The 288,358-nt window shown below is 43.1% G+C and overlaps 5 protein-coding genes and 2 long non-coding RNA genes across 27 annotated transcripts in view; 1 reads left to right on the top strand and 6 right to left on the bottom strand.

Annotated features, from left to right (window-relative positions):
- Positions 1–62,157: 62,157 nt before the first annotated feature.
- TRIM36 (tripartite motif containing 36) lies at positions 62,158–113,434 on the bottom strand. Of its 8 annotated transcripts, none has more exons than XM_083702302.1 (11): positions 112,763–112,943; positions 96,796–97,033; positions 86,133–86,458; positions 78,760–78,906; positions 76,482–76,577; positions 73,971–74,224; positions 72,736–72,860; positions 71,224–71,517; positions 68,720–69,017; positions 67,516–67,608; positions 62,158–64,354 (listed from the first exon to the last, which is right to left on the bottom strand). In XM_083702302.1, the coding sequence occupies exons 1-11, from the start codon at positions 112,823–112,825 to the stop codon at positions 63,988–63,990; spliced, it is 2,301 nt and encodes a 766-aa protein (XP_083558428.1). In that variant the 5' UTR covers positions 112,826–112,943; the 3' UTR covers positions 62,158–63,987. The 8 variants fall into 8 exon arrangements, with proteins under 8 accessions (XP_083558428.1, XP_083558427.1, XP_083558430.1 ...); XM_083702301.1 differs by having other exon boundaries at positions 86,133–86,476; positions 112,763–112,902; XM_083702304.1 differs by lacking the exon at positions 112,763–112,943 and adding an exon at positions 100,745–101,046.
- Positions 113,435–117,409: 3,975 nt separating this feature from the next.
- Positions 117,410–137,542, top strand: LOC310826995. The gene is made up of 4 exons (XR_014556111.1): positions 117,410–117,527; positions 118,127–118,277; positions 124,404–124,635; positions 135,063–137,542. It is a non-coding gene; the product is annotated as an uncharacterized lncRNA (long non-coding RNA).
- On the bottom strand, positions 130,888–161,550 carry PGGT1B (protein geranylgeranyltransferase type I subunit beta). 3 transcript variants are annotated; one of them, XM_083702425.1, is made up of 10 exons: positions 161,345–161,550; positions 155,668–155,786; positions 151,173–151,240; positions 148,043–148,194; positions 146,346–146,478; positions 138,951–138,996; positions 138,059–138,243; positions 137,700–137,808; positions 135,810–135,869; positions 130,888–131,553 (listed from the first exon to the last, which is right to left on the bottom strand). In XM_083702425.1, the coding sequence occupies exons 1-9, from the start codon at positions 161,476–161,478 to the stop codon at positions 135,844–135,846; spliced, it is 972 nt and encodes a 323-aa protein (XP_083558551.1). In that variant the 5' UTR covers positions 161,479–161,550; the 3' UTR covers positions 130,888–131,553; positions 135,810–135,843. The 3 variants fall into 3 exon arrangements, with proteins under 3 accessions (XP_083558551.1, XP_083558550.1, XP_083558552.1); XM_083702426.1 differs by lacking the exon at positions 130,888–131,553 and adding an exon at positions 135,116–135,251; XM_083702424.1 differs by lacking the exon at positions 135,810–135,869.
- Positions 161,551–164,666: 3,116 nt separating this feature from the next.
- On the bottom strand, positions 164,667–180,058 carry CCDC112 (coiled-coil domain containing 112). Of its 3 annotated transcripts, XM_083702391.1 has the most exons (11): positions 178,814–180,058; positions 178,491–178,604; positions 177,332–177,402; positions 176,218–176,339; positions 174,017–174,106; positions 173,239–173,314; positions 171,940–172,324; positions 168,139–168,552; positions 165,865–165,963; positions 165,133–165,251; positions 164,667–165,058 (listed from the first exon to the last, which is right to left on the bottom strand). In XM_083702391.1, exons 1-11 carry the CDS (start codon positions 178,862–178,864, stop codon positions 165,028–165,030), a joined length of 1,572 nt encoding a protein of 523 aa, XP_083558517.1. In that variant the 5' UTR covers positions 178,865–180,058; the 3' UTR covers positions 164,667–165,027. The 3 variants fall into 3 exon arrangements, with proteins under 3 accessions (XP_083558517.1, XP_083558519.1, XP_083558518.1); XM_083702393.1 differs by having other exon boundaries at positions 178,475–180,058; XM_083702392.1 differs by lacking the exon at positions 178,491–178,604.
- A 9,588-nt stretch (positions 180,059–189,646) lies between these two features.
- On the bottom strand, positions 189,647–195,672 carry LOC310827026. The gene is made up of 3 exons (XR_014556146.1): positions 195,610–195,672; positions 191,703–191,807; positions 189,647–190,229 (listed from the first exon to the last, which is right to left on the bottom strand). It is a non-coding gene; the product is annotated as an uncharacterized lncRNA (long non-coding RNA).
- Positions 195,673–244,912: 49,240 nt separating this feature from the next.
- On the bottom strand, positions 244,913–268,775 carry FEM1C (fem-1 homolog C). Of its 7 annotated transcripts, none has more exons than XM_083702341.1 (3): positions 268,658–268,775; positions 255,236–255,952; positions 244,913–247,670 (listed from the first exon to the last, which is right to left on the bottom strand). In XM_083702341.1, the coding sequence occupies exons 2-3, from the start codon at positions 255,777–255,779 to the stop codon at positions 246,361–246,363; spliced, it is 1,854 nt and encodes a 617-aa protein (XP_083558467.1). In that variant the 5' UTR covers positions 255,780–255,952; positions 268,658–268,775; the 3' UTR covers positions 244,913–246,360. The 7 variants fall into 7 exon arrangements, with proteins under 7 accessions (XP_083558467.1, XP_083558469.1, XP_083558466.1 ...); XM_083702343.1 differs by lacking the exon at positions 268,658–268,775 and adding an exon at positions 262,153–262,394; XM_083702340.1 differs by lacking the exon at positions 268,658–268,775 and adding an exon at positions 257,091–258,230.
- Positions 268,776–275,258: 6,483 nt separating this feature from the next.
- The window catches only part of TICAM2 (TIR domain containing adaptor molecule 2), a 14,182-nt gene continuing 1,082 nt past the window's right edge, over positions 275,259–288,358 (bottom strand). Inside the window, exons 2-3 of one of the 4 annotated variants that reach the window (XM_083702441.1) lie at positions 283,263–283,387; positions 275,259–276,472 (exon numbers count right to left, since the gene is read on the bottom strand). In XM_083702441.1, coding sequence (XP_083558567.1) covers positions 275,752–276,472; positions 283,263–283,387 — 846 coding nt within the window. In that variant the 3' untranslated portion in view covers positions 275,259–275,751. The other 3 variants (XM_083702440.1, XM_083702442.1, XM_083702443.1) reach the window with 3 other exon arrangements.

The raw sequence follows: 288,358 nt of genomic DNA, 5'->3' as shown, positions 1-288,358 counted from the left end.
ATTATGTCTGCTCACATGTGCAATGGAAAGCCACTTCTGCAGTAAGACTTCTGGTTTTTCGTCTCACCCCAAATGTACTCTGAGTGTGTTTGTGTGCCCCAACCCTCTGCAAAAAATTGGGGGGGGGCATTGGGGCCGCAGGAGAAGGAAAGCAAGGAGAAGCCCTGTTGTGTGAGAAAACAGCTTTAAATCTCACCCGTAGTGCAGACCTTTGTCCTTTAAGCTGTCAAACATAATGGTGACATGAGCACTGACTGATATTGAATAGTGGTTGAAGATTCCCAATGTGCAATGAGGAGGGAATGTCTAGAGGGTGAATCTTCCTCATCCTTGTGCCCTGCAATACAGACTAGAATTGGCACTCCCGCACCTGTAATTAATTAAAGAAAAAATCATGACATGCCCACAAGCATCACATTTAGCATAATGTATAGCTTGACCCACAGATGCTTAGTAAGTTTATTACCAGTGATGATAAGATCACGATAGTTTTGCCTCACATTTTATTTAGTTGCTGCCAAATGCTCTGTGGTTTGAAACTGGGGAAACTTCAAGGTTGTAGGAATCTTCAAGAGTACAGAAGTAACATTCTTCAAGCACACAACACACAGCTATCTGAATTTAACCTTGTCATTCCCATGCACCTCGCCTTACAAATATGTGGCGGGATAGGCACATCAGGAAGACAAGCCTAAGCTATGTGCCATCAGTCAACTTTGGGCCTCTGGTATTTAGGGTTTTTTAAATTAATAAATAAAGTCTTCAGATAAGGAAACAGGTAAAACAATGGGCTGCATGGAAAGCAAACAATAATACTAATTTTCTAGCTGATCCTAGTCTAGTATAATTCTACATAAGTGGGCTTTCAGCACTTACTTAATGAACAGCAACCTTCTTATGTACAATAGAAGTTACATTTCTCAGCTGCATACAAGCAGAAGTATTTAGGCACATGAAGACAATGGATGTGCTGCGCTATCCATTCCTATGTTGTCGTCTAGCACATGGGAGGGTTGGATGGGCAAAGGGGTCAGCAGTCAATCAGAGAGGATCTTGGAAGTTTGCTCAGGCCGCACATATGTAGGAAACAATACTTAGCATGTGATCGGGAAAATATCTGGGAAAGGTGTAAACGTGAGTAGGTTTGTCCATTGCTCCTTGCCAGATGGGAGGAGAACTTTGTGTATTCAGATGATGACAACAAAAAATCTACCTGTTTGCTTGTGCTGGAGATTATAGATGACAAGGATAAGGGAAAAAGCAAGAAGCTTTTTTCAAAGCAAGCAAGGAAGAAAGCTCAGCTACTATCATCCTGCCAGTGGTCCTGAGGCAGTTCACAATAAAACACTCCCACAAAATACTACCAAATCCACCAAAACAAAAACACTACAGTTTAGATAAAAGAGCATTAATTCAAAGGTTCGTAAAAGAGAATATAATGGACACTAGGCAAGCCTTTCTGGTGAGGGACTTATCCACTGCATCTATTCTCTAATTTTCATGACTGAATTTCTTCTACGACTTTTTTTCTTCCTTTTTGGAACTTGCAAAATCACAGGGAGGGAAAAACTGTGACCCTCCAGATGTTGTTTGACTACAACTCCTATCATCCCTGGCCCATTCTAGCAGGGCCCAAGGAGAGCTGGAGTCTACCTGCATCTGTGACTTGCATGTCCACAGGTTCCTCACCCCTGCAAGTGTGGTTTGAACTGAGTTTCTTTTTATGCTCCTTATTGTGCATTCTCATCAGAGGAAGAAGAGAGGCAGGAAGCAAACAAACAGGTAGCTAAATCTGATCACAAAAGGCATTCCTGTGGCTGTCGCAGAACTGTCAGAACTCCCTGGTTATGTCAAGGGAAGCAAGAGATAAGGAAGGATATTAAATATTTTGAGTTTTTAACCTACTTTTAAAGCTTCTTAATAGCCAAGAGGATTCCATCAAATGTTGCTGTAGCTCATCCCTCACCCTGCTTCAGATTTGTTTTAAATGAAGATTTAGAGTAAGTCTTGCTTCTCTTGCACCCCCCTCCCTTTCAGGCCTCTGGCACAAATCTTATGAGGGAATCTACTTTACCCCCACCAAACTGTGAAACATTGATGATGTCCTCACAAGATTATATAGAGATATTAATAATATTTTGTAGTCTATGCAAATAAATGGATATGTGGAGCTGTTCTATCTACTGAACAGATTTGACAAATTACTACTACTACTATTACTACTACTAACCATTCTTGGTTGGTTGGTTGGTTGGTTGGTTGGTTGGTTGGTGGTTTGTTGCCTTCTAAACAAGGAGCTGTTCTATCTGCTGACCAGATGGGACAAACAACTAGTAGTAGTTATTACTGTGGTTGTGGTTGCTTTATTCATGGCCTTCTAAAAATCCACCTCAAGGTGATATAAACTTACCCTTGCAAAGGTAAGGAGCTTGGGGCAGAAGGATCAAGAGAGAGACTATCAGACATCATTCATTTGGAAGCTGCCTTTACCTGGTCAGATCTCTGGTCTGGCTAGCAATATTGTCTACTTTAGGGGTTATAGGCAGAGGGTAGCCTGGGGTCTGTACTGGTAGATCACCAAGTGATTTGTAATAGATCAGCAATTATTTGACATAAAAATAACAAAAAAATGCTTCTCTTTCCTTCTGAATCAGGCTCATGAGAGGAAGCAAGCTGAGGATAGTGGGAGGGAACATGAAAAATATTTGAGTGACCAGACTATGAACTCAGTTCTGGTACTGAAAACAAATCCGCGTGCTCAGAGGCACCCTGTTCCTTACATTCAAGAGTATGTCATCCCTGACCCTGCTATTTTGCAGCCACTGTTGTGAACCCGGTTCCATTTAATGGATCTCCAGGTTCTAATAATAATAAAAAAACCAAGTAAATTCTATTTACTTGGTTCTATTTACTTGAGAGTCCCATGGACTGCAAGAAGATCAAACCTATCCATTCTGAAGGAAATCAGCCCTGAGTGCTCACTGGAAGGACAGATCCTGGAGCTGAGGCTCCAATACTTTGGCCACCTCATGAGAAGAGAAGACTCCCTGGAAAAGACCCTGATGTTGGGAAAGATGGAGGGCACAAGGAGAAGGTGACAACAGAGGACAAGATGGTTGGATAGGGTTCTCGAAGCTACCAGCATGAGTTTGACTAAACTGTGGGAGGCAGTGGAAGACAGGAGTGCCTGGCGTTCTCTGGTCCATGGGGTCACGAAGAGTCGGACACGACTAAACGACTAAACAACAACAACAACATAGGCTGCCCTCCTTGGTGCACACTAACTGGCAGCAGGTCTCCAAGGTTTCAGATGCAAGTTTCTCCCCCATCCTGTGTGGAAATGCCAGAGATACACCTGGGATCTCTTGCATGCAGACTATGTACTCTCGCCCCTAGCTACAACCTTTAAAGCTTCCTTTTTTCCTTTCTATTGTCCCAAATGCTTATTCTCCACCCCCTGTCACCTACCTATGAACATTCTGCAAGTTCTAACTCCTGTTTCAATCCACTGCTCCATTAGCACACAATCCCTTCTGTGATGAAAGCAGCCCATCTAACTGAACGTGAGCTTCCTGGTCTCCAGTCAAATGTCTTTACCATTGATGCTACACACAAAGCTGGCTCATTGCTTTATGAGATAACATTCAGCGGGAACATCCTGCCTGGCTTCAAATCCATTCCAGCCTTGAGGTTGGCAGCCTTAACAAAGTTACGCAGGTGAAATAACGTAAGAATGAAATGCAGTCATGGGATGAACAAGGCATCACCATGTACCCAGAGGAGATTTATTTCAAATTACATCCCCTTTAGGGACGCGGGTGGCGCTGTGGGTTAAACCACAAAGCCTAGGACTTGCTGATCAGAAGGTTGGCGTTCGAATCCCTGTAACGGGGTGAGCTCCCGTTGCTCGGTTCCTGCTCCTGCCAACCTAGCAGTTCGAAAGCACACCAAAGTGCAAGTAGATAAATAGGTACCGCTCTGGCGGGAAGGTAAACGGCGTTTCCGTGTGCTGCTCTGGTTTGCCAGAAGTGGCTTAGTCATGCTGGCCACATGACCTGGAAGCTATACGCCGGCTCCCTCGGCCAATAAAGCGAGATGAGTGCTGCAACCCCATAGTTGGTCACAACTGGACCTAATGGTCAGGGGTCCCTTTACCTTTTACCTTTACATCCCCTTTGGCAGTATCTCACCATCTGAAATTATTATTTGATTCAGTTCTAGGGACCTGTAGGCAACAATCTGGCTAGTTATTTCTTATTAATATGTAGACATTTAACACATCTTCTGACCATCTCCCCCAGGTTCTCTTGTTCTCTTGGGTCCGTTCATCTGTCCATCCATCCATCCTTCTCATTTTGCCATCAGTTGGCTGAGCCACTACCAACTGATTTAACCAAGTTTGCACTTCACTTGAATTTTAAAAAGTCTGTGGGTTTTTTTAACCTAGACTATTTGAAAACAGTTTTTTCCTGCTTTGTTTGTGCATTTTTACTCAACTGAAAAGGCTCCGAGAGCAGCTTACAAAGTTTGGTTATAAGGAAGATCCCACTCTCAGGCTTTCAACCTAGAAGACATGACACAAAACAGAAAGGGATTAAGAGGGGGGGGGGGGAAACACCTAACACAATTTTTTATAATGGCCAGGTGAAATAGAAAAAGTTGTCTGTCTCTCAGCTGAGTGGTTAGAGTCGCTCTGCGTTCCTTTTCTGCCTCTACTGTAACCTGATGGCATGGCTGCTGCCAGGTGACAGGTGAGGGAGGGAAGAGCTTGATACAGGTGACTTCTCAGCAATCCTGTTGGTGGCCCTGCTTCCATTCCCTTGCTTTGCTGCAGCCCCATGGAACAGCTCTTGCCAGATGACAGACAGCTGAGGAAGAGGGAAAGTCTGACAGAGTTGGCTTTTCAGTACGGCTGCTGCGAATGACCCTGTTCTCTGCATCCCTCCTAACTTGGAGACTAAAGGACCAATGCTCCAGAAAATCAGATAATCATAGAACCATAGAGTTGGAAGGGACCCTGAGGATCATCTAGTCCAACCCCCTGCGATGCCGGAATATGCAGCTCTCACATACGGGGATCAAACCTGCGACCTTGGCATTATCAGCACCACACTCTAACCAACTGAGCTACCTATAGAGATGATGAAGTGATCTTCCTGTCTGTGATGGAATGTTCATGACTGACATTTACAGACTAATAATAATAATAATAATAATAAATTTATTTATACCCCACCCTCCCCAGCCAGAGCCAGGCTCAGGGCAGCTAACACCAGTAAAATTACAATAAAAGCATAATAGGGGAAAAAAACCCAATTTAAAATACAGGTTAAAATGCAATTGAAAATGCATTTTAATGTCTCTCAGATGTACAAATGATGACTGGTGTGGGAGGTAGAAGATTCATAATTCTTTAAATCAGAAGAGCCACTGGACAGAATGAAACCTGCATAAGTGGGGGGAGGGGGACAGAATGATGACACTGGGAGTAGACCGTGTAACTTCCTGTGTTGTTAATTTGCAAAGTTACGGGTGAGTACTTGGATACAGGATAAGCTGGAAACTGAGATTCCCGCAGAGCATCCTATTATCCCCGCTGAGCGATCATAGAATTGCTGGAATCCGCACCTTCATCTTTCCACAGTCTAAAAGTCTAACATTTGACTTATAAGCCAACCCCCCATTCACTGCTGCTAGTAGGGTGCTCTTTATATTCTTTATCAGCCAGCCTTTGTGGGCAACTTAACACTCATTTGTACACACAAAGAAAGCACAGTGGGAGAGGAGAACAAAGACGGCATGAAAGGGAGAACTCGCAAGGCAGCAAAGGTTTGAAAACAAGATAAAATGTGAGTGGCTACCCCCTCCTGTTTCTCTTATCATCTGATGGGGCTAAGTTTTTTTAAAAAAAACCAAAAACCCTAAATATTCCCTTTGAAGATAAAAGTAAATGTAATATTCTCTGCAGAGTAACAACTAAATAAGATCAAATGAGCTGGTCAATTTCAAACACCAATCACTGAAATTCTATTAAAAATTCCAAAACTACTTGTTCAAGAGTAACAACTAAAAGCAAATCATTTAAACCAAAGAAGGCCAAGACAGATTCCGATGATGAGTTTGTTGAACACTGGCCCTAGTTTATTATGTATATTCCACTGGCAACACATGGATAATTATGAGTGGATCTGTTAAAATAAATCTAGGATAAGTTATGCTGTGCTATGTGAGCATCTAAACAAGTATGGCATTTATACATCTTTTAATGCTGGTCATGAGAAACCTAGACACTCAAGGATGGGAGAGCAAGATGGGACAGGAAAGAAGAGTTACCAGTTTAATTCCTGTTTATTTATATAGCATTATTGAAAATCAGTCAAGACATACATTTGATAAAGAGCAACATAACAAAATCTTGCTATGAAGAGTCTAAGTGTGTGTGTGTGTGTGTGTGTGTGAGAGAGAGAGAGAGAGAGAGAGAGAGAGAGAGAGAGAGAGATCCATATATATAGAATCAGATAGACTGCATTTTAGACCTGCTTTTTAAACTGACAGAACCATGAAAAGTATAATAAGGCATTTAATCGTTTTATGGCAAAAGACTTCAGGAACCCAACCTGTCTCTTGAGATTCCCAGTCAATTGCTTGTGAAAGAACTGAGGTTGTACCTTATACTTGAAAGTGTCTACTGAAAAGGTAAAACAAAACTGGCTCTTTAATGGAACCTAAAGTGAAATATAAGCTTTAAAATTGGGAGTGATCAGTGTTCTTTAAAATGGCCCTGTAAATGCCACCAGCATATGAAATCATTTTATTCAGCACCATCAGTTGCAAAGGGAATGGGTTGTGCTGGTAGAAAAGGGGAAAAAAAGCATCCTGTATCATGCCTGCTTTAAAGAACAGTTTCAATGACACGCTTTAGGAGACCCTGTAGATGCTATTGGATGCCAATTCCCATCAGCCCCAGCCAGCGTGCCCAATAGCCAGGAATTATGGGAGTTGTAGTCTAGCAATGTCTGGAAGCCCACAAGTTCTCCAGGCTTGCTTTAGGACCTTAAACATTACAGGAATTGCAGAGGAGTCATTTTTCCATGAGTTCATCCCATAGTGCTGTTGCTGTAGGATCTAAAGGTCATGTGCCTGGGCCAGTTCTGTGTATTGTTCCAGACCGGGGAGAACCCACCCTAAACCCTAGAAATTAATAAATGGTAGGATTTGGAGTCTTTCTTCTTCTTTGGCAATAAGATTGTCTTCCATAAACACGGTTCTAACAGTGGGTTCATAAGTAACTGTGGAGGCCAATTCTGGATCCACTGGATCCACAGTGGAGACATAAGTTTCCGGGCATGAGTTGATCACGGTGAGGGTTTGCCAAACGTGCCTTCCTTTTAGCACGTTTTTCCCTTTCATCCTGAGTTCGAGTGTCTTCAAAGCCCATGACACCTTTGGTAAAGGCTGTTCTCCAATTGAAGCGCTTGCAGGCCAGTGTTTCCCAGTTGTCAATCTTTACACTATATTTTTTTTAGATCTGCCTTGAGAGAGTCTTTAAACCTCTCTTGTTGACCACCAGCATTACACTTTCCATTTTTAAGTTCGGAATAGAGTAGTTGCTTTGGGAGACGATCATCAGGCATCCGCACAACATGACCAGCCCAACGAAGTTGATGTTGAAGAAGCATTGCTTCAACACTGGTGATCTTTGCTTCTTCCAGTACACTGGCATTAGTTCACCTGTCTTCCCAAGTGATGCATAAAATTTTTCGGAGACACCGTTATTTGGGATGTGCAGGGAGAAATGCAAGCTGCAGAGGAATTCCTGAGTTAGCTAGGGCCATTGAGAAACAGTAAATGGCCATTTGCAATACAAGAGAATTGTCCTCCCACCCTCTTGCCCTGAGGTGCTGAGGATTTAGAAGGCTGCCTGGGTAACTGGCTGTGAGGTGACAGAAAAATGGAGTTTTTAGCAAGGTGTTCTGGGAAGAAGAAAGAAGAGTGGGATCCATCTTGGGAAAGTTGGCTGGGAGAGATGCCTTGGACTCCATGGCTGCACTGCTGTGTGGGACAAGTCCCTCTTGAAATGACCATACTGTAAGATCTACACTCCCTCCATGCACACTGAAAATGTAAATAGGTGAATAAACCATATTTCTTAAAGCTACGACAGTCTCTGCCGTGTCCCAATTCTCCAAAGGAACACAAATCCTGGGTGAGTGTCTGGAACCCCCTGGAGTCTTGCAGAGAGTGGGGTAGAATCATACTATTGTAGCAGTATATTTAACACATCATGGTTGGGAGGCAATAACAAGGTGGAAAGGACCAGCATGACTGGTCCCATCCCATAGTGGCAGGTGACAGCAGTGCCATTGAATGTACACAGAGAAAACGGGTTCCTGCTCTGCTTCTGTAACATCTAAAGGCAATGTGGGAAACCTCTGGCCTTCCAGATGTTGCTGAAGTGCAACTCCAATCAGCCCCAAGCAAGCAAAGGTTGGTGGTGCAGCAAGCTGTGGTTCAGGAAAGATCTGGGACGCCGAAGGTCTCCCATCCTTGATCTAAAGCATAGCTGAACCACATGTGACTCAATACCAGCCACTTAGATACCAGCCATGGATCTCTACAACTGGCGTGAAGTATGGTTTGGTCATCAGCATGTCCAAGGGCAATGGAGTCTTGCAGTGAAGTCAGGGCTAAACATGTGGAATTGCAGGAGAAGTTAACAGTGTGTACAATATGTCTGGGGAAGCTGAAAATAGGAATTCCTATCCTCATGGTGAGCAATGATTGAGAAGGCTCCTGCATGTTATTTAAGGTATATCAGGGTCAAGGTACAGCAGGCATTCCTTTGTTAATCTCTATTTGAGGACTAGGTGGAGGGTTAGCATTTGCCTGGTCAATGACCTGTTTAACTGATAGTGGGCTTCCCAATTATCAGGTGAGCCCATGGAGCCAACTCCATGACATACCTTTGTGTCCTTAACAGGTGTTTGGGAAGTCCTTTTATTATGGCCCAAACATTCATTTTTCTACAGAAACTAGATTACTGTAATCAAATGGAAACCAAGTACAAGTTGAACTGATGGCCTTCTTGATGATAAGTGATAGCCTGATTGATTTCTGTAAGCTACTGTTTTGTTTGGGGAATGTATCATAATTTGACTTCTTTTTGCAAGGGCTTCTCCCCCATATAATTTAGTTTGGGATGAAATGTCATTTATCATATTCTATGGAGTGTCCTCAGCAAACACACTGAGTTACTTGTAGATGCTCACCCTTTCTGATTTCCTAAATAGAAAACCCATTTCACTTTTCTTTATACACTATAAAACATTTTTCATTGGATCCAGAATTTGCTCATGGTGGCAGAAAGGGGCAGGTGACTTTTGCCAGAAAGTACAAAAAAGAAATAATAATAATATCTATATATGGAGGGAGCCAGGGGCCCCAGCCTTGCCAGTCCCTAAACAGCCCTGCAGGCAAGAGGTAGAATCTCCTACTGCTTCTCTCACATAAAGAAGAAGGGAGAAAATACATTGTGGAACTGCTAATAGGGCACTCTAAATGTTCTCAGTTACCATGTTTCACACTTTCGCTTCCACCCCTAATCCTTATCGCTAAAGTACAGCAACCTTCTCTACCGTGTCCCAGTTTCGTTGCCGTAGCTAATGGATGGAATTTCTTCTGAGAAGGTAATCTGCCTGTCCGATCAGTGTTTGATTACCCGCCAGACATCAATATTTTTGTTGCAAGGATTTTGGCAAGCAAGCTGCTACAAATTGAGCTGGAGGAATAATTCCCACCATATTTTTGTCTGCATTTACTGCGGTTTCGCTCAACTTTACTGAGGCATCCCCCCAATGCAGAATCCATCCTTTGCAAAGAGGAAATGGATGACTGGGCTGCAGGATCCACTTTAGGCAACACCAACAGAACTGAACTTTGTTATATATAAAAAGAAATCTTCTAGGGGAAAATATATGCCAAAAAGAGGACGACCATATATACAGAATACCTAGTGTTTGAATAGCCAGGATTGCTATTTTCTTTTTCTTTTTCCCCATTTTTTTATTGATTTTCCATATATATATAAACAAATAAACAGATAAACAAACAAACAAACAAAAATCTTAAGTATAATAATTCCATTTTTCTTTACATTGTTGGGTGACTTCGTCAACTCCCCCAGAATGACTTTCAATGTATAACATTGTAACAGTTTTCCAAAATTATTTTCACGTGTAGTTTACTTAATCAATTAACATCTTTCTTTCTTTTCATTTTTACTTTAAACATATTATTCTATAACATCACTTATTTAAATCCTAGGCCAATCTGATACTTGCAAGTATTTCTATTTAAATTATCTTAGCATATTTAGCTAAATAGTCTTTAAATTTCTTCCATTCCTCCTGGTACTCCTCCTCCTGCTGGTCACAGACTCTTCCGATCAGGTCGGCTAGCTCTGAAAAATCCATCATCTTCATCTGCCATTCCTCTACTGTTGGTACTTCTTGTGATTTCCAATTTTTGGCCATCAAAATTCTAGCAGCAGTTGTGGCAGGGATTGCTATTTTCATCAGTTTTGCACAGGCAGCTGTAACTTGTGTTGCATCCGCAAACATAGAAATGTGAATAAAATATGGGTGCAGCATAGATATAATGGGGCTATGGTTTTGTTTGTTTGTTTACATTTGCACCCCACTTTTCCTCCAAGGAGTATAGTTCTCCTCCTCCCCATTTTATCCTCACGGCAACCCTATGAGGTAGGTTAGGCTGAGAGTGCGTACTTGGCCCCAGGTCACCCAGTGAGTTTCATGGCTGAGTTGGGATTCAAACCCTGATCTCCCAGGTCCTGGTCCAACACTCTACCCACTGCACCACACAAGGCTCTCCTAATTGTTTTAATGTTAATAGAAATTCTGGCCCTTTTATAATATGCTTAACATGAGCCAAGATGCCTGGTGGAAGGGGGAAATAATTGCCACCAACTGATTTCGTTCTCGGTTCTGAGGCCTTGGCATATAAAGTGTGTTGTTGGGCCAACTGCCCAAGAAGCCCTTAGTTAATTGAATATAATTATTCTGCATCCTACTTTCAAATGCTAGAACAGTTTCCCTGTTCTCGTAATACAATATGCTTGAAAGCTCCAATTGTTGTGTGGAACATGTAATGCTTTCCTCTCCCCAGTACATTTCCTTCCATAATAAGGCAGCACTTTGCTGGGTGTTGATGATCTTTAAATATAATGCATGACGATCAGCTAAATTAGTAATGGTGGGTAGTTAAAGGCATTCCTTTAAAACGTGAATAGTTCTTCACTGAAAGCCTTGGACCATGAGCGTCCCACATTTTTCTTTCTGTCATTAGCCATAAATAAATTAACGAGGCAGTCAATTAGTATGTTCAACCTTGCCCCGAGACTGACAGCCTCGTAGAAAAGCCAGGGAGGCAAAGGAGGATGACTTTCACTGAAACAGAGACCTCAAATATCAATAATTGTCTGGCAGGGCATGGCAAGGCATGACGAAGCCTTAATCTGCTTGGAACATCAAGGAAGCCAGGTGCTATAGCATTGCTTTTTAGGAGGTCTCTCCCTCCCTCCCACAGCACATTTTAGAATTTTTTTTCAACCAGTTTAAAAGCCTCTTGTCTTACTGTACACATTACACATCAATGGAGAAAGACTGCCACTTGCGCAACCCAACTGCTGACAACTGGCCAATAAAAACATGGACAGTAATGGCGATTAATATGTTTTTTGTTTTGTTTTGCTGTTTTTTACAAGGGGGAGAGAAGCATCTTCCTGCTTGTTTTAGACCTGATCATTAACTAGATTAGATGCACATCCCTTTGGCAATTCTTTTTCACCATGGTAGGGAATGTCATCAAAGCTGAATGTCAGAAGATTCGGGGCAGACAGAGAATGGACATGTTTCACACTGCTATGCAATTTGAGAGAGTGTTGGCCACCAACTTGGGTGGCTTTTAGAGAGAATTAGACAAATTTGTGGAAGAGAATTTGACAAATTGCTGTTTGAACTCCGGATATTTTAAAGGGCATTAAGAGAGATCCAGGGGAGGGAGGGATCTTTGGAAAGAACACCCAGATGGAGAAGCAGTTGGACCTTCTCCAGGTGGATTCCAGCACATGTTGAGCCATTTTTCTTCTTTTGCTGAAATTGCACAAATTACATGCGGTCCTCCAGCTTTTAGATCTTTGATGCTCACGAGGTTTGCCCCCAAATGCCTCTGGCGTATGCTGACATCCTCGTGTAACCCTAAGCCACTTTGGAAGACAGTCCTCCCCTTTGTGCTTCTGTGAAAGCCAGAAGCAAGTTTCTTCCTTTGTCTTGGCAAAGTGGATACACTGATGCATCACGGAACCGTACAAGTTGGTAGAAATCCAATGCTCTATCAAGATTAACACTCATTATACTCCATCAAACTCGGCCTCTTGAATGGAAAGAGGAGATGCCTCTGAAAAGGGAGTTCCTTTTGTTATCAGGAAAGCTGCTTCAAGCAAGAATAATCATCCCTCCTAGGAGCAGAAGCCTGCTTCTTCCATCCCCTTGAGCACAAGGGCTGAGTCACATGATTGTTTGGGTATGTTTTTAGGACCCATGAGAAACTGTGAGTGTTCCTACATGTGATGATGATGATGATGATGATTTATTAAATCTATTTATCACCCTTCATCACAAAATCTCAGGGCAGTTCCCATGAACAGATGTGTACAGTGGAAATGCACAATGCTGGAGGCACAGGGTTGCCCTCTGAACCTGACACTCCCAGTGTAAAATTCTTACACTCCTTGTGAGAATTTTACCTCGTTCCCCTTTAAAATAAATGAACGAGGGGGTTCCAGGGCTGTGCAGCTTAGCTGTGGCTCTGGTGGCAGCCTGCCGTTTTCCTGGTTTTGGGTTGTACTTTCTGTTTTAACATTTTAACAACAGATAGTTTTTACACTGGTTAGAGATTGCACTCCGTTTGGAGATCTTTGAAATCTTAAGTGGTCTATAAATGCTAAGAAAGAAAGAAAGAAAGAAAGAAAGAAAGAAAGAAAGAAAGAAAGAAAGAAAGAAAGAAAGAAAGACATCCTGATTGGCACAGGGAGCTCCATGCACACATCATGGCAAGTGTTGAAGGGCCATTCTCACATAAGCCAAACTCACAACCTGCAGGAGCCTCGCCAGAGTACAAAATGGTGGGGAGAACTCGCTGTCATATGCAGCCCCACCAGGGCCGTCTTACCCATAGGCGCTAAGGGTGCGGGGCACCCGGGTGCTGGGCTCTCAGGGGTGCCAGGCCAAGAGTCTGGGGCCCGAGAGTTGAGTCCGGGGAAGAGCCCACTCGTGGGTCGGAGTGCCACGGAAGGCTCTTCTGCGCTGCGAGTTCAGGGGTGACTGAGCCAGCGAGATGCTGAGGCGGCCGGCCTTTTCCACATTAGCATCACTTTCAGCTGCCTTGGGCATCTAGTGCAGAAGACAGGATGCAAACTGAAATAAATGGTGGTCCCGAAAGAGTGCACAACCAGATCTGCAAGGAAGCCTGCAAAGTTCAGTCTTGTTTGGGTTGCCTGCAGACCACTTTGTACTTCCCAGACCCCCTGACTTTCTTTTTTCAGGAAAACTACAGTGCCGCTGTTAATGTACTTAGAGAAATGGCCTCATTTTCAGAAAAGCTGCTTTCCCAGAAGCTGGACGACTAACTGCAGCTGATAGGAAACAAGAAACCTTGCACCACAAAGTCTAACTATGGTGCAGGTTTTCCTGCAGAGGTGACAGTTTTGCAAGTCACGCACAGCTATGGAATGATGCAAAACTCCCAGAACGTGGTATCCATGCGTGTAGAATAACACTGTGTGCAAATGAGTTTACCTATGCCTTTAACAGTGCAGGAACAGTCTTGTAAGAGGCAGCAGCAAGACTTGTAAAAAGGTGTCTTCAAAGCCCTATTTAGTCACAGGTAGAAGAGCTGTATTCTAAGTGATCTCTGTCACTCTTCCTTTCTTTTCTGTAATTATTGCGTGCAGACTAGACAATGTGAGTTTCATAGACCTGGAATGAGGATTACAAGGCAAAAATAAAAGAAGTGTCAATTAGCTGTATGTTTTCCCCACCCAAATCATGATCAGTCTCTTCTGTTACATAACAGCACCTTGCCACTCTGCACATGTCACCACCTCCTGCAATTTCAATCAGAAGGACTGAATTATAATCAGCTCTGTAAACTGTCTGGGACATGATCCGCCCTACTATGCAGGCAGGGTGAAGAGATGTGCTTCAGGCAGCCCTGGGTGGGTGGGAAATGATGAAAACAGGAATTGGTGCCTGAATGACACAGCCACACCTTTTAAAGCAGGGGTCACCAATATGGTTCTCTCCAGATGTTACTGGGCATCTCATCATCCTTGAACATTGACAGAGGACAAGAGGGCACCTCCCACCTTTCCATGTACCAGACTGGCAGCTGACTTACTTCAGTATTGGAGATGGGATGGTGTCTTCCACCGCGCCAGAGGGCAACTGGCTAACTTCAGAGGCACACAACAGGTTCACCTCTGTCCCCCAGAACTTCACCTGTGCTCCCCACCTTGTGCTACTCTGCCCAATAGTAGAGCCAGCTACTGTGGAATTTCAGCAGGTTCCATTTACTGCTGAAGGGTCAAGTCTCCCTGTAATTCCCTATACTACAGAGCCAATTAAAGAGACAGGAACACTGTCCTTTCTGCCCTAGGTCACCCTAAGGCTATGGTGTCTCAAAGGCGAGAGAAGGGCATTGCATCAACATTCAAGGGTATTCTTCTCCAGCTTACCACTTCAAAATAAAACCAGCTTCAGCAAGATCTGAGCAAGTTAAGAGGTCATCTCAGGCAGTTCAGACCTGCCCCCACTCCCAAAAAAGTCAGCAAGTTGTTGCTTTTAACAAGGCTCAAACCATGGTTACTATAGCAATTCTCCTTCCTCCCCATAGACTTTGTAAGAGGCAGCAAGAGGCAGCTATTGGTGGCGGGGATAATACTGCTTTAGATTTTTCCTTTTCTCTATTCACTACCTTTCATCCGCATAGTTGCAATAAAAAAAAAAAGGTTGTGATTCCAGCACAGTACAGTCTCCCAGGAGCTAAAGCCAGTGCTTTTTGTCTGTGATGGTACTCACTGGTATGGAGTACCCTTGTCTCTTCTTTCTGCTGCCCACGTGGGCCATTGTGTGCTGGCAATCACAGCTACGAGTACCAGCTCCTCATTATTATTATTTTTCCCCCAAAAGCACTGGCAAGTACTGGGCTAACCTTACAGCTATTGTTCCTGGACTATCCTTCCATTTCCTGACTCTCTGAAAGGTGCCACTTCATAGCTAAATGAGATTGATCCAGTTGTACTGCTTAGAAGACTTCACATCCTGTTTTCCAATTGCTGGCCCTGATTTAGCTGTACAGTCATACCTCAGGTTATAGCCGCTTCAGGTGACGTTTTTTCAGGTTGCGGACTGCCGAAACCCGGAAGTACCGGAACGGGTTACTTCCGGGTTTCAGCAGTCACGCATGCACAGAAGTGCTAAATCGCGCTTTGCGCATGCACAGAAGCGCCGAATCACAACCCATGTTTGCACAGACATGCAGATGCGGATTGCGAACGCTGCGGGTTGTGAACGTGCATCCCGCACGGATCACGTTCGCAACCCGAGCGTCCACTGTATACAACTAGTCAACCAGGAAGGGATATGCATTTATACAGATAGAAAGATATATAGATAGATGATAGATGATAGATGATAGATGATAGATGATAGATGATAGATGATAGATAGATGATGATAGATAGATAGATAGATAGATAGATAGATAGATAGATAGATAGATATAGATGATAGATAGATAGATAGATAGATAGATAGATAGATAGATAGATAGATAGATGATAGATAGATAGATGATAGATAGATAGATAGATAGATAGATAGATAGATAGATAGATGATAGATAGATAGATGATAGATAGATAGATAGATAGATGATAGATAGATAGATAGATAGATAGATAGATAGATAGATAGATAGATGATAGATAGATAGATAGATAGATGATAGATAGATAGATAGATAGATAGATAGATAGATAGATAGATGATAGATAGATGATAGATGATAGATAGATAGATATAGATAGATAGATGATAGAGATAGATAGATAGATAGATAGATAGATAGATAGATAGATAGATAATAGATAGATGATATAGATAGATGATAGATAGATAGATAGATAGATAGATAGATAGATAGATAGATAGATAGATGATAGATAGATAGATATAGATAGATGATATAGATAGATAATCCCCACTTTCATCAGCAGGCCCAACCTAAGACGGTAAAGGAAAAGATTTGCAGTCTTCCCCATTTCATGTACAGAAGCATCCCCAACTAGTTGTTGACTCTTATGTTGACTACCTGGGGGTACCAGGCTACTTTAGGGGATGCATGACACACATGACTCTAGTCTCCAATATAGGATGAGGTGAATGGTTACAGGATGACTGCCACCACTGCCCCTCAGCATCTGCTGCCTGGGGAAATTGCCTCACCCTGTCTAATGGTAGGGCCGGTCTTGTTTATGAGATTCATCTATCAAGTTCACTGGAAACTAAATGAATATAATCTGTGTCAACTACATGCATTGATCCCCCAGCTGGATTGGGGCAACAGTCCCTTTTCTCTTACTAGATGGAGTTACACTTCGAGACCTGCTCTTTGTTGAAATGGAAGAAGACCATGCATCCAGACATTACCAGGATCTCAAAGGGCAGGGGATTTCCAAAAGGTGGCGCTTTATCCTGGATCTTAGGCAAGTCCAAAAAAAAAAAAGCAAAAAAAGCCCAACAACTTTTGCGGTGTATGGTTTTTACTTTTTGAAATATGGCAACCCTCAAATATGGTTGGATATAGCCCTTTTTCTAGAAAAAAAATCTAGAAAAATTTAATTGTTTATTAAATTTATATACTGCCCTTCATCAAGAGATCTCTGGGTGGTTAATGGAATAAAATACAATACAATATAAAACACAAGTAAATAATTAAACCAAAACAGCAAAACAATAATCCCGCTTCCCACAGATACATTTAAAAGGCTGTAGGATATTAATCAGCCAAAGGCCTGTTTGAAGAGGAATGTTTTCACCTGGTGCCTAAAAATATATATAATGAAGTCTCCAGGCAAACCTCCCTGAGAAGAGTATTCCACAAATGGGGAGCTGTACAGAAAAGGCCCGTTCTCGTGTTGCCACCTCACATGGATCTCACATAGAGGTGGCACACAAAGAAGGGCCTCAGAGGATGAGTCCAGGATGGTTAATATGGAGAGATGTGGTCCTTGAGGTACTGTGGTCCTGAGCCACTAAGGGCTTTATAGATCAAAACCAGCATGAATCCTCCAGAAGGGGATTCTGGAGTATGTTTCAATGGGTGGGGTTGCTGTGAGTGTATTATGGAGATGGCAGCAGAGATAGGCAGCTGTGGATTCTTCTTTAGCTTGGCTTTAGCTTGGCTTTCCGTCTGAGATGGGATGCATTTCAACCACCGCTTGTTTTGAGGTGAGCTTTAAAAGAGCCCAACATTTATACCCAAGCCGGGCTTAGGAGAACTTCACAGCCATTTCTACTGTTTTGTGCTTGTTTATTCTTTTTCCCAGCCCTAGCCTTAAGGTAAGAATTTTGCAGTTACACAAATAAGACATGTTCCTTTCCTCAAGTATTTGAGAGGTACTATCTATTAACCTGTGTAATGGGAATTGGGGTTGCTTGTGTGTAAATTCCAAACTGCTCCAAGCTGGTTGTATAGCTGGATCTTTCCCCGGTTTGACAGCCCTAACAGCACGACTGTCTCAGTCACTGGCAGAATCCGTCAGTGGGCGTTTCCTAAACTTCTTCCAACATAAGAATTCCTTAAAAGCAAGTCTCCGCTTCGCTTCTCTGCGAGGAAGCCTTCTGCGCAGAGTGGGCGTGCCAAGCGGTGGTCCTGCGCTCTCCTCACTGATCTCACTGGAAGAGTCTCAGAGCCTCCCCTCTGAAGTACTCTCAGCCTCTCCTTTCTTCCTGGTGTCACCTTGGTTTCCTTCCCCAGCGGAAGCTCTCTCTCTCTCCTTGCTAGTTCCCTCTCCGGCATCATTGGGGAGCCTTACCTCTCCACTCGGCTCCGATGTCAGTTCCCTGACAACCTGTATTTATACACCTCCCCTTGGCATGGGACTATTAAAAATTGTTAAGGTGTGGGTTGACATAACAGACGGCACAGCGATTTCTCCAAGTAGCTCTTTATTTTGTAAGCTGGAATAGAACTGACTGCAAACAGCTCAGCCGGCCTGCTTTTATAGGCAGCCGGCTGTCAACATTGTAGCAACAACAGCCCAGAGTTTCCCGCCTAAAATAACTGACGCGGACCTGAGTGAAAACTATCTACAGACCTGAGTGAAAACTATATACAGTATCCCCCTGCTGGCCCAGGGTGAAACTTCACTACATAACACCCCTCCCCACCGAGATAAGGCGTTAGTTACAATCGTAATGGTTTCCTTATATACAGCACTACGCATAATGGTTCAATTAGGCACAAAAGCATATCGGTTACATTTCCCATACTTAGACCAACAGTGATACCTGTCCAACAACATAGTCCTTTAAATAAGTTGGGCGCTTGGAAACTCTGCCAGACCGCCGGGGACTGGTAGCCAAGTCTGGAGGGCCACCCAGTTCTTGCTGAGGCTGTGGTGCGACCCTAGGTGGCATTGGAACCAACTCCCCTGGATCCGCTGCTGTGGGTGGAGCCTCCGCAAGTGGAGTGGTCTGAGTCTGTGGTAAGTCTGGCAGACCCTCTGAAGCAGCTTGGTTCGGCTCCACGCTGGCAGTTTGCGAGGGAGGTGTAGGTGGGGCCTCGCCATCTGTACGTGTCTCTTCTTGAGCCACAAGCGCAGTTGGGGGCACCACGGTAGTGTCCAAGTCCCCAACCCTGCGCCTAAGCTGGTCTATGTGCCGTTGCCACAAGCGTCCGTCTTCGAGTGCCACCTGGTATGAGCGAGGTCCAGTGACTCCCACTACTGTGGCTGGCACCCAAGGAATGTCCCCCACATAGTTCCGGGCAAAGACCTGGTTTCCTGGGACAAATGACCGTGGTGCGTTGGCACAGCCTGGGGTTCAGCCACGGCAAAGTCCGGGTGTAGCCGGTTGAGCGGTGACCTGAGCCGGCGGCCCATAAGCAGTTCAGCAGGACTCCACCCTGTGGCCGCATGAGGGGTGATGTGTTGCACGAACAAGTATTCGGCGACCCGCTCATGCCAGTCTCCCCGGTCCAGGCGCGCCAGTGCCTCTTTTGCCGAGCGCACCATTCTTTCCGCTTGCCCGTTGCTGGATGGATGAAAGGGTGCCGTTAGGGCATGGCGGATGCCCAGTCCCAAAAGATACCGCTCAAACATGCCTGACGTGAACTGCGGTCCGTTGTCAGAGACAAGGACATCAGGACACCCATGCGTTGCAAACAGGCCTCGCAGCACCCGGATGACGGCTTCTGTAGTGGTGGAGGGCATCAGGGCAACCTCCAGCCATTTGGAATAGGCGTCCACCACTACCATAAAGGTCCGGCCGTGAAAGGGGCCAGCCAGATCGATGTGCACCCTCGACCAGGGTGTCTTTGGCGTCTCCCAGGTGTGTCCCTTAGCTGCCGGTGGTGCAGGCCTCGACTCTTGGCACGCTTGACAGGCGGACACCCAGGCAGTGATGGCATCGTCTATATTAGGCCACCAGACGTAACACCGAGCCAATGCCTTCATTTTGACAATTCCTGGGTGGCCAACGTGCAGAGCCTCCAGGACGCGCTGACGGAGTCCCTGGGGAATCACGACGCGGTCTCCCCACAGCAGACAGCCACGATGAGCTGAGAGTTCATGTTGTCTGGTTGCGAAGGGCTGGAACTCCGATGCAAAAGGCCCTTGTGGCCACCCCCTCCGCACCCAGTTGAGCACCCGGCTGATGGTGCGATCCTGGGCAGTCGCGGAGGCCACAGTGGCAGCCGATACAGGCGCTGCCGGAAGATCCTCAATCAGAAGGACCGATGAAGCTGGAGCCGGGTCTTCCACAAATGCTGGAAGAGGGCAACGGCTGAGGGCGTCGGCATGGCCCATCGATTTCCCCGGGCGATGGATGAGCCGGTAGTGGTAGGCAGCCAGGAAAACAGTCCATCGCAGCATGCGTGGCGAGAGGACCGGTGGAGTTGGACGATCACCGGCGAGGAGGCCCAGTAGTGGCTTGTGGTCAGTGATGAGGTCAAAAGTCCTGCCATAGAGGTATTCATGGAACCTCTTCACCCCAGCCACAAGTGCCAGTGCCTCCATGTCGAGCTGGCTGTAATTCCGTTCCGTCGGAGATAGCGTCCTGGAAAAGTAGGCGAGCGGTGCTTCTCTTCCGTCTGGAAAACGGTGACTAAGGACAACACCGATGCCAAAAGGTGAGGCGTCGCAGGCAAGGACCAGCGGCCTGGATTCACTGTACTGTACCAGCACACTGTCTGATGAAAGGAGAGCCTTGACCGCGTTGAAGGCCGCCGTCTGCCGATGACCCCAGGCCCAAGGCGTCTTTGTGCTAAGGAGTCGGTGAAGAGGCTCAGCCACTGTGGCTTTGTGGGGCAGGAACATGTTATAAAAGTTCAGCAGCCCCAGGAACGCCTGCAACTCCGTCTTGTTCTTTGGGGTGGGGGCCTGCTGGATAGCGCGGATCTTGGATGTGGTCAGGTGAAGGCCGGAGGCATCGATAAGATAGCCCAGGAACTCTACCTGTGGAACGGCAATCTGGCACTTTTCCCTCTTTACCTTGAGCCCGGCCTCTTGGAACCTGGTCAGCACGGCACGGAAGCGCTCGAACAGCTGCTGGTGTGAGTCTGCAGACACCAAGACGTCATCAAAATATGGTACCACGCCCGGAAGCCCTTGCAGGAGACGCTCCATAAGGCTTTGGAAGATGCCAGGAGCCACACTCACCCCGAACTGCAACCGGCGGCAACGGAATGCCCCCCGGTGGGTGACGATCGTCTGGGCTTCAGCAGTGGCATCATCGACGGGCAGTTGTTGATAGGCTTGGGCAAGGTCCAGCTTAGCGAAGACCTTACCCTCACCCAGGGAATGCAGCAGGTGTTGGACAACAGGAACCGGATAAGCGTGCTGCTGAAGTGCCTTGTTGATCGTGCACTTGTAGTCAGCGCAGATTCTCACCGACCCATCTGGCTTGACAGGCGTGGCGATGGGGGTTTCCCACTTGGCATGGTCAACCGGCTCCAAAACTCCTTGGGCGATCAGTTTGTCCAGTTGTTCGTCCACCTTAGCCTTGAGAGCAAAGGGAACCCGGCGTGGCTTTAGCTTGATGGGGGCGACTTGTGGATCAAGGCTAAAGGAGATGGGCGTACCTGTATATTGCCCCAAGGTGCCGTCAAAAACCTCGGCAAAGTCTTTGACCAGACCCTCAGTCTCTGCGTTAGAGATGCAGTTGATGCCGGTGACTTCCAGGCCGAGGGCATCAAACCAGTCTAGCCCTAGGAGGCTTGGCCGCTGACCTTCGACCACCACCAACCGGAGCAGGCCTGAAAAATCCTTGAAGGCGATCCGGAACCGGCCAACGCCTACCACGGGAATGTCGTTTCCCTGGTAGTCTCTCAGGTGTACGCGGTGAGAGTCGAGTTGCCTTTTGGACACTCTGGGTACTAGTCTTTTGATGGTGCTCCATGACATGATGGACAGGGCAGACCCGGTGTCGATCTCCATGTCACATGGAGCTCCTTCAATGAGCACCGTGACGTTCAGCTTGCATCGTGTAGGCGAGTCGGTTTGGCCAATCGTGGTTCCAGACGGGCAGCGGCAGTTGGTGAGAGCGAAACAACTTTCCTTGGCAGACTGGAGTGAAGACTTGGACTTGCAAGTCAATGAAGGGGGGGTGTCAGACGGAGCCGATCGGCAGACCTTAGCGATGTGGCCCCTTCTGGAACACTCCCTACAGATGGCGTCTCTGAATCGACACTTGGCACGGGAATGGTTGCCTCCGCAGCCGGCACATTCCGGTTGGCCCTTGGACTTCTGTTGGAATTTCCTGTGCTCCCGCTTTGTCTGGTGCACGTCATCGCCTTCACTGGAGGATGCCTCATCACTGCTAGCCTCTTCATGATGCACCGGAACTGGCTCCCTAGCAAGACGCGGGCTGCTGGACTTGCGGATCTCCTGGGCGGAGCGTTCAGCAGCTTCTGAGGCCACAGCCTCCTCAATGGCTTTCTGTAGCGTGAGGTCTGGCTTGGCGAGGAGACGCCGTTGCAGATGGATGTCCCGGACCCCACAGACGATTCGATCCATCAGGGCATTGTCTAAGTCTCGGAACTCACAGTGCATTGCAGCCTGTCGCAGGGCGGTGGTGTAGTTGTTGATTGACTCCCCCTCTGCCTGGTTCCGGTGGTAGAACGCATGGCGGGCAGCAATCTTGGACGGCTTTGCTGCATAGTGGTTGCGGAGCTTCTCTTGGATCGTGTCCCATGGTGTTGCCTGGACTGCTTCAGGCGCAACCAATGCTCGGGCCGTCGCAAATACCTCAGGCCCACAGAGGCTGAGGAATAGGCCCCGCTTCCGATCCTTTGATACTGCTGTCAGCTCGTTGGCTTGGAGGTAGCAGTCGAACCGAGCGAGGTAGGAGTCCCATGATTCAGAGGTTGGCGCAAACGGCGGTAGAGGCACAAGTGAAGCCATGATTCCGATGCCGGCGTGAAGGGCGATGGATGGAACACAGTGCTCTTAGCCAGAACAGTCAGCTCTGAATTGGTTCTGTCCAGTGATTTCGCTCAGTGATTTTGCTCTGTGATTCAGCTCAGTGATTCAGCTCAGTTCAGAGGCTGGCCGCATCTGGCTGTGCTCTGATGTCCATCGATCCCATCCTCGTCGCCAGTGTTAAGTTGTGGGTTGACATAACAGACGGCACAGCGATTTCTCCAAGTAGCTCTTTATTTTGTAAGCTGGAATAGAACTGACTGCAAACAGCTCAGCCGGCCTGCTTTTATAGGCAGCCGGCTGTCAACATTGTAGCGACAACAGCCCAGAGTTTCCCGCCTAAAATAACTGACGCGGACCTGAGTGAAAACTATCTACAGACCTGAGTGAAAACTAAATACAGTATCCCCCTGCTGGCCCAGGGTGAAACTTCACTACATAACAAAAATTCTCCACCCTTCTGCAAAAAACAAATCCAGAAACGAAATGGCTATTTGTGCAATACCCAAGGCGCAGTCATTGACAGTGAACATTTGATAATATATGGGCTACCTGTACTATTTTTTCCTGACATGCCAGACTGATGGTTCTCTTGCCCTTTGGTATGCCTGTGGCTATTTCCTACTTGTCAATGCCAAGAGATGAAAGGTTTTGTTTTTAAAAAAATAATATTAAAGAAAATAACCTGTAATAGCAGCACCGTGATTCAGACCTCTTACACAGATATAATCCATGAAACGGCTTTTGCTTTTTGTTTTATGCCCACATCAGTACATGTATTGACAGATCACTTAACATCTGAGATCTAAAAGGATTCTAAGCACTCTTCAGAGGATTCCAAATGGAAAGGTCCAAACATCCAATGACAGGATTAAAAAAGACTTGCTGAAGTCTCTGTCTGAGTCGTTTTTATGCTTGACACATGCTTTATATTCAAACCTCTTAGAGGTTCAGCTTATATCTTCACAGAAAGGAGGGGGGGCAGAGAAGCTTGACTCTTGATAGACAGTTTTTAAAAAACAGTCAAACATTAAAGGGAGCAACGCATTTTTCTCAACGGAACAATTATTGAAAATTGAAAGAAGATTTGGATCTGATGGGGGTGGGGGGAGAGAGAGAATATCGCACCAATCCCACAAGAGAAATCTGCAGGCATGCAACTCATGAAGAGGCATATCTGAATAAGGATGATTACCCACATAATGATGTTTATTGGGGGCCATTGTGTTTGATGGAGGCATTTGCCGGTGGCGCTGTGGGTTAAACCACAGAGCCTAGGACTTGCAGTTCAGAAGGTCCTGAATCCCTGTGACAGGGTGAGCTCCCGTTGCTTGGACCCTGCTCCTGCCAAACTAGCAGTTTGAAAGCACATCAAAGTGCAAGTAGATAAATAGGTACCGCTCTTGCGGGAAGGTAAACGGCGTTTCCGTGTGCTGCTCTGGTTTGCCAGAAGTGGCTTAGTCATGCTGGCCATCTGACCTGGAAGCTGTACGCCGGCTCCCTCGGCCAATAAAGCGAGATGAGCGTCGCAACCCCAGAGTCAGCCACGACTGGACCTAATGGTCAGGGGTCCCTTTACCTTTAGAGGTGGAAGGGACCCCGAGGGTCATCTAGTCCAACCCCTGCAATGTAGGTATCTCAACTAGATCATACATGGCAGGTGGGAATCCAACCTCTGCTTAAAAATCTCTAAGGAAGAAGAGTCTACTACGTCTCATGGAAGTCTGTTCCACTAACTATCTGGTCACCCTGCATCCACCTGCACAGGAAAATTACCCATGGCCATAGCAGGCAATGTTCCCTGGAATCAGGCCCGTCCACTAAAATACATCCCTCATTTCCTGCTGACATCTGTAACAATGTATTCAAAATCATATGCGTATAGCATCTTCTTTTAGCATTCTCTTTTGAAAATATACCCATGTGGCTTCTCTCACTCAATTCTCTTTCCACTCGTTATCTTGCCTCCATCAACTAACACTTTGCAAAGTGCGCATTTTATCCTTGTGCTCATGCCTATGTTTCGGTGTGCTGGCCTCTACCACACACAGAGTTGCTGAGGCTGCTCTGCTACCACCACCGCCAACTCAAAATTGCGGGCTGACACATAAGTGGCCTGAACCTCCTTTCCCCCCCCCCCCCAGCTGAAAAGAGCCAGTTGTTTGCTTAATTAGAGGCAGATTGTGGTAATGACTAGCTTAATTATTTTTTCTGCTAGGAATGGGTGGCGATCGCTCAGCAGCGCAGAATTCAAATTGATGGGAAGCTTAAGAATGGCACAGGGCCCCTTTTGAAGCCCCCGCAGATGGAAAGCGGGAGGGGGAACAGAGCATTAAACTTCTCAGAATGTTCTCCTGCAAAACTCCTCAATAGAAGCAATGGTTCTTATATACAGAAAAGAGGGACCACGCTGCTATATAGTTATACAATTAAATTTCATGAAGGAAGGGGTCCTTTGTCCCGGAACACCCTGCTAAGGATTTGATTGCCTTTCTGTGGTAAAATTGTTCAGTGGTCAGCTCTCTTTTAAGCCATGGCATATGAATTTGTGTTCTGAAAAGGCACTCAGTTCTGTCCCAAGCTTTTGTTTCTTTCCTATGTATTACTCTTCGTTCCTCAGAGGGAGAGAGGCCTTTTCTTGCTTGTTTACAACATATGGGGGGATTTTAAAACCCTGAGACTTCACTGTTACATTCCCCCCCTTCTCCTCCTACTTAGAAGACTGACACAAAAGGAAAGCTGTCAACCACTGTGGTGAGCTGTGAGGGTTTTTAAACCGAACACAATGACTATGGAAAGCGTTGGAAATAACAGAGTTGCCCTTGAAAAGAGCACAATTTTGCTCGGTTTGAAACCTTGACTGACTTTCAGACTGCTGCAGGTTCACTTATGTGACTCTTAAGGACTAAAATGTCAAAGAGATTATTATGGCTTGTGTCGTGTGGAGTAGCTGTACCATTAACCAGTTCTCCATTTTACCTGAACTGATCACATTAATTTAATGAACAGGGGCGCCCCTTCAGATTTCTGGGGTCAAGAAGCAAAAAGATATCAGGAATAGGGGGCTCAAGGTTCCTGGAAGAACTCAAATGCCTTCTTTTGGGGGGAGGGATGAGTGAATTGCAAATAAATAAATCACCATATATTTTTAAATCACCATATGTTTTTAAATCATTCCGTGTGTTTTCTTTTCTTAAATCTCATAATAACTATATAACATTGTTATCCAGTTAGGCCAGTTATCTTTTCCTAATATCTACAGAGTTATCAGACTATCATCTCTTTAAAGCCTGGCAACCATCTGATAACGATACCAATTCTGCATTTTAGTCAAACTATCAGCTATTTCATACGTGATTTCTTTATGAGTTCTTGGGTGCATGCCATCTGTCCCCAGTGGCTTGCCACTTTTAAATCTGTCACTTCAGGTGCTTCCAGGCTGCCACAGTTTGAATCCCGGTTTCACCATTAAAGTGGATTTGTCACTCTCACACGGCAAACACTCCTCCAAAATTAAAATAAAAAATTCAGACATTCTGTGGTAAGGAAAGTTATGGGAAAGTGTGTGGTAACAATTGCTTCACATCCCTGCAAAAAAATAATAGGAATGAATGCTCAATAAACAGATAATCTAGAAGCTCAAAAGCATTGCCCTTTCTCCCTTCTGTTTGGCATCAACATCAGATACAGTCACATGATGCACTCCTCTAAGACTTGTAAAAAGCTGAGAAAGCCATTAGGAAACTTTCCAAATTTACAGCTCTATTTGCACAAGGCATCTTGTGTCTGGTTTTGCATTATGCACACACAGCCATGCCCCATTGATGCCAATGGTCCAATTTCTTGCATGGCCATAGGGGAAGGTCAGTACAGTGGTACCTCAGGTTACATACACTTCAGGTTACATACGCTTCAGGTTACAGACTCCGCTAACCTAGAAATAGTACCTCGGGTTAAGAACTTTGCTTCAGGTTGAGAACAGAAATCGTGCTCTGGCGGTGCGGCGGCAGCATTAACTAAAGTGGTGCTTCAGGTTAAGAACAGTTTCAGGTTAAGTACGGACCTCCGGAACGAATTAAGTACTTAACCCGAGGTACCACTGTAGAGAGAAGGAGGAATGAATTCCCTAGCACAGGTCTCCCCTGCCTTTTCACTAGCATAGATCCCCATTGCACACTGACCACTGAATGGCTCAACTGTCTTGATGGAAAAAGAGTAAAAAAAGAAAAGGATCTTGTCAGTGTGATTTTGAAAATGCACCCAAAGCCTGTCATTTTGCTGTTCCTATCCTGTTATTGCCATTGCATATTTAAATGTTTCTTTCCATGTCTGAAAATGTGTCAACAATTCAGAACAAAAGATAGCATAAGCTAAATGTGCACTGCTTTTTTGCTTTATCTCGCACAGCAATTGCCTTAAACCTTTGCCCTCCAGACATGTCTCAAGTTGCTCTGTATCCCGTGTGATTGTTTCCCTGCCGCTGCCGCTGCCTCTCATTTCCATTTTGGATGTCTCTGTCAATTTCCCCAAGACATTCTCAAGACAATCTCATTAAAATCAGCGATTATTAAACACCTGTTTCTGGAGAGTTTAGCAAGGCTTGCTAAGATCATAAAGCTCAATTACTGTAACCATATACACTTTTCGCATTTTCAGGAAGACAAGTGGATGGAGCCTCATTTCCCACAGCAGACGTGAATCTTAACGGGTTTCCACACAACACGTGGAGTTGGGGCTCCCATGTACTCATTTGTTTTGCTAATTGAGATGTCATTTTTAAATTAGCTGGTGCCTGCGCAGTGCTGTGAGATTCCGAAGATGAAAATAGTCTGCGAATGCCAATAATATCTTTCGTATGGATTCATATACAGAGGGCAGGTACCCAGGTCTAGAAGGAGCATAAACATCATTCCTTCAGAGTGCAAAACATGGCTTGCCTTAATGAGCCTTGTTTTTCTTCAACAGATTGACACTGCAAGACGTAATCAGGAAGCAAATTCTGTCTGTTTCCAAAACCAGAATGGAGGCTGCTGTGAGTAGGGGAAATAAAAGCTGCAGAGTCAGACTGAAAGGTTTCATCAGAATGAGTTGAGGAAAGGTTAGCCAACATGATCCCTTTCAGCATGACAGACTCTCATCAGCATCAACCAGTATGGCCAATAGTCAGAAAGGATGGTTTTGCAGACCAATGACATCTGAAGGACATCATTTTGGCAAGCTCACATTAGGGAGTCAGCCAACACAATAGTCTGAGGATTGGATATGTATGTTACCTGAAACGAGAGTAGGATAAAAATAGCCAGAAGATGGAAACGAACATGTGGTCCATTGGGTCCAGGATACAGGATAATATTTTTTCCCCACTTTGTTTTTTTAAAGAGCATTTATTCTTTCTTTTTATTCTTACCCTAGGCAAAAAAAAATTTAAAAAGTTGCAAGCCCCCTCACTTCATCATACAAGAGGAAGATTCAAAATAAGCCAAAAGCACAAAGCGAGGTTTCAGAATTTAGAAAATACGTATTAAAAGTAGAAAATGATCATTCATGTTTTCTAAGGCAATGTAGTAGAATACCTCTTTCTCTATCCAAAACTTTAATAATTAAATTGTGGACATTGAACTTGGAGGAAAACGTAGCTGTCTTTCCTTCATACTGAAGTGTGAAAGAAGGTTTAAAAATTCCTGAAATGAAATGGCTGAGCCAAGTAATCAATTTGAGTAAAGTAGAGCAGATCTGTTTTATTAACAACATCAAAACTGTACCTATTCTGCCTGAAAGTGTTGCCAAGGTGGGTACTTCCCTTTTATTGACTCTGCATCTATACATTGATGATGGAAATTAGAGGCATCCATGTGAGATCTGACCTTGCACATGTGCTTTGTTTGCACTGAAGGTTATATTCCTGGAGGTGCATATTTAGCAGTCTATGGTCTGCCCACACAGCAAATTCACTGAGCTCCCAACCCTCCCACTTCTCTCTCATCCTGCTATACAGAGCTCTTTCAGAATTCTGCCTCCTGAATGTGTTCTGTAGCCTTTGGTTGCTTCTAAGTAGGAAAGCCTGTGCTAATCAATACAGGTACAGCTGCTGTGCCTTCCACTTGAACATCCTCATGCAATTTCAACAAAATGGGCTCTCTTTGGGGCTGTCAACCTCTCACTTGTCCTGAAAGCAACAATGGTAGCAGAAAGAGGGACAGGTGAAATGAAGAAGGGGTCTGTGGGAAGTAGGGCAGGGAGTAAATGAAAGGGGAAAGAGGATCTGCTTAATATATTGTTATAGATTTGAGGGACCCCCCCCCCCCAAAAAAACCCTATAAATAAATGGTAAGGTTTTGATTAATCGGGATATGGATGAAAGTACAAGCTGCAGAACTGTGCCAGACAAGGTATCCCTGAGCTGGCTCATGAAAACCAGCCTGTTAACATGATAAAAGGCATTGATGGGCCACCTGAGAGGGATCTTTTGGCCTGGGGAGACAGATGTTGCCAGGGTAATTGGGTATGAGGTGACAGGAAAAGAGAGTTTTTAGCAGGGTGTTCTGGGAAGAAGAAGGGGGGGGGAGTCTGGGATCCATCTTGGGCAGGTTGGCTGAAGGTTGGCTACACTGCTGTGGGGGACAAACTCCTCTTGAAATGACAACGCTGTGAGTTCTGGAGTCCCTCCATTTATACTGATGGTGTAAATATGTGAAGAAACTATATTTCTTAAAGCTAGCACAGTCTCTGCCATATCTCAATTCTCCAAAGGAACACAAACTTTGAGTGAGTGCCTGGAAACCCCTGGGATCTTGCTATCGCTCAACAGAGAGTGGGAGTGACACACAACTTTTGTAACAATATTCTTGTATCACACAAGCACACATATACACACACATATAAAACCCAAATTGACCTGACTAAAAGGGAATATTCTTCAAGTTACAAGGTGTGTGGATAAGAGGAATGGAGGAAGAAATTCCATTCAATTTGCATTTAAAGCCAAATTTATCAGCCATATTATATTTATCAACTATATCGATATATTAGGGAAAACAACATACGAAAATGCATTGTATTAAAATTGCTTGCAAAAATGTATGCATTAGTCAAAACCAGATGGGTGGTGTATAAATAATAACATTATTTTTATTATAAAGCTGAACACAAAAATATGTTTGGTAGGAGAAATTAGCACTAAAATACTGGAGATATTTTTTTTAAAAAAAACTCAAATTGCTGCAGAACTGTGAAGAACTGAAGTTAAGATTGGAAAAATGAAAAACCAAGAGATCCAAACTTTGCAGATCTTTCCATCCCTAGTGAAAAGATGTCGAGGGGCAGGAGGCTAGGTGAGTCTGGCAAGGAAAACTCAAGTAAGAACATTTAATCATGAATATTTTTTTAGCTGGGAACAGTTTCTGTTATTTCGTTCTAAATCTCTGCTGTAAAATGTAAGCAAGTGGTTCGATTCACCTTTGACATAAATCAAAGCTGCGTAACCTTTGGCTTTCCAAATGTTGTTGGACTACAACTCCTATCATCCCTAGTCCATGCTGTCTGGGGCTGATGGGAGTTGGAGTCCCAAGAACATCTGAAAGGTCAACACTCCTGACCTAAAGCACCAATTATCCTCTTTTCACATCTTTGTTTATTCATGGAGTTTTGAACCAGAGGATCTTTCCCTGCTGAAGCAAGCTCTCCTGTCAGAGGAAGCCCCTCTGAAACCAATCCGGAGGAAATGGAAGATATCCTTCGCTGAATATAATTGCATCAAACAAAAGAGGATTTACAGTCTGGAGATTCAGTAATATCCAGGAACCAAGATATTTCTAGACATACCTTTTTTCCATAGTTCTCTTGAGCCGTCAAGTCTTCAAACGAACGAAGAACCTCATGACAAAAGTACTGTTCTGTTTGCACATTGTTAATGATGGATCGTTTATATTTAGAACACGAGGTCTGCATTTGACAATGAATCCTCCCTCTCTTTTGTTTGCTATAGAGCTGTCATTAATAAATTAAAATAAAAAAACCCTTCTGATCTGAGCACGAAGTTTCCCCTCAGGAAGTTACTCTCAATATACTCTGTTAACCTCCCATTAACAGTATGAACGTTGCTTTCATTTCCCTAGAGTGGGAGGTGATGGCACACAATTCCTTTGGGGTACAACACTTCCCCAACAGCACCTCTATAATTTGTCTCTCTAATTTAGCATCACTCATCAAACTAAATTGTATACAACAGTGACATCTTCATGGAAGTGAAGCTGCCCATTCCTAAAAGCTACTTCTTGACTTTCGTGTTGTATATCTCAAGGGGGGGGGGACTTAATATGTTTAGCTATAGAGATTTTCCATTTTTCACAGGTATTGTCACATAGCTTACGGGGAGATGAGTCAAGAAACCAGAAGAAAGAGTCCCCTGAGGATGTCTGAAGAGCAAAAGCCTGAGCATATTTACTTAGAAATAAGTCCCAGTTTGTTCAATGAGATCCGCAACCAGCTAGGTGAGTTCAGGGACTCAGCTATCCAGCTTCAAATATAATTCCTTCCAGTAGCACCTTAGAGACCAACTAAGTTTGTTATCGGTATGAGCTTTTGTGTGCATGCACATCTGAAGAAGTGTGCATGCACACGAAAGCTCATACAAATAACACTTAGTTGGTCTCTAAGGTGCTACTGGAAGGACTTTTTTAATTTTGTTTCGACTATGGCAGACCAACACGGCTACCTACCTGTAACTTAAAATATAATGTTTTAAGTGCGTTTTAAGTTCATGCTACAAAAGTGACACTAGGTGGCAATGGTGAGCTAATGGTGAATTCAATATATATTTCAAAACTTTTTTAAAAAAAGCATTTTCACAGTGTTTTTTAATATATGTCTAGATTCAGCCTAGGACTGCAGACCTGTGTTTTCTTTTGTCTGTAACAAAACATGAATACATGGAGCTCCTCAATGTTGGTTCAGGTCATTGATCCTTCTAGTCCAGTGCTGTCTACTGCAGTGATTTTTAATCAAAGTCATATCCACCGCAAGGGATGGTATGTAACACTTCAGGGGGGCATGTGGGGTTTTAGGATTTCATGCAGTCCCTTCTACTCCTTTATTATGACCAGCAGAGAAAGGCTATTATATTGTTCAACCTGCCCCAATGGTAAACCCCCAGTTCCTAGGATCCTTCCACTGGACCTGTTAAAAAAGTAGCACACAAGAGCAAAGAGGAACGAAATAGCAATGTCCCCTCCCTACTCGGTGTAAGAAGAGAACAATACTGTGTCATCTGTTTACACTGAGGAGACCTGTTTATCAATCATTCTTACTGAGTCGCTTGCCAGGAGGTTCAACGAGGTTGGCAATTTATTAAACAAACACACAAACCATAAAAATTTCTTTTTAAAAAAAATATATACTTTTTAGATATATACATTTTACTGATTTTACATTCATTTGACATTTTAAAACTTGACTTCCTTCCCCCACTTTCTGCGGTTCCTTAAATTTATTTTTAATATCTTCTGCATATCCAGATTGACTTAACTTACTCATTTATTTATCTTCTTTATATTTGTACTCCTATATAGCTGCAGGTTATTACAATAATCCTGCCAGTGTTTTCATCTGCTTGCAATTTATCTGTAAATATTCAATAAACCATTTCCATCCTTTTATAAAAAGTTTGTTATCTTGATTTCTTATTCTTCCAGCAATTTCACCATTTCTGCATATTCCATAAGTTTTTGTATCCATTCTTCCTTTGCTGGGACTTCTGCTTCTTTCGACCTTGGGGCAAGTAGCATTCTTGCCACTGTAGACATGTACATGAATAAATTTCTATACAATTTAGGTAGTTCTAACCCTATAATTCCCAGAAGAAAGGCTTCTGGTGGTTTTTTTACAAACGTTATTTTAAACAACCTTTTCATTTCATTATATGTCATTTCCCAGTAAGCCTTAACCTTACTACAAGACTACCACATCTGATAAAAAAGAACCTTCTTTCTCCTTTACATTTCCAACACTTGTTTGATTTAGATTTATACATTTTTGCCAGTTTACACTGTGTTCGATACCAACGATATATCATTTCCATATAATTTTCTCTTAAACCATAACCCATAAAACTTTCTGATAAGATGATATCTGCAGGAAGCCCTCGCTTGCAGAGCGCTGGGATCAACTGGATAAATAAGAGGTGAGACAATATTTCAAGTATCCTGGTCCCAAGCTGCATAGGGTTTTATACACCCAAACCAGCACCTTGAACTTAGCCTGGTAGCATACCCACTAACATCTGGGTGATCCAGACTGGGAAAGCATGTTCTCATTAAATGAGAGCACGTGTTGCGGTGGGGCCAGTTGAGCCACCCCTCTGTTGCCAGGCGGATTGGGAAGGTTGGTCTCTGGCAGGGATTGGTAGTTTGAGTTGCTGGGGTAACGTTGATGTTGCTAATTTGGGGGAGGGAACAGAGATTTTTTAAGCAGTTCAGCTTTCTCTTTCGCTGCATGCACCGGATCACCCGCCCACCCTACCTTATTTTAGGTCTTGTGCGTTGACCTTGCTATGCCTGTCATGGGGTCGTCTGCTTTTGGGGCAGGGGCCTGGTAGGAATTTTGACCATTTGGCTGATTGGCTGTTGCCATTTGGCTCTTGCCTACTGCGTCGCAAATCGTCACAACTTGCAAGGTTGCGGTTAGGCATTGGTTAAAATTGGTTGGAGGAGGGGTAAGGATTGGCTGTGCCTGCCCTCCAATGCTGCTGCTGCAAGGGAATTCCGTTAAAGGAATCCAGGGGCTTGCCATGCTTTCATCCAAATCCCTGGAATTGGGTTTGGGCCACGTAAGCCCCTGGGAGCATGCAGGGAGAATGTGAGGGCCTGTGGCGCAGCTCCAGTTTCTCCCCAATATTGTTTCCCCTTACTAACTATTGCTGGAATCCGGAAGTCAGTTCTGTCCCCAGGCGGGGGGACAGATAGTCCTAACCAATGCCTAAGCCACCACTCACATCCATGTATGTTAATAAAGTTGTGGCCAAAATTATGCCAAAAACCCTAAACAAAAATTCTGTGTGTGTTATTTTGGGGGGCGTGTCTTGGGGACCTTGACATGCAAGCTCAGTTTTTGGGTCCTGAGCTCTCACACAGCTGACTTGTACCAAAGTGCCGAACCAAAAACGGGACACTCCAGGATCCAATCAGAAGCTGGTATGGCTTATGTAATTCTGGGATGTCCCGCTCAAATTGGGACAGTTGAGTGGTTAAGAGCCACTCCACTCCCCGACTCACACAAATAGCAGCTCTTTTGGTCACAGGCAAAAGTTTCAAGCCCTGCCATCATAGATCCATTTTAAACTGGGGATACAAGAGAAGGAGCCTGGTTGCTTTGCACATAAAACAGGTGTTCTGCCCTTAGGTTATGGCTCCAAAGCCATAGAACAAATTAATTAACAATATCATCGCCATCATCAGAATGTATCTGTCAAGGAGAGGGAGAATATAAATGCAAAAGCACACCCAAAACGAAAGCATTCCAACAGTGCAAACACTCAACTTTAAAGAGGCAAACGGGAACAGATCCCACAGTGCTTTAGCACCAGCTTTTAGGTGGTTCGTACAAATCATTTATCTGCCATTATCAACACAGTGGAACATTACAGGCTATAATGACTTCCTCTAAATAGCTTATGTTTTTCGCCTCCCTCCCGTTCTCACTTCAAAAATTGTTATGCAAATGTCTTATCTCTGTGTTCATAAAACTCCAGAGGAGGTGGTGGTGATAGTGGCAGTCGTGGATTCTTGATATGGAATAGGTTTTAAAGCTCCGCTTTCCGTTTTTATGATGCACACAATTTATGGGGCAATTTGCATGCCATCCTATTCCTGACAGCAAAAAAACAAAACCAGAAAAAAGGCTTCATAATGTCATTATGATGAACACCCTCACAGTAGGTGTGCAGGCAACAGGCAGGAGGAAAGCGTGTGCTGTCAGGGTGCATAAATGGCTGCCAATGGGCCTGAATCATTGTTCTCATAAGGCTTCAACATGGCAGTTAACAGAAGGAAATGGGAAAGGTATTGCACCCAGTGGCAAATCGAGCGTCTTCTAGCAAATTCTTCTATTTTACTGTCTATAACTTGTTTGACTTTTACTCACTGATTTATTCATTTTTACACAGCATCTGTACCAAGGTTTAGTGCTCGGCTCCAGTGGCGTAGCGTGGGTTGTCAGCACCCGGGTCAAGGCAAGCGTGGATTTGCGCCCCCTAACCCATGGATTTGCGCCCCCTAACCCCCAGATGTTGTGCCCGGTGCGGCCGGGCCCCCCTGCACCCCCCACGCTACGCCACTGCTCGGCTCTTATGAACAGGTTAATTCGTTTGCCATAATTATGAGCAATAATAATAATAAAACTGACACCATTGCATTGAAGGCTTGTCACTTAGAACAATATTTGGCACTTTCTGAGTGTTCTGGACATCTCACTTGCTTGTGTCAGGAATCTTTACTACAGCCTTCAAGCCAGGTGACTGTTTTTTGTGTTATATACCTTTTGGGGCAAACCTCACAAAGCAGTTGACATTAAAATAACATTAACAAAACAGAACGACAAAGCTAAAGAGACAGAGGGGAACCATTCTAGAAGTCTGCGTTCTCCTCTGCTCATGGTATGGGGGCAGGTATAGATACGGCTTAGCCGAAAGGGGTTTGCAAGCATCGCCGATCAGCTAGTCAGACGTACCTGCAAGCCCTGGGTAAAATCCCTCTGTACTGGGCTTTGCAAACCCCCTAAATCAGCTGACTGCCAGGTCTTGCATTACACTGTGGGTAGGATTTTGGAAGCTCCAACCATCAGATGATCAGCTGTTGCCAGAGCTTTGCAAGTTCCACCCGTCATGTATATGCACAGATGCAAACTTATAAATAATGGGTAAGACAGTGACCGGTGATTTGTGTCTCTGCTCAGCCTGTAGTCCAAGTGCAAACTGCTGATGGGCAGCTGAGAGCTCCTGTCATTCTTTGGGAGGATCTCAAAATTGCACTACAGTGGTCCCTCGCTTTACATACGCTTCAGGTTACAGACTTCGCTAACCCAGAAATAGTACCTCGGGTTAAGAACTTTGCTTCAGGATGAGATCAGAAATTGTGCTCTGGCGGTGCGGCAACAGCAGGAGGCCCCATTAGTTAAAGTGGTGCTTCAGGTTAAGAACAGTTTCAGGTTAAGAACGGACCTCCAGAACAAGTTAAGTACTTAACCCGAGGTACCACAGTATATTGATTATTTCAATCGATGGCAAGCATTTTGGATTGCCAAATGGAACAACCTCCCCTTTCTTCCCCCTGCTCAATGTTCTGGGAGTTCTCTATGCCCCTGAGCCAATTTCAGAGGGTATTGGGGCTCATGGGTAGACTTTCCACTGATGAGACTCATTAGTTGAATCCCACCCTTTATTTTTAAAACAGATTTGGAGCAGGCAGCCCTGCTCTGAAATGTAGAGCGCATGGCCCCCAGAGACATATGGGTGTACTGTCTAAACTGCCGTGCTGCATCATTTAATGGGTCAAAAATTAAGTTAATCCTATGCATGTCTGCTCAGAAGAAAGCCCCACTGATTTCAGTGGGACTAATTCAAAATTAAGTGTGTATTATTATTATTTAGTGCCCTTTGCCCGCAGGTCCCAGGACGGTTCACAAGATAAAATCACAATATAAATGCATAAAATACACAATAAAAACAAAAACAACCCAAATATCCTCCCCTCCTCAACACATTTTAAAAGGGCATTGGATGTCAATCAGCCAAAGGTCTGGTTAAAGAGGAATGTTTTTGCCTGGTGCCTAAAGGTGTATAATGAAGGCGCCAGCAAACTTCCCTGGAGAGAGCATTCCACAGATGGGGAGCCACTGCAGAGAAGGCCCCGTTCTTGTGTTGCCACCTGGACAGGACAGCAGCCAATTTTAATAATTGGAGCTGCATGTTTGCTGTTTAAGGAATGAAAAAGAAAAAAAAACTAATGATTGTCTTTACTTCCTGGGAGTTAAAAGGGACTCTCATGGGGACTGTGAATAGCTAACACACTTGTGCAAGGCAAGTCAGGTAGAAGAAATTCTTCTGAGGAACGCAAAGTTACCTTCAGATGCAGATTACCTCAGCTATGGATTTTCTAGCCACATCCATCATCGATGTGCTTTATTCAACAACAAAAACATAGGAGAAATAATACCATAAAATATATCTAATAAATAATAATAATTATTATAATCACTGCTTTCCCCCCTAAAGTTTAGCGGTACTCACATTCCGTTTGAGACTCAGGAAACACCGTGACAGGAAATGAGGCCGCCATCAGGGGTAGAAACAGAACTGATGAATCACCACACTAGAGAAAACCTAAAGAAATTTTAAAAATTAGTTTCTTCTCCCGTTAGATTCACAAAATGTTTAGGGGTACACGTACCCCTGCGTATCCCCCCCCCCCAGAAAAAAACACTGATTAGAATGTATTTTAAGATTACTTTGTAAAAAAAAAAAAAATCATATGCCATTTGCCACTGAAATCATCTGCTAGGTACTGCTAGGTACTCCAGCTAAATGCTTTGTCATTGATCTTGGTCCCAATGTTGATTTCTTCACAGGCCAACTGACTCAAATGTGTATATCGATAACTTGACCTCTGTAGGAAGCAATTTGGAAATTGCTTTTGAACTATTTTGTGATTAATGTTCTAAACTGCTTTCAATTAGCCTTCAGAAGTCCCTGGAGCTATTTATTACTTTGTGATGCTGCTTTTAAAATGATAAGTGGCCCTCTGTTAATTAAAGAGTCCCCGATGTGAAGCTGTTGTGGAATGTATTGGATTCTTTGGTTTACTGGGCTACAATGGGATGGTTTCATGTGGTTCTGTTTGCAGCAAAACACTCATTTATCTGAAGCAGCCGGAAAGCTTTGAATATTTGGGTTATGAAAAGCTTGGCTCACAGGAGATGCATTCACAGAACCTCCAAGTGTCCCTATTTTCCAGGGACAGTCCCAGATTTACAGAAGATGTCCTGGTTTCTGATTTGATCCCCGAATAGTCTGCTTTTCCTTAGGACATCCCTATTTTCATCAGAGAAATGTTGGAGGGTATGGAGTTTTGTGACCCGCCCCCCAAGCCAAGGAAATAAATAACTATACAACCTTTAGAAGACATCTGAAGGCAGCCCTGTATAGGGAAGTTTTTTTAATGTTTTATTATGTTTTTATATACAGTGGTACCTCGGGTTACATGCACTTCAGGTTACATACGCTTCAGGTTACAGACTCCGCTAACCCAGAAATAGAACCTCAGGTTAAGAACTTTGCTTCAGGATGAGAACAGAAATCGTGCTCTGGCGGCGTAGCAGCAGCGGGAGGCCCCATTAGCTAAAGTGGTGCTTCGGGTTAAGGACAGTTTCAGGTTAAGAACAGACCTCCAGAATGAATTAAGTACTTAACCCGAGGTACCACTGTATGTTGGAAGCCGCCCAGAGTGGCTTGAGCAACCCAGTCAAATGCACAGGGTATAAGTAATAAAATAAAACAACCACAACAATAACAATAACAATAATTCAATAAAAGGTAAAGGTAAAGGTACCCCTGCCCGTACGGGCCAGTCTTGCCAGACTCTGGGGTTGTGCGCCCATCTCACTCAAGAGGCCAGGGGCCAGCGCTGTCCGAAGACACTTCCGGGTCACGTGGCCAGCGTGACATCGCTGCTCTGGCGAGCCAGAGCTGCACACGGAAACGCCGTTTACCTTCCCGCTAGAAAGCGGTCCCTATTTATCTACTTGCACCCGAGGGTGCTTTCGAACTGCTAGGTTGGCAGGCGCTGGGACCGAGCAACGGGAGCGCACCCCGCTGCGGGGATTCGAACCGCCGACCTTTCGATCGGCAAGTCCTAAGCGCTGAGGCTTTTACCCACAGCGCCACCCGCGTCCCTAATTCAATAGGACGTCCCAATTTTCATTGGAGAAATGTTGGAGGGTATGCATTTGCATAATCTATGGCAACATGGGAGAAACGGGCTAATACTAGATCTCAGAAAGTTCTGAAAACTGGGTCTTCTTGCACCTAAAGGCCTCTCAATTATAAATGGATGTTTTGCTGGATAACTGCTATGCCCTTTGATTGAAAAAGTTGACTGGGATGAGGGAAATAATTTAGGCCGGAGACTGGAACCTCAAGACTGATGACTGACTGATTCTGTTTCACTCTGAAAAATGTCATTGAATTCTGATAATGCCTCTTCTTGTCTGGATGGAGAATATTGAGGGGTTGAGGTGTGAGTTTGTGTGAAGCTCACTGTACAAAAGTTGACATTCACATTTCCTGCTCCTTCCACCTTTGCCTCTGCCCGTGCCCATTTTTGCCTAAGACACGTGGCATGTGGCAGGTTGCCCTGAGGGGAAGGCAACCCTCAGATTCCCCACTCCTGATGTAGATTATTACCGCCCACATGACAGGAATTCTTTGATACTTTGTTAGGCCAATGTGCATAATAATAAATTAAAAGCAATTATATTGGACCACGAGCAGCAGATAGAGCTATTGTGGTCCCCTCTGTTAAAAAAAAAATCACATGCTGAATAACTAAGGCAACATACCCTCTTATGACAATGCAAACAAAGTTATTTTGCACAAGATTCAGAGTATCATAGAACTGTAGAGTTGAAAGTGTCCCCAAGGATCATCTAGAACAGGCAGAGGCAAACTCGGCCCTCCAGATGTTTTTGGGACTACAACTCCCATCATCCCTAGCTAACAGGACCAGTGGTCAGGGATGATGGGAATTGTAGTCCCAAAACATTAGATCTAGCCCAGCCCCCTACAATGCAGGAATCTTGCCCAACATGGGGCTCAAACCCACAACAATGAGATTAAGAGTTTCAAGCTCTACTGACTGAGCTATCCCAGCTATCTAGTAAGAACTTAGCATATCAGAACGCATGGAAACCGAGGGCCCAATTCTATGATTTACAATATGTGGGCAGACTGTGCCAATTTCAGACATTTGTAATTGCATAATCTGAACTTTATTCAAAGGCCACGTAGAGACCGTCGAGATCAGTCACAATACAGTCAAATTACAGAAAAGAGTGCTTGGTATTTAAGCTTTCATAATAAGCTGCCTCCCCCTCCTCTCCCCCAGCGTTTTTCATGCTGAATACCAATCAAATATAAACATACTGCTGGCCGATTCGAAGAAGTCCAGGCTTTGTCACATTTCTCAGTGTTAATCATTGAAATCGATTGGCTATAATACACAGCACTGCTCACAAAGCTCTCGCCGCTGACTATCATGGATGAATGGAGCTCCCATGAATAAAAGGGGTGTTGTCCCATGTTCTTGCCATCAATGGGAGAAGCTGCTTTTCATCCACAGAGAGAGCTCATTAGACTGTAGTTCTGATGCATTCCTATAATTATTTCAGCGCAATTCTTTTACTGTGGAGATAATGAACAGTAAGGTTTTCAGCATATCTTAATTTTATTATTCACGCTAGGCTAGAAGGGGAGGGGGTGGCTTCTCCCCTAAGTATTTTTTTGCATCCCTCTTTCAGCAGTCTTCCAGGGGGTCCCCCAAAAGGGAGCGAGAAATCTTTGTCCCTTACACAGGACCCCTCTTTCACGACAGGTGTGGGAGAAAGGAAACCAATTCTGGTGCGTCACGAAGTGCTATAGAAATGAAATTACAGCACAGGGTTGCAGGTTAGGGAGCATCTGTTGTGTCAGCAATGAAGATGCATTCATTCTCTGTTATCTACCAGCCGTTCGGAAGGAGAACAATCCGTTTATTTGCTTTCAGTTATGCAGCCAAACCTGATTGGATCAGTGGCACAGGCGGAGGGGGCTGTGTGGGTGTTGGTGGGCAGGGGAGTGAAATGACACAAAGACTGGATCTACACTGACCTTTTTAACGTTATTAGAACAGCATTGGGTACATCATTCTAAAACGTCGCAGGGCATCCTGGTAAATTAAAAGTAAATTCAGACCTTGTTTTCGCCGTAATAACACCATTTTCGTACTGCTGGTTCCTGGTTGCTCTGCAGTGCCCTCTGTTCAGTATGGTGGGATTCTATTTCATGAAGTTTAGTTTCAGATTTACAGGTATCTCTCTGTTTGCCTTCTAGAGAAATATAGTTGTCATGATTTTAGATTGGCTGTTATTATTTAATATGTTTAGGTTTTGCATTCCCTGCCTTCAGTTGGGCATATTATTGAGTTTTTTATTATTGTTTACTTGTCTCTGTGGTTCCATAATAATCTGAAAACTAATAAAAAGAAAAAGAAAAGAAAAGAAAAGTCTTCCAAGTCCCTCTCCTGTCTTTAAAAAATAAAAACAGGACTTAAGTTGCAGTGCCATTATGATGATAGGCACAATGCTTTCTTGATGGATCTTCTGTTTTTATATACAGTGGTACCTTGGTTCTCAAACTTAATCGGTTCCGGAAGTCTGTTCCAAAACCAAAGCATTCCAAAACCAAGGCACACTTTCCTATAGAAAGTAATGCAAAACGGATTAATCCGTTCCAGACGTTTAAAAAGAACCCCTAAAACAGCAATTTAACATGAATCTTACTATCTAACAAGACCACTGATCCATAAAATGAAAGCAATAATCAATGTTCTATACTTTAAAATAAATGAGACAGTATTGTAAATGATAAAAATTTAAAAAAAAAAATTCTTACCTGCACTGATTATAGTCATTGTTTGGATTGTAGCCATTGCTTTTATCCATTTCTGCAGTCACACAATCAATCAATCATAAAATGAAAAGCAAGCCACAGTCACAAAAATGAAAAAGCCAGACAAACAAAAATGCAAAAAATAGCAAAAACAAAAGCACCAAATTGGGAAGGTTCTGGGAACTTTACCTTCCTCTTCCCACAAGGAAATAGTGTGGTAGGCTATATTCTGGTCCCCACTAAATTGCTGCCCCACATGGTTGAGTTCTACATAGAAGATCCTATGCTTAGTGACTATCTCCCCCTTCAATGTAAATTTGTCTTTCCAACAAGAGTGCCAGAAAATTTAATCAATCCACTCCCCCCAGGTACCGCATCCTCAGTACATAAGGATTTGGATTAACGCACATACTCTATCGTCTTTCCAAACCTTGGTGTATTCTGATAGTGTGATTCACTTTATCTAGGTAGGGATCTTTCTCTAATAGCTAGAGTTGCTTGGTTTGAGGAGCTTATGGACATCCTAATAAAGGTTTGATGATGATGATAGTTATTGTTTGGATTATAGTCATTGCTTTTATCCATTTCCGCTGTCACTCAATGAATCAATCATAAATGAAAAAGAAGCCACAGTCACAAAAAATGAGAAAGCCACACAAACAAAAACTCAAAAAATAGCAAAAAAAAAGCACCAAATATCACCTCAGAACACTGCAATCAAAAACGGAAGGCTTTAATTACAATGGGGGGGGGACTTAAATTTGCCGCGCAAGTGTAAAATGGGATGAAAAAAGCCTTACTATGTGGGGGACTCAAATAAGCTGCGCAACAGTGAAAACGGAAGCTCAGGAGCACGTTCAGCTTCCGGGGCAAAGTTCAAAAACCAGAACACCTACTTCTGGGTTTGCAGAGTTCGATTTCAAGTTGTTCGGGAACTAAGCTGTTCGAAAACCAAGGTACCACTGTATATAATTTTTATTAAGTTTTTCTATTTTACATTTTGGAATATTCATTTAAACAACCTTAAAATATCAATGACTTCCTTTCTTCTCCTTCCATGCTTCATTTTACATGTCATAAATCCCTGCGTATTTTACATAAACTAAACCATTCAGCATTCCATATCCATCAAACCTTATTTATACTGTTGAATTTATCTTAATGCTGCCAACGTTTTCAAATGTACACTATTTTCACCCATATATTCAATAAACATTTTCCAATCTTCTTTAAATGTATGTTCTTGTTCTCTTATTCTATATGTTAAGTCCGCAAGCTGTGCATATTCCATCAGCTTAAGTTGCCATTCTTCTTTAGTTGGGACCTCTCTCGTTTTCTATTTGGGGGCTAACAAAACAAGGGCCGCAGTAGTGGCATACATCAATAATCTTTTTTGACACCTGGGAATTTCATTCTGAATTATCCCCAACGAAAAGGACTCTGGGTTTTTGGGAAAGTACTTTTAAACACTTTTTTCGACTCATTATAAATTATTTCCCAATACTCTTTTACACTTTTACAAGTCTACCACATATGATGGAACATACACTCAGCCTCATTACATCTCCAGGAATTATCTGATTTAGTCTTATACATTTTAGCAAGTCTTGATGGATCTTCTGTGTTACCTATCACTCCACTCAAAACTAAAATGAACCCTCCATAATTTTGAGCTCACTGGGCTAATAGGAGTTGCCATCCACAACATCAGGAGCTCGCCAGGTTGGCAAAGGTTGCTTTCTAAATTCTGAACACAGACCCCAGCCCTTCCCTGTTTTATTCAAACATAGTGAAGTAGCAGTTCATTGTCCCCTTAAATACAGCTCAACCCTCAGACATGTCCTCTCCCCATGCCTTCAGCCAGGAAAAACTCTGGGTAAAAACCTGTGTTAAGAGCCCTCTTCCAGGAAGCCATACATAACCTTGTAAAGGAAAAGAAAAGAAATCTATTAAGTTGTCAATACCTGCATGGATTCTGAATCCAATAAGCAAAGGTCAACAGAAAAGAGACCTCTCATCTATTACCATGCAAATGCCCTCATATCTGTGCCAACAGAGTGAGGATAGACCACTAGGGCAATGCATCAGTGACCGCTATTCTGCTGGGCTGGGAGGGACCTTATGAAGTGGTTGACAACTTTGTTTGGCTGAACGCAGCTGACATCCCTTGGATAATATTGCACAATATATCTGGAAGACGAGTGCATCAGCTGAGTGTGCAGTGCAAATTACGAGGTGTACAGGGGTGAAGTTTTCACATGCCGGAGCTGGATTTCACAGTTAACAAGGCAACTCAAAGTGGATCAGCAGGGAAGGGGGAGAAGTGGGGAAATCTTTCACTTTGATAGGCAGCTCTAGGTTTAAATCACAGGGAGCGTCTTCTCCAGGATACTCCAATCACAGTGATTTGGGGGAGGGATGCCGAAGTAAATAATAAGAGTTTGTTTTTCATGGTTATTGTTCTCTTTCAACTATCTGGCTGGAAAAATTGAGAAGAATGGTGAACTGTTGGCTTCCTTCCCAATCTCTTTCTAACAAACAATTAAAAATCAACCCTTTGGTCAAACTGTTTTCATTCTCACCTCCCCTCACCCCAGTTCACATTGGTTTTGTTTTAATTTTTCAAACTTTCAGCTCAGAACACAAAAAAGGTATAACCATTTTACATTCCCTATAGGGAATAGAGGAAGAGCAGAACTTCAGATTCAATAGATTTAATTTGGTTTTGCATAATGAGTCAGGAAGACGTAGAGTGGATCTGAAACAAATTAGGTTGCTTCCCAGCACTAGGGATAGTGGTTGAAGCCAACTCTTGTGGTACAGCTCTAGTACCTGCTGTACTATTAGCAATCAGAAAGTTAGACAAAACAGGGAAATGAAAACTGTGCAAAAGCTCCAGAGAACAATAAAGAAAAGGTGACTATATTTTCCTGCTGAGTTACTGGCTCCTGCACTGAGAAAGAGCAGAAATAAAAATGTGTACTGCAACTATATTGTGTCACCTAAAAAGAGACAGAGACAGTAAAGGGGAAACAAAACAAAGATGATATGTCATCTAAATCTAAAAGCAAAACAAAAATGTGTGATTGACTTATTTGACAAGGAAACATGACAGGCATGGAACACACTAGCTAGGGAGGTGTACAGACTGTTACTATGGATTTTTTTTTTAAGAAAAATAAATAGACGAGTATCTGTCATGCATCATAGAGTTAGGATCTCTTGCTATATGAAAAGTGGTTTGCCAGCAGGACCTGCAAGAGACCTTCCAACTCTAAGATGATATGAAATACAATTCAACTGGCAACGCATGTCTTCACGAAAACAGAGGTTCATGGGATGATTTAGCTTAACTTAAAAGCAAGCTAGCAAATCCATGATTCTAAAGGAAAATATTGGCAAGTGAACTCTGCTGCTAACTAGGGCTATGCAAAGTCTAGTCTGACCTGCAAAAATAGGAATTTTAACAGATGCAGCTTTTCTGAGTCCAACCCCAACCCGCCCCCAAAAAAGCATTTATTATCGAAGAAGCTGGCCTGCTGGAATTTCCTCTTCTGTTAAAGATTTAAGAGTCCAGTTATCTAGTGCATCAGTGCACCCTAGCCATATTTATCGTGAAACAATGGTAAGTACCACTTGCAAGCACACACCGTAAATATTATGTTAGCACTTCCGTAAAATGCTAGGCCAGGTCTTAGATCCACTCGCTGTGTTATTTCTTCATATTCTATCTGCTAAAGATACAGACTTGAGTGTGGCAAACAGACTCAACACTTTTAAATAACGTGATAATTATTATCACCCTACAGAGTTGGTACTAGCTCAGAGGATGGGTGATTATTTTTTGCTAAGTGATCAGCTCTCAATTCAACCCCCTTCAAGGACAACAGTGAAGGGGAGATGACTCTCTCCCCCTCCCTAACAATTTTCCAAATTAGGAAACTCAAATGGCTTATAGCTACAGCTGAATGAGACAATATTAAATGGATATCTCTTGCTCTATTTCTTCTGAATGAGTCACCTAAACTGTTAAAACAGCAGAGTGACATACACAAGTAAGAATGATTACTTCCTTGTCGGTGATAATTCAATTAAACAAAACAGATTAGTCACTTAAAAAGAATGCTGCTAGCATAGTGTACATTTAATTTTCTAAGTCAATTGTGATTCTAAGCGATGGGTGCCTTCCTTTTACTCCATCAACTTTAGTTAAAATTTACAGCGGATGCTAATGAATTTCCACATTATAAGCTATAGTAGAGATACACGTCCCAATTCAGCTTAACAAAATCTTAAATTAATTTTAACTTCTCTGATCTATCTGATCAGATGTTGAGGGGAAACTCCAGTTGCCTCCAGGTATGCACGTTAAAGAAGGTGGTAGAATATCTGTTGAGAATATGATTTAGAAAGGAGAAAGGAGCATGAAAAGGGTTGTGAACACAAACCCATTCCCGCTCTCTCTCCCTCTCCCTCTCTCTCTCTCTCTCTCTCTCTCTCTCTCTCTCACACACACACACACACACACACACAAATGCAGTTGCACTCCCTGGAAACAGCTTTTCCTGTCCCAAAAGTTGCCATGGGGGTTTCTGGTCAATGTTTTTATACATAATATGTATTTTGGGAGCAGTTTGTTCTCAGAAAAGTACATATAACCAGTGCTTTTTTTTTCTTTAAAAAATGTTTAGGGGCACTCTCATTTTCCTACTCATCTTGAAATACTGCCCCTCAATGAGGCCAAACAAAATGTTTAGGGGTATGCGTACCCTTGCGTCCCCCCAGAAAAGAAGCACTGCATATAATTAATCTCCTGGTGAAGACGTGGCAGTTCAGGTTTGCAGAAACCAGACTGTCTCATATGAGGCAACAAGTTGTTTGAGGATGCTACACACAAACACCACAGAGAGCTCTTCTCGCCTCAATTTTTGTGTGCCTTGAGGATAGCATGCAGTATGCTGACCTCACCCCAATATTTAATGGAGCAATATTTTTTTATAGGCGTCTGGTTTCTAGAGGCCCTTCTTTGCACAGAACCCTCTTGCATTCCTGCCCTCTGCTTGCAAATTGCCACCCAGAGCTAAGAGGGATGATCAGCGCTTGTTGGGTTAGTGCTGAAGCCTGCAAGGTTCTTCATGTAGAGCGCTTTGTTCTTGCTCAAGGCTTCTTTGCCATCGCACTTCACATTCCAGGAACCAAATAAGAAATCCAGTGGCTGGCACACCACTTCAGACTGAGTGCTAATCCTCCACAGTTTAGAACAATCAGTGCAATGGTGTGGGATTTTGTATCCCTTTTGGGGGGGTAAATGCCAAAAATATTTCCAGATTTGAAACGCCTCTGAACAAATTTGGCCTCCCTCGTAATTGCATTCCATGTTAATTCTGCACCACATGGGAATGGAGCACTTTGATCAAGCAAAACAAATCCTGACTGGTGGCCAGAGTTTGGGTTTTTGGAAAATATTAACTGTTATCCTCAGAAGTACTTGCCTCTCTCTCTCATTCTGTGCACCTAGAGCTTCAAATCAAATTCCTCTCAGTTGAGTAAATTATTATGCCATTGGAATACAGGGCACGCTCATTTTTGCTTTAACAACAACAACCCCAAAGCATTCAGCCCAATTCTAAACTTATTTGAATGGAAGAAAAACTCGTTGATTTTCATAGAATTTATTCCCAAGTAAATAGGTTTGGATTATGGCCTCAGTGCAGGAGCAAGAATGCTTCTTGCCCAAAAATGGAAAGAAGCAGAAGTCCCAGAGAAGGAAGAATGGATACAAAAACTTATGGAATATGCAAATCCTTGCTCTGTGTGGAGAATAGGCAACCCTATTTATTCAGCGTGCATACAGATCCTCTGCCGACCCCTAGCAGTTAGCCCAAAACATCGTGCATATTTTTAGAGGGACAACTTTAGGCCTGTGAAGTGTTCTTTTCTTTGCTTTTATTTTAGTAACTTGCATCTTCTTTTCTTCGCAAAGCAGCAGAAGTAATAAAGCAACAATGCCATAAAAAACACAAGCAACGGAAACACTCCGCATCCTTCTGGTGGGTGGCAAAAGGGCTAAAATATCAACATATAAGACTACTAAGTCTGCAATCCTTACCTGAGAAGAAGCCCCATTGAATTCAACAGGGTTTACTCCAGTGTAGACATGGTTAAGGTGGTGTTGTGATTAGGTACAAACATTCTGCTCCTAGTGGCTGCCCACTGGGTCTCGTTCAGCAGTGATGCCTGCAGCATCTGGAACTGAACAAAGAGGAGAAGGTTATGCATCACTAACTGTCTGTGAACTTGGTTAGCTTCTTACCCACCGATATCTCAAGCCGACTCCATGGTTGATGACCCGAAACAGGAAGCCCAACATAGTTGGGGAATTATTCAAAGCTAGTTTTGGAGGAAGCCCCAGCTGAACAGCTTGGTGCTGAGCCCAGGATACAAAGGTCTCCCTAACATAATTATAGACTGCAAGCGATCACGAACTATTAATTAGCAAATTCTTTTTAAAGATCTGTGCCAATCTATGTTTCAGAAGTCTTGCATCTGGCTGATTTTTATCCAAATCTCCCACTTGCATCTGCCTGTGTGCACCTAGAATTAATTATAGCAACATTCAGTTAAATAAATGCCTGTGGCGATAATATTCATTTAATAGTTATCAATCTTAAGACGTCTTTGTGACCGTGCCCAAATGCTTGAAGTTTTACCTCCAAACATCTATTTCGACGTTTTATTTGGCTCATCCCATAACCAATAAAAATTATTCATAAACTGGGGGTGGGGGAGATAAAATTTTATCTTTCAAATCACACCATCATCTATTCTGGGGGTTGTTAGCTTTCCATTCACCTCCTCTCAGGGGCGTAATTTATGGATTTGGATATCAGTAGACACATCTGATTGTGCTGGCAGGTAGCAAATAAACTGGCTTTTACTGCAAATTAAATAGTGTTAAAATAGCCCCACTCTTCAATCCATACTCTTATAAAGCCAGACTGCTGCCACATGAACCCATTAAATGCAGCTCTGTGTCTCTTCTCTTGCATGAATAGATGAGTGGACTTGTGGGGAGAACATGTTGCTGAGCATCTACACTTGTAAACTTCACAGACGTCTTTCTTCTCCAGTGACCCTCTTCTCATCTGAGATAAACAGAGCAGCGCCAGAGACATAGGTGGGACATGCTGTTTCTCTCTTCAGGGCAACAGGCTTCAAGACAATATGTTATTGGTGTGTGTGGTGTCCTGACTTCCATAAATTCCTTGGTGCCAAATCCCCACCCCTTAATTTAGCAGTGTAAAAATACAAGCTAACCCTGGTTTTTTCTTTCCAGAAAAAACTGGATATCAGCAAAGCAGAGGCTGTGCCAGTCACAAATGGGGTATAGTTAGCAAAGACAATACCAGAGTCGGGAAGGAGATGTTTCAGAATTACTGTGGGCCTGAAATAATCAAACAGGAAACAGTGTCCCTTTTGCAAACTGGAGGGGTGGGGACAGAGCACCGGGCACACAGTCTGTTTTATGCTGCAGAGAAGGTCAGGCATGATCTTTGGGGTCTCTTGGAATCTGAGGCTGCAGCAATGGGAGGAACAGGACCTTTTTGGGATGTGAATGCTATGAACTCTCTCCACCTAGATGCAGCTTGGATGCAGTATATGTGCAAATAAACGATCTATTATAAAGACACCACAGACTCTGTTGTGCCTCATTTCCAAAGGAAGCATGGACCCTGGGTAAGCACCTGGAACCTGTGAAATCTCGAACTGTTGTAGAGATTGGGGTGGCATGCAACAATATACTGCTAACACCCAATCCTGGTTTATCCCAAGCAGTTAATGTTCACCTGAGCTGAAAGGTATATCCCTTTTAATTTTATTGTCTGTATTTATGGACTGTTGCTATTTTAGTTTGTTGAGGTAGTCTGTGTGCTTAATTCTATTTTCAATTTTTATTGTACTTTTATTGTTTCTAACTACTTTGTTAGCTATCCAGAGAACAAAAATAAATGAAAACTGTATAAAATAATTGATGATAGATAGATAGATGATAGATATAAATAGATGATAGATAGATAGATAGATAGATAGATAGATAGATAGATGATAGATAGATAGATAGATAGATAGATAGATAGATAGATAGATAGAGATAGATGGATGGATGGATGGATGATAGGATAGGCCCTATCTGTCAAATTATGGAGACAGGTTCATACACTACCAGTTTATCAAATCCCTTCCAGTGTAGAAGAAGAGATGTTGCTTCCTTCCCTTCTCGCAGATATCCTGCCTATGAGGCCTTGGACACAGAGAATCAGTTTGTGATATTCTTCACCCTCTAAAAAAATATGGGAACTGTTATGTACTGAAGTTCTCACCCTGGGCCAGCAGGGGGATACTGTAGATAGTTATGCAAATGAAGGATCAAAAGTGACGTTCAGTGATTGGATAGTTTGTATGCAAATGAAGGATCGAAAGTGACATTCAGTGATTGGATAGTTTTAGAAAATGGCAACAGTTACATTGTTCTGGAACTCTATATAAGCAGGCTGACTGAGCTCCTCAGTCAGTTCTGTTCCAGCTTACAAATAAAGAGCTGCTTTGGAAGAATCGCTGTGTTGTCTGATATGTTCGCCCACAACTTAACAGGAACTATTATGGTAACCAGTCCAACATGTGTACAGTCACATGCCTGAAGCCATCTTGTCACGCTTTATGGGAATTGCCTGGTTCAGGAGAAGGGATGCATCACCCCAGTAGTTTTATGAACTGGGCAGAGGACAGATTGGGAGCTATAATTACAATGAACAGGGCTTAATTGTTATAGGAAAAGTCACTGCTGTTTTGCTTTTCTCTTCTGCTTTTCTTCTCATTCCATTTCTTTGAATTTTTCAATCCACATGGTCTCCTATTACAACTAAATGCACTTTGCCCACAAGTTCTGCTGCTCAACATTGCCGCAGCTCCATCGAAACCTCGCTTTTATTTGAATGCCAGGTTGTTGGGGGGTTTTGTGGTCCCCACAGCTGAAAGGAAGGCTACTCAATAAAGAAGAGTTCTCACAGAGTTAATGGACCAGGTTGTGTTGATTTCAACGTGGCACACAAAGGGAGCTAATCACGATCAGCAGTAGTCCCGTCTCACTTCGGAGAAAGCCACAGAGAGATTGCTTTGTATTATGATGTTCCTTTTCAGTAACGCTCTGAAGGAATGAATTACATATCTGTGTAAAGAAGTGCTGTTCCACAGACAGCCATGGCTGCCATTGTGTCGTAATACAAACAAAAACCTTATAGCAGCCGAGAATTGGTGTCTCAGAGCTATTTTGGAAAACTAGAATGGTCCCCATTACAGGTGGGGGGAAAGCAAGGTCTACCGTTCAGGTCAAACCACAAACAATGCTGTTAGGTGGGAATACTTGTAACTGGGATCAGTGTAAGCTCTTTATAGACCAAAGGTGATGTTTCTTCCTTCCTTCCACTCCACTCAGTGAGACAGTGTTTGAATGGCTGAGTCACGAGTCTATTGACTTAGTATTGTCAGTTACAGCTTTGCCACAGTCATCCAGGATCTATCTAGAAAAGCATTGTGCATATCGCACTTATGGAAACGGGCCAGGAATTGACATGGTCATGTGAATCAAAACAAGATGACGATGAAAAAGATGAGAGGGCAGGAAGTCCGGTTTTTGTTTGAACCCATGCTTCTGATTTCACTGAACCCAGAAACGTGTGAGGTGAAGGAGCCACCTAAGAACACAAGACAAGCCTGCTGGATCAGGCCAATGGCCCATCTAGTCCAACATCCTCTTCTCACAGTGGCTGACCAGATGTCCACAGGCACCGGCTTCCACCCAACTTTGGGGGGACCCAGTGCGAGTGTGTGAGGTGACGTCATGCAGTGAAAGGAGGCTGTGAGGCCCATTGTGGCTGCAGGGAGGCCAGATGGGGCTTGCCGAGGCTATGAGTAGGCCCCGTGAGGCCTGCTGCAAGCCATAGACTATTGGGGGTGTCCCCCTTAGAGGGGATGAGACCCCTCTGTTCCCCCCTAGATGCTATTCAGAGACATAATGCCTAGATTGGCAGATTTAGGTTATCCCTCAAGTCCCCTTCATGCATTACTGGGGGCTCTGCATGAAGGAAGGGAATTGGGCGCATCTCCTGGCCCACCTCAAAATCACTTGTAAGGGTGGAATTCCACATACTCACCACAGAAGTCTGCAGAAGGGCATCTACATGAGCTGTTCCTCAGCTTTAAATGTTCCAATGTACTGGGATAATTTTGGGGTACTGATTGCATGGAGCACTTGGGTATGAGCAGCTATAGTCATCGACACTTAACATGTGGATGTTGAAGACCAGGACCAGCCCAGCATGGCAGACTGGGGGTGGGGCCAGGAATCAGGACCCCACTTCCTTTTTTGGGAGGTAGAGCCCCTTCATGTAAGTAATGCATGCAGCAGGCTTCAGAGTGTACAGATCAGCCATGTGGGCTCGTATTCATTTCACACGGTGCGTCAGCAGGAAAACTTTCAAGTTTGATTGGGCTCCATTATTAGGAGGAAAGAGCCATTCAAGTTGCTGCTGCTGCTGCTATTTATTAAATTTGTATACCATCCTATACCCGAAGCCACAGGGCGGCTCACAACATAAAAGCACAATATAAAAGCACAAAATACATAACAGAAATAAAAACAAAAACAGCCTCTCCCCAACACACTTTTTAAAAAAGCATCAGACGTTTTAGATTTCAGAAGCACAAACGATAGCATCACAGAATAAACCGTGTTTCATGGGACGCTGTACAGCAACCCCTCTGCCATCCAACATTTTTGCCAGATGTGAGATTTATGGAAGTATTGTGCAAGTGCTAAGAGGAAGAAGAGGAGGAGGAGCAGGAGGAGGAGCAGGAGGAGGAGTTTGGATTTGATATCCTGCTTTATCACTACCCTAAAGAGTCTCACTGCAGATAACAATCTCCTTTCCCTTCCTCCCCCACAACAAACACTCTGTGAGGTGAGTGAGGCTGAGAGACTTCAGAGAAGTGTAACTAGCCCAAGGTCACCCAGCAGCTGCATGTGGAGGAGCGGGGAAGCGAACCCGGTTCACCAGATTACGAGTCCACCACTCTTAACCACTACACCACTGGCTCCCTGTGGTTGGTTCTTATTGAGGAGACAGTGCCTCCATGCTGTTGATTGCAGTGAGTGAGCATAGGCTTGGCTCCATGTCATTCAGATGAAATGGTTTTTTAGATTAAACTGACTGGGTTTTAGTACCGCAATGCAAACTCCCTTGCAAGGAAGCTTAAACTAAACGCTCAGAGTCTTGACTCAGCAAGTGAACTGCTGGCAAATCAGCTTCTATGAATTTAATATCACTAATGGAAGATGGATGTCAAGTACCTAGTAAGATGAAGAAGGTGGTTCTTGCTACTCATTTTTCCAGCTAGGAACTGATAAAAAATTTCCAACCATTTTTAATTACTATCCTCTGAGAGGGAATTTATAGTCTTGCTTCCTATTTAAATACCAGTAACTCTGCAAACATATTGGTCTAAATGAAATATTGAGCCTTCTTTAACTATTATATCTGAATATATAGGGCCAGGTACAGTGCTGAACTTCTGTATCAGGTTACATACAGAATCTCCCTGAAAAAGAGGTCTAAGCTTTGGTTGGGGTGTCAATCTGTTGATGGATGGAAAGTGCCTGGATAGTTTCCTCCTACATTACTTCCTCATTAGGTGATTGGTGCTTTGACAGCTGACATTGCCAGCCACTTCTTCAATGGGTGTGCACAGCTCTGCTTAAGATAGGACAATTATTTGCACCATTTCCTAAGGCCAGGTGAAAGAGTTTCCCCCCCACTTATATGCGCAGTGCAAGACCCAGTTCTCGAACCCGTTTCCTATTGCCGGATAGGGGCAACCCCACAACCGGTTGTATCTAATGAAGTCAAAGTGCTCACACAATGTGTGGTATACAGTGATACCTCTGGTTACATACTTAATTCGTTCTGGAGGTCCGTTCTTAACCTGAAACTGTTCTTAACCTGAAGCACCACTTTAGCTAATGGGGCCTGCTGCTGCTGCCGCGCCACTGGAGCATGATTTCTGTTCTTATCCTAAAGCAAAGTTCTTAACCTGAGGTACTATTTTTGGGTTAGCGGAGTCTGTAACCTGAAGCATATGTAACCCGAGGTACCACTGTATAATGGTTAGAGTGTTAAAGTGAGAAGCTGGGAGACCAGGGTTCAAATCTTCGCACAGGCATGAAACTGACCTTGGGCCAGACACAGTCTGTCAGCCTAACCTATCTTATGAAATTGTTGGGAGGATAAAATGAGGAGGAACCATGTACACCATCTTGAGTGCCTTGGAGGAAAGGTGGAATATAAATGTAATAAGACAAACAAACTTCCCTTCCATGACCCCACCCCCAAATCTGCTCTGGGACTTCCCTCAACCCTAATCCTCCGTTCCATGAGCACAATGACTTCATTGGCTACAACAAAATGTTGGTGCTGATCTTTAAAGCCCTAAATGGCCTCGGTCCAGTATACCTGAAGGAGCATCTCCACCCCCATCATCCAGCCCAGACACTGAGGTCCAGCGCCAAGGGCCTTCTGGTGGTTCCCTCACTGCGAGAAGTGAGGTTAAAGGGAACCAAGCAGAGGGCCTTCTTGGTAGTGGCACCCACCCTGTAGAATCAAATGTCAAGGAAATAAACAACTATCTGATTTTTAGAAGACATCTGAAGGCAGCCCTGTTTAGGAAAATTTTTAGTGTTTGATGTTTTATCGTGTTTTTAATATTCTGTTGTGAGCCGCCCAGAGTAGTTGGGGAAATAATACTAATGGGCATTATTATTATTATTATTATTATTATTATTATTACCCAATGTCAACCTTTGTGTCAATATTTTAGGGGGGAAATCTAGTCAAGAGTTTTCAGCCAGCTATGTGTCAATCCTCCTTCTCTTTTTTTTTCTCATGGCAATTTTTCTAGTGACCTCATTTCTACATAGTGGTTTTAAATTTGTGAATATTTTAAAATATCAGCAGATAGAGAGGATGCTGGACCCCTGTTCCACTGAGATACTTCAGTCCGACTCTTCTTGATATGTATTTCAGCTTTGTGCCTTTTAGATCTGCAGAAACTGAATTGAGCTGCATTCAGAAATTGTGGCAAGAAATTGTGGTTGCACTTCCACCTGTACTAAGAACAGCACTGCTGAGACAGAAATAATGTTTTGTACATGGACTAAAGTGCCCCCTAGTGTTTCTTCTCTGAGTTCACTAGAGCTTTAGAAGAATAAAATTTTGTTTATGCTACCAGAGAAATCAGTTACTTATCTCCTTGGCTTGGGGGTCACATGACTCCATACCCTCCAATGCAAATAGGGAAATCCTACCATACCCTCCAACATTTCTCCAATTGCAATAGGGAAGTCCTAAGGAAAAAGTGGGACATTCAGGGATCAAACCAGAAACCAGGGTGGCTTCTGTAAATCCAGGACTGTCCCTGGATAATAGGGGCACTTGGGAGGGTCTGTGATAACAGAGGATAGAAAATTCCTGATATTGCCATATCCCAACCAAAGAAGAATGGCAACTTAAGTTGACAACATATGCACAACTTGCAGACTTAACATATCGAATAAGAGAACCGGAAAAACATATGTTTAAAGAAGATTGGAAAACGTTTATTGAATATATGGAAGATAATTGTATACAGCTGAAAACACTAGCAGCATTAAGATAAATTCAACAGTGTAGGTAAGTTTTGATGGATGCAATAATGGAAAACTGATTGGTATAGTTTTTGTAAAATATGCAGGGATTTAAGATATGTAAAATGAACCATGGAAAGAGAAGAAGGGAAGTCATTGATATTTTAAGGATGTAAAATGAATATTTGAAATTGTAAAACAGAAAATTTAATAAAAAATTTAAAAAAGAAAAGTTCCTGAAATTTAAACTTTTTAACATAGGCACTAAAAGGTCTTATAAGTCTGCATATAAAAAGGCAAAGTGCAGAAAAGATACACAGTTTAAGGAGACAGTGGTTGTTTTAAAATAGGTTCCATTTCCTGGTTCAGCATAAGATAACATGCCAATCAGGAATAACAATAATTATTTCTATATTTAAGAAAAGCAAGAAACTATTCAATACGTCAAGACTATTTTAAATACTGTGGCGCGAAATATTCAAGTCACATTCAGAAGCAACAGCAATAGCCAAAGAATAATAAATTAAACATAGGTGTTGCAAGATCACAGAGGTTATCCCTCCAATTTTCCAATGTGTGTAACAATAGAGAAAGAGGCAGGTTCAAGAGAGCAATCTCATCAGATGCCAATGCATTTGAGATGAGAGAGATAATCTGGGTGGGGGCACAGAAAAGGCCTCGGGGTTTATAGCATGCAAAAAGCCCATTACTCTTTCCACTTTCGGCGCGTTTAGATCCAAACATTGTATTACAGGGACATCGGGACAAATTAATCCTGCCAACCACATTTAGAACAACAAGAAGAAGTAAAAAAGTTGGCTTGACATCAGATGTGGGTCAAGAGTTGGGTTTGCCCTGAGCAGGTTGGCTGTTTGGTTTGATAAGGACACTTGATTTGATGCCCAACGATACAGGAGTTTGTTGGCTATTTGGTTGGTTTGACGTGTTTCCTATTTTCTCCCATAGTCTCACAGCTGTTTACAGCAGTTTTTTTCTAAATATTAATAGTCCTAGTTCTTTGGTCTCGCAATCTTAATGGCTGTGCCCTCCCCACCCTGGATGTGGCAAGCCTGAAAATGATCTCACACACACACACACACACAAGAAAAACAAGACAAAACGGCTGCATGTTACACATTAAGCAGAGAGTGAAATTTGGCCCCAAGGCAATCAATAGTTTGGTGGGTAAAAGCAGCCAGATGTAATGAAAGATTGAGGTTAGAAAAGCCACCAAATGGTTTGTTAAAGAGTTACAGTGGTACCTCTGGTTACGAACTTAATTCGTACCAGAGGTTCGTTCTTAACCCAAAACCGTTCTTAACCTGAGGCACCACTTTAGCTAATGGGGCCTCCTGCTGCCGCCACACCGCCACTGCATTTCTGTTCTCATCCTGAGGTAAAGTTTTTAACCTGAGGTACTACTTCTGGGTTAGCGGAGTCTGTAACCCAAAGTGTTTGTAAGCCAAGGTGTTTGTAACCCGAGGTACCACTGTACTCTACAGTGGGACAGTGATGCTGTCTCTGGGCTGTCACAAAGAAAGCAGGTAGCTCTTCACCTGCTTGGGTCCCTGGAGAAGATGCTGCAGATTAGGATGGGGTGGGTGGGGAGCAGAGCTCAGTTTAACTGAAAGATCTCATTGGTTGGTATGATATGGGATTCAGAATGTGGTGGTTGTTGGCATCTGTCTATCTTGACAGACAATGGAGAGACAATGGAGACTTCTGGGGGTAAAGTCAAACTGCTGTGCTAGCAGCACTGAAGTGACCTCACCAGGGCACAAGTCTGGGCAGCGTGCATGGAGGTCTTGGGCCGGCAGAGAACAAGACCCCTCTCTCGGCCTCGCTGATGTGGCCCAAAGGAAAGCAGAGCAATACATTTGGCACCAGCTTGGCTGCAGGAGTTGCCAGAAGGAGGTGTACAATACACCATTCAGTTGTCTTAGGGACTCCACTCAGGATTTGTGTAGGGTTTACGCCTTAGCCTTTTCTTCTCCCAAAGACATCTTGCAAGGCAGTGGAGGTTTAGGATCAAAGTTTTCCTTCTCCTAGATGGGCTTGACAATCCCCATCTGCCCCTAGTGGTGGTTGTACTAGAGCAAAGATAATCAGTGTGACTCCCTCAGATGTTCATGAACTAGTTTCCATTATTCTCAACCACAGGCCATGTTGGCAGGGGCTGATGGGCCACGCAATCCAACAACAACTGGAGGGTTGTCCCGGCACTTTTATACTACACACAAAGCCGTAAACAGGGAAATAAACAAAACCTTTTTCATCCTGGACTCCAATGAAGAGAGACTATAAAGCTGCTTAGTCCTATGCACAGTTTCCTAGCTGTATGTCATCCATAGACATGTATAGGATTGCATTATTCTTTTGATCAACTTTGCAAATGGGAACTTTCAATCTATCAAGTGTTCTGGGATTTTCACCTCCCTTCCCAACTCCGTTATCTAGCATGAAACCATAAAGTCAAGTTTCCTTGGTCAATTCTGAAAATTAATCATGAGTGAAATGCTATTACTACAAAGGCCTTTAAAAAAAAAAATATGGGGAGACTTTGTTGTTTGTTGCTATGATTTCTCCACAAACTATTTAAAAACCTTAAAAGACACAATTTTTTTGTCTGGCAACCTAACCCCAGTGGTTGCTTTAGAATTTGCCAGTTTTGTTTGTTTGTCCGGAAGGATTGAGATATGCTTCTCTCCGCGTGGCAATAAATACCAAAAAGCAGCAACTCTGCTAGACAGAAGGAATGCCTGTGAATGAAAACCGTTCTTTCTTACTTGCTGCATGGTCGATGGTCACCATCTACTGGCAAGACCGAAGAACAGCAAAGAAAAGCATCTCACGGTTGTTGAGCCAATATTACTGGGCAAGTTACATGGAGGGTGTTTGAAGGTGAATACAGAAGCTCTCCTCACAGTTGTTACTCACATGGAGACACTCAGCCACAGGAGGAATGAGGATGCGCCACTGTCATGTGGCTGATTTAGCCCCAATACCCAGGCATTAAGCTCAGACACCTGAAGAGGAGCCCTTATGTGTGAGAAGCTGCTATAGAGCTATATGGGAGGGTGCTATACATTTAAAGCACTATCCTATTTTAATAGCTGTGGCATTCCCCCCAAAGAATCCTGGAAACTGAATAGGAGAACCCTATTCCCCTCGCAGAGCTACAATTTCCAGAGTGCTTTAACACTCCCGCCAGGGAACTTTTGAAAATTGCAGTTTTGTGAGGGAAATAGGGGTCACCTAAGGAGTGCGACAAGGCTGTCTATTGTCTCTCTGCTTATTTAACTTATCTGCAGAATTCATCATGCGAAAGGCTGGGCTGGATAAATCCCTAGCCGGAATTAAGATTGCCGGAAGAAATATCAACAACCTCAGATATGCAGAGGACACAACCTTGATGGCAGAAAGTGAGGAGGAATTAAAGAACCTCTTAATGAGGGTGACAGAGGAGAGCGCAAAATATGGTTTGAAGCTCAACATCAAAAAAACGAAGATCATGGCCACTGGTCCCATCACCTCCTGGCAAATAGAAGGGGAAGAAATGGAGGCAGTGAGAGATTTTACTTTCTTGGGCTCCATGATCACTGCAGATGGTGACAACAGCCACGAAATTAAGACACCTGCTTCTTGGGAGAAAAGCAATGACAAACCTAGACAGCATCTTAAAAAGCAGAGACATAACCTTGCCAACAAAGGTCTGTATAGTTAAAACTATGGTTTTCCCAGTAGTGATGTATGGAAGTGAGAGCTGGACCACAAAGAAGGCTGATCACTGAAGAATTGATGCTTCTGAATTATGGTGCTGGAGGAGACTCTTGAGAGTCTCATGGACTGCAAGAAGATCAAACCTATCCATTCTGAAGGAAATCAGCCCTGAGTGCTCACTGGAAGGACAGATCCTGAAGCTGAGGCTCCAATACTTTGACCACCTCATGAGAAGACTCCCTGGAAAATACCCTGATGTTGGGAAAGATGGAGGGCACAAGGAGAAGGGGACGTCAGAGGACGAGATGGTTGGATAGTGTTCTCGAAGCCACCAGCATGAGTTTGACCAAACTGCTGGAGGCAGTGGAAGACAGGAGTGCCTGGCATGCTCTGATCCATGGGGTCACAAAAAATCGGACACGACTAAATCACTAAACAACAACACCACTCAGCATGCAGTTCCCAGGATTGACCCTTAAATGACATCACAGTGCTTTAAAAATATTGTGCAGATGTGCCTCAGTTTTAATCTCAAAAGAAATTAAAGTTTCCTTCTGAAACATCTTGCATGGGATGAGGGAGCCTTTAAAGTTCACAGCACACTCCCCAAACTTAAATCTGTCCTCTTCCTCCATGAACACTTGCTATAAGCGCCCCTCCAGACTGGGATGGCGTTGTGGGTATATTATTTGGCATGTCATTGATGCAATAATAGTGCATTAGAGGTGGGTTAATACTGGACTATCCAAATTTCATTTCACTTTATCAGTTGTTCTGCGATGCTCTCCCAATGTTAAGATATCTTACGCAACAGTTCAGTTTCACAGGTCCATGTATATTCAGTAGAACCTTGGTTTTCGAGCATTCAGAAGTCAACCAATTCAGAATCCGAACGCCCAAAACCCAGAAATGAATGCTTCCATTTTCGAACACGCCTCGGAAGCTGAACAGCTTTTGAGGCATGTTTCTCCATTGCAATTGCCAACTGCAACTGTGCCTCGGTTGTCAAATGTTTCAGAAGTCGAACGGTCTTCCGGAAAGGATTACGTTTGACAATGGAGGTTCCACTGTACACACACAAAAAGTAAAGCCAGGAACACCTGGAACCAACCCCCCCCCCACAAGGTGGAGGTCTGCCTACCTGGTTTTGGGAAGGTGCAAGGGCTCTGACAATGTTCCAGAGCCCTCCCAACACCTTCCCAAATCCCACGAAGCCCTTGCCCAACTTTGGGAAATATGCTGGTTCTAGAACCCTGCCAAAGCCCTCAAGCATTATTCCCAATGTGCTGCCAGAGCTCTCATGCCTTCCCAAAGCCAAGTAAGGCCGCATCTGCAGCTTTGCACAGGTCGGGAAAATAAATAAATGAGAGAGTCTCTTTCCTCTGCTATAATAAATAAGAAATGTAGCTCTTCAGCATATAAGAAGCCAATTGACTGGAGACAAACTCTGCATTGCCCAAAAGGAAAAACCCTTCAATTATAACAAGTTAGTTAAGAAAAAATATGGGGGAAAGCTTTAATGACAAAGCTAGCATATCTATGAAAAGCTTCAAGAAACAATCAGTTTGGGTAATTTATTGAGAAATGGGCTTTCTTCGTCGAATACTGTACTCAAATCACTTGACAGGACAGCACTATTAGCGTTCCCCAACTCTGTATGTTCCCACTGTTAATTGTTCATCTTTGTGGAATTTCATGTTGATCAAATAATGGGATTTTATATATATATATCAGCTTCTCAAAATTTAGCCCTTTTAAAAACATTATCAGGACATCCATTGTCTTGAAAACCAACTCTTAATAGGACAAGGGGAAATGTGTAATCATCCTTTGCAAATGATTTAAGATAGTGTCAGAACCAGGACCAGCAAACAAAAGCTTTTATGCATTGAGAGCAAGGGAAAATAAAACTGCGTATTAGAATCTTTAAGACAAGCCAGGGGGGTTATCTGAGCAAATGGAGAAGGGAAGGGGTTGAGAGTTCTGGGACAGGGCATGTCTAGCTAACCGGGCTAGCTAAACAAACAAATCCTTTCATAAATAGTTGGACTGGTTTGATGTACTGTTTGGAGTTGGCAGTGTGCACAGAGAAGGCCTTATTGCAGGGCCAAGGATCTAGAAATAGTGTCCAGCTCAAGTCAAGCCCAAACTTGTAAAGAACATCTCTTTTATGGGTCCAATCAGTAGGTTTGGGGCTGGCAGGCCAACAATGAGGAAGGAATATGCTTCCCCCCTGCCCCACAAGACTGGTACACTATGAATAGCTAATTCTCATGTCCAGGAATTGGAGTTCCTAATAATATTTTGGGGGAAGTTGCATTCCACCTGAATGAAAGGGGTGCAGTCTAGGAGTACCAGATTCCTACTGGCAATGAAATCTCAAATGCCTAGGAGTACTTATGCACCGCTTAGGCTGGTTTGTCAGCTACAGCTGTGCAGTAGCCTGACCTTATTTGCCCATGCTCTCAGTACATCCCACCTGGACTACTGTAACAGATTCTGCACCAGACTGCCCTTGAAGGTAGTCTAGAGGCTGCAGCAAGTAGGAGGCAGCCTGTTCTTGCACCACTGACCCTGAAAGTGCTTCACTGGCTGCCAGTGAGCCCAGTTCAGAAGCCATAAACTACTTAGGACCCAAGGATCCAAAAGAGCAGTTCCCAAAATGTGAACTTGGGCCCTATAATCAGCAAGGGAGGTCATCTTGGTGGCAACACTGCAGGCTGCTGCTCAGCTGGCACTGACTCGTTACAGGGACTTATCAGTGGTAGTTCCCCATTTGTGGAATGTCCTCACTGGCTATATGCACCTCTCTCTCTCATTATTATTGTTCGGGAGGAACTTGCTAAATTGTCTTGTTTACTCAAGCATTTGAGAGCTACATTTGATACTGTTCCAGGCAACCCTGAAATTATGAGCTGTGAGAGTATGTGATTGTCCTTGATTGTTTTTTGTTGTTTTAAATATTTTACTTGTTTATTTCTACACATTTAAAAACACAATTATGAATCACAATTAATGTTGCACAATCAGTGCAAAATAATAAGCAAGTTTGGAATGTGTTTTGGAAATTTGTCTTGAGCTAATTAAATCAGTTGCTTTACTTCGTTTTCATACCATTCACATTTTGAAATGCAGCCAGAAAGCAATACGACATCAGCTTTCCCCACACCTAAAATCCAGTTGCCAACTGTTATTAGGGAGTTGCCATTATCTTAGTAATAACAAAGAGTGTTTAATAAGGACATTTTTATTTGACATACTTTATTTTTAAAAAATCTTGAGAAAGTTACATTTCCACTTCACAATATTTTCAAACAAGGCCTTACGGTTTGCATTAAAGCTTCAAATATTATTATTTTCTGAAAATTGTCTACATGATGTACACTTGTATAGAGCTTTGCAGATCACACAGTAGTCCCTAACAGGTTTGTTAGTTATAGCAGCTATATGTGAATGATCCACACAAGGTTTCACTTAGTCTGAATGTAAAGTGCTCTTTCTTTTCGGTAGAAACTGGATGGGGTTTCTTTCCCCTTTTCAAAAAAAAAAAAAAAAAAAAAGACCAAACGAAACCATGACACAACATTCCTGGGTGGTTTAAAACTTTTCAATTTTAGTTTAAAGCAAGACGCTCTGCATAGACAGGTAAGTATCTTTGTCCCTGGTCCCTTCAACTGAAGTGTAAAGCACCACATTTATATTGAATAGGTCCCAAACATTCCACTAATTCTCAGTACTGATTGAAGCAGTATGGTGCATAAAAGTATCAGAAATGTCCAAATCCACTTGTTGATTAAATTATGATAGGGGTGGTGGTTCTTTTTAAAAAGCAGAATATCACTTCACTGTACAATAAATAAGTTATGGCTTAGTCAGCATCTCATAAATAAACACAAGCTAAAAGTAACGCTTTGGGCTACAGTTTTATGATCCCGAATGATCGGCGGCTGCCAAACCTTGGGAAACCTGTTGCAGTATTTTTAAACAGTATTTAGCAAAACATATTACACAAATTTAATTCCGCCAAAAGAAAACGATGATCAGAAGTGCAGTGCTTCACCAACCTCTGCTTAAGAGCGACATTTGCCACAAGCTAAGCAGACTATATGGATCTTCAGTCAGTTTTGTATGGATTACTTTCTAGCTAACACATCTAATTGACAAGGGCACCCTAAGGCAAAAGTTTTCCAAACTTAATGGTCAGTACACTTTATTCTAAACACACTAAAAACCTTTTTCTAAAAGAAGTTACAGTATAAACTATGCAAACAAAAAATGTTCACTTTTTCTTTTTTTAAAAAAATCTATAATATTACCATTTGGGCCTGCATTTTTAAATCTCTCTATATGCAGTTTCCAACAGCAAGGTCTGATGTTTCAAGATAAATTGCACTTATATTTAAATATACTGAAGTACAGTATATAGGAAATAACCAACAACACTGAAAACACACATAAGAACCTTGCTATTGATCACTGATAGACAGGTTTGTAAAAGTCAATTGCGTGAGTCACAATAATTCCATCTTGGATACAATCATTGTGATTCACATCTATCTCCCAATTATTATGTGTTCTATTGCAGTGTAGATTCACAATGTACTCTGCTCCCATGCAAATATAGTAACCGGGACACCTAACCATTCGCAATGTAGTGAAATAAACTCCTTTTCAAGCAAGGAGCATACATAATGCATAACCACAAGAAATGCACTGTTACATAGGGCCGTTTCCATTTTAAAATGGAATGTGAATGCCAGCAAGCATCAGCTAAGTAAGAATTTAAAACCAGATAGCCACCAGACTTCCTGCTTATGAAAGGCAATGAGACTCCTAATCCATCTGATTTCTGAAGGCTCCAAAGGCATGCCAAAAGGCAGGTCAAGGGGTGACTCCAGAAAGCTCTTTCCAGACAAAAAGAAATCTGGTAGAAATGGAAAAAATTATGTGACACTTAAAAAACGAAACGAAAACAGAAAGACTCAAAAGCAGGGTTGCAGCAAAAGCACTTAGGAGATATGATGTAATTAAGACATAATGCTAAAGATGGATCCTTGGACATTACATGTCTTCAGCTTCGTATTTCAAATATTTTGCTGCAATCGTTTCTTCCAGATGAATTCCTGCACTCCCCATCAATGCAAAAGCTGGATACATTTTACCAGAGCAGTCTACCTGACGCTCATAAAGACATTTCATCCTGTCTGCGTCATAGAATCCAACTTTGCCTTTGTCATAGTCAAGGCAGATTCCAATGCACGATGGCATGGGAAGAATTCTGTTCATAGAATCTTTGGAAGCAGCTGGAGCAGGAGAAACCTTAGGAATAAAGAATTTCTTCATGCCTAAGGTTACCAGTGTGAAAGGCTGCAAGGACTCAACAAAGATGTCTTCACTCCCACTGTCATGACCACTGTCTTGTTCATATCTGGAAGAAGAACACAACATTGATTGATGTATACTAGACATACTGGAATATCTCCTAAAATCTTCAAAGTTTTCTCACAAATTTCACACAGTAAAGCACAGACCCTTAAAACATTGTGCATGAAGCCAGATCCTCTGCCATGCAGTCCCATAATATGCTAGAGGGCAGGGAGAAGGTGTGCTGAGAATCTACATAACATCAACACTAGGAATGTTTGTGCAGATTTAAATGAGAACTGCATGCATGATCATGCGAGTTAACCACATGTTTTCACAATGGAAAAATGGCCCTCCTCCGTGATCCTGCCAGTATGACTTGCGACCACAGCAAGGTCCTTGGAGCAGGATCCTGGCTTGTGTCCTTGGAGGTATGTTACATCCATCTCAAGTGATACCACATTCTTAAATTGTACTGCCGAAGGCCAAGACTCAAGGCAAGCACCAATTAGAATGCATATAGGGCATCCTGCATCCTGCTCCCCCCCCCCCCAACTTGTTTGATGTGCCTTCCACAGGATGGAAGAAGTCAAAATGTGTTTGAAGAATGAAAATTTAGGTAAGTCAACTGTGAAGCAAGCTCAGGAAATCTGGACAAGAGTCACTTGTCTCTCAGCTTCAAAAGCTGTTGTAAGACTAAAACGCTGCTTTGATTTCCTCTGACGAAGGCCAAGTACAAATGTAAATAGTTGAGAAAATAGTATACGAGGTCAAAGTTTGAGGCATTGCATTAAGTACCAACTTTGGTACCTCTGAGATCAACAGGACTATGCTACTATGCTACAGGGTAACGTCTATCAGCAACGTTCAACGAAACAAACGAATCAAAGAGGATTTTAACTTTCTGAAACAGTTAAAGTAATTCCTCTTCTGAAAATGGTATTTCGGTGGCAGTGTTAACCAGCACAATTCTCATGTTTGAGGAAGTGAAACCAAACAGGCTCTGGCAACATGAATACATGGTACAGCGGGCATGTACCTGGTCACCATCGTCCCCTGAACTATTTCCTCTGTGCAAAGAAACTTTCTTGGATTAAAATTTGCAGTGTCATTTACCATTTTGTTCTATGCCAAACGTTATAAATATTAAACACCTTTCCTTTGTAATTCTGCTGGACTTACCCTATGCAGGCCTCCAGTGATAAGTTCTCCTCTGCAAAAAAATCACTATGAACTAGGTCAGCCCTAACACGGCTTCCAGATAATTGAGCACAAATGAGAGTAATTATCCGGATTCAAGAACCTTACAGCTAGAAGCTAATGCTCTCCGTGAACTGAGGTGGAGCAAATAACAAAGGAATCCCCAGCAGGTAAAGCAGGATCCTATTCTTGGCAAGCAGGAAACCCTAATGCTAGAGAATCTATACTCTTAGAAGTGAGCCATTGGATACTGGCTACCAGAAAACATGGACTTTAACAACCAAGAGCAGAAAGACCAGGTCTAAATTGGAAATTATAAGTGTCTGTGTGTCGTAACTAAACTTCTTCACATTTTTTCTCTCAAAATTTTCACTGATCCTCCCCTATCCAATGACTCCCAAAAGCTTTCCCCAAGGGTTATGGGCAGTGCTTTTTTTCTTTAAAAAAATGTTTAGGGGTACTCTCATTTTCCTACCCATTCTGAAATACTGCCGTCAATGAGGCCAAACTGAGATTCACAAAATGTTTAGGGGTATGCGTCCCCCTGCGTCCCCCTCCCAATAAAAATGCACTGGTTATGGGACACTCTAGAATGGCATAGACTAGAGCAGGCTTCCTCAAACTCGGCCCTCCAGATGTTTGAGGCTACAATTCCCATCATCCCTGACCACTGGTCCTGCTAGCTAGGGATCATGGGAGTTGTAGGCCAAAAACATCTGGAGGGCCGAGTCTGAGGAAGTTAGAGGGCTGCAATTGGCAAGGGGGATTAGCACAAAGAAGGAGTCTTGGTTGGCCCCGGCAGAAGCACTTCTATGCCAAGTCACCATTGGATACAACTCTTTGTTTCTTAAGGCAGATGATGATGATGATGATGATGATGATGATGATGGATTTATTCTGTGCAGGTTATTATCCACATACTGGTTACAGAGTTTCCATCTATATCCCTGCGGACAAATTTTCCCAAGCTCACACTTGCTGATGTAACACCTCCCACACCCATGAAATCTCTTTGGCCTCCAGTTCTTCTCCCAAACAGGCTTCACTTCCATTTTTAAGTGTGCAACAGGAAAAAAAACACTGCTGTTGAGTATAGCAGTAATGGTAGAAATTACTAGCAGCAGCTTTTGAGAGCTAGGAAGTATTACTATTCCATTTCACCTTCCAATTCTCTCTTGCAAAATCCCATGCACCCATACAGAGAGTTGGAACCTTCTTCTAACATACACCTCCACCCTCAGTTGAGTCAGAATTTGGGGGAGGAAATCATTTTGAGACTCTCAAAAAGAAGAAGAAAGCACTCTGCAAATACTAGTAATTCCTTTTTTTCAGGTTTAGGGCAGCAGGTTGAAGGAAAATTGTCTGAGGGATGGAAAGATGGCAGTATAATAGAGATCGGCAAACCCTTCAAATTCCTGCTTTGAGTAGTTCATTGTAAGTTTGTGTTTACTGTGATGTGTTCTAGTGTATGATAAATAAAAATTGAAAAACCAAGGCTATGAAGGAAGATATTTAAAGTCAGAAGAAGAAGAAGAAGAAGAAGAAGAGGAGGAGTTTGGATTTGATATCCCGCCTTTCACTCCCTTTAAGGAGTCTCAAAGCGGCTAACATTCTCCTTTCCCTTCCTCCCCCACAACAAACACTCTGTGAAGTGAGTGGGGCTGAGAGACTTCAAAGAAGTGTGACTGGCCCAAGGTCACCCAGCAGCTGCATGTGGAGGAGCGGAAACTCGAACCCGGTTCTCCAGATTACGAGACTACCGCTCTTAACCACTACACCACACAAAAAATGCAGGTATACAGAGGTTGAGCCTAAGGCATGAATCAACCTTGGGAATCAAGCAACAGGTGGGAAGCGAAAATAGCCCCCATCTACACATGCTGAAGAGACAAGTCTTTGCATCTTTGCTTTACATAGGATGTAAAGTAGCTGGGCAGATGTATATATCTACTAGCAACAATCTGGACTGTACTTCTGAGAAATGTGCAATTTCAAACTGTATTAATTTTTTAAAAAATTGTCCACCTTTTTTCCATTCTTCCCCCCTCCTCCTCTTTCTGGCCCTTTTCTTCATGTTGTAAGATTTTTCTCTCCCCAACAGTGTCACGCAACTGTAATCTTAAAAAAAAAAATTAAAACGGCACTTGTCAGTACTAGTGAAGAGGGAAAACAAGGATTATGAACAAAGCAACTGATTCAGGACAAATATGGGCAGCCAGCGTTAGCAAATACCCATCACAGGAGCCGCATTGGAATCATCATCCAGTGAAGAAGGATTAGTTTCCCCAGATGCTGAACATGAAAAGAAGCTAATAGAAGTTGAAAAGGCAGCTTAGATCCTGTCCTCCTCATTTCCACCCCTCCTGCTAGAAGCAGGAGGTCAAAGGAGACTGACCTGAAGGGTCTGAGCTGAGTTAGAAGAGTAGCCGTGAATGCATTGCTGTCTGCATGCATGCACATATTATTTCTGCTCAATTTAAGCAATGTATACAATACCGTAAAAAGGAGGCTTCTTGCCTGCTAATGTGAGCTGCTGCAGTGCTGAGCAATGATCTGTAACAGTTTGCTTTTGAATCACACTCTATCGCACTTCTGAGCTGAATGCTTTTTTGTTGCTGCTGCTGCTGCATTGAGTAGAAATTTGGCTTGTACAAGCACGCAAGTCAAAACGAAATCAGCAATCTGTCCTTTTATGCCCATGTGCTTCTTGGAAATGCAGATATAGGTATTTGATACACAAGTGCGAGCACCAACTCTGATACACAAGTACTAGCATCAAATCTGTGTTCCTCTTGCCTACCCAAGTTGTAGGAAACTGTACATTACAGTGACCAATATTCACAAGGGGGGAAAGGCAGGAACAAATGTCATGTTGACATGTGCATGTGTAAGCAATCAAGAACATGTCGCTTTTTTAGAGACCCATTCCAATTGAAATCACTTGAAACAAAATCTCTAAAAAGAAACAATCACTCTCTAATAGTGAAATCTTGGAAATGGAACCAGAAAGAGGGCTGCCGAGAAGCAAGCAGGGTGTATCAGCATGCTTAGGGGAATCCCAAGTTTTATTTAAAACTTGAGAATTTAAAACCAGGAGAAAGAGGCAGACCGCCTTCCCCGTGTGAAGGCAGCTGAGGCAGCAATCCAGCTGTTACTTCAACCAATACGGCTTTAATCTTATATAACCTTTGCATTAGCTTCTACGAAAGAGAGGGAAAGTATTACTTACCTTGGGCTTGTTAGATCACGAGAATTTTGGAGCCATTCTTGGATCTTAGCATCAGATGCAACTCCTACTTTCACCAAATATGAATAGGGCTCCACGCGGAGAGCCCAGAAATGCTTCCCTTTCACAATACCGGTGTCTCCAACAACATAGTCTAATGTAGTGTAGCAACCGGCTTGGATACGTTCAGCTCCCAGAAGCAAAGGAAATCCAGCCCTGCTTTCCACAGCATTTCTCCTCGCATTCAGCATGAGGTGTTCGCTATTGTAGCCACACTTGTCATCGAAAAGGAAACTAAAAACTGAAAAATATGCATCCTAGATCAGCATCTAATGATTGAGGTATTCCTAATTTATTTATTTTTTAATCACTTTTTTACTCTATCAGCAGACTGGACAAGGAATCTCAGACATAATTAGTAGAACACATTAGTGGCACCATGACTCCTACTAAAGTGCAAGGAATTAACTTCACCTCCCAATATTTTGTTTGTTTTAATAAGCATGATGCTAAGGATGCCCTTCTCCTTAAGACACCATAATTATGCTCATTTCCCTTTGTGGGCCAAAGTGGGCTTCTCTATATTGTAATTTTGAAATTTCCAACAACTGGGGCACTACATTCTTCCCTTAAATATCTGATATTTTAAGAAACTGTGATTGCTACGAAGTTCTAATATTTTAAACAGTTTTGCTTGCTATGGTTTACAATCTCCTCCTTGGTTCTTCAGCAAGAAGGGAAAGGGCAGTATGAGCTCTCAGGTGCTGAAGACCATCAGCACTAACTTAATTTTATATTCACAATTAATGTAGCCTTCTACTAATAAATAATCTCTGTTTACAACGCTGCGGCTCTTCCTCTCATTCAGAGAACCATTCCCTTGATTCCATAACCCAGTCCTTCCATTATGGATCAACTTTTGGCAGAGTGAATTTTTCAGTCATCTGTTTCTTCATCCCTTGTGCATTCTATGCTCTTTAAATTAAATATGATTAGTTTTGTTTCTCCCTAAAAATTATTCAGCTGGCATCAAAGGATGTTTTCTTTCTTCCAGATTCAAATGATTCAATCTGGTAATATTTCTTTACACTTGGCACTACATATCTCCTTCCAGGAAGTACCTATAGAGAAACATCTGTAGGCACCATTCAAATTCAAGTATATGAAGACTAACTGAGACAAATTTTCAACACTCAAGGTTTAGATTTCGTTCTACTACATACAGCAAAGGAATGCACAATTGGTACACACACTGACCAAATAGAATGTGTTATTTTAGGCATAAACACATTATCTGAATATGTTTCCAATGTTTTCCATTGTGTAGTGACAGCTGCATTTGTTATTGGTTACTCCCAACCCCAAACTGAATCCAAACAAGATTGGCTGGCAGACAACAAGACTTATGTGGGATGGGTAACCAGCATGGTAACGTGGTGCTGCGAAGCCAACCTCCCCACAGCAGTATTGCTGTCACTTACCTGAAGGGACAGTGGCCATGTCAGGGCACACTGGTGACAGTGCTGGAATGGTTCTGCCAGTGCCAACCTCACCACCCACCTGCCCCCAGCCCCTCACATCCAGAAGCCTTGAGTGCTTCAGGACTAGCTGTTGCACCTGGAAGCTCAGATGCTACTAGCAGCCAAGGGCATCGCTTCCACTGCAGCTACGCAAGCTAAGAAAACTACAGCCTATTCTTTCTGATGAGGCCCTGGTGTTCATCAGTCATTACCCTGAGACATGGTGACTGGGCTGACCTTGGAAACTATTTGGAAGTCTTGGTGTAAGGGAATGAAACTGTCCACCTTTTTAACAAAGCTGAGTCATCAGGGGCACATTGTACTAATGCTTTTGTGATCAAAAGAGACCTCTCTTTTATTAATAGAGCTCTAAATGGTTACCGAAACTTCTCCTTTCTATTTCATTTGTTCCACTATGAATACTTGTCTTTTGGTCCTTCCTCTCCTAAAACTGTCTCCTTCAATAGCCATTGCACCTGGTCACATTTACGTAGCTTTATTAAACAATTAAGTATCTGCATTTGCTTGTTTTGGTATTGTTTCTCAGGTTGTATCTCTGCAAAGAGATACTGCATTTTTAGTGTTTGTAAATGTTAAGTGGTTTATAAAACAGAAGCTAATACTGCCTCCTCCTAAGATCAACCAAGTGTGTCATTCTAACAATACAAATCACTGCGTCAAGTTTAAATAGGATATGGAAACACTTCTTGAAGTTGCCCCCATTTATGGAGTTCACCTTAAAAGCTTGCCAAAGAGCAAACCTGTGCGCATTTCAGAAATATTGCTAGAGCTACCTGCTTGGGCTAAATATTGGGGCTCGTGGTTAAAGCAGGCAGAGTGGGGGACTTAAAATATTAATTAAATGGAATTTTATTATAACTTGCTGATGGATATACTTCTGTGTGAGTGTTCATATATGTATGCACAGCAAGACCTCAACCTTCCACAGCCACCAGTTTGGGAGTTGCAAAAATACGTGAATTGTACCTGGAGCTGGAGGTGTGTGCAAGATAACTTCCCTGCTCCAAGGGCTACAGATAGATCCTTTATATCCTCTGACTCTGAAGGCATAGCTGCTGTTAGTGTCAAGATCAGAGATGATCTCACTCTTGCCGAAGACTTCAGTCTCTTGCCAGGCTGGGTTAGCATCTTCTCTGTTCAGTTTACGGTATTCAAGGATGTAAGTATCAGCTGAACCTGCTTTCTGTGGATGATCCCAACAGATCAAAGCTTTGTTATACATTTTGCTTTGTTCCTCATTGATTTCTGGTATATCAACACCTGAATTAAACATACAAGAATAATTTTTTTAGATTTGCAAACAAGCTTTTAACTTCACTAAATTAAAACAAAGACTTCTCCAAGTTGATAGTTGTTGGGCTGGGAGGGAATTCTACAGAATTTGTGCTGGATCTTATTTATCCTTGGTTGTTACTCACTCAACAGCAGTGCTGCTCATACCGTCTACCAATTCAAGTCAAGTCAAGTACTTTATTACGGTCATAGACCAGCATAGACAAAACATATACATAAATAGCATAACAGTATGAATCCAGGCAAATAATTATTAAATAAATAGGAACTAGAACCAAACATAGATTTAAACATATACATAGAATACTTAATTAAGGATAGATAATGGGTGAATAAAAATTTATAAGAAATATTAAAAGATCAGTTAACACAGCTATATGGGGTGGGCTTCAGAAGTGCGGAACTAATAATATGGGCCTTCAGTTTAGGATTGAATTGTAGCATAGATCATTCTTCGTCAAATATCTGTCATGGCAGCGCAATATCTGGTGACTGAATATGTGACTTCTGGGCTCTCTTCCTGTGAACCAGACCAAGTTTTATTGCGGCAAAAGCCAGTGACACTGAACACCACAAGATCAAACAAAAAGAAATCAACAGCAACATCAAAAAAAAAAAAAAGCTTACACAAGGGAACTTCGCAGTGTGCCATTCAACAGAAGAAATTTACGCTTCCTGATTACTAAAGTGCAAAATTTGGCCACCTCATATGATATTGAGCTTGAGGAATCTTCCAGAAGGTATTTTCGTAGAATTTCGGGGGAGGTTGCCGTCTACCAATCCCTTAGTAACAATACATTAAACTCCAGGGAAATCATTGGCTGCTCCTGCTAACACCGTTCCTGGACTCATTCCCAATCTAAATATCTCTGAGATCAACTAGGTTACAAGAAAAAGCAACTCCGGCATGTGCATGACAGCACACACAGCTGTGTCAAATACTGACTTGACCTTGCCACACTATGATTACTTCTTCAATACAAAGGATCTGTTCTGTCTCTCCCAAAATGCCCAATAGTAGCAGGGCCTATTAGGGTATTTTCTAGTACTAAGAAATTCCCATAGTTGTTACAGGTATACAACTGACTTTTGAAGAACTTTGAAAACTCAACTGAGAGCAAATTGTGTTTGGAAAGACTATGTTGGGGGGGGGGGGGATTAAGCAGAGCTTCCTTTCCAACTTACCACTCGAAAGGAAAGATATGTCCCCAAGAGCCTCCTGTGGCTTTGCTATGTCAAGAACAAAATCTTCAAAAGAAGCTTGAGCTGCAGGTCTGAAGCTCTTCAAAGATTCAGTTGCTTTCTGAATTCTGTATGTGGAAAAGTTTTACTAGCTAGATATATACATATGCATTCTCTCTTAACAAGTTAGCCAGTGGTCCTCAAACATTTCTCTCTGGGCCACACTTTCAGAATAAAAATCTGCTTGCGCCACACCAATTTTTTTACTGATAAAAAATGCATTGGAAAAGAAACAACTTCTAGCAGTGCTTGATTTGTAACATAGAATACAACTACTTTGTAATATATGCTTGTAAGACATTCAGAAAGCCTAAAACAATGCAGCTACATAAGAACATGAATCATTCACAAAATATAACATTGTCCTTGAATCTGCCCAACACACTTGCTATCTTCTACTGCCACATCAGTGTGGCTGGTGCACCACACTCTTTTGAGCACCACTGCTTTAGCCTCTTATAAGTGAGAGAAAGAGAAGATCTTGCAAATGAACAATACCTCCCAGAGACCCATACTAAAATAAATATATGATCCTTTAGTTTTTCCTAATGTCTCAGAATGAATAAAGCGAGTCACCTGCCAAAGTATTCTTCTTCTTTGACTTTCCTATGTAACAGTGGAATTGAAATCCCCAGTAGTTTATTATATATTGATTATTCAATTAATCAGAAACTTTATGATGCATAGTTGACATAAGCTAGTTTGAAAGAAAGTGGGGACACGATCTACTAGGATGTTCTACTCTGCAAAGAAATTACAAGTGTATTGGAGCTACTTGAGACCCGTGATCTCAAAACATATCACTTAGATTCAAAATACAGAAAGTGGGCAGAAAATAATTTTACTTCCACATGAGGGAAATTGCCCCACATGCAGATCTCTATACTCAAATTATGGTGAAGAACAAGGCATGTTTTGAAGTACAGGGGTACCTCGGGTTAAGTACTTAATTCGTTCTGGAGGTCCGTTCTTAACCTGAAACTGTTCTTAACCTGAAGCACCACTTTAGCTAAAGGGGCCTCCCGCTGCCGCCGCAGCACGATTTCTGTTCTCATCCTGAAGCAAAGTTCTTAACCTGAAGCACTATTTCTGGGTTAGCGGAGTCTGTAACCTGAAGTGTATGTAACCTGAGGTACCACTGTACATCATCTAAACATTTTAGAATATAAATGGCATACCTTTCATGAAGCTGTTTCGCTGTTTGAACAAAACAAGACTGGTCTGTTTCTTTAAGAACTTCTTGGGCATACCCTACAAGGCCATTATTTTCTAGAAGTCCCTGATACTCTTCTATCTGAGAATGCAATTTCTCCAGTCTTAGGTTTTTGGATGCTTCAATAGCCCTGAGTGCAGTTGCTCGCCTCTCTTCCAAAACATCGAACAATTTATCGAAGCTGTGAGATGCTTCTTCCTTAGCTCTTTCGCCATTATGCTGAAAAACAGGAACATATTTTTCAATAACTACCAGAACAATTTCCAAAGGTAGCTAGGTCAGTCTGTTGCAGCAAAAACAAGAGTCCATACCTGCTAACATTTCAAGGATCTGAAGAGCCGTAATAAAATTTGTAGTCTGCCAGAAGACTTGTTCTTGCTTTTAGCAAAACAATGACATTGAAAATCTAAGCTTTTGGAGCAAAGTACACTTACATACTGTATTTTCAAAGTTACAAAGAACCACTTCCAAGCTAGGTTAATTAACACTTCACTAAACACACAGCTGAATATAAGAGCTGTTATTGACAAGTCAGATGTTGCAAAATGTGTGAAGAGCTGCTCTCATTTTCAGGTGACAGTGAGGCTCACCTGAAGTTAGTTGAGTGAAAATACATCTAATTATAAATTTCTAACAAAAACTAAAAGAAAACTCCTAAATTTACTATTTTGTTTTATCAAGAGATAGGTGTGGGACTTTAAAAAATAGCAGTATTTATAATGCAAGCCTTTAAAATTACTTTCATTGTCCCTTTGGCTACAATAAAGATAAAATAATAACTTGGATACAGTGGTACCTTGGTTCACCAACTTAATCCATTCCAGGAGTCCATTTGACTCCCGAAACCATTCAAAAGCCAAGGCGTGGCTTCCAATTGGCTGCAAGAGCTTCCTGCACTCAATTGGACGTTCAGCTTCCAAAAAACATTCACAAACTGGAACACTTACTTTCGGGTTTGCGGCGTTCAGGAGCCAAGCCATTTGAAAACCAAGTTACCACTGTACTTATTTCAAAACTATTTCAATAACAGTTGGTTTTTGGAGGGTTTTCAAATATGCAAGTATCTGACCTCATTGAAAATATTGGTTCTGACCTAAATGGAAAATTACATTATAATTAAAGGTAAAGGGACCCCTGACCGTTAGGTCAAGTCGTGGACGACTCTGGGGTCATACGGCGCTCATCTCGCTTTACTGGCCGAGGGAGCCGGCATACAGCTTCCGGGTCATGTGGCCAGCATGGTGAACCAGATCAACGCACGGAAACGTTGTTTACCTTCCCGCCAGAGCGGTACCTATTTATCTACTTGCACTTTGACGTTCTTTCGAACTGCTAGGTTGGCAGGAGCAGGGACCGAGCAACGGGAGCTCACCCTGTTGCGGGGATTTGAACCGCCGACCTTCTGATCGGCAAGTCCTAGACTCTGTAGTTTAACCCACAGCGCCACCCCGAAGTCCGTTCTTAACCTGAAGTGCTACTTTAGCTAATGGGGCCTCCTGCTGCCACCGCACCGTCGGAGCACAATTTCTGTTCTCATCCTGAAGCAAAGTTCTTAACCTGAAGCACTATTTCTGGGTTAGCGGAGTCTGTAACCTGAAGCGTATGTAACCTGAAGCGTATGTAACCTGAGGTAGCACTGTACTGGTTTCCTCTAACCCATGTTACGATTTTGTATTGCTTTCTGAACACTTTGCATGCAATACCACATTGTGGCATATCCTTCATCACAGTCAACATTTTTTTAAAAAAATCTGCATTATAAATACCAGCCTACTGTGGTACATCTTTTCACCCCAATTCCTAGAATGAAGATAAATACTCTCCACCTACCTACTAACCAAATATGCCAGATTCTTATTCAGCTTACATGATTTGTTTATTATGTTCTTTAGAAACACATTTATAGGCAATTCTGCCAAATAACTGGATGAATAACTGGATCTCTGTGACAAAATAGAACTGGGAAAGGGAAGCACGTTTTGAAACAACCAACTAAAACCTGAGGAAGAAGGAGGGAGAATGGATGATGGATTCATATTAGGTGCATTTACACCCCACTTGTCTTCCAAGGAGCTCAGGGTAGTGTAAATACATTGTAGTGTAAACTTAAGTTAGGCTGAAAGATAGCGACTGAGTTGCAGGTAATCCAGTGAGCTTTGTGGCTGAGTAGAGATCTGAACCAGAGTGTCATCACTCCTAGCACAACAGCTTAACAATTATACAGTACCTATCTAGGAACAACTCCTCTTTTAAAGAAATTTGTATGCAAGTATTTTAAATATAAATGACTGATCTATGGCTAATATAGATGGGGGTTTTTTTTAAGGAAAGCTTATTTATTAAAAATCATTTATTTACTGCCTTGAAGAAAACACAACACCTAGCCAACATGCATAAATTAACATTAAAATGAGCACTGTTAAAAATGAACACACATCACAAGAGAGTTTAGCACATGCCAATAAATAATTCTTACCTCTGCCTCTTTCATTAAAAGACCAAGTTCCGTAATCTGGCTTTTCACCTGGCTCTCCTTACTAATGAGGTAGTTTATGTCTTTTGAAAGTTTCTCCTATTAAAAATATCAGCAATTCTGGTTAGAAAAAAAGTAAAAACATTGCATAGGAATTCTAAGGCTAAATGTTCTGCTGCTTTTTGAAGCAGAATCTCTGAAGCAAACAGGGAATTTTGGGGCTCTTTTCAGAGGAATATCAGGACATTAAATAAATAAGTAAGCAAATCCCCTTCAACAGCCAACAGTGTCGTGCAAAATACCATCCCATCCAAGCAAGTGTTTAGGTGCTGCTAGAGCTAATTGTCACTGTCTATGAGATACAAACAATGTATAATTCAAGTAAGAGTATAGCTAAAGCATGATGGGAAAGGGTGTGTGGTAGAACTGATCATGATCCACATGTGCACTGCCCTGAAAGTCATTTCTGCAACTGCAATACAGGTGAAGAAAACCAGCTTTCATTAATGGAAGCTAATGGCACTTCATTCTATCAGAACATCTGTATTCACTTCTAAACTGCTTCAGTCTGAAACAAGAGTAACTAAGAGGGTCTGAATAAAGGAGTATCAATCCACTCCTGTCATCAGAACATTGCTTTATTCAAAGTATGGTTCATACATAAAAACCCATCGTGACAAAAAGTCCCTACAGAATGAAGTGAATTCAATAATTAAAATGTCATTTGTTCCACAAACACAATCATAAAATATTTGTCTATTTGAACAGCTGGTATGAGCCATGCTAGGAATGGTCAACAGTGTTAATCAAATTTAAACTCCCATGCTTCAAGAACATTAAACATTTTATGAGCAATAACCACTACCTTTGTTTTATGGGTTAAGGCTGGCAACATCCAATTAAAAATGTCTGATTGTAAAAAAAAAATATGTAATTTGGTTAGTTAAATAAAACTAAAAAAGGTTTTACCTCTAAAGCTATCAAAATGGCATCACCATGGCTATTTCGAGAGCATGTGTTGGGCAGGCTGCAGCCAGGGCTGCTCCTAGGCCTTAAGATTCCCCAGAGACCAGATCTGTTCTTCTGCAGCCTCATCTATCTATGCTATCACCCATTTCTACAAATCTCCTCCAAGACACCAGGTGGCTAATGGCAGTGCTTCCTGCCATAGGAGGCAATGCCAGGTACTGGTTCTGGAAGGATATGCTATGCAAGCAGACTGTTATTCATATCCACTGCCTAATACAAACACAATGTCTGCCCAGTGGATGCCCTGGTTCCCATTGCCACTGGAGCAATAATCTCAAGAATAGAATCCGACGTGGTTTTCAACACAGGCCCTTCCTAGTGTGCCCCAGCCAAGGGAAGATGTCAGAAGAGGGTAACCTAATGAGAACGGGCCTTTTCAGGGTAGCCCTGGGGCTATGAAAGGACCTTCTCAGCGAGACTCACCTGGCCCCACCTTTGCCATGTTTCATGCACCAGGCTAAGACCTTTCTGTGTATCCAGGCCTTCAGATAATTAATGCTGCCTCCTATAGTGGTGCATGTATCTTAGTGGGGTGGATGGGACTTGGTTCTTATTAACATGTTGTGGATCACATAATCATAGAAGTTGGAAGGGATCCCGAGGGTCATCTAAATCATCCATGACAGATGGCCGCCCAACCTCTGCTTAAAAACATCTAAGGAAGGAGAGTCCGCCACCTCTCGTAAGAGACTGTTGCACTGTCAAACAGCTCTTACTGTCAGACAGTTCTTTCTGGGGTTTAGTTGGAATCTCTTGTCTTGTAACCATGGGTTCGTGTCCTACCTTCCAGAGCAGGAGAAAACAAGCTTGCTCCATCTTCCATGTGACAGCCCTTTAGACATCTGAAGATGGCTATCATATCTCCTCTCAAGTTCTCCTCTTTTCCAGGCTAAATATACCCAACTCGCTCAACCATTTCTCATAAGGTTTGGTTTCCAGACCCTTGATCATCCTGATGAGCACTTTATGTACTGTGTATTATCAGTGTTTAAAAATACTTCAGGTTTAAAATTGTTTTTGTGTGTTGCATTTTATTCTTGTCATGTTGCGTTAAGACTTTTTGTTATAAAAAGCAAACTGATAAACAAAATAAACGAAAAGGGTGCCATTTCAACAGATGGTGCCTACATTTGCAAAAATGAGCCTGTATGCAAATAATGTGTGTGTGTGTATGTGTGTTAAAATACACCAGGAAAAAACGTCATGATGCTTTTGTTATCAAAGATGAAAAAATAAGAGCACTCCCACTTACCTTGAGTGTTTTGTAGGCACTGCTCATGGTAGTCACTCTGTGGTTTGCATGTGAGCCACCCAATTTGCAAAGATGACAAACAGGCCTTCTGCATATTTCACAATACATGTTTACTCTTTCCATTTCATGTTCCGGACACATCAAAATCTGACAAGAAAATAATAATATAAAATGTCTTTCATGAACTGCCCAGCAACACGGGTTATTTATTATTCAGTATGTTATATAAACTCTTCTGTGTATGCTCAGATTTTAGACTATGCACACAGCATCAGGGAAATGTAGCTTAAAAACAAGATTTTAAAATATATCTAGTTTTTGATAAAAACTAATTAAAAAGCACAAAATCAAGAATTCATATAGCTATCTTACCTCAGTTCATCCAACCAATTTCTTGCAAAAAGAACATTTCAGAAACATGATTTAAAAAGACTAAATCAAGTAGCCATCAAAAGTCGACCATATGGAGGGGAAGAGATACAAACATGTTTCAATCAAATGAAGCCAACCATATGTGATAAATATCTGAATGTCATAATTTCTGCCTAAAGAATGACCCACTGTAACAAATAGGAATTTTGAAGGATAGCAGTAAATTTAATTTTACTGAAATTCAACTATTTACTAGTTGAGAAAAAATAAGAGGGGTATAAAACATACTTCCACTACTACTGTGTGTTCTTAACAGCCACATAGGTTTGGATTCTTTTATTTGTTCCATGCAGAGAACATGGCTTTTCCACCTCATTTCTCCATCTGCAGCTCCCTGTGCCCACTGAAAATCCACTGGGCTTGGTTATGAATAGGATGCTATGTGCAGGAAGAGGGACCCACACATAAACGGACATTACTTACACTCAATGCAACAGAACTTTAGGATTAAAATCAATTTGCTGTTTCTACTTGTGTTTTTTCCTTAACCAGGAGCCTCGGTGTTTCACAAAATGCATGAGAGAAATCTGGATAAGAGATGGGCTTTGTGTTTACAAAAATGGGGAATCAGCTGCTCTTATCCCAGGATCCCAGGTATACCTGATACCTGCAAGAAGCTAGCTGAGATCAATCCAGACTGCAATCTCCACCTCCTGATCAAGTTTAAATGCATACATCAAGGCTTCAACATCCAGCATAATTTCTTATGCCTGCTTTGAGAAACTTCTAGCTGAATGAAAAGTTCTGTAGAACTCAAAAACCAAGCCTTAATTGCTCAACTAGATTTTGAAGTGTTTCCCTCTTGTGGACTCCAGAACTGTTTCAAAATCAGCTTCTTAAGGTATGTGTCAACAAGGCATGTTAGATCTTTTCAGGAATAGGTGCAGATGACAAACTAGCATAAACTGGACAAAAGGACCCCTAGCCACAGCTGCAATCTGGACATCCAAATGCAAGGCCAGGTCTGTTAAGTCCCTGCCCACTACCTACAAACTGAAAAACCTTCTCCCCCCCCCCCCCAAAGAAAGTGTTGCATCATTCAAGACAAACTGAATCCCTATTCCCTAATCAGTAGCACTTACGTCCTTATCTGGATTAAAGGTAAAGGTATAGGTCCAGTCGCGGACAACTCTGGGGTTGCAGTGCTCATCTCGCTTTAATAGCCGAGGGAGCCAGCGTACAGCTTCCGGGTCATGTGGCCAGCGTGACTAAGCCGCTTCTGGTGAACCAGAGCAGCGCATGGAAACGCCGTTGACCTTCCCACCAGAGCAGTACCTATTTATCTATTTACACTTTGACGTGCTTTCAAACTGCTAGGTTCTCAGGAGCAGGGACCAAGCAACAGGAGCTCACCCCGTCGCTGGGATTCGAACCACCAACCTTCTGATCGTCAAGTCCTAGGCTCTGTGGTTTAACCCACAGCGCCACCAGTCTCCCTTTATCTGAATTAAGCCCCACTTTATTGGCCCTCATCTAGTAATGCTTCCAGGCATTGCTCTGAAGCAATGGTGTTGCTCACTTGTCAGGCTTCTGTCAACAGAGCAACAAAGAGAAGCAATCTTCAGAGATTTCCCCCCTGCTGTGGGAGATTCCCCAGCCCTTTGGAGCAGATTTGGGAGGTGGAGGGGCAAGGGAGAGGTGGAGATGCCAGAAGTTTGAAGCCTTATCAGCTAACACTGTGGAATACAATCCAAATAGTTTTTCCAGAATCTGATGTCAAGGGAAACAGAACTGCATTTTAATGGCAATGCACTCAAAATTCCAGTTGTTCACCATATATGCTAAGCAGCGTGGGGAACAAAACCAACCCCTGCAAGATACCATATGCCAGGTTTCCTCAAACTTGGCCCTCCAGATGTTTTTGGCCTACAACTCCCATGATCCCTAGCTAGCAGAACCAGTGGTCAGGGATGATGGGAATTATAGCCCCAAAACATCTGGAGGGCCGAGTTTGAGGAAGCCTGCCATATTGCCAACATTTTTCAAGCAGTGGGTTGGCCAACGAGTCTCAGTTCACTTTCAGGTGGGCCTCACTGCCACAGCCCACCAACACCTCCTCACTTGTCTGCCTCATCCCCTGGTCCTGTCATAGTCTTTTGGATGAAGCCATGCCAGTATTACAATTCCCTGCCTGCTGAACAAATGTGGCAAGGAATCTGAAATTCAGAGTGAGGAAGGGAAGCATCCCCTGAGGGGAAAGGGCGAGAGGATGAGTGGAAGGAAAACAAGAGAAAGAGAAATAAAAGAGTGGATTTTAAATATACGTATAATGGAATAATAATAAAATAAAACTGGGTATAAGGCAGTTTCCATGTTCTTAACATTTGCCACACCCTGCCATAGGCCAATGGCCAAGAAGTCAAACAAGAGTCCTCAGCACCACTTTCTGAAATCAAGCCTTCAGAAAGAACTGGAATCACCCTAAAAAGCCATCCAAAAGGATTTGATGGCCAACTCTGCCAAACAATTTAAAAAGATATCACTGCTGATGGCATAGGATGCTTATTAGTTAAAAGACTGTGAAGGAAAACTGGTGAACAAATGGAAGCATTAACTGCCAAAAAAAGTGTTTTAGAAGCAAGCCATCTGGCTGTGCACAGGGATGGAAAATGTTGTTTCTTGCATTTGGTTTTCTTTAAAAAGTAAAGCAAAATTCAAGCTAGTTGTTTCACCTAATTACTTGTTTTGCACGTTACAAAGATTTGCTTTTTTCACCTTACTCAGTTACAGAGATTCATATGATTGTTTACAATTTTAAATAGCAGCTAATATAAGAGACGTTATAATTAGATTGGACTAAAAACCCACAGCAGCCTTGAATTTAACATTTTAAGGTTAATTCACTTTAACAAGATTACAAGCAATTACAGGATTCCATCTGCTTCTCTTTCTTCACAGAAGAAAGGACAAATAACCATTTAAAACAGTTATCCTGCAGGTGCTGTGGATGGAAACTAGCTCAACAATACCACTATCTTGCCTGAAATACCGTAGGTAGCTTTCTTTTAAAAATAGTTTTCCTATTAAAATTATAATTTTACAATGATGGGGCTGAATACAATGCTCTATTTGTGCAAATGAAAGGCACTCTCACTAGCACAAATGGATGTACCAATTTACACACACACAAACACAAACTGTAACTCCTGCACTGCATCACAGTCCATTCTAAAGAATTACCTAACTCTCACAGAACTTTTCAGCTTTTCAGTGGATAGAAAAGCACCATTGCATTCACACCATGCCTTGCAATGGGGCTTTTGGGGACCCAAGCCTATATTTAGTCTAAAGAATATGTTTGGATTGGGAAAAGCAGAAAGGAAACACAAATAAATCAACTCTGAGTGATTTATAAGCTGGAAATTGGAAGGAAGTTGTTAACTATCCAGGGAATTAAAATCTGGAACACAGCCCCAATAAAGCTAAAAGCAAATAACCTCATTTGTTTTCCTAAGCTGAATAGGCTATACGTTTTGTACAGCCAATTTTAACCTCAGGCATTATGAGACAGCCTCTTAGGGCAAGAATGATTCTCATTCTCATTCACAAAGCCATTTCCGACATTAAATTAGGTCCCAAGTAAAGATATCCATATACTGTATGAAAGTAATACAGTGAAGGTGACAGGCAATGAAAACTCCAGAAGTGAAATAAATGATTAAGATCCAGCTATGCCCATGGGGTACAGCAATTATAGTGGAGGCACCAAATAGGATTGTAAATTCTCTTTTTTTCCTTGGCATTAAACGCTGTCACATTTAAAAATGTGAAAATGGGCGGACCTGTGTCAAATTAGTTTTAAACACTGCACATACACAGAGCATTCTCAACCACAGTGCTGGGAAAAAAAGTCAGCCAACCCAAACGAATGCTGAGCAGCAACTTAGAGGTACCGTATTTTTCGTCCCATAGGACGAACAGGCCCATAGGACGCACCTAGTTTTTTGGGGGGGGAAATAAAGGGAAAAAAAGTTTCCTTTATTTCCCCCCCAAAACCAGGTCAGGGAATCCAAACCAGGTCGGGGAGCAGCGGTATGGCGGCGCTGCGCCTCCCCGCTGTCCCCCGAGCTTGTGGGGCTGCCCGATGTCTGTCCGAAGCGTGGGGCGCTCTGCTTCAGCGCGCCCTGCGCTCCGGGAAACAGACTGTTATCCGCAGCCTAGGGAGCCCTGCGGGAACTCCCACGGGCTCCCCAGGCTTGCTGATAGCTTCCTGAAGCCTGGAGAGTGAGAGGGGTCGGTGTGCACCAACCCCTCTCGATCTCCAAGCTTCAGCGAAAGCCTGCATTTGCCCCATAGGACGCAAACAGATTTCCCCTTCATTTTTGGCGGGGGGAAAGTGCATCCTATAGGGCGAAAAATACGGTAGTTTTGCTTTCCCTGTCATGTACCACTTAGCTTGATTACTTGAGCCTTGGGGCTAGTTACCAACTGACTTTGCAAATGAGGTGAGGAAGTCAGAGACCATAAGCCAGATACTAAAAACACTATGCAACAGAAGCAAATCCTGATAACATTAAAGGTAAAGGTAAAGGGACCCCTGACCATTAGGTCCAGTCGTGACCGACTCTGGGGTTGCGGCGCTCATCTCGCTTTATTGGCCGAGGGAGCCGACGTACAGCTTTCGGGTCATGACTAAGCCACTTCTGGCAAACCAGAGCAGTGCACGGAAACACCGTTTACCTTCCTGCCAGAGCGGTACCTATTTATCTACTTGCACTTTGATGTGCTTTTGAACTGCTAGGTTGGCAGGAGCAGGGACCGAGCAACAGGAGCTCACCCCGTCGCAGGGATTCAAACCGCCGACCTTGCAATCGGCAAGTCCTAGGCTCACTGTGTTAACCCACAGCGCCACCCATGTCCCAAGCACCACCCACGATAACCTTAAACATCAGATAATGCTGATTATACCAAATTGTTGCTTAAAACAAAAAGAGATTATGAAGAGCTCTCACTGAAACTCTCTAAACTGAGTGAATGGGCAGGAGAGGTGTAGCGCGAGAGGACTGGGGGGGCATGGCCACAGGCACACATTTTTGAGGGGGCACAATCAGGCGCCGCCACAACTGGCACAGAGCCCTGGGAGCTGAGACGTGGTGGCAGGCAGGTTTGTCTAGTGGGCAGATGGATGGAGGCAGTAGGCTCCATTCACCTTCCACATAGGCTCCATGTGTGCCCCCACCCCAGCTGCCCAGTCCACCAGAGGGGGCATAACATTTGCCCTGCCCCGGGCATCGGCAACCGATGCTATGCCGCTGATCAGCAGTAAAGCGGCAAATACAATACAATGTAAAAAATGTGATGAATCTAGGGGCAAAACCATCTTAAATTTGCATATACGCCCTTGGGGTTTGAACTGGCAGTAACTGACCAGTGGTAGTAACCTTGGGGTTGTGGTGGATAGCTCTATGAAGGTGTTGACCAAGTGTGCTGCAGCTGTGAAAAAGGTGATTTCCATACTAGGGGTCATTAGGAAAAGAACTAAAAATAAAGCTGTGAATATCGTGTCATTATACAAATCTGTGGTGAGCTCACACTTGGTATATGGAGTACAGTGTTGGTTGCCTCACCTCAAGGAAGTTACTGCAGAGCTGGAAAAGGTTCAGAAAATGCAAAGGAAGAGTTGCAACATTTAGGGACTTTCAATATAGAGAAAATATGAAGAGACACCATAAAGCATTATAAAATTACCTATGGTGAGGAGAAAGTAAGGTAAAGGTAAAGGTAAAGGGGCCCCTGACCATTAGGTCCAGTCGTGGCCGACTCTGGGGTTGCGTCGCTCATCTCGCTTTATTGGCCGAGGGAGCCGGCGTACAGCTTCCGGGTCATGTGGCCAGCATGACTAAGCTGCCTCTGGCGAACCAGAGCAGCGCTCAGAAACGCCGTTTACCTTCCCGCCGGAGCGGTACCTATTTATCTACTTGCACTATGACATGCTTTCAAACTGCTAGGTTGGCAGGAGCAGGGACCGAGCAACGGGAGCTCACCCCATTGCGGGGATTCGAACCACCGACCTTCTGATCGGCAAGTCCTAGGCTCTGTGGTTTAACCTACAGCGCCACCCGCGTCCCGAGAAAGTAGAGAAACACTTTTCTCCCTCTCTTATAATGCTAGAGCTTGTGGATATCCAATGAAGAGGAATGTTGAAAGACTCAGGACAGACAAAATAAAGCCCTTCTTCACACAGTCCATAAACTATGGAATTTGCTCCCATAAGCAGTAATGGTTGCCACCAACTTGGAAGCCTTAAAGCAGAGGAGGGGAACATGTCGCTCTTCAAACTTCAGTTCCCATCAGCCCCAATGAGCATGGTCAATGGTCAGAGACTATAGGAATTGCAACCCAACAACATCTGGTTGTGCCACAGGTTCCCCAACCTGCTTTGAAGAGTCACGTGGCTCTGGCCCACTTGATTACCTTGGAGGGAATATGGCTCTTAATACAGAAAAAAAGGTTTGCCCAATTCTCATTTATAAGGTTAAACAAACCTGTAAAATACTTAAAATTACAGAGTTACCAGCACCACCCCAAAATATCCCACTCAGCATAAACTATGCTATGCTAGATGTGCTATAATAATAACAACAATAATACTTGGAACTCATTCTACCAACTTAAGTAATAACTACAACGAATTTAAACTTTTAGTAGATTCTTAATATCTGAAGACAGTTATGCGGAATAATTCAACAGTAACAATGGTGTACTATTTTCAAAATAAAATGTTCAGAACTATGCTCAACATCCAATTTCTGTTTGGAAATTATATTACACAGTTCTCTCTAAAATGCAGCTCATCAACAGTCATAGCAACAGAATCAGAAGACAAAATTCAGGAATTTAAAATCAAGAATACTTAATTGTTATGCAGCAACAGCTAGCATACAAATTGTATGTGCACAAAGGCAAGCCAGTTCTATTACACATTAAACAAACTCACTTACTTTAGGCCTGAAGTTCGTAGTTGGTCCCACATATTCATGTTGCGCTTTTACAGTTCCCCAGGGATGATGTATTTTGAAGCATTCGTTGCAATAACTTGCACTACAATCCATGCAGCTCTTTGTGGATTCTTGCGGTGGAGGTTTACAGAGATCACACATAATCGCTGTAGCTGCCCTTGCTGCCTGCCTATATCGTTCTACAATAGTTTCCAAAGTGAAGTTGCGAAATAGGCCATTGATGCCACGCTCTCCCAGGTCTATGTCGTGCCGGCATCCAGGACAAGGGAAGGTAGTTGTCTTAGGAGTCAAGGAATTGCGTTTCCAACCTGTGCAGATGGCAGGACCTGATTTAGTTGCAATGCTGATAAGGAAAATGATTTGGCAGGTGAATAAACGATAAGCTACTAGATCTTTATTTAGAAATTTCCTTTAATGCATATGCCATGTTGCTGCCATACTTAGTAATGTTTGTAAATAAATTGCACAACTTTGCAAAAGAAAGATAATATGGAAGCTAGAGCAAAATGTTTGATATTTCATCTTTTGACAATCCATGGACCAACTTGAAAAATGCTGGAGTTAGTTTTTTTGTTCAGTAAGAACCTTACTGGAAGAGACATTATAATTCAAGGGAGAGAGGTCTGGGAATGGCAAGTCTCTGTTCAATTTTTGCTCAGCCTGAATTTCACTTAACATCCTCTGTAACTCACTGTCTCCCACCATAATCCATTACTGTTTTGATGAGTTGATGAATATATTGCTATAGCACATGCTGAGTGCAAGACAGGGCAGGATGCATATCTAAATAAATAAAAAACCCAACTGTAAGAATATCCTGAATAGCAAGATGAGGCTAGCTCCTTCAACATGCTCAGCAGGCTTAAGTTTAAATTCATTCCCAACTGCAAATCTTGGCTGAAGCATAATAAAAACAATTGCAACTACAAAAGAGAAAAGGAACACTGGACACTTACCTTGAAGGTTCTTTCTAGTTATGTTGAACAGGCATCCAATATGCTGGCAGGGTTTAATTCCTCCTATCCTATTCTCCTATTCCTATCACCCTGGAAGGCAGGGAATACGTGACAAACATTTGGGCCAGCCATGTCACCCTAAGCTTCTCCACCAGTTCCATCTCATGGCAAAGCTTGAGACAGAAGTGACGAGAAGAGTCCAAAACAAAAAAGAAACAAAACCACAATGTGAACCTAGAAAAAAAACAGGTGGTGCAGAATCTGCATTCACAGGAGAATACCCAATACAAGCTGGAGACTGATGGACATTGACCACTGAGATATGTAATGTTTAGTAAAGGAAGTAGGGGCTTCCATGGGGCTGCCCAGCAGATTTCTAGGTAGGGATCATTAGTGTAAAATGTCGCCAAAGAGTAGGCTGTCCTGCTGAAGTGGACCATGATATGTTGAGGTTTTGGGAGGTGCTGTGAATTGTAAGCAAAAAGATGCATGTTTTGCACCATCTGGTCAACCGCAGTACTAGATTTTTTCCCCCCAATGACCTTTAATGGAAAGAGACAAAGAGAAGGTTTGATTGGCTGTTTTGGTTCAATAGAAGTTTGTAGGCCCCTCCTAATGCCTAGCTAGTGCCAGATTCTCTCCCTTAGGTTGCAGGCAAGTTCAGCTCTTGTTCCCTAAGGAAGGCAGAGTTAACCATCAGTGGATCCATTTGAAAGATCTGAAAAATGTGCTTAATGTTCTTTGATCAAAAGAACTTCCAGATCTAAGAACTTGAAAGTGGTGGTAACTGCCATTAGAAAAGGAGACCTTTGAAGACAGCAGTCTTAATTGATCATCCTTCACAGCTGCAAAGGGAGGTGCTGTGAGAGCCTTGACAATCATATGCAGGTACAAGTTGGACATCTGTGCACCACCAGAGGGCAGGGGAGAGATGCCTCCTTCATGAAGCATCATAGGTGTGGATGGGATCCTAAAGCTTTGGAACAGCTGGTATCTACTGGGGGGAGGAAGAAGGTTTAGAACCAACAGGACAGTTTCTTCACCTCTAATGACATCCCATTTCCTTCGCTTGTCTGACAAACTAATACGCAAGGTCATCAATCGCTGCCTATTTCATGCACTGAGCAAAACATTTACCCATAAGGAAGACGAAGAAGGCTAAAGCCTGTAGTCCATAAAGGGCCCTCAGAAGTTTTTGTGGCCCACTGAGGATCTGCTGGGAAAAGGCACGTTTGATAACTACTGTATCTATGAAAGAAAATCTCAGCTGATGGCTCCACCGTGGCTGAAGTAGGCATCTTTTATCTTTCCTCCATCACTACTCTTAATTTACTTAATAGATTTTTTGTAGCCCACGTTCATTGTTTGGCTAAGGGAGCTGTGGAAGCGGAAGGAAAGAGGAGGAAGAGGAACAGAGCAAAAAGGGGGAAAAAACTATTCCTTTTGAAGAGAAGAACATGGAAGTAGGCTAGGAAAATGAGCAAGCCATGAGACGGTAACCAGAAAAGAGTAAAGATAATAGTTAAGTGCTGAGAGAGAAAGGAGCAGCAAGGAAAATGGGTCCTGGGTCAAGGCAGGGAACCAACTGAGGGATGAGCTTAGGGTTACATGGCTGGCCCAAATGCTTGTCATGTGTTCCCTGCCTTCCTAGAATTAATCCAGATTATTGGATGTCTTAGTCACCTCAACTGAGAATAGACTTTTATACATGAGTGAGAAATATTCATATGTCGCTTTCATGACTACGTTCTGGCTCGGCAATAATAATAGTGACTTGGAACAAACTGCAACAGAGCCCTCTTCAGTATTAAGCTCTTGACACATGTTCTCTATGCAAAGAGAAAACCCTGACTTTTTCCAACACACATTAAAGGTAAAGGTAAAGGTACCCCTGCCTGTACGGGCCAGTCTTGACAGATTCTGGGGTTGTGCGCCCATCTCACTTAAGAGGCCGGGGGCCAGCGCTGTCCGGAGACACTTCCGGGTCACGTGGCCAGCGTGACAAAGCTGCATCTGGCGAGTCAGCGCAGCACACGGAAACGCCGTTTACCTTCCCGCCAGTAAGCGGTCCCTATTTATCTACTTGCACCCGGAGGTGCTTTCGAACTACTAGGTTGGCAGGCGCTGGGACCAAGCAGCGGGAGCGCACCCCGCCGTGGGGATTCGAACCGCCGACCTTTCGATCGGCAAGCCCTAGGCGCTAAGGCTTTTACCCACAGCGCCACCCGCGTCCCCCAACACACATTACAAACACCTAAATTCTATAAGCAGATTTATATAAGTGTCACCAACTTTCACACATTTCAAACGTTTTGTTTCCAAGATCAAGGCTTTCAAAGAATTTGGATTTTTTTTTGGGGGGGGGGGGGACTAGGAGAATAGAAGAATATAAATTAATATTAAAATGAATGATGTATACTATGAAAATAAATCAGGAAGTTGCCGCACACCAAAAGCCCTGTGGATTTCTATTTTTCATTCTCTATGCTTTTCCCATAGCACTTATGTTCTATTTTTCTTTTTCCAAACATTTATAAAAATCTTAAGATATCAAAAAATAAATATAACACTATTTCACATTAAAAATAAATACCAACTCAGCATATATACAAATCCACAATCATAGTCAATAATCAATACAGATTTGACAATGTATTCTTACCATATAGAGATGCTATTATATTTTTCAATATCCATATTATATCTATTTTTCATATATTCAATCAACAGGATCCATTCATTTTGAAAATAATTCCTCTTTTGTCTTCCATCACAGCAGTCGAACCAACTCTGAGTTTATACATTTCTACCAGTTTCCAAAAATTAACTAGCCATTCCTTAATCGTAAGGGCTCTATTTTCTTAAGCCATGAACTTTGGGGTCTCGGGATGTCAAAACTTGGCAGGAAATATTTCTCAGATATAGAGCATTTCTGCATAAGAATCTTTCTCCAAAGCAAGCTGAGGTACTGAGAAGAGTGCAGATGCTTTGCAATTCTGCTTCTTCTGCATAGAAGCCATCTCTCAAAAACAAGATACAACTTTATACAAAAATCATGTGATTCAGCCAACTGAAAATGAAGGCAATACTGCACTGGCTTCAGGAGACATATCGTTATCATAGGACTAAAGGTTGACTGCTGCTACCGCTTCTGGGATGCAAGAGTGAATTATAGTAGTGGTTACGGTGTGCAGTGCAGACTGAGGATGTGCTAGAATCGTGAATTCGAGTGTTTATGTGTTTGAAGCAAGACCATTGATCCTGCAAGGAAGCTGAACAAAACTGCATTTAGTTTCCATGGAGCTGGGAATTTGATGGGATTGGTTTGTTTAATCATTTAACTGATTTGGCGTATAGTGGTTGGGAAGTATGAGTTGATTTTTCTTTTGCCTAAATATCATTACTGGACATTATATTCATTTTCAGAGGCAATCTATCTGCTGATGTTTAGAAAATATTTATTTAGCATTTACTATGTTTTACAATATGCACTTTTCTTTGTATTTTGTGGCTGATTTCTATGCTAAAGAAGACGCTCTGTTTAGTTAATTGTGTCTTACATAATGTGTAAATTCTCTGATATTTTTTGTGTTAGTTTTTTATTTAAAATGTCTTAAATCCAAGTTGCAAACTGCTTAGTAAAGGTAAAGGGACCCCTGACCATTAGGTCCAGTCATGACCGACTCTGGGGTTGCGGCGCTCATCTTGCTTCATTGGCCGAGGGAGCCGGCGTACAGCTTCCGGGTCATGTGGCCAGCATGACTAAGCCGCTTCTGGCGAACCAGAGCAGCGCACGGAAACGCCATTTACCTTCCCACTGGAACGGTACCTATTTATCCACTTGCACTGGTGTGCTTTCGAACTGCTAGGTTGGCAGGACAAGCGACTGAGCAACGGGAGCTCACCCCGTCACGGGGATTCGAACCGCCGACCTTCTGATCGGCAAGTCCTAGGCTCTGTAGTTTAACCCACAGTGCCACCCACGTCCCATAAACCACTTAGACATTACTTTAAATAAAAGTGGCATATAAATTGTAAAAAATAAATAGTAAAAGTAAATAAAATTCAGGATTGGCTTCTGTGACTCTGCAGCAACCCTATACTGTATACAGGAAGCATACTGTCACCCCTACGCATAGTAGTATCACAGCCACAAAGTGGCTACCTCCAAATTAGTTGGTTAAAGTATGCAGAGTATAAGCCAATATAACTTTTTCATAGTTCTAAAGCTGTATTTTAAGAACATTAGGCTTTATCTTGAGGACTCCTTCATCCCTGACACAAAAAGAGAAATCTGGATCCAACCCTATAACAGAGAATTGGCCATATGAAATATTTTTTAGTAGAAAGTTACTCCTCAAAACAATATTTTCTATTAGCTGAAGGTACACTTCAGAACTCAAAACTCCCTGTATGTGAATTATCAAGGGTAAAAAGGTGAAAACAGCTCATCCAAGACCGCACTCCAGGGAAAGATGTCTATCCTTAGATTCATAGACAAATATGCAGTTATAGTGATGAGTGCATTATAATTTGATCACGAAACCCTAAAGCATGCCCATACATTAAACAAGTTTAATCTCAAAAGCCACATGCCCTACAAGGCATACATGCAGTATATTAATTGCAGACACAGAATAACTCAAGACCTTTAAAGTAAAAAAAAGAATGTAACATGCAACATGCAATTAAAAGCAGCAGTCATATGTTGGCTAGTACGGCAGGCAACTAATACCACTTATATTCAAACTATTGACTATTTAAAATGGCAATTAAGCAGGCAAATGTAAAAAACAGAATCAAATTTTAAAAAATAAATAACTGTGATGCAGTGGTCAAGTTTAAACAATACAATCTGAAATGCTTAGCCAGTAGCATGCTTCTGAAGTGTTGGCAGATGTGAACCCTGTAGCTCAGGCTAAAATATAGAGTTAGATAACACAGTTATGTGGTCTTTATATCAATTAATTAAAAATAAGGAGAAGCATGATAATGAAGGCATGCTTTTACATACATACTGGTGACACCATGCTGATGATTCGTAAATATAAAAGATCTAAGATGTTCCATCCCTTTTCATGTACGTAGTCTATTTATCTTTGCTTAGACAAAACTTTTACATACCATTTTACTCTGGTTCACACAGCTGCAAAAGAGCCCATTAAAAAAAAAATGGGGGAAAAGCACCAAAATTGGCATTCCTCCACTTTTAGTGGAGAAGCCATTGGCTACTTCCTTCGCTTCCTTATTTGCTTTTGAGAATATGATATGATTAAGGTGGTAAAATTTAATGTTAATATGCACTGCTCATGTTATATTTGCCTTATTTGCCTTCAATCATATTTCATATCCGAAAACAGAAGCGTCTGTGACACCTTAAAGACAAAGTGGGCTGTTATCCTCAAATCCTTATGCCATAACAAATGGACACATTTTTCTTTAAGTATCACATGACTTTTGTTGCAGACCAGGGCTAGCCAATGTCAGTCCAGACCAGGGCTAGCCAATGTCAGTCCAGTTGCTTTGGACTACAACTCCCATCAGCCCCAGGCAGCATGGCCAATTGCAAGGACTATGCAAGTTGTAGTCCAAAAGAAGGCTAAACGTTTTTCATATCTGGTTGATGAGAGTTCAGAAACTTCAACTGGTTCAGAACACAGCAGCCCTATTTTTAACTTAGGCAAGCCATGTCATATTGGGATCTTGGTACATGAAAGACTATTTTCATACGTATGGACCTGTCTAAAATTTATGAGTACTGTTACTGTGTTAGGTATCCTCAGGTGCACCAACCTTCAAGAGGTTAAGTAATTAACAACCAGGGAGGAAGTTTTCAAACGTCATCACTTGTTGCAGGCACATTTGGCCAGCAACAAATATTTTATCATTAGGCAACAAGCTAAGACCTTTTTATTTTCCAAAGTTTCAGTGACTACTACTTTTATTGCCTTGCTCTGATTTCTATGATTTTAAATCACTTTTTACAGGGTTTTGTTTCGCCAATTTTATTGTTTTATAATTAATTTTGCTGTAAATTGCTTTGGAAATTTGATTAGAAAAGTATTATGTGCATATTTTAAACACAGGAAAAAAATATCGCAATAACTGTACTCTGCCCACTTTTTTCCTCCATGCAAATATAAATGCAGAATTTGACCGGAAAAAATTTTTTTTTGCTGCAGATAGGTCCTTACTACCACCTACTTTAATCTTCTTCCCACATGCATGGCAAGGGTAGTATTAATAGCTGCAATTCATGCTCTTTTACACATATGCAGTGAGTTTCACGTGAGTAACAGAGCCTTTCTGTCCCCACAATAGGTTTGTGTGTGGGTGTGTTTTTTTCTTAAGAAAAAACATTCTTGCTGTTTAAGTATGATTTCCTACAGCAAAAGCCAGAAGAACTAGAAAAGGGATAACACATCTTTTAATTCAACTTACATTTTTTAATAAGCAATATCACCAGCATAATGAAGAATAAAGAGTAAATTTCCAGGGTGTGTTTTGAAACAAAACTATGTTTTAAGGTCAGCTGGATTCAAGTTCAAAAATGAATGCTTGCTCTCCTCAGATAAAATATTTCCCTTAAGGATACGCAGGTATTCAGTGACAGTTTAGGAATCAAACTTTGAGAAACCTTTATTTACATTATGGCAATGTTGTTTTCCTTGAAGGTTAATAAATTTTACTAATCGATCTAGCATTGGAACCCTTTTCCAGTTCCATTCATGTCACTCTGGAATACATTCATCCTCACAAGACGCACTTTAAAAGGAGAATATATATGTATCGGTAAGTCAAATATTTTGTAATCTGTATTTTCAAGCACAACATGGAATATCAGTGAAGCAGAAAGTACCGTATTTTTCTGTGTATAAGATGCCCCCATGTATAAGATGACGCCTGGTTTTTTTAACCCAAAATTAAGAAATTAAGTTGTTTAGCTGGGGGGGGGGTCACTTCTGCCAATCGCTTGCCACAGCCACTGCCGATCGCACACCTCGCCACAGCCGCCAACTGTCTACCCGCTCGCCACCACCAACAGCCCGCCCGCCCACAGCCAATCACCTGCCTGCCTCGCCACAGCCCCCAATCGCCACAGCCACATCCAATCGCCAGCAGGCCTTACCGCAGCCACCAATCACCCGCCCAATCACCGCTGCCAATCTCCTGCTTGCTGCTCCCATTAATCGCACATCCTCCCTCTGCATTCACTATCCGTGTATAAGACGACACCCAATTTTTGCCTAATTTTTTTTTAGCAAAAAGCATCGTCTTATACACGGAAAAATACGGTACCTCTGACAGTCTTTAATGGGAAGGGGAGAATGAAGAACAAGCAATTCTCTTGTTTGGAGAAAAATTGTTTGCCTACAGATATGTAACAAAGGTGTCAGGCGAGCCTCCCGGGGGGGGGGGGAGCATTCCACAAACAGAGAGCCATAGCAGAAAATGCCTGTTCTCCTGTTGCCACCCTCCAGACCTCTTGTGGAGAAGGTGGGGTTAGTGCGACTAGCTCCCCCTGCACCCTCCCCAGATCTGCTCAGGAGGAGAAGCCCCAATATAGCATGCTGGCGGAGGACATTGCACTGGGCAAGCAGAAATGCTTCCATTCTGATGGAATGATTTCCTTAGTGCTATGCTGAATTCCACCCTTTAAGTTGGCTTGTGTACACTAAAAATAGTTAAGATTAAGCAGAGTTTGTCCAACAAACAATAATACTATTTCCAGTTTAGCCAGCAATCCAAGTGTGACCTTGCCAATGGGGCTGCAATACTATACCATTTATCCAGCAGTAAACTACGTTAAATTCAATGGGACTTACTCCTCAGTATAGAAACACAGAGAATTGCATTGTGGTTATAGTTATTCCTAAAGGATATTCTTTTATTTGTATTGATTTTTTTAGATCATGCAATAAGAGCTACCAAGTTGCACTCTTGAATCCAGTTGACCTTCATATCTGTTCCACAAAGATGAGAGTAAATAGGTCCTCAACAATATTACCTTTATCCACCCACTAAGCTTGGACTTGACCACTGATGTCTAAGAGAAGTATAGGCAAACGTATTTATTACAAGAGCCAAATACTAACTACTGCCATACAAAAGTGAAGCATTTCTACCTCTGCACCCAAGAGACCTCCTCTGTGAGGCTGTAAACAATGAACAAAAAATTGTTTTTAGAAGCTGGTTTACTATGGTATACTTAAAATAATGGGTCAGGTGCCCTTCTTCCCACTGCAGAACAGAAAAATGGATTAGGTTGTAACTGCATGCACACTTACTTGCGTGTTAAGTTCCACTGTGTTTGCGGGGACCTACTTCTGAGTAAACAAGGACCAGATCAGGCTGCACAATTGTTATGAGGCATTGGGGGGAAGAGAGCTTGATTTCATCTTATCATGACTACTAATATCAAGTTGTCAATATCTCTAATTAAAAGATGAGGGTTTATTTTAATACAGTACAGATCTTGTTTCTTTTAAGAACTGTTACATTTTGAAGCATTTATTATTGGTTAATTATAATACCATTTATATTGTCTTGGACAATCAATGTAACCTCAGACTTACTTACCATAAGGAAATTATTCATAACTCTATATCCAAACACAAACCCAGAACCAGTTAACTAGCCAATAGTTCATACCCCTACTTAGGCACTTTATAACAGCAGCAGCACATATAGATTTATTAAGTAAAAGTTTAACATATGCAAACAGTCATATAAGCCCTTTTGAAAACATAAGGTATTTCAGTTATGGCATCTACTCCAGTAACAACACTAGTAAAATTTAGTTTCCCGTGTGTCAGGACTGCAACTACCAAAAGTACAAGGAAGAACGCAAGTTCTCTGGGAAATCTCCAGTTAAAAGGATCAGATAGCAGGTGATGGGAAAGACCTCTGCCTCAGATCCTGAAGAACTGTTGCAAATCAAAGTAGGCAATACTGTTGTCTAGATAAATGGTAGTTGGACAAATTGTCTTACCCGGTACATGTCTAAAAACCTATCTGGCAATTTTAGTTGGCTTTGTGAACAATTCCAACATCACACGGCAAACCAGATATAGCGGAGCGTAGAACTGAGTGGGGCATTAAAGCCATGATCCTAAACACTCCTTTCTCGAATAACTGATGAGCAGGGCTTGTTTCCAGTAAGATGAATTTAGGGGTGCTCTAAAAGGTCTAGAAATTAAATCAGCACAAACACAAAATATATGCTTAGCAAAGTCAATTACAGGGAATGTAAACCCAATTGCAATACTACTAGAAATATGCAATGGGCTCTGGTTTATTAGAGCAAATGGGGAACTGCCCCAGTCAGTCTCTACCTGCCTGTCTTCTTACCTACAGCCAGTCCTCCTCCTTAGTCGCAGCAATGCTCTTGTAAATTTCAGCAGGGAGGAGGATGGGGACAAAATTTGAAATAGTTGGCTCTGCCTGTCATTGGCCTTGACTTCATTACTTTTGGTCTCCCTGCCTTCTGTTCCTTTGGGAACCAGCCACCACTACATGTGTGATCCAGCCCACTTCACTGCAAATCTAATAATAATATTAATACATCTTGACAATAATAAGAACTACCTATAGAACACTAAGGAAGGTTACAATTTAAAAAACAAAAAGATTTGGCTTGTTCCAAATAAATTTTGCAATCCACTAATCACAGTGTTACTTTTACATACCTGATCTATTAACCCTGTCAATTCTATCCAAGCTAGGGGAATGCATTCGGTTGCGAGGGCTACTTTGATTGGAAGTCTCTGAGGCAGCATCATTGAACGAATCTTCAAGCGTAAAGTAGAGGATTTCTTTTACGCATTTGTGGCAGATACTATGTTGACAAGGGAGTATAAGTGGATGGGTAAATAACTCCTTGCATGCTGGGCAGATGAGCTCTCGTTCAATATTCTTAATGGTAACCTGGAAGCAAACAACAAGGAATGAAAAAAATTATAAGCAGCAGTGAGGCAACTACATAAACAAACAAAATACATATACCCATTTCATTTGCTATTTCAACCACAGAGCTTTTTAAAAAAAAAATATGGAAGAGCAAATACAGTGGTGTCTCGCAAGACTAAATTAATTCGTTCCGCAAGTCTTTTCGTCTTGCGAGTTTTTCATCTTGCGAAGCACGGTTTCCCATAGGAATGCATTAAAAATCAATTAATGTGTTCCTATGGAAACCGCCTTCAGACCAGGTCCGGGGACAGTCTGTCCCCCGACCTCTTCTGAAGGCCGGCGGGGGGCGAAAGTCTTTGCTTCCTCCCCCCGCCAGGACCTCTTCCGAAGGCGGGCGGGGGGCAAAAGTCTTTGTCCCCCCTGCCTGCCTTTCCGGGGGCTTTTAAATCGCCCCGGGACTGTCCCGGGGCGATTTAAAAGCCTCCGGACGGCATTTGAAGGCAGGCGGGGGGGAGCAAAGACTTTTGCCCCCCGCCCGCCTTCAGAAGAGGTCCAGGACCTCTTCCGAAGGCGGGCGGGGGGCAAAAGTCTTTGTCCCCCCCTGCCTGCCTTTCCAGGGGCTTTTAAATCGCCCCGGGACTGTCCCGGGGCGATTTAAAAGCCTCCAGACGGCTTTTGAAGGCAGGCGGGGGGGAGCAAAGACTTTTGCCCCCCGCCCGCCTTCAGAAGAGGGTCCAGGACCTCTTCTGAAGGTGGGCAGGGGGCAAAAGTCTTTGCTCCCCCCCGCCTGCCTTCAAAAGCCATCCGGGATAGCGGGAAGCGCTTCCCTGCTATCCCGGACTGCTCTTAAAATGCTGGCGGTGGGGAGCAAAGCCTTTCGGCCCCCGCCGGCCTTCCTGGACCTCTTCTGAAGGCCGGAGGGGGGGGAAAGGCTTTGCTCCCCACCGCTAGCATTTAAAAGAGGTCCCCGGAGATTTCCCTATGGGCTTTCTTCTTGCGAAGCAAGCCCATAGGGAAATTTGTTTTGCTAAGCGCCTCCAAAACGGAAAACCCTTTCGTCTAGCGGGTTTTTCGTCTTGCAAGGCGTTCGTCTTGCGGGGCACCACTGTATATAAAACTATATTTATTTGAGATTCGGTGTTCAGAAAGACCACACAGGGTCCTATTGAACTTATGGATAAAAGGTAAAGGTAAGGTAAAGGGACCCCTGACCATTAGGTCCAGTCATGGCCAACTCTGGGGTTGCGACGCTCATCTCGCTTTATTGGCCGAGGGAGCCGGCGTACAGCTTCCGGGTCATGTGGCCAGCATGACTAAGCTGCTTCTGGCGAACCAGAGCAGCCGCCAAAGCGGTACCTATTTATCCACTTGCACTTTGACGTGCTTTCGAACTGCTAGGTTGGCAGGAGCAGGGACCGAGCAACGGGAGCTCAACCTGTCATGGGGATTCGAACCGCCGACCTTCTGATCGGCAAGTCCTAGGCTCTGTAGTTTAACCCACAGTGCCACCCGCGTCCCTTGAACTTATGGATATGAGTGCAGTAAAATAAATCTTAATGCCACAGACAGGACAAATATCCAAAGGAAAATCTCAGCAATTCCTATGTATTCTGAGGGTTGCACTTTCAGTGATGCCATGGTATGTCAGTAAATACCATAAGTTACTACCAAAATGTTTTTACATATAGGAACATATATTAAAGCAGTTGTATAATCAATTACTCTTCAAATATTCCATTTATGCAATTATAGTAGATTATCTCATTAAATTTTATTTCCTTGCAAGGCAAGTTGTATTTGGTAACCAAAGCACTTGAAATAAAACTGCCACTTAAATAGACACTACTGTGCATGCCGCAGTTTGCTTTGCCTCTCTTCCAAAAGGACTCTGAAGAACAAAAAAGCACATTGTTAGGTAAGAGAGAAGAGATGTTTGTCCCAGTTACAGCTCAGTCAGAATAAGTTATAGCCTGGTTGAATAAATTAGGAGACAGACTCCACAATGCCCGGCTCTTCGCCTTTGGGGAATAGGGCTTTGCGAACTGTGCTGCCAAAGCACAGTGAGTGATGATCAACCCTCCATTCATTCTTCAGAAACAAAAGCTGCACCTTCCTCTCACCCAAAGAAGAGGGAGAAGAGAGATGGCGCTGAACATTAGTCCTAACACACTGACTGGAGACAGAGTAGTTTTTAAGCCAGCTGAAAATGGTCTGATTGGAGTAGCATTGCTTATGCCGCACAGACTCATTTCTCTTGTGGTACTATTGTTCTAGCTAAAAAGATTTTTGAAGCATTCCAGAGTCATAGTTCAACACTGATCATTCCAGATCCAACTGCAAGAGGCTGGTAAGCTACCATGGATCTATCAAGGTACACAAGATAATTTAATATGGATTCATTAGCCAAAATACTTTCCCGCTCTTTGAGGTGTTCTCCCCCCTCTACGTTTTCAGTACATCCCAGAAAGAGGGCGGGGGGGGGGGAGAGAATGCAGCCCATTCCAAATTAACGTGGATGACAGACATTAGCCCATGGATACCAGATCAGACTGCATTATCACTGCTATGTTTTCCCCATGCCTGCCACTCTCCATTACGAAGCTTCCACAGGTGACCCTAACACAAATGCATCTACTTTATTCCGCACACAGAGAAAAGCAGGGGTTGTTCACAGCTTCTCAGCATGTGCAGCGAGCACCTTTGGCACGCCCCTCGTCCTCTCCAATGCGCACCATTGTCTGATCCCACCCACGCCCAGAAATCCCTTAAGAGATCTGAAGAGAGAGACCCCTGGTCAGACTGCAGCAGCTGACAGCTCCTCCTTGGGGCAGAGTCCACCCAGCGGTCAACTGCAGCAAGCATGAGTTTGCACAACGCTCTGGGCGCACGGTACATATAGCGAGAGGTTACACACCCAAGTACTGCTTATTGTACGTGTCAAATCGAAGAAGAGATGGAGGGGAAGAAGTCACGTCCCACGTAGGAGAGAATGAATATATATATGACAAAACCAGCAGCTGTAAAGCAAATGCTGAAAGAGGACAGAGGAGGAGGCTGGGATATCTTTTTGCAGGCAGACCAGGAAGGCTAAAGCACTAAAAGGAGACAAGGAAGAGATTCGCTTGACAAAATACGACTCCACCTGAGGAGTGGGCTTCTCCTCCTGCATCAAGAGCAGAGGACCCAACACAACTCCCAGGGGCCTAGATCCCTCCAGCCCCACCTCAAATAAAATATTTGATGGGAGCACCTTCCCCCCCCCCCAGGTTGATGGTCATTATTCCCTTTTAAATAGTATGCGCTGTGTCTTGTGATGGATTATGCAGGTCATACCTACCCCCCCCCCATGTTTTATTCAAGTTGGCACCCCTGATCAAGAAGCAAGGCACGTGGGCGTAGCTGGGGTTTATGTCGTGGGGTGGGGGGCCGGATTCATATTAGGGCGGGGGCAGAACCTCAGTATTTTTTATTTATTCACTTGATTTGGGGGTAGAAGGGCAGCTGTCCCTTTGAGCCCCCCCCCCTTGCCCATGGCTTTGGGGGAGGCACCTAGGTAGGTAGCTCAACTACTCTAAAACTGGAGAAGACCATTTCCTCCTCAGTCCCTGCAAATCTCCCTCACACACACGCGCGCGCACATACATACGTGCCCCCCACCCCGCCCACCCGTCTCCCGCCAGCCAGCCCCCCGTCCCTCCCTCCCTCCCTCCCTCTCTCAGGGCTACTCACGGCGGGTTCCAGCCGGTCCCCTTCCATCCTGGACACGCCACCGCCCCCCGCCGCCTCCGCTGCTCCCGAAGGGTGCCCGGCGCGCGCGTGTGCCTGCTTCTCTCTCTCTCTGCTCGCTTCGCTGCCTCTCTCGGGACCGGCGAGGTCCGCCCTCCCCGCTTTGGGGAGCGCGCGGCGCGAGGGAGGAAGACAGAGGAGGAGAGAGGGGCGCGCGCGCGAAGCGGCTACGAGGCGCCCAGCAGCTGCCACACCGACTGCTGCCTACCCCCCTGAGGAAACTCCGGCGCTGGCCTGGAGGGCGGGGCGCGAGGGGAGGGGGAGGGGCTGGCGCGGGTGGGGGGCGGGGGGAGCAGGGCGGCGGCGGCGGCGGGGGCCGCCTGGCAACCACGCCCACGACACAATGTGGGAGGGGCGGCACCTGGCACCTTTGTTGGCCACCTCAGCCGGGAGGCGGGTTGGCGTCGGCGGCTGAGGGACTTGACTCCTCGAGAGGGGAAATGAAGCAGGCTGGGCGGGGACGACACGTGTACACGCGTACACACACACAGGGCGCCAAATGTGTGGCGGGAAAGGGGAAGCGAGCTACGGCCCCCCGCCCCGTCTGTCCCCTTTCGCAAAAAACAAGTGCCAGAATCACGTTCACTCCGGAGAAAAGTTGCTTGTTCGCTCTTTCTTGCTCTCAAATCACCAAACGCACGGGCACACGCGACTCGTAGCCAAAGCAAGATGCCGGCCAGTCTTGCTTCTCCCCGGCCTTGAGTTGCAGCAGGGAGGGCTGCTTCTTCACCTGTTGAGTTGACGCCACGTGCAGATGGGTTGACTGCAGGGGAGCTGAGCTGGGACACAGAGGGGGCTGGAGCTTTTCAAGCCACATAAACTGCTTTCAGGTTGCTTTGCGATATATAAACGTGATATACATATAAAAGCGATATATAAACGTGAACTGAGCTGCAATCGTTACTACTACAGTTTAGGGTTTAGGGGCCCAGGAGAGTCCAGCCTCTAGGCTTGGAACTTGCAAGGGGGAGGGTGTTGTAGTGTTTGGGCTTTGGGAAAATCGGCGCAGCCCTGAAAGCAAAATGGGTGCTTCTGGGCACGGTGAGCCATCGACTTTGCTTGGCTGGAAAGCACTACAAGGGCTCGGTTGCCTTAGGGGCAATGGGGATTCTTCCCCTTCATTCAAGACAATAAATCCCAGGTGGCGGGTTATCTTTGCTGTAGTTCCTCTGCAAATGAAGTCAAATTATTTTGGCAAGCCCGTTTTCCAGGCACAAAAGAATGATTATGGAACCATGGAGGCAAAGGTGAAGCTTTTTAAATCACCTTATTAACAGTTTGTGCTGTGTCTGCACAAGAGTAATGAGTTGGTTCAAGTGAGTCACACAAACGTAAGATTGATAAGACTGTATTCTCAACAATGCTTCCCGGGGAATGATCCCTACTGTATCTAGTGACCTGCCTCTAAGTAAACATACATAGTTTTGCAGGGCTACCAACTTCAGAGAGCCCAAAAAGAGAATAAGGAGCAAATGGGCTGTACTTATCTGTTTCTATCACTGTCAGTTCAATTAGATTAATTCTTAAGCTATCATTAACCATTCAGAACAGAGGGAAACAAATTCAGGGAACTATCTGAAACTAGGCAGCAGACCTCTCCTTTATCTACATCCAGCAAACTGAGTCTCTCCATCAGGAGAAGGAGAAGGAAATACCATCTGTGCTTCCATAGGGTCCAGCTTCTAAAATCACATTGGCTAGATTTTCTTTTTAGACTGAGAGCCATTGTATTTGGCTCACATTTTTGGAAAAGCCTTAATTAAAGCATGTTGAATTAGAGTCTTAACACAAAGCGGACTTGACTACTCATCTTGACTTAGACATTTCTTTATGGAATTCATTGTTTTGATAGCGTTGCATTTTCCTTTGCCAGTTTTCTCTTTTCCTTCTACAACTATTCAGATTATTCACGCTCCTTGGCCGTGCTGGATCAACAAATTTTGCCTTAAGGAGCAAAGCTCTGCATAGCTGCCCTCCACCGTCTGCCCCTGAAAGAAGCATAGAAGGGGAGGGCTGGAGATGCAGGCTTTCATAAAAGAGGAACAGGAAGGCAAGAAGCTGCCAGCAGCAGCAGCAAAGTGGGGTGGGCAAAGGAAGAAACTCTTTCTTGCCTTCATTGTTTTCACAGATGAGACCCAGGGCAAGACAGTTGAGCTTGTGGGAATCCTGACAGGACAGATGCTGGGAGGGACAGGTGTCAGGCTGTGGGATATTTTTGTGACCCAGGTGGTAGAAGGGGCGGCTGCCTCCTGCATGGCAGACATTAAAGGCTGCATGCCTGGCATCTTCAGCATGGCAGGGGGCAGCCCACCCCTTTTAAGCACCAGCCACCCTCTCACTTCCCCTTTACGTTCCTGTTGCTTCAGCAAGAAAGTGAAGGAGCACTACAGCGTGTGAGAGTGGCACTCCATTGGCCTGCAATACATGGTCAGCGACATTCCAGCTGGGTTCTGCCTATTAGAACAGGATGCTGTTTTTGCTGCCGCCCACAACCTGCCGCCTGAGGCAAATGCCGCCCCCTGCCCCACTCAATCAGGGCCTGCTCCGTGAAGTACGGTATTTAAGTTTGTAGGGGCACTTGATTCCACCATTGCTTTGCAATTCCTACCCAGACCACAGGACGATGATTTTTAAAAATACATTGTTTAGGGTCACAAGAGATAGCGTAGTTTTTTTTATATTTTCCACACTGCAACAAAGCACTTCAACTTTCTTATTAACATTTTGTCTGTTTGGCAAAGCTCCCTGTCCAGCACTGTGTTTGTTTTTGAAAGTTTACATACATATAAAGAGATGAACTAAAAATATTACTGGCTCCAGAGACATGTTCAGTCTCAGAAGAATGAAATTAGTCACCACTGCTTCAAAAAAATGGGGGAGGGGGCTGAAGAGGCAGGGGGGAAAGACTTTCCACATTAAGCCTCGAAGTTTTAATCTTTCATATGCAAAAATAAATTAGTTTATGGCTAATTTCAAGAAAAACAAGCAGCCCATTCCCTTCATGTTACAGACTCCGCTAACCCGGAAATAGTACCTCGGATTAAGAACTTTGCTTCAGGATGAGAACAGAAATTGTGCTCCAGCGACGCAGCAGCAGCGGGAGGCCCCATTAGCTAAAGTGGTGCTTCAGGTTAAGAACAGTTTCAGGTTAAGAACGGACCTCTGGAACAAGTTATGTACTTAACCTGAGGTACCACTGTACATAAGTAGTACCACAGATACCATACGCCGCCTGTTAGTTTTTGCTGAGCTACCAGTAATATTCAAGGTTAACACCAACAATCAATTGATACAGAATCATTGCTCAGTTGTTAGGGACCATTAAAAACAAGTCTTTCTTAGACTGCAGGGTGGGTGGGTGCACAAAGGCTGCTTGAGACTTAACACAACCAGTATCTATCTATTCACTGACCACAAGGCAACAATAGCTGCTTTTGCACGGACACAGGGACAAAGTAGATTCATTATAAAACTGGCAGATTTCTTGGCGGTCCCTCCCAACTTTTGTTATTGTCATGACTCCTTTGTGAAAAACTGCTTGCTCAGTCCTGTCACTAACAGATCAAAGGGATTAACCTGTTGATATGTTTGTTTGTTTGTTTGTTTGTTTGTTTGTTTGTTTGTTTTGGATTTAAGGAGCTCAATTATCTTGCTCTACTACTCCGATTAAAACTGCAATGAATTAAAGATCATTTTACTTTCATAGGTAACAGAAGCATATTTTAAACCGCCTAGGACCAGGGCCATTGTGTAAGTATCTGCTCTTCTTAACTCTTTCAGCGGTAATATAATTTAAATTTCAAAGCTACTTGTAATATAATACCTTGAAAAGCTTGGCAATCCACTATTATCTCAGCAGAAAGACTAAGCACAAACCAAGTAGTTACAAATTCTTTTCTTGTTCTCAGATGCGCCAGATAGTCAATTATCCTATTTTGCTCCAGGAGAACAAAGCATCTACAAAACTTCCCTAAGAAGAACAAAGGCACCATCCTTGGGTTGCATTTTGACGGAATATTTCTATTGTCTATTGTTTAGTGTCATATTTGAAACCAATTCAGGGTTTTAATCAGCAGGTTGATCTTCCAGTCCACGCCAGGAGACTTCTGACTGTTATGTAGGGATAAATAACACCACCTTTCAGCACAAGACTCCCAGGAAGATGTATACAGTAATTTACAATAGCAGAACAACTACAGTGGTACCTTGGTACTCAAATGGCTTGGCTCCCGAACAAATCAGCTCCCGAATCCAGCAAACCTGGAAGTGAGTGTTCCGATTTGCGAACGTTTTTCGAAAGCCGAACGTTCAACGCGGCTTTCCATGGATTTCAACTGAGTGCAAGAAGCTCCTGCAGTCAATTGGAAGCTGTGCCTTGGCTTCCAAACCGTTTTGGGAATCGAACGGTCTCCCGGAACGGATTAAGTCTGAGAAGCAAGGTACCACTGTACAATAACCCCTCCCCCCAAAATAATAAAAAATATCAGAGCAGCAGCTGTAAAACCAGTGAGGTTAGTACAATCTCGCAAAAGCTTTAAGAATACAATGAATAGTGCAATCCTACAAATAGAAACAAGCCCCTCCGAGGTCAATGGAGCTTACTCAGAGGTAAGCATAGATATACAGAATTGCAGGCTAAAGTTCAGCTCCCACCCCCACTGTGGACACACACATCTAATTTCCATTGGGATTCGACAAAGCAATTCTGATTCAGCAAAGGTCCTGGAGACATACACTGATTGTTCTGTTGTAATGATTACATTAAGAGCAGCATTTGTATCTCTTGGGGGAAGGGAAGGCTGGCGTAAGAAGACACAGGAAACCACAGAATACACACTCCATCCAGGGCAGAAGACACACAGACAGTACAATCTGTCCATCTTTACTCAAAAGTCTCAGGGCACTAGCCATTTGAGGTGGAAATGGATTCTTGCGAAGTTCTTGAAGAAAGCTGTATCTATCACTTAATTATTTACAGGAACAATAAGCAAAGGTAGCTGTGTTGGTTCATGAGGGGAAAAATCCAAGATCTACTGTCAGGCAATATATTTATTTGGATAGATTATTTTATTTTATTTTATTTGGATATATTATATTGTCACAAAGAGTAAGCAAGAAAGTATTTAAAATGCCTTTGATAAATAAACTTTCCATTTTGAGATACGTCTGAAGGGGGGAAATCTTTATCTTGCGTCTCTGACTTTCACTCAGGATGAGATTCTGCATTCATATATTCAGCTGGATTTTGAAATATTAATCTAAATGTCATCAGAGAATTGGAAGTAAACATCATTTCTATTTGTAGCCAATTTACTATGCTCTTTTGTTTATTACCCTTGTTTGTCAAATTGAGTACACAGGTATTTTAGAATATATCATATTTCTCTAATATGAAGTTGCTAAAATAATTTGGAATCAACATTTCACAATACATCCGCTAAAAATATTTAAATTGATTGCATAATACTGGGGAAGCTGTTATAGCCCAGAAGCCTTAACCAAGCTTCCTGTATTTGAAACAACTTTTTTCAGCTTCTCTGCTACTGTTGTTTCTGGTTCCTACTGGATAGAGTTAGGCTTGTGCCCTAAATAAAATATTTTGTCAAGAGTTTTACTTCCTGAATCATAACCCCATAACCCCATACCCAGTCTTGATATGGAAAACTTGGAAGCATCTTCTCTCTCTTGCAGAAGTGGACAGAATTTTCTTGTGGGTGTAAAATCTTAGTTACCAAATAATAATAATAATAAATGAAATATGCTGCATTTTTGCTGGTAACATTATGCAAAACTTTTCTTTTGCTCTCTATGCTGCAAAGTTAAACACTCTATCCTGAAGTGCACCGGAATATGAGCTGTCATTCCACAAGACAGTGCATATCATATGGTGTGCATTTTAAACTTCTGCTGCTACACAAAGAGCGGCGTTAATTTTAAACAACATTCCAGACAAGCAAACTTTTTTTCCTGCAAGTATGCTTTATGAATAAGCTGGGGAAGTGGTTTCTCTCTTAGCCCTCTTAGCCACAATTCACATTGAAGACTAACATCAAAAAACTAAGGCTTCAAAGCAGTTGCCGATCAGAGACATGTTTTCTCCAACATGAAGCAAGACCATGCTTGTCTTTTATTTTGGGTCTTAGTTTCTCTACAATAGGGTTTCCCAAACTTGGGTATCCAGCTGTTTTTGGACTCCAACTCCCATCATCCCTAGCTATCAGGACCAGTGGTCTGGGACAATGGGATTGCAGTCCAAAAACAGCTGAAGACCCAAGTTTGGGGACCCCTGCTCTACAGAGTACCACCATCTACTATAATCTCTTGATCCAAAAGCCTAGCCTTTTAGAGAATGGACAGACAACTCAGAGCGGCACACAGAGACGAAAAGATATATAGAGCCAGATTGTAACAGCACACACAAATATCAAAGAAATTAACGTCAGCAATATCATTATGCTACCTTGAAATGAAATCACTTTGGTTATTTTAGCTGAGAGCTTCATTCCCATTTAGTTACAGTCTCTCCTGCTGCCTTGCTGCTTCTTTTACATGAATTTGTGCAGTTGAGGCAAGTTTAATTTGGCAATTTAAGAGGATGCTCAAAGGACTCCTCCCCCCAACAAACTTCATTTTTAAAAATTGAATTACTAAAGGAGCAATTACCAATGGACTTTGTTCATTAAACTGGGCAGGGGGAAATGCTTCAACCGCTTTCTAGTGCAGCCATTTTTCACATTCTCACCAGCAGTGGCGTAGGGGGTCAGTTAGGGCCAGAGGAACCAGCTTATGGGGGCGATGGGGGGGGCAGCTGACCTCACGATGTCCTTATTCTACGTGCATAAGCATCACGCCCCCCTCCCTAAGCTGGGTACAACTTTCCCAGGCTTTGGGAAGGGGGCACCGAGCTTTAATACTTTAATTTACCAGGAACATTTAGAGGACTAGCCTAGTCCCCTTAGTCCACTGACCACACGCCACTGCACCAAGGCTAGTCCAATCTCTAGGACACCTACTCTTCACTAGAGTCAGCAGAACTAGTGTAGAAGAGGGCACAGAATGCCCTCATAGGACAAACACAGCCTTTGGAAAGGATGGAGAGCCCCAATGGAGGTGGTTGAGCCTCAACAAGAAATGTTTAGTCCAGGGGTGGGCCCTGGAGATGTTCCATCAGCCCCACCAGTAGAGTGGTACCTCAGGGGCAGTGATGCAGCAGCTAAGTATTGAAAGCAACTTCAGTTCCCCCAGGTTTTATAGGCTGCTGGTTGCACACTTTGTGAAACAGCGAAAAGAGAAAACCCAAGTTACTATAACAAGCGATATCACACTAGGAGGAGTTTGGTTTTCAGAGTGTGAAGAAGATGCAAACACCATCAGTTTCCCCCCTGAGCTCCATTTACAAATCATTTCCTGAAAGATGACAACTTTTCCCTAGCATATTCCCTATCTGTTGCCACAGAATGAGAAATTATTTTTAGGAGTGTCACTTAGCAACATGAGACTATTGCTTATGCATACACTGATCCTCATGATAGCCATAATTAACTTCCATTGGGAGTGGTAAGCGCTAACAAAACTTATACACAACTCCTCCGCAGGCTAAGACCAATTTGTAGGCATGAAAATAGCAGAAAATTTAGCCAGCCAGAAAAGTTTTAAGTCAACAGCGTTTCTGCTGTGCCCAACACACCCTTTTTACCTCATAGAGATTCTGTGGAAATCAAGCTGTGTTCAGGGAAGCATTAGGACCGAGTTTTCAAGGAGTCATCTTTATCAACAGAAACTTTGTAAACGTAATCTTGCTCAATAAACGGTATTGTCTCAAGGGCGCTTCACAAATTGTGCTATGGGTCATCAACATGCTGCTTGTGAGCATGTATGTGTCCCTTCCAAGCACCCAGAGGGTCACATCCTGCCCTCCTGCTGAAATTACACCTGAAAGAAGCCTTCCGTAGCATACAGAAGACTTTTCTTCAAGCCTCAGTGCAGCACAGAAGGTAATTTGGGGTGGGTGGGTGTTACAGTTGGGATGCGAGAGAGCTGTATCATACTTGTGCCCATGGCAACCCCTCTGGTTTACAAATATCGGAGCAACTGAGAAATTTCTGAAACAACAATGGAATATTAGCTTTGCCCAAGGCATGATGGAGAACAGCAACAACCAGGGAAAGATAGACATAACATTTTACAAGGACAGGAAGAAATATCACGGACAGAATAACTGCCACATATAGGAAGAACAATGATATAGTTTGAGTTCCTCACTGGTAAAGGTAAAGGTCCAGTCATGGCCGACTCTGGGGTTGTGGCGCTCATCTCACTTTATTGGCTGAGGGAGCCGGCGTACAGCTTCCGGGTCATGTGGCCAGCAGGACTAAGCCGCTTCTGGCGAACAGAAACGCCGTTTACCTTCCCGCTGCTTTCAAACTGCTAGGTTGGCAGGAGCAGGGACCAAGCAACAGGAGCTCACCCCATCGCAGGGATTCAAACCGCCAACCTTCTGATTGGCAAGTCCTAGGCTCTGTGGTTTAACCCACAGCACCACCCGCATAGCTTTATATAAATGTGCCCTAAAAGGGTCTCAACCCCTGTGTTATGCAATACAGTGGTATCTTGGTTTACAATCATAATCCGTTCCGGAGGTCCGTTTGTAAACCAAAACAGGTTGTAACCCAAGGCGTGCTTTCGCCAATGGGACCTCCCCAAAAAAATTGTTTGTAATTCAAAAAAAATGGGATGTAATCCAAAAAAAGGTTGCAAACCGGGACATGCACTTCCGGGTTTGACGCGTTTGTAATGCAAAACATATGCAAACCAAAACGTATGCAAACCAAGGTACCACTGTACTTTGACTTGTTTTTGGTTTTTGGTTTACCTTTGACTGGACTTAACCATCCAGGGATACTTTACCTTTAACTTTACCTGCAATACAAAACACACATTTGCCACTGCATGCACCTGCAACAAGGAGCCATGGCTTATCCCACCCCGCTGGTGCTTATACCTGCAAGATATACTTGGTTGGAAGGATGCATTTGTCAGGTCCTTATCTCTGTGGTTTGTAAGGAACATGCAAATTATCGAAGGAGCATTTCCAAGCCCTGCAATCTGTGCTGTCTTAAGTGTCTTGAAGTAAACACAGCCAGTCAGATTCAAAAGTGGGCACACACAATACAGCTGGATAACTCAATAGGTTAGCCTAGTGCTGATAATGCCAAGGTTGCAGGTTCGATCCCCGTGAGGAATAGCTGCATATTCCTGCACTGCGGGGGGTGGACTAGATGACCCTCAGAGTTCCTTCCAACTCTGATTATGTGATCAAATCTAGACTCCTCCTTGCTTAGAAGCTTTGCCCCTTTGCCAAAAGCTCTTAGCTAGCGTGGGTCTTGAGTTTGCAGTAATCAAATTACTGAGCAGAAGGGTTCCAATTTCTCTTCCTAACCTAATCAGAATTCAGCCAGCTAAGATTTATTTAAATAATGTTTGCTTCAGGCTAAGGGATATTCTCTCTCAACCTCCACCCCAGACATGTTCAAAGCAACTTGTTCTCTACATAAAATACATCTATTGCTGCTTAATTCTAATTTAATCCCAGAAGTCACCATCAACACTTTAGAACAGAGGAATTAAGTATGGGAACAGGAGAAAGCAGCTAGTGGGCAAGTCTGCCTCATGCTGATTTGTCGCTTTTAACAGGCCAGTCCCTCCAAACAGAGAAGTTCCCCTTGAATTGTGCTCGGAAATGTACAGGGAGCCAATGAAGATCTTATTATGAAGATATATTCTTATCTGCTTTTCAGGTTGTCTCCACCTCCAAATCTGACCCACGCATGAGGTGAGTTGAAGCCTTCTGCCTCAGCCGGCGGATCCAACCCTTGACATCGCACCACTGCCAGCCCCACCAGTGAAGGTACAGTTGTAGCGACTGGGCTGGTGGTAGTGCAGCTGCTACAGTGGGGAGAGGGGACCCATGTCTGCATGGGGGGCACCGTGGAGGCAGGGGTAGCACTGGGCGTTTTGCCTGCAGCAAAACGTCTTGGGCTGGCTCTGGATATAACAGAGAGTTTGGTACACTTTAAAGCAGCCTTCCCCAACCAGTGCCCTCCATATACTTTGCACTACAAATCCCATCAACTTGTTGGCATGGCCAAAGGGCCAAGCATGTTGAGAATTATAGCCTAAGGACTATTCGGAATTGGCAAAGTTAACAGCCAAAATAAGAGACCCTAATGATTGTTGTTTGGCGGAAGAATGGAAGCCTTTTCCCCTGGACTACTTAAATACAGTGGTAAAGGTAAAGGTAAAGGGATCTCATCTCGCTTTATTGGCCGAGGGAGCCATGTGGCCAGCATGACTAAGCCGCTTCTGGCAAACCAGAGCAGCGAACGGAAACGCCGTTTACCTTCCCGCCAGAGCGGTACCTATTTATCTACTTGCACTTTGATGTGCTTTCGAACTGCTAGGTTGGCAGGAGCAGTGACCAAGCAATGGGAGCTCACCCCATCATGGAGATTCAAACCGCTGACCTTCTGATCGCAAGTCGTAGGTTCTGTGGTTTAACCCACAGCACCACCCCGAGGTCCGTTCTTAACCTGAAACTGTTCTTAACCTGAAACGCCACTTTAGCTAATGGGGCCTCCTGCTGCCGCCGCGCCGCCAGAGCACGATTTCTGTTCTCAACCTGAAGCAGAGTTCTTAACCCGAGGTACTATTTCTGGGTTAGTGGAGTATGTAACCTGAAGCGTATGTAACCCGAGGTACCACTATACTCTAATATGATGAACTCGCGAGCAGGATTTGAACTGCAGTGGTACCTCGGGTTACATACCTTCAGGTTACATACGCTTCAGGTTACAGACTCCGCTAACCCAGAAATAGTGCTTCAGGTTAAGAACTTTGCTTCAGGATGAGAACAGAAATCGTCCTCTGGCGGCGCAACAGCAGCAGGAGGCCCCATTAGCTAAAGTGGTGCTTCAGGTTAAGAACAGTTTCAGGTTAAGAACAGACCTCCGGAACGAATTAAGTACTTTACCGGAGGTCCCACTGTATAAGCAACCAATGGGATTCGAGATTATAGTATTGTTATGGTATAAGAGATAGAAGGGTGCAGAAAAGGGGGTAAATATTTTTTTAAAAATGGAAAACGGGGTGGCAAGTCGACAAATGTGTAAATGCCTCTAGAGGGCGCCACGTCGGGGAAGGCTGCCTTAAAGACAGAGCACCTTTTCTTATGGAATAAGAAAAGGCTTCAGCAAGTGCCACAAGACCTCCGCTCCAACAGATCAGCAAAGTTCCACACACACACACAAAGTTTGGAAATTGCTCCTGGTGCATATATCCGCCAGGTTATTTTATGCAAATATATCCATATCTATAAAGGAACTCGACTGGCCGGATCCTTTCCCTTGGCTTCCAAGGCGCCACCGCGCGTCTAGTCCCCGGCTGGGCCGAGCGGGCGCAGGAGGGAGACGAGCCGGGGCTTGGCTGCAGTCTGGCGGCTTATCGATTCCTTGGCAGCGCCCAACCTGTTGCCCCAGGGAGCAGCGCGGCCTCGCTTGATCCCCTCGCTTTGCACGGGACCGGCTGCCACGCCCGCCCGGTTCCACCGCCCACTGCCAGCCCCCTTGCAAATGCAAATCGCCCGCTTGCAGCCCGGCAAAAAAAGGAAGACAGAAGCGACAACCAGGAACAAGTCGGTCTTTTGCACCCAGACAGACCGCCCGTCCTCCTCTCGGGTTGTATTCCCAGCCTCGGGGGGGGGGGGGGATACAGAGGGAACAAGTCGGCAAGCCCTGCCGCTCCCGCCGCACATTGCAAACTGGAAGGAAATAAACAATTGCGCCCGATCCCGGCCGGAGCAGCAAGAAAGGCGCGCGCCCAGCCCCGCCTTTGCAAGGGGGAGTGCCTGCAAGGTTCCCGATTCGGAAAGAAGAGGAATCGGGGTTCCTGGTTTCGTCGCCTTACCTTGCCTTTTTCTAGCAGATCCACTATGTAGCCAAACTCACTCCCTTCCTCTGGCTCGGACATCGTCAGCGAAAGAAACGAGGAGGCGGCTAGGAAACAACCCCGACGTCCTTCCCTAACACAAAAATAAATATATTGTAGTCAGGCTCCTTCGTCCCTTTCACTTGGCGGGGCTTTCTTTCTTTCTTCTTTTCTTTTTCTCTCTCTTTTCTTTTCTCTCCTTCCCACCCACCCCCGCCGTCGGAAGAGAGCGCGCGCGCGCCCTGGGCGCTCCGAGGGAAACCAGACGCCGTTGCCTTAATTGATTCTATTTGCGAGCCGGTCAAGGCTGAGCTAACGGAAAGAAGGAACACACGAGAGGCTGGAGGGATGTGAAATTTTCATAAGCTGAACTCCCATCTCGGGATATTTAAGCTCCGCCTCGAGGCAACGAGATGATGGATCCTCTTCGCTGCCCCGCCAGCCTGGCAGAGGGCTCGCCAAGCGGGGATCAAGCGGAAGGGGGCGGCGAGGAGGGTCGAGGCATCCCATCTATAGGCGCCCGTTTATATAGAACCCAAATCGGCCCGATCCGATTCATGTTTACTCCTAAGCAACTTTCACTCTTAAGTCTGGGGGGATCTTCCTTCCAGGTAGGGGTAGCCCAGAGGCGGAACAGGCGCCTTAAGAAAGCGGGGGATTTTGGCAGGTGAGGCTTCTATGGCTCAGCTGTTAAAGGTGCAGAAGCCGCATTGGATCTAGCCACTCTCCTCCCAGGTAAGGGATGTGCATAGGTCTACAGCCCCATACCTTCCAACATTTTCCCGATGAAAATAGGGGTGTCCTATTGCATTATTGTTTATTGAATTTATATACCGCCCTATTCCCCAGAGGTCTCAGGGCAGTTCACAGAATAAAATCAAGATATAAAAGCACAAAATACATAATAAAAATAAAAACAACAACCCAATAGCACCCCCAAAAAACACATTTAAAAAGGGCATATTATTATTATTATTATTATCCTCCCTCCCGATCTGGGCAGCTTCCAACATATATATATATATATATAAATTAAAACATTTATTTATTTATTTTTTTAAAAAACTTCCCTATACAGGGCTACCTTCAGATGTCTTATATGGTTACTTATAACCTTGACTGGGGGGGTGGGTGCATTTTGCATAACTCCATACACTCCAATGAAAATAGGGACCTCTTAAGGAAAAGGACATTTCAGGATCAAAACAGAAACCAGGGTTTGGTGGCTTCCATGACTCAGTTGTTAAAGATGCAGGAGCCCCTTTGCCTAGGTCACCCTAGGTAAAAGGTAAAGGGACCCCTGACCATTAGGTCCAGTCGCGGACGACTCTGGGGTTGCGTGGTCATCTTGCTCTATAGGCCAAGGGAGCTGGCATTTGTCCACAGACAGCTTCTGGGTCATGTGGCCAGCATGACTAAGCCGCTTCTGGCAAACCAGAGCAGCACACGGAAACGCTGTTTACCTTCCTGCTGGAGCAGTACCTATTTATCTACTTGCACTTTGACGTGCTTTCGAACTGCTAGGTTGGCAGGAGCAGGGACCGAGCAATGGGAGCTCACCCCATCTCAGGGATTCGAACCACCAACCTTCTGATTGGCAAGTTCTAGGCTCTGTGGTTTAACCCACAGCGCCACCCTACTCCCAGGGTATTATTATTATTATTATTAATTTGTATCCCACCCTCCCCAGCCGAGGCCAGGTTCAGAGCGGCTAACATCCTAAGGTAAGGGATGCCAGCCTTGGACATCGACAAGGCCTTCCCCTGCCCCTCTGGATTAGTTCAGAATTTGTAGATTACCTCAGGAGTCCTAGTTTAAGGATGACAAGCAGGGCAGTTGCCAGGGCCCACCGCTAATGTCTGTCCTGCGCCCCACCCCTCTTACTGGCGGCCTAGCGGTCTGAGCAGCACCAGACTGCTGAAGCTAGCTGGTATTTTAATTCCCCACTGTTCAGTTTCCCTGGTGTAGCATCAGCCTGGGGCACTGTAGGAAATGAAAATGCAGCCCTCAGCCACGCGGTGTGTGTGTGTGATGGTGCTGCTGCCCACCACAGACACAGAAGCGGGGGTACCATGCCACAAGTTGTCCAAGGTAAAGGTAAAGGTACCCCTGCCCGTACGGGCCAGTCTTGCCAGACTCTGGGGTTGTGCGCCCATCTCACTCAAGAGGCCAGGGCCCAGCGCTGTCCGAAGACACTTCCGGGTCACGTGGCCAGCGTGACATCGCTGCATCTGGCGAGTCAGCGCAGCACACGGAAACGCCGTTTACCTTCCCGCCAGTAAGCGGTCCCTATTTATCTACTTGCACCTGGGGGTGCTTCCGAACTGCTAGGTTGGCAGGCGCTGGGACCGAGCAACGGGAGCGCACCCCGCCGCGGGGATTTGAACCACCGACCTTTCGATCGGCAAGCCCTAGGCGCTGAGGCTTTAACCCACAGCGCCACCCACAGCGTTGTCCAACCACCCCCCAAAAGCTGGCTCTGTAACAAGATTCAGTAAATAACAACAAGGTCACAATGAATGACGAGGCACTTAACCGCAGTCAAACTAGCATTGTATTGATTGAATAGATCTTTTAATGGTTGGGAGCTGAAAGTGGTTTGTCCTTTTTTTTTTTTTTAAGGCACACATACTGTAGCAAATGGCTTTTATAGAATTATCTGCTGCTGGGTGTAATGATTTTGTCTCTGCGCTACATCAAAATGGAGACAGCGCTCAAAAATAGTGTTGCAGCCCAACCCTACCCATGTTTACTCAGAGGCAAATCCCACTGATGGGACCTGTTCCCAGGTAAATTTGCAGCCTCAGATTTATATATGCAACATTGCTGGAATTACCTAGATAATAGAATAACTGTAACTCAATGCCATAAAGCAGGTTGAGGAACCCACGACCTTCCAGATGTTGCTCCTATTTTCCGCAACCAGCATACCCAGAGGTCAGAGATGAGGGGATCTGGAGTCCAGAAACTTCTGGAGAACTGCAGGTTCCCATCCCTGCCCTAATTTATATTCTTAATCTGTTCAGTTACAGCTTCAGTCATAGGAACAGGATTAAAGTAGAAGAGGAGGACATCCTTAGTTTTCACTGCACATAATGGGTGTGTGAGGATTGATTCCCATAATAACCAGTAAGGCTCATGGTGGATTCTTGAAATGGATGCATAGGTTAGCTCCCTGCCTGCAACCTGCAGGTTGCACACAGATGTTGCCACATGCAGAACTGGTTTTGTTGCTTGTATACGACTGTTAACATTCTAGAATGCAGGTTTGCAGAAGTATGCAAATAGCATGCAAATGACATCAGTTGTACATGACCCACAGGAAAAGTAGCCAGTGTACCGAGCAATATCAAGCAGATGGTTATATGAACCGTGCATTCCAATAAATGAGTGTTTTTATCCTCCCAAAATACATGCAACTTATAAGCAATTGCAAGGTTGTTGGTATTTTGGATTAAAGTCCCAGAGTGGGTAGTTCGCTTTTAAAAACGAACTCCCTAGATATCAAGACTGTGACTAGAAAATGCCCATGTTCAGCCTTTTGTTGTTCTTGTTTAGTTGTTTAGTCGTGTCCGACTCTTTGTGACCCCATGGACCAGAGCACGCCAGGCACTCCTGTCTTCCACTGCCTCCCGCACTTTGGTCAGACTCATGCTGGTAGCTTCAAGAACACTATCCAACCATCTTGTCATCTGTCGTCCCCTTCTCCTTGTGCCCTCCATCTTTCCCAACATCAGGGTCTTTTCCAGGGAGTCTTCTCTTCTCATGAGGTGGCCAAAGTATTGGAGCCTCAGCTTTTCCAATGAAAATAGGGACATCCAAAGGAAAAGTGGGATCAAATCAGAAACCGGGATGGCTTCTGTAAATCCAGGACAGTCCCTGGAAAATAGGGACACTTGGAGGGTCTGTTATATCACTTTAAAATAACAACTTCCTCCAAAGCATCCTGGTAACTGTAGTTTGTTAAGGCTGCTGTGACCCTCATAGAGAAGAAAGCATGGAGCTGTGGAGCAGCCGCTGAAAATGTTATTCTTTGTGCACTTGCCATTCAGTTATCATGGATGGCTAGCACTGATTCAGTGGGCATTCCTTACTAACAAGGAAGAATCTGTAGAACTAAGCCAAGGCCATCTCAAAGAGGCTGGTCACTTACCTTATGAGAAGGCCCCATTGTATACAATGGTGCTTACTTCCAGATACACATGTTTGAACTGCACTGTAAGGATGACTCCTCATAATATTATCCTTTAAGCACACAAATCCATTGTGTTGTGGGGTTTACATCAATACTTCAGCTGTATTTGAATGTTATGTTGACAGGTGCCCTGTCCCTGAGGTAATTTCCTCTTCTCTTTTTCAGATTTGCAAATCAAACTCTATTTGCTTTATTTGAAAGATCTTTGCATCCAAAGAGTACCACGCAAATTTGCAGAACTAGAATTCAGAGGTGTTTGTGTAAATAATAAGGCCCTAAACGGCCTCAGCCCAGTATACCTGAAGGAGCATCTCCACCCCCCATTGTTCAGCCCAGACACTGGGGTCCAGCGCCGAGGGCTTTCTGGTGGTTCCCTCACTGCGAGAAGCGAGGTTATAGGGAACCAGGCAGAGGGCCTTCTCAGTAGTGGCCCCCGCCCTGTGGAATGCCCTCCCATGCTTTGGCACTCAGCCTCTTGAATCTGGTGTTAGAGGGGATATTTCGCCATAGTTCATAGGGAGAAAAGATAGAAGAAATTTACAAGGAACAGTAAGCCACTGTTCATTCCTCACCTACCTCATTCCAATTATGTTGTTTCTTTTAAAAAGTAGATTTCTAAAGCACAATAATAGCTCTGATTCTTCCATGCTCAGAATCTAGGTGTCTTCTGCCTTCTGAAGTGCCATTATTCTCTGTCCTTTTTGAATCTGAACATGCAGTACCATAACTTTTCCAACAGGTTTGAATGCCTGCATAGCCTCAGATTTTCGGTAGAAAAATAGCTTATTCAGAGACCGGGGGCTGAAAACCTGACCGAAACATATTATGTAACCTCACTAAATCTATCCACGGAGTGTGTCCACAGGTTACTTTAGAATGGCAGAATGGCCCTTTTCAGAGGCTCTCGTGGTTAAGGTTACTGTAGTAACATTACTCCAGATCTTTTCTACAGGTTATCCCTGACACAATATACCCTTTATTTCTCTGGAAACTGAGTGCATGAATAGCTATCAAGCTCATTTGTTACGAGATACTGTGCGCTTCCATTAGATAATTCATTAGCTAAATAGCTTGCTGTTTGAATCTCTCGGCACATCTCCAGTACTTTTTTTCAACACTGTCTTCTGTGTTTTCTTTTTGTGACAAAGGATCCAGATTAACAACATGAGCACAGAGAGAAAGAAGAACTGTCCTCAACCAACACAGAGGAAAAGACGTTCATAAAGGCGGTAACTTTATACCGCTCGTTGTGTTTGGACCTAGACGGCAAAGCGGATCGATGCAGCCCTCTCCCGCAAGGTAGGTGGGGGCCTTTCCTCTGCTAAAGTCCTGTCACCTCATTCTAACCTATGACAGTGGTCAGAGCTGCTGGACCTGTGACAAATTGCTTTCTTCTCCTTACAACAGTTCCTGCTGGGCCCGAGGCAAAGTTGCCACAAGAGGAATATTGGGCAACAGCATTTTGTTTGCTTGTTAAAATTTCTAGCCCACTCCCTCATTGATTAACGACCCCAGCATAAAAAGATGCCATCGCAGTCAAACAGCCAACAAAAGTAAACAGAAGATTCAAGATTAAAACAATCATATTCTAGGCTGCATCAACAGAAGTACAGCGGTACCTCTAGTTGCGAACGGGATCCATTCCGGAGGCCCGTTCGCAACATGAAAAGAGAACAACCTGAAGCACCGTATCTGCGCAGGTGCACAGCACGATTTGGCGCTAGTGCACATGCGCGAAGTGCAATTTAGCGCTTCTGTGCATGCGTGAGTAGCGAAACCCAGAAGTAAGCCTTTCTGGTACTTCCGGGTCGCAGCAGGACGTAACCTGAAAGAACGTAACATGAAGCAAACTTAACGTGAGGTATGACTGTACAGTGGTACCTCGGGTTACTTATGCTTCAGGTTACAGACTCCGCTAACCCAGAAATAGTACCTCAGGTTAAGTACTTTGCTTCAGAATGAGAACAGAAATCGTGCTTCGGCGGCGCAGCAGCAGCAGCAGGAGGCCCCATTAGCTAAAGTGGTGCTTCAGGTTAAGAACAGTTTCAGGTTAAGAACGGACCTCCGGAACAAATGAAACACTTAACCCGAGGTACCACTGTATAGTGTCCAAACAAGGGAAGTAATAGTACGACTCTATTCTGCCTCGGTGGGACCACACCGGGAATACTCTGTCCAGTTCTGGGCACCACAGTTTAGGAAGGTGGTTGACAAGCTGGAATGTGTGCAGAGGAGGGCAACCAAGATGATCAAGGTTCTAGCAGCCAAGCCTTATGAGGACCGGTTGAAGGAGCTGGGTATGTTTAGCCTGGAAAAGAGGAGACTGAGAGGAGATACACTAGCCATCTTCAAATATCTCTAATGCTCAGCTGCATCAGAATGGGTGCAGGTGGTGCAGGTGGTGCAAGCCTTGGCCCCAAGGCAAAGATCTTCAGGGCAGTTTGCCCATCCTGGCTGTACCTCCTCTCCAATTGCCCTCTTTTGGCATTCCCGGCACTGCCTCTTCTTTGCTTTTGTTTCCTCTCCTGCCCAAACATGCTTTGCCAACAGCCCAATCAGGATGTGAGGCTCTGCCCGATTCGCCCCTTTATTCAGGATACACTCAAAGGCAACACCCCCCCTAAAAATTACCAGTCAATTATGGGCCTAGTATGAAATCTGAGCTGAATGAATGTATGTCTAATAGGAGGGGATATTCCTGCAGCTAAGGAGCCCTTTTACGTTGTTTTAATTTAAAATATACCAAACCAAGGACTTTGAATCCTTCATATTGTTGCACGCCACCCCAATCTCCCGAGTGGTGTGAGATCCCAGGGGTCCCAGGCACTTAGCCAAGGGTTTGTGTTTCTTCAGAATGAGGCACAGTGGAATCTCTGGTGTCCTTATGATATATGGTTTATTTGCACCTATATACAACTGAATGGAAGTGAGAGCTGGGCCATAAAGAAGGACGATCGCTGAAGAATTGATGCTTTTGAGTTATGGTGCTGGAGGAGACTCTTGAGAGTCCCATGGAGTGCAAGAAGATCAAACCTCTCCATTCTTAAGGAAATCAGCCCTGAGTGCTCACTGGAAGGACAGATCCTGAAGCTGAGGCTCCAGTACTTTGGCCACCTCATGAGAAGAGAAGACTCCCTGGAAAAGACCCTGATGTTGGGAAAGATGGAGGGCACAAGGAGAAGGGGACGACAGAGGACAAGATGGTTGGACAGTGTTCTCGAAGCTACCAGCATGAGTTTGACCAAACTGGGGGGGCAGTGGAAGACAGGAGTGCCTGGAGTGTTCTGGTCCATGGGGTCACGAAGAGTAGGACACGACTAAATGACAACAACAAAATATACAACTGAGTCTACAAAGGAGGGGCTCGCAGCATCAAGACCCCAAGTGGGTCATTCTTCTCCCATAGCCACCACCTTGGAGTCAAGGAGAAACAGGCATGGCTTTTTCTCCCAGCTGCCCAGCCTGCAGTCTTCCAGCTTCTAGCTCACATCACTCAAAACTCCCAACTCTAGCCTTTGTTTTCTGGCACAGAGGCACTTCCTTTGTTACCTTAATGGCCCATGCTTAGAGGGCCATTACCTTACCAGGAAGCTAGCCTGGCTGTTCCAGGAACTGAATTCGTGCTGGATCTAGGAATTAGAAGTGGGCTCAAGGCATGCAGCCTACCCCCACCAACTCATAACAATATATTCAAAGCTCATTTGGGCATCTTCAGAAAAACAGTAAACAAAAAACATACCGGATCTTTTGGCCAGAAATATCCTGAGATGACACAGGGGAAAGTTAAGGACTGTACGTCAAACGACAGTCTTGGTCAGTGTTGTGGAGGAAAGGCTCATGAACAGTCTAGTTCCTTGGAGGAAGGGTGGGATACAAAATATGGCAAACACTACGAGCAAGAGCAGAAGATTCATAATGGTGTAGCAAATGTTTTTATTGTCCTCTTATGTGTAGGATTAGGTTATTGCCAGGCAACAGAAGGATCCCATAGCGTATCAAAGAAAGCAGTAAAGTATCTCAGTGCAACCAGCCTTCTTGCACTTAGGAATTTTCTTCTGTTAAAACAACAAACGGTGTGAAGCATTTTAAAGCTGAATCTAATCACAGCTACATTTCACTCTCAAGTGCAGAAATGGGTTTGCTTTTTATTCTGCCAGCTGCATTAAGAGAAACGTTCTGTGCTGCTGCACCCAAGCCATTCGGAGCATAAGAGCATTCGCATTAGTAGCTTATCAATTTTGCATAAACTATTGTGGCTTTGTAGAGGGCCTTTGATGGAGACTGGCAGCAGCCACAAGAAAACAAGACTCTTCCTTCCCAGTGTGCTCAGGAAAACACGAATAAAGACAGCAATGCAGATTCCTCTGGTTGGTAGGGCTAAATCTGTCCTTGTGGCCTTCCTCATTGGCCACTACATCCTTCATTGTTCCCACTGTTAGATTGGGTATTTCAGCCTTTGGTAGGAGATGGAGGTATATTGGTTAGTGTGCTGTTATAGGAACAGTGGCATCTGAGGCCATATTGCAATGATCACATAGGCTATATTCAGACAGCACTTTATTCAATTTTCCTGATGTTTCCTTACCTGACAATTCCCACTAGGGGAAGTTTAACGCTCATTTCTGTGTTGTTTCCAGAAATAAATCTGTTTCCAAACCTGTTAACTCCAAAAATGAGGAGTAAGGTCAAGGGACCCTGACCATTAGGTCCAGTTGTGGCCGACTCTGGGGTTGCGGTGCTCATCTCACTTTATTGGCTGAGGGAGCCGACGTACAGCTTCCAGGTCATGTGGCCAGCATGACTAAGCCACTTCTGGTGAACCAGAGCAGCGCACGGAAATGCCGTTTACCTTCCCGCCAGAGCGGTACCTATTTATCTACTTGCACTTTGATGTGCTTTCGAACAGGTTGGCAGGAGCAGGGACTGAGCAACGGGAGCTCACCCCATCACAGGGATTCGAACTGCTGACCTGATCAGCAAGCCCTAGGCTCTGTGGTTTAACCCACAGTGCCACCCGCGTCCCTATGACAGTATTGCATTGTAATTTCATGTGGCAAAATTTGGGGTGGTATCCCAGCACCCAGTTCTTTTAAATTCCCCGTGACATGGCGGTATAGCAATCAAAAAGCCATAGTTCCATAATGCAGCATATACTGCAGTGTAAAAGGAGCATTAGAAACTAGGAGAGAAACATTAGCATTATAACCAGCCGAACTAACACAAGAAACCCCACATCCGAATGTAGCCGTAGTTGTTTGGTGTTTTTGCCCATGTGTTTGGGATCTTCCCACAGTATCTCAACCAGATGCCATATGGTTCAAGGCATTGGTGCAATTACTTAAAACCATACAGTATATAACCCATCTAGAAGGAGGAAAACTCTGATCCTAAATGTTTGCTGCCTTGTGGGTTATCTTCAGGAGGAAAAAAGGCTAAGGAGTAAACCGTACACAAATCCAGAGTGGAGTCCCTAAGATGGTTTGGTTCAACTTCACCCCGAGAGGGGCAACTTCATTGTCTCTTGAGACAGATGGACGCCAACAATAACCATCCACTAAAATTAATCAGAACTGAAAGGGGTGTTTCAGTTGGTTGTTGTTGTTGTTGTTGATAATAAATGAATTACTCACCCTTCAGCAGTCACCACAGGTTGGGATACAACATTTTAAAAGTCAGTATTAAAAACACTTTAAAGAAATTACTATCAAAGGAACAAGAGAACAAGAGGACTCCTGAAAACACTTATCTCAGATGTCAAAGACCAGGATAATGTCAAAACTACATAATGAAGGTGCCAGACACACCTCTGTGGGAAGGGAATTCCCAGAAAGGAAATGTGTAGAGAAGTAATTACTGAGAATTACAGTGGTGCCTCGCAAGACGAAATTAATTCGTTCCGCAAGTCTTTTCGTCTTGCGAGTTTTTCGTCTTGCGAAGCACAGTTTCCCATAGGAATGCATTGAAAATCAATCAATGCGTTCCTATGGAAACCGCCTTCAGACCAGGTCCGGGGACAGTCTGTCCCCCGACCTCTTCTGAAGGCCGGCGGGGTGTGTGTGTGAAAGTCTTTGCTTCCCACCGCCTGCCTTCCCGGGACAGCGGAGACTTCTTCGCTGTCCCTGAGCGATCTTAAAATGCTGGCGGGCGGCAGCGAAGCCTTCGCTGCCATCCCCCAGCATTTAAAAAACCCCGGGACAGCGGAGGACTTCTCCGCTGTCCGGGGCGATCTTAAAATGCTGGCGGGGCGATCTTAAAATGCTGGCGGGCGGCAGAATGTTGGGAAATGCTTAGTGACATAGTGCATCAAAGGTTATTTTTAAGGCACATTTTATGGTTATTCTGGCATTTTTATGGAAACTGAGATACCAATAGGAAAAAGCACATTGACGTCCTAGTGATTTCTAATGCAGCTCCTGTAACTATGTGTATATGACGTGGCACCAAAATACTAACTGGGAAGATCTTTTGTGCATCTATATATACACTAATGCAAGTTCTATATACAGTAATGAAAAAGCCGTCAAGCCTCTGGCATTTAAAACCTATTTCTCACATGGCTAACCTTCTCAGCACGTTGGCATTCATCCATGGAAAAACCCTTTCCCCCATTATCACATGCCCATGCTAGAAGAGTTCATGTCAGAAATGTGGGTTAAATATGTAGACCAATATGAATATTTCATGCATAATTTCCAGTGTGCTGTTACATATTTATAAGCAGCAACCCCCATCTCTATAGCTAGGCATACCATACATACGCAGCAGTATTAAAAAAAAGGGGGGGGACCATTTCTTGGCAGATGAAGTTAACTGAAGCTGCAAACCTATGCAAGCTTATTGAGTTTTTAATGTTTTGTTGGGTGCCACCCAGAGTGGCTGGGGAAACCCAGTCAGGTGGGCAGCATATAAATATTGGTAAATAATAATAATAATAATAATAATAAGAAGAAGAAGAAGAAGAAGAAGAAGAAGAAGAAGAAGAAGAAGAAGAAGAAGAAGAAGAAGTGGGAGTTTCTCCTGAGTACATATGCTTAGGATCAGGCTGCTGTCAGAAAATTGCAGGTGCACTGAGGGTTAAAAACAGGAGTCGACTTTAGATGTGTGTTGGCTGAGTATATTAATTGTGCAAAAGAAAGCGACATGGTATCAAAGATTTATGGAAATAGGAAGGGAAAGTGGCCTGCTGGGCAATTAGCTGTGCCCCAGGGCCAAGGAAGGGTCTCTCAGCTGCTTTTCTAAGATAATCAGTTTTCCTTTGAAATGCATCAAACCCTGGGACTTCTCCACTGAAGCACAATTCCAGTGAGCAAAGAGTTATGTTATTAGGCCTTCTTTGATTTACACCCCCACGCCAATGCTTTTATTCACCCCTTCTCCGTTTTTATGACCTGTTCTTAACCACTCTTTATATTTCCTTGCATGAAGCAACACAGGTTATTTACTTTGTTTTGGAGAGGAACTGACAGCTACATAATCTCCTGCTTCTCAAAGGACACCATGGCATTATTCAAGACGCAGAAAAGGATGAGAAGAATTATTCAGGAAACTGAATACCTTCTATAAATAGAAAAGGCCAGCGATCATTGACTCTTCAGGCGAAACGAAACAGCAAGGACACTTTTATCAAGGAAAAATGCTTGACAAGAGAGACCAGCAGGTATGCCTCCGCTCTACCTACCATAAATATCTCCTCTCCTACTTCTTAGGGCATCACAGTGTCTACATTACCCTGGGAACAAAGGGCATCTTGAGCAAATGTTTCTGAGCGCAGGGAGCACTGAAATTCCCCTACAGCTATAGCTTTGATGTCTTTCACAAGCAATTTAAGACATTTGCATATTGGTAGGTGCTTGAAGGCTAATAACCACATAGGATTATTTTATTTAATGAATGTGGGTTGCATTGTGAGCTGGGCAGATGGGGCAACCACAGTTCTCTCAAGCATATGCTTAATCCAGTAGCAATGGGTGCACCAAACACCCACACCCACAACATGCAGATTGGTTAGGTGAAGTAGCCAAGTCTCTTAAAAAATAGTGCAATTTCTTGGTTGCGAAACACGGATCAGAGTCAAGCACACCTGGATTACAGCAGTGGTTCCCACACCTTTATCCAGACTTTTGAATGCCTCCCTCTTTTATCCAGAATATGATGGCCATCACATGGAATATGGGACAAGCTTGTTTTCTGCTGCTGTGCAAGTTGGGACATGAACCAATGGATTCAATTTAGAAGATTCCAACTAAACATCAGAAATAACTTTTTGACAGTAAGAGCTGTCAGACAATGGAATGGACTCCCCTGGAAGTTTTTAAGAAGAGGTTGGATAGCCATCTGTTAGGGATGACAGATTTCTGCACGGCAGGGGATTGGACTAGACCAATGTTTGAGTCTCCAGCTGTTTTCAGACTACAACTTCCATCATCCCTAGCTAGCAAGACAAGTGGTCAGGGGTGATGGGAATTGTAGTCCGAAAACAGCTGGAGACCCAAGGTTGGGAAACACTGGACTAAATGGCCCTCAGGGTCCCTTCCAACTCTACAATTCTATGATTCCATTTTCAGAAGACACTTTTGAGAGAGAATTCCATGCACAGGACTTCTTCCAGCAGCTGCATTAGGCATCTGAAGGCACCTCTTAACTTACATTATTTGCAGCTTACTTTTCCTCCCAGCGGGACGTGGGTGGTGCTGTGGGTTAAACCACAGAGCCTAGGGCTTGCCGATCAGAAGGTCGGTGGTTCGAATCCCCACGACGGGGTGAGCTCCCATTGCTCGGTCCCTGCTCCTGCCAACCTAGCAATTCGAAAGCACGTCAAAGTGCAAGTAGATAAATAGGTACTGCTCCGGCGGGAAGGTAAACGATGTTTCCATGCGCTGCTCTGGTTTGCCAGAGGCGTCTTAGTCATGCTGGCCTCATGACCCGGAAGCTGTACGCTGGCTCCCTCGGCCAGTAAAGTGAGATGAGCGCCGCAATCCCAGAGTCGGTCACAACTGGACTTAATGGTTAGAGGTCCCTTTACCTTTACCTTTCCTCAATTCAATAGTAAGGTAGTCAAAACAGCACCTTGCAGCCTGTTACTTAGCGAGTTTCACAGCTTCACAGACATTTGAACCCAGGTTGTTTTTAACCCAAATCAAACGCTAGGCACTGCACTGGTTCTTCTGTTGAGAAATGGTGGTGATGTTTGCAGATGCGGACAAAGCTACTTACAAGGCACACCACTGTTAAAACACTTTAAAAAATTAACTATGCTACACACTTTTAAATGTTTTAGATGTGCCGGTATTTAAAAGCAAACTTAGATGAGCAACGAAGAGGTTGGCGGTTTACACATCTTGGTAAAGCATTCATAGCCTCTCTGAAGCTGTTCACTCATCATGCCACACAGTCCCTCATTCCTCTGCTGTGTGTGAGCAAGAGAGAGAGAATTAATATGGGGGGTGGGGAGCTCCTCCACTGCCTGTTTGCTTCAGAAACCGTTGCAGCTGCTGAGAGGGCAAGGAGGAAAGGAAAGGGAAAGCAAATAAAAAGGACCCAATGCAGACTTGGTATCAGACCAACAGCTGCAGCAGAACTCGGTTGCCTTTTTTAGAAGGAAAACTGTGGGAACTCTTGATCTCCCAACGGCATTCCAGCGTCTGCATGTGCTGCTTGAGATCAACATGCGAGGGGCCCCACATTTCATGAACCAAGATTCCAAAGCGCCACCAAACGTCAGAGGCAACACAGCAAAAGTGAAGTTTATGTGCAATTGTAAAACCTACTATTTTTAGACTGCAGAAATACAACTATTGAAAACGAAATTGCTGGTACGTGGAGGAGGGGCATGCAATATACACACGCAAGAGCTGTGGAGGAATAGGCAATGGGACCTCCTAATCCCAGGCACTTATATTTAGAAGTAGCCAGACTAGAGTTCCACCCATCTTGTACAAATGGCTCCAAGACTACTTGAAACATCTGAATCCACAGTGTAGCTCAAAAGCCTGGGCATACAACCATGGATTAATGTCATTTCACACAAGGTTTTCGGAGATTATGTTTAGATTCTAAGGATAGGAGGCACACTTGGCAGTGTAATCCTAACCATGTCTACTCAACTTAATTCAATGGGGCTTACTCCCAGGTAAGTGGGGTTAGGATTACAGCCTAAAAGCTGGTTATACCGTATTTTTCGCTCTATAAGATGCAATTTTCCCCTCCTAAAAAGTAAGGGGAAATGTGTGTGCTTCTTATGGAGTGAATGCAGATGGGAGGCTCTGCTCAGCGCTCCCTTTAAAGAGCGTGTGGAACGTGTGTGCGGCTCTTGGGGGCTTTTCACACGCTCCATGCGGCTTGTGAAAGGGAGCGCTGAGCAGAGCCTGGGATGCATACAGGCTCTGCTCAGCGCTCCCTTTAAAGAATATTTTTTTCCTTGCATTCCCCCTCTAAAAATTAGGTGCATCTTATGGAGCGAAAAATACGGTACTTGGGTCCCATTGAGATCAATTTGAAACCTTAGTTAAGTCCCTTTCCTTTTGATGGGAAACTGTAACTTAGACTGGATCCAATTCCAAAGCTTTGCAAGGGTCCCCCAACCTGGTACTCTCTTGATGTTTTGAACTACAGCTCCCATCAGCCCTAGCTAACGTGGCCAACGGTCAGGGGTTAGACTTGTAGCCTACAACACAGGGCACCATGTTCTGTTTTAGAGCACGTCTGAATTTGGTCCGAACTGCTGGTGTAATTCTTGCTTGCTTTGCAATGCAAAAAAAGAGGAAATCCCCAGAGCCCTGAGAGAAAAATAGAAAGACCAAGCTACAATTTAGTTTCATGTTACATACACAGTGCTATTTTTCTGGAAAAAGAGGTGCCGGAACTCACCATGAACGCCTCCCTTGTTCTCTTAGAATGGCAATTGCACCCACCTGAGAGATGCTGGAATTGGGTTCCGGTGAGTTCCAGCTAAAAAAGAAGCCCTGCGTACACACAAATAAGAAAACAATAATTAACTGGTAACTGGGGTGGAACGGAAGTTCCAGTTTTATTAAGCTGCTCATGTATTTAAAATTAGAAAGAATCCCTGTGTTGTATTTTAGGGTACTGTGAGCCACACAGCGGTACTAATCTCACAGATACAACAACAAATACTCCAGGCCATATCTAAAATCTGTCTCCTACTAAAGCCTTTCTTCTTAGTAGCTGTGTTTATTTTAGGGCCTATTAAGATGGGCTGCACCAAAGGCAATATACTTTGGATGTTTGTAGCTAAACTGTAGGAGGATTACATAGAGATCAGGAATCAAGTTAACATTCGTTAAACTTTCAGTGCTTAGCTGCATTCTGCTAATTTAATAATTGCGTCCCCACCTTTCTCAAGTTTGAACAGCAGAAGTTGTGTTAGCAGAGCCTTACAAATTATTAGTTGCCTTAAATGAGCCCTGACACTTGTGAGGAATATATATTTAGAACAGCAATATTTTTAAGAAAGTACAATCTCAAATTTTATTTTTTAATAAAAAGAAAAATGTTGACTTTAGGTAAAGAGGAATTCAATTTTAGTGCAAAGTACCACTGCATTATTTCTTGTTTAAATATGCTTGTTTAGTTAAGGGTCATCTGTTAGAAACATAAAATTGTACAGTAGGGACCCCAAGGGTGTTGTAAACAAAATCTGCCCTTATTCCCTTATGGGGTACACAAGAGCCCTTATAGAGTCCTTTGTAGGAGAAAATAACAGAGGCCAACCAGAGAATATTGAGAATCAAAGCAGCTAGTAAGCCTGATCTTTATTAAAGCTGTTGCAACAGGGTGCTTCGCCTCACATGCAAGAGAGAGGAGGACCACCGAGAACAAAGGTGTGCCTGCCCTTATATAGACATTTTAAACTGCCCGCCCTGGAGTCCAAGACCACCCCCAGAAACATCATACATACATCACAGAAGGGGTGTAGCCCAAGACCACCCCCCAGATACATACCTACATCACAGAAAAGGCGGTCTACAACAGAAATCTGAGTGCGTTGTTTATCTCCTGTCTGGCAAGTTACCTGATTGCCTTACCTGATTGCCTTTTCTGGTAGTCTCGCCATTCCTTTGAGATGGTAATCACTTAATTCCTGAGACAATGGGAAGGTTCCCTCCCTCCCTCCCTCCCTCCTTGCAGAGAAACATTTGGTCAGTTTGGGAGTCAAAATGGTTTCAGGACTGTCTTCCTGTGCTGCTTCAGAATGTGGTTTATATATTTATGTATGTGTTTGCTTGGTACATTTATGAACATTTATTATATACACGAGACTTTAAAGAATTTATTACAAAGGTCATCTAGTCCAACCCCTTGCGATGCAGGAATCTCAGCTAAAGAACCCCTGACAGGTGGCCATCCAAACTCTGCTTTAAAAAACCTGCCAATTTAAAAATAAGGGATTTAAAATAAAATTACCTTATTGGTTTAATGTTTCTGGTTTCCATATTTCAAACTTCAAATGGTCTTTTCAAAGATACCTAAGAAATAACAAATCCCAGAATCCGCATTTTGCAGATTCATCAGCTCGAGAATATAATGAACTGGGTGCAAAAAGAGACACAAGCAAATAAAAGGTTGAGTATATCCCTGGTGCCCCTTTGGAAGGCTTAAGGTAGCTTGTTGTCTAAATTGCAGCTTATCAGAACTCAGACTTGCATAGTATTATATTAACAGAATCTGAACCACCTTTGCACCCAACAATTGTTCTTTTTCTAGTGAAGACACTTTCAAAAAAACACTCAAGTTTTAGTTTAGCATGGGGATATCAAGCCTTTTTGCTTGTCTGCTTTTTTAAAAAGCCCTTCTGAACATCACAACAGCCAGCTTCACCCATTCCTGTTCCACAATGGCTTGAGCACAAAGATTCAAGCTTGTATTAAGCCACAATTCCCAGTTACCGGTAGTTCAAATCAGGGAATGCTGGCTTAAAGCCAGTTAAGAAACTCCAAAAATAAAGGGAATGAAGGGGTGGAAAAAGTGTGCTTGGCCCAACCCTCATTCCTGACTCTGTATACCATGGTTTATGAAGGCAGGAATTAGCTCCAAGAAGGCTTAAAGGTAAAGGGTAAAGGGACCCCTGACCATTAGGTCCAGTCGCAGACGACTCTGGGGTTGCAGTGCTCATCTCACTTTATTGGCTGAGGGAGACGGCGTACAGCTTCCGGTTCATGTGGCCAGCATGACTTAAGCTGCTTCTGGCGAACCAGAGCAGCGCACGGAAACGCCGTTTACCTTCCCCGCCAGAGCTGTACCTATTTATCTACTTGCACTTTGATGTACTTTCAAACTGCTAGGTTGGCAGGAGCAGGGACCAAGCAGGGACCAAGCTCACCCTGTTGCGGGGATTTGAACTGCAGACCCTCTGATTGGCAAGCCTTAGGCTCAGTGGTTTAGACCACAGCGCCACCCGCGTCCCTCCAAGAAGGCTTAGAGAACCCCAAATAAATGTGGTGCAATTTGCAAAATGAGGAAATGAAATATGGCTCCTTTGCTTTAAAAAAGGGCAAATAAAATAAGGTATTGAATGTGCACACAGAAACAGTGGGACAACTCCCCTAATAATACAGGAAGAAGCAGAAAAAAGCCCCAAAATGAAGTGACAGAAACAAAAACAAAGGGCAGTTAAGACTGCTGTCTACACTCATTTCAGTAAAGTATTAGATTGTGTGGGATAAATAAGATCACAGAATGCAGGAAAGACTGGACTACTTTTGTCCAATTTTTTGTAGCAAATCACATCAACTGCAATACTTTTTTCTTTTAGTTATTTCTTTTCAGTTAGCATGATACATCTTAAAATAGCATTAAAGTTCAGTTAAAACTGTGGTACTCCAAATGCTATCTCAAAATATTCCAACTAGCAGCAGCCAAGGTGTCTAAAAAATAATGCAAACATATTGGGTCCATTATAATGAATAAAATAGTTTTTATTTTTATTTTTTTTACAAAGGTTATAGAATTGCCATCTACCTTAAAAGGACACCTCTTTTTTTAGTAATCAACACTTAATTTATAAGATTTTATATGAAGAATGTATCAAATAAATATCAGTAAATTCAAGGGATTAAGTATGAAAATACTTAAATACATTTTAATATCCTTTTTATTATCATTACACTTTGCCATTGCACTGTTTAAAGTAATATAATAGAACAACATTGCTTTGAAGGGATTCATTAAAACCAAGACAGCATCTGTAGGGGCAAGCAATTTTTTAAAATTCCAATCCAGAATAACTGACTGAAAGCCATTTGCTGTCTGAATGATGCCAGTGACATGAACTTGATTGTATGATTCCAGCACTTAAAAAGAGCACATTGGTTATACATGGCTTTTAACCTTGGGCTACAATTATGCTACCAAGCTCAACTGGAGTCTGAAATCAGTCATGTGGCATCGTGCACAGTATCTGAACACTGTTTAGAGTCCTTGGTTGCCCAGATCTGATGAAGGTGCAGCAGGCGCTCCGAGGTTCGTGTGCTTACATTCAGGGCGGGGTGAACCTTGCGAATGCCCGACTCCTCCATTAGCGACAGGCCACAGATCCCAAAGTAGGCATGCAGAGCATCTGGGAGGAGACATCAGAGGATGTGCATTATTCTGCAGTAGACAATTGCCATTTTCTCAAGAAAAACGTATCTCACTGCATGCCAGTAGTAAACATAGCATCAACACACAATATTCTTTCTTGTTGTCTGAAAACTGTATGTAGTAACTTATGGGAGACAGCAAATTGGGGTGAAGGGGGAGAGAAAGGGACCATGTATGCCAAGCATAGGTGCCAACTCGGCCAAGGTCCCTTCGCGTGCCCCCCCCCATTAAATGTTTGAGGGAGCCAGGCCCTCCTAAAGTTGATGGGTATTGCCATTAAAATGGTGTGTGTGCGCTACGTCATGTGACTGATTATGTGGGGCAGGGCTTACCTCCCCACCCCAATATTTTATGCAAGTTGGCACCCCTGATGCCAAGTACCAAGGAATTCCAAGCTGCACAAGCGCATGTGATTCTACTAAAGTAGCACTGATCCCCCCCCCCGAAGCAATACATGCTTGTCATTATTAAAAGTTTGCATTACTTAACAGAAATATTCAACAGCACTGGATCCCAATTAGCTAAGTGCTATTGACCCCCCCCCCCGTTTTTCAAAAGCCAACCCATGGACCCCCTACTTTTGAAAAAAAATGTTATTTCTATGGTATTTTTTGTTGCGTGAATGGTGCCATAAACCCCCTGGGTGGAATACCCAGGGGGGTCCACGGCCCACCAGTCAGGAACCACTGTTCTACAGGGATGCCACTGAAGGTTGTGACCTTACTCTGCCTCCTGGGACAAAATACAGTCATGTAGTCATGCACATCACATTACACCTGCTTTTATATTAATCTTTGTCAGAATCCATACAATATTCCAGAAATGAGAAAAAGCCTGGTGAAGAGTTCAATCTTAATTTTTTAAGAGACAAATTTTATACTATAAATAGCAGAATACTAGGGCTGGGCAATATATTTATATATCATAGGGCTGTCTGGATTATCCCAGACACTACCGGGATTTCAAAGGCGGAATAGATGTCTGGGGGGGGGGGGGGATTTCCAAAGGCAAGTCAATCGAAAAATTGCTTTTTGGGGCATTTTTGTAAACAGCTCAACAATTTTGGGGGCTTTCTTTAAAAAGCTTAACTACTTTTGGGGTATCCTGGTTTTTACTTTTGGAAATATGATAACCCTACATATCGTCCAAAACCAATTTGAAGCCCATATCATGATATCAGATTCATAATTTTTGACTTGGCACTATACTGCGAATTATGGTGTGTGTGTGTGTGTGTGTGTGTTCTGCAAAAATCGCAATGTGGAAAAAAATGTGAAGCCAGCCAATGCCTCTACATAGCTCCATCCTTATTCCAGACGTTGTAATGTATCAGTTTATCACAATGTTTAGATGGTGATATATTGTGATGTTGAAAACCAGGTGTAGCCCGGCCCTACAGAACACCTAGAGGGTCCCAAACTACAGGACAGGTGCCTAATAATTTGCTTTAAAGTTCCCAACAACACCCCACATACCAGGTCATACAGTCAAAAGACTAAAGTCATCACATGTCTTCAAAGAGATATATGGCAATTCCAAAAGAAACATAAGGGGTGTGCAGCAGCTCAGTCTGTTTTGGAGCTGCTGTGTTGTTCCAGTTCTATTAATTATTACAGCCTAAACTTGATCTGTTAAATCTGAAGCTCTACACACATACCCTGACTATATTGCAGAATCTTAAAAAATAAAAAGTGGTCCACAGCACGTCTATAAAAATTCAACCAAAAACCTAGCACAGTGCATGTCAGTTGCTACAACAGGTGGAAAAACAAGTGATTTGCCAAGACCCTCAGCAATTTCAAGCGATCCATGAAGAGAAAGGTTTGGGAACCACTGTCCTACATTATTGTGCCTTGCTTAACCCACCCAGAAAAGTCTGCATTTTTTCACCATCTGCCTTCATTCCTGGAAGTACCGTCCATGAAAAAGAAGAGAGGGAGATTGTATTATGTTGTTTAATTCTTTGTTAGGAAAAAATCAGAAAATAAGGAAGCCACTCAAATAGTCTAACTTCATCATTAACACCCTGACCTGAGAACCAAAATTCAGAGAATGACCACCCGTGTGAAGAAACCTCTCTCTGCCAAATCATTGTGAACTGAGGCGCCTAGGAAATAATTCACTGTGATTAACAACTATATCTGTCCATCAAAGTGAAAAATCCCTTCCCCCGCTCCTTCCACAACACAGGTAACAAAGGTGGTTGCTGCTTTTTTAACTGTTGCATATTTGGTGAATGGAAAGGATAATTTAAATGGTGGTATCCAATGGGCTCATTCCATTAGCACATGAATCTATGCTTGCCCCACCGCACACCCTCCCCCCAAAGGACTGAGGGAACCTACAAAACAGAATTAGGGAGTACACAGTGGTGGTGGTGGTGGGAGAAACATGTTGCAAATGTAAAGACTTCCTTAGCGTTACACAGCATCCCACCCAAAACTTTACGAAATTGAATTTGTATGCGTGCTCAGAACCACACCTGAAGAGCTGATGCCAACAACCAAATAATACTAAAAATGTGCAGCTGGTCAACCAAGTGGTGGATCTGGAGATACAGAATCTACTCCTGCAACTGGGCGTTCCTGGTTCCTCCACTACACTGTAGCCCCGGCAGTATGAGGAGGCATGGGAGAATGGCTTCTACAAGCAGAAGTTCCTTCCTGCTCATGAAAGACCACCTTTGAATCTGGGTAACTTCTAGATGTCAGACATTTTCCTAAGGATGATGGGTCATATGCCATGTCTGGAAACACTTCCAGAGAAGTATTACCGCAATTTTCGCTCCATTAGACGTACCGGACGATTGGACGCACCTAGTTTTTAGGGGAGGAAAACAAAAAATAAGAAAGGAACGCAAAGCACCCTGAGCTAAGAAGGAGCGCTCCTCCATCTTCGCTTAGGAGGCGTTGCGGGGCTACCCCTGAAGCCAGGAGAGCAAGCGGGATGGGTGCGCACCAATCCCTCTTGCCCTCCTGGCTTCAGTGAAAGCAAGCCTACTGGCTTTCCTCCCGCAAGAGGAGCTCTTTAAAGGGAGAGCGGCTCTTGGGGGCTTTTCTGGGAGGGCAGCCCTTCTGCCTCCTCAGGGAAAAGCCCCCAAGACATGCTCCATGTGGCTCTTTAAAGGGAGCACTGACAGAGCCTCCTGCCTGCATTCGCTCCATAAGACACACACACATTTCCCCTTACTTTTTAGGAGGGGAAAAGTGCGTCTTAAAGAACGAAAAATACGGTAATAAGACAGAAAAAGCTATCCTGGTTTTTTTCTTTTCTAAAAGTGCTCAAGCATTTTCTTCATATCAAGGCTGTGTTTTTGTGTGTATGTGTGTAATTTTCAGCCCAAAGGCCACATCCCATCATGAACAACCTCACAAGGACCACAAGGGCAAAAGCTGGTTGTTACAACAGATTTTTACTCTTTGATAGTAGACTACATTCCAGCCACATGAAAATCAAATGTTTCTACCTGTATCTCTCTCCATTCAGGTAAGCAAGAGACATCATCACAATTCAAGGAAACATTCCAGCCGGTCAAAAACACTCGAGGACATGGGACAGCGAAGGGTGTGGCTTAGGAAGCGGCAGAGCCTGGACAGAGAGGCCTGGAAGGCTGAACTTGTTCTCAAGGCCTGAGGTTCCCTACCCTACCTTACAAAAAGGAACAAGGGTGTCAACCTAGAGGCAAGAGAACAGAAATGGAAGCAGGAGAATTTGTGCTTTGATCTGTATCTTTCTAGACCAAAACCCTCATTTTTTTACTGCTTATGCTGTTTAGAACTTAAGACTTACAAAGTTTCAATACCTGGTTAGTCCTTAATTGTGGTGGTTCCTTCCTTCTCTCCCACAAGTCTCAAGCTGTTAAATGATGATGCTTAGTTAAACCAGCATTCTGAGCACAATTTCCAACTACTTCTATGGATAAAAGCAGTTTTAATGCCCCTCATTCAACTCAGCAAGACAATTTTAGAAGCTATCAGAACCTTCAGCTGTTTAAGGAATGGCAGAGGCTTGAAACTCCTGAAAATTAGGCCCTCTGATCCAGAAGCCCAACCTCTTCAGCCATTCTCTGTAAGTGCATGGCACATAGTACAGAAGACTCTGGTTCAAATCATGACAGAAAGGAAGCCCTAGCTCAAACAGAGAACTTCAGCAAGCTATTCCATTGCTCTAGGTCTAAAAACGAACTAGTTAAATCAGCTTATTGCTAGCTACAAGTGAGAGATTCTATCCTACCTTCCTGTAGAATAGCAGACGTCTGGAAAAGATGCTAGCTGGGGCTGTCAGAATGTCCTTCTAAAGCAGGAGATACCAACACAGAGGCATTAATACCACACTTCACAGGTTGCACGGCTGAGTTCTAGCATTTGAAAATACATTCCAGAGCTAAGCCCCAGCTCAAAATAAGCCCTAAAAGAAGTTTTCTTGCAAGGTTGCCAAAGCTCTGGGCAGACTATCATGAACTGCCTACAGCTGCTTGTGGAAGCAAGGGCATAACTTCCTGGCCCCAACCCCATACCAAACAGCACATGCTACAAGTCCCAACTATATAGGGCCCTCCATTTGTGGTCTAGCACACAAAAGTTTCAATTGGTGATGGGCACCCTCCATATTTCAACGGCACACGGAAGATGGGTTGAGAGTGGAGTTCCAAAGTGCTGCTCTACATGCTGCGTTCTGCACCTATACACGAATGCCTGCCTATCATTTCCACCTCTCTCTCCAACGGTAGAAAGGTCTAGAGGGCTTTGGGGGATGCAGCCCATGGCCTGCCCAGCTCTGGTGTAAATGAAGAACTCACAGACAGGAAAGCTGTCATCCCAGGAGAATGGCCTCCAGCAATTTGCAGTGTTGTTTGGCCCCCGGCAATATTTTTAAATTTACAACCGTACACACCATTCCAAATTCAGCCATACGGTAAAAGCCATGTTGTGGTCACAGTTCTAACAACACTGAGAATGATTTAATTTTTTTCTCTGCTGCCACCAGTTTGACATTTCAGTGACCCCAAGTTTTTTCCTCATTAGCCACAGCAGTTCAGACCCCTGTGCATATCTGATTAGGATTTTTTGCCGCAATTTGCATCATTTTACATTTTCTGAAACTGAACCTCGCTTGCTATTTTACTGGCTTTTCACGCAATTTGGAGACACCTTATGGGGCTCTTCAGTATCAGCTTAGATTTATATCATCCTGAATAATGTGAAGCCATCTTCAAACTTGGTCATCCAGGAGTAAGTTGTACAGCTCCATTCTCCATACAGAGCCTTGTGTGGATGCATGACTTACATCCCTTTATTGTAACAAATGTCCATTTACCTCTACCTTGTCCCTGTTTTACAACCCATTACCAACCTGTAACAGGAAGAGTATTAGTATTTATTTACAATACTTACATGCCACCCAACAACACAACTTCTCTGGTTAGTTCCTATGACTGGTAAGTTTACTTAGGAGACTTTGGCAAGGTATTTTCTCAAAGGTTTTTTGGAAGTGCAGGTATACAATATATAGAGGATCAAACTTTGGTACACATTTGTTAACACTTTCAAAGACGAGATAAGCAGTATATATTCCCTCTGTGGAAAGTGATTTCCCCTCATCAATATCTATCTTCAATAATGGTTCCAAAACAGATGTTATGCTAATGGGTTGTGTAACTAAATGGGAACATTGTCACAACAACAAAAATGGATAGGAAAGAGATTCATTCCTTAGGACAATTACGCAAATGCGGACACCATACTCCTTTTCTTAATGTGCTATTTCAGTGCCACTATACAAACACTAATATCTACTTCCAATTTCCTTCACCTTTTATTCTCATCTACTTTTTCGCTATGGATGTAGCGCACAATATTGTTTTCAACTAATCTACTGCTGGTTATGTAACCAAAACACCAGCTAGCACAATCTGTAAAGCCAAAATCATGGCTTAAGAAGTTCTTATAAATGATTCGCGTTAGTAAGAGCCTGTTAGTGTTCAATGTCACTACTCTCTTATACCATACCAAAAGTATTAATGTTTCATTTTCATGTTATAAGTATTTGGCTATGGTTTCTCTTCCTGCCCCCTTTCCTTCCCCGTCGCCCTCTCATGTAGGTGGGCAAAAAAAGTTCATTTACCTGGATGACTATCTGGCCATTTAGCAAATCCACCAACAAGGCGATCTTGGGTTGATAAAATGTAATTCCTATTCTTTTCATAGTTTGTATACTGAAATATTTTCAGAAGCTGAAAGAAAGGTTTGTCGTGTTAACACACATTGTCGGTTTTAACATGCACCAGAAGTACAAATAGAGAACTGTAAAGTTTGTATACTCTTACTTTTTAAGAAGAAAAATGAATTTCTAGAATTAACTATAGGACATAAAATAGCACCTTTGATATTAAAGGTCAACCGAAATTAACTTATTAATGCAGAAGTTAAACAGTCAGAAGGCAGATTATGAATGACAGTGTCTTGCTTCAACTTTCAAGTTACCTTAAGCGTTGCTCCAACCCAAAATGAGTAGCAGGTATCCACAGGCTTGTTAGGTCGGCCATGATAACCATTCTGTTGCCGCATAATGCACCATCTCCTTATCCTGTCCAGCTGTTTCTCAGAGAATACCTCTTCAAGTTTACCCATTAGGCATAGGGATGCAATACCACAAAAAGTAGAGCCACCTGAAAAACCAGACAAGAGTTTCCCAAACATAGTTTTCAGTCTTCCATGGAGCTACTGAGGAAGCTCAGTTTACATAAACTACTGTATCTAAAAGACAATTTTAAGTGATGCACTGTCATTCACCCTAACAGAAAGAGGAGGCACTGAGTTAAGCACATGTAGAGCTGGACAAACAATTTTCAAACAAAACGACTGGTAAGCCACTCAACCATGTTACTGTTTTGTTAATCAATTGTCATCCCACTTATACCACAGTATGCATGTGTGTTACTTTACCTGTAGTTTTAGGCCAGGCGCAGATGTAACACAATAATTAAGGGATTAGACTATGCTATCATAGGCTCCCACATACGCACATTCCCCCCCCAAGTCTGGGCTCACTTAAAAACTTCTGCAAAGAGAAATGCACATGCCAAGAAGCTTCCTTTTTGCGCTTGGTTTCATTGAGAGATATTGACAAAAATTGGATATAGTGAATCTTGTGTTGAGACCTCCTTGTTGAAGTAATGACCTTATTGCTTATTTATCACTTTCACAAGGAGGACTCTCAGCACAAGATTCATGATATCCAAATTTTGTCAATAACCTGCAATGAAAGCCAAGCTCAAAAATAAAGTTTCTCAGTGCATGCAGTTTTTCCTTGCAGAAGTGTTCTATCTCATTACCACTGTATTAAAGTGATCCTTAAGAAAACAAATACCCTTACCATGAGATTCAAGTCCGGCTCCTTGGGCAAGCCCATTGTCATAAGACTGAAAAGGCAAAAGGCAAGCAAATGTAAGCATTCATGCAAGCCTTTGAATGTACACTTCATTTTAGTAAAACTACATGGCCTTGTTGTTTCTAGTCTCCAACAGCCTAGGAGATGACTTTTCAAAGACACTGTATACAGCTAGACAGTGCTTAAATTCAATAATAATAATAATAATAATAATAATAATAATAATAGGTGGTGGTGGTGTTCTTCCACTCTATACAGGAGCCCAGATAATGCCATTATGAAAGACAATAAATTCACTGACAAGCAGTTGTGACTGCTACCTGTGGGTCAGGGTTGGGGGAAGAATGAAGGCAGCAAACAATGTCCACCCTTTCCTAAAAACTAATCAGCTGACTCAAAATAATCTGCTACTTGTAGACACCGGATGCCCAGATAATCAGGTGTGTCATAAACAACGAGAATGAAACATCACACCAAGTATAAAATAATTAGCTTGAAGGTAGGTAGAGGACCTAGTTTACTCCAGCACCAAACTCGTGATACTTAAAAAAACACAGAACACTGACCTAAGGTTTATCTGGATGCTGAGACTGACTGTTGTCATCTTGCTTGTAAGATAACTGGGAACTTTGCCCTTTTAAAGGAGGAACTGCAATCCTACGCCCTTCCAATAATTATTGCACTCATATGTTTGACTGACACAAGACAGGAAATGTGAAAAGCCAAACAAACAGCAGCCTGTGCTGTTTGCACAGAATATATATTTTTAGCCTAATTACAGATTCCTAATTTTATTACTGAATGTGTAGAGAAGTTTATGCTCAAACTATAGCTATGCAAAACTAAAGCACAGCCCTTTAGGACGCTGGGCAATTCTAGAGCAGACTAGAAAGTTGTTTTCAAAACAGTTCCTGGTCATTGGATTTTTCTGTAATATTTCTTGCTGCACATTACCTTTGGTACCGAAGTATTCACTGAGCCAACTTTGACAGTGCTAAAGCTTGTGTATCCCAAATACTAAACAAACCAGTAAATCCAAGGAAAAAAACAGAATACATGAGGGTCAAGGGGCCCTTAGAATGGCATGGGCTGTGGTACAGAAATACAAAAAGAATCTAAGTCTATGAAAATACTGACTTGAAATAATATTTGACTTGCCAAAGGTGTTGCTACCTAACCAAATTATATTCAGCAGCATTCAAATTTGCACTGCAATGATAAAAACATATAAGCTTGAACGAGCCTTATTTTCTTGCAAACGACAACATAGGAGATGTTGAAACAAAAACTACATCTTTGAATAATAGCACTCTTCTAACAATGGCATCTGTTTTGCCTGTGATAAAAGGGACAATATCAGTACAAGCCAGAACTGTACATAAACCAACAGTTCACTACAATGAAATACATGGGCACCTCAGAAACGTAGATACGGTGTTGAAAAGAAATACAGGTGAAACCCGGAAAATTAGAATAGCATGGAAAAGTTCATTTATTTCAGTAATTCAACTTAAAAGGTGAAACTTATATATGAGATAGACTCATGACATGCAAAGCAAGATATGTCAAGCCTTTATTTGTTGTAACAGCTGATGAAAACCCCAAATTAACAATCTCAAAAAATCAGAATATTAAATGAAATCAGCAAAACAAGGACTGCAAATAGAGCAATATTGGACCTCTGAGAAGTAGAAGCATGCATATGTACTCAGTACTTGGTTTGGGCCCCTTTTGCATCAATTACTGCCTCAGTGCGGTGTGGCATGGATGCTGTCAGCCTGTGGCACTGCTGAGGTGTTATGGAAGACCAGGATGCTTCAATAGCAGCCTTTAGCTCTTCTGCATTGCTTGGTCTCATGTCTCTCATCTGTCTCTTGGCAATGCTCCATAGATTCTCTATGGGGTTCAGGTCAGGCGAGTTTGCTGGCCAATCAAGCACAGTAATCCCATGGGCACTGAACTAGGTTTTGGTACTTTTGGCAGTGTGGCAGGTGCCAAAGTACTGCTGGAAAATGAAGTCAGCATCCCCATAAAGCTCGTTTGCAGAAGGAAGCATGAAGTGCTCCAGAATCTCCTGGTAGACGGCTGTGTTGACCCTGGACTTAATGAAGCACAGAGGACCAACACCAGCTGATGACATGGCTCCCCAAATCTCTTTTCTGATGAGAGCAGTTTTTGCATCTTATTTGGAAACCAAGGACCCAGAGTCTGGAGGAAGAACGGGGAGGCACACAATGCCAGATGCTTGAAGTCCAGTGTGAAGTTTCCACAGTCTGTGTTGATTTGGGGAGCCTATCTCATATATTCACCTTTTACAGAGACGAATGCCTCGCTAAACGAAAAACCCGCAAGACGAAAGGGTTTTCCGATTTTTTAGCGGCTTCGCAAGACGAATTTCCCTATGGGCTTGCTTCGCAAGACGAAAGCCCATAGGGAAATCTCCGGGGACAGCGGGGAAGCGCAGCGCGCCTTCTCCTCTGTTCCTGGACCTGTCCTAAGGCTTGCGGTGGGAGGTCCGGGAACAGAGGACAAGGCGCGAAGGGCTTCTCCTCTGTTCCCGGGGCTTGCGGTGGGAAGAGGGTTTTTCCTCCCCACCGCCAACATTCAGAACAACATTCTGAATGTTGGCGGTGGGGAGGAAAGCCCTCCTCCCACCGCAAGCCTTCAGGACAGGTCCGGGAACAGAGGGGAAGGTGCGCAGCGCTTCTCCTCTGTTCCCAGACCTGTCTTGAAGACTTGCGGTGGGAGGAAGGTTTTCCTCCCCACCGCCAACATTCAGAAGGCTGTTCTGAAGGCTGGCGGTGGGAAGAAAAGCCCTTCTCCCCCCAGCCTTCAGAAAAGTTCCCGCCTAGGCTGCGGATAGCAGCCTGCTGCAGAGCGCCCCTCGCACGGGGCAGACATTCGCCGCTTGGGGAGCCCTGCAGGGGAAGTCTTGCAGGGCTCCCCAAGCTGCGAATGTCTGCCCCTCACGCGGGGCAGCAGGCTGCTATCCGCAGCTTGGAGAGCCCTCTGGACCTCTTCTGAAGGCGGGCGGGGGGCAAAAGTCTTTGTCCCCCCTGCCTGCCTTCCCGGGGGCTTTTAAATCGCCCCGGGACAGCGGAGAATTCATCCGCTGTCCCGGAGCGATTTTAAAATGCTGGCGGGCGGCAGCGCTGCCACCCGCCAGCATTTTAAGATCGCCCCGGACAGCGGAGAAGTCCTCCGCTGTCCCGGGGACTTTTAAAATGCTGGGGGACGGCAGCGAAGGATTCGCTGCCAGCATTTTAAGATCGCCCCCGGACAGCGGAGAAGTCTCCGCTGTCCCGGGAAGGCGGGGGGGGGGGGAAGCAAAGACTCCCCCCCCCCGTCGGCCTTCAGAAGAGGTCGGGGGACAGACTGTCCCCAGACCTGGTCTGAAGGAGGTTTCCATAGGAACGCATTGATTGATTTTCAATGCATTCCGATGGGAAACCGTGCTTCGCAAGACGAAAAACTCGCAAGACGAAAAGACTTGCGGAACGAATTAATTTCGTCTTGCGAGGCACCACTGTATATATGAGTTTCACCTTTTAAGCTGAATTACTGAAATAAATGAACTTTTCCACGATATTCTAATTTTCCAAGTTTCACCTGTATTTCCATTTTCCATTCTCCGTATTACCCTTTCTGAGAAAAATTCAGGTTGCAAGGTAAGTTGCTATTTTGAATATTAGTGCTGCAAAAATATTCTAGACCAGTTGGGTACTCAAGAGTACGCAGTGCCAGCAACTATTTTGTTGTTGTGAAAAAGTGCAACACACATACTGTTACAACTTCATGGTGAGTACCAGCACCTATTTTTCTAGAAGAAGAAAAAGCACTGTCCTAGATTAATCTAGTTTAAGAATAATTGTGTTTGTTAATTCCTAAATATAATACTTTTGCTTCTAGGAGACTCATGTCTGCTATGAAGAAACTCCACTAATGTATTCTGGTGCTGGGAATTTTGAGAGATCTCAAGCACAAAGATAACAAATACCATATTTTTCTATGTATATGACACCTATTTTTTTAAACGCAAACTTAAGAAATCAATATTTTAAATTAGGGTTGCCAAAACCACGAATGCCACTGTAACTTACAAGCAGATGGAAAGGTAAAGGTAAAGGACCCCTGGGTGGTTAAGTCCAGTCAAAGGTGACTATGGGGTTGCGGCGCTCATCTTGCTTTCAGGCTGTGAGAGCTGGCATTTCTCCACAGACAGATTTCTGCGTCACGTAGCCAGCATGACTAAACTGCTACTGGCGCAACAGAACACCGTGACAGAAACCAGAGCGCATGGAAACACCATTTACCTTCCCACCACAGCGGTACCTACTTATCTACTTGCACTGGTGTGCTTTCAAACTGCTAGGTTGACAGGAGCTGGGACAGGAGTGTGGGACACCCTGTCGTGGGAATCCGAACTGCCGATATTCCGATTGGCAAGCCCAAGATGCCCAGTGGTTTAGACTACCATCCATGTATAAGACGGCCCCCAATTTTTTACTAAAAAATAATCATAGCAAAAAACATTGTCTTATACATGGGAAAATGTGGTATATTCACACTGCTCTTAACTGACCACAAAGCAAAAGTCATCACTGTCTTCAGAGAATGCTAGTATAACAGAAATCTAAAAAGGGGCAGACTTTGATAATCAGAGCATTCACCTCTATTCTCCAACCTATTAAGCTGGAAAAGAAATGGAACACTACAGGGTAGGGTAGGACAAAGTGTTTGCATGCAAAGTAGGGATGAAGCATTTTCTGGAGTGCTTAACCTTTCTTAATTACTTTTATAAAACTCTCCAAATGACCCCCCCCCCCATTTCCTAGGAACTACATGCGGGAGCCCCATGCCCTTTTCTTGGTGGTGAACAGAAGGAGTGAATTTTTGTTCCAGGTGAGAAATAGGGATGGAGTAAGTCTGATATTGCTGTGCAGTAAATGTCTCCCAGTTTGATGTTTTTTGGCATCAACTGGTAGAATACAGCAGCAGCAGCAGCAGCAGCAACAACAACAACAACTGGGGACTGCAGAGAGCAGGTTGCAGAGGAAAAGCAGCAGGCTCTCTGCAAAAGCCTCACTGCCTTTGCTTTATATGTCACAAGCAAAGGTAGGGCCCCAAATTCCTACGTTTGCTGCCAAATGCCTAGTTCTGCTTGTACACAAAAATATTCTGCTATGCTCTATGAAAAGATTCACATAGCCACTGGCGGAGGAACAGGGGGAGGGGGGAGCGCACTGCCCCCGGGAAGGGGGCTACCATCGCGGCCACCCCCCCCACACACGCCGCACACACCCCACCACGCTGGGCGGCGTGCCACGCCCCTGAGACACATGCCACGCCCCTGCCTGCTCTCCGTCCCCGGTGCTGGAGCATGCAGCTTCGCCACTGCACATAGCACATTTGTAATCACCCTCCCCTTTATACGTCTCTCTCAGAAATATAGCATTCACTGTTTTCCTTATTCTACCAATAGTATTTTTGACCTTTCAAGCAGCTCAGGATACATTCTTCAAGTTTCAGCTTTAAAAAGTCAACTTTACCACAATCGCCTCCCAGGACACGGCTTACCTAATGGCAATCTACACATTCATTCCTGTACAGCAGTTGAGAGCAGACTGCTTACGGCTTTGGCAGAATTTGAACTAAAGAGGGAAAACATAGAAGGACTATCTGTTTGACGTGCTTTTCAAGAGCAGTATTCTGGAGCACACTTGAGCATTTAAGTGTATAATCAAGTGTACTTGAAGTCTAGTGTCTCACTACAAGTGTTAACTATGCAAGAGCTACTGGCTTTCTGCACATCAGATCAAGACTAAAAATACAGCATGCCAGATTCTTGGCATTGTGCAGGATTGATGGTGCAGTGCAGGATTCTCTTTTTATGAAATAACTGGTGGAAAAACTGCAGCCTATTGGTTACTGCGCATCTCTAGGAGAAGCCCATAGAGACAGTGCCTAGGAAGTGTCAGTCTGCCATGCTAATGATGGTCTGCTGGCGCAGATTCCAAACTTGTAGTGCAAGTTTAACTCATTTATAGTATCAGCTAAAAGAGAACAGGAAACTCAGGGCCTGGGTTGTTAATCTGTAACCCATGTACTCTGACAGATAATAGGCAATAGCTCATGCTGTTCACAACACAATCCTGTATTTCTACTTACAAAAGGCAACATTTAAATTATTTGAACTTAAACTAGATTTATACCTTAAGTAAAGCTGTGCCCAACTAGCCACAGCAATTATATTTTCACCATGCTACAGGGCAGGATTCCAGCGTTGCAATCACACTAGTATGGAAAACGTTAACGTAAAATATGAACTGGTAGCTTTTCAGTTTTTGAAAGGTCTATATGCCAATAACATCATAAAGGTAAAGGGTAAAGAGACCCCTGACCATTAGGTCCAGTCGTGGCCGACTCTGGGGTTGCGGCGCTCATCTCGCTTTATTGGCCGAGGGAGCCGTTGTACAGCTTCCGGGTCATGTGGCCAGCATGACTAAGCTGCTTCTGGCGAACCAGAGCAGCGCACGGAAACGGCGTTTACCTTCCCGCCAGAGCGGTACCTATTTATCTACTTGCACTTTGACGTGCTTTCGAACTGCTAGGTTGGCAGGAGCAGGGACTGAACAACAGGAGCTCACCCTGTCGCGGAGATTCGAACTGCCGACCTTCCGATCGGCAAGTCCTAGGCTCTGTGGTTTAACCCACAGCACCACCCGTGTCCCAATATCATCATAAAAAGCAGCAATATAAGAATTTTGAATGTTGAAATCCTATGGCTATGTACCATATTTCTAAGTAAACGTACACAAGATTGTAATGTTGGAGCCTTACAGTGCAACCGTATGCAAGCATATTTAGGAATAAGTCCCACTAAGTTCAGACTTACTCACAGCTAAGTTCACAAAGGATTGCAGTCTGAATTGCCCAGAAGGGCTAATACTATCCATGAATGAATGCACAGAATACTTAATATTTCTTGTACACAATCAGAATAGGCAACAATTTATATCAAAGTGGAGGCTATTTAGCAGTCATGAAATCCATCATTATTTCTAGTAAGAAGAAAAACTAAGTAGCGTATATCACTGTAGCATCATAAAAATTCATGTTTTAGAAGTCCTTTGTGTCCTAAATCATTAAGCATATCCTAATGTTGTCTCTCTCACGCTGCTCATTACAAAGGCAAATCTATGCATTAATGCTATAATATTCTGCATTAAATATGTTTGGATGCAGGAAAACTGGCAAAGAAGCTGCTTTATTGCTTTCGTTCCTCAATCAACACAGGAATACAAAATGTATGCATATGAAATGTTAAGAAAAGATTCTCTGAATAGAGGAAGTTGAAAAAATTTGATTTGCAAAACTCACCATGCTCCTCCTGATATAGTCAATGGCTTTCTTTGTATCCATCCCTGACCAGTTGTTAAGCATGTAGCATATACAAGCAGCACAGTACACAAATCTCATGTCATTTTCACTTCCTTCCAGGACTGCACAAAAACTAAAACATACAGAAGTTATGCAACAGTTACTGCTCTGTTCAACTGAATCTCAATCTGGGTTTGTTTGGGGGGTTTTAGAACAAAACATAATTTACTTCAAACTGTCAGTTTCTATGGGAAAATGATCTAATTACCTGCTGAAAGCAGAAGCCTGTCAGGTGATTACAAGACCTCTTTCAGTCATTTACTACAAAGCCAACATACACACACTAGCTAGTGAAAGTACCATTTTGACCAGCCAGCTTACCCACCACTCACCTGAGTAGCAGGGACTAAACTGAATTATTCTGTGCCATGTCCCATTAGCAAGGCCTTCTGCTTCCTAGAGCAAGGGTTATAAAACTTTCTTCCCCCAAGGTTGTTGAAAATTATGGAGGTCCGCCAGTCACAAAATGGTGACAGATAGAGGCAGGGTTTGGCATAATCAGCAGGAATTCTGCATTTGTAATTCCAGCTTTTCATGAAAGCTCACGATTTCTACACCCCCTCCCCACAAATATTAAGACAACCAGGTGGCATCTGCTTTCTAGAACTTATGGAAACTAGCATATTGCTGAGCTACTAAATGGAGAAGAATTAAAACAAGCAAGATCAAATTATGGTTGTTGCTGCTTTGGTTGCAGCCATACCCAAGATTCAGGAGTCACTTTTTCCATCTATATAAAGTCTGCAGTCTATGAAAGGAGCCAGTCTCAGCAATGGAGGGAGGAATGCTCAGTTTGAAAGGCAAGCCAAAGAGATCAAAGTCATGTCTGTGGGTACACTGGAACAAGGAAAAGGGCTCTAGACCAGACTGGAACAGCAGTAAAAGCATTTGAGCGTCCATGAGGGTCTATTAAGAGGTTCTGGAGACCAGCAGGAATTACCATATATACTCGAGTATAAGCCATTTTTTCCAGCACATTTTTTTATGCTGAAAAAGCCCCCCTCGGCTTATACTCGAGTGAGGGTCCTTTCAGGCTGCTTCTTCCTCCTCCTCTGCCTTTGCCATTCTGTGGTAAAATTAGGTGCCTCGGCTTATATTCGGGTCGGCTTATACTCGAGTATATACAGTACACCTTTAATGAGTTGCTGTGATAGGAGAACCGAGGACATTCAGCAAACTATATAGCACAGTACTCTTCCCTACCTAAATCTGCAAAGGTCTCTTGACCTCCTGACTTCTCTAAATGCTGTTTTTGGTAGCCTAGAGCCCTTTGACCAGTTGTCGGCAATATAGGGAACAGACAACAAGTCACTGGCGTTTAAAGACTAGGCTCTGAAACCCCCAGGGAAAGAACACCATTAAATGCAAGAATGCAGGCTTCCTATCTGTGCTATGTGAAATGAAGAAGGGGACATCTCTGCTTGCTAGAATACCCTAGTCTCAGTTTGCTTTCCCTGGCAAGAAGAGACCTCAAAGTATGTAAGCTTCCTCTTGCTTACTGTGCTCAAGTCCTCACTTTCCTCACGCTGGATTCAGTCTCGCCAGTTCCTCCTTTACAGTACTGTGCATTATGTATTTGGATCCAGTTTTCCCTTTCTAAAAATATTTAACACCTGGCAACACAGAATTCACTGTACCTCCCGTCGTCCAGCTGGAGAGCTCTTAGTCCTGCCAAGCAGGCTTCTTTATTTACTCGGCTCAAGTCATCGCCAAGAATAACTAGGCAGGAAAGGCCAGTGTAAGTCATTGCTATGTGCCCGCTATCATAGGGATGAGCAATACTGGGACCCTGAAACACAAGAAAATGCAATTATTATTAGAGTTTATAGTTCTCAACGGATGACAAAATAAGCATTTGTTTTAGCAGAAAACAGATTGTTTTCCTGAAGTGTCTTTGGGCAGGAGCATTGTTCTAGGCACATTTTGCGACAGAGAACTCCATTAGCACAAACAGTTTCTGAGCTCAGGGTGCAGTACTGAGCCTAAAATTCAGATTTAAACTGCAGAGTGGAAGGAAAGGAGGACCTTTTTCTGCCTCCCCACTTCTAGCTATTCTCTGAAGAAGACCCTCTTAAGAATATTAGAGGGGAGGGCAGGGGAAGGACTAGACCATGTGAAAAATCATTTTTAGCTTTGTATTCCTGTTATTTAAAAAAAGCGCACCTGGACATTCTGTTGTTGCGTCTATAACCTACGTTTAAGGTGCCATTTAACTCCTCGCTTTCATATCTCAGTTTCTAACACTGGGTAGGAGAAACATCAGGAGAATTGCCTGAATGGCTATATATAAATGCCCACCTCTGCATGACCCACACATAGCAGCAGCTATGCAAATAGCAGGAAGTGTGACAGTTATTTTAAGACCAGGGTACATTTCCAGCACCAGAAGAATTTTGCACAGATTTCTACGAACTGATGGCGGCTTCCAGTGTGCCAGTTTAGTCCTGTATGGCAGATCTCAACTACTGTACTAGGATAGATGACCAAACTAGACTTTCCTTTGCAAATATTCCTGAAATGTTCAGTTTAGAAAGACAAACAGCTTGAGAAATAAATAAAATATTTTAACAAGCTGGTCCTGCAGAAAGGACTTCACAATACCTTTCAGTATTTTCTGGGATTTACATTAGAGATTCCAGGTTACAAAATTCTGGCACCATGTAAAAGGATACAATGAGTTATCACCACACATCTAATATCACTTTCAATAAATTTAGAAATATGATCACACCATATAAATAGTGACAACCTAAAAAATAATCACACTGTTTATGGGAATTTCAGGGTTGCCATGTGTCCTCTTTTTCCAGGACATGGTCTCTTTTTCAGGAGGTAAATTTTGAGACAAATTGCATTTATTGGCTTGTAAGGCCATCTTAGTATCCTCTTTTTTGCTCTTCAAAATATGGCAACCCTATTTTAAAAAGAGGCCACTCAAGCCCAGGTGGCTTACATTCTAAGGATGTGCATTCTCCCTCATTTCCATGAAAACTTATGGAAATATGGATATGATGTAAGTCTGATGTGTTATGCAGCATCTAGGAAGTCTTGTCATTTTTAAAGAAGGACTTCACACCTCTCACAACTGTAAAGAAAAGCCCACACGTGTTGGTTTGCCTGCCCATCATGCTAAGTCTATCTTAAGGGCATCTATTTTTGTGTCTTCCTCACAAGAACCACACTGATGCTGTCCTGATAACAGCAAGACAGAAATGTTAGGAATGGAATTTCTGTCCATGCAGCCAGCCTGCTAGCACACTGACACTGCAGACTTATTTGACTCCTCTGAACTTGCATTCCGTGTATTTGATTTGTGTTCCCTTTCTAACCCACTTTCAATCCTCAGGCTGTTCATACTTCAAGGACCCCACTTCTCGTGCCTGCCACAAACTACATGAGACAACCACGTTATAAAAGTGAAGGTTTCCTATGAAGAATATCCTCATTTAGAATACAACATTCAAATGTGTGCTCAGGCAATGCTGCAGTAATCTGAGGATTTGCTGCATTTTCCCATGTATAACACACCCCCATGTATAAGACGCCCCCTCTTTTTTGGGACTCAAAATTGGGAAAATCGGGGGGGAGAGATTGCCCACAGTTATTGAGCTCGGGGGGGGGGATTGCACAGTACTGGAAGGGGGAGTTTTGCCGAAAATCGCTCACCCGCAGCAGCCAATTGCACGCACATAGACGAAGCCACCAATCGTCTCCACACTCGTCAAAAGCAAGCACCAAAACAGCCAATAGCCAGCAGACCTTGGCAGACCCACCAATCACCCGCAAAAATGGCGCTGACAATCTCCTGCTCGCGGCAGACACCAATCACCCATCCCACCTCTCCAATATCTGTGTATAAGAAGCCCCCAATTTTTAGCATCATTTTTTAATAAAATAACCTCGTCTTATACACGGAAAACTACAGTAAGTCATGAATTAACACCTTTTGTCTGCACATGTCCAGGCTATGGAATGACGGAAAGAGAGTGAGCAAAATTCGCATCTGATAAAGACCCGAAGGAGTTGCAAATGGCCATGATTTGTGCAAAGTTAAAAGCAAGATAAACCTGAATAAAATCAGAACTACTTTTAAAAGTAGTGTTCTGTGGGCACATCTTGAAAGACCTGTGGTTCCAAAATAAAGAACTGAACCAAGCACATACTCCAGAAAGCACTGCTGCTGAGCAGATGCTGTTGGTTTTAACAGACCTCAAGTAGGATATGAGTAGAGGTTGCACAGCTTCACTGCTTAGTCGATTCTATGAAAAGTGAACAGAGTACCCTATGTTCACATCAACTTGAAATTCTTGGGTCACAAAGGTTCACAGAACAACCAAACCATTACATTATCAAGTCGCAGGCTTCCACACATCCTACCTGCCCACTTACATTCAATGTAGTTACTTTAGTAACTTACGGTGCAATCCTAACTTCACTTATCTGGGAGCAAGCCTCATTCAATTCAATGTGACTTGCTTCTGAGTAGTCAATTTCCCTATTTCTATTCTTATTGGTTTTAAAAGCATAAAGCACTTTAAAAAGTTGTGCATCCATTTCTAGTTTTCATTAAAATATGGCTTTGATAATAAGAGCACTGTTCTGCCTCACAGAAATGTTTTCAATTTACGAGCAGAATTTACAAAAATAGAGTGCTATTTTTACTTTAAAAAACGCTCACCTCAGAGCCTTATTTCATGATCATGTAAATATTTGTTAAAAGGCTGCAAAGGAAAGCACTGTAATTGTTTTCATGTAGTATTCACTAACCTTGGACGGATTGAAAGGCATTCCCAGATACGAAGAACCACGGAATCCACAGCGATGCATGTTTGACCCTTTGTAGGAAACAAAACAACCCTAGTTTAACTTTGTGCATTCATTTTCAAATTACTAGCTATTTGTTTTAAACAATTCTACTGAAATTTAAAGTCTTTCTCTGGCTCATGATTAATGCCAAATCATATTCCCTAGCTCAGACTGCTATCCTGCAAACTTAACTTGGAGTAACTCCTATTGAATTCTGTGAACCCACTTACTTTTGAGTAAAGGCGCTGGCAACTGTTCTGTCCCCAAAGGCCACATGCAGCTCTGCATTTAAAACCATTTTTCACAGAAGGCCAATGGGAGTGGTTAGTTTTTCCACCCTGCCACATACTCATCATTTTCTGAGTTCTACAAACACTCCATCCTACGTAGTTCATGTAGAAATGGTCAGCCAGCCATTTTCAGTCTATCCCCTCCTCAGACTGACCTTCCAGGAAAATATAGCTGCTGTTCTGGGATCTAGCCTAACATGCTTGCAGACATAAGAGCTGTAATAAGCAACAGCTAAATAAAAACAAGCTGTATTTTACAAATTGTTAGGAGTCATTCTGCAAAGAAACAGAAAAGATTACTGTAACTTTAAGAACTGTTTCTGTGAGTTTTGGGTGGGAGTTCTGGGCTGATTAGATACAGCTAGTGATGAGTACAAAAGGAGGAGAAGTTGCAGTTTGAATTTGTCTGCAAAAGAGAACACCCACATACTTTGTGTTTGTAAGTTTGTAAATAAAACTCTTGCTTGAGGATTTTACACCTGTCTCATGGTTCTGTCATCTGCTGCCAGGAAGATACAGCTCCAACTATACAACTATATAAACTTTGAGCCAAAGTAAGGCATATAGAACCATACAAAAACAAATTTATTACAGCAATTATATTAAAGAGTTCATGTACCAATTGTTTGTCTTATGTATATTCTCTGTCTAAAAACTGAAAGAAAAAGAAAATTCATGCAAAAGTACCAGTCAGATCCCCCAAGAGGGGTCTCCAAGGATCACAAGCATACAAAGCATTCATCCTGCACAAAGAAGTCTTGTTTAAAGAGGGGGGGTTTCCATCTGAGATATACTAAATAATGAAGGTCCTCCTACATATTAATTTTTAATGTCACTCCAGTATTTATGGTGGTTTGTATCCAATGCACCCTTCCATTCACGGAAGACTCTTTGATTTAGGGGAGGCTAACAAAAGTGGGAAGGGGGCAAAGCAGTGACTGCAGACAGTCAGGTTGTGTATCCATAGCAGTGACCAGAGGAGGAATGAGCTCTGGGAGGAGCACAGAGGGAAGAAAACACCATGGTGCATCTGCAGCAGCACAACTGGATGCCTCCATCTGCTCCAACTGCAACAAACATCTCTCTCCCATATTGGCCCCAAAGCCACAGTAAATGTATAATGGCATAAGTTAAACCCATGAAATGTCCTCCACAAAGGCAAATATTTATAGAGAATTTACAGATGATTTTTCTCTTCTTTTTAACCTGACATACCAAAATGCCATGAAATACAGTGGGCTGTGACATTTCCCAGCAAAGCTAAACCTATATGTGAAAAGAATGCAGCTGTGAATTGATAACCTGGGACGACTGTAAGTGACTCAATTTTATTTTGAGTACTGAAATTAATGGGCCCAACTTGGTCATTACAGTGGGTCTCCTCTGAGTAAAACTTGGTCGATTGCCACCCTTGGTTTTGCTCTTGTATTTCAATTCAGAAAATACACTAAATTAGCGTACAGAAGAAGCTTCAGAACATGGTTCTAGCTATTAACTGGCAGGTTTTCATTTCAGTGCCTGTCTTCATTGTGTTTTGCAGAAAGCTGCTGTGAAAGAAGAGCCAAATCTATTTTCAGCTCAAAGAGCTTTTCTTGAATCTTTCACTAACATCTCATTACCCACCCCAAGAGAATGCGGATCATAGTCAAGAGTTTGTTTTGGTTTTTTAAATACCTTCATTAGCTTTGTTACTTTTAAGTTTCCTTTTGCAAGATGACCTTAAAGGTCCCATAAGCCTTCAATTCTTAAGTCAAGCACTCCAGAAATTAACAACCATGGAGAACGCCACACAGAATTGGAGATTAACAGACAAACCATGATCACTATTCACTGAGTAGGAGTTAATCCAACAGTTTCAAAACAACAAGAGCAGCTGTTCTGAATCAATTATTATAGATGAGGTCTTATGGTAATTAGTCAAGAAGACTGTCTAAGGCTAATATTGAAGCTCCAAAATTTAAAAACAGGTTTTGGGAGATGTTAAGAAAATAAGTATTTTAGCTTCAGTGGGGATGTTTCATGTGAGTGCATATCTATTAATATGTGAATACTATTGATATGTGCCACATAAAACTACATCTTCAAAAACCATGTTACTGAATTTTTAAGTATGGGGGGAGGGCAGTTTCATAATCATTTAATATTTTTAATCAGCTACAGTTAAAGATTAAATGTTAAGAGAAGTCAGAGAAATCAGAGAAATCACAACTGGCCGTACTATGGCAAAAAATTCAACAAGCTGTTGTCAGGAAGTAAGAGTCTCTTGCAGCATCTTAAAATCTAGGAAACCTATTAAAGTATAAACTTATGCTGTAATAAATTTGAGAGTCTTAAAGGTGTCACAAAACTTTAACTGTAGCTTGCCCCTTGTTTTTACTGCAACAGACTAGCACAGCAACCCCTCTGGAAGATGTCACAGGAAGGATTTAATACTTCAGTTATAGAATGGCACCATCTAGTGGTTGTTCTGCATATAAATGGTATTACTACTGAAAACAATGGAAGCTTTAACAACAACAACAAAAAAATGTAACACACTCCAATGAGTTATACAGTGGTGCCCCGCAAGACGAATGCCTCGCAAGACGAAAAACCCGCTAGACGAAAGGGTTTTCCGTTTTGGAGGTGCTTCGCAAAACGAATTTCCTATGGGCTTGCTTTGCAAGACGAAAATGTCTTGCGAGTTCCTGCGGGTTTTTTTCCCTTCCCCCCCTTTTTCTAAGCCGCTAATCTGCTTATCCGCTAAGCCGCTAAAAGCCGCTAATAGCGCTAATCCGCTAATGGGCTTGCTTCACAAGACGAAAAAACCGCTAGACGAAGAGAATCGTGGAACGGATTCTTTTCGTCTTGCGAGGCACCACTGTACTAATCATTACTCTAAGGAAACAAAACCGGAGCCTTGTGGCACCTTAAAGAGAAAAAATATGTTTGTTAAGCTGTTGCAAGCCTCATTTTTGTGCATGCTATTAACAGACGCACAATCCCTCTGAAATTATTTTAAAGACAGCTGAAATCAAAGGTAATGGGAGGAAGTCTTATTTTGTAGAGAATATATCCCCACCACCACACAACTATGCAGTAAGTTCATGCAGTAAGTTCCAAAGACCCATTCAGTCCAACATTCTGTTCCCACAGTGACCAAACAGATGCCTAAGGGAAACCCGCAAAGAGGACAAGAGCAACTCGTGATCCCCCAGAAACTTGCATTCAGAGATATGCTGAAAACAGTAAACTGCCATCATGATTAGTAACTAGATAGCCTTATCTTGCATGTGTTGGCTTTTGGTGATCAGAGATAGAGTGGCACGAGGATACTGATTTTATACGTATATTTCTTTTTTAAATGTTTCTAATATCTTACCACACACCAGCAGCCTTAGTGATTTCAAGATGTGGAACTAAGGAGGAAGGGGTATATACTACCAGTACTGCTCTCTTTTTCTGAAAGCCTGCCTCCTAGATGGAGCAGAGAGCACAAGAGTACAAGTCCACTGACTTCCAACAAGGAGGGCAACAGTGCATTACTGTATTGACATCTGACTCAGTTCTATCAATTAGCTTGAGTTTCCCTGTTATTCTCCCATTCTCTTATAGTAGTGGTGGGTTTGGCTTAACATTCATTAATGTAATAATAGTTCTGGCAAGTTATATTAGTTGCATATTTCTTGTACAGCTAAGCTAATAAGTCTTACAAGGAAATTCAGTACAATTAAGAAGGAACAAAGCCATTGACCCATCTAAGCACATTTAAGCAGCTTTATAAAAAACTATCATGAACATGTATTGTCATGGTTAGACAAAATACCTTCTGAATGTTTCTAACAATATATTAAGAATTTCAACGTATCCTTCTAGAACCCATCAAAGCAACATTATTATTTTTTTAAAGCAGAGGGTTCCCTGCTTGAAAGTTTAACCTACTCTGCTTAATACAACTGCATCTATAACTCACTATAGCTCTTTGACAGGCTTCACTGCACAGTTCTGTGACCTGGCTAAGAGCATCTACATTTTAGTACTGCTAAGCACTTTCAATTGTTACAAGTAAGATGGTCACTGCTCAGCATCTCTATGAACAAGGGTTTGCTCTCTATTATCAAAAGCTAAAAGCAGCACAAATGAGTGTAATGAAATGTCAGTAAGAGAAAAGCTAAAAACTCACTCACTGTCTTCTGTGGGAAGGACCTGCAGGGAATAAATCCATTCTATTATATCTTCTTTGTTCACCACATCTAAGGAATCCAACATATCCAGACCGGAGAGTGCAAAAAAAGCAATTGTCAACCTGCGAGGGAAGAAAAGCAGGATATTACTACCCGCCATCGATATAAAATGGTTTGTAAGCATGAGAAGGCGTACTTCTAAGCCACAAAGAAGTACCTGTGTTATGTGTCAGCTCCAGCACGAACTGAAAACAGACATGAGTGCTGCAACCTGACAATATGCTGCAGGGAGCTGGCTTACATGTAACTCTGCAGGCAGAAAGCCACGCTGCTGTCAAGCTTCACTAACCAACTCCACCTGGAGTGAAGGAGTGAAAAACCGATACCAACCAGTCTCTCCGACTGATGAAGCAGACCACACATAAATGTAGAATAACAACATGTTCAAGAAGCTGTAAAATGACTGGCTCATTAGCATCAAAATCAGGAAAGAAAAATGTCTTCAGCACCGAGAGCCATGGAAGAAAAATGCAATCTGACAGGTAACAAACACAAATCAGACACATTTTGGTGCTGGAAATTACACAGATAAAAAGGTGGTGCAGGTGTCCCTACATTGTGGCTCCATACAGTTGCGTGTGGACAATGCAAACCGTAGACCATCTTAACTGTGAGCCCTGCAAGACCTGCATTGCGGGCCTATTCCCACCTGGCCTGGGACAGTAATGCAATGACTGATTCCAGCTACAAAACCTGTTACTATTGAAAATGATGCAGACCATCTTGTTTTGAGTCCAGAAAAACATGATGATCATGATGCCTAAAACTATCAGGATGCAGTGCTGTTTAAGGACTTGGGTTGGGATGAAGATTTAATTTTGGAGCCCTGTTATTATTGTTGTTACTAGGATAATATTTTTGCATTTTATTGTTAGACCTTATTCTGAATCGTAAGGAGACTGATTTTGTTGCATACAATCAACTTGCAACTTGAATGATCACAGCTTTATGTTTGGCTGGCCAACTGCAATTGCACAAATTAAACGCACACAAGGTGGAGAGCTTAGATGCAGAAAGAGCTATTAAGCTCTCATACTTGGTTACCAGGTTCTGGGAAGCTCCAGCAAGAGAGCCTGGTAAGCAAGGAGGAGAGCTTAAAAGCAATTTCCGCAGCAAGAAAACTTGGCATGGAAAGAGCTTTAAAGCTCGCAGAAAGCACCTCCAGAGCCTTTGGAAAGGTAGAGGTGGACATAGGGACAGTTCTGGGGTTGTTCTTACTATATGTGATTTTGGCTTTACACACAATCCCTAAAACCACAGCACAAGTTGCGAGTCAACTGTATTTCTTAATGAGTTGTAAATTCAACATTTAGACCACTTAGAACAAGGGTGGGAACCTTTTGAACCCAAGGGCCACTATCCAGGGGACACATAAAAGTGATAGGCAGGTCCAGAGGCAAAAGTGGACAAAGAAAGGACGTAGCTTATGTTTGTACAGTAGGTTACATTCCAGCATCACAAATGTCAGAGGTGTTTATGCACACACTCATGAAACATTGGTGGGTAAGTGTATGGCATAGAGTGTGCCAAGAGCCAGCCGAAGAGGCCTGAATGGCTGCATTGGAACCTAGGTCTCAGGTTCTTGACATGACATAGATTTTTTTTTATTGTTTTTAAAAAAAATTGATTTTTATCCAACCTGAGATAAAACAATAAATAGTAATCTTAAAGCACAGAGCTGCTCCCTACTGGTCCAATAAAAAAATCACAAATACCTGAGAAAACAACTAGGTTTCAACCTTGCAATAGAACAAGGGGAAAGTTGGTGCTTGGTGTGCCTCCAAAAGGAGGACATTCCATAATTGACTTTATCTTTAATTCTCAAATGTCTTTTGTTTTAATAGTATACCTGTCTGACACAGCGTCTTTCCAACGCTGTGCATAGCAGTGAATGGGAAGGTAGGGAAGAGAAGGGAAGGGGAAGGGGAAAGGCAGTGGGAGTTTGGCACATGTGCAGCAGCTGAGCCAATGTGATGCTCCCACTACTGCACACCATGCTGTGTCCAATGTGTGGTGTTGGAAAAGCAATGCAGCTTCACCCGCACCACCTGCTACTGAGTTTGACAATACCCCTACAGAGGTGTTGCAGTACTTTAGAGCTTTCCAAAATGTGTGTTGCAACACACTAGTGCATCAGCTGCAGTGTGTAGGTGTGTCGCACAAATACTCCCCGTGCTCCTCCCAGGGCTGAAAACGGGATAGTTCAACCAAGCAAAGGTTTGCTAGTAAAACTGAATTACTGTGTCGCAAAATGATGCACGTCTAAAAAGTGTCACCAACTTGAAAAGTTTGGAAAGCTCTGCAGCACACTCTTGGATTCACGTGACATCAGTTTTCTCTACAAACAGAGATGTCATCTAATTACATTTTGGTGGCACATAATAGTTACCAGACACAGACCAGTAGCAATTCAAGTTATTAATGATTTGGTCAGACAAGAGTCCTTATAATTAAGCATAATGTACACTTTGCTTTGCAGTCTTAGTTACAATGCTTTTATTCACCTCTATCTGGGTTCTGCAACAACCTCCAGGTCTGCTACACCCATTGTTACTTGTAACCTGTTTTGCTTTTCACAGATCACAGACTACTAACTAATCACACTGCTTGCAGCATTATTGAGAGCCATGGTATAATTAAATGCACAGATTACCTGCATAGCTATTAGAACAGGTTCTTTAATAGGTGGCTCCATATACTGGAGAACATATTAAAGGAAAAAATGCTGCTGCCCTGAGGATTCTCCTAAATCTAATATTCAGTGGGTCAGCATTCCCCAATCATTGGTAGAAAAGCTGCAACATAGAAAGTAAACATTTTTTTCTCCTTGCTCTTTCATAGTACAGTCATACCTCGGAAGTCGAACAGAATCCATTCCAGAAGTCCATTCAACTTCAAAATGTTCAGGAACCAAGGTGTGGCTTCCGACTGGCTGCAGGAAGCTCCTGCGGCCAATCGGAAGCCACGACGAACATTCAGGTTCCAAAGAACATTCACAAACCGGAATAACAACTTCCGCGTTTGCAACGTTCGGGAGCCAAAACATTTGTATTGCAAGGCGTTTGACTTCTGAGGTACGACTGTACCGTTTACAAAAATATTAAGTGAGGGGTCTCATTCCCATTAACTAACTAAACAAATTCCTCCTGTTAGAAAATAATTTCTACTTAAGTAAGTGATTTCTTTTAAACTGACCAGTAGGGGGGAAATGAACTATTTCCTAAATGGTGATTTCATTCCTAAACAGAAATCAGGTTTCAAACTGAATTTGCTTCTTGCTGACCAAATTCAATGTCCTCTTTTTTTCTAAGGGGTTTTATTTCTCCTCCAACTCTTTGAGATTTTTCATACATCATAAAGATGACTTTAATATTCAAGTTCTAAACTCTTAGCAGCTCTCTGCAAGGTTTGCATTGCTCTCCAGTAAACTACCCAACTGGGGATTTCTACAGATTGCAGACCAGAATGAGAACCACTCATAAAGGATTCTTCTAAATAAATTTTAAAATATTTTTTCTCACCACAGCTCTTGTCACTTCTAGAAATTTTTCTAGCAAATTGTTTCCCCTCCTTCCAAATTTTCAGAGCTTCATGTTCCAAGAGCAATTCTGAAGCTGTTTCCAATCCTATGGATGTTTACTCAAAAGCAAATATCACTGCTTTCAATAGAGCTTGATCCCAAGTGTGCATAAGACTACACTTATATATGTTCAACAGTCTTACAGTAGGATCATAGCCCTTCTATTTAAATAGGGTCGAGGGTTTTTTGTTTCTAACACTTCAAAAAAACTGTCCCAGTTTGACTGAGTTTCTTAGACATAAACATGATGTTTAATATGTTCGGCATATAATCTAAGTCACATTCTGAGGGTACAAGGAGTGGGGCTGTGGCGTGCAGTATCTGTAGGCCCTGTTGGAATGTATAGGCCTGCCTACCTGATTGCTTTACCAAAGCAACACTTAAGGTAGGGCATAAAGTAAAAATCTGGTTGGTCATCGTTGCCATAAGAAAATGAGTTGAGTTCAAGAGAATAACTGAAGAAAAGAACCATTGCTCATATTTAAAAGCAACCAAGCTAAAGTGTTCTTTTTACTTGCCGTAACCTTATTGGTGAATAGATTCTGGCAGGTAGCCGTGTTGGTCTGATGCAGTCGGAATTAAAAAAAAAATGTCCAGTGGCACCTTAGAATACAACTAAGTTTGTTCTGGGTATAAGCTTTCATGTGCATATGAAAGCTTATACCCAGAACAAACTTAGCTGGTCTCTAAGGTGCTACTGGACAATTTTTTTACTTATTGGTTAAGTAGGAGTAGTTGTAGCTGCCAGCATCTCCTCCAGCACCAACTGGACCACTGGTTCCCAAAGCGTGTGGTATCACCCCCTGAGCGGGGAACAAGAGACTATCAGACTTTTAAAAGCTTTGATGAACTGGATCAAGTTGATAAGTTTTGTTCAGTTAAAACTATTTAGCTTAATTCGATTTTGAATACTGTAATTGTTACTATTTTGAATTTTACTGTGTTACTACTTTCCTTAGTAGGTTGTGCAAACCACTATTCTGAATAATGCTTTTTATAGAGTAGGGGGCACTGGGGAACCAAGTTTATGGAACCAAGAGGGCAGTGGCGCAAAAAAAGTTTGGAAACAACTGAACTAAACTTAAAAGTTGGGTCAGGAAGTGGTAATAGAGAAGATAGAAGAGGAAGAAACTGAAAAGATCCTGGTGAAGCCAATAAAGGAAAATATTTGCATTTGAGCTGTACTAAAATTATTTCTCTTTGCATAAAGGAGGTGTTGCTCCCAACTGAGACCAAGGCTCTGAAAGAGGGTTCAACTTGTATTCCAAAACAAGTTGTATTGTATGAAGGAGCGCTCAACTTGTATTCCAAAACAAGCTCAACTTGTACTCCAAAACAAGTTGAGCTGCGATAATCATCTTAGCTGGCACATCTGGGAACAAGTTTCTCCTTTTCACATTCCTTCTGTACCTCCTTCCTGTTTTTGTTCATCTTACAAGAAAGCAGAACAGAAACAGACCTCACCATGTCATGTTCAGCCAACACTTGTTAAGCCTCAGCACCAAAGACGGTTTTCAGCCACTAGGTTTAAGCACATGAATTTAGTGGACTTTAAAGAGAAAGGACACGGTGTTCCTCACCTCTTCACCACTGCTCTTATCTGAAAAGCTAGGATAGAGTCAGTTTATATTTTTATGCTGTGAACCACCCTGAGATCTTTGGATGAAGGGCAGTATAGAAAATGAATGAATGAATACATGCATACATACATAACAAACCCTACCTTTTACCAATTGGGTTGAAGCTTAACAGGAGCAAGAGTACCCAAAGAGCATACACAGAGTTCCCCTCAGTTTTGAGTTATACCACAACCAACATGGATTTGGGCGGGGGGGTCGAGAGTTGGACGGGGTTAGGAAAGCAGAAAATCAGATTTAGAAGTTAAACCTTGGGCAAGTCCAGAGGTGCGGTCCCTGACACTGTGGGGAAAACCTCCGAGGGCTATTTTACGCGAGAATGAACGTGAGGAAGAGACCCTCCACGGGATGCCCAGCCGCCGGAGGCAGGCGCTTCTCCTTCTCCCACCCCCGCGAGGGCTACCTGCTGGTCTCCAGGGACGAATAGCGCTCGGGCAAGATCTGCAGGCAGCGCTGGAAGAACCGCACGTGCCGCTCCTTCAGGAAATCCAGCCGCTCTCCGTCCCCGAAGCCCCCGTCCTCCTCCGACGCCGCCATGTTGGCCAACCGCTCCCTAACCCCGCGCGCGCGCAGCGTCGGTCACCGCCGGCAGCGGCAGGCGGGTCACGTGGGGCGGCGGAGGCGCGGCGCTAATTGGGGGCGGCGGAAGCAGCTCCGGAGGGAGGAGGAAGCGCGAGCGCGCCCCGCATGCGGCTCCAAGGGGCGGGGCCAGCCGGCATGGGCGCCAATCAGAGGCGAGCTCAGAAAACTGGCCGTCGTTTAAATAGGAAGCGCGTCGATGGGTTGGGGAGCACTGACGGGAGAATTCCACGTTTTCTTGTATAGGCGCTTCAGAGTTACTAGTCTTCCAAAATAAACGCCTTTTAAAAAGAAGGAAATGTTGGTGCTGGAGTGGTAAAAAACAAAACAAAACAAAACCCTTACCTGCATACAGAGCTGCTCCACACAATGGCAACAGCCATAGCTGCCAACTGACAGATTTGAAAATAAGGGACCAGCAGCCTCGAAAATAAGGGATCAGCAGCCCAAATAAGGGATTTTGGCTTAGCTTATACAGAAATCCGGCACTCATGGAGCCATGCTGCTTTGGCTCCCACTGACTGTGTTTTGCAGGGTGTTGGACTAGATGATCCTAAGGGTCTACAACTCCCACCAAAGAAGAGTGGCAGACAAAACTCATGAACGACGTCGAGATGGCAAAGCTTACAGGTAGAATTAGAAATTCTTTAACAAAGAATGGGGAAAGTTTATAATTTAGTTGAAAAGCTATTGTAAAGAGTTACATACATTGGTAGGATTGACAGAAAACTTGTAGTAAAAATTTGAACTATGGATGGACAAATGATTTATAAAAATAGTTAGGAAAGGAATGCAGAGGGGGAAATCACTACATTAAGATGTCGCACTGGTTGGAGGACATGCTAAGCAGCACGTCGGGGCTGCCGTCGTCCTGGTGCGAGGAGTTCCATCGGCCCTTCCCTGCCTGAGAGGATGGAGGGAGGGAGAGAGACTCTCGCCCACGCCGCCCATGAGCCCGACATGAGGTGGTTGCAGCACCTCCGCGGCCACTGAAGCGCCGCCTTCTACATCCCTCCCCACACCCACGTTTCCTCCTCCCTCAGGCCGTCTCCTCATCCGCCGCTGCCGCCTCTGACTTCCCCTGGCAGCGCGGCGGAAGTCTCGCAAGAGAGGGGCTGCCTGCCCGCCCACCGGCTCCCCACGACGCGCCCGAGGGGGAAAAGGGAGACGGAGACGCAGCAGCTCGTGCGCGCACTCTCTCGCACGGCGGAGGACCCCGAGCCACTGCTTCCCTCCCAAGCTGGGAGAGCATGAAACCCAGGAAATTTAAGGGACATATCAATCCGGGAAACAGCACTGGGATAAGAGAGTTTCCCGCCAAATAAGGGACGGTTGACAGCTATGGCAACAGCTGTAATGCCATGCTTTTGAATACTCATTTTATTCCATCGCTGCATTGACAATCATGGCTCAAACCCAACATCCAGATTAGCTTTCTGAGCAGAAATGATCTTCTTTGAAGGATTCCCTCAATCTTTTTTTTTTTAATCCAACTGCAAGATTTACTGCACAACATGAGGGTGTCCACGGCTAAAAAGACTGCAAAGTAGTCACAACAGCAGCATTTTACAGTTTGTAAGTCGCTGAGAAAGGCAGTCCTTCCCGTCAGGCTTACAATATAAAAAGACGACACAAAAGGAAAGTGGATGTGGTGGGAGAAGTAAACAAGCAAGCCCGGTTACAAGTTGTTTTAATAACCACCTTAAATGGAAAAGTGCTGACAGGAGGCACCAAAAGTTGCTGGTATCTCAGCTGTTCTGATACAGTGACCATGTATTCCTTCTGTTCTCTCCTTTGCTGCAGCCAGATAAGAGTAGCAGCTGCCATGTGACAGTTGATGGAGGGAGGAGTCTGGTGCCTTAAGGACATAAGGGTGATGTTGAATCAGGTCAAAGGCCCATCTAGTCCGGCATCTTTTCACAGTGGCCAGCCAGATGCCTCTGACGCCACAGGCAGGACCTGGATGCAACAGTGCTTTTCCCACTCATGATTCCCAGCAACTGGTATTCAGAGGTACTAAGCTTATATCCTGCCCTTCTTCCCAAAGGAGCCCAACGGCCCACCCTCCATTAATTTCTCTATAAACTTATTTTAAAGCCATCCAAGTAGGTGGCCATCACTATTTCTTGGGGGAGTAAATTCCATAGTCCTAACTGTATGTTGTGTCCCCATCCTGAACCTTCCAACATTTAACTTCATTAAATAACTCCCAAGTTTTATGAGAAAGGGAGAAAAACTTTCTATTTATTTTCTCAACATCAGGCATAATTGTTTATCCCTCCACCATACACGTACCCAACTTTTCACTAACTTAAAAAGCCCCAGATGTTGTTTCCTTATTGCAGAGTTGCTCTAGGCCCTTTTATCATTTTGGCTGTCCTTTTCAGAACCTTTTCCAGTTCTAAAATATTCTTTCAATAAAATATAAGAAAGAAAGAAAGAAAGAAAGAAAGAAAGAAAGAAAGAAAGAAAGAAAGAAAGAAAGTTTGCTGGCTTGCCATCTGACTGGGTTCCCCCAGCCACTCTGGGTGGCTCCCAACAAAAAGTAGTAAAAACACAACACAACATCACATACTAAAAACTTCCCTGAACAGGGCTGCCTTCAGATGTCTTTTAAAAGGTTTGGTGACCAGAACTGAGTTGTTGCACCATAGATTTATATAACTGCATGATGATATTGGCAGTTTTATTTTAAATTCCTTTCCTAATAATTTCAAGCATGTAATCTGCCTTCTTCATAGCTGTCGCATACTGGGTTGACATTTTAATCAAGCTTTCCACTTTGACCCAACCGTCTCATTCCAGGTCAGTCATTGCCGGTTCAGACCGCATGAGTGTATATGTGAATGTAATTATTATTCTTTGCTCGAATGTGCATCAATTTATACTTACTTCCGATGAACTGCATTTGCAATTTTACAGCCCATTCACTCCATTTGGAGATATCCTTTTAGAGTTGCCCTTTCTTTTAATTTCCTTGAACAATCTGATTATTAGCAGCAAACCAGGATAGGTGTTTGCCTGACAACCATGTACAACATCTGGGGTTCCATGTTCATAGGAAGTCAATACATAAATGTAAGATAATAAGTAAAATAGTATGGGACAAATTTGACTTATCAACTCAATAACCCAGCAAAAAAGAATTTATAATGTAATTAAATTTATTATAAAACAATGCATTCATTTATAGTCACATGCTTAGAACTAAATTACTAAATACAGATTCAAGGGGGAAATAAGAAAATTCAAATAAAGTAAGAAAAAGTGCATTTTTACACATTTTACTAGTAATTTTTGGTGTAATATACATAAGGATGTTAAATAAAAGATAAAATATACATGACATAGAATGCAAATTTACATAAATTCATACCCAATATAAAATGTACACCATTTATTACATAATAAAGTCTTACAAAAACAATAACAGGAATAGTAAAACAATTATTCAGGAAATTTATACATACTTTGCTGATCTTCTAATAAAACTGTGCAGCCAACCAACTATTGTTCTTGTCGCCAGCTTGGGACAGCCCTGTAAAAATAAAGAGGGGTAAACATTCTGGGATGAATTACATTAAAACATACAAATAGCTTTTGTTTCCTTACCTGTGCGGAATATGCAGAAGTGGCCCGGAACCTTCTGGTCCAATCTCTTTTGTTCGTTCTTCCCAAACTTTTGTAGGCTTCAACAGCCTACGTGGGTCTCGAGGAACATTCATTCCAACCTGTTGACAGTGAAAAGTTAAAAAATCATCCTAAAAGGCAACTGCAAACAGTAGCTATTATGTAGAAGCCAAAATGCAAGCCCTCCGTTGATGTTGTTTTGCCTTGGACTCACTTTGTGATTAAAACAAATATTCAATGTGAGTTCTAACAAAAATGGAACTGGAGAAGAATCAGCATTTTCAAGGGGGAACCCCTAAGGTTTTCAGTTAAAAATAAAAAATTCTAAGGGGAGAATCCTCCCTGAATCAGATCAGGGCCATCAAGGTAGGCAAAACCTTAAAGTTCTCCACTCTCTACAGCAGATCAGACCACCAATGCCTCCTAATTACACTACCAAAAATGTCCCACTCATTCCTTTTTCAGCAATGCAAACTACAGGTATGAAGGGTTTAATACGGTTTAGGATCATTGCTGGAAGAGGTGTGTCAAGGTCCCCAATACCTCGTCCTGATCCAAGTTCAGCTCTCAGCTGCTGCAATCTGCATGTGGTGGTGGTATGGATGGGAAATTGCGAATGGAGTCAATGGGAGAAGGGAATGGGTGGTGTGTGAAATGGGGTGTTAGTGTGAGCAAATGGATTATGATGAGCTGCATGACAAATTCACGTATTACCTTCTCTCTCAACTTTTCTCTCAATCTTCTTTCTTTTTCTATTTTTTCGTCTTCCTTTGCCTGTTTTTCTTGAATCTTAAACACAACTTTAGATAAATCCTAAATAAAATACAGCGAAAGAATAAAATACAGTGGGGGGAAAATCTCTTTAGAATTAATAGTACTAATTTTCAAGCAAAACAAAGCATCTTCTTATGCAACAGTGTTTAAATAACCAAGATCAACCAACTCTTTTTGAGAGTAACGTTCAGTGAAAGTTAGTACACAAAGCCCTCTGCTTTGTTAAGCCCTCTGTTAAGCTTACAAATAATCAGGGTGGGAGTTCACCCCCCCCCCATCCTTCATACCCTTGCCTGACCACTTTTGCACTATTTATTCCCCAGAGGACACAGGGAGGGAGTTATTTTCATTTATACAAACCTCCCTCCCCAAGTCCTATAGGATCATGAATGTCAAGCTGCCATTAAGCACTGTGCTTCCTCCACAACCTCAATGGGTCACTGTTCCCTTCCAGGCTTAACTCTACGTGCTGGTGCACATCTTTTGGGATCTGCATGGTTGTATCTGCTCAATCAATTTCTCTTTATCACTCTGCCTACATTATGATATCTACTCTAGAGACTCTTTTCCAGACGTCACAGGCTTTGCAAGTAAGACAGGCAGAGACAGGGGATCCTTTTGGGGGGTGGAATCTGAGCTGCAGAATGTTTTCCCCACAGGAAGTCTTGCCTGGCACCCGCTTTGTCCTCATTTTAGCACTAGTCAAACAAGCTTTTATTTTTCCACTCTTTTAAACATACCCAACTTTTAGAGGTTTTAGTTATTTTATGCAGTGACCTTTATCTTAAAATATCTGGGTTTTTGTAATGTTTATTGACTTAAAACTATTTCTATTCCCTCTTCAACCAACAAGGCTCCCGGAGCGGCTTACATTAATTAGATCAGTAAGAACAGGAACATACTATTAAGAGAGTAAAACATGCTATTAGAAGAGGTGGCTGTTATGAACCATTTTTTCCTCCCCTGCTGCAGGGCAGTTGGTTCTTGTGCAAAATGCACCACCTACTTTAGAACTCTGTACCTACTGACGTCAGGCAGGCATCTTCACTGACTCTTTTTAGCAGCCGCTAAAACATTTTTGTTTCAGTGAGCCTATCCAGACATGCAGAAGTTACATGTCTTTTATTTCTTTTAGGTACTGTTGATTTTAATAATCTTTTAAGTATTTTAAACAACTGTTTTTAATGATAATTTTATTTATTTTATACTTCTGTAAACCACTTAGAGGCTTACTTACAAGCAAATGGTATGTAAACTTTCTGACACAAACCAACCAACCAACCAACCAGCAGTCTCTTTGAGGGGTGAAGGGGCAAGACTCAGCCAGTGAAACTACAGCAGGAGTAGGATACACATTTGCCTTGCCTGAATCCAATTCTTATCTACCCCGAGAAAAATACTCACTTTTCTTTTACTGTTTTGTAACTGCCCAATAAGTGTCAATTCTCTGAAGGGTGGTGAATACATTTCAGAGATAAAATACAGAAATATTCTCTTTCTCCAACACACATCAAGGGGAGAGGGAACTATCAGCCAGCACTATCAGCCAGATGGGCAGGGTATAAATAATATCTATCTATCTATCTATCTATCTATCTATCTATCTATCTATTTCTTCTTCTTCTTCTACTACTACTACTACTACTACTACTACCTCTTTAACAGAGAAAGTACGGATAACAAACTGGCCACAGCATACTTGCATTTCTTTCTCTCAGTTTCCCACTCCGGCAGAGAGAGAGGGCCAATTGGGGCACATATTTCCAATGCAATGCTTTGGAATTGTCTCACCCATTGCTTTTCTCTCTGCCCACTTGAAGAATGTTGCCCGGGGAGGAGGAAGGAGCCCAGCATGCAGCCTTGAAGGTGGAGGGTGTATGCTCTGGAAACCACACACGAAGCTAGTCCTTCTCCCTTTTCTGGGAGGAGGAGACATGCAGCTCCAAGTATTGGTTCCAGCGTTATACAGCAATTGAACGCTCACAAGTTTGTCTCAATTCTTATTCACCCTGGGCAAAGAGATCAACCTGTAATAGTAAGCAATGGGACTTCTTGCTGCACCACAGACAGCACCAATTAAAGGCAGGTGTAAAGATCAGCATGTATTGCTAAGAAACTTGTCGTGCATTTCGATACCATGTATTCTGGTATCTTTGTTCTGTTTTGCTACACAAGGAGGAATGTGAAGTAAATATGCAGGAGATCAATACTCACTCGCTCTTGGAACTTAAGAATTTCTTCTGCAGCAATTCTTCTCTTCTCTTCCCTTTCAGCTTCCTCTCTCTTTTTCTTCTCAAATCTCAAAAGCTCTTCCTCCTCCTTTTTCTGCCTACTATAGTCTTCCAACAGCAACTTTATATGACATTGCCGCTGCCGTTCCTTCTGCTTTTTCTTCTCCTTCTGTTCCTCTGCTTGTAGCTGAGCAGCCTGTTTCGTGGAATATTCTATTGCTTTTTGCATTTTCCACAATTCAAGTTCTTTCAGTCGTTTTTTCCTTTCCTCGTCAACTTTTTGCTTCTGGGCGGCTGCATGCTGTAGCATAGCTGTAGTGAGCCCTTCCTCTGGCTTCTTCTGGGCTAAGATTTTCTCTCTCTCTCGTAGCTTTTTTCTCTTCCATTCTTGAATGGACTAGAACAGACCAATTAAAGCAGATTGTATTGTCACATTAGTTCCAGCTTTCTGAGGGCTATCGAAAATGAACAATATATTTCAAAATCCTGACTATTAGAAACTCATGTCAATTAGGAACCTGACTATTTTTCATGTAGAGTGAAAAAGTAGTGTGGTTTCTTAACAGAATCTTATGAGATTTTCCTCAGCAAACCACTTAACAATGCTTTGAACCCTCCGCATCAAATGCCAATATAGGAAGCTTGCAACTTATGCACATTTAACCTGTGCATATTCAGCTTTAAGTGGCAAATATTTTTGAAAAAAATTAAAGGGGTGAAAAAGAGGCGGGGTTACAATAAAATGACTTTGGCAATCCCATCTGCCACTGAACTCAATGTGTTCTGACTATATGTAATTTTGGCTTTAGATGCAATCCCCGGAACATAACTCCTGAGTAAGTTGTATGTATAAAGTCTGTATAAAGCCTTGCCATATAAGAGGCAGTTCTGTAACCCACTTCACTGTTGTTGTCTTCTTGATTTAAACAGGGCTGCAATAATGTAGCTGGCATTGACTCATTCATGCCTTTGGCATTTAACTTAAGGCAAATTACAGGTTTTGCCCCAACTTCTTTAATGCCTAGTCCAGAGGTTTTCAACCTTTTTGAGTCCACAGCTCCCTTAACCGACTACATTATTTCTGCAGCACAGCCCCCCTGTGGGGCTCAGGAGCGCTGTGATGTTACCCCTTGCCTGCAGAGCTGGCAGCATCTCATCCTCCCTTGTGGAGGCCTCCCTCAGCCTCCTCTCCTCTCCCTTCTCCTTGTGAGTCCTCCGGGCAGTTGCAGCTTCCACCTCGGTCTCTGAGCTGCCCCTCCTGCCCCAAAGAGAGGTGCCTCCTCACACTGCCCCACAAGGACCTGGGACTTGTCTGTCTATTCCCAACAGCAACGGCTGGCAGGCTGGCTGGCTGGGCTCCCTTAACTGCTTGCTTCCTTGCTTACTCCAAGGCCACCTCAGCTCCTGGCAACCAGCACCCCCTGGCCAGCCCCAGAGGACCATTTGCCTGCGGAGCACATTGTGGCCTTGGCCGCTGCAACAAACAGCTGTGCAAGCCTTTGGGAGGCCAGTTCTCAAATCAACATCACAATTCCACACACACACACACACACACACACAAAACCCAACTATTTTCTTGCCAGCTAGGGGGAAGCCCCATATTGTGTGAAAAATAAGTTTCATCTACCTGCCTAAAGCTTCTCTATGGCAAACTACTCCCTTCTCATTCAAATCTGCAAAGAAGCAGCAACAGTTGGGCTTTAACACAAGGTTCAGGCAGAATGAGTAAATCCATACTGTGACGTTAACATATATGAGAGTGCTGGAGGGGAAATAGTTAAATAGGTTGCACAGACAGGACCCAGGTGGGTGGAGTCAGTGGGTCTATAAAACTAGTTCTGGGGGCAGTTCATTGAGAGTTGTTGGTGGGCAGTTGGTTGGTTTTAGTGGGTTGGCTGGTTGGGAAAGGCAGTTGGAAAAGGCAGTTGGGAATAGAGAGACAGTTAGGGCAGTGGGTTCTTGAGCGTGGGGAGGTAGAAGAGATAGAGAGAGGAAAATAAGACTAAGAAAGTAAAGAGCAACAATGTTTGGAATGCTGTAAAAGTTTTGTTTGTGTCTGAAATAAAATACACTCTTCTTTATTAATTGAAAAGCTGACTGAGACTGAAGTGATTTTACCAGAGAGGACCTGGTTGGTGGCAGCGGATTAGTGGTATACGGGTCAATAGTCTGTGAGACGACCGGGGGCTCTGTACGAACGCCACACATACTTATTCCCGTTACCTGCTTAGACTTATTGCCTAAATTCCACTGCAATTTAAGAGATTTCAGATTATGTTTGCCAGCACAAAATTCCAGAAAGAAAAGGTATGTGCTAGTATGGCAAAAACTGCCACACCTGTACCCTAAGCTGTTCCCCACAAATTAAAAACTACCATGTACTGAAGCCTCTATGCAGTGAAAGTAATGTACAGAATGACCCTTTGTAAACTGTTCAGGAAATGATCAGGATTACAATTTTGTTACCCAAAAACCTGGGCATGTAATCCTTGGACGAAACAGTATTTTTAGCAATCTTTAATTTTTTTAATTGACAGAGTAGCTGGGTTCTTTAAAAAAAAACTGTTTTTATAAATAATTAAGACTAGGGTCAGTGGCCACTAGGATGAAGTGACACATCCCTGATTGGACTGGCTCAGACAGATGTTGGGGATATGTTCGTGGAGGGCAATAGCAATTTTCATATTCCACTCAATTTCTAGAGAAGGGGCTGAGGACAAGGGGTGCTAAGGAGAGAACAGAAAAATAGAGTGGTGGTAGCTATGGAGTGGGCACCCACAACCAGAAGGTGGGGTAAGTCAAAAGAAGCTAGGAAGTGGCTTAGTGATGGCCACAGTGACAGCAACTATCTCAGCAGCCCCTACAATAGGCGAGAGGGCAAAGGAAACAAAGAATGCTGTGGAAAAGGCAGCTCCTAGGATAACAGCAGAAATAGCAGCTGCACCAGGGTGAGGTTCAATGGCTCCACAGGATACAGAAGGATATGGAGTCTCCTCACAGCAAACACTCCTATAAACTGAAGCCACAACTGTGTAAGGGAGCAGAGAATGATTCCTATCTGTGGCTAAACATCTCAACAAGGAATAAACTCCAGGTCAATACCAATACAGCTGGTGATTAGAGAAACAACTAAGTGTGTGTCTAAGGCTGCAAAGTTATGCCCTCCGATAGTACAAAGCCGAGGCATTGAACAATAAAGTTTGCAAGGTGGGAGGAGTGGCCCTGTACAAAACCCTATGAAGGACACGTTTTTCTCTCAAAGGCACAATACTGTTTTCTCCTGGATAAAATGACAGAATACTACCACCTACTGAATATTTAAAAAGGAGCATGTCAACCACAGAGCCTAGGACTTGCTGATCAGAAGGTCGGCAGTTCAAATCCCTGCGATGGGGTGAGCTCCCGTTCCTCTGTCCCTGCTCCTGCCAACCTAGCAGTTCGAAAGCACATCAAAGTGCAAGTAGATAAATAGGGACCACTCCGGCGGGAAGGTAAATGGCTTTTGGTTCATCAGAAGCGGCTTAGTCATGCTGGCCACATGACCCGGAAGCTGTACACCGGCTCCCTCGGCCAATAAAGCGAGATGAGCGCCACAACCCCAGAGTCGGTCACAACTGGACCTAATGGTCAGGGGTCCCTTTACCTTTAGCATGTCCAGTTTACCAGCAAAGGAAAAGAAAGCCATGGCAGCAGACTAGAGATGAAGAAAAGAGGGTGAACTGTCCCATTGTTTTTGACACAAAGTTGTTAAAATGGCAAACGCTAATTAGCAACATTATCTCACCTCCTTTTTTTGTGCCTCTAAAATCAGAAATTCTTGATACCATTTCTCATGCTGCAGAATATCCTCCCTTGTTCTGTCAGGAAGATGATCAAGGACTTCATCAATGTATGATGGTTTTCCTTTATGCTTTGTCCACAATTTCAAAAATTCTTGGTGATCATATACATCCCAACCTCCTTGCTTGCCCCCTGTCTGTTGAAGGAATTTATCAAGCTCAACTACTCCAGGAGGCAGGTGATTTTGTGTTGTTTTATCCACTACAAGCATGCCTTGTTTAGGCATATTTCCTGTTGCTGAAGTACCTAATGCCCAGAGCTCAATTTTTTTCTCCAATGCATTAATCTCATTAGTAGCTGTCTTCTCCTCTCTCAGAAGCTCCTCATATCTTAAATAAAAGCATAATTAATAAACCATTAACAATTAGCAAAATAACTATCCAACAATCCTAAAGACAGTAAGATCTGGATAACTATGTGACTAGTACCAACCATGCTTGCCTGGAAAAATATGTTTGAAACTGAGTAGATTTGTAAAAGTAGTTTTGGAAGGCAAGCTGATCAAAGTCAAAAATCCCACTGAGGATGCCTACATTATTGGATGTGTTCAACAACTGGAGCCTGACAGTGGCAGCAAAACGTTGGAATAGTAGGTTTTCAGACAGTACTTATGCCAAAAGGTCATATAAACACTCTCTTGTCTATGTAGATGTAAGGCAGCATGCATTCCTGAAAATTGGGAAATACTGTCATCCCTGACTACTGGTCCTGTTAGCTAGGGATGATGGGAATTGTAGTCCCAAACGTCTGGAGGGCTGGAGTTTGCCTATGCCTCTTCTTGAGTAAAGTTCTCATAATACATCATCAATGGCCATGCTGGCTGAGGCTGATAAGAAATGTAGTCAAAAACGTCTAAAGGGCACCAGGTTGGGAAAGGCTCTTTTAGTATAACAACTATCAGATTTAAAACCAGAGCATATGATGTACAAGATAAGAGGGCTTTCATGGTAGCTGTGCCCAGAATCTGGAACTCTCTCCAAAAGGACTTACACCATGCCCCTTTTTAAGTGGCTTGCTAAAACCATTTTAAAAAGGCTTAAATTGCTAAAACTTTCCTTTTAAGGACCGGATTTCAACCCATAAATGTTAAACTGAATAACTTTTAACTGCTAGAAACTTAGTAGTTACTTTTTATTCTCTGTTTTGCTTCTAGTGTTGTTATGTTGATTTAACTTTGCTATTAACCACCTTAGCTCTATCAAAAACAGTCAGGATATTAATGCTTTAAATAAAAATAAAATACTTTTGTCGCTGTTCTTCTTTAAAAGCATTTATTGACATTTCAGCATCTTCCATCATTTCTCTGAGTCTGTCAACAACTACAAAATAGAGAGAAAGTCCTGTTTATATATTAAGATAGAGAGGTTTGCTCACAGCAGATGCTTTAAAAATACTAACACATTGTAAAATAACCAAATATAAAGAAAAGGGAAATGAGATAAAACCAGGACATTTCTGCAAATGCAAACATCATCTCCAGTTCCAAATATCCTTCAACAGCTACCTAGTGAATTTATGTCAGGAATAGATCTATAATAATCCAGTACTAGTAAGATGGGTGGGGTACAATATATTATTATTATTATCATTACCGCACAAACAAGTGAGCTTGATCACATAACGAAATGACACTTCCACCTATCACAGCTAAAGCAGAATTAACGTTCATTGAATAACAGCCGTTTGGCAGATCCCTGCTCTTATACGTTGCAGGCCAACACAGAAGAGACCTTCAGAATGATATAATGAAAGTTTCCTCAGAAATAAGTCTCACTGACTTCCGTTAGATTAAGTCTATAGTACGTGAGCAGAGGACTGCAGACTTTGTAAACTGGGCTGCAACTGTGTTCAGTTTAATCCAATATCAGCCAAGTGCACAATGAAAACCCTTTCAGCGCTAAAACACAGGGAAAGTGTCAATCTGCAACACAATTACAAGGATTATAATAATATAAGGCAAATATAAGGCAAATTATAATGATTTTCTTTTTCCAAGCAAAAACATTAGTAGTAAGACTTACATTCTGGGGTTGGCTTCACATGTTTTAATTGTCGCTGGAGTCCTTTAACATTGTTATAAATTCTGCCCAGTTTTTGTTGGATATTAGTTTCTGTGAAAGTAAGCAAAAAAATAAATAAATCACCTTACACCTTCATTTTAAAACATCTCCAGTCCATTCTATGGAAATTCTACAGAAATCAATATAATGTTTGCTGCCACAATTCAACAATTCCTTAAGGGCGCAGGTATTCCAGTTCACAAATAAGGACGACATGCTGGCAGAAGTGCCCTTCCATTTAAGTGAAAATAGAAAACCCTTCATCCAGGAGCAATATGAGCACATCTGAAAGCTCAAGGAGATCTGGATAATGAACAGTGTATTTAGGATCTGGGTGTTAATGATAGTTTCATATAACCAAAATACACAGAGAATGAGACATCTTCTGCAGAATGTTGTTGTTATGTTATCCGTCATACAGGCTATCCTATGCGTATTTACTCAAATGTGCCTCCATGTTCAACAGGATTACTTTCAAGAAAGTATGCAGGCATCTGTTAGCATGCCTCTTTATACATACACTTCTTAGTAAATTCTCAATTTGTAGCAACAACTTTTACACAACCAGAGTGTTAAATTATAAGTGAGATCCAACCTGCACCTCCTCTGCAAGTGTGTGAGCAGAAAGTATTTCTTATAACTCACTGGAAGCTTAAGAATCCAATCTGTGAGTGGAGCAACTGCTGATTCTAGTAAATCTCCCATGGCACCTAATAGGAAGTACGGTACTTCCAAAAATGATCTTAAGAAGGTGCTGCATTTGGGAATTTTGATGCTGTAACATGTGCACATAGGTGTTTTTAAAGCGGGGGGGGGGGGAGAGAGATATTTTATTCTTTAAAGAAAAACTTGAGCAAAAATACTTTATACACACTGTGAAAATGCAAGTTTAAAAATCATTTTCATTTTTGTTCCTTGTAACTGACATTATCATTTAAATAAAATGAGCAGTTACAATACTACAGAGCCTTATTCGCACACGTGCTACCCTCTCCCAAGTTTCATCTTAAGGTTCCTACAAGATTCAAACTCGTGACTTTACCACCCAGCATTTTCCTCTCTCAGTTCATTGTTTTGCTTACCATTCTGGAGAACTTGAAGCTTGCACACTATTTTGTGAGACTTTAGCCTAATAAAGGTATTGCCCTAATATAGATTTTATATTAGGAGGGGAGATTTTATACTGGGAGGGGTGGCTAACACCCCAGAGGACAGGATCACACTTCAAAACGACCTTGACAGATTAGAGAACTGGGCCAAAACAAACAAGATGAATTTTAACAGGGAGAAATGTAAAGTATTGCACTTGGGCAAAAAAAATGAGAGGCACAAATACAAGATGGGCGACACCTGGCTTGAGAGCAGTACATGTGAAAAGGATCTAGGAGTCTTGGTTGACCACAAACTTGACATGAGCCAACAGTGTGACGCAGCAGCTAAAAAAGCCAATGCAATTCTGGGCTGCATCAATAGGAGTATAGCATCTAGATCAAGGGAAGTAATAGTGCCACTGTATTCTGCTCTGGTCAGACCTCACCTGGAGTACTGTGTCCAGTTCTGGGCACCACAGTTCAAGAAGGACACTGACAAACTGGAACGTGTCCAGAGGAGGGCAACCAAAATGGTCAAAGGCCTGGAAACGATGCCTTATGAGGAACGGCTAAGGGAGCTGGGCATGTTTAGCCTGGAGAAGAGGAGGTTAAGGGGTGATATGATAACCATGTTCAAATATATAAAAGGATGTCACATAGAGGAGGGAGAAAGGTTGTTTTCTGCTGCTCCAGAGAAGCAGACACGGAGCAATGGATCCAAACTACAAGAAAGATGATTCCACCTAAACATTAGGAAGAACTTCCTGACAGTAAGAGCTGTTCGACAGTGGAATTTGCTGCCAAGGAGTGTGGTGGAGTCTCCTTCTTTGGAGGTCTTTAAGCAGAGGCTTGACAACCATATGTCAGGAGTGCTCTGATGGTGTTTCCTGCTTGGCAGGGGGTTGGACTCGATGGCCCTTGTGGTCTCTTCCAACTCTATGATTCTATGAAATGGGCCAACACAGCTACCTTTACCTTTTGTGGTATTTGTGGGACATAAAATGTAGCAGGAAATACTTTTTTTAATCAAACTGGTAAATGAATATATATATATATGAAACAATATTTTACTTTCTGCTTTCCGGTTCTTAGTCAGTTGATGTTCCAGTTCTTCCAATACGTTATATTCCCTCCTGAAGTCACTCTTCTTGTTGAAGAGAAGCATATTTTTATCCCTTTCAATGCTCAGAAGTCTAGGGACAAAGTTTGGTTTAAAATATATATTTGACAAATAACAGAATATACATTGGTACCAATTAAATCAAAAATAAAATGTTTTGAACAGTTAGGTCTCCATGCAATACAAAAAAATACACTACTCATATTTTTCAGTTAAAATGCATTCACCCAAGCAAAGCAAATACAATAAATAATTTTAATTAGTCTATAGTTTGAACCTGTAGATTATTCTAGTAATAAGTAAAAAATGAATCAATAAATAGTCTTAAACCACATCACTTTCAGAAAAATATAAAATTATAATTTCCATAAAAACACACCTTATTTAAGGGCAAACTAGGCATGACTAGGAGATCTGCATTGTATACACATATCCTGCCACTTTTTCCTGATTAAAATGCCACTCAAGCCAAATGCCCTGCTGCGTAAAACATGTAAGTACCACAAAGGCAATACTCTCCAATGTAGTCCTCACATGTCTTTAGGAATGCTAATTAATAATAAATTGGATTTTGATCAAAGCCTTACTACAAATCAAATTTCATAATGGTTATCTTAGGGACAGGTCTATTGTAATATAAAATTCAACAGTCACATAATAAAGGAGAAATTTTGCTCCTTTTAAACTAATCATACTGAGTGGAAATGTTATGATTTAAGAGCTTTTTCTTATTTGATTGGGCTTTGCTAATAGCTACAATCCTATGCACATTTACTAGTGTGTTATACAGTAGGGCTTATTTCTGGGTAAACAGGCTTAGGATTGGGCTGCACATGTTTGTAATATATGAACTCTATGGGTGGGGTCATCAAAATGATCCAAAAGTCTCCTTTTTAAAGCTGAACAAAGATTATACTTCCTTTAAAGATTATTATAACCATCTATTATAACCAAGAATATTGAACTATATGAGTTCCAAGTCGCTATCCTGTTATAATTTCTGACAAAAAAAACCTGTTTGTAATTTTAAACTGTTTCCTACAACAATAGAAGATATACACTTACTCTTTATTCAGTTTGTCCCCTTCTCTTAGAAATTCAGCTTTCTTAGGCTGATCAGCTTTCATCTTGCAGTTCTGAAATTTTGTTGAAAAACAAATGAATTACTGAAAGAACCGTGATTTTACCCAAAACATGAGGAGGAGAAGAAGAAGAGTTTGGATTTGATATCCCGCTTTATCACTACCCGAAGGAGTCTCAAAGCGGCTAACATTCTCCTTTCCCAATATAAGTGATTGGCAGGTTAAAGTAATAAATTATGCCGAGCTCGCTAGAATAACAGAAAGAATAAGGGACCAAGACGAACAGAAACTTCATGATAATTGGAATAAATATTGGACGTATATTGGAACCAAATTGTAGATGACACTGGCGGGGTTGGAATAACTCTAACAGTAAGGGGCTACTATGTAAAAGAGATAAAATACGTGACCACAGAATTTATTTGATACTTACCAAAGGAGTGGAGGGAAGTCCAAGGCTCGGCAGAGCCGAATACAATGTGTATTATACTTATGATCTGGGGAGTGGATATGTGTAAGTAATGTGATGGATTTTGTATATGTTTATATGTGTATAAGTGTAATGTTAATAAAAATTTATTGGGGAAAAAATAAAAATAAAAGATGAATGCCTGATTGAGTCATCTTTCACCTGAATCTGAAGGTCCAGGTAAAGGGACCCCTGACCATTAGGTCCAGTCATGGCCGACTCTGGGGTTGCGGAGCTCATCTCGCTTTATTGGCCGAGGGAGCCAGCGTACAGCTATGTATGTAACCCGAGGCACCACTGTAATGGCAAATCAAATAAAGGAATTTAAATGTCACATTAAAACATTCTAACGCAATATCTCATTGCAATACAGTGGTACCTCGGGTTACATACGCTTCAGATTACATACTCTGGTAACCCAGAAATAGTACCTCGGGTTAAGAACTTTGCTTCAGGATGAGAACAGAAATCGCGCAGCGGCGGCGCGGCAGCAGGAGGCCCCATTAGCTAAAGTGATGCTTCATCTTAAAAACAGTTTCAGGTTAAGTACGGACCTCCGGAACGAATTAAGTACTTAACCTGAGGTACCACTGTATGTATCTCCAGAGCAGGATTCATTCCTTTACTGTGGCATTTGGGGACAAACTCAGAGCACACCAGAACTTTCACGCACATAATAGTTCCTGCGAACAAGGCCCACAAGCTGGGCGGTTGCGGATCCGCCGCCTTCCCAGGGTCCCGATCCCCGCTGCGCCATGGCGGAGCCGGTCCTGACGGTACCGGATCCCTGTATTTGCGGGAAGAATAGACGCGTTAATGGAGGCTCTGACGGCATAGGGAGCAACGGTGGTAGTTTTCAGACACGTGTATGAAACCAGCGAAGTCCCGTGTAACCCTCGGTCTCTGCCTTTCCTCCCGCGGCCACAAGCAGAACCTCACTCAGAAGCCCACAGAGACGAAGCTCGATACAGTTTGAGGGTGATGGGGAGTATTTACCTGGTTGCTCCTGGTTACCGTCGCTAGCGCTGCCGTTGCTAGGGCGGCCATTGTTACAAGCCCTCAAACAGCGCGGGGCTGCATTGGCGACGTATCGCCGTTGCCTATGGACGACGTGAGTCCCGTGACTCGACGACGTCACAATGGGGCGGGACTAAGCAGCGCTCTTCCCGCATAGAAGAAGCTAGAGCGCCAGTTTCTCCCTCAGTGGCAGTTTCCTTTCGTTGCTGCCGCCGTGGTTGCCTCCGCATAGGAATCGATGGAGAAAACCCCGCATTTCATTTATTCCCGTCTTACGTTTCTGTCCCTCCCTCAAAGAAGCCCAAGGCGGCAAACAGCCAAACAAGGCAGTTAAAAAAGCATATTTAACAACATTAGGGACGTCTAAAAACCATTTTGAAAAACAGGAACGTGCTCTCATGGGTGGTAATGTCAAGGTTGCCAGGATTTTGGCACATCTGTATCGGACAACAGCGTTTTATGGCACTGTGAGGGCCACAGCAGCGCACAGTAGAAAATCAAAATCGCACAGCTGAAAGGGTCATCTTTCCAAAGCAGACTTTAGAATAAACATATTTAGGATTGCACTTATTATTTGGCAATTCTAGACACAGGTCCAAGCGGTTTCCCCCTTGCTCCGCACCTAACCTGTCCCCTTCACACTAAAGAGCGGTTTTTTTGGGGAGGAGGGCGGACAGTGGGAAGAGAGAAAGTGTGGGTTAGCCCTTTGCAGAATATGCATTGAGCATTCATGTGGTAAAGACATCCCTCCCACCTCCAACACCCAGCATACCATCCAACTTTTTCAGGCCCAATACTGGGATGCGCTCCCTTGTGAGTCGCATGATCCGCACCTCACTCTCGCTCCAAATAAAGCACTTTTTTTCGAGGCGAGAGTGCAGCACCCAAAATGACCACCACAATCTCACACGGGGGGAAAACCTGGGTGTCCTGTTTTTTTCTGGGGCACCTGGCAGGTATGCCCTGGCGTGAACACAAACAGAAATGAATCTGGCACTAATGAAGCTACGATGATGCAAAGAGCTGGGAGGAAAGCACTGTGGAATCCAACGGATTAAAAACTTCACTGATCTCTAAACTGGTACTGTAATGTGAACATTCCCTTAGAAGCAAAGTCATAAATGCAGACATTACCCCTAAAGGAGTGAATGTGACACACATACTTCTTCTGGCTACTCAGTACCTTTTCAAAGCTGCGTCCCTTGACCTGGAAATTCTACTGCTAAAACTAAAAAAAAAATTCCTTTTTTGTTTTGACTATGGCAGACCAACACGGCTACCTATCTGTAATTGCTAAAACTCAGACTGGCTGTCATTGCTTGGCAGCATTAATTTTTCCTTCCCCCTTTGCTGCGTTTGTATGTTTGTCTTGAGACAGCAGGTGGCTGCAGGTGAATTTACGGTACAGAATTGGGTATTCTGCATCAAGCTTCTTAAATCTTTTCCAAGAACCATGAACCATAACAGAAATAATTTACAGTCTAACTCTGTAAACAGATAGATCGGTGACTGAACCTGCACCTCTCAATTACCTTCACTTTTAAATGTCAAAAGACTTTTATTTATTTTATAAAATTTATACACCACTTGGTTGTAAAAAAAAAGCACCTCAAAGCGGTTTACAAAAAGATAAATCAATAATACTGAGAAGAATTCACAGCTCTACTTTAAACATTAAAATTTACCTCTACTTTCTAAGCATCCATCTTGTCTAAACAAGAATGTTTTTTGTAGACACCAAAAAGATTACAGTGAAGGCGTCTGTGCAACTTTTTCTGAATGCTGTATGGAAAAGGACATGAATCTGACCTTGGAGAGTTTGTAAGTAAACTCTGTCTACAGTAAGGGAAGCAGAAATTTTGGAACTCACATTTTAAATGTCTCACAGCCTATGTTTCCATGTTTACTTTGTTGCATATTATGTAATTTTGAATCTCTGCTTCTGTTCTCTCACCTTCTCTCATCAAAGAGTACTTACCCACCCCCCAAACCTGGATCTTGGCATCTAGGGAATTCACCTTTATATCAATATTTTTCCCCTGCCACCAACACTTTCTGCATTCACTTGTTCATGAGTTATTTCATGTTCATGTTCACATTTAATCAGCTACAATGATTCAAAGAGAAGAGAGTGAGAAGAGGGAGAAAACAAACCTTTATTTCCTCCCTCATAGGACTCTACCAATTACGGTACTTTTCCATGGTCTGTCAGCCTTTTAGCAAATACAGCTCCATGGACCCCTTTCATACAGTACATTAACTAATGCTGGGCTTGCTAGTTATGTTTTGGCTGCAAAATCTTCCACACTAACATGGGCCTGAACACAAACTCCAGATTCTCTGCACTTCTTTGTATTATTGGAATCTGTGGCTGATACTCAACTATTTGAAAAGGAAAGTGAGTGGAAATGTCTTTGCACATAAACTGGCTACATCTTGGTCACACAATGTTGTCAGAAGGTCAGTGGAATGACTAGCCAAATGTACTTTTGTTTATGAAAAAGAACAGCCTGTAATTAATGTGTTGTGTTTCACCTAATTTGCTGTACTGAGTCACCAGCAGCATTAATATGAAGGTGCACAGGGCACAGAGGCCAGAGAACAGTGATAAAAGAGGAGGAGCAGAAGGGAACAAATCTTCCTGCTGTGTTTTGTTCATATACATGGATTAAAATCAAATTCGTAGAGCATCATCAACCAAACTTTCTGCAGCAGATATCAAAGAGAGACACTACATGATAAAAATCACTTTACAGACTGGTGTTTTTTTCCACAAAAAATATTCATAGGTGCAAAACAAAATGGTCTATTTTGATGACATTTTATTATCTAATAAAGTGTTTTCAGAGCGCCTTCTTGCTGTATTTTTCCTTTTTTGTTTGTGTGGCTGCAATTATGTTGGATTCTTTTGTGTTGATGGGGTTTTTAAAATGTATTTTACTTTGACTAGGGATTAGCAAGTAGTGGGAAGAATTCTAAAGCCTGAAAATAGTCATCAAAGCACATTAAAGAGAATTGTTCTTATTGATTACTTCATGGAGTAGATTGAAAATATTTCTTTGTTCTGCCACTGCAGGGTTGTTTAATTCTTTGTCTCAAGTTGCAATGCTGTAATACCAGGGGAACATGTTGTGCCCTCTGATGCAGATTTTGCTTTGCTTTTTTATTGAGTCATCACCAACCATTCTGTTCTCAGGTTACTGTTGTTGCAGGGATTTGCAAACTTTTTCATACTCAATCTCACCATGTTAAAAAAGTAAATAAATCTCCAATTGTACCAAAAACAATTACATGAAAGCAAAACATACACAATTACTAAGGTTTACAGTGAAATCTATACAGTACATGTCTACTCAAAAATAAAATTTGGTGAGTTCAATGGGACTTACTCACAGGTGAATGTGTACAGGATGGCAGCTGAAGTTGCCTAGATGACTAGACAAAACCCTTTTATGGACATCTTATGAGGACACTTATAAACCACTTTATAGTAGTATTGGTCAGATAAGGATGTAGGTGCAAATTGTCACATTGGTGATAATTTTAAGTGATGCTTCAAACAATTATCTTGCCAGTTATGCTTCTTTCCTCCTCCCAAACATCCTTTACTTTCTTTTCTGCTTTTGTTCACCCCTTCATTAAATACTCATGGGCAAATTTAGCCATCAGACAAATTATCATTTTGTACATGCAAGTTGCAGGGGAACCAACTGCTCCCCCTTTCTCAAGGAAGGGACCTTAAGGGTCATCTAGTCCAACCCCCTGCAATGTAGGAATTTCAGCTAATACATCCATGACAGATGGCCACCCAACCTCTGCTTAAAAACATAAGGAAGGAGAGCCCACCACCTTCCGAGGGTGTCCATTCCATGGTCAAACAGCTCTATCCATCAGAAAGTTCTTCCTGATGTTTAGTCAGAATCTTCTTTCTTATAACTTGTAGTCATTGGTTCAGGTCCTCCCCTCCAGAGCAGGAGAAAACAAGCTTGCTCCATCTTCCATGTGACAGCCCTTTAGATATCTGAAGATGGTTATCCTACCTCCTCTCAGTCTCCTCTTTTCCTGGCTAAACATACCCAACTCCCTCAACTGTTCCTCATAAGGCTTGGTTTCCAGACCCTTGATCATCTTGGTTGCCCTTCTCTGCACATGTTCCAGCTTGTCTATTATCCTTAAATTGTGGTGCCCAGAATTGGACACAATACTCCAGGTATGGTCTGACCAAGGAGGAATAGAGCAGAACTATTACTTTCCTTGATCAGGACACTAAACCTAATGTCCTATCTGAGGAAAGCATCACATTTCCTTACATACTGAATAATTTGCTCTGGGTGCAGGGTTTTGTGAGCCTATAAATTCAGTGTGTACGACATCCATAAACCACATAGGTACAGTGATGCTTTCTGCCAGTCCAGATCAGTCATCAGAAGGGAGAGGATGGACCGTGAACACAGAGTCAATCTCTTTCTAGATAGATATACTTTCTCCATGAGTGACAATAGTATGCATGGAAGATGGCAGAAAGATGTCTGGATTCAATCCCATGTAGATAACATAACGACACATTTATAAGCCTAACCAGAAAGTCATTAGCAGAACTGTGATAGAGGCTTTCAGTGGAGAGATATTTCCTTACCAGGATAGTTATTTAAACAGATGTGCATGAAAGAGCTTTCTTAGTTACACAGTGGGCCTTACAAGATGTGCAATTAATTATATCTATTCATTCACCAGCAAATGTCTTTAACAGAAACATAGTCAATTCTACCTCACCATCTTGAGTCTAATACAATTTTATTCCTTCAACCCTTTGATTCCTCTATCGATATTCCTTTCACTTACATCATTAGGCATCTAAACAGATTACCGTCTAGATATTGTGTATGATGTCCAAGGAAAATAAAGAAGGACATCTATGTTTACAAATACACATGGGGTGTATTATTACATTTCTTTAACATTCCTTTTTAAATTGGTGGCTTTTAGCTCTCTCCCTCTTTTATCTAATCTGTGTCTAACTCCTTGGAACAGAATCATCTGGAAAATATTTTTATTTTATTCTTAAAAACCCTCTTTGAAAGTTGTTGTTTTGTGTAACAGTTTTTTTATTACACTCTTTACAATGGGAATGGGACGCAGGTGGCGCTGTGGGTAAAACCTCAGTGTCTAGGACTTGCTGATCGCATGGTCGGCGGTTCGAATCCCCGCGGCAGGGTGAGCTCCCATCTTTCGGTCCCAGCTCCTGCCCACCTAGCAGTTCGAAAGCACCCCCAAGTGCAAGTAGATAAATAGGTACCGCTTTATAGCGGGAAGGTAAACGGTGTTTCCGTGTGCTGCGCTGGTCTGGCTTGCCAGAGCAGCTTCGTCACGCTGGCCACGTGACCTGGAAGTGTCTTCGGACAGCGCTGGCTCCCGGCCTCTTAAGTGAGATGGGCGCACAACCCTAGAGTCAGACACGACTGGCCCGTACGGGCAGGGGTACCTTTACCTTTACCTTTACCTTACAATGGGAATGCATCCAGCTTGGCCTCCCCCAACCTGGTGCCTTCCTCCTGTTTTGGACTGCAATTCCCATCAACCCTGATCAGATTGCCTGGTGGCTAGGGTTTATGACAATTGTAGTCCATAAGAGCTGTAGGGCAATAGTCAGGGATGACTGATCCAAATGCTCAATTTGCCATTTAGTCCTATCACTCTTTCAAAAGGATAATATCTGACTTTTAGAAGACATCTGAAAGCAGCCCTGTTTAGGGAAGCTTTTAATGTTTGACGGACTACTGTATTGTAATATTTTGCTGGAAGCCACCCAGAGTGGCTGGGGAAACCATGATCGGGGTATAAATAATATATTATTATTATTATTATTATTATTATTCCACTTGAAGCTCATAGCCTGTGCTTATGATTTATTAATCTGACCTATTCCCACATCCGATCCTAACTCGTATGATAATTACTGCAGTGATTTGCCAGTGCAGGGTGAACTTACTAGAATCTGGAGTGGAATGGAAGTCAAAGCATCCAGCGGAACTTTCCCCAACATGGGAGCTTGCTCTTTTGGAGCAATATGGGAAGCTAGGCTCTGTATACACTATAACTTTAAAGCACGTTGAGATCACATTATTCCCCTCAAAGGATTCTGGGCACTGGAGTTCATTAAGGGTTGCTAGGAATTCTAATTCTCTGAGGGATGAACTACAGTTCCCAGAATTCTTTGAGGGAAAGAATGTGCCTCGAAAGTGCCTTAAAGGTATAGTGTGTACACAACCTTACAACTGAATCAGACAGTTGATCCACTTAGCTCTGTGTTTTCCACACTGGCTGGAAGTGGCTCTCCAGGGTTTCAGACAGCCATCACTCCCACCCCCACCCCCACCCCACCCAGAGATGCTAGGGATTTTGACATGCAAAGCATGTGGTTTACCACTGAGTTATGGCCGTTTCTCTGGATCCATCCCATTTTCTTATGAGCGTACCTACTGGGTGGTTTTTGCTTCACACTAAGGACTAAATGGGAGATGGTTTTTTAGGTAGGCTTGTGTTTAAAATGGCTTATGTGTTACTTCTCACTTTCCCCAGCAATTTATTTTTTTTTTAAAAAAACAAGAACAAAAAAGGGAAATGTGTCTTTGCTTCAAAAATTATGCTACCTACAGTTCAAATGCTTGCTTAAGCTCAACTACAGCAAGCTCAGATTTATATATCTTAAGAATACAGGCCCTCTATCCTATGGATAAAAGTAGCCAATTTCCCAAGGTTAGGGCTTAAATATCTGAAGCTCGGAACACAGAAAATCCTTGTGGAAATCCTCCCATACATTTTGAAGGCAGCGGGGCGAGAACCACCAAGTGCATTTCTGTGGAAAGGATGAAATGCTTTTTGTTCTGTGATTGTTTTGAACCTCTGAGGATTCCTCATCTTATTTTTGCACAGCATCAAATATCTTGGCAAAGAAAAACATTTCTTTACTCTGGTGGCAAAAGTAAGTGTGCCTTTTCAAAGAATCACAACAGCAGCACTAACAGCCCCTGTTCCTCTTGCCTCTACGCAATTTCCAGTGTTTTCTGAAAGGAGCTGTAAGAAATTTAACTGTAAGCGGCTCTGAGCTTTTAAAACTGATGAGAGAGAGAGAGAATGAAAGAAGGAAAAGAGGAAGGGAAGAAGGAAGGAAGATGGAGGTGACTGGTTTCCTGCATAGCTTTTCAGAAAGAAAAAAAGACATTCAGTCAGGAAAATAATTCTACTTACAAAAGAAAGGGGGCAGGCTAAGGTTGTCTTCAGCATGAAAAATAGCATTGCCACAAACAGTTCCAGCTATCTTTGAAAGGCAATTCTTCGTCTTGTCCTGATGGCACCAAATGTCTAAATTCCAACAAAACATTAAAAAAAACCAAACCTATGTGTGCAACTACCTAACTAACCAACTATATTTATAAAACAGAATTAGAGGGACAGTATGCTCCAATCTCCTTCTCAGTGCAGGGAACCAAAAGCTAGAGCATCCTTTAGATCAGTGTTTCACAAACTTGGGTCTCCAGCTGGTTTTTTTTTTGTACTACAACTCCCATCATCCCTAACTACCAGGCCCAGTGATCAGAAATGATGGGAGTTGTAGTCCAAAACCAGTTGGAGACCCAGGTTTGGGAAACACTGGTTTAGAGCATGGATATTCAAACTCTAGCGATGGAGAGAACCCACTTCCTTGGGTTCCATTGCCAGACTGTTCTTACTGTGTATTAGTTTCTCCTTCTGTTTGACCAAATTATACCTTAGGCTTTTTTACCTGAATAGACAGATTTCTTATAAGCACATTAGGCTGCAGTTATTGTTGGTACTAAAGGGTTAAGAGGTAACAAGTCGCTCTAATCACTGAGCAGCTGGAAGTCATTAAGCATCCAGGAATGTGAGTTAGTTTGTATAAATAGTTCACCCCTGTGTTCCCCCCCCCCTTGACCTGACTCGCAGACTCAGTTTGTGGCCATGGGCATGTTTGCTGATATGAGTTAAGTTTAAAGTAAAGTTTTCTTTATGCCGGAGATAAAAGCATGTGTGCTTTATCGCCAGGGTTTTTCTTTTGTAAATAAAGTTTTTTCCTGAGTTCCAAAGTGCTTGCTCCAGGATTCTTCATTGAAAGGTACTGACTCTCCTGCCTTCTTCAACCGCTGCACGAAATTCTCTGCTGAGATAAGATTTATGGCGTTGGAAGCGCACTGGACGTTTACTTAACATTAAACTAACTAAAGTTTAATGGACAGTTTTTTACCTGGGAGTAAGCCTCATACATAGTAGGACTTACTTCTGAGTACTGCATGAGACTGAGCTGCGTGATCAGTGGAGAGGATAACGAAGGAAATGAGGCAGGGGCAGGTAATGCAGGGACAGGGAGGTTTATTCACTGTCAAACCAAGAAGAAGAAGAAGAAGAAGAAGAAGAAGAAGAAGAAGAAGAAGAAGAAGAATTTATTCCCCACCTTTTCCCTGACAGGACCCAAAGCAGCTTACAGATAAAAACATGAATCACTAAAAATATAGAAATAATAATAATAAAAAACAATTAAACATAAATAGAATTAAAACTATGTCCATATAAAAAAATCTGTTTAAAAGATACAAATAGTTACAAGAAGAACAGCATTGGACCAGCCCTTTCATGAAAAGCAGCTGATTCCAAGAAGCCTGTTGGAACAAAAAAGGACAATAAGCGGGGAGCCAGTCTAACACCTTCAGGGAGATGGTTCCAGAGTCTGGGGACCACCATTCCAGTACGTTTCTAAGCACATTTCAAAGTGTTGGTGCTGACCTTCAAAGCCCTAAACAGCCTCGGCCCAGTATACCTGAAGGAGCGTCTCCATCCCCATCGTTCAGCCCGGACACTGAGGTCCAGCTCCAAGGACCTTCTGGCGGTTCCCTCACTGTGAGAAGTGAGGTTACAGGGAACCAGGCAGAGGGCCTTCTTGGTTGTGGCGCCCACCCTGTGGAACGCCCTCCCAGCAGATGTCAAGGAAATAAACAACTATCTGTCTTTTAGAAGAAATCTGAAGGCAGCCCTGTTTAGGGAAGTTTTTAATGTTTCATGTTTTATTGTGTTTTTAGTATTCTGTTGGGAGCCACCCAGAGTGTCTGGGGAAACCCAGCCAGATGGGCAGGGTATAAATAATAAATTTATTATTATTATTAAGAAGAGCATCATGTTGGGATCACATTTAAGTCTAGTTATAAAGCTTTATGGCTATGCATCAAGGTATGCAAATGTGGATCTGCCCTTCCTCACATGGGATATAACGCTTGATGGGACATAACGACAAGCATAACTTGTGAACAGTGATGAACTGCTGTGGGAAAATATTCTGAAGTGATAATTAAAGCACCCAAAAATGCACTCTTGTTTGGGCCTTGAACTTCAGAGGGTTCAGCACCAGGAATTGTGTACTACAAAACATTGCTGTTGTTAATCAAATTCGGAAGTGTTTCCTTGATCTACCCAACCATCTTCTGTTACATAGTGAGAAAATACAAATTTGAATCATAGCCAATGAATACAGAACCCCATTTCTCATCTCAAATGCCAGTGTTCCCAAATGTTCTCATTCATTCATTCAAAGTTCAAATGTTCTGAAACCAGATTATCCTCTGAATTTGGACTGTTGTATCAAAAAGAAAAAGAAGGCAAGTTTCTCCAAAGGGATACTGAACTGAAACCTGACAGAATTGGAGATTAAATTTACCAAACATATGAAACATTGCAAATTATTGGTACATTGATTTTATTGTCGACAAATATAACATGATGTGAGGTGTTATCGTGGAGAAACTGTGTGCCTGTTGAATTAATTAGACAGTGCACAGAAGTAGAATTTAAAGAGTCAGGAGAGCATTTCTCATCCTCTTTTCAATTGCTCACACTACAATGGAAAAAGAATAATTGCTCAGACAAAAACAATAAGAATTGCTGATGCACAGGAGAGAGGCATGGTGAACATCATCCCCTCCATCCCCCTCTTAAGTCCTTTATTCACCCAGCAGATAATTCCACTGAATTCAACATGGCTTACTTCTGAATGAAAACACATAGGATTGACTGTTAATAGTAAAACACTCCCCCCACCACAAGTCTAAATCACATTATTTTTTCAGGAGCTGACAATGTCTCTCTCCAAGGTCTCAAGCAGAAAGGCATTTTTTGTTTCATCTGTGTACTGGTTCTGGGGGTTGCTCGTGCGTAAATCGGCGCCACACCTGGCTGGGTTACCTGGGTGAACTCTTTCTGTCCGGACAGCCACTCACCCGTGGCTGTCTCAATCGCTGGCAGAATCCGTCAGTGGGCGTTTCTTGAACTTCTTCCAGCAAAGAAGCTCTTTGACGCCTAGTCTCCGCCTACTCTCCCTGCGCGGAAGCCTTCTGTGCAGGGAGGGTGTGGGCAGCGGAGGACCCGTGCTCTCCCCGCTGGTCTCTGGCGAGGAGTCATGGAGTCACCTCGCTGATTCCCCCATCTGCCCCCCTTCTCCACTGGTCCTACGCTGATTTCCTTCCCCATAAGATGGGCTGCTTCTCTCCCTCCTGGGATGCTCTCCGGAATCCCTCTGGAGCCCTCCCTCTCCCTCTGGCTCCAATGGCAGTTCCCTGACAATCTGGTATGTGATCTTCGTAACCAGAGATGGCAGGGACAGAACAATGACTGTACAAATTGACAGAATTTGCAAATATGACAGCCAAAATAAGGAATCAAGATTAAAAAAAGACAAAGCGCGAATGGGACAGTTTTGGGGAATATATTTTTTTAATGATACTAAAAATCAATTTACAAGTAGAGGTACAGTGGTACCTCAGGTTAAGTACTTAATTCGTTCCAGAGGTCCGTACTTAACCTGAAACTGTTCTTAACCTGAAGCACCACTTTACCTAATGGGGCCTCCCGCTGCTGCCGCGCTGCCAGAGCACAATTTCTGTTCTCATCCTGAAGCAAAGTTCTTAACCTGAAGCACTATTTCTGGGTTAGCGGAGTCTGTAACCTGAAGCGTATGTAACCTGAAGTGTATGTAACCCAAGGTATCACTGTATTCCTATGAACAACAGTTAAATACAATGAAGGATTAGAAGAGGAAAAGTAAAGTGGACTAATAAACTGATAAGCAGCAATGTTAGGTTTATCAATAATGCCATGGAAGGTCAGGTTGGGAAGTCTGCACAAAAATTATGTATGATGGTAAAGTATGATGTGTAGATAGAAAAATGGAAAATGCAGAAACAATTAAAAAAATAAATAACCTGGTACCTTCATGCAAACCATGTTCTCTACCACTACGTTATTACAATCTGAATAACATAACTCGCCGCCTATCCATTCTCTTCAGCCCCAATCCGTTCTCTTCAATCTTATGGACCAATCCATAACTGAGCTGTGTGGGAGAACACAGAAGAAAATAAAAAGTATTACAACGTGTGAACATCCTTCTGTTCAAAACATCAGTTTCCTGATTTCCGCTAGTGAATCTTCACTACAGGAAGCCAGCGTTTGTTTATTACTGCAACCCTGGTACAAAAGGGAGAGGTCGCTCAATATTTTTAGAGCAGCACTTATTGATTACACTCATGAAAAAATATAGCTGAAGGTGCATTTTGCCATATTACGTATCATTCCAGTGCTTGCTAAAACTGGATAAAATTGAGAGCTGAGGCATACTGTATATTGTTGTTGTGTGTTTCTGTAACTGAAGCTATTAGGGTTAGTTGCACTAAAGCAAAAAAGTATCAATAGACTGCCAGTGTGTTTTCGTGGGAACTAATTGTTAGATTACTTTCCTTAAGTGTTCTTAATGGCTACAAAATACCCCCCTCTCTACTAGCAAACGAAGCTGCAATCTAGGTGTCTGTGTGTGGAGACAGATGGCAGTTTCAGGCCCACAGACCGCAATTTCAGAGTGACCCAGAGATCTGAGTGTGAGCTGTTAAGCTATCGGCTATCTCCCTGGAGATCTACTGTGAGAGCAGTAGACTTTGGCTATCCCTTGATGTGTTTAAGCTGTGCCTCCACCTATGTTCAACTTCATATTTGCAAATAAACACAATAAATCTCCAGAGATCTCCTTGCAAAGGAAACTAAACAATGGTAAGTGCTGCAGTTTTGGAGCTTTTCACTGTTAGGAGAAGTCGGGTGAGCGTAAGAAAATAATTACCCTTCAAGGTCTAGGCAGGTCAATGGTTCTTTAAAAAAAATAAAATTAATTCCCCAATCCCCCACTTACAAATTTTTGCTGTAGATTGATTTTTTCTAAGTCACAAATGGCAAAAAGTTTTGGTTCAGGATACAAATTAATATTGCCATTTTCTCTCAATGGCAAAGTACGCATTGCGATCCTTTTTGCAAGTGAGTGAATCATGGAATCGGAGCTCACAGTATATTAGGATTAGTCACACAAGACCACTTTCAGAACATACTTCACTGCAAAATGACAAAATCACAGATGAGGTGTTAGAGAGGCTATTGGGAAAACAGTTGAGTGACCTAGCCAACCCCCTAACCCTATTCCTGGGGTCTCTTTCTGGTAGATTAACGGAAGCCAGAGGTAGTAGGAAAGACATTACCAGAAAAATTAGCTTTGAAACCAAGAATAAATGGTTTCACAAGGCAGCACTTGGATAGTCCTCTGTGCTGTTAGAGAAGCCAGATCAAAAAGAGCAACAGCTGCTGGTTCAATTACTTTTGGCCACATCTGACATTTATTGACTTTCAGCCAAGACTAGGCCACTGAGGAACATAACTTATATTGTTCTATTCAGGAAATGTTACAGGTAAATGAAAAGTGGCAGACTGGCTTTTATTTTGAGAGTCTGAGAGCCTTCTGTACAATTATTAACGGGCTCAGGCTTACTGCTTCAAACCATCAAGGAGAGCCAAAGGAAAGTAGAATTGCAGGGTGCATTCATTCTGCAGCTTCCTCTGCGACATCGGGAGTGAAGGTGTGTGTCCTTTTTTCCTATAGCAAAAATAAAACATTGACCTGAAAATCAATATGGCCCAATCAGAAAGGTAAGGAAACTCTGATTGCAGAAATTCAGAGTTGAGCTTGCAGGGAAGGTGGGATGTGTGAGGAAATACTAATCTCCACAGTTGACATGACAGAGCTTTATAAAGCGGTCCTTGACTAAATGGCAGAGGGATACTTCATATGTCATAGCAGGAACAACTAATGCGGACCCCCAACTTCCATCAGTCCCAAACAAGCATGGCCAATGGTCAGGGATTATGGGAATTGTAGTCCAACAACACCTGGAAGGCATTGCATTGGGTACCACTATGTTAGAGATGATGGGTAATATTCAACTAAGTCATACTCAGAGTTAGGCCCATTAAAATACATTGACTTAAGTTAGTCATGACCTACTTGAGTCCATTAATTTCAATGGGTTGTATCCAGCTAAGTTCCACTGAGTAAACCCATGGATATTAGTTGACCTATGTTGTTGTTGTTGTTTAGTTGTTTAGTCATGTCCGACTCTTCGTGACCCCATGGACCACAGCACGCCAGGCACTCCTATCTTCCACTGTCTCCCGTAGTTTGGTCAAACTCATGCTGGTAGCTTCGAGAACACTGTCCAACCATCTCGTCCTCTGTCGTCCCCTTCTCCTTGTGCCCTCCATCTTTCCCAACACCAGGGTATTTTCCAGGGAGTTTTCTCTTCTCATGAGGTGGTCAAAGTATTGGAGCCTCAGCTTCAAGATCTGTCCTTCCAGTGAACACTCAGGGCTGCTTTCCTTAAATATGGATAGGTTTGATCTTCTTGCAGTCCATGGGACTCTCAAGAGTCTCCTGCAGCACCATAATTCAAAAGCATAAATTCTTCGGCGATCAACCTTCTTTATGGTCCAGCTCTCACTTCCATACATCACTACTGGGAAAACCATAGCTTTAACTATACGGACCTTTGTTGGCAAGGTGATGTCTCTGCATGGGCATTTATTTCAAGGAGTCTACTGTAAATATGATGAGCATTGGATACAATCCAACTGGTCTGTTCTGAGTAGGACTCTTGTCAGTTAGTTAAAGGTAAAGGTAAAGGTACCCCTGCCCATACGGGCCAGTCTTGCCAGACTTTAGGGTTGTGCGCTCATCTCACTCTAGAGGCCGGGAGCCAGCGCTGTCCGCAGACACTTCTGGGTCACGTGGCCAGCGTGACAAGCTGCATCTGGCGAGCCAGCGCAGCATACGGAACGCCGTTTACCTTCCCGCTAGTAAGCGGTCCCTATTTATCTACTTGCACCCAGGGGTTGGCAGGCACTGGGACCGAGCGATGGGAGCGCACCCCGCTGCGGGGATTCGAACCGCCGACCTTTCAATCGGCAAATCCTGGGTGCTGAGGCTTTTACCCACAGCGCCACCCGCGTCCCGTGTCAGTTAGTTACAAATGCATATGTCTATGTGACAGACACCATCATGTTTCATGTGCTATGGAGTAGAGCTGGTAAAAGGCTCCACACAGGTGAACAATGAGTAGATAGAGGGAATGCTCAAGGTGTGCAGAGGGAATGCTCAAAAAGCTGGGCAGAGTGTGTGTGAATTAATACCATGGACAGGGAATGCAGAGATGCTGTTTACAATTACAAGTTAAAAAATAAAACATGAAGAAAATATCCAGCAGGCTCCCAGACTTTTCACACGGGGAGAGTTCAGGCCAGCATAAGCAAACAAAAGGTTATATTCCCCACTAAACATAGATGGATCAGCCTATTTCTGTCCCATTACATTTTTGCACGTACTCAATCACAGGTCCGTTCTACCCCATTTTTAACATTTTTTAAAAAGCATGAAAAGTTAGCATTTAAATTGTGCACATTTTTAATGCATTTGACACATTAAAAATACATTTTTGCAGATATTTTTTTCCTGTGGGGGATGCAGGGGTATGCATACCTCTAAACATTTTGTGAATCTAAGTTTGGCCTCATTGAGGGGCAGTATTTAAAAATGAGTAGGAAAATGAGAGTACCCCTAAACATTTTTTTTAGAAAAAAAGCACTGCATTTTTGTACTTTCCAATGCATTTCCCACCCACAAAACTAAAACAAAAAAACCATGCAGCTTTCCGATAAATGTGCGTTTTTGTACACATTTTTCAAACTGAAACTGCACCACAAAATTCCAGGAAGTGCGCACTCCAGTAACTGTGTTCTGATCTACATATTGGTCTAGCCCTGGAAAATTAAGCTGATTCACTTAAAACGTGTGTGGACTGAACAAATTTCTCTACCCCTCACCCTCTGTTTTAAAAACCATTTATGCTAGAAAGAGGCCTAATTGATTTTGCACTATACTGTAGAAGATACATTGCTTCTGTGTGCAAACTAGCTGACTCATTCCATTCATCAGAAGAGCCCTCTCATACGTGCAGTAGACAGGGACTGAAATCAATACCCCTAACTTAACTTAGCCATCGTGCTGAGTGGGCCCAAGTCATTAATAGCACGCGAGGGAGAAAGCAGCCTTTCTGTAGCATACATCCAGTCAGTCATCTTTGCAGCCTTTCCTCTTTCCTTAGGACAATGCAAAGACTGACTAACATATGAGCCTGGATAAAAATCTGAAGAGATTTAAAAATACTTCAACACTGCCTGGAGGTTGAACAAGCAGCCCAAAGCTATCCTTACTCCAAGGAAGCCTGTTCACTCTATAGCAATGATTGCCTGTGCATAGTACTTCAGAACTGCACACATTAGTGATGGAATTATGTGGGGAATTTCCCTAACTGGGAACCACTGATCTATTTTTTTTATAAGATATTTATTAAGATTTTTTAAAGTATAACAATAAAAATGAAAAAATAACAAAAATACAAAATAAAAATAGTTAAAAACACACAGATTTTCCACTGCTAGTTTTCCTTTAGCTTGTTTCCCAGACCTCCTCATACCTCCCTTTTTTGTATTCCACTTCAAATTGTTGGTTCAGCAAATCCTTACCATTAGATTTTTACCTGTTTATAACCCTTTTTTCATATTCTCTTAAAGCATTACAGCTGGAAACCACTTAATTTCTATCCAACATCATTCTAACATTCATTAATTTTACAATATTTCTGTAGATAGTCTTTAAATTTCTTCCAATCTTCTTCCACCGACTCTTCTCCCTGGTCTCGGATTCTGCCAGTCATTTCTGCCAATCCCATATAGTCCATCACCTTTGTCTGCCATTCTTCCAAAGTGGGTAGATCTTGTGTCTTCCAATACTTTGCAATAAGTATTCTTGCTGCTGTTGTAGCGTACATAAAAAAAGTTCTGTCCTTCTTTGACACCAATTGGCCGACAATGCCCAGAAGGAAGGCCTCTGGTTTTTTCAGAAAGGTATATTTAAATACCTTTTTCATTTCATTATAGATCATTTCCCAGAAAGCCTTGATCCTTGGGCACATCCACCAAAGGTGAAAGAATGTACCTTCAGTTTCTTTACATTTCCAACATTTATTATCGGGCAAATGATAGATTTTTGCAAGCTTGACTGGGGTCATGTACCACCTGTATATCATCTTCATAATATTCTCTCTTAAGGCATTGCATGCCGTAAACTTCATACCTGTGGTCCATAACTGTTGGGAACCACTGATCTAATCCAACCCTCTGCAATGCAGCTGTCCCATACAGGAATCAAACCTGCAACCTTGGTGTTATTAGCACCATGTTCTAACCAACTGAGCTATCCTTCTACATACTAATTTTTATTAAGTGTGTGATGTTATGACCTCAAATAGGTCACTAGCCAGGAACGTCATATTATAAGCACATACCTTTTTCAGAATGCCATTTGTGTTGCCAACTACCAGCAAATGAAAGCCTGTCAATACAAGGGAAAGGAAGAAAATGTGAATATTTTCCCTCAGATTTATCACTGCTCTCTCATATCTTTGATTGTAGGCAGGGCAGGGCAGGGAATTGGGATGGGGTTGGGTTGTGCAGGAAGAGGCATGGGCCAATGGTTGCTCCAGAAATCTCAAAACATCCAGTTGGAGTTCAATTTACAACATGATCTGTGCAGGATTTTACACCAGTACTGTCTATGCATGTCGGTCCATCCTTTAGGTTTCCTATACAGCCAAATCATGTCGCAACAATCACATATTTTGCAGGAGTACTCATTCAACAGTTCCAATCCACAAATAATAGCATTAGATGGGTACTCAAAGGGTGCAATCTACTACTGCTTCATTCTGCTTAAACTTTTGTGAACCTACAGTGTCTTTCTGCTTGAAGAACTTTGGAGTGCTCCCTGCCATCCTTCTGGAGAATTTTCCTGGAATCCAGGCAGAACTTGTGACAAAGCTGAGTTGGGTCTCAGCAATCTAGTTAGGAAGGCGGGAAACAATGATTGCCAAGGAAAAATACAGAACATGAACAGTAACAGTGGAGTCTGATCTTTTAAAAATGTGGCTCTAAAAACTTCCAGCTAAGTTATGTGGAAATTATCAATTCTTCACAGAGAACATGATCCTCTTCTCTGAAGGTTTAGTAATAAAATTATCTTCAATAAAGTGTGGGTATTTAAAATGCCTTCATATGTTCCAGAGAAGAGGGAAGATGTTATAGCACATTTAATTAGCCTTGCCCGGCAGTAAAATAAGTATGCCTAGGATTATGCAAAGTTATTAATATGTGAAATATAGAAACTAATTATGATGCTATCTTTTGGTGCCAGAATTCCATCAAGCATTAATTTCTATTTAAGCCCCTGTTTCCTATGGTAATCTTCCCCAGTTATATAAAACAGTAATAGATGCACAAAGTCTAGAGCACACAATTTAAAGTAAAATCAGCAACTTAGGAAGAAAGTATAATTTGGGGCATAAATGCAAATGCCATGGAAGACAAGAGGTGAATAGGACAGTACAGTAGCGTAACATCGGTGTGGGGGTGGGCACAGGGGTTTTCAACACCTGGTCCAGCCTCAATACAGCTGCATGCTTCTGTTGCTGGGCTGCATTGAAAAACATCCCACAAATGGGGAGCCAAAACAAAAAAAGCCCTGTTCTCCTTTTGCCACCCTCTGAACCTCTTATGGGGGAGGCACATGAAGATGGGCCTCAGATGATAATTGCAGGGTTTGGGTCGGTTCATATACAGTGGTACCTCGAGTTACATACTCTTCAGGTTACATACGCTTCAGGTTACAGACTCTGCTAACCCAGAAATAGTGTTTCAGGTTAAGAACTTTGCTTCCGGATGAGAACAGAAATCGTGCTCTGGCGGCATGGTGGCAGCAGGAGGCCCCATTAGCTAAAGTGGTGCTTCAGGTTAAGAACAGTTTCAGGTTAAGTACGGACCTCTTGAACGAATTAAGTACTTAACCAGAGGTACCCCTGTATAGGGAAAAGTGGTCCTTGAGAAATCACAGTTCTGCACTGTTTAAGGTTTTATAAGTCCAAACCAGCAGGTTGAAATGAGCCCAGAAAATAATTAGCAGCCCATGCAGGCAGGCCAGGATCTATGTAATCTGCTCCAATCGTCTTGCCCTGGCGACAGAGCTGTAGCTAGGTGATCTTGCGCCCCTGGCAGAACCATCCAGATTGCACCCCCTAGTCAGGGAAAATTACCTCTTCTTTCTGCCTCTCCTCCAAACCCCCCCCCCCCCAATTCAATTCACCCTCTATTTAAAATCTTTTCTTATGAGGCAATAACCAATGTATTTTTATTTATAGACATATTTATGGACCTATTTTTAGCTGATTTTGTGCCAGCCCTTGCCTGCACGCCTGGCAGGGGCCCACCTCACCATCCTCTAGCTACGGCCCTGCCTGACGAGCAACCTGGCCATGAAATTCTGCACCAGCTGAAGTTTCCAAACCATCTTTAGAGGCAGCCCTATGTATAATACATTGCAGTAATCTAACCTAGAGGTTACTAGAGTATACCTGTCCAGATAGGGTGGAAGGCACTCTGAGCCACTGATGCTACCTGAGACTCAAGTGACAGCGAATGATTCAGAAGTATCCCCAAGCTACATACCTGCTCCTTCAGAGGGAGTGTAACCCCATCAAGAATAGACAGCTTCCCATCCACTGGGTCTAGGGAACTGCCCACCAATAGAGTCTTAGTCGTATTTGGATTGAGCTTCAGTTTCTTGGCTCTCATCCAGTCCATTAGGCAAGAAAGAGTCCAGCACATCCTCTGCCACACTTGCAGATGTAAGGAAGTAGAGCTGTGTGTTATCAACATATTGCTGACAGTGTACTCCAAAATTCTGGATAACCCCACTCAGCGGTTTTACATACATACAGATATAGTTACAGTGGTACCTGGAAGAATGGCAGATGCAAGTAATGGACTATATGGAAATGGCGGAAATGACTGGCAGAATCCGAGATCAGGGAGAAGAGTTGGTGGAAGAAGATTGGAGGAAATTTAAAATTTATCTACAGAAACATTGTAAAATTTTTGAATGTTGATGACATTGAAATGAATTGAAGGGGTTCTAGCAACAAGGTTAAAAATAAGATTGGATTGATAAATAGATAAGTTAATTGGATATGAATTTGCTGAATCAATTTTCAAAAGGGATACAAAAAAGGGAGATGTGAGGAAGTCAGGAAAATAAGTGAATCAAAGATGAGAATTTAAAAAGAGGGATTTTTGTTTTTTGCTTTTTTGTCTCTTCTTTTTTTTCTTTTTTATAAGTTAAATGTCTGAAACTCTTTTTTGTATTTCGTAATTTTATATTTTTGTGTATGTGTTTTTTTCGTTTTTTATGTTTATTCATAAAACCTAATAAAATATTATTTAAAAAAAAATACAGTGGTACCTGGGTTCTTGAATGTAATCCATTCCAGAAGACCATTCGAGTTCCGAACCATTCGAAAACTGAAAACTCAATCCTCAATATGGAAGCTGCGTGGCATGTTTGACTTCCGAGGCATGTACAAAAACAGAAGCATTTATTTCTGGGTTTACGGCATTCGAAAACCAAAATGTTCATCAACGGAGATGTTCGAAAACCGAGGTACCACTGTACTGTATATATAAAATTTTGTACGCATTTTTTCTAATATAAACATTTTCTGCAAGTACCCTTTCCCAATATAATGCGTTTCTGTCTGTTCTTTTCAATAATATATGCCTCTTCATGCATATATTTCTCCCAATATATGCATGTTAGCAGTATTTTTAAACAGAGAACTGCCAATCAAATCCCGCCCCCCGAATCCCTATCTACAGCCAGAACTTTGCTAATGAGTCCAATAAGCTGGACTTGTGCAGCCCAGCGAGAGTTCAACTACTCATCGAGCGCTGAAAGAGTATATTAATAGCTAGTGCTAGCGTAAGAAATTGTGCAGCGAGCAACTCATATATAAGACGTAGATCATTTGACCTTTGGAGCCATCTGCACGGAAGAGTGAGAAGGCATCGAGCGAGGATGAACTCCAGCTGTCACTGGTGTTATCATGACTGTTCCCTCTTGTTAATGTAGCTTTTGGCCAGGCCTAGCTAGTAATGTAATCTCTTGTTATATTAAAGACTCGTTCTGTTCCTTTCTTTCTGGGGAGTTAGTGAGAGGTGTTCCAAAGCAACAACTAGCAAATGAAACCTTTCCTTACATGTATAAAAAAGGTTTCATGTTGCTAATTTTTCTAAATGGTATTTTACAGTCTCCTGGGGAGTAACATGGCAGGTAGACAAGAGCCACATCCAGCAAAGTCAGAGCACATCCACTGAAACCATAGAAAAACAGAATTACAGATTCCAAAAGTCCCAAAGTGCAATGCAGTCACTTTCGTTTGTCGCATCTAACCTGCAGGTATTGGGCGTTATACAAATTTGATAAATAATAATAATAATAATCTATTGATTGCAACCCATGTTGTTTGGAACCTGTTTAACTTTCCTCTCTTTACCCAGATTTCCCCCTTTTTAAGATACAGATGGACCTGACATCCTTCCCTGCACAATATAATTGATATATTATTTTAAATGGGGTTTTCTTGTTATGTGCTTTGAGCCTGAGATGGTGGTGGAAGGGGGTTTCTAAATACTCTAAATAAAATAAGTATGTTCCAGCTCAGGTGAACCCACTAATATTTTCCTTTGGTACAAGTGCTGTTGACATCAGCACAGCTCATGTGTGCCAACCAGTTCTTAGGGTCCTCCACCTAAAGATTGGTTGTGCATCTACAAACCTCAGCATTATCCCAAGTCTGCTGAATCTCTCGTGTGTATGGAGTAGTTCTGGCTACTTAAACATGAGCATGGGAAACCTTGATTTGGTATCAGAAGGAATGGCCATGATTATTACTCTTGCCAAAGGTAACGTACTGTACTGTAGTTCTAGCTTCACTGGAGAGAAATTTAGGCAGTGTTCAAAAGAACCATTGTTCTAAGCACATTTTGCGAAGGGAATTTTATTAGCATGAGCAGTTTCTGAGCTCTGGTGACACTGTACTGAATCTTCTGTCAACTTACATCAAAGAGATGTATGCACAAGAAGACCAAGGTGAATTCTACCTCCTCTTCTGTGTGACCCAATTTAACATGTATATTTTCTGCTTTCATCTTTGTGTGTACAGCCCTTTGGACAACTGGAAAGGAAAATATCAAACTCAGTGGCGTAGCGTGGGTTGTCAGCACCCGGGGCAAGGCAAGTAATTTGCGCCCCCTAACCCGTGGATTTGCGCCCCCTACCCCTACCCTTAACCCTAACCCCCAGATGTTGCGCCCGGTGCGGCCGGCCCCCCCTGCACCCCCCACGCTACGCCACTGATCAACCTGCAGGCTGAAAATATAAATATTGTTTAGATGCACCAGAATATTTGAAGACATGAGTTCTGGACAGGTCAATCCTATTGTCTTACTTCTACTACCTCAGCAAGGCTAATGATGGCAAAAACTTTGTCCAGATCCTAGCAGCAGCAGCAGCAAAAAGCCCAGTAATTGTAGTGAGAAAAAACACACCAACAAGCAACCTTAACGAACAATACTCGCCACTCCCATGGAAACTCTAGGAACTCCACCCACCAATCACAATGTTGCTCACTGTCAGTGCCCTCTATTACCCATGCTAAGGTGACACCAATCAACACACCGGGTTGCTATGGTGCCTTCATGGAATCCATCCCGCCCTTTTGTTTACCTCAGTACATTAAATAGGAGGTTCCTATCTCCTAATTGTTAGACTTAGGCTACGTAGGCCTGCAGTTTCATGGTCGATTTAACCTGAGTCTGGGGACTCTGCACCTACTACAGTGGTACCTTGGTTTATGAACTTAATCTGTTCCGGAAGTCTGTTCTTAAACCAAAGAAAAGCCACCAAAATTCTCCACCTCCTTCTCTGACAAATCTACTTGATGGCTGGATATATAGATGCTGAACTACTGGGAGATATAGGGACAGGTCTGATTTGCACTAAACTGGTCATCATGTGGACAACCCCCAAGTTACATGTTCATAAATCAGAAGCTACAGTTTGTAGTCTACAGTCATGGACATCGTGCTATGCTAGGCTTGCCCACACTGTTGCTCATGCAACTGTTGGAACATTTTACACATCACAGTAGCTCCTTTGCTTTTGATGATACCACTTTGTCTAAGCGTTTCCTTCCGATATTTCATTGAGAAAGCTTTTTTCCATAGTTGTACTGGGCAGCCAACGGAGAGATCGCAGCACGTTAGCAGGGCTGATGATCTTCCCTTTTCCCCCTTCTTCTTTAAGAAACAGGATCTATTACATAGTGAGAAAAGGACAAGATCATCAAGAAGTAGCAACGTCTGTTTTAAAGAGACTGAAATGCTTGGAAGAAAACAGGCTCTTGTTTATACAGCTGTGGGTTTCTGCAAACCTGCAGCATGATAAAAGTGCCACATAAATATAACTTACTGAGAAGTACTTGGGGCTGTTTTGTCCCATAGCAACTGATGCTCTATAAATAGGAAAATGGTTTCCAGGAGCCAAGGCTCTCATTATGCTGTAATTGTTTGATCCTTTTTCTGGTAGTAGCCTACTGAGTTGTCACAACTGTGTATCAAAAGTGACTCAAGGTAGGTAGGGCTCACACCCAACAAAAGCTTTAAAAGAGAGACAGAGAAGAATAAATCTCTTTGAGACTTCTTCAGGAGAATGGAGAAGAGCACAGCATGTATTCCCAATGGCCCCTATTCAGCAGGGAGAGGCTGTTTTTGGACACAAATTTCCAGTAAATCAACACAGTTCTGGTTGTTTTTCAATGGGTGATAAGTGCCTGTTTTTCTTTTTTTGTGTGTGTTTTGTTGTCTGGCATTTTGAAAATTCTTTGATCAAGAAATATTGTTTTAAAATGTCCTTATTTCTGCTTCTTGGAGCAACCCTCCTGGAAATCTTGTTAATGTGAGCTGCTAGAATTGACATCAGGGTTCAGCTTTCTCCCCAGGGTCTCTCTAGAACCTAAATCTGCGTTTGACAATCTGTGTGTGCACATCTTGTCTCTAGCTAAGGCATGACACCACACACAGTTTGTCCTCTCACATGCTCCCCAGGCTAATTGTGAATATTGAGGAGACAGCTAGTAGGAGACACATGCTTTTCGTTGCATATGTTTAATCAAACTTGGGAAGAACGACCTACTTGGGTTTTAGAACAGAGTAGAACAAACGGATGGAAAATACATGACTTCACATTACAGCAGAGTACAGCTTTCAGGAATATGCCATTATGAAGAAGAAAGACTGTAATTCCTCATACAAGTACAGGGTCATTAGAATCGTGAATTTATTTATTTCGTAAAATTTACATACCACTTGACTGCATACAAACAAACCCTCAAATGTGGGATAGTACACAAGCCTGTTCTATTCCATTCACACTTGGCTCAAATGCTTAAATTATGCTTGGTTTCTCTTTCTTTCCTTATTCCCTTGGGTGCCAACACTTATTTATTTAACAAACTGCACATCCTTCTTGATTGTAATAAAAGCTTTAAGTGGTTTACAAAATATAAACTAAAACATTAAATCACCCCCCAAAATAAAACAGTTAAAAACGGGTATTTAAAAATATTAAAAGATTATTCAAATCAACTAAAAAGAAATAATGCATATGTAACTTCTACATGCCTGGATAGGTTGACCTAAACAAAAATGTTTTTAGCTGGTTCCAAAAAAAGTACTGTGAAGTAGTCTGCCTGAGTTCCAAAGTATACGTCATGCCACACTAAAAGATCCATTTCTTAGTGCCAGCTCCGCAGATTGAAGCAGTTGGTGGGCATACATGGGGTGAGGTGAGCCCTCAAGTAAAGTGGTTCCAACTGTAGCTAACATGATGCCCTCAACTCTCATTGACCCCAGCCAGGTAAAGGACCCTAGGACGGTTAAGTCTAGTCAAAGGTGACAATGGGGTTGCAGCGCTCATCTCGCTTTCAGGCCGAGGGAGCCAGCATTTGTCCACAGACAGCTTTCCGGGTCATGTGGCCAGCATGATTAAACCACTTCTGGCACAACAGAACACCGGGACAGAAACCAGAGTGCATGGAAACACCATTTACCTTCCCGCTAGAGTGGTACCTATTTATCTACTTGCACTGGCGTGCTTTTGAACTGCTAGGTTGGCAGGAGCTGGGACAGAGCAACGGGAGCTCACCCCGTTGCAGGGATTTGAACCGCCGACCTTCTGATTGGCAAGCCCAAGAGCCTCAGTGGTTTAGACCACAGCACCACCCACATCCCTGAGAATAAACCCTGGCAGTGGTACATATATAGGCCACACATATAGATATTTACATTAGCTTACAGTACGGCAGGGGTGAGGAAGGAAGGAGTTCATATCATTGAAAGATTGTCTGTCTCTGTCCACAATCTATGCACACAACAACCCTGTGAGGTAGGTTAGGCTGAGAGACGGATGAAAGTAGAAAGAATCCCCAACCTTTTCCTTTCTGGCCTGAGACCACCTTTAAACCCCTCTTTGTGAGAGGCACTAAACCAGTCCCACCCTGCCATGGACCTTTTTTCCTGAGGCTTCAGGGCTTCAGGTATGAAAATCCCTGCCTTGGAACAACAAAGATTCAAACTTTGGTATCTGGAAAGAGTGTGTGTGTGTGTGTGTGTGTGTGTCCCTTTCTTGTTTAATAGGCTATGCTGTTATTCCATTTGATGAATCATCACATATCCCATCTGCAGCATGCACTGAAAAACAGAACAAAATACGTGCCTCAAATAATTAAGCACTCTATCAAAAACTTATAATCAATCCAGCATGAGCTGATGAATCAAGGCGAAATCCAAAATACGTCTTCCAAATTGATAGTTTGGTCTGCTTTACTGAAGTTACCCTTTTAAAAGAAGGCAGTGTATTTTGTGATTCATATCCATACCCACTGTCATAATTGCATGCTAATTCTATTTTAACGCCCACAGATACAAGGGGTTTGCTTTCTACCTTTTTATTGCCTGCTTGATTTTTCATCTTGCTGAGGTTCAGGAAGGTCCCAGAACTTTTTTTTTTTTAAATTCGAAGCAGCTGTAACAGAAATTGCCTCCTTAAAAAGCTTTCCATACCGAGTCATGATTATCCTCTATTTTATTCACATATATTTAATTTCACCTTCTCTGCTTTATTAAGCTAGTCAGAGCTGGGGACTAAAAAGCAAAGCACTAGGGAGGCAACTAAAGATATGAACCCATTATTCTTTGTGCACATTCATTCATTCATTTATTTAATCCATAACTTCAACCCAGAGGTTCTCAGGGCAGAATCAAAGGAAAATCTTAGGGCATTTTTTCAGAACCACAATGTGGCTCCTTCTCTTCCCATTCATAGGACAGTTCTAGCCAATATAGGTAGCATTACACTTGTACTGGAAAAAATGTGTTTGCGACAACCAAGAGGCAGGTACAAAGGACACCCATATCCTGGACCTACAGCCAGAACGGTACCCAGATTCTGAGCCTTCACCTTTAAAAAAAAGCAAGTCTCCAGCTATCCTAAAAAGAAAGTTATGAAGCAGAATGTACAGGCAACCTTCGAAGCAAATTCTGAGAGATGAGCCAGTTTGGCTACTTCCACCTCTCAGTGTATCTTAGACAACGAGCGAATTCAGAACTGTGATTGATGGCTGAATGCCAGGCGGCAGGGATCTTGGGGTGTGAGGAGGTCCCCTTCTCTACAATGCACTTTCCCTGCTTCTGCTTTGCTTTCTGGTCCTTGGAAACTCCATCGCTTGCTCCTTTCCCCCTAGCAACCAGGATGCATCTTTCCCATGGTGAGTTCACTTCTGTCTAGGCTCTTATTGTTGCCATCTCTACATTGCACTAGTACTGCTGCTATCTGGAAGCGCTCTTGACCTGAACCAAAACTTCCCAACGTCCCTCAGCCCCCATCCTTAGGACCAAGGGTGGATATGGACACATGCAAAGCACAATAAAACTGATGCAATAAATGGTCCTCTGAATATTAAATTCCATGTGTAAAATTAAAACGTTCATGTCACCTTAACCTTGGCTTCCAAAACTCATACTCCATGTTGGGAAGGTAATGGGGCAACACTTAGAACCAACAGCTCCATATATCTTCTTGTCAAATAAGGATGTAACAGTGAAGAGGAGATTCTGGTTAGAAACGAATGGAAGTTTTCTGCTCATTTCTAGCTCTCAGCTACTGTACAGAATAACACGGCTAAGGGTTAAATAGGTAAAGGTAAAGGGACCCTTGACCATTAGGTCCAGTTGTAACCGACTCTGGGGTTGCGGTGCTCATCTTGCTTTATTGGCTGAGGGAGCTGGCATACAGCTTCTGGGTCATGTGGCCAGCATGACTAAGCCGCTTCTGGCAAACCAGAGCAGCGCATGGAAATGCTGTTTACCTTCCAGCCGGAGCAGTACCTATTTATCTACTTGCACTTTGACGTGCTTTCAAACTGCTAGGTTGGCAGGAGCAGGGACCGAGCAACAGGAGCTCACCCCGTCGCGGGGATTCGAACCACTGACCTTCTGATTGGCAAGTCCTAGACTCTGTGGTTTAACCCTCAGCGCCAATTGGCTCTTCCAGCAGCAGAATAATGATTCAATAAGATTTGGGTTGATGGGAAGCAGGCTGTACAGCCAAGCCCCAACTCTACAGAAATACCGTACGCTTTATAGACAAGTATACTACATATTTTACAGCAGGGGTTTCCCCAGACGTTGTGGGACTTTCCTCCTGCAGACTGTTGGTCTGGGTGGCTGAGGCTGATGGGAGCTGGAGTACAAAACAGCTTAGCTACCCCTGCTTTACAGGTTGAAAAACTCTTATGCAGACACCCGTTATTACGATTGAAATGCATAACTATACCCCACACACTCCCTCTAACGCTGAATACATGCCATGCAATATTCTCATTGATTCATCCCAAAAGGGGAAATGCTTCAGGGTAAGCCAACTCTAGCATTCCAAACATGCAATTCTCCCCAATTTTCTAGTTAGAAGATTTGTTGTTCGTGCAAAGTCTAGTTTTAAAAAAGAAAAAGAAAAAGCATATCAAACCAGCCTGTTTCTGTCAGAGTCGTGACTGAGTGGGAATGCTTTCAGCTCTTTTCCTTTCATATGGTTTTTTTGTTTTTAACCTTAGAAGACAATTTAGCAATTTTCCCAGAGTAGGACTGAATCATACATCAAGTAAAGGTGGCAGGAAACCAAAAGGTCAGACTTTTAAGTCCATCAGCTTTGCAAGCTATTGAGAGAGCATCTCTCAAACCTGCATGGGTGTCAGAGGCCAAGGGGGATGAAAGAGAGCAAAGCAAATGAGGAAAAAGGGCTGCTATTTGTACATATTTCAGAAATAATAACTGGTGCTGGAACAAAGCACAGAGGCACAACAGCTTAAGGGGAAAGTGTTTCCCCCATCAGCCTTCAATTTCAGCATAGGAACATCTCATGCGTCACTAGGAGCAGCAAACCAGTAGGAGTGGGGGGAAACTGCAGGGGTGGACATAAATGAGTCAGGCCAGGGTGGATTTCTACATCATGTTTTTCAGCTCAAAGCTCCTGTTCTAACATTGCCTGGATGGGAACTGTTATGTACTGAAGTTCTCACCCTGGGCCAGCAGGGGGATACTGTAGATAGTTCAGGTCCACATATGCAAATAAGGGATCGAAAGTGACGTTCTGTGATTGGATAGGTACAGAAAGTTGCTACAGTTACGTTGTACTGGAGCTCTATATAAGCAGGCTGGGTGAACCCTTCAGTTCAGTTCTGTTCTGACCTGTGAATAAACAAGAGCTGTTTGGAGAATCGCTGTGTCGTCTGATATGTTCACCCACAACTTAACAGGAACCACATGCACCACCAGGAGTTCCATGTAACAAGGGTGACATATGAGTGGGACAAATGGGTAGCATGCAACTAGGTTTTACTCAGACCCAATAGCATTTAAGGGGTCTACAGTTGTCATCCTTCAACATTGTTATTTGCATTCATTTCTCATATTGAAGTTATGATGGTAGCAGCTTGGATGAAGACACCGGAGATGGAGGAAGTGTGGGAGACACACCTTCTCCCCCAAAGTCCTTCATCAAGACACTTCCAGTGTAGCAAATACCCCCACTGCTGCACCCGATTTTCTATCCATTTTGGCTGGTTCCAGCGACATTGGAGCAGGCCCTGCTGCTGATTTTCTTCACCCCAGTGCAACACAGTTAAACATATTAAAATGGGAATAAAAGGTATCCTCCTATTTTTGTGACGGCCTTCAGAGCCAGGAGGGCAGACTCGCATATGATTGTTGAACCCCAATCCCTATCTTGAAGCCAATGCTCTTTTGTCTCCTGTTATAAAAAGAAAACCTGTTAATTGGCCTGACTTAATTAATTCAGCTCTACAGACTAGTTAAACAAGTTGTGCTCATGGAGAATGCTATTTTTAATATTGTCACTTTTAGTATGCTAGGATGTGAAACAGACACATTCTCATATAATTTAGGTTTCAATAATATGTCTCTGCAACTTCTATCCAGATATGATTTATAAAAACAGGAATTATTTGTATTCAATGCAGTTTTATTAGATGTTGATAAAATTGTTTTGCTTTGATGACAGTAGACTATGTTTAATCAAAATTATTGTAGAAGCGGCAGTGTGTGTATATTTTTCCATATAATTTATCAAATCACTTCATGCAACGTCATGGAAATTTTATGGAATGTGGCCTTGTTTTGTTTGATAATCGAGACACCTTAGGAAATACAATCTCCTTCAAAAGAAAAATTGGGTGTAAATATTCCTTCATTTGAGCATCCTTCGAGCATCTTTCACTCTTCCTTTCGGGAGGTACATACAATCATTTGCTTGCATCCTGGCCCTGTGGATTCAGGTAATTAGGATTTAATAAGGGTTTCTCAACTCTGCGTCAATAATCAATGCTTTGAATTTGTAATGGTAGCTTGTATTCTACAATGTTTTTAAAATGTTTTAATGCTATGAATAACTTTATTTATTTGCTCAGTTTGTGTGCCTAAAGACTCATCCTTGAATCCTATTTTTGCTAGTTGCTGATATGAAAGGGAACTAATGCTCTCACTCAGTGTGGCAGTAGTTACAGAGAGAACTGAGGTGAAAAACTTAACTGTCAGACTCAATGTTTGCTACATAGAGATCCGGCTTAGATTTCTCCTCTGAATAAAGCAAAATTGTCACATCACTGCAAAAGAAGCAGAAAGTAGATTTGGGGCCTCATACTCCATGGAGTTAAATCACAGAGCCTAGGGCTTGCTGATCAGAAGGTCGGCAGTTTGAATCCCCGCGACAGAGTGAGCTCCCGTTGTTCAATCCCTGCTTCTGCCAACCTAGCAGTTCGAAAGCACCTCAGAGTGCAAGTAGATAAATAGGTACTGCTCCAGCGGGAAGGTAAACGTTGTTTCCGTGCGCTGCTTTGGTTTGCCAGAAGTGGCTTAGTCATGCTGGCCACATGACCCAGAAGCTGTATGCCAGCTCTGTCGGCCGGTAAAGCGAGATGAGCGCCGCAACCCCAGAGTCATCCATGACTAGACCTAATGGTGGGGGTCTCTTTACCTTTACTCTATGGAGTAAGGGCAAGATCTACTCAGACCACAGTCACACATGCCTGGACTTGTATCCAAGCATCCTAAGATGCTCTGCAAGGAATCCCTGGAAAAATCTCTCAAACTGCATCTGTTTCATTGATGCCCATATAAATGTTGTCATCCTAATATTTTGCTTGTACATTTGGGGCTGGGCCTGAATATTTGCACACTAACTGTATGATTCATAACCTGGTAATTGCCAGCGCCTCCTTTTTCTTTTGCTATGAGAGGAAATGTCTATAAACATTTGGAGGACTACAACTATTGACTGCTGACTGTAACAGCAACTAACACATAGGTTTCCAACCACACAAGGAATATTCTCTTATTCATAGAATTAAACAGAGAAGCTCCTGTGTGCATGGAGTGCCTTGCGCTTATTGGAGCCATAAGATATTGACTTAAAAGGGCTAAGAAATTTGTTAGTTTTTGCTGTTACAGTCAAAGCGTAAGCTTCAGAAATCCTCAGGAGTTGCTGAGCTTCCAGAAGTTGAAGTTTTCCTGAAAATGTAATTCAGACGTTAATAGAGGGGGTAAGGTAAAAGGTAAAGGGACTCCTGGCCATTAGGTCCAGTCGTGACCGACTCTGGGGCTGCAGCGCTCATCTCCCTTTATTGGCCGAGGGAGCCGGCGTACAGCTTCTGGGTCATGTGGCCAGCATGACTAAGCCGCTTCTGGTGAACCAGAGCAGCGCACGGAAACACTGTTTACCTTCCCGCTGGAGCAGTACCTATTTATCTACTTGCACTTTGACATGCTTTCGAACTGCTAGGTTGGCAGGAGCAGGGACCGAGCAACGGGAGCTCACCCCGTTGTGGGGATTCGAACCACCGACCTTCTGATTGGCAAGTCCTAGGATCTGTGGTTTAACCCACAGCGCCACCCGCGTCCCTTATAGAGGGGGGGTAGGGACCTTCATAGACAATGCAAGATGATCTGTAAACATCTCTATATATTTGAATATGTTCCTTGCTTTGCCAGAGTCTAAGAGCTATGCAAGGCAAGCAGATTTCTCAGCTGTATTCTGAGGGATTCCACAGAGCAGTCCTCATGTGCATATACGGATCATGTTGCTATACATATACCATTAAACAAAATAACTACCTCAGCCTCTCTAACACTGTCAGAGAATGAATTCACGTGACCACATTTTCTTTAGAGTCAAGCACACAGAGAAAGATGGAAAGTGATATTGATTCTCTCTACAATAGTTAAAAGCTATTTTAACTTAACAGTGCAACTCTGAATGGGGTGATCATACACTGAGTGCACTTCCACGCTTTTAACACTCATTCTTTCTGTAGATTATCATGTATGATAGAACACATTTTACTGCATGTGCATGCACCAGGAAGACATGAGTTCCTGGGGCTTCCAGTACCATCAGTGAGTTGCATGCAGTTACCTAGGGTTGCCATATTTCAAGAGGTAAAAATCTGGACACAAAAAGATATTCAGCTTTTTTAGGGCAATCGCTCTGGCCACCCGTGTCAGAGCCAGAACCTGAACAAGAGCAGCCCATGCACAAAAATAAAACTCCAAATCCAGGATATTTGCTTTAAAATATAAAATCCCCCCCCCCCGGATGGGCATGTAGGGCCACCAAAAGAGGACATGTCTGGGAATTCCCAGACATATGGCAACCCTAAATTACTACAAGACAGTACAGTGGTACCTTGGTTTAAGAACAGCTTAGTTTATGAACAACTTGGTTTAAGAATGCTGCAAACCCAGAAGTAGGTGTTTTGGTTTGTGAACTTTGCCTTGGAAGCAGAACATGTTCCGCTTCCTGTTGAGTGTGTTCCATTTGCAAATTGAGTCCCCCGCTGCTATGGGAAAGCACACCTTGGTTTAAGAACGCTTTGGTTTAAGAACGGACTTCTGGAACAGATTAAGTTCGTAAACAAAGGTACTACTATATTGTCTAGTACTGGTGAATAAAACAGCTCATGGATTGTTCTAGCAGAACACTGCTAGTTCTAATATAACACCGCAACAGCTAAAGGCATCCGATTCACCAGTCCTCAGATTTTTTAATCACAGAAAACAAGCCTTACTAAAAGTAGATGCTTCCCACAAATGGACGCGGAGCTTGCTTACTGGATGAATGTCCAGCAGCTGAGACATCACCCTGCCCAAATTGAGCTACTAGCAGCTGTGTCCACCACAGTGAGATGCCATCAGTTAATACATCTGGAATGCCAGTGAAGATGGACCCTGGTCATAAATCTTTAGTCAGTGGGGGAAATCTATGGGGGAAAGCACCATTAGGACCCCAGTGTGTTATGCTTTGCCTAAAGAAATATGACACACGTACTCCTGACAAAGGAATATTTTCCTGAAGAAATAATTATGCAGTTGAAGCCACACCCAAAGTTACAGGTATAGAGTTACAGGTATGGAATATTCTACTGCAAAATTGCTGGTGAGTAGAATGCCAAGAACAGTCTACCTTCTTCACAGATTGCACCTATCATATCATAAAGGAGCCCAGGAGACTCAGGTAGCTAGAAAGAACCAGGTTCAATGCATTACTGAGATTGTACAACTATGCCACTGTCTCTGTTAACCCTCTTGAGATGCTGTTCATGTGCAGACAGAGATAATGGTTGGGAACCTGCCAAGTAGCAATAACACTTCCAGGTGTCTGCTCATACCAGGAGAGAGAAGGGCAAGCTGCAGATACAGCAATGTCCTCTAAGGGTAGAACAGGCCTGGTCCAAGCTGATATGCAACAGGACCATGCACAGCAGACAGACTGAGAGAACCAGGAATGCTGGGAGCAGGAAGAACCAGAGGACAAAGTACCATTTGTGGCAGTGAACCAGCCACAAAAGCCCACTCACACCGCCCACTTCAGGAAAACCAAACATCAACAAAACCTTCTGAGCCCCCAAACACCAGAAGGATAGACATAACTTGTGTGTTGTAGACACCTGCACGACGTTTTTTATGCAGGAGGTACATGGAACAGAAGACAGAGCCTATGCTCGGCTGGGTAGAAGGCCAGCAACTGTTGAACATGTGGCATTCATTGTGAATTTTGGATTTGCTATTTATTGATGATGTGAGTTTCTCTTTGCATTTACCAACGCACAAAAATGTCATTTAAAGTATATAACTGAAGGAAATAAATTGGGCATGAGCCTAACCATAGCGCCAACTAGCTGCAGTGATGGCAGGTACCACGCATTTGGGAAGAGGGGGAGGAAGGAGGGGAGGGCAAGGGAGGGGGAGGTCAGCCAGAAAAGGCTGTCCAGTTAATGTACTACAGACAATTGCCACTGAGCTCATTCATAGTTCTACTGCCATCAGCTTCGTTGTCTAACATGGTTGGCCTTATTGACCCATTACTTCAGGCTTGCATTGGCTACAACCATATTTGATCTTGAGCTTAAGAAATTTCCTGCAGTTCTTCAAGCCTAGACAGCCGAAGAAACTTTACTATCAGCAGCTTAAAATGAAAATCACAGACTTTGAAAACAGGAGAAGTTTTAAGTGCATATGGTTGAACAGCCAGTTTAGAGAAAAGGAAATAACACTATATCCAGACAAGCATGGGTGTGTACGGGACATTTTGGATTGTAACCTTGTTTGTTTAAAATGTGTATGTTTTTATGTTTGAACCAAAAGGCCTGAAGGAGGCATTGTAGCATATTGTGTAACACTGTTTATTTAAGAGCACCAGGACCAGCAGAGGGAATGCATCCTTAGAACGAGGAAGAAATGTGTGAGTTTAGAGAACAAACTCAATCCTAGAAGGAGCCATTTTGTATTAATTCTTGAAGAATGAAAGCTTAAAAGAGGTCCAGGGAGCCCAAGACCAGGGTATTCTGCACCAGGCCCCAATGTGTTGCCCACCCCCTCTTTTAACTTGGCTTAGAAGGTAGCTACGAAACCTAAGATTGTACAAATTGCATTGCTAGATGAGACCAAGCATCTACCCAGTCTAGTAGTCTCCATTAGTGGCCAGTCTAATTATTATTATTATTATTATTATTATTATTATTATTATTATTATTTATTTCTATCCTGCCCATCTGGCTGGGTTTCCCAAGACACTCCTGGTGGCTTTCAACAGAACATTAAAAAAAGAATAAAACTTCAAACATTAAAAAATTCTCTAACCAGGGCTGCCTTCAGATATCTTCTAAAAGTCAGAAAGTTGTTTATTTCCTTGACATCTGATGGGAGGGTGTTCCACAGGGCAGGCGCCACAACCAAGAAGGCCCTCAGCCTGGTTCCCTGTAACCTCACTTCTCACAGTGAGGGAACCGCCAGAAGGCCCTCGGAGCTAGACCTCAGTGTCTGGGCTGAACAATGGGGATGGAGATGCTCCTTCAGGTAAACTGGGCCAAGGCCGCTTAGGGCTTTAAAGGTCAGCACCAACACTTTGAATTGTGCTCGGAAACATTTGCTATGGGAAGCTTATGGGTTAGGCATCACAGTCAGAGTTATCACATGATCTAGCATTAAATCAAACAATAATTGTCAGTAGAGACATTTCACACATTTTGCTAAACAGATGTGCTCCATGCGTGTGTGAATCAACCCAGAGATACACCTCTGGCAGCAAAATCTTGGCCACCTTAATTTAAGGTCCTTAAATATGATCTCTGCATTCTGTAAAACAGTGTGTTAGAACTTGAAGGGATTTTCCTGTCGTTTTGAATAAACCACCAACCCTCAGTACTTTATTGCTCCAACGACCAGCTGTGGAAAACAAGACAGAGAGCACACATTAAATATGTTCACAAATTAAATATGCTTTCCCCCCTCTAATAAATCTAAGCCTTCCTCGAAATCTGTTACAGAGTACAATTTGTTCAAATTAAATCCATAATCATTCCACACAGAATCCTCTCTGTAGAAGGAGCTGAAAATTAGAAGTCATTCAATGATTCATGATAGAGGGAAAGGAAGCCAAAAATACAAACTCTAAAGCAGAGAATATTATCTCCCTTCCTCCCAAACATTCTGTCATCATAATTTCAGTGCCAACAATTCTCAGTATAGTTTAAAGTGTGTTGTATTTGCTATGGGGATGAAGACACTGTTAAAGATTTATAGGTGCTAGAATTTAAGTAAGGTTTGGGGGAGTCAAAGCTATTTTCCTTGGTGGTGATAGTTAGGTTCACGTCTATTTAAAATAGATCTGAGTGTGCATTTAAGCTGTGTGATGGTCCCTGTTACGCCTTTAATGTGAAATCAACATGGGTTCAAAGGAAATGGATGCCACCCCAGTGCGAGATAACAGGCGTTGAAGGTGCTTTACCCAGGCTCTGTGTTTCCTTTTGGACCAAGAGGCACAGCGAAGCCTGTGGTGTCTTTCTGATATACGGTTTATTTAAACATTTATACAACGTATAAATAAAATCATTGCTGTTGCTGATAATGTATCGAAGAATGCTGTATGGTTCATTGTAAGTCTGGCCGAAATGCAGTGCAAGTACAATTATATTTGTCAGCTGCTTAGAGGATGCTTCAATCATTTTTTAGCTATATAGTTCTTCGTAAGCCTTGTCTACTGAGACAACTTCTCAGTAGTGGTGCCCGCCTTTTGGAACGCCCTCCCATCAGATGTCAAGCAAATAAACAACTACAGTGGTACTTCAGGATGCGAACAGGATCCGTTCCAGAGCCCCGTTCGCATCCTGAAGCGAACGCAACCCGCGACTGCACCTCTGCGTGTGTGCAGGTCACGATTTGCAGCTTCTGTGCATGCACATGATGTCATTTTGACCGTCTGCGCGTGCACGAGTGGCAAAACCCAGAAGTAACACATTCCGTTACTTCCAGGTCATCGCGGAGCACAACCTGAAAGCGCTCAACCTGAAGCAACTTCAACCCGAGGTATGACTGTATCTGACTTTTAGAAGACACCTGAAGGCAGCCCTGTTTAGGGAAGTTTTTAATGTTTCGTGTTTTATCGTGCTTTTAATATTCTATTGGGAGCCGCCCAGAGTGGCTGGGGAAACCCAGCCAAATGGGCAGGGTATAAATAATAAATTATCATCATCATCACCATCAGAATGTATGGATATTTTGTCTACTTTATTGCAAACTTCTTTTCATTTATCAGATTGTTGTTGTTCGCAGTCATTTGCCCTCCAGCATTTTTTGTGGAACAGTGCCCTTGCATGTGACTCGGTAACGAAACCTTTAGTGTCATCAGCCCAGCCTTGTGGAATGCTTTTTCAACAGTGATTCAGCAGGCGCCGTCTATTTTAACCTTCAAACGTCTGCTAGATGTTCTTTTCCTATACCACCAAGTTTATGAAGGCAATTAAGAGAACATCGCCTGCAATAGTATTTTTTAAATTTTATAGTGTGCTGTGTGTGTGTAAAATAGTTGTAAATTACTTTGATATTTTAAATGAGATTGCAGTATAGAAGCATTTTTTGTAAAGAAAATAAATAAGAACATAGGAAGCGAAATGAGTTCTTATCTATTATGCAACTGCAAAAGGTATTCTGATAGGGTGTCAGAGCTGACTGTAGACTGTAGGTTCATTGCCCCACAATTTGCTCCACAGTCTATCCTCCGTGTAAGAGTCAGACAAAGAAACCTCTTCCCCTGTAAGATCTTGTCTCTCTGACATGGTAGCAACAAAGTGCCATCCCTTGACAGAGACAAGAAGAACTAGGATCTGTGGTTCTAGATTCAGGTAGGTAGCCGTGTTGGTCTGACGCAGTCGAAATAAAAATAAAAATAAAAATAAATTGTCCAGTAGCACTTTATAGACCAGCTAAGTTTGTTCTGGTACAGTCATACCTCGGGTTGAAGTAACTTCGGGTTGAGTATTTTCGGGTTGCGCTCCATGGCGACCTGGAAGTAACAGAGTGATTACATGATTACAAATTTACGATTTTTGAACTTCCACCAGCACTTCCCTCAATCATCCATTTTTCATATCTTCACACATTTTCTGTGTAGTATTGCCGATTTGATATTAACCTTCCATCTCTGTTTCTTTCTTACAATATACCTTGTATTGTCACAAAGCCTCTTTAAAACCCACTAGCGTTGTCTGTTCATCACATATAGTTTTCAGATATTCCGTAAACTTTCCCCAGTCCTCAATGAATTTGTGATCTTTCTGATATCTACCGTAATTTTTCCAGTCATTTTATCCAATTCTGCATAGTCCATAAGTTTCATTCTCCACTCGCTCAAGGTCGGTAATTCCTCTTGTTTCCATTTTTGGGCCATTAATATTCTTGCCGCTGTTACTGCATATTGAAAAAGTTTATAATAACATCTTTTTATCTCTCTTCCTGTTATTCCTAACAAAAAGGCCTCTTCTCTTATTGATGCTGTTGCTCACGCTGTTGTACCAGATCGCTGTCTGCCTGTTCAGGGTTTATTGCTGCTGCTCCAGATTCTCCAGATCTTGGACCAAGGTAAAGGTAAAGGGACCCCTGACCAGTAGGTCCAGTTGTGTCTGACTTTGGGGTTGCGGCACTCATCTCGTTTTATTGGCCGAGGGAGCTTCTGGGTCATGTGGCCAGCATGACTAAGCCACTTCTGGCGAAACAGAGCAGCTCACAGAATCGCCGTTTACCTTCCCGCCGGAGTGATACCTATTTATCTACTTGCACTTTGACGTGCTTTCGAATTGCTAGGTTGGCAGGAGCTGCGACTGAGCAATGGGAGCTCACCCCATCGTGGGGATTTGAACTGCCGACCTTCTGATCAGCAAGTCCTAGGCTCTGTGGTTTAACCTACGGCGCCACCCATGTCCCTATGCTTGGACCAAAGAAAGAGTTCATTCCTGAGGATGCATCCAACTTGGATAGCCCCAGAAGCCTATGCAACTGGATATTGACAACTGGTTTGGGATCTGACCCACAGAGAACATTATGGGACTATCACTATTTATTTTGTCTGGGACACCAGTATATGTTCACCTGCCCCACAGGTCTGTGGTTGTTTGACATATCAGACAGTTCACCAGCACAACTCTCCCTCCTGCCCTGCCTCTGATTACATCCATTTAACTTAGGAGGAACAGGGAAGTGCCAAATGGCCCCAAGGGCCATAGTGCCTCATATCCCTTCCCCATCTTTGGTGATGGAATGAACATAGCTTTTCTTTCAAAAAAAAAATCCAATTAGTGAAGGAGATTTACCTCTGAGATGCAGTTATGTCATCCAACAGGTTTGTTAGACAAAGCACACCGCATTAAAACAGATCCCTTGAGCTTGTAGCTAAGCTGTTTTGCACACTAAATTAGTCACCTCATTTTGAAATAATGAATTCCTGCCCTCTCATCTCTGACAAATTGTATCCAATTGTCAGGTGATCTAAAAAGCCCGGCTCGTCTGCAATGAAATCATTTTCTCTCCTCTGGTATTTTCACTCCTCGCCTCTGTTGGTGGAGTAAACAACATGTTGGGTCGGAGCTGAAAGGCACAAAAGGAGCACAACAAAAGCAAATGGGGGTGGCCAACTAATCAACAACAACAAAATCAAATCAGAGGGATCTACATCACTGCAAGTCATTCTAAAAAGATGAGGTCTGGACCAGTTTACTGAAGATCAGGTTAATCAGGACAGAGTATGCAAGGAGTTCCAAAACTGCAAGCCAGCTCTCCTGTTTTCTGTTGGCTGGCTGGGCAGGGTTTTATCTGATCTTGATTGCTAGAGAGAAACACATTTCATATAACTAGGCTTCAAGTCAAGTGGGGTACATGCCTTTACATACATGCTTTTATGTAGACTTACAACTGCTTCTTCCCAAATAATCCCATTCATACATCTTGAATTAAAAATGGAATGCAACCTTATTGTTTGCACCAAATATAGTAGAGGGTTTGATGAGTGAAATATCTGTTTATTTCACTGTCTTGCTCTTCTCTTCCCATTACAAGTCTGTTTTTCAGTTTATTCCACACACTCTTGCTCCCTGAGTGAACATTAAAATAATTTTTCTTTCCGCCTACCTGATTTTCTAATATGCAAAATACATCAACATTCTAAATTTGGTTTTAGGTATCCATACATTCCGCAAGCCTTCTAAAAGATTCTTGTTTTAAGGTTTAGATTAAGATTCTCTTAGAAGGCCTGTGCAATTCTAAGTTGTCCTAGAAAAGCTGCACTGAAGCCAATGAATTTAGCACAGTGTTCACTATGACCACAACACGCACACATGTAGACATCTCAGTAATGCCACAGTTTATGCTGCTTAATTAATACTTGAAATGCCTCATCATAGCATATGGCAACCAGCACGCACATTCTTCAGCTACTACATTCTTCAGTGACTAACCAGATGATGAGAAGACTGGAGGTAGATTAGAACTCAAGTAAACAGTGTGCTGAACTCTCATATGATGACAAATGCAATGTTAGTCTAGAGCATATTTGAGCAATTAATGAAGCCATGATGGTGGATAATTAAACACCAGAGGATGTCACATGTTAGAACGCATGGGTTTCCTCTCCCATAGGATGCTAATTATGTGGTGTGTTCATAATTGGAACCTGATGTATGCATACAGATGAGTAAATGTTAGCACGATCAAAAACCCCAGAGAAAACACAAGATCTTGTATTAGGCATTCCAAACAGGAGATGGAACTCTCTTGTGAATGCAAAGCATAGCCAAAGAAAGTGTCTCACGTAAAGACACTTCATTTAAGGAAGGAATTCATATACGCAAGATGTGATGGCCATCAATTTAGATGGCTTTAAAAGGGACTGGACAAATTAACAGAGGATAAATCTATCTGTGACTACTAGTCATCATGACAGCTGTATATTACCTCAGAATGCCTCAACACCAGTTTCAGGGGAACAACACAAGATATAGGGTTATCTATATTCTGCTTGCTGGCTTTGCATGAAGTATATGGTTGGAAAGAAGGATACTGGAGTACAGGGCTGGATTGACCATTAAGCAAAATAAGCACATGCTTAGGGCATCAAGGGAAGGGGGACACCAGACAAATTTTCCATTGCTGGATTTACCATGGACCATACGGTGCAGCTGAACCAGGTTCCACAAAAAAGGCTCCCACAATGAAGGTAAAAGATCCCTGGACAGCTAAGTCCACTCAAAGGCAACTATGGCTTGTGGAGCTCATCTCGCTTTCAGGCCACAATATGTAAGTTCAGTGCAACAAAAAATGCAGAAACAAGATTCAGTCATGCTGAACTTTATAAAATAATCATAGAAGACAATATTTTATGGTTTATCTTTTTTATATTTTGAATTAGATATCTATGGGGGCACCAAATGATGGGAGGTTTTGCTTCTGCACATGACTCTGGCAAACCGTTCTAAGCTGAAGCATTCCTTCCTCATCCTAGAATGTTCAGTTCACATTGAGTTCATGAAAACATTGTATCCTGACCTGTTCTTAATGCATGGTTGACCACATCTACGGATGAATGCTATATCAAGCACTAGTAATAGTTTAAGTCTTGCTATCTCAATCACTAGTAATAGTTTAATAAGGAGGTTTTCACGCCTGTCCAATTCTGTGTTCCCTTTCCCAACCTTTAATCTATTGATGATTAATGCTTATATGCAACCTTTGCATTGTATTTGTGTTAACCAATCAGCAACAAGCACATATGTGGCAATGCTGTAATATTCAATAAAAGGGACTCCCCGAGACGTGCTCGGTAGATGCCTCCCATATGACACTTGTCATTCGTCTGTTGTTTATTTCAACCCAACAACCAAAAGCTTTTAAGTGCAGAGGGCCTCTACAGGTCTTAATCCAGCCCTGCAGGATTACGATTAGGATCAGGGTCCAGCACGAATCTTCTCATGTTCTTTTTGTGATCTGTACATGCAACAGAAAACCTTAACTGACAGTGGATCCTGACATGACAATGGCATCTACCTGAGAGTTTGAAAGGAACTCAAATGTAAAACAACAGTATCTTCTAACAAAGTGACCTAACTTGTCCCTCAGAACAGTAACTGAGAACTAGGAAGCAGCTAATGCAACACCAATTTTTGAAAATGGGGAAGGTATGTGGCACCTGTTAGTTGGGTAGCTCTCCTCAGTGCTATTTTTCTAGAAAAAGAGGTGCCAGAACTCACCATGAACACCTCCCTCCATCTCTTAAAAGGGCAATGAAGCTCACCTTAGGGGTGCCAGAACTGAGTTCCCGTGACTTCCAGCTGAAAAAAGCCCTGCCTCCGATCCTATTAGTACAGGTGTGGAGAACGTATGACTCTGCAGATGTTGCAAAACTTACCATCATCCCTGCCAACTGGCCATGCTTTCTAGAATTGGTGGGAATTATAGCTCAGCGACATCCAAAAGACCAGACATCCAAACAAGACCATCCAGTCTTGTTTAGTATCAGCTCATAAAATAACATCCAGAGAACATCAAAGCTGGTTGCTTTGGTGTAGAACTGCTACCCTGCTTAGATAATTCTTGACTTTGTGTTCTACAATCATCCCTGGTTAATTAAGGCTTTCATCTGAATTTACATAATAATTCACTCATTCTTTCTTCTCCCTGGAGAGGAACAAGAATGTCAGCATCAAATCTGTCCTTTAAAACTAGTGTAAATTGCTCCATTTACACCGCCATTGCTTCCTTCTGCCCTTCCCACTCCCACTCTGTTCCTGTGTTCTCGTTCCATGTTCACAGTCTAATAAAGTTTAAGGTTTCTCTTTATGGGGCTGAGCTAAAGGCTTTGAAAAGATGCTGAGGAATTGTCAGTCTAATAGCACAGCCTGACAGAAATCAGCCTCCTTGGAACAGACACACTGCTTTTCTTTCCTTAAGGCGCGATTAACATTTGCTTGGCACAAATAACCTGGCCTTGTGGAACACAGAAATTTAGTCACACTGCTTCTTTTACTTTGCTGTTACCCAGTGGCATAGCGTGGACTGCCAGCTCCCGGGGCAAGGCAAGTATTGCAGTCCCTAACCTGTGCACCTTTCAGGGCTGGGCGGTGGTGGTGAGGGAGGGAGAGGGGAGCTGGGGAGGGGACAGCATTGGTGGCCGTTTATGTTGTTATTATTATTTACATTCCATGAAAAAATTATGAATTGTTTTAAGAAAACCCTCAAAGCAGTTTGTTTTTCTTTTAACATTTTGCTCACATCTGAAATTTTGCGTCTGGGGCAACGGCCCCTCTGCCCACACACCCCACGCTATGCCACTGCTGTTACCAGTCACAAATTAAGCTAATATCACTGAAAACTGTTGATCTTCCAGTCCCTTTAAATGAGGGATGGTGAACCTTTTTTGAACCTAGGGCCACTTTCCTTCTCAGGCAACCTTCTGGGGTCCGCATGCTGCGGGTGGGCAGGTCCAGAGGCAAAAGTGGGTGAAGCAATGGATGTGACTCTTATCTTGTACGATAAGCTACATTCCAGCCATACAAAGTTAAGACTCTTACACACAGAAACATCCCTCCCATCTTTCCAGGCACACAAGAGGCATTGTCATGGCTCAAGCCAACATTCCAGCCAGGCAAGAAAACTAAAGGAGAGCCAAGCAAAAGGTCAGTGGAAGGGACATGGCCTGGGGAGGGACTGTAATCTTGGGAGAGCTCTTCTTTTCTTTTCTTTTCTTTTCTTTCTTTAAATTTTTTTTTCTTTAAATTATAATCATAAATAAATAATAAACATGAGACCATTCCACTGTAATTATCCAACCTCCCAAAACCTCAACACCTCTTGCGATGGTCCGACCCCTTTCCGTTTTAACAGTACAAATTCTACAAACACCTTCCATATCTCCTCAAAATCATTTCCCCTGCATATTCCCCCATCTTACCTTAATGGCACATGTTAATTTATCATTAATAGCTATATCCCACACCTCTTCATACCATTCTTCCATTTTATATTCTGCTTGCCCCTTCAACTTCCGAGTTATCATAATTCGTCCAGCTGTCAATAAATTTGTGAGCAAGTCCTTCATAGCCTGCGAACCTTCCACCACATCGTAAATTGCTAATAATGCTACCACTGGACTTCCTGTCAGCTTTAACCAAGTGATTTCTGTTATCTCCTTAAATACCCTTTGCCAAAAAAAATTATACATATTTACACCCCCACCACATGTGAACCTAATTCCCTGTTTCCTGGCATCCTCTCCAATATAACACCAAATATTCCTTGTTTATTTGATTTAACCTGACTGGTGTTAAATACCATCTCCAAATTAATTTAAAATAATTTTCTTTTATTCTTATAGACAGCATTTTCAACGTATGTTTCTCCCATAATTTCCCCCAGCTGTGACTATCTATCTGCCCTGTTGTCTCCTTTTCCCACGCCTCTTTTAATTGATCTCCTTGGTCCTCGAGAGAGCCCTTTCTTTGGGTGGTGGAATGGCAATGCTTTAAATTCTTAGTGCAGTTGGGGCCTTAGTAGTAGCAACATTTATTGGCATAGCATCATCACTACCCTGGGGACTTCCTAGCGCATGATTGTCACCTTCACTTCACTAGCTCTCAAGAGACTAAATTAGTATGTACACTGTGTATTTAAGCTGCTTTAACTGTCATGACTTCCTCCCAGGAGAGCATGGAAATGGCTGTTCAGGGAGTGAGATTAACAAAAAAAAAACCCCACCTAGGCACTTCTAACAGATGAGTTTTGGCGTCATTTAGGTCGTTTTTCATACTGCGCTCTTCATCAACCATCAGTAATGGAAATAACAGCTCAAGCTATCTCAGTAGCAGGTTTAAAACACACATCCCTTCTCTACTAAAACTGTTTCACACATGGCACTGCAAAACGTATTTGAGCCTCTTGTCTCTAACTGTATGTGAAAGGCAATTTTGGACGGCTTTGGAGCGTAGTGGTTTTTATTTGTCTCCTTTAGCACGTCCCATGGCGCTGCTTGGACTGCTAGTAGCGCAACCAAAACTTGAGCCGTCTCGAACACCTCGGGCCCACAGAGGCTGAGGAATAGGCCATGCTTACGCTCCTCTGACCCTTCCGTCAGCTCGTTTCCTTGGAGCAAGCACGCGAACTGAGCAAGGTATGAGTCCCATGATTCTGAGGCTGGGGCAAACGGCGGTAGAGGCACGAGAGAAGCCATGGTTCTGATGCCGACGTGGTGGGCGATGGACGGAACACAGTGCTCTAACCAGTACGTTCAGCTCCTTTCATCAGAGAAATGTTGGAAGGTATCCCTATTGGATGAAATATTGGAGGGTATGGAATTATGCAACCCCTGAGGCAAGGAGATAAGTAACTTTACAACCTGTAGAAGACATCTGAAAGCAGCCCTGGATAGGGAAGCTTTTAAATAAAATAAAATAAAATAAAATAAATGTTTTTATACCTAGAGTGGCTGGGGCAACCCAGTCAGATGGGTGAAATATAAATAATAAAAATTATGGTGATGGTGATGGATTAGGATGTCCCTATTTTCATTGGAGAAATGTTGTACAAAAATGTTGAACGAGTACAAAATGGCAGTAAACCTCTATTGGCTTTATTTCCAAAGGAGATCAACAAACCAGTTAAATGCTGCACTCCTGGCAATTTCTTACAATCAGAGAACTGGTGTACACACAAAACAGGAACACTTAGTTATATATACGCACTAAAGTAGGTTTTATATTTGCATTATAGAATATAGAAAGAGAGAGGAAAGGGCAATTTAGTGTAATGACTGAAAATGCCCTTATATTCGAGAAACTGTATTTACTGATTAAGTCATGTTTTCCTATTTTCTGCCCTGCACCAATTTCCTTGCAGAATGGACATGTACAAAAGGAATTGTTCTAAATAATACCCCCCCCCCAAGCCTTGCTTGGCTGAACAAACGAAGTCTCGGTAAACAAACAATTGAACTTTAATTGAGATCTGAATGGGCCACGTTGTTCTGTATGGAAACTATTCTGCCCTGGTGAAATCCCTTCTTGTTTCAAAGGGGAAGTGTTTATCTCTACGATGGCATCTGCTGCAAAATTAAGCATTTGCTAGCTCTGTGTGCTTAACCACATTAACCATTTCGCATTTAGATAATGATACTTAGCACCATTGCTGGTAGGCAGGAGAACACCGCTCTACTTCCCCTTCAGCATGATTTCCAAAGTCCTGTACTTTCCTCGTACCATTTGAACTCACTTCAGTAGGGTTTGCACAGGAGAACTTCCTTGTGCATCCTGGCTTAGGCCCTGGGAGCCACCTCTTCTCACAGATTAGGCGGAGGGGAACTAACTTCCTGATTCACCTAAGGAGAAGTCAGTCAAGACTGTGCATCGTTCTGCTTAGGGAAAAGGGGAAGGAGAGGAGCTTCATGACTGGCGCAAGGGCCAGCAAAACAGTTCTGTTCAACACTGCTTTAAACTGACTTCACCTCTAAGAAGAGAAGAATAGTTTGGATTTGATAACCCGCTTTATCACTACCCGAAGGAGTCTCAAAGCGGCTCACATTCTCCTTTCCCTTCCTCCCCCACAACAAATACTCTGTGAGGTGAGTGGGGCTGAGAAACTTCAGAGACGTGTGACTAGCCCAAGGTCACCCAGCAGCTGCATGTGGAGGAGCAGGGAAGCGAACCTGGTTCACCAGATTACGAGACCACCGCTCCTAACCACTACACCACACTGGCTCACAGCACACCCTGCTTAGGTATTGTCACGAGCTGGCAGGACAACGGGGAGCAGGGAAGCCATCTTGCCCTCAGGATCGTGGGTGCCTGCCACCACAACGTGGATGTGCGACATCACACACCAGCACGTAGTGCATGTGACGTCACACGCACACACACTACGTGCAGGGGGGTGTGTGTCTGTGTGACATTGCACATCCACATTATGGTGGCCAACGGTGGCAACACCTTTTCCTCCTCCTATTTGCAGCCAGCAAGGCACTCTCTTCCACGGGGAAGGGCTCAGACTCGGAGGCAGAGAGGTGCCTCAGCATCTGAGCCCTACTCCTCGGAAAAAGGGTGCCTCACTCACTGGCTGAGGAAGGTGGAGCCGAACTGCTTCTGTCTTGAGGCAGCGCCGCTGCTGCCTGCTGGCTTTTTTCATTGACTATGTGGGTGCCCAGCCCCCACAATTACAGTCATACCTTGGGTTAAAGACACTTCGGGTTGTGTCCTGCGGCGACCCAGAAGTACCGGAAAGGGTTACTTCTGGGTTTCATCGCTCGCGCATGCACAGACGCTCAAAATGATGTCACGCACATGCGCAGAAGCAGTGAATCGAGGCACGTGCAGACACGGGTTGTGTTCTGCTCAGGTTGCAAACGGGGCTCCAGAACGGATCCCGTTCACAACCAGAGGTACCACTGTATATTATTATGGGTACCTGTGCTGCCAAATACAGCAGTTCTTTCCAAGGATATCAGGACAAAAGGAATGAGGAGGTGGAAGGGGAACCAAAACGGTTTTATTAACAAATAAACAGCAGGCATGCAAAGCATAAAAAAAAACATACCCGACAGGAGCTACCCAATTTCCCCTTCAGCTGCCCGGAGCCCCAGGTAGAGCAGCAGGAGAAAGACCCTGACCGTCGGTCTCCTAGCATTAGGTCCTTTGATCTGGGTAGAAGCTCTCCGGCCCCTCCCACCTATGGCTTTTATAGCCTGCCTTGATGTAATCAAGTGCACCTGGCATTACCCATGATTAGCGCAGGACCTTGAGATGGAATTAATACAGAGCAGCTGAGAGTCTCCCACTATCTGCAGCCGGGCAACCAGCCAGCACGTGCAACACAGAAGAACCCAGGAAACTCCCGGCAGGTGTGTGAAACACAAGAATCCAGCAGACCTCAAACTGGGGATGTTAAAGGGAAATGGACATGCCATCTAATTCCTTGAAATACAATTGTATTCTGCATTTCCACTACAGTATCCAAGCACCCACGGCTACCCGGAGTTGACTGCTATGATGGGGAGGAGGAAGAAAATCCCAGCAAGGGGTGTACACACCAGGGCAAGGAGGGGATGGAGAAGGAAGTATTCACAGGGTGACATAGGATGGCATGGCAAGGGGATGGAGGTCAATGCGCAGGAACCAGAGCAGCAGAACCCATCACCAGAGGGTTCCCTGTCTCCATGAACACGGCAGGCCTTGAGACGTAGGGAGCAGTGGGCGGGGCACTCCATGAGACTGAGGCAAGCTCCTTCAGTACAACAATGGGGCTGTCCTATATGCCCCATGACAAACTTCTTTTGAAACCAAAAGGGATTTCAAAAGTAATTTGTCATGTATCACAAGACATTCATATTTAAAGGGACACACTTGTGATCATGGGCACAGCCAGGATTTTTGTTAGGGTGGAAGAGAACCTCGGTTTGCTATGTATTTTTTATTGGTTTTTATTGATTTGGGGGGTGGGCAGCTGCCCCTCCCTGCCCCCCCCCCCGGCTTATGCCCATGCTTGTCTCGAAAATAAAACACCAGAAGTTTCACTGAGCAAACGCAACTCCCTCTTTTCAGTCTAAGCTCTGCTCTGGAGTCCAGCCACTGGTGCTTTCTATTTAAACAGACAATTTTCTAGAAGGCAAACTCAGTGTACTCCTGAGGAAGGAAATTTATTTTTGGAGCAGCTCAATGACACTGATGTTATAGACAAGCCAGATGGTGATGTCCATGTGACATCTAAAAATTGCATAATTATAACAAGGGAGTTCTGTTTACTTGCAACGATTGGGGTGAAAATTCAGCGAATGATGTTTCCGCCTCTTATGGCCAACTGACTTTAATACAACTTAATTATATTCATTGATTGGACTTCTCTTGCTTTCACAGGAGCCCTTAAGGTGTCTTGCAATGATTCATAAATAACATATATTTAGAATATACTTGCACATGACATTTTAAGAACGTAAGAACAGCCCTGCTGAATCAGGCCAAAACACTGCTCACTTGCTCCATATGGAGCACACCCTTCTGTCACGTCCCTCTCCCCCCACCTTTCGTTGCTAACAAAAAACAGACAAACCCAAAGCATAGCAGCCTTCCCTAATACTATGGGACCTCGGGTTAAGAACTTAATTCGTTCCGGAGGTCCATTCTTAACCTGAAACTGTTCTTAACCTGAAGCACCACTTTAGCTAATGGGGCCTCCTGCTGCTGCTGCTCTGCGATTTCTGTTCTCATCCTGAAGTAAAGTTCTTAACCAGAGGTACTACTTCTGGGTTAGCGGAGTGTTTGTAACCCAAGATGCCACTGTAGTAGAATCGCTCTAGGCTCCTGATCACTTTGATTGCCCCTTTTTTGCTCCACAGTATACTTCGGGGTTTCCTTTCTGAGGGAGGGATGCAGGTGGCGCTGTGGGTTAAACCACAGAGCCAAGGACTTGCCAATCGGAAGGTCAGCGGTTCAAATCCCCACGGCGGGGTGAGCTCCCGTTGCTCGGTCCCTGCTCCTGCCAACCTAGCAGTTCGAAAGCACGTCAAAGTGCAAGTAGATAAATAGGTACCGCTCCGGTGGGAAGGTAAACGGCGTTTCCGTGCGCTGCTCTGGTTTGCCAGAAGCAGCTTAGTCATGCTGGCCACATGACCCGGAAGCTGTACGCCGGCTCTCTCGGCCAATAAAGTGAGATGAGCACCGCAACTCCAGAGTCGGCCATGACTGGACCTAATGGTCAGGGGTCCCTTTACCTTTACCTTTCTGAGAGGCGGCAACCAGAACTATACACCATAGATTTGCATAAAGGCACTTCAATATTGACAGTTTCGCTTTGGATCCCTTTTGTAACGATCCCTAATGTGAATTTTTGGCTTCCCCACCCCTCCCCACCCCACTTCTGCTGCGCACTGAATTGGTGTTTTAACTGACCTGTCCAAAATTGGCCCATGATCTTTTTCCTGGTAAGTCACAACCCCCATCAATATATTTTGATGCATAAATTAATTAATTAATTAAAAAGCTTCTCTTAAAAGTGTTTAAACCCTGGCGTATTCTGTGCCAGCTCCCATGGGTACCTTGTATTTCTTAATTTGTCTTAACAAGTGGATACACTTGTCGGTTCTTCCCTCCTTTTTATTATTTTTGCAAGTAACTCAACATCAAGGTCGGAGTTATTTATTACTTCAAAATGAGTTGCAGACAATAGGACGTTTCTGGATCGAGCTGTTTCAGGGTTTCTAAAGCAATTTTATGTAACATACTGGCATATATTCTTACGTCAAGCATCTGTTGCTATGCTAGTAAGCCATGAACTCTGCACACGAAGTATTTGTATAGTAAATAGCATGTGTACAGAGAATAAAAATGTTCCTGCTTAGCACTTCCAAGGAACTGTATAAATACTAACTGAACTCAAGCTATTTTTAAATTGGCCAGTTACTTTGGGACTGCTAGCTGAAGCAACAGACACATGTAATCTGTATTGTACTAAAAAAAAATCTGACACTAGATGAGTGCAGAGGTGCCGTGGCGAAAAAATGTTCCATTGCTTAGGGAACTGAACTGTTTGCATTCTGTGTTCTGTAACAGAAGGGAAAGCTGCAAGTTGGGAGAGAATTAAAACTTAACTTGGAATAGGCTGAGTATTAAGTTGTGGGTGAACATATCAGACTACACAGCGATTCTTCAAGCAGCTCTTGTTTATTCACAGGCCAGAACAGAACTGAACTGAAGGGTTCAGCCAGCCTGCTTATACAGAGCTCCACTAGAACACAACAGTAACCATTTTCTGTAACTATCCAATCACTGAACGTCACTTTCAATCCCATATTTGCATATGTGGACCTGAGTGAAAACTATCTACAGTATCCCCCTGCTGGCCCAGGGTGAGAACATCAGTACATAACACTGAGGACTTGGAAAGGTGTTCCAGGACACAGGACTGATCTGACTGTTAGGAAGAGTGAAGCAGGGGACTGCGATGAGAGATCTTGGAGGACAGAGTATACAGCATGAGGGGAACAGCAGCCCTATGGAGGTTGGTCAAGGAACTGGGACAAAAACAGGCTCCTGGGGGAATGTGGTTTTAGATTCCTGAAGAGTGGAGGAGAACAAAAAGATTTAGAAGTGTGACTAATAGCAGGAAGAAAGTGGGGAAACTCAAAAAGCTTGGAGGGACAGGGATTTTGGGTCACACAATGAAGAGAGCATGGGGTTCCTAGGACAAGACTTGACAAGGAAATTCTACTAGCTGCACATCCTATTGTTGCTGCAGCATTGTGACCTGACATTGCTAAAGGGTGCAGACCAAAACGTAATATGTGGGGTGGGCAAGGTGGATTTCACATACTGATTTGAACAAAAAAATAATAATCCAAGGATTTGGTCACAGACATCTTAAATCTTGTAAATTTCAGTTGTCAAGTGTCCTGTTATGTACTGAGTTGAATAGGATCCAAAATGCAGCAGTCTGATTGGTCCTAGAACAATAGGATTCAGAATGCAGCAGTCTGATTGGTCCTAGAACAATAGGATTCAGAATGCAGCAGTCTGATTGGTCCACAGGAGCCACCCAATCCAGCTCCAGGTGGAAGTGAATCCGCAACCTGATTGGCCTACAGGTGAATCCCGGAATTAGCCAATCATGTGGGGCCCATTGTGTAAATAAGCTATATAAAGCAGACATTCTGGGGGAACTTCCATTCCTCCTCACCACTATGAGCTGAATAAAGAGCATGAAATCCCCTCTCAACTCCGAGTATATTTCATGTCCAGAACATGAATAAATACTTTTAAAAAAGGAAAGCTGTCAACAACTAGTGAGACCATTTCTGCCCCAATATCTGACCAAAGGAAAGCAAAGAGCAATGGCTAAAATAGCCTCAGGGAAGAGGACATGCTGTACAATTGCTAAAAGAGGCCAAAGTGCCATCATTACTTGGGTGGATTATCAGGGATCCCACAGAACCTGTGGCCCTCAAATAATTGCTGGACTCCAACCCCCATCACCCATGACCATTAGACATGTGGGCTGGGGCTGATGGGAGTTGGAGTCCAGCAACATCTCGAGGGCCACAGGTACTCCCATCCTTGCCATGGAAGATGCACTGAACATCTAAAGGAAGGAAAGATAAGTGCCATCCATTAAATTGTTCTGTAAACTTCCAAAGCACAAAATACACTTTGCCATGCACAGGAACCTGTCGTCCTGAATAAAAGCTGCCTTTGTCTCTTTCCTGTTCAAGCTTACAGTTGGATATTGTCTAAATAGGGCACAGCCACACAACTGACCTATCACAGAAACACACTGCAAGACCATAGCCAGTATCCATTAAGATGATTACGACAATGTAATGTGAAGTAATATTCAGTGGATTAATCAGTGGAAAACCAACAAGATGGCTGTCAAGGAAATTCTGTCATTGCTAGTGGACACAAGAAAAATAATGTTATGTATCTCGGCAAGATGTTATCTTTCTTTTCAAAGTCAGAAACATGGCATGGCATGACTGAAGTCCCTACTTCTTGGGGGGGGGGGGATAGCAGCTCTCAGAAAATTCATTTCCCTTCACTTAGTTGCTGAAACTCTTGAGCTATTTTCTTTGAAACATATAAAGAATTCAGTCTCTTAGCAACACTCCTCCCACAGACGAGAAAGAAAGGATGATATCAATTCCTTCTGCACATTAAGCAAGGCAAGCTGAGCTTTGGAAAACACTTTCTTGTTAGATAGGAAAGACATGTAAATTTGAGCCAGGCAAATGCCAGCTCTGTCCTTTAAAGATGTCTTTTGGATAAAGTCACGCCAGGACTTATACATTGCTCTACTGCTATAACTACCAGTGGCGTAGTGTGGGGGTGCAGGGGGGGCCGGCCGCACCGGGCGCAACATCTGGGGGGTGCGCGCTCGCACTCGAGTGCTAAAATCCACGGGTAGGGGGTGCAAATTACTTGCCTTGCCCCGGGTGCTGACAACCCACGCTACGCCACTGATAACTACCTCTACAAGGGGCCAAACCGTCATAGGAGTGACATCAGTGGTAGTTCGCTATTGATTTGGTTTACAAATGGAAGAGCCAAGGAGGAACCAGCACTTTCACAGATGGTACTCGAGCTTGCACCAATAATGAGGAATAGTAAGCTAGACTGTCCTGATGAAGATCTAGCAGCTAACATGTGCAATCAGAATAATCAGAACCTGCCTAATACTGTATTGTCTTCTCTTATTCCTGAATTCCTGTTTTTATAATACAGTGGTACCTCAGGTTAAGTACTTAATTCGTTCCGGAGGTCCGTTCTTAACCTGGAACTGTTCTTAACCTGAAGCACCACTTTAGCTAATAAGGCCTCCTGCTGCCGCCGGAGCACAGTTTCTGTTCTCATCCTGAAGCAAAGTTCTTAACCTGAAGCATATTTCTGGGTTAGCGGAGTCTGTAACCTGAAGCGTATGTAACCTGAGGTACCACTGTACTGACAGTATGTAACCTGAAGCGTATGTAACCTGAGGTACCACTGTACTGATTTACTGGGGTGTGCGGTGTGGTTTTTGTTGTTGTACCTCTGTTTTTAATTATAGCGTTTTATTGTTTTTGTGTTTCATTTTTGTAAATATTTTAAATACCAAGAAGTTTAGAAAGTATTTAAAATATATAAACGCAACCCCATCTTGTCCATCCTGATTGGAGCAGGTCTCCAGGGTTTGAACCAGGGTTTTCAGCTCTACGTGAAGATTGGAGGACAGGGGTTCAACCTAGGATCTTTTATCTGCAAGTCATGTGGTCTACCATGGAGCTATGACCCTTCCTCAGAGTTACCTCTGCAAAGAAATGCAAAAGGCCACAAAACCAGAGAGGAGGAAATAGAATGGGGAATAATTGCATCAGTAGTTTCAACAAAACAGTAAGCAGAACCATTACTATGAAAGCACTATTGTTGTACTGTATGTAGTTATTGTCCGATACTTAATCCCTTAGGCAAAATCTAACCACCTCAGAGGAACCATTCACTCTGCCAAATCAGGTGAGAAATGTTTGTGCCTAGGATGGTGTCTCTGGCAATAAGCACTGCTAGACACTTTAAAGATTTCGTCCATGGGCCACACGTAAACATATTTGCATATGCCAAGTTTCTATGCAAGATGCAAATTAATAATACAAGTGTTACAGAATGCAAGCCACCCAAGTAACCCCATGTAATCTGTTCAATTAATCTGCATCCCACCCCAGACTACCCTAAATCTGTTCCTCATCAATTCTTCCCTCCCCCTCAATTAATTGCTCAACAAATCCTGTTCCAAATCAATTCAATTACTGCCATTCACAACCTTTGAACTTGTAGATAAATTGAATCATCTTAAATTAATCTACAGTGGTACCTCAGGTTACATACACTTCAAGTTACATACGCTTCAGGTTACAGACTCTGCTAACCCAGAAATCGTGCTTCAGGTTAAGAACCTTGCTTCAGGATGAGAACAGAAATCATGCTCCGGCGGCACGGCGGCAGCAGGATGCCCCATTAGCTAAAGTGGTGCTTCAGGTTAAGAACAGTTTCAGGTTAAGAACGGACCTCCGGAACGAATTAAGTACTTAACCCGAGGTACCACTGTATTCCTCAAATTACTAGCCTACTCAGTAACCCCGACTGTCCCCCTAATTCACTTTCTCTCAAATTCATTACCTATCCAAAAAGACTTGGGCCACTTCGAAAGAGTCAGGGTCTGATAGGGCTTTTTTTCAGACGGAACTTGCCAGAACCCAGTTCTGGCACCTCTCAGGTGGACACCATTGCCATTATAAGAGAACAAGTAAGGTGTTCATGGTGAGTTCCGGCCAGTGGCGTAGCGTGGGGGGTGCAGGGGGGGCCGGCCGCACCGGGCGCAATATCTGGGGGTTAGAGGGTGCAAATTACTTGCCTTGCCCCGGGTGCTGACAACCCACGCTACGCCACTGGTTCCGGCACCTCTTTTTCTAGAAAAATAGCAATGGTGTCTGTTCTCTATGTTAGCAGGCCATTTGGAGTCCAAGCCCTTGTTTTCCCCTAAAACTCCAGTGGCATTGTAGCCTAACCCTAACCCTAACCCTAACCCTAACCCCTTCAAGAAATCTAGCTGCGAACAGAACTCTGGGAAATGTAAGGAACAAATGCATTCCTCAAAAATGAACATTCTCCTCCTACGCCTGTTGGGAAAACATTGGACGCAAATCACACAAAACCTGCTACCCCTAAATGCATTTGCAAGAAAAACATTGCATTTAGCAGCCAAGGCTTTCACCCAAGTTCATGGCCCTGATTTATTGACTAAGAGACATCCCTGTACTCATTCTCTATAAATAGGGAATTCTCTACAGCTACCAGTTTTAGAGATTTTCTGACTCAGTAGAGAATTTTTAACAGATTGTTTTCTACTTCTCCTTGGCAGCTTGTTACTTACGTATAAAGCTATAGTGTCTATTTTCTGAGGCACAAAACACTTTCATGCTAAGAAACCCAGGCATAACAGCGCTTATCACTGGACACAGAATGAGATGCTGCATACATAAACGTTTTCCAAGGCAAACTTCATTAAAATTAATTGGTGCCGAGGCGAAAAACACATGCCTTCACAGTTGTGTTTTCTTCTGGCTGTCATAAATTCATATTCTTTCCAGGTTTGCAGAAAAGTACGCAGAGATGTAAGATACAAAACACCCTCAAACCTATATGACCGTTTGCCTGTGTTACACCGGTCCCTTTTAATGTTTCTCACCATGGTATAGTTCGATTATTTTTGACTCTGGACTTAATGGGGCCCACTCTTTAGATGATTACGTGTTATTATTTCACTTACTTCGAAATGGGGCGAGCCAGTCCTGTTGCTTTGGGGGGGACCCCACTTGTTCATTCTGCAGAGTGAGGCCCTGGACCTCTTCCCCATACCCTCCAACATCCCTCAGATAAAAACAGAGACATTTTCATCTGAGGAATGTTGGCAGGTATAAACACACAGAGTCATTTTTTAGGGGTTTGTGACAGAACTACAAGATGCTCTCTTCCTCCTTCCCCCACCTCAGAAGTGTGTCGGAGTTGGGTGTTTGCCACGACTTTTCAGCCTCAGCCGCACCAGCTCCACACTTTGAAGGTGCCCTTTCATTTGTTCTTTTCCCCTCGCCAACCCGCCACCAGTACCAGGGGGCGCAAGAGGGCAGTTTGCTGCTTCCCAGCCTCCATCCCACTCTCCTTTGCACACATGCAGCTCCCCCCGAAATCACACAACTGAACTGCCACAGCACTGGACCTCATACACCGAACATGCGCACGCTAGTCCCTCCGTTGCTTTCCCCTCTCAGCCCGTTCCTATCAGTTAGGGATCGAGGATAGTGTGCAGCTTTACTGCAATGCCTCAAACGCAGCCAGGAAACCGACAGACTGCGCTCAGCAGCTGAACACAAGAAGGAGGAAACATAGTTTTTCTTCTTCTTGGTGTCGTTAGCCAGCTTACATTTTGCAGGTTACAAATCGGTTATCAGCTAACAATGAAGCTGGGAGAAACTAGAAACGAGCTAGCAAGACACTGAACTGGCATATACAGTGATACCTCGGGTTAAGTACTTAATTCGTTCTGGAGGTCCGTTCTTAACCTGAAACTGTTCTTAACCTGAAGCACCACTTTAGCTAATGGGGCCTCCCGCTGCTGCCGCGCCACATGATTCTCATCCTGAAGCAAAGTTCTTAACCTGAGGTACTATTTCTGGATTAGCGGAGTCTGTAACCTGAAGCGTATGTAACCTGAGGTACCACCGTAGTTAGACAGATTGGAATTGCAGGCATAAGAGTGGAGGCAAGCCCATTCTCCCTCACCTGAAGAAAGCAGCAAGAGGAAGGGTTTGTATGGCTTCAAACAGGAGGCGTGAGGGCTCTGAAGGGGCCTTAGAGTCCACCTGCCTTCTTCCCAAAAGCCTAGTAAGCACTAACTACACTTTGGGAAGGAGCCCACATGCCTCCTCCCAATGCCACTGCCGCCCCAGGAGCTGCTTCTGCGGCCCCCATCCGCTGCCCAGGAGAAATTGGGGCACCCCGGGATCAAGTCAGAAGCCGTGACGGCTTTAGGAATTTTGGAGTCGTCCCAGCAAAATTGGGACTCTTGGAGGGTATGCAGCCCCCAAATGCTGCCCTAACTTCACCACTTGTTTATTGGAAAGTACATATTGTGAAGTCAATTTACAAGTGTGTATTTGTTTGCTGAAGCAACTGCAAATATGTAGGAAAAAATAAAAACTGCAAAAAGGCCTGGACAGGTTCTCCACCCCCAACATAGATTAGCATTTGCTTTAGAATTTCTCAAAAATAACAGAAGTAAGTTTTCTACTCAAATATAATTACGTACAGATCTCCAGTGTACAACTTCCCACTATGGACTCATTGTTAAAAACGTGTTTATGGAAGACAATCTTACTCGGCTATGAGTGATCGCCAAAGAAGAAGACGACAACAAATCCTAGTTTAATCTCTTCTCTTTTTTCTACTGTTGGCCTTTTGTTTTGCGCAAACAAAAGCTCTATAGCTGCTGCCTGGGTTGGGCACACAAGTTCACAAACCAACTAAATAGGTGAAATGGAGCAGAGTTCATGAGTACTTAACCAGCTTAAATTTAGGGACTCAGACTTATCCTGTTTCTGGACTGCATTAGTATTTCAATCATTCCAAGAAAATCTCCTAGACTAATGCTGGCTTTTTAAACAGGGAGAAAGGCAAATCTGGTATTAGCTCTTTTTCTCAGTGTCTGAGCAGCCATGATGTTTGGGTTTCATTGCTGTTGTTTGAGCTGTTATTTCCAGAGCTGTTATTTCCAGTATGAATCAGCACAAAGTTATTGTGCCATATTTCTGTTTCTCTTCACATCAGATGCACAAAATCACACCCTTACACTCTGGAAGAACTGCTGATCTGTGGTTCCATATGCAAATCTGGGATTGCATTATTGGGGAAATTTAAGATTTACAGCATTTTCTGCTTGCATCTGAATAGCAGCATCAAAGCCTTTGTCTCAGAAATGGCCATTGATAGTAGAAGTGGTTTCAAAATTCATTGGGTAAGTGATATTTCAGATTGGGTTGCACAGAATGAATGATTCCCTTTCAATGTAAATATAGAGACGTTTGCTTTAACACAGAAGCAGAACTACACCTAAACTATTTCTGTGATTGTATGTCCTCACATCCAGGCTACAATGTAGGTAACCAGGCAACCAGTAATCAAAACAAATGTGGTCACTTGATTATTTAGGGTGTATTATTTGCTGAGAGAATCTAGGTTTTTCAGACACCTGTCATTTGAATCTCTAACATATTTGTCCTGACATAATAGGCACCATATTATCCTCTAGCTGGTTTTTGCGTTGCATTTACTAGGAAGTCGAATAAGATATAAGAAAATTGTCTGTGACTCATACTACATTATAGGCACTCAAATCACATTTCAATGAATGTACAGATGGCCTAGTCATCTCATATAAACTACTGTTATACAGATTACAAATATTGCAGATAAAAGAGGACGTCTTTATCCAGATGTGAATATAGCTGAGCACTCACTTCTGCCAGACATGTGGGCTTTTTGCAGACTTTGCTCCTCTCCATATACTAGACTGAAAAATTCAGCTTTACTCACATTGAAATGGGAAATTAACACATAAGCACCAGCTCTGTGTAATATAGAAAGAACCAGGGGCAACTTGGGGGGAAATAGTTTGGGGAAACAATTGGGTGGCAAGGACCATTATTCAGAGAGCTAGGATTTTGCTATATACATTAAAATCAAATAAACTGTGACTGAAAGGTGGGCGAGCGAATGGAGTGATGGGCAACATTTAGAAGAACACAATCAGTTGTGTTCCTGATTGTGCATTGGCAACCAGGTCTCTCTACCTGTCTCACACCTGACCTCAAGTGAGCACATGGGCTTATTTTAGAGGGAAATACCTCACAGGCCATATTAGGTCTATGAACCAGAAGTTCCCCACTCCTGCACTGCTCCCTGAAATCACCCCTGGAAAGCACTGAAGCAGCTCTGGAAAACAGATATACCTGCAGCCATATACAAAGTGCTTCTTTTCTAGAAAAAGAGGTGCAGGAACTACCACCTTTTTTAGATGGACAACCCTAAGATGTTGAGCTCCTTTCAGGAGGACGCCAAAGGATTTTTTTTTAGGGGCAGCAACCACCCACAGCTGCTTTAGGCGCATCGATGCAGCAACATAACCCCAACACCTTACACTGCTGTCCTCCGACTCTGCCACGCCGATTGCCGCGCTGCCCCGATCGCTGTGCTGCTTGCCACCTCCGACACACAACCAAGGGCACCGTGCCGCCCGCAGCACACAGCTACCAGCGCCATGCCACCAGCCGCACAACCCCAAGGAAGGAACGCAATGCTAAAGAGAAGCCAGGACGCACCACGGAGGGGCCGGAACTCAGTTCAGGCTGAAAAGAAGCCCTGCATATACACAAGGTCCCATGGTTAGAGTGCGTGAGGAATCGGTGGCCCAGCAGGATATGAGGGCAACAGCAACACCATCTCAAGCCTCACTGGGCAACTCAGAATATATGCAAAATAAGGGCAATGCGGGCATTTCAAAAAATCCTGGAAAGTAGCCGGCCTACTCAAATAGTGAGAATACTGCTTAGGAGCACAGCTGAAATATTCACAAGGCAGCAGGAGGCAGCTGGCCAAGGAATTCGTACAGGAAACCCCCTAAGTGAGAGATCCTTATATGGGTTTGGGAGCAAATCCCAGTCTGATATGTGACACTTGTAACTCTGTTACATAAGGCCAAAGGGAGAAGTGCTCTGGGCCTGTGGGGAGAGGTGTGTCCCCCCCCCACAAGAGCAGCTGTCTGAAGAGACTGCAGCAGGAGCTATACTGAACTTACCAGCAACAATTTTCTTTTAGGAAACAGGTCAAGGTGTACCTCTTCTGACAGGCTTTCGAAATATGGGGACTATGACTTCTGTAACTTATGAATAGTTTGACACAGCTGCTTTTATTGGGCGTTGTATCGAAATAACTGTTAAATATTTTGTGCTGTACACCTATTACATTGTTTTAATGCTGTAAAATGCATTTAGCATTAAACCAACATTCCTGCAAAGCTGGATTCCGGCAAACTGCTCTTGTTCCTGACGCTATTGGAAAACGGGGGGCTTATCCAAAAAGAGCGTTTTTAGCTCTTAATCTACTTTCCCTATATTAAAATCAGACTACACTCCTGTGTATTTGAATTTGCATATGAGGAGCAATTTCAGCCTTATCCTGTTCATACCTTTTGTATTTCTCTCTGCCCTCTCATTGGTTGATGTTCTTATGTCAATTAATTGCTGACAGGGCACGTGCGCAGATAGCACCATGGGTTTTTTGTTTTTGTTTTTAAATATCCCCATCAAAGAAGTATGCAAAAAACAACAACCCCCACACACATTCAGGCAATTGTAAGATTTCTTATGCATGGTTTTAGCACATGCTACCCGTTTGCCAGTATTATTATAATTAATATAGTGCCGTCGATGTCTATAACACAAGAGGGTAGGTCCCTTGCTGGGAGGTTTACAACCTGCAATTAGAAACTACAGAAGGGAAGGAAAAACATGGGTAAACAGGAAAATCACACGTTATTTCAGTTACATGTAGTGCTTAACCAAATCTGTGTGTTCAGTTCCTTGAAATCTTTCTTTCTCTGCAGAAGAGGTTCTCACTTCTCTGCCTCATTCTCAGGGAACTTGAGACTTTCTTTAGAATTTCAGGTGAGCGATCTTGAACTTACCTTAGTGCTGCAAGGAGGCTGGGGGAGGGTGTGTGTTTTTCATTCCAGTCAACATTTCGCCAGCAGTTAGCAGCCTCTGGGAGCTGCTCATTCTTCTTGCTCTGGAAAAAAACACCATGTCTCTTCCCTGGGATTTAATTCCAGCACCAGCATCTGGGATAGCTGTACAATGCCGATTTTACCAGATTTGTAAAATGGAAAAAAAGAGAGGACCTCGGCCATCTCAAAAGTAAGGGGACAAAAATGTTGCACCTGAACCTTGAGAATTTCACTGAAGTTCTCCCCCTGGGGAGTAGGGACTTGTGCCAGCTGTTTTAAGAAAAGGAGAGGTTTGAGGAGGCCCAGTTTCAAGGCCTAGGGCAAGGGTGGCTGATCTAGGACATGCTATATGCTGCTGGACTATACAGTGGTACCTCGGGTTACATACACTTCAGGTTACAGACTCCGCTAACCCAGAAATAGTGCTTCAGGTTAAGAACTTTGATTCAGGATAAGAAGAGAAGTTGGGCTCCGGCAGCACGGCAGCAGCAGGAGGCCCCATTAGCTAAAGTGGCGCTTCAGGTTAAGAACAGTTTCAGTTAAGTACAGACCTCCGGAACGAATTAAGTACTTAACCTGAGGTACCACTGTAACTCCCTGACCAGCAGCCATATTGGTTAGGGCTGATGGGAGTTGGGAGTCCTGTAACAGCAAGAGGACCACAGATTAGCCATCTCCCTAGAAGAGTTGGCCCAAAAAAATGAACCTCAGTATAGAAAACTAGGCTTGCCATAATATGGTCAGTGTCTTGAGAGAACATATATTGGAAGCTTTTTGTAAAGACTGAGGTCTACATCTCACACAGACTTAGACATGCTTACAACCACTAAGTCCATCTCTGAATTGGACTTAGGCCTACATGCTTTGAAGGAAAAGCAGGATAAAAGTATGATTTTAAAAAATGTTTACAACATTATAGAGTTTTTTTAAGGGAACAGACCCAATTCCCACATAGCTGATCTCAGCTTATTACAAATATAATAGAGGGAGGAACCATAGTCAATTTGTGATCTGTTCTTTTAAGTATACTTTGTAATAAGCTAAATCTTGTCTACAACACCTCCATACATCAAGGTCAAAACTTGGGAAATCAGACAAGTGAGAGAAAAGTTGAAATGAACCCATAACTCAGCAAGGGATTTTCAGAAGACCAAGGGAAGTCTGAGAGAAACAAGGTAGATCTGAGCAATCTCATTAATTAGAAAATTCAAGGGTGAGGAATTCTCGTGTGGTGACTCATCCAATAAAAACCTTGAGATTAATTTGAGCAATGCAGTAGGCACATAGCTCTTTCAACATACTGTTCGTAATTTAAGGATAATAGGTGTTCAGAACTCAGTCGCCAGACAGATAATTTTTAATACATTCAGAGCATTTTGCAGTAAAAGGAAAAAAAAGTCATGCAGAGTGGCTTCAGAGAGACAGGTAAATACACTCTCTTTCTATCTCCAGCTGCATACTGCATCAATGAAGAGAGACCCCAGTGCAACCTATTTTCTGCCAACATTCATGTGGTAATAACTTTGCACTGTGAGAGAAGGGTGGTGGAGGAAAGAAATACAGATTTTTTTTTTAACGTGCACACCTGAAGCAATGCAGGCTGACCCATCCCACAATCCCCATATTTAGAATTGTTGTATACATTATTTATTTTAAAATCTGAACTGTCTTTCCTTTTACTACATCTTACGTATCTCGTAACATTGTTCTACTTCTGTCAACAAACTTTTGAGAGGGATGGGCCCATCCCTGCTTAACCCCCCCCCCAAACTGTTAACACGCCACTCTGAAGGTTGTCGCTGCCTGAACCTCTGAAACAGATTTAGGTACTGTATAGCTAAAGTGAAGAGGGGTGAAGGAAGAGGGAGTTTTAAAATTTCAGCAGATAAACCATGCTGAACACAGCTGGCATGGGGGAATGATTCTTCTTGTCAATTAGCACTGCTTCACATTTTCTCTGTGCATATTTAAAATAAAAATGTAAGCACTGTCTCCTCATAAGAAATGGTCATTTAAAGCTGTCCTGGAACGTCCAGCTGTTCAGGAAAGCGGAAAGAACAAAACTAGATTGGACTGAGCTGGTATTGGTAGACTGCTTGCTTGGACATGAGAAATCACCTTCATGGCTCTGTTTCACTACTTTTGAGACATAGGCAGCATACTGTTCTCTACTACAGTGGTACCTCGGGTTACAGACACTTCAGGTTACAGACTCCGCTAACCCAGAAATAGTACCTCAGGTTAAGAACTTTGCTTCAGGATGAGAACAGAAATCATGCCGCCGCGGCAGCGGGAGGCCCCATTAGCTAAAGTGCTACCTCAGGTTAAGAACAGTTTCAGGTTAACAACGGACCTCCGGAATGAATTAAGTTCTTATCCCGAGATACCACTCCACTTTATGAACTTCAGCTAATTTCTGTTCAAAGGTTTTCTACATGCTGGTACGAAGCTATTCTTTACAGTTTATACTTCTATCTCAGCATCCCAGAAAATGCCATAATGCCAGGGGAAATTCACCCTAATAAACACCAAGGTGGATTTTTTATTATTAAAAAGAAAGAAAAAAGAAAAGCAAAATTTTGTGTTAATCAGTTTCTCACCTTTATGGAGAAGAGAAGCAACCTGGAAATTTTAAAAAAATGTCTATCACAAATGTGATATACCCCAGTGTTGTGTTTATACTAGCACAATGGCTATACAACAGTACCCTCAAGATTTGCATTGTACGGAGACAGGAAAAGAATCTCCCCTGTAGGTCCAGCAATTTCAATGTTTCTTTCACATGCCATTATTGTTCTTTCAATATCTATGTTGTAACATTCCACAAATGTCAGCAATATTGTTAGAGGTGTTGCCATTAGCCCAAGTTCCTACAGGAACACTTATTGTGTGATCTATGCATCTGCGATCAAGCTATGTGCAGGATAGCAAGCTCTGAGCATGCCATGTGCAGCCCCTCAGGAATCTCAGCTTTCATTTGAAAATAAAAGCTTCCAGTTCTTTAAGCTGTAGAGACAGCTGGAAAACAGGGTTCAGAGAAATGTCAATGATTTATATTATTTCTTGTCTCTCACAAATTGTTTGCAGAAGCAGAATTATTACATTTATTCACAGTCTTTTCTTAGTGCAAAATTTCAATTTCAGTGCACTTACACACAGCCCTGAGCTCTTTGTTTACATACATCAACTTATTAAAGTCTGATATGTTAATTCTACAACAACACATTGAAAGACTTGTGCAAGGTTAGCAGTGATTAACTGATAAGGAATTGAAGAAACAAGATCTTTCATCTTGTTCTTTTTTTTAATGTATTAAAGTCACATCCAGTAGGAAGGAAAAAAGGCATAATAAAGTATTTTCTTAGCAGGTGCGTTCCTCTATTTTTGATCATAGGCACAACTTGGTAAGACTGAAGGAAGAAAAAAATAAATACATTATACTATGAAGCAGTGATCTTATACTTTTCAGGAAAGTTTTCCTGCTTCGTAATGGGTTCAGGTGCCCCATCTCAATTTTGGCTCATGAGGAAGGATGAGAAAACTGAGGTGTACCACATAAGAGACTGGGAGAATGGCAGTAGACATACAAGGAGCAAAAGAGGGACAGATCAAATGACAGAATTGCATAGGAGAAACAGAATAGGCTGCTGAAAAACTCAAGGAAAACAATGGTTTAAAGCTTTTAGTTGACACTAATGGGCAATAAAGAAAGGAAGAGTCAACAGCCAAACTTGTTTTGCTAAGCTAAAACTAATCAGGATTATGTCATTACAAGGGAAGTCAATAGCTTACACCTCTAGACTCTTTCAGGACTACCTAGACTTGCCTGCTTGGGAGCTTAGCATGGTTAGGTTCAGTTGTGTGCCACAAATCCACCAAAATACAGGAATCAGTACCCAAAGGAGTCCAAAAATCAACAGCAACTAAAGGATTTCCTATGTATTTCTTCTAAGTGGACTGATCTTTTCTCTCCCCCCCCCCCTTTCTGCAATTCTGAGGGCTACAAACTTGTATTTTTTAATGTAAATATAAATGTACTGCTATTATCTTTAAAATATTAACTCATCATCAGATTCCATACAGAGTAGCAGATCAGCGCAATCAGAGGCTTTGGCATATAAAATCTGGCTACTACTTCAAAAACTTTATCTCCAAAATGTAACAGTCTTACTCCCTGGTTCTCTGCTCTGAATGCACTGAATGCACATTATCACTGTGTGGGATATTTAGCTAGTACGAAGTATGGCTGCTCTTCCCTTTCTTAATTGCTCAGTACAACATTAGAGGAAGACACTATTTGGAGCCCTCTCTGGCAACCAAGCTCATGTTAACAAAGGAACTGTTGTGCTAGTGCCAAAAATTACAAGCATTCATAAATAAAAAGGGAAATACATAAAAGCAATAAATGGGATAAACTTGGTCAAGAATCAGGATGAGCCATACTGATGGTACACATTTCTGCCTCTTTCCCGATAAAGAGATGGTTTATCTGAAAGTTATGTGAGGTTCTCAAATAAGGCATGACAGCAATTCAGTAAGAAGAAACTAGATGTTTTTAGGGGAAACTATGTTGAAGAGAAATGATCAGTCAGAATAACTTAAAGGGCTTCATTTCCCTAATGCTGGCAAGTAGATAATCCTGCAACCCATGCTAAAACACATCTTCTTGAATGGCTTATAAGCCTTATACTAAGTAATAATTTCCAGGACTACAGGAACAGCTATCATCTGTATTCCAAGTGGTGGGCAATTACGGTACTGTTGGAAGCCACTTTTTAGTATACACAAAGAGATGGCTATCTAGTAGGTTTTAATTTACTATGCATCTAAAGCTGCATTAGTTTGAAAATTTAGCAAATTAATTTCAGTAGTTTAAAGACTTAGAAAATTAACATGAAAACAAGAAGAGAACCAGACTTTGTCTTCATGAGTCTTGGACTGTAGGTGTAGGGTGTGAATTAATTGTATTGTTTTTAAAAATGAAGTATCAAGAGTGTAAATAGATTGTGAAGTATGGTTGTTCAGTACAGAGATGCCATATTCAGCAAGAAGGCAAATATAAGGAGTCTTCAGTCACCATTAACTAAGTTTTCTTAAAAGTTTTACAGAATACCAATTCTTTAACTTTTCAGCAGAATATATTTTTCAAAGTATACCCAATAAGTCAAGAGATATCCCCATTTCCAAACGCTTAGTATTGCCTGAGTAAAGTTACAAAGGAAAATAAAACATTTTTGAGGACACAGTGTTCTACAGTCTCCCTGTTCATCTCATGTCCTATTTTTAGGCTAAAGTAGGTTAAGTTTTGCCCTTCTAGTATATGAATTTGTATTGTCTACTGGAAGGCAAGCAATGATTATGAAAAACCTGACTTCCCCACCCCCAAACTGCTCAGGCTGTGAATCCAGAAATAGGAATGTGTTTCAACCAGGGTAAAAGTAATTAGTTAAATTAAATGTTCTGCTTTATACTTGTGAACCCAATTTCCCCATACGATTTGCTTTTGATAGTGACCCAGATGTGCCCATGAACAAAAAATAACTTGCATTTCTTGCCAGTTCTGAAAATTAAACAAATAGCAATGCAAGTTTCTCATTCCTTTCTTGGTGTGATGGAACAAATTAATTTTTGTCATATACACTCTAGACTAGGCAACAGCCCACTTCAAAAGCAACACTAAAACACGAATTAGCATTGCAAGAATGAACCACAGTGAACTTTGGACTTGGATCCCTTTCTCTCCATTCTCCTCCTCCTTTGCATGTGAAAAAAGGAGAAAGCAAGCTTCTACCTTGTTTTAATGCATCACATATTCCCATAGCATGCTTAATTCTGACTGGTTTGTTTGAGAAGTGGCTAACTGGTTTGTTTTAACAAATGAGAACGTCAAACTATTGTTTAATCCTGGTTCATTTGAACTAACTAGTTAAAATAAATAAACCAGTTTCCTGGTATTGTGATTTACTCCAAAATGAAACTGGAGGTTTCCAGTGTTCTTCCCACAAACACTAAGGAGAAGAAAAAGAGAAAGCACAAAGACGCGGTTTGTTCTCAAAATGCTAACCCATGGTTTAGCATTATTTCTGAATAGGCCAATAAAGTGATGATTTTAAAAAGTCAGTGTGAGTACTAGTTAATATGTACTGTGAGGATGTGCCAGCCAAATGTGATCAATCAACAGAGGGTAGTAATGTTGTAATTAAAAAAGGAATTCCAGATTCATGCCAGCCTTGATGCATTGATTTGGTTCTAATTTTTCCTGCACTGTCAACTGCTACAGATTCACAGTAACCTATGTGTTGTTGGGTTTTTTTGTGAATTGAAAAAGCACCAGGTATAGTAGTACTGGAAAACACTCAATATGTTAGATTGTGGAAATGTCAAATACACTGTATTCCATTGAAGAAAAATGAGGTGGGATTTTTTTTTTCTTGAGAACCATTTTATTTTAAGACATTTGCAGGTCTAATATGCCATAATAAGTTTCATTATGAATCAACAATAAAGTGCTGAATTATATTAATTACCTGAATCTTAATCTCATTTGTAGTCTTCACTTATGGTTTCCTTATCAAGTCTAAAAAGCCCTTTCTGCTGCAATAGCTAAGCTGTTGTGCAAGTATTATAAAAATAGATAGCTTTCAGTCGAGACTATGTACTCAACATGGCCTCTGATGTTTTCCATAAATATGGCTGAAAGGTATTAGAGAATAAAATGCATGCAAATTATCTGTAAGAGTTATTTGAAAATGAAGGGGATACTACTAAACTTCTGAAGCCCCTGCAGAGGGCTACTGATTACAACCATATAGTTAATTATACTAGTTGATGGCTAGATCTGGACTGACAAGCATCATGCCAACATGCTTTAGTTTCTTTTGTACTTAAGAATCTTGAGTTGTAATTTCAGACTATGTTTGATCTAGTACTCACTGAGTTGTATGATTAAGTTTCAGGTTAAATTTGAGGAAAAAAACTCTCTATGCCTAGTCACACAATCAGCTCAAGCAAGACACTAGTGTAGAGGAGAATATGGCAGTTCCTTTCCTTTCTCTCCTTGCAGCAAGACATATTTATATGACTTTCAGACTTAATTTAAAAGTGGGATTGCCAACAAGAACACATTTTACTCCCAAATTCAGCACGCAACTCTAGAAAAATAAATGGAAAGCAACTGCAGAAAAAGCTGGGGGCAAAAAGTCATATGAGTTTAGACAGCTGACTGATGTCTTCAAGAAATGTCAAACTGTAAAGGGTATATTTTCAAAGAGTTCTTTAACAAACTGCAAGAAAACAGTGTCAGAACTGACAATGGCCAACTGCTGCATAGAAATATGCCAACACACAAACAGTCATGTTCAAGCCAGTGCATAGAGAGGATAAAAGCACTTATGGTAATTGCAAATGTTAACAAGTCCATACAACTTGTATAGTTCAGCAATGAACCCATTAGAAAAAAGAATAGAAATGCTCAAGCAAGAACAAAAAGATGACTTCCCAACTATATAAAATCCACACACCAGTAAGAATAAGACAACACCACGAAAATTATTCAGTTCAGTCCCAAACAACCAACAGGCAAACTAAACCAGAATAGACAAGCCTTTGGCAGACAAATTTTAGTGAGTCCGAATATAGCATTACATTTCTAAATAATCCACAAAATATATTATATGGTATGTTTGTTTTAAATATTGGGCAACCAATTCTGCAGATCTGATTCTAATAATGCTTTAGCCAATGAGCAGGATGGACCAAGCTGAATGAATGATGGTGTATCGCTGGCATATCACAACAGTGCTTGAGAAAGCAACAATTGATGTTACTAACTCGTGCTCCCACAGTACCAAGGGCCTATTGTCAGACTGTCATCTATGGAGCAAAACAAAGTTCTCAAGTTTTTCTGGGATGTGCCCTTGGTAACCTATGCAATAATTCACAATTACACGGGCAGCAAGACACTGCAGTGTAGTATGGTTGATGGGCTGGATCAAGTTCTTTGCCATTTCCTTCTCATCCAGCAAGTCAATAGCAGTTTGTTTATGCAAGTTTGTTGCATCAAAATGTGATCCTGACTTGATAAGAAGATTCATGATGTCAGGATGGTTGTTCAGTGCAGATATGTGCAAAGGGCTGTTGTCATCAGAGTCTCTAGCATTTACATCAGCGCCACATTCCACTAGTATAGCAGTGACTTGCAAAGAAGGAAATTTACAAACTGGGTAGCGCCCCACACATGTGGTGTTCTTGTCAACAGCAAGGTGGAGTGGGCTGAAGTTATTCTTTCCTCTAGGATGTAGCTTAAGAAATCGATATATAGTTTGTTTCTTGAAATGATCTTGCTCGGGACTACAAGGAACTTTCTCCAGCAAGCAAATTAAATGCAAAATGATGGAAAGGGCTTTGTTGAGCTGTATTTGGTCAGGCGGACACTGAGTTTGCTTGATGGCACGTTCTATTTCGAGGACACTTTTGCACAGTATACCCATGAGATCATCAAATGTAACTGTTGTGCCCAGCAGGCCTTTTGCTCTGTCTTGAAGCATGAAGGAGAAGAGTTCAGCAAACGAAAGCAGACTACTCGCAGTCATGGGGCTCAGGGGGTCCAAATTGCTCTGCTGCATGTCCAAAGCGTACTTCCACAGATTGATGCATCGTTTGAAGTTTCCAGAGTCTGCATAGACAGCACCTCTGTACCGAATATAGTAGGACGTATCTGGGTGAGATGGGCCAAGAATACGTTCTCTAATTAACAAGGCCTGCATTCTCATCTCATCAGGGTCTGCAATAAGGTTTTCTAGCTCTTCAGCACTGTTCACCTCCTTGGCATAATCGTAGGCCATTATTAACGTTTGAGGCACAGGTTTGCTCAGTATGTTAGTCCTATCACTATATCTCATATCCATAGCTCTTTTCCAGTATTTCAAAGCACCGAGCAAATCTCTTTTTTTATCCACAAAGGTGGCTCCCAGGAGTTCCAGTGCATTTATACGTTCTACTTTGCTAGTTTCAACATGTTGGGTCAAAAAGTCAACTATGTTTGTGTGACCTGTAACGCTAGCAGACAGAAGGGGAGTCATTCCATAACCATCTTTTTCCATCTTTGCACAATATTTGAGAAGCATCTTCATTATTTCCAGGCTACCAGATTCTGCACAATCATGCAATGCTGTGTTTCCTATAGAAAAAAGAAAGCAAAAAAATCATGTATGCTATGACACATTTTCAGAGAAACAATGAAGGAATTATGGCTGTACAGAATTCAAATTGTCAAGTATGTTAGTCATTAAAATAATGATAAAATTACACATCATAAGCAGTGGACAAATAATCAACAAAGGTGGCATTTTAATCTAAGTCATGAACATGTAAGAAAAGTAACATTCCTTATTAGTCACTTAATAATCTTCCTGTTTGAATTTAAGAAAAACAATCAGCCTTGAATATGTGGGCTTTTATATTTGCCAACACAAAGCTTACAGCATTTTGCCAGAACATCCCACTGCAGCTGTTCTGCTGGAGCTAAAAAATTTCCCATGCTTTCCCAATACATATTACAGTGGTACCTTGGGTTAAGAACTTAATTCGTTCTGGAAGTCTTTTCTTAACCTGAAACTGTTCTTAAACTGAGGTACCACTTTAGCTAAAGGGGCCTCCCGCTGCCGCCGCTGCGCAATTTCTGTTCTCATCCTGAAGGAAAGTTCTTAACCCGAGGTACTATTTCTGGGTTATAGGAGTCTGTAACCTGAAGCGGACGACTCTGGGGTTGTGGCACTCATCTTGCTCTATAGGCCGAGGGAGCCGGCATTTGTCTGCAGACAGCTTCTGGGTCATGTGGCCAGCATGACTAAGCCGCTTCTGGTGAACCAGAGCAGCACATGGAGACACCTTTGTGCCGGAGTGGTACCTATTTATCTACTTGTACTTGACGTACTTTCAAACTGCTAGATTGGCAGGAGCTGGGACCAAACAACAGGAGCTCACCCCATCGCGGGGATTCGAACCACTGACCTTCTGATCGGCAAGTCCTAGGCTCAGTGGTTTAGACCACAGTGCCACCCGCGTAGTTCAAATAATTATCTATAATTTTCTGCTCTACACAAGCCTAACTTTATTATGTCACTCAGTTTCAAGGCCCTTCAGGAGCATCAAAATCTCTGAGGTCATAGCAGTGACTGTTTCCAAGTTCTGTAGCAATCCCCTCTCCACTTTAGATAATTGTGAATAAGAGAAATAAAAATTCTCCAATAAGTTTCACAATCAATGCAGAGTCTGATTGCTGCTTGTGGGGTTGCAGTCAGCACATATCTAGAACTGTAAAATAATTATCAAAATAAATAAATTCCTGCAGGTAAGCATCTTTCTCTGTTGTATCAAGGGGCAGATTGGAGCATTTACAAGTAAGCAGATCCTGCAACAGGAAGTATTCCATCCCACCATTTGACATGATCAGTTATGGCACAATTTTACAAATATATTTGTTTGTAGGTATCTGTTCCAGCGTGATGTCTCAAATCACAAATTGGGGAGTAAATCTGCATCCAATTAGGCAACTGAAACTACTGCTGATGTTTCTTTAATTATTTCTAATAAATTTAAAGATTGCCTTTGAAATAGTTATAGTTCAACTGCAAGTATATTCCTATTATGAGTGGCTGTACTGGTTTGCTGCTTGAAATAGCAAGATGGAACAGATATGCCAACTTGCCCAAGGAAAAAATAGGTTCAGGTACTCCCTTGCAAATGAACAGCACAGAGATATGCTGCACAATTCTATGCATGCTTATTTAGAAAGAAGTCTGACTTTCTTTAATTGGATTTATACCACAATGTGTGTGAAAGCTTGCAGCCTGAGTCACTATACTCTTAATACTTCTCTGCTTCCCTTCACTTATACTGGGTAAATTTCTTAGTAGATAGCCTTCTGAACATGTCTTACAAAATGTTTCTGTAATAAAGCCCTGTTTATGTGTATAGCCAAAAATCCACAAACAGGATATTGGTTGCCTATTTGTCCCACCCCATCACTACTGTATTACTGTGAAGTCAAAATAACGGGAGAGTTTTCAAAAAAGAATGCTGCTATGAGGAAAATAAAAAGTCATTATGTCCAAGAAATTGTTCACATGGGGCCCTGAGACATATCTTTGTGGACAGGCAGGGAGAGATAACTTGAAAGACAACCAAGAAGGTATTTAAAGATAGGAAGCCCAAAGCATGATAGCTTAAGAAAAGGATGTAAAAAGCTGAAATTGAAATACCTAATTATTACTGACATTTGTTCCACTTACACCAATTCATATGCACATGGCTCACTGATGCCAATACTACTCAACATCTAGCTTATATATGTCTGGGTAATAATGCAGCACAGAAGCACTGTGTTGGGATCATGTCCCTATATGCCAACTTGGGGAAGGAACTTACTGTTGATTCACTGAAGAATCAGATTCAGCTTCTCTCCAATAGTTCACCATTTCACAGGAATTGAATTTGTTTGCTCACTTGCCACATAGTTTAAGATACTAGGCCAGCTCACCAAAATCTTAACTCTTTAACAGGTTGGTAAAGTAACCCAGTGTACAATCATGGACAGAGTACAACTAAATGTCTACAAGAGTGTAGTCATCTTCCCTAGTATATTACTACTGGCTATAAATCTGTTAAGCTCTGAATCACAGACAATGTGCCAATTTTATTTTTAACTTTCTGAAAGCCATAATACATGCATTAATCATGTCCTGTCAGAACCACCACATTTCATTGTTTAGTTATTTAGAATAAGATGCATTGAATGCTGCCCTCACACTTGCATGGCAGCTTTTGCTCTAGCACAGGCATCTGCTAACATTAGAAGAAGAAGAAGAAGAGTTTGGATTTGATATCCCGCCTTTCACTCCCCTTCAGGAGTCTCAAAGCGGCTAACAATCTCCTTTCCCTTCCTCCCCCACAACAAACACTCTGTGAGGTGAGTGGGGCTGAGAGACTTCACAGAAGTGTGACTGGCCCAAGGTCACCCAGCAGCTGCATGTGGAGGAGCGGAGACGCGAACCCGGTTCCCCAGATAACGTGACTACCGCTCTTAACCACTACACCACACTGGCTCTCTTAGAGGAGGGGATGAGATTTTCTCTAATTCACCTTCTAATGCCTGCCCAAATCTGTTCTAGAGGATCAGGGAACCTTTTAGAACACTATGAAAAGTGGTGTGAGGGACTTCATCAGCAAAGAGAATTGGGAGAAAAATGCTTCCCCCTTTTGACATTCACAGATACCTCTACTGGATCAAAACCCTTCCCAAGAGTTAGGTGGAAAACTGGATTTCACCCTTAAATAATTACCGTATATACCGGTACTCGAGTATAAGCTGACCCGAATATAAGCTGAGGCACCTAATTTTAGCACAAAAAACTGGGGAAACTTATTGACTTGAGTATAAGCTGGTTCACCAAACCACAAACCTGGTGGTGGTGCAGTGGCGGAGCAAGAACAAGCAGCCCAAAAGGGCTGCTTTCAGGCTGCTCCTTCCTCCTCTGCCGCTGCCGACAGGCGGAGGAGGAGGAAGGAGCAGCCCGAAAAGGCTCCTTTCAAGCCGCTCATCCCTCTGCCATCACCTCTGTCGCTCACAAGAGCAGGCATAGGAGCCGCAGCTGGGAGAAGCACAGCGCACCGCAGGGCCTCTCCCAACCACGGCTCCTGTGCCTGCCCTTGCGAGTGGCAGGGGCGGGACCAGCAGTGAGAAAGGGTTCCTTTTGGGCCGGCCGCTTCACTCAAGTATAAGCCATGGGGGGCTTTTTCAGCATAAAATATGTGCTGAAAAAATCAGCATATACTTGAGTATATACGGTAACTCATAACCTTATTGAAAGACTACCCTTCCACTTGTGCATATGACTGCAGCCTGAGGTAACAGCTGCTAGTAAGACATACTGAACATTCAGAGGGGCAAGTAAAAGGTAAAGGTAAAGGGACCCCTGACCATTAGGTCCAGTCGTGGCCGACTCTGGGGCAAGTACTTATGTGCAAATCTGCATAGGATTGTGATGCATATATTTTAGTTTTCACTCAACTTCCTTATCTGTGCAATGAAAATATATAATCTGAAATGCTTAGCTTCCTGTAAATTTCATATTTAACCTAACATGTTTGCCTTCTTCCTAAAAGTATCCACTAGGGAAGAAGTATAACATTTTCCTAGTCCTTGAATAACGTTTAAAAGATTCCTAAATAAAATCTCTCTAAATCTATGCAGCTTAATATTTCTCCAAGTAACAATGTTGCCATGGATAGACTCCGAAGTGGTAATCATAGATCACAAAAATGTGATAGGTTTATATAAGCACAACAGTATGACTAACAAAGAAGGGATTCACATGGTTCTTCTGTCTGGCTCTAGAATACCCTGGACAGGATTCCTCACACACATTTTAGGTTCCTTGCCAAATAACTAATATCTTAAATATCATTTCATGTAATACACACACACCACCACACTGTACTACAACTATACTATAGGCACATAAATTGTTCCACACAAACCTAGGAGTTTTCAAAAGGCAGGATCAAGCTCAACAACAACACAATAAACAAGCTAGCTCCTCCACATACTGCCAGCACAATCTTCTAAGGATTTAGAGAAAAGAGCCAGAAATAGAAACCCGAGACAGAAACTGCTCTTACTATCACCACTGTGGAGGACATATGGTGGAAGAAAGTGCTTCTCAGGAACTGAATAAAACTGATAGGTTCAGAACAGCTAATTACCCTTTGGTAGATTTGTCTAAAAAGCATGGCTCTCCAGACACCGTTGGACTTCAACTCCCATCAGCCTCAGCAACATTTGGAGGGCTGCCTGTATCTCCAACCCTGTTAAAGTCTCCAGGCTACTGCTATTTGCAGCAGGGAGACTTTGGTTGCACTCCTGCCCACATCTGTCTAAGAGTAACAGAGCAATTCAAATGCCCAATGGCCATGTTCAGAGCGAGTGTAGATGCAGCAAAGGTGTCCCTCCATCCAGCTCTGCCTGGCTCCACTAGCCTGCACCAGCAGGGGAGTTTTGCCACTGGCAGAGCTGCAGTTCAATATGCCCACCCAAACAGCAGAAAGATGGAAGCTAGCACTGGCAATATCACTACTACAATGGAGACCCCCCAAAATGAGGCATTATAGGGATGGACTGGGTTGACACAAGATGAGCTGGTATGCTGCCATCACATGGCAGATGGGTATGATCCTGGTAGCTGGCACAGTGAAGAGGCATTTTTCCTGCCCCCTCCCACCCTGCCAAGCACAAGCAGCAGGACTGTGGTTGCAGTGGCTAGGTGAATAGCTCCAGCAAATCTTGCCACTGCTAGTCAGGGGTTAGGATTCAACTGAGCTTATTTCTGAGCTTGCTTTGTTCCTTAAGTGTGCTATTCTATACATTTTATAGAATAGCACAGTTAAGGAAAAAATGTGTATTTTCTCTACATTTGCGAGCTGCTTCAAAGTACCTTTAGAAATCAGAAACCAGAGTGCTCCCCAGCTGGCAAGACAGGCCTTACTGCCCCAAGCTACATTTATGCATGTTTTGAAACAAAAAGCATCATGTAACTGACCCATTATGCATTATATAAAAAAGGACTACAAATGGTATCTAACTACCTTGTTCCATCAGCACAGAGATTTCCACTACTACAACAGAACTTCCCGTCTCCTCTCCCTGCATACGCCTAATATCTTCCCTACATCGGTTCCAGAGGGTTGGGGGGAAACCCAGAACAGCAAGGGGCACGCGGAAGGATGAGAGAAGGGAGAAGTTCCATTGGACAAGTGAAAATGCTTGCATGGACAGAATGAGTTAACTGGAGAACACCCACTGGTTTCTGAACTATACGACTACCCTTTTAAAGGTGAAATCGAGATATTTTAAGACACCTATACTCAATCTGCATATATACTGCATGAAAACAAAAACTCTGAAATATTTACTTCCTGTATTAGTTTGAAACTTCAGAGCTCACAGTACAGATGTGAACAAAATACTACTCAAAGTCCAAAACTGGCAGTCACGTTAAATTGGTCACTACAAAAAATTATTCCCCAGTTTACCCTCTGAATATATTGATGTGGGAATTGAGATAATTACTTTTTCTATTAATAATTATAATAAAATTAAGATTTTATTTTCAATAAAATTAAACTTATGTGAACCTATGACGAAGAAAAATAGACGAAGTCACAACTTCTGGTGATTTTTTTTTTTAAATCTCTAGGCCAAAACTCTTATTCCACCAATTGGGGGAAAAGAGCATCATCAAGGATAAACAACTCTGTAAGCTTCATTTGCCAATAAACCAGCAGTGTCACTCTCCAATGTTTAGGAAAGGACATCCATAAAAGTTCCTGTGGGTTCTCACCTGGCATAGCTTCGATTATCTAGACACTTTACTAATAGAAAGAATCCATGACCACGACACAGTTCTTTTAGTTAATGTACTAAAATAATACTGAGAAATTAAAATAACAGAAAGGGGTAAAGTTCTGCTACCGAGTGTCAGTGACAGCAGTATGCTTCTTCTGCTTATAAAAATAGAATTCCTTTCACATTGCTATAAGGGCAGAACTTGTGTTTCAATTATGAGTCATTAAGCAGAGTGAAGAAAGACAACATCAGAAAGTCACAAAACAAGATCCAGCTGGTCAATAATAATAACACTTAGTATTTATATAAAGCTGTGGACTGTTCGAAGAATTTACATAATCATAGTTTGATTTATCCCCTCACTATATTGCATCCAGGAATCTAAGCAACTGTCGGGGGGGGGGGGGTTCACGACAGAAACAAGTCAAAACTAGAAATTTCCTGATTTATAGTTACACCAGTGTGCTCTCAGTTACTCCGTTACATAGCATACAAACAATATTTGTTTTTACATAGTGGAAATGATTGAACCAAAGCCCATGGATTTTCGTAAGACTAAGGCTGGGTTTTACTGCTGAGCAGACCTGTGTAGGACTGCACAGTCTCTCGGTTATACGTCCTGTTTTTTAGATTAGTTTAGTGAGGGAGGTCAGATGCATGTGAGTCAGAGACAGGATGGGCAGAGTAGTCTTTGTGACTCTCTGAAGCAATAAACATTCCTAGCAAACTAATAAAAATGTGAAAGAAAAGAAAATACTGTAATAAAAAAGCAATGTCATGTCTAGAACAAACTACAATCACGAGAATAATCCAAAGAACAATTTTGCTGACCAAAAGTGTCAACATAGTAAACAAGAAGAACAAAGGCTTCAGTTGTGACACAGTGCCACTGTCCCTTTATTGTAATTCTATTACAACTATAAGGATAAGACTAATATGGGATATTTCCTTACTATGCCTAGCAGGCAGATAGATATGTTTAGATAATGGGTGGTGATGCCTAAAGAATGCCAATGCAATTTGTATTTGTAGTATTACCTGTATTAATAGTGATTAAATTCTTCCATTCAATGATGCAAAATAATCCAGTTTCTGTATGATGTTGCTTCTTAAAAAACAAGGAATTATCACCACATCAGTGTAACTATACAACACTACCAGAGTATAATCTATGGAACAATTCCCTTTAAAAATGAAACCTAAAGGAATGCTATATGCAGCATGGAAAATTTAGCAAGGACAGAATTAAGCTTGGACTTTGAACCTTTGAACTGTCAAACCAAATGAACATTCTGAACAGTTCTTTAAAAGTCACTGCTGAAAATGGATACTGAACTCACCTTTGACACTTTTTCTATTTACATCAGCTCCTTTTTCAAGCAAATACTGAGCGATTTCTTTGTGCCCTTTATAACACGATATCATAAGGCATGTATGCCCGTGGCGGTTTGATACTTCCAAGTCAGCTTTGTGTTCCACAAGATACTTTACAATTTCGAGATGACCATCAAAACAGGCAGCTCTAAGAGGTGTTGAGTTTGTCAAAGTGGTATTGTTGACAGATGCTCCATGATTTAATAAAGACTGGACCACCTTCAAATGGCCAGCTGCTGATGCTGCCCATAATGGTGGTGCACCTTCAATAGTCTCACCATCAAAATTCACAGAGCCACCAACTTCTATAGAAGCACTGCACTGTTCCAGTAGATGTTCCACCATGTCAAGATGGCCATAGCGGGCTGCCATCAAAAGGGGTGTGGCACCATTTGTTTTTTCTGACACCAGCAAGGCCACTTCTTCTTTAGTTTTATTCGCCAGTAACTTGGTGAGAAGCCGCAGCTTGCCATCCCGAGCTGCATTGAATACTGCTGTCTTAAGATCCATTTAGTCTCTTCCTCTCTCTCTGACTTGTTCTTCAGAATCACAGATAATGGGATAACTGGAACCACAGAGTTGAAGCTGCTCCCTGCACACTCTCCTCCAAGGATGTGCTGCCTCTGTGTACTGCATGAAGCTTTCACACGAGACCTCTTAAAGCAAATACTATGCTCAGCAACCTAGAAAACAAGACAAAGTTTGACAGCTAAGTGAAGACACTCAAAATACAATCATTACACTTGGTTATACTGTCCCTCCCACTTGTCCCCAGAAGAAAAAGGCACCTGGATCTGAACATTTACAGGCAACAAATGCTAGCTTTTGAGATGACTATGAGGGAGATAGGAACCCCGATGCAAATTATTCTTGCCACTTCTCGTATTTTGTCTGCTGAGCCCACCTGGGTTCAGACAACCTAGCTGACACGGGATTGTCACCACCTGGTGGCTACAAAAAAGAAGAAGCAAAGGCGAAGAACTTTTTAAGGCTGGGATCCGAACCTATGCCCGAAATATCACAAGAATCACAAAAGGAAAGCTTTCAAGTGCGCCCTCAGCTGGGAGGGCGCCCTCAGGAATTTTCCCGCCTGCCCTGCACGGTTTGACGGCATAGATGGCCCCATCGTACCCCCACGGTCACGACCCCCACACCCGGGGCGCTTCGCCCTGCTCACGACCCCCAGCCCACCCGCAGGGGCTGCGCTCCGGGCACGGAGCCACCCAGGACGCCCTTCGCTTCTCCGCCCCCTTTGTCCTGACTTCTCCCCTGGGGAGCCTCCCGCGGCCAAAAGGAAACAGGCAGGCGGCCGGGCGGACGACGTCGCCTAGAAAGCTCCGCTGCCGCGCAGCCGCTCCTCACCTGCGTCGCCTCCGCCTGCTCGGCCCTCGCGTTCCCTTCGCCCGCCCCGAACCGCAGCGCTGCCTGCCCGGCCGCCGAAACTCCAACCGCCCCGCTCGCCCTTCGCTGCGACCGGCAAGGCAGGAGGAGCCTCGGCAACGCCTGAGAGCCAGGCCGGGGCGGAGGCGAAGGGAGGAGGACGAGGAAGGAGCCTGTCTCTCTCTCTCTCCCCCCTTCCCCCTCTGGTCTCTGCAGCCAACTACCTTCCCGGCCGAAAGGCAGGCCCGGCTCCGTCTCCTCAGAGCAACCGCCGCGTCGCTTCTCACAGCCCAGCCGTCGGTGCCGCCGCCGCCGCCGCGCCCCGCTCGCGGCGCAGCTCCTCCATGACAGGCGCTCCCAACTGCAACGAGCCAGCCTCCTCCCTCCTCCTCCCCGCCCTCCCTGCTCGAGCGAACGAACACAGAACCCGGCGCAGCCTACCCTGCTGCTGCGTCCCGTCTCGAGGCCGAGTGGAGGGGTGGCCCCTGCGCCGCCCGCCAGCCTCCTGAGGCGCGCGGCAGGGAAGGAGGGAGGCGGGACTCGCTAGGGGACAAGTTGGGCTGAGAGCGCAAGCACGAAGGCGGTTGAGGGAAGCGGTTGGGGAGGTGGGGGTGGCGCTGCTGCCGCCGCCGGGGGGGGGGGGGCTGCCGAGCTATTCCGGGCTGAGGAAAAGCTCGGGGAAGCCGAGCCTCGCTCAGCGCGGGGCTAAATTAGCACATAATGGAGGCGGGCGGGCCCCAAGCGAGCGCGGCCTATGGGGAGCCGGGCTCCGTGTCGCCTAGCCTGTCGCGCTGCCTCCCCTCGGCTTCCCGCCACTGGCCTGTGGGACGTGGAAGGAGGAATCTGAGGGGCTTCTTCCCTCAGACGTGTGTCGTGGGGTTGAATAAGGGCAGAGAACCGAGGAGGAGGAGAGTTAAGGGTCGCTAGTCGCCAGAATTTGCCCGCTAGCCGCCAAAAGGATCTGTAGCCAAAGCTGGGGGGGGGGGGAGGTCAGGTGTTTTTCGTTTCTCCCTAATTTGTATACGGTGCACTTTTAAAAGGTGGGGAAATGCAACTGTACAGAGGAAGCACTCTGGAAATGTTCAGGGTGTTGTTGTTGTTGTTGTTGTTATTTCAGATTTCCAGCCCATGTCCCCCATTGTCCCTCCCCCCAGTTTTACCCCTGTGAAGCAGGCTAGGCAGAGAGAAGACAGTGGCTGGTCCTAGCTCACCCAGTGAGTTTCATGGCCGAATGGGGATGTTGTTAACCCATGTCTCCTCCCAGGTCCTAGTCCAGTACTCTAACCACTACACCACCACTGGCTCCTACACCGTGTTCAATTTTTTTATTTTTAAATTTTTCACATTTATTCAAAAGTTACAATACAGCTTTGTCCGTTGGCATAATATCACAGAATGATCACCCCAACCATCCTCAGTCCCACAACACTCATGTTAGCTCACCAAATACTCTCAATAGGAACCCAACTACCAATCTAGTTTACTAGACATTTTCAATCAGTATATCCCCTCCACAGACACCTCTGCGAGGAAGATGGCATTAAAATACCCTGTTCTTCAGTAAAAGAGAAAAAATGAAGACCCAAGTTGTGTCAAAGAGATGCCTTTGATTAATCGCCATGCTAACCATGAAAAAGGCACTTTGGTTATGCGTAGGGACACTGTTTTCTGTGATATTTTTTTAAAGCTAGGGTTGGTTTTTATTTTTTAGAAATTACAGGTACTTTGCATTAGGGTCTCCTGTATTTTTTTGTTTACAAGCTACTTTAAGCTTTACCCACCACCAGGATAAAGTGGCAGAATTCTTGACAACAACAGCAAACAACCCTAAAATAGAAACATTTGTGATAGCCCTGCCACAGTTTCAGAGGTGGGGGGCAGGTTGGGTGTCTCATTACAGTGCTGTAACTTGTAGATCAAAACTTGAAAGGATGAGAAGTGGCACTGAATTATGGGAAGGGGTATTTGCCTTCCTCTGGCAAGATGCAGGATTAGGGCCAGCTGGCACTGTCTGCTCCACAGTCGCTTGCAAAAAATGAAGCCCTCTGGTGCAATACGAGTAGTTGACTGTAATTTATGTATTTATTACACGTAATAAGTGGCAAACTAATCAGTGATAATACCATTAAAAATAAAAGCCTATTAAAAGCAACCATCACATAAAAGCTAAAGGGCAGATCATGACTTTATGCTGTTATCAGTATACAAAACCTGTTTATTCTCAGGAAGCTAACAAAACAGCAACAGCATTCCTATGGGAGATTCCAAGCCATCTTGGATTACGTCCTACAAATATTGAATGCATTGATCTTTTATCTGGGTGAGGATGGTTCTCTAGCTGCCTCCTTGTTTCCTCCATCATTCTGAAGTTGTGTCCCACTCTAGCCACCACACATCCCCAGTCCAGGTTTTGTATTTGTTGTAGCAATAATAATAATAATAATAATAATAATAATAATTACTATTAATTATTATTATTTATTACCTACCCTTCACTGTAAGGGTCCAAGGGTGGGTTAGAGCATTAAAAACAACTGACAACAATAAGTTGTTTTATATCAACCTTCAGACTCCAAGTGTCCCTATTTTCCAGGAGCAGTCCCAGATTTATAGAAGCTGGCCTGGTTTCTCATTTAATCCCAGAATGTCCGACTTTTCGCTAGGACGTCCCTATTTTCATTGGGAAAATGTTGGAGGGTATGGAATAGGACATCCCCAAAGCCATTTTTCAGCCGGAACTCAGTTCCAGCACTTCTCAGGTAGGCACCATTGTCATTTTAAGACAGGCATAGGCAAACTCGGCCCTCCAGATGTTTTGAGACTACAATTCCCATCGCCCCTGACCACTTAGCTAGGGATGATGGGAGTTGTAGTCCCAAAACATCTGGAGGGCCGAGTTTGCCTGTGCCTATTCTAAGAGAACAAGGGAGGTGTTAATGGTGAGTTCCGGCACCTCTTTTTCTAGAAAAAATAGCACTGCATATGCCTATTTTCATCAGAGAAATGTTGGAGGGTATGCTTTTGTTTATGCTCATTGGCAGCTTTTTTGTTTTCCTACCAATTCTCTTTTGATTCGAAATGTGTTCCAATTTTAAAAATGGTTTTGTCCTGTATGCTTATATGAAGGGCCTGGCTCCATCCTGGCTAACTGCTCTAGGGTGTGGAGTTAGTGACTTCTTCCTCTGCACCTTAATCGCATTTGTCATTAGATGAGCAGTTTCAGACCTAGCACTTTGTTCCTGGGCTGAAAAGGTCATGGCCATGATCCTTACAGCTCTGATGATGTCATCATCATAGGCTTAAGTTGGGTTTCATGTCCCATTTGAGCCTTCAAATGTTGCAGTACAGAAATAAAAATATAATGAGCCCCACAGGGTAGGTAAGACTAATTCTTGGAATTAAATAGCTTGGTTTAACAAAATTCACTGCTTAAGTTCAAAAACCTCTGAACTGTATCTGAAAGTTTTCATAATTGCTGAGTGAATTAAGTTCTGTTTGGGGTAGAACTTTGAACAATTTCTAGCTCATCCTCAAGTTCATTCATTTCCCCCTTTTTTTTACTCTTTAGACTCTTCAGGCCTTTAAGCTTCAAAAATAATAATTGTTGGGGGAACTAAATACCGTATTTTTCCGTGTATAAGACTAGGTTTTTTCCTTAAAAATTAGGGGGTGTCTTATACACCCATAAATCTTCCCTCATTTTCTTAAATCTGAGTCCCAAAAAATAGGGGGCATCTTATACATGGGGGCATCCTATAGATGGGAAAACATGGTAATTTACATTCAACTTCTGAAGTATATGTTATGCTTCAGCAGCTTGTAACACTCAGAAAGCTCATATTCCCCTCTTTTTGCCAAGGATCATTTGAATGAACGAGCTGAACTATGAATGGAACAGGTTTGTTTTGTTTTTAAGTACTGTAAAGGGAAAAACATGAATTGGAATTAGTTCCTTTTTTGAAGAACTAGAGCTAGTTCCTTTTTAGAATGAACTTTCCAAGCTCTGGATGAGGCCAGAGGACCATTTGGTATTCTTTTCCCCACAGTGGTCAGCTAAGTACCTTTGGGAAGCCCACAAATATCAGAGCCTAAAGGCAACAGCTGCCCCCAATAATTGGTACAGTGGTACCTCGGGTTAAGTACTTAATTCGTTCCGGAGGTCCATTCTTAACCTGAAACTGTTCTTAACCTGAAGCACCATTTTAGCTAATGGGGCCTCCTACTGCTGCCGCTCCGCCGGAGCACGATTTCTGTTCTCATCCTGAAGCAAAGTTCTTAACCCGAAGTAATATTTCTGGGTTAGCAGAGTCTGTAACCTGAAGCGTACGTAAGCTGAAGTGTATGTAATCCGAGGTACCACTGTATTCATATCAGTATCAATTGCCTCTGAGTCAACATCACAGGGCTACCTTGAGTGCTCATTGCCCTAGGGGGAGAAGATAGATAATTTTGAAAACATGTTTTCCCCTTATAGCCAGGGCTGGTGCAAGACATTACGCCGCCACTGACAGCAGGCTGTGTCACACTTCCCTGCCGCCGCCACCCTCCTCTGCTGCTGCCACCCTCCTCTCTTCTCCCAGCTTCTGCTTCTGTACCTTCCCTCTTGCTTCCAACAAAGGGATGTTAGAGCAGCAGGCTCTCCTGGCCTCACTCTGAGGTGTCCTTGTAGGCAAGCTTGCCTAGAGGGTGCCTGTGTCACTGCCGCTTTGCAATCTTATGATATGTTTTTAGTTTATGCTCTAGCATCCTAATATTTTAATATTTCTTTGTGTGATATTTGTAAGTTTTGCTTGAAAAGCGATTTATAAATATCTCAAATACATATGCTGATAAGGTAGAGGACCCTCCAGACATGTCTACTAGCTTAAGCTGGGGTTGTTCTCTGGTATTCCACTCCTGTACAGAGTGAGATGTGAACATGCACATTACAATGGTACCTCGGGTTACATATGCTTCAGGTTACATACACTTCAGGTCACAGACTCCGCTAACCCAGAAATAGTACTTCGAGTTAAGAAATTTGCTTCAGGATGAGAACAGAAATCGTGCGGCGGCAGCGGGAAGCCCCATTAGCTAAAGTGGTGCTTCAGTTTAAGAACAGTTTCAGGTTAAGAACAGACCTCTGGAATGAATTAAGTACTTACTCCGCGATACCACTGTACTGAATTAAGGTCACCTAGCTGCACAGAATCATGCAGTCAGTAGCCTGGGAAAAGTCATTGTGGCTGAAGTTAACCCAGGCTTCCTTGACCTTGTGCCTTCTAGATTTTTTAGACCAGAACTCCCATCCCTACCCTGCTAACTGGGGTAGATGGGATTTTCAGACCAAAATATTGGAGGACACCAGAAGAAGAGGAGAAGCATATAGCGCTTTCTACATTATTAGTATTATAGTCACTGTAAAAGAAATGTTTTAGAGCTTTTTTTAAAAAAGGCAATGTGTCAGATGCTGAACATATTGAACAACATGCACTGTTATTTATTTAGAAGATTTATATCCTACCTTGTGAATGAATGATCCTCAAGGCAGAAAACAGTAGACAGATGTGTGCAAACTCACACAGCCCAGCAGCTATTATTTTCCTGCTGATGGATGGGACCAGAGTGTACTTCCCTACAGCTCTGCAAGTGTAGAACAACTGACAGTTGGAGCTGAGTGTTCTTTCTAGCAGGGAGGGGAAAAGCTGGAGCCAGTGGGTGAAGCTAGGCTTGTTTTGCCACACTGTTCCTCCTGGGAGGAAAAGATGAAACTTCCATTGGCCCTTAGTCTCCTGTCCAATGGCAAAGACTAGAGTGTGCCTCCCTCAGCTTTGCAATTCCAAAGACTATTTTAAAATAGCTTGCAGGTCCAATAATCTTAATTAGGACAGATGGCTTAAATATTCAAGCTGCCTTTCACTACAAGATAAGATGCAAAAACTAAAATGTGATCACAACCCAAGCTGACCACAGATAAAATGGTTTCCTGTCTCCAGATATGACAGTCCTGACAATGAAACAAGATTGCAGTTATGTCTAGCACAAAGTACACTTAACAGTCCAACCTTGGTGTAAAATGCAGTAGAGAGAGTTCTAACTGGTGGGGGGGGGGTTAATATCAGTTGGCTCCACTGCTACACCAGTTTCATTGACTCGCAGTTAATTTTGTTAACAGTTCCTCATTGAGTTGTGCAAGACTGCAGCTTCTGTATGATGGTGCTATTTCATCATGTTGGAAATGTGCAATTCTCCATCATCAACAGCAATTTAAAGGGTGATTTATTGGTTGTTGCATTCATTCATTGCTTTCTGCAATGAAAATCCCAAAGCTAACTTACAACTCCATAGAATGCACAAACGCCTAACAGATACAAAAAGAAAACAAAGTATTATAAAATGTTAGGAACCTATGATGCTATATGACTAGCAAAAACCTGAGGATAGGTGAGGAGAAAGTTTCTAGTCCTTATCACTAGAGATAAATTAGATTAAATAACAGCAAAAATACCAGTTTGCTCTTTCAGGAAGTTGTCTTTCGTTATGATTATACATTACTGTGGAATTACAGGGTTTAGTTGTGACTGCACCGTACATGGTCAGATGCAAATTTTCTTTTTTACTCTGCCTTTCAGCAAATGGCTGTTAAGGCAGTTCCCCTTGGGAGTCTAACATTGTACAAACATGCTGCAGTGCAGACAAATAAAAAAGCATTGTAAGTTACTAGTGATAGCATTTTGCTGGGCCTCTCATGCAAAACACCACCACACCCTTGAATAGACTTGCAGATTCCTGAATCAGCATCAAGCAAGCTGCTTCATAATTGTTGCTTAAGCTTGCACCAGAGCTAATGGGACACCTATCAATACCACAACAGGCCAAGATGTAAAAGAGGTGGTACTTGCTTTGTGCCTTTCTTTGTGTTACGTTTCCTCTTAAGTATATTCAGTAGCACATGTTGGGGTGGTGTTCACCTGACCTCTGGTTGGTCACATCCCTGCTGTTTACTGGGAGGTAGAAGGGGAGGTGCAAGGTCAGAAAGGTACAAATGTACCAGCAGAGCTAATTCAGTGTTCCCAGCAGTTCATTTGCACCGCACTGAGCTCTGTCACTGACTCACACCTACCCCAGGACCTCCTAGTAAGTGTCAGCAACACAACCAACTGGAGGTCAGGTGAATACCACAACCACCAAACTAAAGGCTTATCCACACATACCTTTTGCCTCTCACTTTTAGGCACAGATCTACCCTTTAAAGCTCTGTGTCTGAGAGCTCTTTCTTGCCTCGCCACTTTCCCCAGGAAACACTGCTCTTTAACACTGAATCAGAACAAATGGCAATTCGAGTTTCCAAAGGATTGTCATTTGCTCTGATTCAGCAGTAAAGAGCAGATTTTCACAGGGAAATCACCAGGGCAATGCAATGCAATTAATATCATATCATATCATATCATGAATGTAAATCTCAGACATGGAGCTTTTGAGCATGGACCTGCGCCTAGAAATGCAACACAAAAGGAGGTTAGGATGAGCCCAGTGTATACTATGGCTGTTTAGGCCACAGGTGTGGCAGTACACCACAATTCTCCATGGTTAAAAATACTTTCCAAAGAGCAGTCTGCTCTATGCCCTTTCTAATGACAACTGCTCCCCACAGCAGGCAAAGTTATTCTGTTGACTTCCTTATGGGTGCAGTTGCAGCTGCTTTAGCCTTTCAACAGAATTGCCAGGTACTCTCACCCAGAGCTCATCTGCAGTGGAGTTTAATGTGAATCTGAAGCTACTTGGGTCTCTGCTTGCTTTTGTGGCATCCACACATCATCCAAGTCGCAGCCCACACTCTCCCTCCATCGCTAAATTTGGATTTTCTGAATGAGAGCAGGAAACTGTGCAGGGAAGAGGTTGAATACCCAGTCCCTGTGTGCCAGCTGTCTAGTCCTAAGAACCCTCTCCAGAATTGGCTTTTCCACTATCAGGCCAAAGGCCGAGGCATTTGCTCATAACATGTCATTTGGTCCCGAGGTATAAAGCAAGATGCAGCCACTTTCTCCTGGTTAGGCTATAGGTGTTGAGGATTATCAGGTAACAGGTGGTGCAGGAGCTACATCCTGTCTCAAAGCATCAGCATCCTCAGGATACGCTCCTCTGTGTATAGTTATAAACTCTAGCTAGAATACAGAATACATTTTGTGGACCTTAGTATCTACAAGAGAAAGACTAATTGGAGGGAAATCCTGGAAGAGCAATTAACTTGATTAAGGAGCTAGTTGTGCTAATTTATGAGGAAAGATTAAAGGAATTAAAATACATTCAGCTTGGGTAAATGCTAAATTAAGATCGAGTGGGGGTATAGAAAATACACGTAACCGAACAAAGAAATACTTTTCAGATAATGTACAGCTATTCACTGGCACAAATAGAGAGACACTTTAAAAACTTCACTGTTTCCCAGGCTTAAAAGAGGACAGCTTTGCACACCATAATCAGTACTGGGCATTAACCCAAATTGGTCAAAGTTCAGATGACAAGGTATCACTGGGTGGAGGTAAATAAACATTTTGGCTCCTACACACTCTTATTTCTTCAAACAGAACTGGCAGCTCCCACTCAAGAGAGTTTTATATTACAGTACTGGAAGGAAGATCCACTGGCAGGCAGACACATGCCTCTAGGTTCTTTTCCATTGCTGAAACATTCTGGCCCCCAAATATTTCTACCTATTTGTATGCGTTTTTTTCTTAGCCCTCTCCCCAACCAGTTTGCACAAGCAGGGGTGGGGATGCTATCACCCAAACTAGAGCTGTGTGTGCACCAAACATTTAGAGCACACACCCCCCCAAAAAAAAAAATCTTGGGAACTGTAGTTTAACCCCTTCCAGAGCCACAATTCCTCAACCAATTAACAAACAACTGTTTCCACGATTCTTTGTAGTAGGGCAATGTGCTTTAAATATGCTGTAAGTGTATGGCAGCTTTCTTCAACCTTGGGTCCCCTATCAGCCCCAGCCATCTTAGCCCAACGATCAGGGATGATGAGAGACATAGTACAACAACATCTAGGAATCCGAGGCTGAGGATCTCCGGTGTGTTGTATGTACACAACCTAAGCAAAGAAGAATCTCGTGAGTCCTCTTTGTCATACATAAAGGAACAAGAACTATGGCTATCTGATGGCCCAGCATGGAATATTTGGGACCGATTTCATGGCCTGCTCAGTAAATATGAAGAAAGTCGACGACTGAGTGGTGACATTTGCTTTGTGTTTTTGTCAAGCAAACTTTACTACCTACTCATCTCTGCTCCTGTCATACCTTTGCTGACGATGGAGGTGATTGCTCAGATATTTACAAAACACTCACTGCACGCAATGCAACAGGTTAACACAGCAAGTGGTATGGAGCCTGAAATGCTAGCAAGAGAGGTTTGCAAGCAATGATGACTCAAGTAATTGAGTCCTCTTGTACACCCTTGGGAAGGGCCAAAAACATTTCCAATTGCTCATAGCATGTGGCAACATTTGGCTCTTTAATGTTCAGCTATAATCAGAAGAAACTGGGCGATGACAGCGGTGAAGGGTGTAGAATAACTGAGCGAAATACTGTTGCTTTACACTGTAGTTACCTAATAGATAAACAGAATATATCTCTCCCAAGACACAAGTGCTGGTTTTCTGGCAGGCGGATGATTATCCATTGGATATTTCAATATTGCACGAATTTTAAAAATGCCAATTTAATAGCTATTTCTATGGAAGTACAAATAGGGCAGGGATATTAATATCCTTGTGGAGGAATTGTGAAAAGTTGAAATGGTCTCATTAATCCATGTCATTTTGCAGTTTTGATGCTGCACAAGGTGGAGGAGAACATTTGCTTTTCTTTCCAAGTGTGGTTGACAAAAGGCTGCTCACACACAGTCTTCCAAAATTCCAATGCTACTTTCTGGACACAACCCTGCAGGCAGAAACAGGATCATCATAACATAGTTCCACCAATACTCAGAGTCAGTCCAGAGGGATACCATGGTCAATGATATCAAAAGGCACTGAGACATCAAGGAGAAAGAGCAGGTTTGCATCCCCCCTGTCTATCAGGATGACCAAGGCTGATTTGGTCTCAAACCCAGGCCTGAACCCAGACAGTCATGGATCCAGATCAGGGGCCAGCAAACTTTTTCAGCAGGGGGGCCAGTCCAGTCCACTGTCCCTCAGACCTGGGGGGGGGGGGGGACAACGACGACTATATTTTGAAAAACAAAATGAATGAATTCCTATGCCCCACAAATAACCCAGAGGTGCATTTTAAACAAAAACACACATTCTACTCATGTAAAAACATGCTGATTCCTGGACTGTGGGGCTGATTCTGTCTGTGGGGTGGATTTAGAAGGCAACTGGGCCAGATCCAGCCCCCGGGCCTTAGTTTGCCTACCCATGATCCAGATCATCAATCTTATTCAGGAATGTCTGCAGTTGCTCAGCCACAATGCTCTTGATCATTCCCCGTCCCCCAAGAAATATTTTTTACAGGGAGATTGTTGTTACAATCCATTTTTACTAATGGGGATTCTCAGAGAAAATAAAGATTGCACTCACCTTAATAAAGGCCAACACAATTATGTACAGAAGATCATTTAGGAGTCCCTGTGTTAGGGGTTTGGTGAGGGGCCAGATTCCCCTAAATTCCTGGGTGCCAGATCCCAGGAATTTAATTCCTAGCTGTAATAAATATTCAGATAGTAAATAAATAATTTAATAATAAAAAATTATTTATACCCCACCCATCTGGCTGGGTTAGAATAAATCAAGGTTGATTGAACTTTGCCAAACACAGAAAACCCCTGGATTTAGTGATGCTAAGTAGCCAAGCCAGAGCGCAGAGCTAGTGGGATTGGCCATTAAAGGTAAAGGGACCCCTGACCGTTAGGTCCAGTCACGGACGACTCTGGGATTGAGGTGCTCATCTCACTTTACTGGCCGAGGGAGCCGGTGTACAGCTTCCGGGTCATGTGGCCAGCATGACTAAGCCGCTTCTGGCGAACCAGAGCGGCACACAGAAACACCGTTTACCTTCCCGCCACAGCGGTATCTATCTACTTGCACTTTGACGTGCTTTCGAACTGCTAGGTGGGCAGGAGCAGGGACCGAGCAACGGGAGCTCACCCCGTCATGGGGATTCGAACCGCCGACCTTCTGATCGGCAAGCCCTAGGCTCTAGTTTAGCAGGGGATAAAGGTTGGTGTTGGCCCATCAAGGAAACAATCAGAGGGCAAGATTGCTGGGCAAGGGGGATTGGAACCCCTTCTTTGCTGGGTGCTAATGGGCAGAGGCAAAGGCCAGGTTTAGGGTTTCAGTTTTGAATGACACAGGCTGGGGGTGGGAAGTACTTGGAGTCAGTTAGCAGTGAGAAGGAGAAAGAGGAGAGAACTCTGTGTGAGCTGAGGATAACAGGCTGGAACTAAGAGACAAAGGAAATGGCTTTTTGCTGTAGTTTGAATCTGGTTTTGCCCTTAAGCAGGAAGCCAGACTCTCAAATGATGTCAATGCCTGCAATCCTTCCACCTAGGTGCAGGTTGTGTCTATGTGTAAATAAAACCATATATCATAAAGACACCACAGTTGCTGCTGTGCCTCATTTTCCCAAAAGGGAACACAGATCTTGGTAAGTGCACCTGCAATTCCTGGAATCTCGCACTGCTTGTGGTGTGTAGCACATGGCTTACACAGACATACTTCCACAACAAGGATGATTACCCCAAGCTCCTCTAGTCTGCTTTCTAAAGCAGACCTGTTTTCCACAGTGAGCTGATTCAACATGCAGTCCCATCCTTGTCTTAACACCTTGCTCAGAGAGAACTGCATAAAAAGCACGTTGAGAGCTTGTAAAACTAGAGTAACCAAATGGAGCCTCACGTGTTTACAGTATCAGGTGGAAATTGTGATCTCATGCATTATCTACCAGGAAATGCATCAGCAATACCAGTGCATGTCATGAAACTGCACAGACTCACCTCTGTATAGGAAAGTCTCTTACCTGCAATTAGTTATCCAATGGAGCAATCCCTTAAACTTCTAACGCAAGCTGCAAGCCCACATCCATTTCCCAGCCTTCTGTTGGCTGTTCTTTGCCACTGCTTTGAAAGCGTCATGCCACAACTGCAAAACACATCTCTTATTTATAGCCCTCTTTTTCTCTAAGCAAGGTTAAAAGGTTAAGAACAGCCTATTCAGGGTACCATTTTCATTGGGCTGGTCACATTTTCTATGGTCTCAAAGGCTCCTTCCTCCAATCAAGGAAAAACAAAATTTATCTCAACAGACACCTCTAGTGGTATGTTGGGCACTGATTGCTGCTTCTCGGAGCAAGAACAACTTGTGCTGCTGATCATTTGCCAGCCAGTGTCTGTTACCCCCTTTTCCAGCAAAGCTCTATTCCCTGAAGAAAGAACTTGAAACACTTTCAGCTACTTCTCTTTTTCTTTGGTTCCCAGGAGCCTCACATAAACAAATTCTTCTTGTTCTGCAGTTCCGGGAAAGGTATATTAAGTCGCAGTACATGCTGAAATAAAACAACAGCAAAGCTGAAATACCCAGGCATACTATTATTTAGAGAAAGCAGGATTTCTAGTGGAATGAAGAGCCTATGTGCATACAGGCTTTACGCATGTAGACTCCCGTTTCAAACTTCATGCTGCATATCTGGACTGGAGAGCCAGTGTGGTGTAGTGGTTAAGAGCGGTGGACTCGTAATCTGGGGAACCAGGTTCGCGTCTCCACTCCTCCACATGCAGCTGCTGGGTGACCTTGGGCCAGTCACAAGTCTCTCAGCCTCACTCACCTCACCTGTTTGTTGTGGGGGAGGAAGGGAAAGGAGATTGTTAGCCACTTTGAGACTACTTAGGGTAGTGATAAAGCGGGATATGAAATCCAAACTCTTCTTGGGGGCCATGGCAGGATCCACTCCATCTGTAGATGTGTGCATCAGTGGAGTCATCTGAACAAATCCTGTGGTCCTTCACACTTCCCACTCCTCTTTCAGCATCATTGGAGACAAGTCATTTTGTAATAAAGCTGCTAATCCAAAAATGTACAGGTTGAGCAGATAGAAAGCAAACATGCAGCTGCATATTCCTGCATTGCAGGGGGTTGGACTAGATGATCCTCAGGGTACCTTTCAACTCTCCAGTTCTGTGATTCTATGCATCTATGATTCTATACACACAGAGCCATCATCAGTACAGCACCTCTATAGTGCAAATATGTCTCTACAAGCCAGGGACACAGGTGGCGCTGTGGTCTAAACCACTCAGCCTCTTGGGCTTGCCAACCAGAAGGTTGGAGGTTTGAATCCCCACGACGGGGTGAGCTCCCATTGCTCTGTCCCAGCTTCTGCCAACCTAGCAGTTCGAAAGCATACCAGCAGAAGTAAATAAATAGGTACTGCTGCAACAGGAAAGTAAACAGCATTTCCATGCGCTCTGGTTTCCATCACGGTGTCCCGTTGTGCCAGAAGCAGTTTAGTCATGCTGGCCATGATCCGGAAAGCTGTCTGCGGGCAAACGCCAGCTCCCTTGGCCTGAAAAGTGAGATGAGCACCACACCCCCATAGTTGTCTTTGACTGGACTTAACTGTCCAGGGGTCCTTTTGCTATTTTTTTACCTTTACAAGCCAGCTCCTCTCCCCTAATGGTTTTTTTTTTTTCCTTTTCCTTGAGTAAATTCAAGCTGCAATTTTTAAATTTCTACTGACACACACAGAGATTGGTGAGCATTGTCCTTGGGTTTTATATAACTGTACAAGTTTGCATGTGTGATTCCTTTTACATCTTTTAAAGGAGAGTTGCAAAATTAGCTACAGCAGCTAAAAAAATAATAATGTTCAGCATACAAAAAATTCAGTGGAGTGTTTTGTATCTTATATTCCCCATATTTGCAGTGGAGATGGTTTATGCTCACGCTAAACATTGTGTACTCTCTATTTATGGACTGTGGTGGCCTTCAGCTTGTATTGTTTGTATGTATATAATTTGACAAGCTGCATCAGTCCTCTAGAAAAACACATTCAGAACACTTAAGCATCATGACATATAACCAGTCTGCCACGTATCAACACACCCTCTGAATTATATTTATAAACTGCTTTATAGACCAAGGATTTCAGTGTTCTGATATGGAATAACTCCTTTGCTGCTGAGATTTTTTACTATTTTTATCAAATGCTTTCCTGACTTCAGATGTGATGGAGATCACATCAGATTAGCACTTCTTTAGCAAGTAGAGGAGGAAAGGGGGTGTTAATTCTCCTAAAATAAATAGAGCAATGCAAGTATCAAAGCAACATTCCACATAGTGTTAAGCACAGCCTGGTACAAACAAAGAAAGGATAAAAAAGGACAACTACTAGCCAATGGTCTTGCACTGCAACATTGCACTTGAACTGTAGAGCCTGTGCAAACTAACAGCTGCCCAAGAGCACAGTGATAGAATTTCAGGCTTTGGCTTCCAGGGCAGCACAGTGCCACGGCCTTTGCGAGCACCTGGCACCCTGGGGCAGCTGCCAGAGTGACTGAGCCCTGCTACCAGTTGACAGTGCTGACAGCAAAGAGAGCTCACTTCTCTGCCAACCACAGCATCTTTAAGTAGCCAACTCACTGAGTTTTTTAGGGTTGTGAAGAGGCTGGCTGATGCCAGTCCTTCTTCAGGGTCAACAGAACCCTCTGGGGCCAACTGTGATGAATTTGCAAGGCACTTTGAGAAGAAAGTTACTCATATTCACTCCAAACTCAATGCTATTGAGGCTGAAGGATGAGCGGAAATGTCCAGGGCCACGCCTGTTACAATTATATGAGATTAGCTTCAGTTGTTGCAACTCAAGTATATTGACAAGTCACCCAGTACATTTCCAAGCACAATTCAAAGTGTTGGTGCTGACCTTTAAAGCCTTAAATGGCCTCGGCCCAGTATACCTGAAAGAGTGTCTCCACACCCATTGTTCAGCCGGGACACTAAGCTCCAGCTCCAAGGGCCCTCTGGCAGTTCCCTCACTGTGAGAAGTGACAGGAACCAGGCAGAGGGCCTTCTTGGTTGTGGCACCTGCCTTGTGGAACGCTCTCCTATCAGATGTCAAGGAGATAAAGAACAATACAACTTTTAGATGACATCTGAAGGCACCCCTGTATTGGGAAGGTTTTAATGTTTGATGTTTTATTATGTTTTTATATCATTTGGAAGCCATCCAGAGTGGCTGGGGCAAACCAGACAGGGAATAATAATAATAATAATAATAATAATAATAATAATAATCTGTTCATCCCACATTACTCTGGAGCCATGCCCATATGACTTATGAGAGCCAGCTGGGCAGCGACTGGGGGGAGTTGGTATGGGGAGTGGTAAACGCCTCTCTGTGAAAGGAGATACCAATGGCAGAGGTGCTGGTGCCCTCTCACACTCAATAGCTAATGTCCCCTTTGGGGGTAAGGTGATGGAAAGGGTGATGACTGCTCAACTTTAGGTGTGTTATGATGAGACTAATTACAGAGATCCATTTCAATGGGGTTTTGACACCTAAATGGCTTGGTTGCCCTAACGAAGTACTATCTCAGCAGCTTTTGACGCCATCAGCTATGGTGTCCTCCTGGAGTGGCTCTCTGAGGTGGGAGTGGGAGGCAAGATGATATGATGGTTCTGCTCTTACCTGCAGTACCAGGACCAGAAGTTAGCATCGGGGAGTATTTTTCCAGGTCTGTCACTGTTGCACTAGGGCATCCCTATGGAAAGGAGAAGGCTGTCACGTAGGAGATGGAATCTGAGCCAGTGAAGTTTTTGCCTAACAGGTTGAACCTGCTGAAATTCCCTGTTCTACCTAATTGTTAAAGCACAGGAGCCCTGCCCTTCTTTGCATCTGGTCACCTTAATTTTAACTTTTGTTTTCAACTAACCAATCACACAGGAGAACAGAGTGCCACAGAACGAGAGAAGCTATCTGCTAACGTATGTAAAGAGGGTTGCAGAAGTTAGTCTGCCAGTCATGTAATGAAAAAGCCTGGAGCAACTGGCACTAACTCTTTGGAGACCACAGTTGTTCATGCGGTTCAAGACATGTTGCAACACGCCATTTTGTGGTTTGATGGGAATGAGGCCAATTGATGGAAGCTCTCTGCTGAGAAGCCTTTTTTCATGAATCCGAGCTGTATAAACACATCAAAAAAGAAAGATCTGGAATGACTGAAGGAACCAAGACAGCTGCTGAAGCATCATACTGATTTATGGTCCAGTATCTGTGCCTTGGATGTTGGAGACGAGCACAATTACTGGGCAAGGGCCAGGCAACTTTGTCATCTCCAGCTTGTTTGTTATTTGGTTTGAATGGCAGACACAACACGAGACTCTGCTCTGTTGCAGTTGAAGTAGTTTACAGTGCAAAAATTAAAGAATGGTCTAACAGATCCTTTGCATAAAGTGGCCACAATAGGGACCAGGGATGTTGATGGCTCTGCTCAACACATCATTATTTAATAGCCAAAGCAAACAGGGCTACCAACAAGACCTTAACTCAGGTTTTCATCCTTTGTGAGTCCACACTGAGAGCCAGTGTGGTGTAGTGGTTAAGAGCAGTAGTCTCATAATCTGGGGAACCGGGTTCGCGTCTCCACTCCTCCACTTGCAGCTGCTGGGTGACCTTGGGCCAGTCACACTTCTCCGACGTCTCTCAGCCTCACTCACCTCACAGAGTGTTTGTTGTGGGGGAGGAAGGGAAAGGAGAATGTTAGCCACTTTGAGACTCCTTCAGGTAGTGATAAAGCGGAGCCTCGTCTCCTCTCCCCTCTGCTTGGGAGTGATCCAGGCGGCAGTTGTTGCCCCCCCCCGGTCTCTGAGCTCCCCCCCATCTGCCCCAAAGAGAGGTGCCTGGGAAGAAGAGTTTGGATTTGATATCCTGCTTTATCACTACCCTAAGGATTCTCAAAGCGGCTAACATTCTCCTTTCCCTTCCTCCCCCACAACAAACACTCTGTGAGGTGAGTGAGGCTGAGAGACTTCAGAGAAGTGTGACTGGCCCAAGGTCACCTAGCAGCTGCATGTGGAGGAGCAGGGAAGTGAACCTGGTTCACCAGATTACGAGGCCACTGCTCTTAACCACTACACCACACTGGCTTCCCACACTGGGAAGAGGATGTCCCCAGCCTTAGTGGCCCAATGGAGACTGGCCAAAGGTGAATGTGAGGCCAGCACCTTACCTTGGGAGGCAGCAATGGCAGCAGCAGGCGCTGCTGGGCCTGCATGGCGGAGAGGCTCACTTTCAGCACTGGGCACTCAACTCCCAAGCCAGCCTTGCACACAGCAAGCACAGGAAAGGCCAGCACAGTACCTGCCTGGGCTCCCACTTGTCTGTTCATTCCCAAACAAGGACTGGTGGACTGGCTGGCTGAGCTCCCTCGCCTACTTACTCCGAGGCCACCTCAGCTCCAGGCAGCCAGCACCCCCTGGCCAGCCCCAGAGGCACCATTCACCTGGGGAGCACATTGTAGCCAGGGCTGCTGCAACAAACAGCTGTGCAAGACTTTGGGAGGCAGAGATGCAAGAGGACATCAGAGGATGGAGGGAAGGAAAGGGACAGAGGCCAGTGTTGCCCGTGGCACCCCTGACCATCATTCAAGGCACCCCAGGGTGCCATGGCACACTGCTTGAAAACCACTGCCTTAACTGAATGAGTCATCCTTTGTTAACACTTAAGCTCCACAAGGAACTTCCAATATTTCAAAACTTCATAGGACAAGCTTCCAACTCCATTGTGTCCCTTTAAAAATGCAGTGAGCATCTTAGCTTTTCTTACAGAGAGCCCCACAGCTGACAGGTTGTATCTGAACCAGGTGGAAATGACATTATTAAATTGAGGAGGCATGGATAACATGGCACTTTGAGCTGAGTTTGGAGATACAATGGTCTTTAGCAGGAAAGACTTAGTTCTTATCTGGTACCACAATAAGTTTCTCAGATGTTGGAAAGCCAAATACAGTCCCCCGGCAAATCTGATTTGAAGGCCAAAGACTGGCAGTAGTTTTTCAGACCATTGCAACTGGTTTGAAAGCAGGATCCTCTCCAACAGTATAACCAAGCTGGGCAACCTGTGACTCTCTAGATGTTTTTGAGCTACCATTCACTATCATCCCGGACAACTGGCCATGCTGGCTAGGGCTAATGGGATTTGAGAATCCCACAACTTCATATGAACAGAAGGGGAAAAAAGGATGACGACCAACTAAGGAGAAATGGCCTATGAAACTGACGGATTATGCTGAAATGGTGAAATTAACTGCCAAATTAACAAGACATAATGACTGAGTGCTTAAGGAGGAGTGGAGTCTACTGATGGATTATCTATCAAATTATCACCCATATATGAAGTCACTGGCAGGATTTGAAATACAAGCAGTGGATTATTGAAAGAATTAACGATGGTGGGGTTTAGAACTGCTAGGTTGGCAGGAGCAGGGACCAAGCAACAGGAGCTCACCCCATTGCGGGGATTTGAACCGCCAACCTTCTGATCAGCAAGCCCTAGGCTTTGTGGTTTAACCTACAGTGCCACCCACATCCCTCGAAGGAGGATTATAACACAACAGAATTCAAAACGGTAATGAATAACTGCACATTTATTCAAAATCCAATGAAAACTATTTAGTTCAATTAGTGCAACAGTGATAACAGCTTCTCAAAGTCTGATAGTCATTTACACCTCCAGGGCCACCCTATCTCATAGCACACACTCCAGGTAACTGCTCCCCCTCCCTGGGGATGGTACTGCCCACTTTGAGAACCATAGAGTTTAAACCATTGGACCATCTAGCCCAGTATTGTCAGCTCTCACTGGTAGTGCCCCCTCCCAGGCAGAACTACTTCCGGCTCTATGAAAGATCATTTAACTGGAGATGTCAAGGGCTAGATCTGTTTCCGTAACCCCGTAATCTATGAATCCTCTCTGCAAAGCTTCCATGAAGTCAGCTCTTATAGCTAGGGAACATTTTTATGCCATGAGACACAGTTAAGTGTTAGGATGATTAACACTCAGTGGGGATCATTTGAAAAAAGCAGTTCTTTGGGGCGTGTGGGGTTTTCGCAGAAATTGCCTTAATAGGTTTGCCACTCGAGCAGTTTTTGCACCTCTTCCTTCTTCTTTTCATACTGCCATATGGCTTGCTGTTGCCTGTATCTCGAGTCCTGGAAAATGTTCTTCACTTGCTGGGCAAATCCAGGGCTATCTTCCTGTAGTGTGTTAATGGTCTGGAGGATGAAAGGAGTCCTCTCCCTTGGGAGTGGGTTATTCCGCGGCCTCATTGGGATGACGGTGTATCCTTTGTGCGGTATGGTCAATGCGCTGAAGAGACACGTGCAGAACTGAAACTCGCACCAAAGCTCACTTAAGAAGTTTTCAGTCAGCAAGATGATTATCCAAGCAGATCCATTCATTGCATCGTTTAAATTTTCAAACAGATGCCTCCCTCCAGGCATTTCGGCAAATATGATTCCTGGTTTAATGCTGAATTCATTCTGTAGCAAGTCCTGGACTCTAGCAGCTTCCTCGACATCTTCCTCAGCATGAAGAACCACAAACCTGTAAAAAACATCTCCAGCATCTTCGTCACTGCTGTGAATTTCTTCACTATTGGTATCACCAGTGGTTTCCTCACCCAGTGACAGCTTTTGCTTAAAGCTTTCTTGTCCTGGACTTGCATGGTTGTCCTTCATGCTGTTTCTTGGAGAAAAAGGAAACGTTCTTTTGGAGTTTCCATTTCCCATTGCAGCAAAACACCCGGATCTAAAGACGATGAAATATCCCGCTTTTTCCAGTCTATAGAATAAATGAAAAAGAAGTTCAGAAGGGAAAAGATCTCCGTCTTTTAACATGGCACAAGATTCATTCAAAGCTATTCTGAAATCACAAGGGAACTAGGGCAGCAGTGGTGGGGGAAGCAGAAGTTTTTCAAGGCAAGACTGGAAAGTACATTACAGCGAAAACATGTGAAGCAGCAGCAAGGAGGAGGAAAAAGGGGATTTAAGAGCCTCTCATATACATACACAGAACAGACCACTGACTGCAGAGCTCTGGAGAAACTATAATACACACACTTTTGGACTGTGACATGATAATAAGCCTATAAAAGGCTTAGGGAAGTTTTTAATGTTTGATCTTTTACTGTGTTTTTAATATTCTGTTGGGAGCTGCCAAGAGTAGCTGGGGAAACCCAGCCAGATGGGTGGGGTATAAATAAATTATTATTAATTTATTATTATTATTATTATTATTACAACAACATAATACAGGATATTAGTTAGTTTCTGTTGCTATTTAGACAATGTATTTCTCCCAAAAGAAGACAGAACACATGTACATAACTATTAATAAACTTTTTAGTTTCTTGTAGGCCTTTGGGGTTGTTTTATGTTATGATTTGTATTGTTCATAATTGGGGTGTGTGTGGGTTTTTTTTACTCAATATTTTTTATTAATGTTGTAAACTGCCCAGAATGAAGCACAACAATTTCAAAAAAAACATTATATGTTACAAACCTGGAAAGGCCCCTATTTTAGACTGCCTTTATACTTCCCCATTTTTAGTTACTTCAGCATTTCTATTTGCTGTGAAAAGGAAACAGGTATCTAACACTTCAGGTGGTTAAAGCTCTGGACATCAGCAAATGGCTGCTGAAATACTTCCCCTGCAGCTGTTTCCAAGCGGTGGCCAAAGGGTTAACTAACAGGGCCACTGTTTAGCAGGTCCCTGCCAAGTGCACACCAAAAAAAGCACTCCGAGGAATGTAGGCATCCTTTGCTCTCAGAAGCTGCTTACTTGAATCTACAACAGGAAGCCATCCTTTCAGACCACACAGCACATGCTAAAGAGTCTTTGTCCCTGTCAGTGGTGTGAGTTCGCTGAATATATGATGCATGTGAGCTTATCAACTCCCCCAAATAAGCAAACCGCAGATGTGCTCACTATGTTGAATATTCTGAAACTACCATGCCAAAGAAAACCCACAGGCCAGGATCTAGAGAGCCTAGGGTGCAATTGGAAATGAATTGTTAAGAATCATAGAACTAAAGAGCTGGAAGGGACCCTGAAGGTCATCCAGTCCAACCCCTGCAATGCAGGAATCTGAACATGTGGTCCCCCATCCAATTTGAAACAATACCAGACCCTGCTTAGCTTTGCAAATGTGCTAGCAGTTTTATTGCTGCAAGTACCACTCATGTACTGGGGGGTGGTGTCACTTGTTTCCCTAACTCAGAGATTTCCAAACTGTGTGTTGCAAAATGTTAGTATATTGGCTGCACTGTGTCGTGCAAACACTCTTATAAGGGGTTAGTTTAACCCTCAGTTTGCTAGTAAAACTGAGTTACTGTGTCGCGAAAGGATGCATGTCTAAAAATGCGTCACCAACATGAAAAGTCTGAAAAGCTCTGTCCTAAGTGGTGATATTTATGTATACTGCACTGCCACTTGCATGGGTGTAATATAATAAAATAATAATAAAATTATTTTATTTATTTATTTATTTATTTGGTTTGTTTGTTTGTTTGTTTATTCCCTGCCCATCTGGTTGGGTTTCCCCAGCCACTCTGGGCGGCTTCCAACAAAGATTTAAAATACATCAAAATGTCACACATTAAAAACTTCCCTGAACAGGGCTGCCTTCAGATGTCTTTTAAATGTCAGGTAGTTGTTTATCTCTTTGACATCTGATGGGAGGGCGTTCCACAGGGCAGGCGCCACTACCGAGAAGGCCCTCTGCCTGGTTTCCTGTAGCTTTGCTTCTCGCAGTGAAGGAACCGCCAGAAGGCCCTCGGCACTGGACCTCAGCATCCGGGCAGAACAATGGGGGTGAAGACGCTCCTTCAGGTATACTGGGCCGAGGCTTTAAAGGTCAACACCAACACTTTGATGTAGCCGGGGGGGGGGCAGCTGCCTCCCCCCGCTCAAGTAAAACAATAGAAATGCTTAACTAACTGACCAATCACATCAGTCCTGCCCCCCCCCAACAAAAGTCCTGCATCCCTTAACAAAAATCCTGGCAACACCCATGGCCACTGGGGATACCTCCCTGACTCTCCGGTCAGCTTAAGGTGGTTGTGAGAATGAGGGACAGCAAGCAGGCAAATTCATAGATACGGCTATCAATTGCTGCATTTACCTTTGGGTCCCATGGCCCTTAATACCAGTTGCTGGGGAATATGAGCAGCAGAATGTTAATGCACACATGTGCTACTGATAGGCTTCCCATAGCCAACAGGTTGCTTATTGTGAGAACAGAATGCTGACTGTGGTGTAATATAGCAGGGCTCTTCTGTTCTCAAGGAGGGGTTGAAATTTAAATGGTAAAGCCATCGCTTTGATAACAACCCTTGCTGAAGAAGCCTGGAATGAGCAGTGAAAAACGAGCTGTGCATACAAGATCGATTATCTGATGAATATGTTACCTTTCTGTATGAAATGCTCATCAGACCTGACTCAGATGCAGCTGCAGACTTTGGCTGTTTTATTTTTTGGGGAACAGCACCACCTCATGGCACAGGTACACTGGAAGTGCTGTATTAATATGCACTTTAATATGCACACGTGAAACCGTAGCCAAAAGCTGGCCTAAGCTCAGTCTGTTTTCCTATGGCAGTTAGTACTGTGCAGAGAATATATCTTGATATAGAACAGGTTGGAATTCCCCATCAGTGATTCCCGCATTTTACTTAACACACAACTAGGATTAAAAGGCTACCAGGCAGACATAAACCAGGCAACTTTCTTCGTGGCACTTCAGATACAGCCAGGCAGCTCTGGTTTTAGGAGCTGGAATGAGGTTGTTTTTCACAGCTTCTGCTCCCTCCAGCCTGAATGTTTCAGCTCTACATCCAACAGGTCTAATGTTTGTAATGAATCTGCTCTGTGAGTCTAGCCAATATTCCAGAATACAATGAATCCACCTAGGGGGTGAAGACTTAGAAACAGTTCGGCTGAATGGTGAAATGGCTGAGATCTCCAGTCATCTTTGGTCTTAGCAAACAACCATTGGCACCATCTGTTATTTTTAAGGTTCTCAGTGGACAGAGACACAACAGCAGAGACAGGCAGAAGACTTAAGTGTGGCCTGTCCATCTGGAGTCATTAAGTGTCTTTCGCAGGAACACTTCCTGTACTCCTGGTTGTGAATGCAACCAGGCATGTAGAAAACTGTTGCTATGCCCTGACCCTAAGAACCCTATAAACATGAAATAATCAACACAGGAGTAGAATCAGCAGAAAGGACATGCACAATAGAGCTCAGCTGTAAACATAAGACATAAAAAAATTCCATTGCAGAACCTGCATACTATTTCCTCAATCTGCTTTGTTCAACAGCTCACACTTTAGCTCAGTTGGTCAGAGCGTGGTGCTGGTAATGCCAAGGTTGAAGGTTCGATCCCTCTATGGGAAAGCTGGATATTCCTGCATTGCATGGGTTGGACTAGAATTCAGTGTTTCCCAACCTTGGTCCTCCAGCTGTTTTTGGACTACAACTCCCATCATCCCTAGCTAGCAAGACCAGTGGTCAGGGATGATGGGAATTGTAGTTCAAAAACAGCTGGAGGCCCAAGGTTGGGAAACACTGGACTAGATGATCCTCAGAGCCCTACAATTCTAGGATGCTATAGACATACCAGTGTGAGCTTCACTGTGACTTTCAGGTGAAGTTCAATGCAGGAAACCAGCCACAGTTTTAAAGGCAAGAAGGAATAGAAGCAGTCTCATTTATTTATAGCAGACAAAGATAGCGAAAGGCAGTGACACCAGGGAATTGAGCATCAGCTTGAGATCTCAAAGGGCCCTCAACCTAATTAACTTCCTGGCTAAAAACTGCTAAATAAACTCACTCAAATTACCTTGCAGATGGCAAATGTTCTTAATAGCTGATCCACAAACCAATAGATACAAGGTGGTTAAGAAAGGAATGGTTAGAGGAAAAACATAATACAGCCCGGGGAAAAACAACAACAAGACTTAAAGTTGCAACACTTTATGAACAATTTACTTTCCCCCATTACTTCTTGTATGCTCTCAATGAAAAACAAAACCTGGCACACCTAAACCCCTATGTTATATTGTGTTTTAAGTTCTAAAACATGTTCTAGTCACATTGGTCCAACAATGTGACAGATTAGAGAACTGGGCCAAAACAAACAAGATGAATTTTAACAGGGAGAAATGTAAAGTATTGCACTTGGGCAAAAAAAATGAGAGGCACAAATACAAGATGGGTGACACCTGGCTTGAGAGCAGTACATGTGAAAAGGATCTAGGAGTCTTGGTTGACCACAAACTTGACATGAGCCAACAGTGTGATGCGGCAGCTAAAAAAGCCAATGCAATTCTGGGCTGCATCAATAAGAGTATAGCATCTAGATCAAGGGAAGTAATAGTGCCACTGTATTCTGCTCTGGTCAGACCTCACCTGGAGTACTGTGTCCAGTTCTGGGCACCACAGTTCAAGAAGGACACTGACAAACTGGAACGTGTCCAGAGGAGGGCAACCAAAATGGTCAAAGACCTGGAAATGATGCCTTATGAGGAACGGCTAAGGGAGCTGGGCATGTTTAGCCTGGAGAAGAGGAGGTTAAGGGGTGATATGATAGCCATGTTCAAATATATAAAAGGATGTCACATAGAGGAGGGAGAAAGGTTGTTTTCTGCTGCTCCAGAGAAGCGGACACGGAGCAATGGTTCCAAACTACAAGAAAGAAGATTCCACCTAAACATTAGGAAGAACTTCCTGACAGTAAGAGCTGTTTGACAGTGGAATTTGCTGCCAAGGAGTGTGGTGGAGTCTCCTTCTTTGGAGGTCTTTAAGCAGAGGCTTGACAACCATATGTCAGGAGTGCTTTGATGGTGTTTCCTGCTTGGCAGGGGGTTGGACTCAATGGCCCTTGTGGTCTCTTCCAACTCTATGATTCTATGATTCTATCCCTCCCCTGACCCCCAAATCAGAACATGTGAAACAATAGTTTTTATTTAGATCAATTTGAATTGAAGAGTGCAGTATGCAGCCCTCTGGGTGATACAGAACTCTTCCTCAAACTAGATGTTTGGAAAAGTAAGGTAAACCAAAGGAAGAGATGTTTTGATGACAAGGGTTGCTATTGTGCCTGTTTGGAGAAGATTTTTTTACTCACATACAAACTCTGTATAAACCACAAATCTACTAACATTAAACAGAAGCACAAAAACCCCAAGAGAAAAAATATCCAGCTACAACCACACTTCCTTCTTTTTAAAAGCAAAAGAACTCAATTTTCTCTTATCCCTACTCTCTTAAAAAAACTCTAAAGTAAGCAAGTCTTACATTGCCTCTTAAATATAGTCAGGCAACGGGGAAATCCAAGTCGCAACTAGAAACTCTCATGTTCTTTGCAGGAATTTTTTTTTTTTTACTTAACTAGTAGAATAGTTTTACCATGTTGAAAAACATTTTTTTTCACCTTTTACTTCTATGAAATGAATCCTACAAACTTCTTGGCTGATTTATATTATGCACAGTGTTTTTAAAAGACAATGGGTGGTGTGTCCAACTAAATCATACTCAAAGCAGATCCGCTGAGATAAATTAAGTCAACTGATTCCAGTGGGTCTACTTTGAGTATGATTCATCTGGACACCACACCATATGGCTCTTCAGAAATCTGAGACAGAAACAAGAAGTTGGATTTCCAGAGAGTTTAAATCCAGGGGCATCCAACATCAAAGGGAAGACAGCAGCAGATTGCGATCCACCTCCTCTCTTACTTCCAGCATTTTCAACTTGATACCATCACGTTCCCTTTTCGAAGCCATCTCTACAGGCTGGAAGATGGTTAGGAAATAAGCCCTTTTCCCTCCTCCTTCCAGAATTATGCGGGTACTGATTTAGGCTCCTCTGACCTCTAGCTATCAATCAGGCCTTTGGTTGATTTGATTTACATCCTATGCCCTTTTAAAACGTGGTGTGTTTGGGGGGGGGCATTATCAGGTTCTTGTTTTTATTTTGATTATATATATTGTGGTTTTATATTTTGATTTTATTCTGTGAACCGCCCTGATACCTCCGGATATACGGCAGTATATAAATTCTAATAGCCTCTCAGCCTTTACAGGAGTGTTGAACAAATAAAATAACTGGGGAGGTGGGGGGGTGGGAGCTCTGAGACAAGCATCCAGTATAATAATAGTTGTTTTAATAATTTGTTATTTATACCCCACCCACCTGGCTGGGTTTCCCTAGACAGAATATTAAAAAAAGAATAAAACATCAAACATTAAAAACTTACCTAAATAGGGCTGCTTTCAGGTGTCTTCTAAAAGTCAGACAGTTGTTTATTTCCTTGACATCTGATCTATCAATCCAGTAACTAGATTTTGGTAGCATCATCTCTTTTAAGATGCCACAATACTCTTTTCTTTCTCTTCCCCTACTCTACAAAAGACTGAAGACACGCGAAAGCCCATTGAAAAGAGGGTTGGGGGGGAGCCGTCTGCCTGCCAAAGGGGCTTCACGTTGGACAAGGGGCGAGGGAGAGGAACGGGGGTCACCACTCCTGGAGCTTCACCTGCAGCGTCTGGTTGAGAAGCAGCTCTTACCTGTCGAGCAGGTGAGCCTGGTCCTTCTCCCCGCGGCGGAGGCGTCCGGGAACGTCCACCTTCTCTCCCCCTGCGGAAGTTGTGGCCGGGAGGCGTTGTGTCTCAGCGCCTTTTACGTCCGGCCGCTGCTGAGAAAAGGGGAAGCATGACATGGACGGGGCGGGCCCAGAGCTTGAACCCGTCGGCTTTTTCTACAAAAGCAGCAAGACGGAGCTTGCCACCCCCTCTGCCAGCTTCCTATCCGGAGGGAGCTGGCCAAAGAAAGGAGCAATCGTGTCCCTCGGGTGGACCCGTCGACATTTCCGACTGATGTAAACACAAGTACAGTATCAGGACTGTGTAACTCACAATGGTATCTGTATTACTGGAGCAACACACTGCATACTGTGCTTGTGTGTGTGTATTACTCCAGTCATACACACACAAACACACTGTGTGTGTGTGTGTGTGTGTGTGTGTGTGTGTGTGTGTGTGTGTGTGTGTGTCTTACGCATAGAAGCCAACTCCTAGGGGCCAAGGTCCTTTCACCCTCCCCCAATAAAATATTTGACGGGGCCGTCCCCCCCCCCCAAAAAAGTTAATAGGCATTTCCATTATTGATTATATGGGGCGGGGTTTACCTGGGCTCCCCCAATATTTTATTCAAGTTGGCACCCTTGCTCTTACCCTTGGATAAATTATATTTGGAATGAGTTTACAGTACATAGAATATATAAGGTTATTGACAATTATATGTGCATTAAGATAATAAGATTACAGCGGTACCTCGGGTTAAGTACTTCATTCGTTCCGGAGGTCCATACTTAACCTGAAACTGTTCTTAACCTGAAGCACCACTTTAGCTAATGGGGCCTCCTGTTGCCGCCTCGCCGCTGAAGCCCGATTTCTGTTCTTATCCTGAAGCAAAGTTCTTAACCTGAAGCACTATTTCTGGCTTAGTGGAGTGTGTAACCTGAAGCGTATGTAACCCAAGGTACCACTGTATACGCGTGTGTATATTAATGTATGGTGGGGTATTTTTCTTTTTCCTCCATTCTCACTTTTTCTTTTTTCCTCTTTTTTTTTTATAAATGAAATTCCCTTAATAAAACAACAACAACAAAAAGTTATACAGATGTCATTTTACCCAAATTCACACTTGAACCCTACAATCCACAGCACCCCTGCTAGGTAAGAAACCCCTTTAAACACTGTGGGGCTTATTTCTGAGTGAACATACACAGGATTGTACCGGACCCAGAAGCTGTACGCCGGCTTCCTCGGCCAATAATGTGAGATGAGCACCGCAACCCCAGAGTCATCCGCGACTGGACTTAATGGTCAGGGGTCCCTTTACCTTTTACACTGTATATACCAGCAGAATAAGCTGGCAGAGTTCTGAGACCATCAAGATTCTGTGGGTGATGGTAGATTACATGTTTGCATATTTCTCCATGTGAAAATATCATTGCATATAGAAACCTAGGAGAAGAGGAAGATGGCTTGACTAAAACCGCTTCCTCTGATACTCAAACTTTTGACTCTCAGGGAGTCAGAATTTCCCACCCACGGCCTGAAGTGGCACTAGCTCAAAATCCTATAACCTCATTCTGTAGCATGTGAGAATTTCTCTCACATTTAAAGATGGTACCTGCCCCAGGTTTCCCCCACTCATTCTTATAGGGAAGACTTGTGCAAGAAGAGCCACTCATACCTTCTATAACTACCCATTGAGTTTTATAGTTCTTTAACCATTCATGATCTCTTTTAAAAAACAGACAGAAAAGCAAATAAACCTAAATTCCAGTAAAGTTGTCCTCTTAGCACAATGACTTCTGCCTGTGCAGTGGGACTTCTGTTTCTCTCCCCCCACGTGCTCCTCCAATCTGCTCCAAGCGTTCCAGTCTTGAACCACTGGCTATAGAGTACTTAGACCTTCAGAGGGACGCGGGTGGCGCTGTGGTTTAAACCACTCAGCCTCTTGGTCTTGCTGATCAGAAGGTTGGTGGTTTCATAGAATCATAGAATGGTAGAGTTGGAAGGGAGCCTGAGGATCATCTACTCCAAACCCCTGCAATGCAGGAATATGCAGCTGTCCCATATGGGGATCAAACCTGCAACCTTGGCATTATCAGCACCATGCTCTAACCAGCTGAGCTAAGGCCTGTGTTTCGTTGTACCAGAAGCGGCTTAGTCATGCTGGCCATGTAACCCATTCCGGTACTTCCAGGTTTCGGCGGTCTGCAACCCGAAAAATGCAACCTGAAGCATGTGTAACCCAAGGTATGACTGTATATAAAAATGTAATAAAATATATAGGGCTGCCTTCAGATGTCTCCTAAAGGTTGTATGGTTACTTATCTCCTTGGCTCGAGGGTCGCATAACTGCATACCCTCCAACATTTCTCTGATGGAAATAGGGGCCTCCTAAGGAAAAGCAGAACATTCCAGGATCAAATCAGAAACCGGGACGGCTTCTGTAAATCCGGGACTGTCCCTGGAAAATAGGGACGCTTGGAGATTCTGCCATGCACAGTGGTTCACTAGGTACTCAATAAAGCTCACAGACGCTGCTTGCCTGGGATTGTGAAATGGAGGGAAATGTATGACAAGCTCCCACCCATGTTTGGTAAGGCTGTGTTATCAAAGTTGCATTATGCAGAACCATTAAAAGCCACTTTCAGCACAATCATTATAGGCCACATTCACACCACACCTTTAAAGCACTATAAAACCACACTCATGGCTTCATCCAAAGGATTCTGGGAACTGTAGATTCCCAGTGCCTGTGTGAAGAGGGATTTGATTGGTAAACCTCTCTGAGAATTGTAGCTCTGTGAGGGGAATAGCGGTTTCCTAACAAAACTCAGATGTAAATGTATGGTGTGGGCTGTCACCTGCTCAAAATTAAATCCTATGGAATTCAAGGGTGACCTACACCCCAGTTAAGTGTTGCAGCCTAAATTGTTCAAATACAGGATGTGGGAATGCAGGATTAGACCAGTGTGTCACATCTGCAATACAAGCAGATCAGTTCATGTGAAAGGCATGGTGTTGATATTTATTCCCTGTCCTTACTCTTCAGCAACTGACAGATAGAAGTTTATTTCTGTTATGACACATACTGGTTCAATGCAGTGGCGTAGCGTGGGGGGTGCAGGGGCCCCCGGCCGCACCGGGTGCAACATCTGGGGGTTAGGGTTAGGGGTAGGGTTAGGGGGCACAAATCCACGGGTTAGGGGGCGCAAATTATTTGCCTTGCCCCGGGTGCTGACAACTCACGCTACGCCACTGGTTCAATGGCTTTCCCCACAAATGAGAGAAACCATGTACATATTGATTTATCTATTTATGACCATTATATCACAAGCAGTTGAAGTTCTCAAGCAGACACTCGCTCCCTGCCCCAGCCTCAGTTGCAACAGCACTTTTATTTTACATAAAAACTATTTTCAGACTCTTTCGTGTCACATTATTTCCAGAAGGCAACGCATGGAATTTCCCTCTCATCAAATATTTGCTAAATATACAATTTCCCACTTCCTCTTGTGCTTCTGGGTCTCTTCCCCTTTCTTTGTGGTCTCGGTGTCTTCTTGCAACCCTCTGGCCAGAGCTTGGTTTTTTTCTTAATTAAACCACTAAACAGCACATAGTTGATGGTAATGATAATAGTAGTAATAGTAGTAGTGGGCTCTGACTCAAGCCATCATTATAACATGAATAATACATACATTAAAGGAATATTTCTGTTGTGGTAAAATAGCGTGAGGGAAAGCCATTGGAAATGAAAGCTGTCAACTGATGCTGAAATCAGTTCATTTTTAGTTCTAGGAAGTGCAGGAATGGATGGCAAAGAGGAGTTTTCAAAGGTGTACCAAGAGCAGTAAATCCAACACATTCTGAGTCACACTACTCTTACTCAGGTGCAACTGATCCCACCAATGCAGATGTCTGCTAAAATGCTCTTGCATGCTATCTGATAGGATATACAGTTAATGTTTTTAAATATAAGTTGTTTAGAGACCTTTTAGGGAATCAAGTAAGTCTCATAGATTATTGTAATGTTGTCTACATTGGGCTGCAGTTGAAGATGACTTGGAAACTTCAATTGGCTTCAAACACAGCAGCCAGATTACTGGTGGGGTTCCCCTCTTCTAAAACAGAGGCATTGGCTGCCAGTTCATTTCGGGGCACAATTTCAGGTGCTCAAACTGGTGTTTAAAGCCCTAAATGACTTATACTCCAAATACTGTAGCTATGAGACTGCCTCCTTCTCTACAGACTTCTTGGGTACTAAGATCTTGGTAGCTCTGCCACCCTCATTTCAGCAGCCCCTAGATTGTGGAATTTCGTCCCCGATACCGTGGTATCTTGGTTCTTGAACTTTATCCGTTCTGGGAGTCCGTTTGACTCCCGAAACAGTTCGAAAACAAGGCGCGGCTTCCGATTGGGTGCAGGAGCTTCCTACACTCAATTGGAAGCCAGAGAAGCCATGTTGGACGTTCGGCTTCTGAAAAACGTTTGCAAACTGAAACACTTCTGGGTTTGCGCCATTCCGGAGCTGATTTGTTCAACAACTAAGCCATTCGGGAACCAAGGTACCACTGTACAATACTTTCCCATGTGTTTCCCATACAGCAGAGGTTTTCAACATTTTTGAGTCCATGGCTCCCTTGAGCAACTGCTTTCTTTCTGAGGCACCCCTGTGGTACTCAGGAGCCAGTTGTGTCACCCCTTGCCTGCAGAGCCGGCAGCCCCTCATGCTTTATGGAGTGTTCCCTCAGCCTCCTCTCTCTCCCCTCCCCTTGGGAGTCCTCTGGGCAGTAGCTATCATTGTCCCTGGTCTCTGAGCTGCCCTTCCCACACAAAAGAGAGGTGCCTCCTCACACTGCCCCCCAGTGGCCTGGGAAGAGGATGCCCCCAGCCTTAGTGGCCTAACAGAGACTGGACAAACGTGAGGCCTTCACCTTACCTCGGGAGGCAGTTGCAGGTGCTGCCGGGCTCTCCTTCAGCACTGGGCACTCACCTCCCAGGCAGGCCTTGCACACAGCAAGCACAAGGCCGGCCGGCATGGTGCCTGCCTGCCTGCCCAGCCTCCCACTTGTCTATCCATTCCC

Source organism: Podarcis gaigeae, assembly GCF_964106915.1.
Source record: "Podarcis gaigeae genome assembly, chromosome: 11".
Taxonomy (NCBI): Eukaryota; Metazoa; Chordata; class Lepidosauria; order Squamata; family Lacertidae; genus Podarcis; species Podarcis gaigeae.
Note: the sequence above shows the minus strand (reverse complement) of the source record. Positions and strands in the feature narration are given on the sequence as shown.

What these genes read in the sequence shown, in the direction of transcription:
- TRIM36 (XM_083702301.1), bottom strand. Translation starts at nt 112,825, where the DNA reads ATGTCCGAGCCAGAGGAAGGGAGTGAGTTTGGCTACATAGTGGATCTG. An exon ending in CTACGAACTTCAGGCCTAAA is followed by an intron (nt 78,907 to 86,132) that starts GTAAGTGAGTTT and finishes TTTTCTTGTCAG; the next exon opens with ATTTTGATGTGTCCGGAACA. An exon ending in GTGCCTACAAAACACTCAAG is followed by an intron (nt 76,578 to 78,759) that starts GTAAGTGGGAGT and finishes TATTTTTAATAG; the next exon opens with GAGAAACTTTCAAAAGACAT.
- FEM1C (XM_083702341.1), bottom strand. Translation starts at nt 255,779, where the DNA reads ATGGATCTTAAGACAGCAGTATTCAATGCAGCTCGGGATGGCAAGCTG. An exon ending in AAATAGAAAAAGTGTCAAAG is followed by an intron (nt 247,671 to 255,235) that starts GTGAGTTCAGTA and finishes TTTTTTCTATAG; the next exon opens with GAAACACAGCATTGCATGAT.
- PGGT1B (XM_083702424.1), bottom strand. Translation starts at nt 161,478, where the DNA reads ATGGCGGCGTCGGAGGAGGACGGGGGCTTCGGGGACGGAGAGCGGCTG. An exon ending in GGTCCTTCCCACAGAAGACA is followed by an intron (nt 151,241 to 155,667) that starts GTGAGTGAGTTT and finishes TTTCCTACAAAG; the next exon opens with GGTCAAACATGCATCGCTGT. An exon ending in GGGTTGGAGCAACGCTTAAG is followed by an intron (nt 137,809 to 138,058) that starts GTAACTTGAAAG and finishes CCTTTCTTTCAG; the next exon opens with CTTCTGAAAATATTTCAGTA.
- CCDC112 (XM_083702391.1), bottom strand. Translation starts at nt 178,864, where the DNA reads ATGGCCGCCCTAGCAACGGCAGCGCTAGCGACGGTAACCAGGAGCAAC. An exon ending in GGGGACAAACTGAATAAAGA is followed by an intron (nt 176,340 to 177,331) that starts GTAAGTGTATAT and finishes CTTTGTCCCTAG; the next exon opens with ACTTCTGAGCATTGAAAGGG. An exon ending in TTCTTAAGTTCCAAGAGCGA is followed by an intron (nt 165,964 to 168,138) that starts GTGAGTATTGAT and finishes TATTTTATTTAG; the next exon opens with GATTTATCTAAAGTTGTGTT.